This window comes from Clarias gariepinus, chromosome 25, assembly GCF_024256425.1.
Source record: "Clarias gariepinus isolate MV-2021 ecotype Netherlands chromosome 25, CGAR_prim_01v2, whole genome shotgun sequence".
Lineage (NCBI taxonomy): Eukaryota > Metazoa > Chordata > Actinopteri > Siluriformes > Clariidae > Clarias > Clarias gariepinus.
Genome location: NC_071124.1, coordinates 11023204 through 11305167, shown reverse-complemented (window position 1 = coordinate 11305167; position 281964 = coordinate 11023204). Strand labels below are relative to the sequence as shown.

Genomic DNA, 281964 nt, shown 5'->3' with positions numbered 1-281964 from the left:
GAAACGGGGGTGGGCTCATTTAACTCAGGCAACCAATCATGCTCATAAGCCATGCCCCCGAGCAACAGTACTAGCATGCTGTTAGCACGATGCTATCTTGATTATCATGTTGCTAGCATGATGCTAATTTGATTATCATGCTGCTAGAATGACTCCAATGTTTGCCATGGCAAGCACCAATCATATTTTCTTTAGAAAATATACCTCTCTAATCAGTGACATTATTATTTCAGGTTGAAGCCCATGTACAGATCTGCCTAACAATACAAAAAAATAACATTTTGTTTAAGTATTTAAGTAGGTTAAGTATTTTATGCCTAATTTCTTTTGTTGTAAGCCAAATACACTCACTGTTCAGTAATCAGAGAGTAAATAACATGGGACAAATCAAAAACGTAGATCACATACATCAGCAGTAAAAATATTAAATAATCCCAGTAAAAATATTGAGTTTAGCTTTTCCAATTAATATTTATTGGTGCAGGTGTTTGTTTATGAGTGTTACTGCGCATGTGTACTGTTTATTATAACATTGTGACAATGTGTGTGCACACACATAAAGCAGAAGCAAGTGTCATTAGAAAGGTTCCCTGTTAAAGAAGTTTTCAGACAGAGCAGTGTTTCCGTTAGAGTTTGTGAAACACTCTTTGTCCAGATCCTTTACAAAGATAAAGTAAAAAAGAATCCAAGCACGCTTCTGAAACGATGCTTCCGAAATTATGCTCGCAATCCAAGGTTTGACTGTACTGCAAAAGTTTCATTAAATTCTTTCCAGTGGTCGAATTAAGACATGGAACAGGTTGACGCATACCTAATAAACTGTCAAAAAGCCAGAGTAGCTAGCGGACATGAATAATCTGGCACATGACTGCTCATAACGTCCTACTAGCACATAACTGCTACATAACTACTTAACATTTTGATTAAATTTATGGCACACAAAATAGCAATCTGTGGATGATAGGAGGATGACAAATGCAAGATGGTGAGTTGCTTGAGTTCTCCTGGATTTGTCTGTCCATTGAAAAGACCCCCCATGAACTCTGCACTGATTCAGTCTAAAGCACTACAAAACTTTATCTCCTCCAACACTTCAGCATCTTAAACTTGAACATGACTTCTTTTCCTAAGACAATAACATATTCAAAACTGTGTAATTTTGTAATACTGTAAATGCTGTGACAGCTGTGTACTAGTTGATGTATTGAATCTCTGCCTGTTAACTAAAAGAAAAGTTTTGTTTGTACATTGGTCAGAACTCGATCTTTCAATGATTTTAACCAGAAAATTTTCTAGTTTCAGGTCCTCCACTGTATTAAAAGAAAATTTTAGAAATATTTCTAAAAGGTTTTGTCACAGCATCATGCAAACTTTCTGAATATAATTTGTCCTTTATCTACTTTTTCAATTTCTCATCTTTGATTGACTCGAACAAGGCGTAAAATATTTAACCTTTTTAACCTTAACTTTATTTCTTTGTATTAAAGAAGAGAGTTCTGCCATACAGAAAGACAGGCAGACATGTACAGTATGTTGGCGTCAACACTGTCCAATTGTGCAGTCATCAACTTTACATTTAACTTGCACAGTAATCTCTGTAGTGTAGGGTGATGCATAAGTACATCTATGTTAAAATAATAATAAAAAAAAAACTGTTAAATGCCAATTTCATCCTTTGACCTCTGCTAATAGATAATAAAGTACAAAGGCATACAAGGGCATTGCACTTGACATTTTTTTCTAAAATGCCTAATAGTATTCATATTATTAGGCATACTGTGAAGATTGTTCTCGTTTTCATTAATCCTGCCCCGCAAACCAAAAATCACACAAAAGTAATTTTTGATACTCTACCAGCTTTCTCCTCCTTTATCCTTTATTGCCTTACTACCTTATCATGTATGGGCAGGGTAAATCAGTGGATGAAATTGGTGCATACTAAGTATTAATTTCATCCTCTGACCTACAGTACACTGCCCATACTAAAGATACCATATCTTTTGAACTAAAATTTAAAAACCATATTACTATTTTTCAAAAAGCACACCCATTTCCCTGAACTATAAACACTATTCCCCTGCTTTAACACAGGAGTCAAATTTGGCAAAACTCTACACACAAATCCCCACATTTTTCAGTGCGTACACCATGTGGTCATTTAGAAAGCACTAGCATCCAATAATGTTAACGTAAGTCAGAACAGCTTGAGTTCAATTAGCACACAATTAACCAGGTGGAAACACTAGGAGTCAAAATTTATCACACACTAATCAGAAACTTTAAAGATAAAAGGGCCAAAGTCAGCTCATTCAGGTTTGAAACAATAGATTCAAATAGATTCAAAGGAAAAGATCGAGGAGGATGGCGACAAGGAAGGGTGTAAGGTTTTATAATGTAGTAAGACAATGTAATCTAATAAGAAGATTCCTGTGCTCTGAGAACAGACCCCTCACTGTGCTTCCTCATGCCTTCTCTGGTAACACCTTCTATATCCTGTATCCAGACGAGGATACATCCAAATGGCTCCTGTCTGCTAGAACCCTTTTGTTTAATCAGGAGAATGCAAATGCATCTCCTCTCACCTGTCTGTCTTCGGGTCCCTCTATGACTGACATGCTAATGACTGGTTCTTTTGATGTTCGGGACGTAGCACCGTTTAAATGTGCTCTCTTTGCTGAGAACAAACGGAGATCTTCAGACAAATTCAAAATTCAAATTCAAATTTTATTTGTCAGGTACACAGTCATACACAGTACGATATGCAGTGAAATGCAGTGAAATGCTTTTTCGACTACCAGTGACTCTAAAATAAAAACTTAAACATAAGAATAAATATAAATAAAAGGTAATACGGTAGAAAATAAAGTTAACTGGTAAAATATACTGTACAAGTAAAAATAAAGACATATTGCAGTAAAAGAAATATTGCAGAAAAATGAAATTAACTAGTAAAAGTAAAAATATACTGTGCTACCTAAAATAAAATAAGAATAAAAATATACTGCCCAATAAGAACAAAATATGTATAATATAGAAATATGAAAGAAGAAAATAGAAATTTGTCCATAAGTAATTTTAAAAATGGCTGAGGTGTGCAAATATGCATAAAGTGACTGACTTCTTAAAGTGTCTTATTATTAAAGTGATTTGTGCAGTGGTCCATAATAAAAGTATAGGTATATTGTGCAAAAAATTGTGCATGAATGTGTCCATACTGTCCATGAATGCCCACTGTTGGATGTAAAAGAGATGATATTAGTGCTGTATTGTGTTGTGGTTGAGAGACCTTATGGCCTGCGGGAAAAAGCTCCTCCTCAATCTCTCTGTATTGGTCTTCAGAGAGCAGAATCGATTCCCAGACTGCAACAGAGAGAACAGTCCATTGTTGGGATGGCTGAGGTCCTTCACCATCTTCCTGGCCTTAGTCCAGCACTGTTTTCTGTAGATCGAGTGCAGGTCAGGGAGATTGGTGCGGATGATTCGTTCAGCTAAACGCACCACCCTCTGTAGAGCTCGTCTGTCCTGCATGGTGCTGTTCCCGAACCAGGTTGTGATGTTTCCCATCAGGACGCTCTCTATGGTGCAGGAGTAGAAATTCCTTAGCACCTTGGAGGGCAGTCTAAAGTCTCTCAAGCGTCTGAGGTGGTAGAGACGCTGCCGGGCCTTTTTCACCACGGTGTTGATGTGACAGGACCATGATAGGTCCTGCGTGATGTGAACACCGAGGTATCAAAAGCTGTCCACTCTCTCCACTGGGCTGCTGTTGATGACTGGGGTGTGGTAGTTTCTCTCCTGCTTTGTACAAAAGGCCACAATCAGCTCCGTTGTCTTGCTGACGTTCAGGAGGAGATTGTTCCTCTGGCACCATTTCTCCAGATTTCCTATCTCCTCTAGGTAGGCCGACTCATCGTTGTTGGCGATCAGGCCCACCACGACAGTGTCGTCAGCAAACTTGATGATGGCGGTGGAGTTGTTAGTCGCCACGCAGTCGTGGGTGTACAAAGAGTACAGCAGGGGGCTCAGAACACAGCCCTGGGGTGCTCCAGTGCTGAGAGTGAGGGAGGCTAACACATGACCGCCCATCCTTACTGCCTGTGGTCTGCCAGTTAGGAAGTTGGAAATCCACTGGCACATAGATGAGCTGAGTCCCAGGTACTCCAGCTTGGTGGTGAGTGTGGAGAGAATTATGGTATTAAATGCAGAGCTATAGTCAATGAAGAGCATTTTCACATAATTCCCTTTCCTAGCGTCCAGGTGAGTGAGTGAGTGTGGAGGAGGTGAGAGATGGCATCATCAGTAGAACGGGTGGGGCGGTATGCAAACTGTAGTGGGTCGAGTGTGGTAGTCTGGTAGTGAAGAAATTATGAAGTCTCTGATCAGGCGTTCAAAGCACTTCATCACTACTGAGGTGAGAGCTACAGGGCGATAGTCATTAAGAGAAGCAGGTTGAGGTTTCTTTGGGACAGGAACAATAATAGACTCTTTGAAGCATGTGGGGATCACCGACTGAGATAAAGAGATGTTGAATATCTCTGTGAACACAGGTGCTGGCTGGTCTGCGCAGGCCAGCCAGCACCTGTGTTCACAGAGAGTTTGCTCAAGTTTGCTCTGAGGATACGGCCTGACATGCCGTCTGGTCCTGCTGCTTTCCTGGTGTTCACTCTCTTGAAGGCTCTCCTCACGTCATGCTCGATGATGATGAACGCGCTTCCGGTGCTGGCAGTGTCTTCCTGTCTGCAGCCGTTAGCGCCGCTGGCATTAGCATCGCTATCGTCTTTAGCTGCAGCCTCGAAGCGAGCATAGAAAGTGTTCAGCTCGTCTGCCAGAGTCACGTCCGCGTTCGTCACACCGGTTGTTGGTGCTTTATAGTCCGTAATTGTCCTTAATCCCTGCCACAGGCTCCTAGAGTCACTCTGTTGGAGTTGTGACTCTAGTTTTCTCCCGTAGCGCTGCTTCGCCTCTTTCACCGCCTTCCGGACGCTGTATGACGCAGCCTTGTATGGTTCCATGTCCCCCGACGCGAGTCCTGTGTTGTAGGCAGCAGTGTGAGATCTCAGAGCATCGCGGATGGTTTTATCCACCCACGGCTTCTGGTTGGGAAATGTTTTAATAGTCTTTTTTTCCATGGACATCATGCCTTCAGACATCATGCCTGCGTGTGTGTGTGTTTGTCTCTCAAAGGGGAATGGCAAGGGCAAGGAGACAAGCGGTCTTGGATGAAATTCAAGCCACTTTAGTTGACAATGTCCTTGTCCATGGTATGACTATGAGGGAAGCTGGGCAACGAGTGCAGCAAAATTTTTAGTCGCTTCACTGTTGCCTCCATCATCAGAACAATTCAGGTAGTAAAATAGGTAGGTATACCTGCAGTAAGACTGCTCTGCTAGTAACTTTCTTGAGTTTTAGTATGTTTAAAATTTTTTTCCTGTAGAAAGGATGTGACAGTTACAGTAATGAGTCCTTTTATTTTTTTTTGTATGACACAGAAATGACCACCTGGTGCAAAAGAGGCAGCTTGTAAACATGGTAATTGCCAAAAATGTAATCCACCTGTGAGAGATTCAAACGAGTGATTGAGGATGATCATTATTTTCAAATGGATAAATGCCATCAGCCTCTCCACAATTGACCGCATCCTCCAAAAGAACCAATTCCCGTTTGAATGAAACTCTGACAGAGTGAAAAACCACGAGTAGCATATGTTCAGGTATGAGTTTTGATATTGTATCAAGTATTGTGTTCCATCACAGCATGGCAGTTTATGCTGCCATTTGTGCACTCTTAAACTGTGGTTCAGGGTAGTGATTTATTCTACTGTTATGTTTTGCAGAGAATCTTTGAGATTGAAGGACGGCCTGTTCCCCTATTCTTTATGGGAAATTCTTTGTGGATTAGGCAGGTTTTAACCTGACCAAAAGGAGGTGAAGGGGGGGGAACATAATTGGCCATCGGGCTATTGTGAATGTCCCTGGTCAGTGTGGAGGGAATCTTGGATTGTTTCGTTTTTCAATGCGCTTCTCGCATTTGCTGTCATAGCAACATGTCTGTAAGCTTGAACCTGCCCGGAAGCAGGTTTATTTTATGTAAACAGGATTTAGGCTGCGCTCCTGGCGGGTTATGATTGGTTGAAATGGCGAGGTCACATCTGATTGGTTAAGGAGCACGACTGACGTGGACTAACTTACATGGGAAAAGAAAAGTATCTTGTATATATATCGCTATCAAACATCATATTAGAACATAAATTCATAGGTTTATTAATATCAAATATTATATTGTTATTATGATAAACCCTAGGCACGAAACAGCCGTCAAGACCATTAATACAAATTCTTGTATAATGTTTATTTTGTAACACATTCATTTTTCAGGGGTTTGTCATTAATATGCAAATAAATAATTATATATAATAAAAATAAATATTTTTTATAATGATAAATTGGACGAAAAAAAATTATTATAACAAACGATATAAAAGTATACATCTTGTATTTGAAAAAATATTAATATTTTATTTTTTTCATATACAACATATACATTTTTATATGGCGTATTTTATTTTATTGTCTCATGTGATTTCTAATTTGTAAACCATTAACCTATGAATTTTGTTATAATATAAAATAATATTTGTTATAATTTTTTTCTTTTCTATTGTATTTCTTTTATTCATATTTATTTCTTATTATAAACTTTAATTCTCTTTTAAGGTCACTGGTGGCCGTATAAGCATTTCACTACATTTCGTACTGTGTATGACTGTGTGTGACAAATAAAATTTGAATTTGATTTAATATTTGATAGCGATTATGTAGGGGGGGCAATCCATGGCAGGGGGGGCACTTCAGCGCATAAGACGTGTTACAAAAATATTGAGCCCACTCTTTTGCCATTTCATTAACCAATCGAAGGGGTTGTGATCAGTGTTTCTACTGTCGATGCATATCACCTTTTAAAACAATGCACGGACGCGCAATAATCCTAGGCATCTCAATCCAGCCATACTAATCATCAACAACAGGTGTGCTCGTAGAACCAACTTAGCCAGATCGTAATTAGCACGATGATCTCATCTTAGATGTCAGTTCATCTCGGATGTGTCAAGCGACGTATGAAGAACGGACCCCTTAGCAGCTAGAGTGCATAACAGCTAGTGGGCTTAGTCCCTGTTATGTTTAGTCCCTTGTGTGATTAGTCCCCAAGTCTGTTTAGTTTTCCTAGTCTTCTTGTCTTTTTAGTCTTCTGTTATGTTTAGTCCCCAAGTTTTAGTTTTCTTGTCTGTGTTGTATCCTAGTAGGTTTAGTTCCCTGTCTGTTTTGATACCTGTCGATTTAAGTCCCTTGTATGTCTAAGTTATTATATATATATATATATATATATATATATATAGTTTGTAACATGCTTCAGCAGGGGGGTATTCCAGCAAGCAGGTTATGTGACATACACGGGTAAGTTTAAGAGTAAGTTAGTGGATAACCTCAACTTTCGGTTCCAAAAACGGAGGTAACTTCCTGGATATGTACTGTATGTAACCATAACAACCTACTCTCTAAAGAACTCGGTAGCAGGTTACATTTACATTTACATTTAGGCATTTGGCAGGCACTCTTATCCAGAGCGACTTATAAAAAGTGCTTTAAAGTTTACATCATTGGATACATACTTACACTGGGTTAACTAGGTTAATAACTAAGTGCCATGAGTCCAACACAACTGGGAAGAGTGTTTTTCTGTTTGGGGGTGGGGGTTAGTTCAAGTACTGGAGAAACAGATGCGTCTTGAGTCGTCGTTTAAAGATAGTTAAAGTCTCAGCTGTACGGACATCTAGAGGAAGTTCATTCCATCACCTAGGTGCCAGAATAGAAAAGAGCCTAGATGAATGAAAAGAGCCTCGATCCCTGAGAGATGGTGGAATGAGGCGAGCAGTGCTGGATCGGAGGATCGGAGGGAACGTGGTGCAGTGCGTGGTGTGATTAGAGCAGAGAGGTAAGTGGGTGCTGGGCCATTTTTAGCTTTGTAGGCAAGCATCAGCGTTTTGAATTTAATGCGGGCAGCTACAGGAAGCCAGTGCAGGGAGCGGAGGAGTGGTGTGGTGTGGGAGAACTTGGGAAGTGTTTGAATTATTTTATATATAAAGGAGTAATTTCTACTCTTTTGCTCTCTTCCTCATAGATCTGATATTAACGTGTTAAATCTTTCCTGCTGCTATCTTCCTGTCTCCTCTTGGATCTGCTCTTTAATGTGTGAACGCTCCCACGCTCACCTTCCCATTCTCTCTTTATGTCTCTCTCCCCCTCTCTCTCTCTCCCCCTCTGTCTCCTTCCCCCTTTCCCCCTAACTCGAGCCAACATCTTGTGATCTGTCTCTGGACGGACACCTCCTTTACAATCTGGGGGCTCGTCTAACCTTTCTCTCCAGTTTTTGAACCAATAGTTCATTTTACATAGTAAATTGCCGTATATTTGGGGAATATTTTGGAAAATGAAACTTTATGCATGTTAATTTGTTTTTGGCTTGCGTTGTTTTTGGCATTACTCGCCTTGATTTATTGATTAAAATTACAGCGGCTGTAGCGATTGTGGTTAATTAAAAGATATTGATAAAACTAGGTGTTTAACTGAAACTGAACCAGTGTTGTTAGCAATAAGCTAAAAACATACACAGCGCTGTCGTCGCGAGTACCTACATCATCAAACCGCATCCCGTTAGAGGAGATGCGCTACTTCGGGTGTGTTTTAAAAAGTTCTACATTCACTAACTTCTGTTGTTGACGTAATTTATGCATTACAATATTAGTAATTTAGTGAGGCATTTGTAGCATGCACTTGGTGTATAAGCTGGCCCTGGCGTAGAGGCGCGTGGTTAGAAAATCTTCTTCTTTGTCTTTCGGCTGTTCCCTTTCAGGGGTCGCCACAGCGAATCATCTGCCTCCATCTAACCCTATCCTCTGCATCCTCTTCTCTCACACCAACTAACTTCATGTCCTCTCTTACTGCATCCATAAATCTCCTCTTTGGTCTTCCTCTAGACCTCCTGCCTGGCAGTTCCAACCACAGCATCCTTCTACCGATATATTTACAATCTCTCCTCTGAACATGCCCAAACCACCTCAATCTGGCCTCTCTGACTTTATCTCCAAAACATCTAACGTGGGTTGTCCCTCTGATGAACTCATTCTTAATCCTATCCATCCTTGTCACTCCCAAAGAGAACCTCAACATCTTCAGCTCTGCTACCTCCAACACTGCCTCCTGTCTTTTCTTCAGTGCCACTGTCTCTAAGCCGTAGAGCATCGCTGGTCTCACCACTGTCCTATACACCTTTCCTTTCATTCTCGCTGATACTCTTTTATCGCACAACACACCTGACACTTTTCTCCACCCATTCCAACCTGCCTGTACCCGCCTTTTCACCTCCTTTCCACACTCTCCGTTGCTCTGGACCGTTGACCCCAAGTACTTAAAATCCTGCACCTTCTTTACCTCTGCTCCCTGTAGCCTCACCGATCCTCCTGAGTCCCTCTCATTTACACACATGTATTCCGTCTTGCTGCGGCTAACCTTCATTCCTCTGCTTTCCAGGGCATACCTCCACCTCTCCAAATTTTCCTCCACCTGTTCCCTGCTCTCGCTACAGAGCACAATGTCATCTGCAAACATCATAGTCCATGGGGACTCCTGTCTTACCTCATCTGTCATCCTGTCCATCACCAGAGCAAACAAAAAGGGGCTTAGAGCTGATCCTTGATGCAGACCCACCTCCACCTTAAACTCTTCTGTCACACCTACAGCACATCTTACCACTGTCTTACAGCTCTCATACATGTCCTGCACCACTCTAACATACTTCTCTGCCACTCCAGACTTCCTCATACAATACCACAGCTCCTCTCTTGGCACCCTGTCATACGCTTTCTCTAAATCTAAAAAGACACAATGCAACTCCCTGTTACCTTCTCTGTACTTCTCCGCCAGCATCCTCAAAGCAAATACTGCATCTGATGTACTCTTTCTAGGCATAAAACCATATTGCTGCTCACAAATGTTCACCTCTGCCGTTAACCTAGCTTCCACTACTCTTTCCCACAGCTTCATTGTCTGGCTCATTAGCTTTATACCTCTATAATTGCCACAGCTTTGCACATCTCCCTTGTTCTTAAAAATTGGCACTAATACACTTCTCCTCCATTCCTCTGGAATCCTCTCACTCTCCAAGATCTTGTTAAACAAACTTGTCAAAAACTCTACTGCCACCTCTCCTAAGCACTTCCATATCTCCACAGGTATGTCATCAGGACCAACAGCCTTTCCACTCTTTATCCTCTTCAACGCCCTTCTCACCTCACTTCTACCAATATTTGCTACTTCCTGTTCCACAACAGTCACCTCTTCTACTCTTTGTTCTCTTTCGTTTTCCTCATTCATCAACTCCTTAAAGTACTCCTTCCATCTTCCCATCACCCTCCTGGCATCTGTCAGTACATTTCCATCTCTATCTTTAATCACTCTAACCTGCTGCACATCCTTCCCATCTCTATCTCTCTGCCTTGCCAACCTGTACAGATCCCCCTCTCCCTCCTTACTGTCTAGCCTAGCATACAAGTCCTCATATGCTCTTTGTTTGGCCTTTGCCACCTCTACCTTCACCTTACTCTGCATCTCCCTGTACTCCTGTCTACTCTCTTCAGTCCTCTCAGTGTCCCACTTCTTCTTAGCTAGCCTCTTTCCCTGTATACACTCCTGGACATCCTCATTCCACCACCAAGTCTCCTTGTCCACTTTCCCCTTACCTGATGATACACCAAGTACCCTCCTACCTGTCTCTCTGATCACATTGGCTGTAGTTGTCCAGTCAACTGAAAGCACCTCCTGACCACCCATAGCCTGTCTCAACTCCTCCCTGAAGACTACACAACATTCTTCCTTTCTCAGCTTCCACCACTTTGTCCTCTGCTCTGCCTTTGTCCTCTTCGCCTTCCTCACCACCAGGGTTATTTTACACACAACCATTCTGTGTTGTCTGGCTACACTCTCCCCTACCAACACTTTGCAGTCACTGATCTCTTTCAGGTTACAACGTCGACACAAGATGTAGTCGACCTGAGTGCTTCTGCCTCCACTCTTATATGTCACCCTATGTTCCTGCCTCTTCTGGAAGAAAGTATTTACCACTTAGAAAATAAATTAATTAATTGGTTATAGCCATATTTCTTAGAGTGTTCTTTGGAACAGGGAGCGGCGTGCAGTTGCAGTTATACACGTTGGATGTGCATGAGTTTTATTGTCTCCCTGACGTAGAGGCGTGTGGACCCAGCCCGGTGCACCTGAGGTTCATTTTTCTGATAGTGTTCTCAGAAACAGGGTAGATTGGCCGAATGCCTTATTAATTCACTATATTGGTATTTGATAAATGCGTGGATAATCTCCAAAGGTGTAGAGCATAGGTCGGCAATTAGCGGCCCCCGGGCCACATGTGGCCCGCAAGCAAAAACATCTGGCCTGTGAGATTGTTTAAACTAGAGAATGAAAATAAATAAATTATTATTTTTTTTATATCGGACTGACAGTCTAAAAAAAACTTTGTTTGGAAACCTCATTTTTCAGAACAGAAATATTTCAATCTATCTAAATTCTTATTTGTTATATCTGGATACAAGGGTGAATAAGCGCATCAGCGAGGTGCAGAGCGAACGCTTAGCATGCAAAAACAAATGACGTCTTGTTGTGCTTTGCGAGCACCTAGGGGTCCGTTCTTCGTCTGTCTCTAACTCAGTTAGCTGGATTTGATTGTTGTGGATTTGTCCTGATCTTGGATTGTTTCGTTCTTCGATGCGCTTCTCGCATTTGCTGTCATGGCAACATATCCGTAAGCTTGAACCTGCACGGGAGCAGGTTTATTTTATGTAAACAGGATTTAGCCTGCGCTCCTGGTGGGTTATGATTGGTTGAAATGGCCAGGTCACATCTGATTGGTTAAAGAGCACGACTGACGCGGACTGATTCACGTGGGAAAAGAAAAGGATCTTGCATATATCCTTGCATCTTGCACATTTATTTTTCAGGGGTTTGTCATGAATATGCAAATAAATAATTATATATAATAAAAATAAATATTTTATAATGATAAATTATATAAACAAAACTAATTTTATAACAAACAATATAAAAGTATACATGTACTATTTCAAAAATATTAATATTTCTATTTTTTCATATACAACATATTTATTTTCATATTGCTTATTTTATTTCATTGTCTCATGTAATTTGTAAAGTATTAACCTCTAAATTTATGTTATAATATAATATTTAATAGCGATTATGTGTGTGTGGGGGGGGGCAATCCATGGCAGGGGGCATTTCTGCGCATAACACGTGTTACAAAAAAAAATGGAGCCGCTCTTTTTCCATTTCGTCAACCAATCGCAGGGCTTGTGATCAGTGAGTAGACAACTCAATCCAGCTATACTAATCATCAACAACAGGTGTGCTCGAAGAACCAACCTAGCCGGATCGTAATTAGCACGATGATCTCATCTTAGATGTGTCAGTTTATCTCGGATCTCGGTTCTGTCATTTTACGAGCACCTACCATTCATCCTTCCCTATTAATTCAATAAATTAGCCAATGTTTTGGTCGTGGCCCGCCATGTAATGGCTTGGAAAAAATCTGGCCCGAGGCCAAACTTAATTGCCGACCCCTGGTGAGATTTGAAATAGAATCCATATTCCTGGTAGTGTTATCAGGAACGCGGAAATATGCACATTTTGATAATACACTTTTAAATTACAGTATTCTTCAGTTTTAAATAGATTCTGATACACTCTGTTCGAACGTCACACCACCCGTAATTAAAAAAAAAAAAAAAAAAAGCTTAAAGTGTCCGCTTAACTTCGATAAGCTTGGTTTGTTTACTAACTGTAACTTACTAACAAAATGGGTAATGGTCGTTTCAAACAGTCTCTTACTCCTAAAGATTCGATGTATAATTAAGGATTTTGAATTTTATTCAACCTTTTGTGTCACCTATTCGACAGGAGTAGGTTTTAGGAATTAAGTTATATTAAAAATTTACAACTGCATAGTTTTTACACAGGGACTTTCTTTGTTAATAATCTAAACTGTAATTCTGCTAAATCTCTTAAAATTTCTCCAGCAGGGACCGGACACTAACCTGCCATACAACTCACGGGAAGGATGGTATGTGATCTGGATGTTAGAAGCTATTTTATTGCCTCGCTCAGAGGAAAATCTAATCACACGTCACCTACAATAAGTGCTAATGGTTCAAAGAAACCTTTTAAATGTCACACTATTTTATGCAGAAACTGCAATAGACAAGGACACTGGGAACGTCACTGTAAAGAAACAATCTGCAGATACTGTGATAAATCAGGACATTGGGAACGGGAGTGTAGGAAGAAAAAGAGAGATGTAGAAAATGGTTTTGTTTCTTCTGCTCGGCAGGCTCACCAGATGCCTCAGACCATCCCATTACATAATATGTGCCCTGCCAGGCATATTCTTAATATGATACAGTGGCTCTTTATGCTTATGATGTCACACTTGATTTTGGAAAGATGTCACATGCTAATCTTGTCTTTAATCTTTTACAGGCTAATTTACTCCCATCGCAATTGGCTATAGTGAAGGTCAAAGGTCATGCATCTGGTGACTCTGAAGAGGTTTTGGGTAACTGTTTAGCTGATGAAGTTGGCAAATAGGCCGCTAAAGAAGCACCTTTGTCCCCACAGGTTTGTAGGGATACAGTTTTCTCTCTGACGTCCCATGTCTCCGTCCCAAGTTTGGCATCTGACATTGACATAGCCTTCTTGCAAACCCATTCATCACCCGAAGATCTACATTTTTGGTCCTCCCGTAAGTGTCCACCTAGCAGCGATATGCTAATTCGGGATGAGACTGGCCATATAGCTCTTCCAGCATCTGTCCTACCATTATTAGTGCGACATTTTCACGGTATTTCATATGTCACAAAACGGGGGGTAATCCGTATGATCGAGAACAGATTCTGCATTCGCAATATCAAACAGTCTACACTTGTTCTTTTAGATTCCTGTTTGATCTGTGCTCGCGCAAATACACAAGGACAACATGTTAAACATGATGCCTTGCCGATGCCTATTGCACCATTTCAATGTTTACAAATTGACTTTACACACATGTCACCTGTCAGAAATCTTAAATACATGCTTGTAATTGTGGACAGATTTTCTAAATGCGTAGAAGCATTTCCATGCTCAAAATAAAATGCAACAATAGTTGTTAAAATTCTGGCTAAAGAAATCATTCCTAGATATGGTATTCCAACATCTATTGACAGTGATAATGGCACGCCCTTCGTCTCCAAAGTGACACAAAAATTGTGTAAATTTTTAAGCATTGATTGGAAATTTTACATCCCCTACCATCCCCAAAGTTCTGGTGTGGTAGAAAGGATGAACAAAACAATCAAAGATAGGTTGACCAAAGCCATGATGGATACAGGTAAGAACTGGGTTGACCTGTTACCGTCTGTGCTTTGTGAAATTAGAATGACACCCAATTCTACAACCAAACTTTCACCATTTGAGATTATAATGGGACGACCATTCCCCACCCACTGGGTAAAAGGTAATCCTGGTGTTTCCCTTACAGGTGATCTGGACGTGATTGTCGGCAAATACACGCAAGCACTCATTGAAAAACTGAACAGTGTTCATGGTAATGTCTCTGCTTCTCTCCCTCTGCCTACAAACAAGCCTACTTATTCTTTCATCCCAGGTGATACAGTGCTGGTGAAAAGTTTGAATCCCAGGAAGGTGGGGGACGCTGCCTACAGTACACCTACAACTGTAATTGCATTCTTCTGATATTGTAAAGAAGAAATCTACAAGAGCGAGTAAGGTTAGTGATGTGTGGGGAAAATGACAGATGATTGTCCACGGTTACCCCAAGATTGTGGGGAGTGGTTGAAGGAGTGATTTGGTTGTCACAAGGGATAAACAACAGTTTTGTTTTACTGAGATTGAGCTTCAGCTGATGAGCAGCCATCCAGGATGAGATGTCTGCCAAACATGCTGAGATCCGGGTGGAAACCTGAGTGTCAGAGGGAGGAAAGAAGAGAGTAAGTTGGGTGTCATCTGCATAACAATGGTATGAAAATCCATGCGATGATATGACCTTACCAAGAGACCGGGTATAGAGGGAGAACAGAAGAGGACCAAGTACTGAGCCCTGCAGGACACCAGTAGAGAGTCTACGTGGGGCAGATGTAGATCCCCTCCATGTTACCTCATATGACCTATCTTCTAGGTAGGAAGCAAACCATTGCCACACTGTTCCACAAATTCCAAGGCTTGTATGAATAGATAATAGAATCTTGTGGTTCACCGTGTCAAATGTAGCTGACAGGTCCAGGAGGATGAGGACAGATGATAGTTTAGCAGATCTAGCAGCATGGAGGGAAGACTGGCGGATTGCTGCAATCTTCCCATCATAGAATGTGGCAAAATCGTCAGCAGTCAGAGAGGAAGGGGCAGGAGGAGTTGATGGGTTAAGTAGTGAGGAGAAAATGTTGTGGAGTTGTGGAGCCAGGATTATGTGCAGAGGCTTTCAGCTTTTCTCTGAAGAAGGTAGTTAGGTTATGTTCCAGGGTAAGTTTGTTTTAGAAAGTTATCAAGCATGGCGGCCCTTTTGATGATGATCCTGTGGACGTGGAGGCACAAGTTATACGATTATACGGGAGAGAGTTATACGACCACGTATTGATGTCTTTTCATTTCCTAATAATTATTTGAAAGAACATTATCGGTTTTTAAGGGAATCGTTAATTTACTTAACACATCTCTTGAAACCGCATATTGCAAATGTCATAAACCGCGGGTCTGCACTTAGAACAGAAAACATTCTGTGCATAGCACTTAGTTTTTTTGCGTCAGGGCATTTTTTTCGTACAATGTGGGCGATGCAGAGCATGTAGGAAAGGCAACCGTGTGTCTGGCACTTAAACACTTCTTGCACCCGGGTGTACAGTTTCCTGGCCATAAACTTCTGCATGTAATTAAAGAGGAATTCCACAGGGTGGCAGGTTTGTCCTTTATAGTAAAATCGATGACGCATATTTAATATGTAGTCTTACCATTTATATACATGTATTCATCCTGCATACACACACTTGATCCTTCCATATATTATTTCCATTTCTATTTTAGGGTTTCCAAATGTAATTGGGTGCATTGATGGCACCCACATTTCTATTAAAGCTCCTTCAATAAATGAGGAAGGCTATGTTAATATGAAATCTATTCATAGGATCAATGTAGAGATAACAACTTAATTTTGTGTCCTTAAATTTTTGCCCTGTTAAAATTATTATTGTTAAAACTATAGGTAATATGTAAGGCAACCCACCTCATTACTAATGATGAGGCAAAATGGCCAGGATCTGTGCATGATGCCAGAATTTTCCACGAGTCATCATTATGCCAGACATTTGAGCAGGGTATGTTTTCCTTTATACAATGTTTTTTTTTTTTTACTATATTTGTATTGTACACTTAAATCATTACAATGGTTACTTGCTGGGGGACAGAGGATACTCTTGTCCTATTTAATGACACCATACCCTGAACCTGGACCACAGACACGCTTTAACCTGGCTCACAGCCGAACACGGGCCAAGGTGAAGATGACCATGGGAATCTTCAAGTCTAGGTTTCAGTGTCTGCGTGGGCTCTGGATCAGTCCAGAGAGGGCATGCGACATTATAGTGGCTTGTGTTGTGCTTTACAACATTGCCACTATAAGAGGAGAGAGCCACCCTCCTTGTATTAAAGTAGATGGCCCAGAGGAACCTCTACAGATTTTTGCACACAACAAAGATGGAAAACTTTTGAGAGACAGGATTTGTCAAAATTACTTTTATTAAATAGTTTGCACTGGTCTGCTGTGTAGTTCATTTCTTTATTTCCTGAAAAACAATGAAAGTAAAATGAAATAAAATGTGTTTTTTTTAAATGACATTTCTTTGTATACACAACACTTTTAACATGCAACAGATTAATATACGCACACGTTCTCACCTTAAGGCGATGCCCCAGTAATTAAATTTTTAGTGTTGCTTTTTTAATGGATAGCCTTTCCTCTTCCATTTGAAGCTGTAAAAGGTCCATCTCAATGTCAGTTTTTCTTATTTGTTTTTGAAGATGGACCTTATACAGCTCCTTTGCTGGCACAAAAATTCTTACATTGCTTAGATCGTGCATTGAGGTTGAAGGACCTTCATCTGTGGAGAAATCCCCAGGTATGTACCGTGAAAGAAAAATGACAGTTTGTTTCTTTAATGTAAAAAGAGGGCATGCATTATAATAATATGCATCCTACCTCAGTGGATCTACCAGCATTGTCCACTTCTGTCACAGCAGATGTGGTATCTTCATCTTCATCCTTCAGTGGAAATATGCAAGTATATGTTATCTGGCAAAAAGAAAAAAAATACCTAAAAGCAACTAAAGGTACCTGACAACAAAACACTTACACCTGTGACAAACTATGTTCTTTCTGTAGAGTCCAATAATACAATCTCTCTATTAGTATCTATAAGAAAATACAACCCATAAAATTCTCAATATTATCAAAGAAAAAAACAATAATGCAGGAAAAAACATGTCAAAGTAATGCAACTAAGATCACAGTAGCCTATACAGCATATGCAGTTAAATAAAGTAAGCCTGTAAAAAACGTTAAGCATGTTCAAAAGCCTTTAAGTGACAGAGATAATAATTCATATAATGAAAACAAATAATTGTGGTAAACATACATTTTACCCCTTGTTAGTGTCACTGGTCTCCCTTTATTAAGGGACAGAGCCAGCTCCTCAAATGGGGTGAGGGGAGGTAGTGGTGGGCCCCCACCAGTTAGACAGGCTTTAGCCTTCTTTATATTAGCTACATGACAAAAAGAATATACTAAATCATGTTCAATAAATAGTTCAGTGATCGTCTAATCAAATATTACCTTTTGGCAGAACGTTTTTGTGTTTCATTTTCACTTGGCTTTTGGCTCCAGAAGTATTACACCTTATTAAGAAACCATATATTCCTAGTCAATATACATTGGTATTTTGATCTAAAGAAATGCTTTCATTTAACAGACAAAAGAATGCGGAAGGGGTGTTTAATTATTTTGCATTATAATAAAAGGGGAGGCGTATGTCAAATTTGCAATTTAATACACTCACGCATTTACTCTGTCCGTTATTTTTTGCCAAGTAATGCCAGTGAAATATGGGGTCCCACAAGGGTCAGTTTTAGGACCTCTGCTGTTCTCAATATACATGTTTCCCTTGGGTAACATCATTAGAAGACATGGAATTCGTTTCCATTGTTATGCTGATGATACCCAATTATATATCTCAACAAAACCAGACGAAATATTAAGTTGTCTAGACTAACCGAGTGTGTCCAGGACATAAAAGATTGGATGACCAATAACTTTCTTTTACTAAACTTAAACAAAACAGAGATATTACTCATCAGCCCAAAAACCAGCACACCACAGCTTTCACAATTCAGCCTGCGTTTAGAAGGATGCACTGTTACTACTAGCTCAACAGTAAAAGACCTGGGTGTAATATTAGACAGCAACTTGTCCTTTGAAAATTATATTTCCAATATCACAAAAACAGCCTTTTTCCAGCTTAGAAATATTGCCAAACTTAGGAGCATCTTATCCCCCAGATAGCAGAACAACATTGAATCATCATTGAATCAACATTAAAGCATCAACCAACTTGTCATTGAATCAATGTTGAAATTTAGCATTGATTTTTCATCAGGTTTGCACCTTGAAATAATGTTATTTCAATGATGAAAAGTAGATCAAGATGGGCATAAATTCAATGTTTGTTCAACCTAAAATAAATCACTTATTTTACATTGAATCAAAATTTAAGCAATTATAGTTTAGTCTTGCTTCATGTACAGCAAGATTCAAAAGTCAGTAAAACTCAACAAAAAGTCAGTAACTCAACATCTTTTAGTTTACATGTAAACGTATTTATTTATTTATGCTCCATACCCATTTATACAGGAAGTAACATTACAATTAAAATAAACCAACTATATAATAAAACACGCTACAACTTACATACAAATTATTATAAACTGGATGACAAAATTACTTTAACTATTAGAAGAGATTGTTTAATCTGAATTTATAAAACAGAATCTAACTGCCAAGAGAAGAGACTAGAAAACCATAACAGCATATAAAAATTGCAACCTGCCTCAGCAAAATTCGGTCAAATCCAAATAGAAACAATCAAGACAGAAACACAACAGATGACAGAAACATTATTAGTACAGTTGAAATGTATTTACCTAGCAAAACAGATAAGACATGCAGTAAGTCTGAACTTATGGTTTTCCACCACGAGCAATGCTCCCCAGCCATTCTGGGGCATAATGAAGCCATTTCTGAACTGTTGAAGCAAAGACAAACTCTGAGGCCTCCTTTTTTCAGCCATCAGCTGTTGTTGTAGGGCATCTAAAGAATAAAAAACAAACCAAACGTTAGAACTGCAGAATGCTCTAAAAACTTGAAGTGGTAGTTGTTTATGAATGACAGAGGGTGGGTCCTAAATTTTTGGAAATGTGACTTTTACAAATGTACAGATATACATATGTTTTGAAATTTCCTACAATCTTCCATAGATACAATGCACACATTTGATTTTTTTTTTATATACGTGTTAATTCACAATCTGCAAATGTTGTCCTACAATGTACATATTTAATGCTATGAAAACAAATATACTTAATGTAACAATGTAGTCTGTTAGTTCCCTCAGTTTAACAAATCAGGGCCACGGATTAACAAACCGTACCCACGAATTTCCGATCCGTATGCTCAGATACCGTACTGTTTGCGTATTTATTCCTTACATGAAGACTTATTTTGATGATTTTATTATAAGCTTTTTACCCAGAGTTAGATGCATGCTGCACTGTTAATGTGGCCTATTATTACATTGCATTTAGTTTAAGAGCAAAGGAATGACAACATTAACTGTAGATTATTTGTTTTGTATTGCTTTAAAAATACTTTTTAAAAACTTTTTTAAACAACACTCATATAAATTTGTAAAATATAAATTAACTGCATAAATAAAAGAATAAATAAGTGCAAACATGAGCAATTATGAATTATGTGCATTATAAATCAGAATAGGTGCGAAATTTTTGCACCGGTTCTACAGTCTAACATACAGTAAAGGGCACATAAAGTTGGTGGCTTTGCTAATGATTGCGTTTAACATTAATAATATACCCATTACACTTGAAGCCATGACCACTAAAATCTGACACGGTTTTTCTCTAAAACCCCTCTGTCTCTGACCTTATGCCAATCCTCTCAGTTCCTGTTCTCCTTGTTTGTTTTGTCCGTCAAAACCTTGTGTTTGCAGGCAAAATCCGTTTTGGAGCTCCAGGACACTATAGGAGAAAAAAGGAGACGATTTGTTCTCTCATTATGCTGAATCAATTACTAAGGCCTATTAATAGTTTCGCACTAAAAGTACCTTCATAAACCTCTAAAACATGATTTAGCATTAATAAATCTACAGTAAGTAAACAGCAAACTAATAAATATTACCACAACATTAACAGTAATGATTGATATGGCAATGTCAAACTACGATTACCAGTGATGATGAGCTAAGCATGTTAGTAAACTAGACAGCAAGAAAAATACACAAAACTTAATGTCAAATAATATTGTTTCTCCGAAATCCCTCTGTCTCTGACCTTCTCAGTTTCTGTTCTCCTTGTTTGTTCTGTCCATCAAAACCTTGTGTTTGAAGGCGAATTTCATTTTGGAGCTCCAGGACACTGTAGGAGAAAAAAAAAGAGAATCATTCAAATGAAAACATATTCATCACCTGAACACAATATATCTTTGGGAAAACCAACATCAAAAAGGATTAAATATATAATAATAAAATAAGTAAATTTAAAAAAGAAGTTGGTTAGTTTTTTTTTTTTTTTTTGGACCAATATGACAGCCAAAAACAAAAATAGCTAAAATATATACTGTTTTGCTTTTGATGCCAGCTGCCATTTCCATTTTAAATAGCACTGTAAATAGTAAAGACATATTTAATAAAACACATTTTTCCCTTGAGGTTTAAGAAATAGGCTACTTAGAACCAATTAGAACCAATGCTACTCACCTCAGGTAACAGTTAAAAATATACACTAATGCTACTCACTTAGTAACTAGTAACTAATAGTAACTAATTCTATTCACCTCAGTCTTTTGTTGATATATGGGAAGGGTAGTCTACAGAGTTTTGCACATTACAATTAATTAAAAAAAAATTGTTTTTACATGTAGCAAGTAAAAATATTAGCCATTGTTACTCACCTCAGGAGAATTCTGGAAGGTGCAGGCCATCTCCAGGCTGTGTCACAATATTGCTCAGTGCAATCTTCAGTTACACAACCAATAGTCACGCAGCCTTTGTCTTTTGTCGATAATTGTGAAGGGTACTCTAAATGGTTGCTAGGGGTGTGGCTTATTAGCATCATGATAAACCCGAAAGACAGTAAAGTGCTGAGTTTTAAACTTTAAGTGAGAAAAAGAGAGACTGTTTATTAATAAACAGCTCTGAAGACTTGTTACTATAGTAACTCCTGTCAGTGGGGGAGGGGGGGGCATGCACACTGCTCTGGGTCAGACACAGACAACAGCAAACAGGAATTAAGCTCTTTAACAAATGCTTCCCAACAGAATACCGTAGGTCCAATCGCCAAAATTCTTTCACCGTGAGTGGCAGGAACTTCCAGACTACAACATATTAAATTCTCATGCCTGTAGAGTGTATTATACTGACGTGTAAAAAGACCCTCCGACACCCTCTGATGTTAAATGCGATCCAAAATTTGAGTACTTTTGAACGGCAAACAGGAATTAAGCTCTCAAGTGAGTAAACTGGACAGCAAGATAAATACACAAAACTAACCGTCAAATTATAATTTTTTCCTCAATAACAAGTATATATATATATATTTTTTTTTTTTGAAGCATGGCAAATCTCTTGCAGTCAATTTTTTAACCTGTGAACCTTTTGAACCACAAAACTCTGGACTTCTTGTAAGTCCCAGAATTTCAAAATCTACAAAAGGGGGTGTGGCTTTTTCATATTTAGCTCCAAAGCTTTGGAATAGCCTTCCAGACAGTGTTCAGGAAGCAGACACAGTTTCCCAGTTTAAAAGTAGACTTAAGACGCATTTCTTTTTAATCTGGCATACGCGTAACTCATCCCATAACTTCATAACATCTATCCTGAATGGCAACTACGCTAATTCTCTCCATCTGTTCTGTACTTTTCTACTCATTCCGTGGCATCTGGAGATTGTACCAGCTTTAGTAGACACAGGCCAACCCTGCGAGGATACTGAGGCATCCAGAGAAGGACCAGCTCCAGCTGGATTCTGCTTTATGATGGTTGGAGCTACACATCCTGCTCCTGTGCTCCCAGTGATCCAGACCCCATCTGCCCTCTGCACCTACTGAATCATTCCTATGCTGAACTGGACTTTATGTTAATTTAAAGAATTTTTGTTATTTACATTTACATTTAGGCATTTGGCAGACGCTCTTATCCAGAGCGACTTACATTTTTTTTTTATCTCATTATACATCTGAGCAATTGAGGGTTAAGGGCCTTGCTCAAGGGCCTGTTATATTGTACTTTCAGCTGCATAACACACATGATGTTATATCATCTCTATCTGTTATCACCCAAATGAGGATGGGTTCCCTGTTGAGTCTGGTTCCTCTCAAGGTTTTTTTTCTTTTGCCATCTCAGGGAGTTTTTCCTTGCCACTGTCGCCGTCACCCTTGGCTTGCTCATCAGAGACATTTCATTCATTCATCTCATTATTATTTAGACACATTTTTCTCACACATACACAATTTATTATTATTTATTCATTTATTTTATTTTTTTTACTTTTTAAATTATTATTCTTTTAATGAATTTCTTTCATTTTTGTGAAGCTGCTTTGAGACCATTGGTAAAAGCGCTATATATAATAAAATTGAATTGAATTGAATTAACTCTGGGTAACCAGGGGTCCGTTCTTCGTACGTCGCTAACTCAGTTAGCTGGATTTGATTGTTGTAGATTTGTCCTGATCTTGGATTGTTTCGTTCTTCGATGCGCATTTGCTGTCATAGCAACATGTCTGTACGCTTGAACGCTCGGAAGCAGGGGTCCGTTTTTCGTACGTTGCTTGATACATCCGAGATAAACTGACACTTCTAAGATGAGATCATTGTGCTAATTCCGATCTGGCTAAGTTGGTTCTTCGCGCTCATCTGTTGTTGACGATTAGTATAGCTGGATTGAGTTGTCTAGGATTATTGCGCTTTTGTGCGTTTGTTTAAAAGGCGATATGCATCGACAGTAGAAACACTGATCAAAACCCCTTTGATTGGTTGACGAAATGAGAGCGGCTCAACTTTTTTTGGTTCCATGTGTTATGCGCTGAAATGCCCCCCTGTTAGGACATAAACTCATAGGTTAACGGTTTACAAATTACATGAGACAATAAAATAAAATAAGCAATATGAAAATAAATATGTTGTATATAAAAAAATTGAAATATAAAAAAAAAATTCAAATACATGTATGCTTTTATATTGTTTATTTTATAATAAAATTAGTTTCATCCAATTTATCATTATAAAATATTTATTTTTAATATATATAAATATTTATTTGCATATTTTTATGACAAACCCCTGAGAAATAAATGTGTTACAAAATAAACATTATACAAAAATTTGTATTAATGGTCTTGATGGCGCTCCCGAGGGTGTGCATCGAGGATCCGGTGTACGGTGTAGGCGGGACCACCGTCGATGATCGGGGGGAGGAGGAGCCAGGGGGGTGGGTGGAACCATGGGGGAGGTAGTGAATGGAGCCGGTGGGTGACAGGGTTTATGTGGAGGGTGATACAATAAGGGCCAATGAATTGAGGGGAGAGTTTTCGTGATTCCGTGTGGAGGTGAAGGTTTCTGGTGGAAAGCCATACTTTATCACCTACATTGTACAATCGTCCCGGTGGGTGTTGACGGCGATGCTGGGTGGTGTAGCGGGTGTTAGCTTGCTGGATAGCTCGGCTTGCTTGATTCCACAGCCGTCGACACCTGCGGACCAACTGTTGGGCTGACAGTACATCAAACTCCGGTTCTTGCTGCTCGAACATCGAGGGTTGGAAACCGTGGCATACCTCAAATGGGCTCAGATTTGTGGCAGATGAGGTGTGGAGATTGTGGGTGAGTTCTGCCCAGATGAGGTAGCAAGCCCAGGAGCGCTGGCGATCGGCGATGAAGCATCTTGGGTAGCGCTCCAGTTGTTGGTTGGTCCGCTCCATCTGACCGTTAGTCTGCGGGCGGTATCCTGATGACAGACTGCAGGTGAAATTGATCAGACAGCAGAAGGCCTTCCAGAACCGTGCTGTGAACTGGGGCCCCCTGTCTGAGACGATGTCCTTTGGGAACCCATGCAGGCAGACTACATGCTCTAGTATCAGCTTGGCTGTCTTTTTGGCTGATGAAAGTCCGGCGAGGGCCACCAGGTGCACGGCCTTGGAGAACTGATCAACGATGGTTAAGATGGTATTTTTTCCCTCGCAGACCGACAGGCCCGTGATGAAATCTACGGCAATGTGCGTCCAGGGCCGATGGGGAACCGGAAGTGGCTGGAGCTCCCCTGGTGTTGGTGGGTGGTGTTCTTGGCTCTGGTGCACACAGGGCATGCCTGGACGAACTTGACATCCTTCGCAATAGAGGGCCACCAGAACTCACGCTGGATGAATTGTAGTGTGCGACGAGTGCCCGGATGTTCTGAGAGAAGCGACGAGTGACCCCATTTAAGGACCTCTGCTCTCAGGGGGCTGGGCACATAGAGTCGTCCAGGTGGCACACCTGCCGGTTCGGTTTTCGTGGCCTGTGCCTGGCGAACCCTAGTCTTCAAGTCCCAGCGGATTGGTGTGATGATTCGTATTAGTGGAATAACAGGCGTGGGATCCGACGGGGAGTGTCTTCCTCATGCTGACGGGAGAGGGCATCGGCCTTGGTGTTTTTGGACCCGGGCAGGATGAGAGGTGGAAGTTGTAGTGTTCGAAGAACAAAGCCCACCGCGCCTGTCTTGGGATGAGCTGTTTTAGATTTCTGATGGTGATCAGGTTTTGGTGATCAGTCCAGATGATGAACAACTCACTGACGCCCTGGAGCCAGTGATGCCATTCCTCCAAAGCCTACTTTATGGCCAGCAGCTCGCGGTCCCCTACCCCGTATCACTGCTGAGTGGGGTCAAACTTTTTGGAGAAGAAACTACATAGGTGTAGTTTCTGGTCTGGACCTCGTTGGGAGAGAACAGCCCCAGCACCCACATCTGAGGCGTCCACCTCCACAATGAAAAGTTTGCTGGCATCTGGATGAAGAAGGATGGGGGCATTGGTGAAGCGGCGACATAATTCGTTGAAGGCAGAGATGGCAGCAGGACAGAGAGTGAAACGATGAGATGATGGGCGAGTCAGGGCGGTTAGAGGTGCTGCAACCGTACTTTAGTCCTGGATAAAGCGACGGTAGAAGTTCGCAAACCAGAGAAACCATTGAAGCTGCTTGAGGGTCTTGGGTAGGGGCCAATGACACACAGCTTACAGTTTCTGCGGGTCCATAGCCACACCCTGGGGCGAGATGACAAAACCGAGGAAAGTGGTGGAGCGCTCGTGAAAAATGCACTTCTCCAACTTACAGTACAGCTGATGGACGAGCAATCTCTTTAGGACCGCCCTGACATGTTGGACATGTTCTTTAACTGTGCTGGAATAAGTAAGAATGTTGTCTAAGTAAATGAATGCCTACCGGCCTAGCATGTCCCGGAGGACATTGTTTCTAAATTGTTAAAATGCGGCGGGGGCATTGCACAGTCCAAAGGGAATGACGAGACTTTCGTAGTGTCCGGTGGGGGTGATAAAGGCCGTCTTCCACTCATCACCCTCTCTTTTTTCTTTACAAAGAAGAACCCAGCGGCAGCAGGTAAGGAGGAGGGCCTGATGGTGCTTTGGCGGAGAGTGTTGGATACGTACTCTTGCATCGCCTGCGTTTGCAGAAGACCTCAGCCAGGTCTTGAAAGGTGGCAGGGATTCGGGGGCCTCGGACTCCATAGAGCAGGTCCCAGCCGAAGCCTGCAGGCAGAGTTCAGAGCAGGTCAGACCCCATTGCAGAATCCGGTTCTGTGTCCAAGAGATGAGGGGGTCATTTTGTAGTAGCCAGGGATGTCCCAGAATGATGTGCGGTGATGAGATGGTGGTGAGATGGAACCGGATCTGCTTTTGATGTTGGTTAATGAAGAGGATGATGGGTTGTGTCTAAGCAGTGATGGGGCTAGATGGAAGGGGTTGACCATCGACGGAGGCGATCTGAATGGGCTGGGATAACGCCTCAAATTGAATCCCCAATTTTTTGGCATAAGAAGAATCAATGAACGCGGTGCTTCTGACCCGTTTGTGGCCAAACTGGAGATGCACTTGAGACGGTACGCGTTGGTCGTAGTGAAGGAGAGTTGTAGGAGGCCTGGGCATTTCCTAGCCGGAGAGGGCAGATGGCTGGTACGGAAGTCGGCGGTGTAGCGGCTAACAGACAACCCCTTAAAAAGTGGTGTTTAAAAGTGAGCTTCAGTTGGCGGGTGAATTCATTGTAGGAATGCGCGGTGTCTGAGTCTGAACGCAGAACCACCGTGGCCCACTCAGCTGCCTGCCCAGATAGCAACGAGACGAGAAGGGCGATACGCAACCGGTCCGTGGAGTATCTGGTGGAATTAAACTCAAACACAAGATCCAGTGCGGTTAAAAAAAACACTACACTTCCCATCTGTGCCATCCCATTTATCTGGTAGAGCTAGGTAAACATTAGGAGGTAATGATGGTGGTGGCGCAGCAGCCGCTGCGACAGGTGGCAGGCTAGCCGGAAGACAGACAGCTTCGCGGAGAGTTGCGTTCTCTATCTGCGACGTCTTGGACACTGCTACAAAGAGCTACGATCTCACCGGACAGCCGCTCAATCAACTCGGGGTGTCTGTCCACCACATCGCTCGAAGAACCTACTTAGCCTGAGCAGGTAACAGTTAAGAGTCTTGCTCAAGGGCCCAACAGTGGCATTGGGGTTTGAACCTGGGACCTTCTGATCAGTGGTCCAACACCTTAGCCACTGAGCTACCCTTCATCAATGGAACATGCTAAGTGAGTGGGCAGCATTTTGTGAAACTCAATACCACCTGCTAATTTACAGCATATACCCCTGAGGGGTGCGAAAAACAGGGGTATGCCCTGTTAATAAATTGATAAAGTGCTTGTTGTAACATTTTGTCTAAAATAAGCAGTTGTGTAATGTACATTCCAATAATTTAATATAAATAGCTAAAATGTATATATTGTAGCAGTTGGACAAAGCAACTCATGCTATGTAAAACGCGGACACACTGCTTCATTGCAGTTAGTAAAAAAAGGAAAGAAAATTTTCGTCCGCAACTATCTATTAAAAGCCAATGTCACTCAACATTACTAAAACAATATTTCAAACAATTTCTGCCTAAAGGCCATTTCCATGATACTCCTAACCAGTGGTGTCAAAAGTATTCACATTCATAACTTGAGTAGAAGTATAGATACTAGGCTTTAAAAAGACTTATTTAGAAGTAGAAGTATCAACTTAAGCTTTTTACTCAAGTAAAAGTGTAAAAGTACGTCTCGGGTTACTTTGCTGTAACCCTGTTCCCTGAAAAGGCGGGAACAAGATGCTGCGTGAAAACGCTATGGGAACATCTTTTTGTGTTGCCGGTTGTAAAGCATGTGTGTATCAAACACAATTTTGGCTTATATAACCTTGGTCAGGTAACATCATCTGATAAGATGCACCTGTGGGTTATAAATAGGAGTAAACAGGAAACATTCCTCAGATCGATTTTGTCTGAAGGGATGTCCAGTCACGCAGGCATTGCGGCATTGGAGCGCAGCATCTCCTTCCTGCCTTTTCAGGGAACAGGGTTACAGCAAAGTAACCCAAGACGTTCCCTTTCAAAGGCTACACTCGAGGCTGCGTGAAAACGCTATGGGAACGAGAATACCAACGCCGCCGCACTGCAAGTGTCTGGACCCCAAGGTTGTGTAGCGTGTGCGCACAAAGGCCGAGAAGGTCACAGAACTATATCTGGGAGGCTGACTCGAGACTTTTTTCTCACTATAAAATTTAACAAATGTATGCGGAAAGGACCAACCTGCTGCATCACACACTTGCTGCATCTTGCCAGAGCATCTTGCCAGAGCAATAGATAAGGCGATCCCCCTGGTTGAATGAGCCCTAATTCCTAGAGGCGAAGTGAGCCCACGCGCCTCATAGGAGAGGGCAATAGTATCTCTCACTCAGTGTGACAAGGTCTGCGTAGTGGCGGCCGCCCCCCGATTGCAGCCACATAACATATGAACAGCTGCTCTGACTTACGCCACTGGCTGGTGCAAGTCTTTCCTGCCCCGAAGCTGTAAAAGGCGGAGGACAGAAAGCTTCAAGAACAACAGGGTGCATGGTTGAGAATGGAACTTTCGGAACTTACCTCCACGAATAAAACGGGCAACTGAAGGGTGTTTTCCCACAGTAACCTCATCAATCCGAACGTGACAGGCTGAACTAGCAGCTACATACGTCCTGAGAGTACTAGGGCACAAGCCCGAGGACAACTTTTCCTGCAGAAACTCCAGCACTGAATTCGGCAGTGGGTCTACCTGCTTCGTCATGCACCAACTTTCAAATACATTCCATTTGAGGGCATAAGCTCTTCTAGTGGAGGGAGCCCTAGCACTTAAAATAGTCTCAATTACGCTGGCTGGAAAACTAGCTTGACCTAGTTGGTCACGTTCAGGTGCCAAACGTAAAGGTTCCAAAGCTCGGGCCGGGGATGAAATATTGTCCCCTGAACAAAGATGAGCTAGGACGACATGCTGATGTCGAAGCGCTAGCTACTGAGACTGGGCCAGCCAGTCGTCTATGTAATTCAAATACGGATGCCCTGACGTTGTAAGAGCCAGAACTACATCCATGCATTTTGTGTATGTGCAGATGAGAAAGCTAGACCAAATGGAAGGACCCGATACTGTGTTGTGGCAATATTTCTATATAAAAGTATGCGTCATTCAGATTGATTGTCACAAATCAATCGCTTGGTACGATTTGAGAGCAATCACTTTGACAGTCAACATTTTGAAGCTGTATTTATTTTTTTTTAGATAGCGGTACAGCCCGCGAAAATCTAAAAATTGGACGCAGCCCCCCGTTCCTCTTGGGAACCAAGAAATACCAACTGTAGTAGCCTGACTCTCTGTCTGGTAGGGGAGCACTCCATGGCCCCATTCCCCAGCAACTTTTGTCAGCAGACGCGCACTTTCCGGTTTCATGGAAGTGGAGACCACGCCATTGAAATGCGGAGGGTGATGTGAGAACTGAATCCTGTAGTTTCTCTCTACAGTGCTTACCCAAGGAGATATACTTGGCAGTATTATAGTAGCTTCCACGCTGCCAGTTTCTCAGAAAGGGGCAAAAGTCTCGGTGGCTTGGTTAAACGGGGGGGATGTTAGATGTTCGGCATCCTGAAACATGGCAGGAAAAAAACTAAGAACTAACACTTTATTGGAGTTGCCCGAAACACCAGTGGTGACGGAGCAAGAACACCGACCTTTTGGGGGTGCCAGGGAGAACACTTTATTCTTGAAAAGAATTCTGCGTGCCTCTTCCCATTGGGGGGCCACCCCCATGGTCCTGGGCACATGAACCTCATGGCTTCTTTGCGAAGAAGACAATATGCCAGTCTGACCTCTTTTGAGGCGGATTGCGAAGCGCGGTGCGACGCACACCAATCTTTACGAGGGGGTGCCTGGTTTAAAAACACTCTCCTTGTGTGTTTCACGGCTAGCAAGAGTCAGACCCAGTCGAGACTGGGTGGCCGACAGTCCCGACTCTTGAGCACGGCGGAAAAATAATTTCCCGAAGGCTTGTTCATATAACTTCGCGTCATGAACCTAGTGGTGACATCGCCAAATAGGCCGCACGGCGAGATAGGGTCATCAAGGAGAAATGCATGATCCTTATCCTTGATGCCCCTGAGATTCAGCCACAAATGCCTCTCTGCGGAAACCATCGCAGCCATAAAACGGCCGATAGCATGAGCCGTCTGCTTTGTTGCGCGAAGAGACAAGTCTGTGGCCCGGAGTAATTCCAATGCGCCCTATCTTGAAGAGCCCCACCAGTGCTCAAGTCTCTCAGCAGGTCAGCCTGGTAGGCCTGCAAAACCGCCATGGTGTGCAATGGAGCACCAACCTGACCTGCTGCCTGAAAAGCTTTTCCCTTCAGGGAAGATAAAAGTCTACACAGCTTGAAAGGACGTAGTAGCTGTTCAGGGAGGATGATCTTCCAGGAAAGAGATAGCCTGGAAGCGTCTCTTTTATCTGGGCGTACTCATATAACCCAACGCTTCCACATCAACTAAATTTAAATAAATAAATAATAATAATAAATAAATAACGAAAACACGGGATAAATACAGCTTACTCCATGATAGGGTTAACTCATCATGGAGATTGCTAAGAGTAAAGGGAGAGAGCGCCTCCCGGTCACCCGACAGAACCTGCCGTCTAATGTTTTCAAGTGCTTGGAGGCTATTTCCATTCCGCGGAAGCGAGAGAGGATGTCTATCCTTGCCCATTCACAAGAAGCGCCAGGGCGTGCTTGAGAGCAGACGGAGGAATTTCCCAATCTGATGCGAATGCGAAAGAAAGGAGAAGAATCCGTCTCTTGCAGCTCTGCCAGATGCACGCGTTTTAAGCCCCAGGAATGCGCCGCGGTCTGTAGCTTCTCTGTAAAAAATGCGCGCCGCACGTAAAGCACTTTAATGGAAGCAGTAAGTGTAGAGATCGCCCTCCGATATGGATTTATCACACATGGAGGGACATCTAGTTTAAAACTCTGCCATATCGGTGAGTTAAACACTTCTTATTTTTGCTGGTTTAAACACAGACACGCAAACACAACTAGGCTGTCAGTGAAGACAAAAAATCTTAGGAATGTTTCTGGTTTACTCCTATTTATAACCTGCAGGTGCGTCATTAGATGACGTCACCTGACCGAGGTTATATAAGCCAAAATTTGGCGTGTTTGATACACACATGCTTTTCAACTGGCAACACAAAAAGATGTTCCCATAGCGTTTTCACGCAGCATCGACTGTGGCCTTTGAAAGGGAACTGGTTTCAAAAACACTTAAAGTATAAAAGTAAAAGTAATGTGAGGGGGAAAAAAGCATTAAGGATAAAAGCTTAGGCTGTGAAAATTAAAAGAAATTTTTAATACAGAGGTTAAAAATCTATTTTCTTCCTCATCGCAGTGTGTATGTGTGTGCGCGCGAGCGTAATTATACACTGTGCCGGCTGTGTGTGTCTGTGAAACCCCAGTTCACAAAAACACACGTGCGCACAGAAATGAAGGCAAGAGACACACACTCTGCTCTCTGAAGAAACTCTGTCGCAAATCTTTTTAGAGGTAAGGTGCTGGGACATTTCTTTGTTTCTTTTACTTTACAGCAGTAATGCTGTTAGTTTAGCGATGTTTATTGCTTTTTAAAATTTTTAGATAAAATAGTGTAGCGGGAGCGAGACGTTGATTTATGACCGCTGTTTACGGAAGTGTAGTGCAGTGCGGGAGGTGCATTGTGGGTAATGCAGTCCGGTGTGTGTTAAGTTAAGATATAGAGCCTGAGTTTTGTTCTTCAGTAGTTTTTTTTTAGTCGGATTTAAGTGCAGGGTCCACCTGAAAGTTTGTACCATAACCTGACAATGCAGAAAATAAAAGAACAGGCATCGACCAGGTTGTCCAACTCATCATTCCACAAGCATGAATTAACAGGCTGTTACGCTGTCGCGAGCAACATTAAAATAAAGCGGAGAAGCTTTTTAAGGAGAACAACAGTCTTTCCGTTAATGTGTGTGTGAGTGTGTTTAAACGAAAGGAGAAAGTTTTAATGTGTAAGATGAGGAGGGGGAGACAGAAGGGGCTTGCATTAATTATTTTTATGTATTTATTTTTTTTGGCTGTAAAACGAATAATTTAAGTTTCCATTATTTACGAGTGTTTTGGAACACGAGCCCACTTCCGGAACGAATTATGCTCGTAATCCGAGGTTCCACTGTATATATATATATATATACACATCTCTCTGACTCTCTCCGTATACATATATCTCTCTGTCGCTGCGGGTATTCATCTCCCCTGCTGGGTCTTAGTGTTTGTCTCTTACTGGTATAATCAATCTGTGTGTGTGTGTGTGTGTTTCTTTCTTTTGCGCTGCAGAGTGTGTGTGTTATGTGTGTGCTCACATAATTTGACTCCACCGGTTCACACACACACACACACATACACGCTCTCTTTCTCTCTCGCCTTTACTGTGCGTCAGTGTTTGAGTGTGTGTGTTATGTGTGTGTGTTTTTCTTTCTCTTGGGAGAAAGCGCTGCAGAGTGTGTGTGTTTTATGTGTGTGTGTGTGTGTGTGTTTGTTTTTCTTTTTCTTGCGCTGCAGAGTGTGTTCTCTCGTCATTAGTGTGTGTCAGTTTTTGAGCGTGTGTGTTATGTGTAAGCGCGCGCGTAATTTGACACCATGCCAGTTCACACACTCTCTCTCTCTCTCTCTCTCTCTCTCTCTCGCCTTTAATGTGTTTGTGTGTGTGTAAAACAGAGAGGGGGTGCTTCACTCACACACAACCGGCATGGTGTCAAATTACGCTCGCGCACACACATAACACACACTCAGCAGCGCAGGAGAGAGAAAAACACACACACACAGCGCCTGTGCACATAAATGGAAACATTTATTGGTCGGGATTTTTTTTTTTTTTTACTTTTTTTAACGTAACATGCAGGTTAATTTGTTTTATTTTTACTTTATATTTGGTGTTAATTATTTTTATGTATTATGTAATTTTAATTTTTTTGGGCTGTGGAACGAATAATTTTAATTTCCATTATTTCTTGCTTTGATTTACGAGTGTTTTGGAATACGAGCCCGCTTCCGGAACGAATTATGCTCGTAATCAGAGGTTCCACTGTATATAATCATTTCTGTTACCTTCCTCGCTGGTGCTTGGTTGTGACATTTCGCTCGAATCTTGAGTCTCTATCACGGACATTTTTTTGTTTGTTTGTTTTTTGAATGACAAGCTGAAATAAAATAGGAGTAACGAGTCTATTTTTAAAATGTAAGGAGTATAAAGTACAGATACAGTGGTGTGAAAAACTATTTGCCCCCTTCCTGATTTCTTATTCTTTTGCATGTTTGTCACATAAAATGTTTCTGATCATCAAACACATTTAACTATTAGTCAAAGATAACACAAGTAAACACAAAATGCAGTTTTTAAATGATGGTTTTTATTATTTAGGGAGAAAAAAAAATCCAAACCTACATGGCCCTGTGTGAAAAAGTAATTGCCCCCTGAACCTAATAACTGGTTGGGTCACCCTTAGCAGCAATAACTGCAATCAAGCGTTTGCGATAACTTGCAATGAGTCTTTTACAGCGCTCTGGAGGAATTTTGGCACACTCATCTTTGCAGAATTGTTGTAATTCAGCTTTATTTGAGGGTTTTCTAGCATGAACCGCCTTTTTGAGGTCATGCCACAACATCTCAATAGGATTCAGGTCAGGACTTTAACTAGGCCACTCCAAAGTCTTCATTTTGTTTTTCTTCAGCCATTCAGAGGTGGATTTGCTGGTGTGTTTTGGGTCATTGTCCTGCTGCAGCACCCAAGATCGCTTCAGCTTGAGTCGACGAACAGTTGGCCATATATTCTCCTTCAGGATTTTTTGGTAGACAGTAGAATCCATGGTTCCATCTATCACAGCAAGCCTTCCAGGTCCTGAAGCAGCAAAACAACCCCAGACCATCACACTACCACCACCATATTTTAATGTTGATATGATGTTCTTTTTCTGAAATGCTGTGTTACTTTTACGCCAGATGTAACGGGACACGCACCTTCCAAAAAGTTCAACTTTTGTCAAGTCTTGGTAATCATTGAGATGTTTTTTAGCAAAATTGAGACAAGCCTTAATGTTCTTTTTGCTTAAAAGTGGTTTGCGCCTTGGAAATCTGCCATGCAGGCCATTTTTGCCCAGTCTCTTTCTTATGGTGAAGTCGTGAACACTGACCTTAATTGAGGCAAGTGAGGCCTGCAGTTCTTTAGATGTTGTCCTGGGGTCTTTTGTGGCCCCTCGAATGAGTTGTCTCTGCGCTCTTGGGGTAATTTTGGTCGGCCGGCCACTCCTGGGAAGGTTCACCACTGTTCCATGTTTTTGCCATTTGTGGATAATGGCTCTCACTGTGGTTCGCTGGAGTCCCAAAGCTTTAGAAATGGCTTTATAACCTTTACCAGACTGATAGATCTCAATTACTTTTGTTCTCATTTGTTCCTGAGTTTGATTTGAAAAACTAGCAAGTCTTGGTTTATGAGTACCGAGTATCATGTATCATGCATGCCATCGAGTGTCACATGATCACAACTTAGCCAATGGTTTTTCTTTCTTATGCTACAGAATTGTGAGTAATCGTCTCCCCCTGCTCGGTCTTAGTTCGCGTCTCTCACTGGTATTGTATAATCAACATCCATGCGCACATGTACTGTCTACTATTACAGTACACTGTGACCACGTGTGTGCGTGTAAAGCATTTTTTATTTTGTGTTTGTGTGTGTATAATTATAACACACGTCTGCGTGCATGTAAAGCAAAAAAAGTCTCATTAGAATGGTTAAAGTTCCATTTTCTCTCTCTCTTTCTGTATCAGCTTGCTTTGATTCCGTTATGTGTGTGCGAGCGTCATTGGACACCGTGCCCCTTCACACACACCCCTCCCCCTTCTCTCCACACACCCCTCCTCCTCGCTCCTTCACACACATACACACCCCTCCTCCCCACTCTAACTGAGACTAGTAATGGGAAGTTTAAATCATTTAAGCGACTAGGTTATTTGAATTTTGTTCATCGAAATTAACAAATCTTTTTTTGAGTCATTTAGTTCATTTTATTTCATTTTTTTATTTTATCTATTTTGTTGCTAAGTTTTTATTGAAAAGAGATACAATCCAATACATCTGTTGAGTCATTTAGTTCATTTTATTTCATTTTTTTATTTTATCTATTTTGTTGCTAAGTTTTTATTGAAAAGAGATACAATCCAATACATCTGTTTATAACTTTTGTCACATTTACAACAAATATAGCTTGTATATAATTAAAAAGCTCTTCATGGCATGAAACAAATCAATATATCTCTTTGGGTTATCTCTCAATTATAGAGGGAAAAAAAGGGTAAAAAAACTAAAAAACTATTTACAGAAGACAGGGGATGTATAGATAATATCTATTCATAAAACACAGATTCTATAACAGAAAAAAATCTGGTTTAATAGGGGTTATATACTTAATCCACCTAGACCAAAATTTGACAAACAGATCTATTTGGTTATTCATACTAAAAGTAATTTTCTCCATTATAAACACATATTTTACAACATCAATCCAATCCTGTATTTGTGGTGGATTAGGGTTGTACTAGCATCTAGTAATTGCTTTTTAACTTGAAGCAAGAATTATTCTATACATGTATTTGTTTTTCCCTTCCCAGAAGACCACGGACACCGTGCCCATGTAAAGTACCTTAAAACTCAATTGCAATGTTTAAAATAATTCCTAATACCTTATGTAAATCTTTCCAAAAACCTTTAATTTCCCCAATGTCAGAATGTCTCCAACAATTTGAATTGCCTTGAAAATTATTTTTATGTTTTGGGGTAATTCTCTCCAATATGGAGAACGGGAGGTTGCGCATTGTTGTTTACATATATTTTCCCAATCCTCGGTTGAGAAGATAATCCCACTTTTTTTCTCCCATCTTTCTTTAATGTACAAGGATGAGTCTCCTTTTAAATCCATCAAGGCTCTATATAATTTTGTAATAGTCTTAAATATTGGTTCAGCCTTGTAAGCTGAATAGAATATTTAAATTAGAGCACTCTTATTTGGGTCCCCATCGATCCCTTTTTTAATTTTATGACAAAAATGTTGTCTGAGCTGGGTGTATCTGTAAAAGTCTTTGGATTCCAAACTAAATTTTTCTTTTAGAGAATTAAAATCTAATAATTGTCCTTTTTTCATGATTGAGCCAAAAGCAGTGATCTTTTTCTTAGCCCATATTTTAAAACGCATATCTAATGCGTATATCTAATCTCCATCTTGCCCTCACACACCTTGACAAGAAGGACACATATGTTCGAATGCTGTACATAGATTTCAGCTCAGCATTCAACACTATCATCCCCCAACAACTGATTGGGAAGCTGAACCTGTTGGGCCTGAACACTTCCCTCTGCAACTGGATCCTGGACTTTCTGACCGGTAGGCCTCAGTCAGTACGGATCGGGAACTGCACCTCCAGCACCACCACACTGAGCACTGGGGCCCCACAAGGCTGTGTGCTCAGTCCCCTGCTGTTCACACTGCTGACTCACGACTGTGTAGCAACACACAGTTCGAACCACATCATTAAGTTCGCTGATGACACAACCGTGGTGGGTCTCATTAGCAAGAACGACGAGTCAGCGTACAGAGAGGAAGTGCAGAGGCTAACAGACTGGTGTAAAGACAACAACCTGTCTCTAAATGTTAACAAGACAAAGGAGATGGTTGTTGACTTTAGGAGGACACGAGGCGACCTTTCTCCGCTGAGCATCAACGGCTCCTCTGTGGGAATCGTCGAAAGCACCAAATTCCTGGGTGTACACCTAGAGAAGGACCTCAGCTGGTCCCTCAACACCAGCTCCCTACAGAAGAAAGCCCAACAGCGTCTCTTCTTTCTAAGAAGACTGAGGAAGGCCCAGCTTCCACCACCGATCCTGACCACCTTCTATAGAGGAACTATCGAGAGCATCCTGAGCGGCTGCATCACTGTCTGGTTTGGGAATTGTGCCATATCGGATCGCAAAACCCTACAACGGATAGTGAGGACAGCGGAGAAGATCATCGGGGCCTCTCTCCCCTCTATTGAAGACATCTACACCACACGCTGCATCCGCAAAGCCACCAGCATTGTGGCTGATCGGACACACCCCTCTCACACACACTTTACACTCCTGCCATCTGTAAAAAGGTACCGAAGCATTCGGGCACACACATCCAGACTGTGCAACAGCTTTTTTCCACAAGCCATTCGTCTCCTCAACAAAAAGGGACTGGACTGATAAACACAAACACACTCACACACACACAAACACAAACATTATCACACAGCTTAACTCAACTACCTCAAAATATTGAGACTGGACTGACTAATCAACACAAGTGCAGACACACTGACCTACACCACCAAATTATCGTACACACCAACCTGTAAATGCTTCACTGTTTTTAACAATCTTTTTGCACAATGATCATTACTGGACTACATTTTTGCACTAATTCCTCAAATCTTGCTGCTGTTTTAAGGAATGTTTATGTTTACCCACTACCTCAACACCATATTTTATGTTCGGTTATGTCGTGGTTGCGCACTGTCACTTTGTTGTTGCTCTTGTTTGCACATTTGCACGTGCACTTTATGTTGTCTATAAAAATGTTACTTAGCTAGTTAGTTATTGTTAATTTATGTTGTAATTTATGTTAGGTCTCTCTGTCCTGTCTCTGCTAGCCAGTTAACTAGGCCTCTTGGTTAGCTAGTTTAGTGTCTCTGTTAATTTATGTTGTAAATTTATGTTGCATGTAGCACCTTGGTCCTGGAGGAACGTTGTTTCGTTTCACTGTGTACTAACTGTATATGGTTGTAATGACAATAAAGCCTACTTGAACTTGAACTTGAACTTGAACTAATGTATTTGGTTTAAAATCAGAGTCATATGATGGCCATTTCAATACAATAATAGACAAATTCACAGAATCCTTTAGATTATAGTTCTTAATAATCTCGAACCAATTTTTAAGTGTTACCTTAATCCATTGATTTTCTTTCTTATTTTAAATTAAATGATCATCTACGATACTAGCTTGAATTGGGATCCTGTCAAACCAACCAATCTCTATATCCTTTCACCTTGTTTGATATTCTGGGTTGCATCAACAAACTATTATTCTTAACTGTGCTGCCCAGAAATATTTTTGTAAACATGGGAGAGCAACTCCTCCTTTATCTTTACTCAGTTGAAGAGTTTTAAATTTTACCCTTAGTTTTTTGCCATATGTTTTTTGCCTTAGTTTTTTGCCATATGAACAAGTTGCCTTGCCATATGAATCTGGAGATCATTTTATCCCATTTTTATCCCAGAATTGTTTTTTGTGCAAGGGAACAGGCAAAGACTGAAACGGGTAGAGCAGTCTTGGAAGTATGTTTTGCTTGACTAAATCTAATCTAGATCTCATGCTAAAAAATGGTAAAAGATTCCATCTTGCAATGTCAAGTTTAATTTTTTTTATTAATAGGGCCACATTTAAGTGTTTCTAGATTGTTCATATCCTTGGGGATATTTATCCCTAGGTATTTAATAAATGTTAGATCCCATTTTAAGGAGTAATCTTTTTTAATTTTATAATTTTATAATTAAAGGTCAGTACCTGAGTTTTTAAAATATTTAATTTAAATCCTGAGAAAGAGCTAAAGGTTTTTTAAGGTTTCCATTGACTCAATCAATGACTCAGTTGGATCCTTTAGATAAACTAATATGTCATCAGCAAATAGTGCTATTTAATGTTTATCATTATTGATGTAAATACCTTTTATTTTAGAATTTTGCCTGATCCATGGCCCAGGGGCTCAATAAACAATGTGAAGAGCAGAGGAGAGAGAGTGCACCCCTGTCTGGTACCCCTCTCAAGTGCAATGCTCCTCGATAAATTACCATTTATTTTAATTCTCGTGGTGCGGTATGAGTATATATTTTGAACTACTTTAATAAATTTCTCATGGAAATTTAACTTGGCAAGAATGCGCCTAAGGAAAAGCCAGTTGATAGAGTCGAAAGCCTTTTCCGCATCAAGGCTTAGGAGAACCGCTTGTAATTTTGAGTCTTGAATATGATTGATAATTTGGAGAGTGCTTCTGATGTTGTCTTGTGTTTGCCTACCCCTAATAAAACCAGTCTGGTCTGAGTTAATTAGTTCTGGCATTATCATTTCTAATCTTTTAGCTAGAATTGAAACAAACAATTTGTAGTCCATGTTTAGGACAGAGATTGGTCTATAAGCTGGACAATCTTGTTTGTTTTTCCCCTCCTTTGGAATAACAGAATTAGTGGCTTCTCTCCACGAGGGCGGCAAATCTCCTCTATGTAAAACATGGTTAAAATGGTAATAAAATAGGGATAAGTAGTTGTTTAAATACCTTATACCACTTAGATGAGAAACCATCTGGCCCCGGTGACTTACTCCTCCTCAGTTATATCCGCAGTTAATTCAGCACTCCAGGTCTCAATAACCAAAGAAAGTTTTAAAGGAGTGAGAAAGGAATCAATTTTGTCAGAATTTACCATCTGTGCTTGAGTATAGAGTTTTTTGTAGTAATTTTCAAACACTCTGAATATCCTCTGACTTATGGAATAGCTGTTTTGATATTGGGTCTTGTATCCTCTGTATTGTCTCATCTACATTTCTTTAATTTAGACGTAATGGCTATAATTTTACCCCTAAGAACTGCTTTACATGCGTCCCATATTATAGAAGGCGGAAATAAGCCATTATCATTCTGCTCCATATATTGTTTAATTTCTACTACAAGTTGTTCCCTAATCGCTCTATTATTTAAAATGCCAGAATTTAATTTCCAGAGAGTGTTTTTTGGTTTAATCTCTAAATTTGAGTAAAGTGATATTAATGCATGATCAGATATATCAATCAATCCTATATTGCAATTTTTTATTCTTAATTTGTCTTGTCCGAACGCTAGAAAGTAATCAATTCTTGAGTATGATGTATGTCGATGTAAGTAATACGTATAGTCTCTATGTCCTGGATGAAAGTCCATACATCAATCAGACCTATTTGTTTTATCATCGTATTTATATGTTTTCTTAATGGACTCGCCAAGTGGGTGGAAGTGCTCGAAGAATCTAATTTAGGATCTAATAGAACATTTAAATCCCCACTGCAGAGAAAGATGCCTTGCAATTCAGATGCTATTAGGTTAATCAACATCTTAAAAAAGGAACATTTACCACCTGGAGGGGCATAGACAATAAGAATAGTAACTAAGGTGCCCTCAACTCTGCCCCTTATCATTATGTATCTACCCTCTCTGTCTTTTATTTCTGCAAGATGTTCATAGGTCACTTTATTAGAGATTAAAACTGCGACCCCTCTTTTACGTCCAGATCCGAAAGACACAGAAAAAACATATTTAAACCCCATCCGATTTAGTTTGTTATGCTCTATTATACTGAGATGAGTCTCTTGAAGCAATGCTATCTCTATTTTCTCTTTTTTAAGTTTAGTTAGAATCTTGCTTTCTTTTTACAGGGTTAAGTAACCCATTTAGGTTATATGTTGCTACCTTTATGGAATTACTCATTTTTCTTTAATCCACATATTTTTCTGTGTTTTTGAATTAATCTACTTACAGTTGTATAACAGTCATCTAATGCCATTCCCTTCTGAGTATGCATTGAACATGGACTGGTAAACAAAGAACAACCAGAACTTTCAATTAAAAAAAACGAAACTATATAAAATAAAGTCAAGACCTCCAAGCAAGGGGTCAGCTTAAGCATGGTAAGCATGTTCCATTGGAAAAACCTCTTGTTCTTGGGGTGTACTAAGGGCCCATGCACTTAAAGTCATGTAGAAACAAGTTCGTCCTTTCCTTTTGTAATATTTGCACTTACCACGCATGTCTTCTTAAGTCAGGGATTGAAACTTAAGTAACGAAACTAGTAGAAACTAATACAATAATGATTAAAGTACTTTTTTTTATTTAAAAAAAAAAAAACATCAGTGTACCTTCGAATTCTGTCCCAAAAAAAAGGTGTTTCTTATTCCTCACTTATCTTTTGTTTGTAAACGTCTAAATGCAAGAAGTTTGTCTTTGTAGGATGGGATTACGCTAGCAGGTGTCTCAGGCTTCTTGCCGGCCTTTCTGTAGGTCAGCCGCTGAACACACTCAGTCAGCGAGGAAGGTGTGCTGAGAGCAGTCACCGGGAGAACTCTTTTCACCATATCATCGTTGCCTCTTCCGTGGAGTTGTAGATAACCGTACCTTCAGCGTAGAGCACCCTTAACCTGGCCGGGAATCGCGTTTGAAATCTGATGTGCCGTGTTCCCTCAGCATCCTTTTTGCATCTTGGTATTTCCTCCGTTTCCACAACACATTGGGAGCATAGTCATGATAAAAAAAAATCCTGTTACCTTTCCATTTAATCACTTTCTTCTCCCAGGCCATTTTGATGACCAACTTTTTCGTTCTGTAGTTGAGGAACTTGACGATTATCGAACGTGGTTTGGCTTCGGCTGATGGAGTAGGCGCGAGCGCTCTGTGAGCCTGTTTTATCTGGAGGTCCACCGGCGGGATCGGAACAGGAGTCGATTTAAGTAAATCTTCCAGAAAAGAAATGAAGTCTAAGGAGTTTGCCTTGGCTTTTTCAGGTATGCCATAGATCTTGATGTTTGATCGTGTGGCTCGACCCTCTTGGTCATTAAGCCTGCCATCAATTTGCTCAGTTAGCCGTATCATCTCTTCCAGCACTTCTTCCATGTTTTGGATTTGGGTCTCAGCCTTATCTACTCTATTTTCTGCCTCTTCGATTCTTTTATTAGATTTATTCAATTCTTCTTTTATATCCTGAAGTTGTTTGTGGCTGTCCTGTCGAAAGTCCTTAATCTCGTTGAGAATCTTCGCTAGGCTAATTTGTTCTCCCTCATGTGTTCCGTCACCGCTTGCGGTATTCTGTTCATATACGTTTGGGGTGTTATCATCATCTTTTGTAACGTTTTTTCTTGGTCTTTCTCTTTTCTTGATAGTTGCCCCCTCCATAATTTTTTCAGCACTTAGAAATTTGTTAATATCTCACTCTGGGGCACCGAATTCGTGCAAATAATTTATGTTGCCATTTTGAAAAGGACGCAGACCGGAAGCCCCCATTTCATTTTTTTAATCAGAAATAAAATAAAATGTTACATTTTTAATAAAAAGACCCCCCAACATGTCTACCCCTCACAAATTTTGGCTATAGTTCCAGTAATGAAAATATTACAATGCAGCTAAGGACATATCGAACATGAGATAAACATGTGAATGAGCAGCTCACAGAAAGGGTTACCGTATAAGACGGGAAGAAGGAAAAAGTGTCGCACAAACACATACGCATACATACACAGCGCATACGCACATAAACACACACACACACACACACACACACACACAACACAAACACTAACGGAAACACATCTGTCTGGATTTATTCTTAGTTTTTTTTAAGGTAAGGTGCAGGTTAATTTGTTTTATTTTTACTTTCTATTTTGTATGTATTTTTTTATTTGTGGAATTAATAATTTGAGCTTTTATTATTCCTTTTGAGGCTTTGGTTTACAAGTGTTTTGATATACAAACATGCTTCCGAAACAAATTATGCTTGCAATTCAAGGTTTCACTGTAGTTTAATATAAGTATATAAAATGTATATATAAATATGATTATTTAAATTATTATTTTAATGTGTGTGGATGATGCCTATTCCGCTGTGTCACTGTTTTAAAGTTATATCTTCACTGTTTCTAAAAAAAACTTACACTATCAGTCACCTGCAGAAACAGTTTGGAACATCTTCATTATTCGACCAGTTAAACATCACACGCAATAAAATAAAAGGATTCCATTTTTTTTTTAAACGTGTCTTTTATGAGCTCTATTTCACTCACTCTTACTAAAACGTCTTTCCTCCGTGCGTCTCCCTGTCGCCATTTCCTCACTACTCCTAAACAGTAAGGACACCGCTAGAGCTTTCCTTTATTTTGGTGGAGATATATTTTGATGGAAGTGATTTCCTATTTTAAGAATTTTTATAATTTTATAAATTGCTCTTATTTCTACTTCTGAAAATACCGTAGAACCAAAATGGCGTCATTTTGAGAATTTTTTGACACTTAGGAGTGATTTTTTTCTCTGCTATATTTCCTGCAAGCCGTGTTACAGGATAGTGCTTTTTTGGTGTTGTTAATCCATGGATAACCACTTGAGGGTGCTCTATTGGACTTTGTGCTTTTCAGACTTCTATGTTAACATAAACATTTTCTTGTTTCACAGTTTTTATGGGTGCTCTGTATTATGCAAAAAAACCATGATAACCAATTCCTTGGTTATTTTTTAGGTATTCAGCAGGCGGAAGCATTTGTGACTACAATAAGGGTGCCCTTATTTTCATATCTGTTCAAGTTACATGAAGAAAGGTGCTTGGTAAACCAGATAAATACAGTAGTATAATACCTTTAATTGTTGGTTTTTGTTCTTAAACAAGCTAATTTAATATAAAATTTATGCATTTCTGATGTGTGGAATATGGCAACAGTGGCCAGTAATAACTAATGGAAATTATTAAATAGATCATTTTATTTTGGCTTCATACTACATATAAAATTTTTAATTTAAAGTTATACACATACACATACACATTCTGGGTAATGCCTGATATTCGTTAGGCCTACATAATACTAAAAGATTATGCAAAACATGTTAAATTCTAGATCAGCACCTGATACATAGATTAATTTAACTTCAGCAAAAAGGGTACTGGCAATAGATTTAATATTATCCTAAATAGATTATTATAACACACTTTCCTGAGAATTAATGCATTTTAATTTATTTAGCTCTGACATAGTCTTAATATAATATATTTTGCTCATTCTCCCACCCCCTGTACTTAGCATATGTGTGTGTGTGTGTGTCAGTGTGTGTTTATTAACTTTTTGAAAAAAGGCCCTTTTCCTTTGCTTTTAAGAAAGCAAACACTGTTTTATCAAGACACACTTGAGACAGGAGACAGGAAGGGCACCTCCTTTTCAAATCTGCAGGAAACAGGATATGATGTAAATTCCCCTTTGACACTCGCTGAATGGGATCGTGGGAATTTTTTTTATATGGTAGAAAAGGAAATTTAAAATGATGTCTTTTCACAATATTGCAAAAAAAAATAAAAAATTAAGTAGAAAGCTATAAGGAGCCAGACATCTTAACAGAACCAAGCTAATAACATCCTAAAAAAAGAAACATCTAAAGTCAAAAGCGCAACGTTTTTCACTTTGTTGCTGCCTATTAGTTGAAGCGTACACATTTTTCTAATAAACATTTTCTTTGTAGGTAGAGAAAGTACAGTGTAAAATAATGATAGAAAATACATTGCACAGATAGTCCAGTACCATGGGAGTTTTATAATTATCAAGACATTATGTTTTATGTATTTTTGCCATTAAAAAGTGAGTAAGGGGACTAACATAGTATTATCCAAAAATGAAAATACAAGTGAATATTTACAATGACATTAAAATATTTGCATTGAGTTTAATCATTTTAAAGGCGAGTCTTTAAGGCGTAATTTCATTTTGTGAGGCACCTTAGGAAATAGCATGTGTGTATGCGCAGAGCCAATAACCTTATTTTCAGAATCTTACTCCAAGCTTTTTTGAAAATTTGGCAGCTCTAAGGTCAGTTTAGGCACATAAAAAATAGTTTTAAAGCACATTAAAATGAAATTGTTAAAAACATTGTTTTCATTGTTGCACTATGCACTGTGTCTTTGATTACTCTAGATTGTCTAAAGACTGTCTAAATGACTTGTTTACTGCCTGTGAATTCAAGGTGTGTGTGTGTGTGTGTGTGTGTGTGTGTGTGTGTGTGTGTGTGTGTGTGTATGATAGAAATACATTGCATGTTGATGATGGATGCTTGGATATTGTTATATCTTACTCCTCTCACAATCTTATCCCAGTACCTCATCTTGTTTACAGTATCCTAATAATATACTGTACCAGGTACCATGCCACACTACACCATGTCAAACAGTCAGAGTTAGATTTTTTTTTTTTTTTAAAGAGCTTGGACAAAAATGTTAAAATAAATACATTAAAAATATTTTTAAAGCAAAACAACTACCTTAAATGCAAAACTTTTTTTTACTAATTAGCTTTTTAGTTTTGCTGCTTAGTTGGTTCTCAGTTTTTAATTTGCTCTTTTGCCAAAAATCTGCTGTATATGCAGATCTTAAGGGCTGCATCCTCTTTACCCAGCTGCTTTTGGGCAGGTGTTACAAGACTGCATTCTCAGTGTCCAGCTGCTCTTGAGTTGGTGTTACACAGGGATTGATGATGCCACATAAAAAAATTACAAACAGATACAGTAGAACCTTGGATTACTCATTCCACAGCCCAAAAAATAAATACATAAAAATAATTACCACTAAATGTAAAGTAAATTTTACCTTTAAAAAAAAGTAAAATAAAAAAAAAAAACCGACAGGTAAGTTTTTCCTTTTCTGCGTGCAGGCGCTGTGTGTGAATCTAAAGTAAGCTCCACTCTCTCCCTTCTCGTTTTAGACAGTTACCCTTTCTCCACTCGTCACACACACACACGTGCACACTAACGGAATCACTGCTGTGAAGTAAAAATAAAACAAATGAACTTGCACTTTACCTTTGAAAAGAATCGCGACAGAGCAGTGTTTCTGTGTAGAGCAGAGAGAGAGTGTGTGTGTGTGTGTGTCTGTGAAGGTGAAAGTGGAAGGGATCTGTGTGTGTGTGGCACAGCGTCCAATGATCTTTGGTACTCATAAACCAAGACTTGTTAGTTTTCCAAGTCGAAATTTATTAAAAATCTTTGCTTATCTTGCACAACACTCGCAAACTGTGTTATTCACAATCTAGTATTGTGGGTAAGGCAGGCCATCATCAATAAAACCTGTGTTAAGTCAAAATGTGCAAATTGGATAGATCCTCTTAATGGCAACCCCTTGACAGGGCAGATGAAAGAACAACTAAGAACACTTAAGATTCTACACATTCCACAAGAGCTGCTTTTTATAGTTGCTCTGACTAAGTCGTCTAGCCCTCACAATTTGGCTTATGTCAAAGTCACTCAAATCCTTATGTTTGCCCATATATCTGTTTTCAACACCTCTGGAGTCAGTATGGCAATACATAAATTGCCACATAAATGAATCTAAGAATATTTTTGTATTTTTATAAGCTTTAAACAGTGCACAGAATGCTGTAAGATTGCATATATATATATATTACAGATACAAAAGACCCATTACTCTTAAATATCGTTCACAAATCTGTCTAAATCTGTGTTAGGGAGCACTTCTCCTTTGCCGAGATAATCCATTCCACTTTACAGGTGTGGCATATTAAGGTGCTGATTAGACAGCATACATATTGCACAAATATGCCTTAGGCTACCTACAATAAAAGGTCATTTTGAAATGTGCAGTGTGATAACACAGCACTATGACACAGATGTCACAACCTTTGATGGAGCGTGCAATTGGCATGCTGACAGCAGGAATGTCTATCAGAGCTGTTGCCCGTGAAAAGAATGTTTATTTTTCTACTATAAGCCGTTTCCAAAGGCGTTTCAGAGAATTTGGCATTACATCCAACCGACCTTACAACCACAGACCACGTGTAACCGTACCAGCCAGGACCTCCATATCCAGCCTGTTCACCTTCATGATCATATGAGACCAACCACCCGGACAGTTGCAGCAACAATTGGTTTGCATAACCAGAGAATTTCTGCACAAACTGTCAGAAACCGTCTCAGGGAAGCTCATCTACATACTCGTTGTCCTCATCTGGGTCTGGACCTAACTGCAGTTCGTCATCGTATTCGACTTAAGTGGGCAAATGCACATATTTGATGGCGTCAGGCACGTTGGAGAGGCGTACTGTTCATAGATGAGTCCTGATTTTCACTGTTCAGGGCAGATGGCTTAAACCCTGTGGGTTAGCAGTTTGATGATGTCAATGTTGTGGATCGAGTGGCCCATGGTGACATTGGGGTTCTGGTATGGGCAGGGAAATGTTATGGACAACTAACACAGGTGCATTTTATTGATAGCGTTGTAAATGCACAGATATATTATGGCAAAATCCTGAGGCCCATTGTTGTGTCATTCATCCACGACCATCACTTCATGTTGCAGCATTATAATGCACGGCCCCATATTGCAAGGATCTATACACAATTCCTGGAAGCTGAAAACATCCCGGTTCTTGCATGGCCAGCATACTCACCGGACATGTCACCCATTAAGCATGTTTGGGATGTTCTGGATCGGCGTATACGACAGCGTGTTCGAGTTCCTGCCAATATTCAGCAACTTCGCACAGCTATTGAAGAGCAGTGGACCAACATGTCACTGTATGGCAAATCAAGACACTAAATTACACAAAATGTCACCTATTGTGACAACCTTCCAGTGAAAAGAATCAGTCAAAAAGGAGTTGAAATTTTTGTAAAGGAAAATTGGCGGCTTGCTCTGTGTAAGGGCTACAGGAACTGGTCAATGCCAGGAACAGTTCTCTCACCGACATCAGTCTTCTCTTGTGGTGGATGTCCAACAAGTTTGTTCCGGTGTTTATGCAATAATTTAGTCTGCATCTTCTGAAGCTGCTTAGTATTTAATAAAAAAAATAATAAAACATTTTCGATTTAACTAAGCAAATTTCAATTAAAACTAATTTTCAGCTAAGTATACCAGAGTTTTGTTTTTTGTTTTTTTAACCACAGACACAGTGGCGTGAAAAAGTAAAACCCAACTTCACTGTCTGCTTTGTCTTCTTCTTGGTCTTCTTCTTAATTTTTTTTTAATATGTGGCAGGCAGAGTAGGTGGAGCGCTACCTCCACCCAAAGACCTGGATGAATGATGTTTGGCATAGTGTTTTTTGCTGACTTGACACCGGGGCCTAGCGATGCCCTGCACATTTCTCTAACAGTTAAACATTTGCAGGCTTAGAGCATTTGTGGGAGAAATTGTGAAAAAAAAATTATGAAAGCAATTTTGTAATGTACTTTAACATTAACATTTGGGCATTTGGCAGACGCTCTTATCGGAAGCGACTTACATTTTTATCTCATTACACATCTGAGCAGTTGAGGGTTAAGGGGCTTGCTCAAGGGCCCAACAGTGGCAACTTGGTGGTTGTGGGGTTTGAACCTGGGATCTTCCGAAACGTAGTGCAATGCCTTAACCACTGAGCTACCCCTGGCCCCCAACCTACTTTAGTCGCTACCAACCTACATATCTACCCATCTTCATTGAACACATAGCTAATTAAAAGAGAAACTTACTTGGGTTCTTTATTTTTGCAATTCTAAAGCAGAAAGTTCAAATAATTTGCACTTTGCAGGGTTTCTCACAGATGTGAAATATACCTACGGTGGTAGCCAGCAGAGCAGGCCACATTTCCTGCAGCACAAAAGTAGTCTACTCTTCACAACTAACAACAAATATATACAATCTTTAAAATAATATTTTTATTTATTTTATTTTCTATTAATTTTACATTTCAGAGATCCAACCCACTAACCCTCCATCTACTGTACAGTCGTGGCCTAAAGTTTTGAGAATTACATAAATATTGGAAATTGGAAAAGTTGCTGCTTAAGTTTTTATAATAGCAATTTGCATATACTCCAGAATGTTATGAAGAGTGATCAGATGAATTGCATAGTCCTTCTTTGCCAAGAAAATTAATTTAATCCCCAAAAAAACCTTTCCACTGCAATAATTGTTGTTATTAAAGGACCTTCAGTAATCGTCTTGTTAACTCAGGTGAGAATGTTGATGAGCAAAAGGCTAGAAATCATTATGTCAGGCCGATTGGGTTAGAATGGCAGACTTGACATGTTAAAATGAGGGTGATGCTTGAAATCATTGTTCTTCCATTGTTAACCATGGTGACCTGCAAAGAAAGGCCTGCAGCCATCATTGTGTTGCATAAAAATGGCTTCACAGGCAAGGATATTGTGGCTACTTAGATTGCACCTAAATCAACAATTTATAGGATCATCAAGAACTTCAAGGAAAGAGGTTCAATTCTTGTTAAGAAGGCTTCAGGGCGTTCAAGAAAGTCCAGCAAGCGCCAGGATCTCCTAAAGATGATTCAGCTGCGGCATCGGAGTGCCACCAGTGCAGAGCTTGCTCAGGAATGGCAGCAGGCAGGTGTGAGCGCATCTGCACGCACAGTGAAGCGAAGACATTTGGAAGATGGCCTGGTGTCAAGAAGGGCAGCAAAGAAGCCACTTCTCTTCAAAAAAACATCAGGGACAAATTGATCTTCTGCAGAAAGTAGGGTGAATGGACTGCTAAGGACTGGGACAAAGTTATATTCTCCGATGAAGCCTCTTTCTGATTGTTTGGGGCATCTGGAAAAAGGCTTGTCCGGAGAAGAAAAGAGAAAAGAATGGTACCCCAACACCCTCCAACAGCAACTTCTTCCAACAATCCAACAACAGTTTGGTAAAGAACAATGCATTTTCCAGCACGAAGGAGCACCGTGCCATAAGGTAAAAGTGATAACTAAGTGGCTCGGGGACCAAAACATTTAAATTTTGGGTCCATTGCCTGGAAACTCCCCAGATCATAATCCAATTGAGAACTTGTGGTCAATCTTCAAGAGGCGGGTGGACAAACAAAAACCCACTAATTCTGACAAACTCCAAGAAGTGATTATGAAAGAATGGGTTGCTATCAGAGCAATTTTTTTTAAGGATCATATAGGACATAATCAGATTTATAAGATCACATGTGACCATATAATAATAATAATAATAATAATTATTATTATTATTATAAGATAAAGAAGAAGTAGAATGCATACCTTAACTATAGATGTTACTCATGCGGTATTCTGGTTTTACCGTCACGCCTCACAGTGGCGGCATTTGGGTTTGTGCGTTTGCTGGCTTCTACCACTGAGTGGCGCTATATAACTATAGACTGACGCCTCGGGCATCAGTTTATTCTCTGAAGAATTAATGAGCTGCGCGCCGTTAGAGCTGCACATAAAAGCGGAGAAAAAAAAGTGAAACGTTGGAGTTAAACGAATTCATAATCACAGTATTAAAATTACAGTACAAATGTAGAATTTAAATTAAATTAAATCTTATTAGAAAAGAGAGGCCACACATACTTGATTAAACACTGCATTTTTTTAAGTGAAAGCGCGCTCGATGTGAGCAGCTTTAATTATTGATAATTAAATAATTATTAAATGGTGGACATAAACAGCAAAAAGGACGATATTCTTTTACTTTTTATTATTATAATCATGTTATTGAATGATCATTTGAAACTGAAGTGCTCCGTGTAAACTCATGCCACGAGTCACAAAGACAGTGCTTATTTAACACGTATAAATGTGTGTTTGTTATATTTCACTAAAAGGCTTATACACAACCACATTTTAGCCATTCACACACATGCATTGTGCTGTGTTGTTGTTACACACTTCCACTTTTTATCTCCACTTTGATCAAAATGCTCCCGATATGAGCCGACACAAACAGCTTCGAAAAATCAAATTATTCATCTATCCTAAAGGGAGGCAACATTTACTTGCTGATTAAACACTGCATTTTTTTTAAGTGAAAGCGCGCGATGTGAGCAGCTTTAATTATTAATAATTAAATAATTATTCAATGCTGGACATAAACAGCTAAAATCAAGATGATTCTTATTCTTTAGATTATTATTATCATGTTCTTTTGCTGTTTGTGTTCAGCGTTAAATGATTATTTGAAACTGAAGCGCCTCTTGTAGATTCATGCCACGAGTCATTTTATCATACAAAGATCATTACGTTGTGCTCGGACCACTGACTCCAAAATTGACATTTTTACAGTTAAAATAAAAATGTTTTTACAAGCCCTTGAGCTGTTGTTTGTGCTATTTCCATTAATAATAACAACAATAACAGTAGACAGAGAGAAACATAGAGTCTGTCTAAACAAAATTAATTGCAGCTGTTTGCAAAATGTCCCCTTGTGCCACCTGGCGGTCATTTCACAAATTATTTTGAATTGCGTCTGATTTATTTTGGCTGCTGACGTTTGCCGCGACAGAGTGCATGGCAGTCATAGACATTCCGCGTGAGTAACCACTGTATAGAATGCATACAATAACTGTACTGTCTAAAATAAAGTGACATATGATGAAAACCCTCTCTGTAAGCAAACATACATTTTATATCAAGGACATAACATCAAGTTACAATAAGTATTTGATCACTTGCTTATCAGCCAGATTTCTGACCCTCAAAGACCTGTTATTTTGCTTTTAAATAGTCCAGCTACACTATTCTCATGATTCTAAGTTAGTAGCACCTGTTTAAGGTTGTCATAAAGACATCTGTGCACCCCACAATCAGCCAAAGTCTAAGTAGATACATGGAGTATCAATGATGCCAAGAATGGTGAAGAATCAGCCCAGAACTACACGGGAGGAGCCGGTCAATGCCGTGAAGAGAGCTGGGACCATCGTTTCCAAGTCTACTATCAGCCATCAGTAATACACTAAGACGCCATGGTTTAAAATCTTGCATCGCACGGAAGGTTCCCCTACTTAAGTCAGCCCATGTCCAGGCCCATCTGAAGTTTGCCAGGGACCATCTGGATGATCCAGAGGAGTGTTTGGAGGAAGAAGAATGATGAGTATTATCCCAATAATACCATACCTACAGTGAAGCATGGGGCTGGAAGCATCATTCTCTGGGGGGTGTTTTTCTGCACAGGGGACAGGATGACTACACTGAATTAAGGAGAGGATGAACAGGGCCATGTATTGTGACATATTGGGCAAAAACCTCCTTTTCTCAGTGAGAGCATTAAAGATGGGTCGTGTCTGGGTCTTCCAACATGACAATGACCCAAAGCACACAGCCAGGAAAACCAAGGAGTGGCTCTGTAAGAAGCATATGGACTATTTTAAAGCAAAATAACTGGTCTTTGAGGGTCAGAAATCTGGCTGATAATAGTTATTTGACATAGTAATTCACAAATAAATTTTAAAAAAATCATACAATGTGATTTCCTGATTTTTCTTTTTAGATTCTGTCTCTCACAGTGGAAATGCACCTATTCTGAAAGTTGTAGACCCCACCATGATTTCTAAGTGAGAGAATTTGCAAAATACTTATTGACCTCACTGTATATCAATATGCGCATTTTGTGAGTTCTACATTTAAATAAAAAGTAGTAAAATGGTTAATTCTACATGATGTATTACAAAACCCAAAGGCACAATTTACAAGTACTGTATACTTTGTGTGGAAAACACTGCTTTGGGGAAACAAAATATGTGAGTTGCATATAAGACGAATATGAACTATCCATGAGATTTATACTGTAGGTAATGAGCCATATTTGAGGCTCAATCTCATTCAAGTCCTATTCCGTCTAGGAGACAAAGAAGAGATTAACATGAGATCTCATCTTGGAGTTTCTTTGCTATGGGGGTGTTTGTTTACACTGAGCTGTATCTTATAAATAGCTTATTTAAAATAGATTATGAAATCCGACACCTAAGTGTTCATAACATCACAAGACAAACTTCCTCTTATGCGGCAGTAAGTTCTAGCACTGATTGTCAAACTGAGTTTATTTTTGTTCAGAGATTGTGTGTATAGATTTTAGAGCAAAAATCCGGGAGAGTTTTCTGAGAAAACTCAGAGTGAAGAGAGTGAAGTAGGCAGATCCTAGCTTGACAGTTGGCTAACAAGTCTCTTCAATAAATGCCCAGCAAGAAGCATCTCTCACATTAGGATCTTTGCTGAAGAAATATACTGTAAAACTGAAACACAAAATTCTACCCTTTTTATTAAAATAAACACATTTGCAAATTATATAAAATAAAATAGTTGATAATAAAAATATAAACTGAATGCATTTTCACTAGCAATTAGCATTGTGCCAACCTAATTAACATTTCACATTTCACTAAAAACACAAAATGCGCAGCTTCAACATGAACATGTATCATGAGTAAATAAAACAAAATCACTTTAACATACAGATATGGGGGGCGGGGGGTATTTTGTCTTGTGGGTTAGTATGAGGTTGTTGCCGTAATAAAATGTGGTTTTGCTTTTTCTCAAACCAAAATGTACATGGTACATTTTTGAGTTAATTGTTGAACACCCACCTAAAAATCTGAAATTTGTCACGACAGATTGGCATAGTCGGGATCCATGCAGCTCCAGTGGTACCATGGAGAGTCACCTTTGCAGTCAGCAGACACCACAGCTATAGAATCAAGGTAAGCAAAAACCTTATGGTCAAATTTTGCTTTACCTATGCTGTCTTTGGGTCAGATGAACCTTGAGGGATGTATTAGCCCTGATGTACTAGAAAAAAATTTGTAATTAAGTCATTAAAATGCTGTAGAGATATATGCTTCTGGTGGAGTTTTCGGTGAAAAAAAGCCATTTTGAATAATAGTTTGATTTATGTTTAAATAAAGAAGTGAGGTTGTCTTCAATTAACAAGTGGCATTGAGTGAATAATTTAAGGGTTTAAATGTGTGAATGCAGGCGTATGTATGCATTATATGCATGATGATGGTATACTATAGCATACTGTATATTCCCTAGTGAAAAAAATACACTTTAGTGTATTACTAATATATCTTTGATATCTTTGATAGAACATTGCAAATATACTAACAAAAAGTTGTACCATCAGTTAATAAATAAGAAGTATACTAAAATCATGCTTTTACCAATTTTTAGAATTAAACTTTAAACGTGCTTCAAAATTATATTATAATTATACAAAAAATTGTATTATACTGTAGTATACTTTCCAAAAATATACTACCCTCGCTCTCTTGTGCGCACGCATTTAGATTCTTTTAGTCTTTTAGTTCTAGCTGAAACTCACTTTTGCACATTCAAGATTAAATTTATGTGTTTGAACTCTTTCTGGTCTGTACGCTCACTTTCATAAAACTACACTTTTACCTGCAGCAACGTTAGAACTAATGAAAACACAAATTATTTGTTTCACAACCCCCAAAAAATAAACTTCTACCGGAGTAATGCGGTAGAAACGAAAAAGTCTTGGTTTATGAGTACTGAGTATCATATATCACGCATGCGCTTCTTGTTTTGGTGCCGAGCGTCACGTGATCACAACTGAGCCAATGTTTTTTTTCTCTCTTGCACTGCGGAATTGTGGTTAATTGTCTTCCCTGCTGGGTCTTAGTGCTCGTCTCTTACTGGTATAATCAACATCCGTGCACTCACGCGAGTGTCATTACCGATGTTCCTTGCAAATTTCCTGACAAAACAATCTTTGTGGGTTTGTGTGAAATTCAAATAAAAAAGGATTACTGTGTAAGATGAGAATTGGGAGACGAGAGGGGCTGATTCCTCCTCTTACTTCACACAAACACACACACATATACATATACACACAGCGCCTGCGCTCATAATTAAAAACACTTATAAAAACTTGGAAACCCTGACTTCTACTGTAGATAACATCTCTGTTGCTTCAGAGGCCATAACAGACTTTGTTGATTTACCAACAGCTGGTTTAAAAAAATTGAATTAATTTCAGTCCAACTCTCAATAAACTTGGCCAAAACAATAAAGAGTTCAACATAAAGTGCCAGTTGCAGCAACAACATAATACATAGTTTAACATAAAGTCTTTTGCAAGGGACAGAAGTGGCAGGGCTGCCCAGAAACTTGCGAGCCAGGGCAGAAAGTTGTTGATGGGCTCCCTCATGAGTGGACCACCACTGCAGTGGGCAGTCTGTCTTACTGATGGTGGGCTCTGCCCTGTAGCGGGCCCCCTCCTCAACCTCTGATTCATTGTCTGAATTAAACAGCAGGAGGCTGTACTTGAACTACCCCCCCCCCCCCAAGCCCCCCACCCCCCACCTTGTGGAAACATCCTGTATGAGTGACTCTTTGTCTTGTTCTAGTTGTGTTTGCGCCTTGTGCAGTTCCTCTGTGTTTGAGGGGCTATGTTTAAAATGCCCCACAATTTTACGACATTTTGCCAGTGTGGCTGTGAACCCACTGTCAGCAAGGCAAACTGTGATGGTCCTCTGCAACACGTGAGCAACACACGGCATGTGCTGGAATGTGAGCTGTAATGACTTTTTGTGTGATTTCCCAGGCAACTCAAAATCTTCTGCCACATTTTCAGGAAAGTGCCCAGTGGTGGTCTTCTGCATAGTTGAGGCAAATGAGTGAAGACGCCACTTGACATCAATAAAATGTGCCATCACACCGAGGTAATTTGAATTGCTTACCAAGGTCCAGTGATCCCCAGTCAGGGCAACACACTGGGCTTTCTCCAATAAATTCTCTTTATCTTCCTTTTTATTGTCATAAAGCTGCTGGACTCTTTTTGTCACTGTCTTTCTGCATGGCAGCTCGTATGTTGTGTCAGATGACGCAATCTATAGTACATTTTGCTGGCCCTTATCTTCTACCTCTCCAAGTGGTCTACAGTCGAGTGCAATCCAGTGAGCCAGGCTGTTGGTTATTTTTTTAGACATGGACTAAGTTATCTTGGTCCTTAAACCAGTCATCTGGTGAAGTGTGGGTTGGGTGTGGCTCCTTGTAGTCGGAGTCGGGCTAACGTACACGCTAGCTGCTATATATTTAGCATTGAGGCGATACTTGAGGCTCGATGTGCTGCGGTGATATGCGAATTCCTTGTTGCATAGCTTGCACACAACCATGCTCTTATCATCGCTTCCGTACATTCGTTTTTTATAACAAAATTTCCCATCCACAGGGCCAACCAAAGCGGTCTCATCAGCTTCTTTGTCCATGTTCACTGTGGTTTGTTTTTGTCTAAACACTAGTTGGTGCTCCAGTATAATCGGTCCGCCGAAACTCATCCAGTGAGAAACGTTCCACGGTGCAAAAATAAGTGTGATTAAAATGCGTGAAAAAAATTTAACACGTTATTTTTGTGTAATTAATTAATCTTAATTAACGCGTTAAAGTCCCGGTCCTAGTTATGTTGTGTTTGTCGCACTGTCACTTTGTTGTTGTTGCTCTTGTTTGCACATTTGCACGTGTACTTTATGTTGTCTGTAAAAAAAAACAAAACCTGTAGATAGTCTTCCTTAGCTAGTTAGTTTTTGTTAATTTATGTTGTAAATTTATGTTGTCAGGTCAATCTGTCTTGTCTCTGCTAGCCAGCTAACTAGGCCTCTTAGTTAGCTAGTTTAGTTTTTCTGTTAATTTATGTTATAAATTTATGTTGCATGTAGAAACTTGGTCCTGGAGGAACATTGTTTCGTTTCACTGTGTACTAACTGTATATGTTTGAAGCGACAATAAAGCCTACTTGAACTTAAATGTAAACCAATGCAAATTGGAGGAGCGAGGACAACTGCGGGAGAAATGACCTGTGGCCGGAGGGAGCAGTTGTGCTTCTATTTCAGGGGAGCCCAACACAACATAGCTCTCTGCCCTGTACAACCGACCAATAGAGAGCAAAGAAGCGGTTCAGAAAATCTGGTTAATACTCAGCATCCTGCAGTGAGTACAAAAGTTGAAAATACTCTTCATATGTCCATAAAGCTAAAATTAGAATTCTCAAACAAGAAAATTTATGTTCCAGCGCTGACTGACTCCGGAGCACCCGGAAACTTATGGATAAAGACCTCATCACCAAACACAACATTCCACTAAATCCACTAAAACAACCACTGTCAATCGAAGCACTGGATAAAGGACCCATAGGAGGAGGACCCATAACTCACAGGACTTCACAACTATCACTCACAGTGGGAGCAACACATCAGGAAAACATCTCCTTCCTTGTCACAACCACTAAGTTCCCCTTAATCCTGGGGTTTCCCTGGCTTCAAAAACATGACCATCACTTGGAAGGAACAGGAAATTACACAGTGGTCCCAGGAGTGCAAAAAACAATGCTTGCTTCAACCCACCCTCTATGTGGCATCCACCTCCATTAAAAGCCCAAAACCTGCCACAAAACATATTATTTCCAAGGAATATATATAATGTTCAGTGATGTATTTAGCAAGTCCAAAGCCAGTCACCTCCCTCCCCATACGACTGAGCTATTATGCTCCTTGAAGGTGCTCCTCTTCCACGAGGCAGAATCTATCCATTATCTCAGAAAGAAACAGAAGTTATGGAAGAATACATCACCAAAGCACTGCAAAAAGGATACATTCATCCGTCCCCATCTCCAGTTTCATCCAGTTTCTTTTTTGCTGAGAAGAAAGGGGGGCTCAGACCGTGCATTGATTATTGCGAGCTCAACAAGGTCTCAGTGAAGTACAGATACCCCCTACTCCTAGTTTCTACAGCTGTACAACCGACCAAAAGAGAGCAAAGAAGCGGTTCGGAAAATCTGGTTAATACTCAGCATCCTGCAGTAAGTACAACTTCGAGAAGCAAATTTTTTTTCAAAACTGGACCTGAGCAGCGCCTACAATCTGATTAGAATTTGCGAAGGACATTAATCGATGTCCTTCCATAGATCATGTCTTTACATTTCTCCATGTAAATATAAAATATTCTGTTGTAAGAATGTAAACACAACTTTTTGATTCTCCTTACCGAAACAGGAAGTTTTCTACATACCATCCGTATAATCCATACCATCCGTATATTTATAAAAATGTACTTCGCAACGCTGCAGCATTAAAGGCCAGTTGCAGTAATGAGAACTTATGTTTCGGTAATGACTTTTAAATATCTCTTATAAATTTAATATTAATTTAAAATGTTTTAACTTGATATTTTGTTTTATGATTTGTTTAATTGTAGACAGTCAGCTAGTGAGAAAACAAAAATTAGCCAAAGCCAGATTGACAAAGCACTTATACAGCATCCCAGAACTGCTCTTTGCCTCCTGCCTGGCAGCTCACATGTCCAACAATTTCCTACCAATATACTCACTCTACCTTCTCTGAACATGTCAAAACTATCTTAATCTGGCTCCCTACATTTGTTCACTTAACATCCAACAAGAGCTGTCCCTCTGATGTACTTGTTCCTAATCTGTCTGTGTCACTCCCAAACAGAACCTCAAGATCTTTAGCTCTGCTACCTTCAGCTATGACTCCTGTTTCTAAACCATACAGCAAGTCTTGAACATCTTTCCCTTGATTCTCGCTGCTATTTTCACACAGAAATTTCGACACCTTTCTCCGCCCATTCCAACCTGCCTGCACTAGCTTTTTTTTTTTTTTTTACCTTTTTCTTACACTCTCCATTACCCTGGGCTGTTGACCCCAAGGACTCCTGTCAAATCAAAATGTGCTATTTGTCCAGTTTGTTTTTTAATGCCATGGTAAAATGTTATTTTAAGTTACACGTTGAAATGTTGCCCTGTTTATTCCGGTTTTAATTCTCTTTTTAATGAATTTGTTGGGCCTTTTGTATTTTTGAACCACTACACAATAAACCAGTTTTAAACTTAAATTCTTGACAATGCAAATATTATCTGTTTTTTTCTGCATTATCAAATAAGTTAACCTTATTTCTGAAACCTACAGTATAGAGTGGATTGTGAGTAATTCGGTCTGCGAGTGCTTCTCAAGACGAGCTAAATTTCTAAATAAATTGATAAACAAGCGAGGTCTTCATATACCAGTTACATCAGCCAATAGTTCTTCTACTGTGCACAACTATTAATAATCCATTTTTTTAAATGTTAAAATTATTTGCTTTTTTTTAACAGTGTAAGAAGTAAGGAGAATTTTTATTTCTGGTTTTGGAAATTATGTTTAAAAAGGTGTTAAATGATGAGTATAGGTTTTTAAATTACTGTTTTCAAATACTTTAGACTTTGTTGCTAATGTCTTCTAAATGGTGCAGCATTAATAACATAAATGTACAACCTCCCTTTCAGGATAGTGAAAAAAATGTTTATCTATCTTGGTATTACAGTCACAAGAAAACACAAACACCTTTTTAAAGAAAATTTTATTAGGTTGCTAAACCAAACAAAAAAGGACTTGGGACAGTGGTCACCACTGCCTATGTCCCTGGTGGGCCAAACTAATGCCATGAAGATGAGTATTCTTTCAAATTTTTTAAATATCCTTTCCAGTCTGTACCTGTTTTTTTATCAACTTTGATTGTATCGCCATCTGACTCCACAGAAATCGATCAGGCTTAAAGAGAATTAACAAATTTCACTCATCTCTTTTGTAAAATCATCAACCAGTGTATAAGATCCTATACCGACACATTTTCTCAAGCAGATAATACCAGCAATAACAGAAACCCTGTTAAAAAACCTAACTCTTCACTCAACAGTGGGTATTTTCCAAAATCTTTTAAACTAGCAGTTATTAAGCAATTAAGAAACCTGACCTCGACCCCTGACCGGCCGGTATCAAGCCTCCCCTTCATCTCTAGGATTCTGGAAAAAGTAGAAGCGGGTATGTTCATATCTACATAGAAATAGCATAAACGTACTGTATCAGTCAAGGTTTAGGTCTCATCCCTTTCAATCAGAGCTCATCACAGCACAGAGCAGAGCACAACACAGCACAGAGACAGCACTTGTTAAAATAGTAAATGACCTCCCATTGGCCTCTGATCAGAGTTGCGTCACTATATTTATGTTACTCGACCTCAGTGTAGCTTTTGACAACATTGATCAAAGTATTCTCCTGTTCAGATTAGAAAATGTAGTAGGAATTAAGGGAACAGCCCTCTTCTAAGATCCTATTTGACTGATTATTATAAGTTTGTAGATTTAAATAGTGACTATTTTGCATGTTCTCAAGTGAAGTTTGGTGTTCCACAGAGTTCAGTTTTAGGCCCACTGCCCAGTTGATCCTTAATGTGATTAATGTAAAAGTGGAGAGCCGTCTCCTACTCATATATACTGGACATGACAGAATTTTAAAAAATTCTGGAGGTCTTTAAAATTTTGTCATATATATTGAAATGCAATCTTGAACCAGACCCTCTGATCTTTTTGGCATCACTGGAGAGGAAGATAGGTGTCTAACTCCATTTAAACAGCGTTTATTGTCTTTTGCAACGTCCTCTTTTATTCAAGTGGAATGATGCCACATCAGCCACTTACGCCCAGTGGCTCAGAGATAGTATGTCCTGTTTGTAATACATGTAGGAGAAGATTTACTTCTCATTCCGTGTTTCAGACTTGAAATTTCAACAGGTGTGGGAGCCGCTTTTTTATATTCATTCGTTTAATCCCCTTTGTATTTGATTTTTTTTTCACTTTTTTTTTGCATGTTAAACCCTTCCAGCTCCATGTTTTGTTTAGTTTTTTTCATTTCTTTCCTTTCCCTCTTTATAGATGCCTGGCATCTAGTCTTTGTTACATGTAAAGCAGGCTTGGAGTCAGGGAGGGGTGGGGTGGTTGATCTGGGGGTTTATAAAGGGTTTATAAAGTGTGCATTGAAACACTATACTGTATGTTTACTCTGTTATATCCCTGTTTAAAATCAATAAAAATATTGTTAAAGATAAACTTAATTTCACAAAAACACAAGTATTAACATTTAATTATGACCCTCCCAAATTAAAGAGAAAGTTTATTAAAAATGGGATACAAAGTCAATTAACCACTTAGGAGTAATGGTGATCACTTTATTTGATTTAAAGTACAGTGGTACCTTATTCCTCTTACAGTTTAAGTTCCAAAGTTGACTCTGTGTGGATGGTAATTCTACCAAAACTGTTATATCTATTTTAAACACTTCCAATAGAAATACCAAATCAGCAATTTACAGAATGGCATGAGTTTATATCTAAATTTCTATGGCAGAAAAAATTGCAATTAAAAAACGGTGGGCTAGGCCTTCCATGCCCTCACTACTATTATGCAGCTCAACTACGGCCACTTGTTTGTTGGTGTAGTCCAATATACTCAGCAAGATGGATCGAGATAGAAAGAGGAATGATGGATAAGCTTCCACTACATGCTCTGGTTGCTGATAAGAAACTAAGGAATTAGACTAATTAAGAAAATAAACCCATGGATCAATTTATTATGTAAAATCTGGCACCAAATAAAGAAAATTGGCAATTTGGAAGATGCAACGAGAATATTCAATTCAATTTAGTTAAATTTTATTTGTATGGCGCTTTTAAAAATTGTCATTGTCGCAAAGCAGCTTTACACCATAAAAGAATTATTTAAATTTGTATGGAATGTAAATGTGTATGAATCAAAATTGTCAGATAGTCCCTGATGAGCAAGCTGAGGGCGACAGTGGCAAGGAAAAAGTCCCTGAGATGGCAAAAAAACCTTGAGAGGAACCGGAATCAACAGGGAACCCATCCTCATTTGGGTGTTACAGAAAGCAGGACGTGATCTGCATTCATACTGTGTGTTAGGTGGCAGGCGGCTCAGCATAACAATTGATGTTAATTAATCTTAATATGGAGTCCAGGTAGTTATCGGAGGCTCAGGTAGACTTGTAGAAAATTCCAGTCCTGAGCTATCAAGCGACTGCAGCCAAGTCAAGTCCTCAAGAGAAACACCTCTCAACATCACTCAAATTCAAATCAAATTCAAATTAAAATTTTATTTGTCACATACACAGTCATACACAGTACGATATGCAGTGAAATGCTTATACGACCGCCGGTGACCTTAAAAAAAAAAAAAAAAAAAAAAAAAAAAAAATATATATATATATATATAAAAGAAATAAATATTAATAAAAATAAATAAAATACAAAGGAAAATAAATGTAACTAGTAAAATAAACAAACTGTACAGATAAGGGCATGTAAAATGACAAAATATCACAAAATATAGAATATAGGAATATGGGGGGAAATATATATATAAAAATTTTAAAATGTTTTAAAGTGTCATTAAAATGTTTTAAAGTGGCAAAGTGTCATGTGCAATGGCAGATAAACATGTATTGTATAAAGTGACTTTTGAAAAGTGACATGTGCAATGGCTTCAGATATGTAAATATGTATTGCATGAATGTGTCCATGATTGTCCAGTCAGTGTCAATGTTTGAAAGATATTACTCCTGTGTGGTGTGATGTGATTGAGAGACCTTATCGCCTGCGGGAAGAAGCTCCTCCTCATTCTCTCTGTGTTGGCCTTCAGGGAGCGGAATCGCTTCCCAGACCGCAACAGAGAAAACAGTCCATTGTTGGGATGGCTGAGGTCCTTCACAATCTTCCTGGCCTTGGTCCAGCACCACTTGCTGTAGATCAATTGCAGGTCAGGGAGCTCGGTGCGGATGATGCGCTCAGCTGATCGCACCACCCTCTGTAGAGCTCGTCTGTCCTGCATGGTGCTGTTTCCAAACCAGGTCGTAATGTTTACATTTACATTTAGTCATTTGGCAGACGCTCTTATCCAGAGCGACTTACATTTTTATCTCATTATACATCTGAGCAGTTGAGGGTTAAGGGCCTTGCTCAAGGGCCCAAAAGTGGAAACTGGGTGGTTGTGGGGTTTGAACCTGGGATCTTCCGAACCGTAGTCCAATGCCTTAACCACTGAGCTACCCCTGGCCCCGTCAGGATGCTCTCTATGGTAAAGGAGTAGAAATTCCTGAGCACCTTGGAGGGCAGTCTAAAGTCTCTCAAGCGTCTGAGGTGGTAGAGACGCTGCCGGGCCTTTTTTTACCACGGTGTTGATGTGACAGGACAATGACAGGTCCTGTGTGATGTGAACACAGAGGTATCGGAAGCTGTCCACTCTCTCCACTGGGCTCCTGTTGATAATGGGGGTCTGGTAGTTCCTCTCCTGCTTTGTACTAAAGTCCACTATCAGCTCCTTTGTCTTGCTGATGTTCAGGAGGAGATTGTTCCTCTGGCACCAGTTTTCCAGATTTACAATCTTCTCTAGGTAGGCCGATTCATCATTGTTAGAGATCAGGCCCACCACGACAGTGTCATCAGCAAACTTGATGATGGCGGTGGACTTGGTAGTGGCCACGCAGTCGTGGGTGTACAAAAGTACAGCAGGGGGTTCAGAACACAACCCTGGGGGGCTCCAGTGCTGAGAGTGAGTGTGGCTGAGACATGTCCGCACATCCTTACTGCCTGTGGTCTGCCAGTCAGAAAATTAGAGATCCACTGCCACATGGATGAGCTGAGTCCCAGGTGCTCCAGCTTGGTGGTGAGTGTGGAGGGAATTATAGTATTAAATGCAGAGCTGTAGTCGATGAAGAGCATTTTAACATAATTCCCCTTCCTAGTGTCCAGGTGAGTAAGTGATGTGTGGAGGAGATGAGAGATTGCATCATCTGTGGAACAGTTCTCTCTCACTCAAGGCCAGAACAGTCTTCGTGGTAGAGTGAAACCGTCCCCAGACACCAGACGCATCCCAGAGAGACAGACGGGGCATCCATGTGACGAGATCTCCACCCAGAAGCGGGGCACCAGAATGAGTCAGACAGATCCAGAGGGCAGATGGAGTCTGGATCGCTGGCAGCTCAACAGAGAGAGGGAAAGAGAGAGAGGGGGAGAGAGAACAGGAGAGGGGAGACCAGAAGAGGAGAGATAACAGTTAGGTATGTTCACAGTCACTTAATGTATAAAGTAAAAGTATATTTAGTATAGAGTGTAAGCAGGGACTCCGGCAAGACTTTTATTTATGGTCAGGTCAATCTGTCTTGTCTCCGCTAGCCACCTAACTAGGCCTCTTAGTTAGCTAGTTTTAACTCTTCTGTTAATTTATGTTGTAAATTTATGTTCATCTCTTACCAGACTCTTCTCTCCAAATTCTCATATGAAGTGACTTCTGCCAAAACTACCTTCTTCAGAGAAAAGCTGAAAGCCTCTGCACATGATCCTGGCAAACTCCACAAAATTTTTTCCTCACTACTTAACCCACCGACTCCTCCTGCCCCGTCCTCTTTGACTGCTGACTATTTTGCCACATTCTACGATGGGAAGATTGCAGCAATCCGCCAGTCCTTCGCTCCCAACCAAACTCCTACAGCAGAACCTCAGGACCTTCCCTTCCCTCCCTAAGCACAATTCTCCAACCTGTCATCTGATGAGGTTCAGAGATCATCTCGTCATCTAACCCCACCACCTGTTCATTAGACCCAATCCCTTCCACAATGCTCCAGGCCATCTCGCAAGACCTCCTTCCCTTCACCACAACCATCATCAACCATTCCATATCATCTGGTCATGTTCCTGCTGCTTTTAAGAAGGCAAGGGTTATTCCCATCCTCAAGAAACCCTGCCTGGACCCCTCAGAAGTTAACAATTATTGCCCGATATCACTTCTCTCTTTTATTTCCAAAATTCTTAAAAGAACTGTTTATAACCAAATGTCTCTTTATCTCTCACAGAACAACCTTAATGATTCCAACCAATCTGGATTTAAAGTTGCACAAGACTGCCCTTCTGTTAGTCACTGAGAAGCTCCATGCTGCTAGATCTGCTAAACTATCATCTGTCCTCATCCTCCTGGACCTGTCAGCTGCATTTGACACGGTGAACCACAAGATTCTATTATCTATTCTTACAAGCCTTGAAATTTGTGGAACAGCATGGCAATGGTTTGCCCCCCCCCCAAAAAAAAACCCTCTTCCCAGTTGTGTTGGACTAATGGCACTTAGTTATTAAACTAGTTAACCCAGTGTAAGTATGTATCCAATGATGTAAACTTTAAAGCACTTTTTGTAAGTCGCTCTGGATAAGAGCGTCTGCCAAATGCCTAAATGTGAATGTAAATGTAAATGTTGCATGTAGCACCTTGGTCCTGGAGGAACGTTGTTTCGTTTCACTGTGTACTAACTGTATATGGTTGAAGTGACAATAAAGCCTCTTTGAACTTGAACTTGACTAACTATAACAGCATAACTAAAAGGTTCAGCCAGAAAAAAACACAGACATGAGGGCTCCCAGGAATGTAAAGCAACCAATCACTTCACTGTAAACAAACCTGAGTGATCAATGAAAGTGGGGAAGACAGCATCTAAATATACCAGTTTACCATAATACTCTACGTTCATGAGTCCCCCAGATCTGCTTTTTTACCTAAAGCAAATCCTTTTACAAAAATGCTTGGCTAAATAATTACGTTTTTAGCCTAGACTTAAACACTGAGACTGTGCCCGAGTCCCGAACACTATTTGGAAGGCTATTCCATAACTTTGGGGCTTTGTAAGAAAAAGCCCTGCCCCTGCTATAGTTTACATAATACATGGGTACTGACAAGCAGCCTAGCTGAAGACACTAGCAGTTCACTCAGTGTGCTCTGAGTTTGTCGTCTCTATGTTAATTAAATTATTAAAACAGACTTTCTCAGTTAGACTTTTTGCTTAGCTCTGGGAACAGACACAGTCTCGATATGATGAACCCTGAATGACTCTGTGCAGCTAGCACAGTTGGTTTAGCCTGTCTGTCTGCTCCCTGCCCTGGGCTCTGGATTGTCACCGATTAACTAGGCCTCTTCTGAGACTATGAGTTATCTTACAGGAAATGAGAGCAGCACCTTCCAGAGTGGAATGGACACCGCCCCGCCCTGACAGGCAAGTTTTGCCCTCAAAGGTATCAATTATCTATAAATCTGACATTATTTTCGGAGCTCCACCTGGACATCCAGTGGTTCAGCGCACATAACCTGCTGTACGCTATGTCAGCACATCGCATTGGGATGGGACCAGACATTGGACATTCCCTTCCCTAATTTAAACACTTTACTCTGTAATGTTACCCTTACTAACCTCTGACTGACGAAGGCGTATATCATTAGTTCCAGCATGTATATCTATCTTACAGAACCTATGCTGTCCCATAGCCCTAAGATTACCTCCTATGTATGGTGCTCTGGCTCCTGGGATACATCTAACCACTGCCACTGGCTCCCCTAAAGGCCTAGCTAATTTCACGTGCCTCAGTATAGAGTCTCCTATAACCAGAGCTCTAACAACGGAGGAAGACTGTCTTGGATGCTTATTATCCATTATAGCGTACCTGAGTCAGAGTTTAGGTGTTTGGAGCTGAATTCCGTTTGTTGTTCTTAAACAAAGAAACTCGCGCGTTCTTCAAAAACCACAGGAAAAAAGGCTAAGCCCAATAGTATAAAAACGTACAGTAAAAACTAGTTGCTATTAATATTATATTAAGATAGTGTGCCTATGATACTGACTTCACCCCAAATAGAATAGATGAACCTTTCAGAATATGGGTTAGGCTAGGCATTGCAAACTATTTTTTAACATTTTTAACAAGGGTAAAATTCTAAGCTTTGAATCACTAAAGGGAAAGTATGGGCTTAACCAGAGTGACTTCTATAAACATCTTGTATATCAAAAGTATATCAAAACAAACAAAACAATATCAAAGCAAATTTCCCCTATAAGAAATAATGGAAACTTTGATGATTCGATCCACAACCCAAAAATATTCATTTAAAAATAATTAACACAAATTATAAAGTAAAAACAGAACAAATTAACCTGTGGAGAAGGTGCAGAAAATATGATGCTGAGACAAGTGCATCAAAACATTATTTCATATGCTATTGTCACGCTCTCAGCGCTCCGCGCTGATCAAAGACCGTGTAATTTATCTGACATTTCCTTTCCCACGCTGTCAGGCTCTCATCACGTGGTCATGCTTTCCCACGCTGTCATCGCTCCTCCCGGACCGCCCCGCCGGCACACCGGTTTCCCATCTGGCGCTGATTTCACCCAGCTTATAAAGAAGCGCAGCGCGCTGCCTCGCCGCTGGATTATTGTGTGTTGTTTCGCCGCAGTTTTCTCGCGTTTTTGTTCATGTAGTTTCACGTTGCCAACCTCGCCTGTCTTTTCGATTTCGCCTTTTGTCACACGATTCTGAATTTGTACTGCTCTTGGATTTAACGGCTTCGGACTTTCACTTTCGCTTCTCGACTATGGCTTAGTCTCACGTCTCGGCATCGACACTACGCTGACGGATTTCACGGCTCAGACCCACGCTCGCTCTCTCTCGACCACGGCTTGTCCTCACGTTGTGGCATTGACGCTACGCTGACGGATTTCACGGCTCAGACCCAAGCTCACGCTCTCCCGACTACGGCACACCGCCACGCCCCTGCATTTACTCCGCGCATACGGATTTCATGGCCCCGAGTGCACGCACCTGCTGACTCAGTCACGCACCTACAGTGTTCGACCAGAGCTACTTGCGTGCTGCTCCTGCTTCTGGATCCATCCACCAAGCCCTCGTTCCTGACAGAATAATCCAGCCATCATGGATCCAGCAGGACTGGACAGAATGAGACAGGCACTGGAGAGTCAAGGCGCGCTCCTTGGAAAACACCAGGAGGAGCTCGCCACCACCAGGCAGACGCTAGCTGATGTCACAGCCCGCGTGCAGCATCTCCAGACGCCCACAGCTCAGGTCTTAACCTCAGAGCCCCCACGCGAGCCACGCCTACCAGCCCCTCCCACCTACGGAGGGGAACCCGGAACCTGATCAGCGCTGCTGCAGTCAAGGCTCTCAGGATTCCCTGCACACCCCTAAGCACTTCTCTGGCAGTCCAGGCTCTAGATGGGAGCTCCCTCCCGTCCATCACGGAGAGAACGCTTCCGCTCACTCTGAGGTCATCAGGAAATCATTCTGAGGAGATTTGTCTCTTCGTCGTAAGAAAATCTCATGCCGCCCTGGTCCTGGGCCTCCCCTGGTTAACTCTCCATGGCCCCCAGATAGACTGGACCAGGCTGGCCATTACGGGTTGGAGCCCCTCCTGTGCCACTTCATGCCTTCGTTCCGCGCATCACGCACTCCCCACCCCAGTCAAACCTGAGGAGACTCCGGATATCTCCAAAGTCCCCTCTGATTATCATGATCTCAAGCAGGTCTTTAGCAAGACCCGGGCCAGGTCGCTTCCACCACATCGACCGTATGACTGACCCATCGACCTTTTCCCAGGATCATCACCTCCGAAGGGTCGCTTATACTCCCTAACCCACCAAGAGAGAGGAGTCATGGACGCATACATCACTGAAGCCCTCGCTGCTGGAATCATCCGCCCGTCCTCCTCTCCAGCAGGGGCAGGATTTTTCTTTGTGAAGAAGAAAGATAGGTCCCTACGCCCCTGTATCGATTATAGGGGTCTCAACGAGATCACCGTTAAGAACCGTTACCCACTTCCTCTCATGACCACCGCCTTTGAACTTCTCCAGGGGGCCGGCATCTTCACCAAGCTTGATCTACGGAACGCTTATCACCTGGTCCGTATCAGGGAGGGGGACGAATGGAAGACGGCCTTTAACACACCCACAGGACATTACGAATATTTGGTCGTTCCCTTCGGCCTGACCAACGCCCCCGCCGTCTTCCAATCCCTCGTTAACGACGTCCTGCGCGACTTTCTTAATGTCTTCGTGTTTGTCTACTTAGACGACATTTTAATATTCTCCCACGACCTGGAGGAACATCGACGTCATGTCCGTCAAGTCCTACAAAGGCTCTTGGAAAACCACCTCTATGTCAAAGCAGAGAAGTGCGAGTTTCACACATCCTCCACCACCTTCTTGGGCTTTGTCATTCCCCCTTCCAGGATCGAGATGGAGCCAGCCAAGGTCCAGACAGTCTTCAATTGGCCCACTCCGACCTTACGACAAAACCTACAACGGTTCCTGGGCTTCGCCAACTTCTACCGCCGCTTCATCCGGGGTTATAGCTCTATCGTCGCCCCACTCACCTCCCTGACCTCCACGAAGACCCGTTTCGATTGAAACACGGAGGCGGAGAAGGCTTTCGCCGAGCTCAAGATGAGATTTACCTCTGCTCCCATCCTCATTATCCCCGACCCTTCTCGCCAGTTCGTGGTGGAGGTCGACGCCTCCAACACCGGGGTTGGTGGCATTCTCTCCCTGAGGTCCGCCCAGGATAATAAAATGCACCCTTGCGCATACTACTCCCGTCGCCTATCCCCAGCTGAGAGGAATTACGACGTGGGAGACAGAGAACTCTTGGCCATCAAGCTGGCTCTGGAGGAATGGAGACATTGGCTAGAGGAAACTGAGCTCCCATTTTTGGTATGGACAGACCATAGGAACCTCGAGTACCTTCGTTCCGCCAAGAGACTCAACGCACGTCAAGCTCGATGGTCGTTATTCTTTTCACGTTTTAACTTTGTTCTTTCCTATCGGCCAGGCTCTAAGAACGTTAAGCCAGATGCCCTATCACGCCAGTTTCCCTCTCCTAAGGACCCTATTCCACGCGACACCATTTTACCTCCCTCCTGTCTCATCGCAGCCTTAAGATTCGACATCGAGACCAAGGTCCAGCAGGCTCTGACCCTGGAGCCCGGCCCAAGCAATGTTCCCCCGGCCTCTTCGTCCCCGTCGGTCTACGTTCTCAGATGTTGGAATGGGCCCATGGTTCCCGTCTGTCTTGCCACCCAGGGGCCGCCCGGACCTGTGTCATTACCCAACAGCGATTCTGGTGGCCCACGCTAGGAAGGGACGTCTCCAGGTTCGTGGCAGCCTGCGACATCTGCACCCGAGCTAAGGTTCACAACCAACTAACTGCCGGTCTTCTCAGACCCTTACCGATCCCCCGCCGTCCTTGGTCCCACATCTCCGTCGACTTTGTCACTGGCCTGCCTCTGTCCGATGGCAACACCTGCATTATGACCGTAGTAGATCGCTTCTCGAAGTCAGTGCACCTCGTCCCACTCCCTAAGCTGCCCTCCGCCAAGGAGACTGCGGAGCAGTTAGTCCTCCACGTGTTTCGCCTCCATGGTCTGCCCACAGACGTCGTCTCGGATCGGGGCCCTCATTTCACCTCTCGCTTTTGGGGCGCGTTCTGCAGACTTGTCGGAGCGACTGCCAGTCTATCGTCTGGATTCCATCCTCAGTCCAACGGACAAACAGAGCGGATGAACCAAGCCCTAGAGGTTTCCCTCCGCTGCATGACAACTCGGGACTCGACCACCTGGAGCAGATTCCTCCCTTGGGTTGAGTATGCTCACAACTCTCTGCCCTCCTCGTCGACAGGCTTGTCCCCGTTCCAGTGCTGCTTAGGCTACCAACCTCCACTCTTCCCAGCCCAGGAACTAGAGGTGGAGACCCCGTCAGCCCAACACTTCGTCCGCCGCTGCAAGCAAACATGGCTACGCGCTAGACGCACCCTGCTACAAACCCGTTCCTCTTATAAGAAACAGGCAGACCGCCACCGCACCAAGGCCCCCAGATACCGGGTAGGAGACCGAGTCATGCTCGCCACTAAGGACATTCCCTTGAGAACCCTTTCACGCAAGCTCTCCCCCCGTTTCATCGGACCCTTCACCATCACCAGGATAATCAACCCATGTGCAGTTCGACTCCTACTCCCCTCGTCCATGCGACGGATCCACCCTACGTTCCACGTTTCCCAGCTACGACGCGTCATCAATTGTCCACTAAGGCCACTTTATATAACTTAAACAACTGAATAAAGTTAAATATACACAATTAATTTATAGTTATGTTTGCTTTAAACTTGCGCGCTCGGGTAAATAGATGTCAGTCCTACTATATGACATATTTGTGTCAAATACTGTTTTATTCATATTTTACACTATTACATGCAGTTAATAATTTATCAGATACTTGTAATGTAGCCTATGTATCTATACAGTAAGCACATTTAACTATCCGAACAACTGAAAGGAGTGAAGGAGCAATTTGTTCTGGCTTTTGGATATATAAAATGACAGATATTATAGATATATAAAATGGTGCTGCAGGAATTGCAGGACAGTGAGAGGAATTTCAGACTTTTGCGGGCAAAAAATGTGTATTTCTAATGGCCACATCTGTAGACGTGGTATGATAAGCAGTAGACAATTTACAAAAAAAAACAATAAGTAGCAGGAGGACACTTACAACGCACAACAAGGGAGGGGATGGAAAATGTACTAACTGTACAGATATTAAGAGAATATCAGAGGCAATGGAAGAACCAGTAGACATAGTAGTGACATAATGTCAAAATAATGGAGAAAAAAATTAAGAAATATGTTAACAATTGGCATTGCTAAGATGAAGGAGAAACATGGCAATGGCCTATAGATGGGTCTTTTGATCAAAAATTTTATACCAACTTGGGACAGAAAGTTGAGAGGTTATGGAGGAGAATGGAAGGGAAGGAGATAGAAGGACAAGCAAGGAAAAGGAACAATGAGTCAGAAGGGAAATTGAGCAACAAATGGAACTGTTCTTAAAGAAAAAGGAGGAAAAAACTAGGAAGCACACAAAAAAGAAATTGGTAAGAGATAAGAGGACAACTCATATCGAGCTGCATATAGAGCTATGACACCACCAACCACCCCCACCAATCTAAAACATGAACTACGCTCAAGGCTCGAGCGGGACATATCCAATGATGGGAGTGACACAGTTTTTGGAAAAACCAATATGGAACTACACGTTCACAGAGCATTAAGGGGGTGGCATACCATCCAGAGGGTCCTGGATCATGGCCATAGGAGCATATCGAAACCTCACACACTCCATGATGAGTACAAGTGTAATAAGTGTCACAAAAATACCAAGTCTACAAGGAGCAAGAAATTAACATGAATGTCACAGACATTATAATAGAAAAACACGGTGGTTACGGCGATAGCACAGTGGCCAGACATTACTGGACTGGCATCAGCTGGAGGGCTCAGTGCCCTATGTGTCTCTGATGGAGACATTATTTGATTGTATTTATCACCTGACAAAAAATTTTTTTCCAGGTAGTGATAGATCACATAGTAGCCACACATATACAGTAGAGGTAGAAATACACACCCAAGGTATTTGTCACTGGTTGTACTGTTAGTAGTGAAAAGGAAGAACTGCTTTATAAGGCAATGTAGAGAGCCCTTCCATCTTTAACCAGGTGCTAGCTAAAGATCTGGCATCTATGCTAAACGGCTCCTGTTATATGTCCATGATGTTGATCTGCAGCCCGACTAAAGAATAATGTCTGTAGGACTTGGTGAAGGTACTAAAAATTCTGAATGTCATAAGGTAAGCAAAGAATAATAATAACAACTTGTAAACAAATCATTGAATGCTTAGGGCATTCGTTAGAGGGAACAAGTAATAAAATTTCACCAGCATTTGTCAAAGCCAATTTAAAAAAAAACCATAAACCATATTCCCAAATCGTTTTTGCCAATAGCAGGATTTACTTGACCATGGGTATGCAAGCTTACATTAAAATACAAGCACTGCAAGTGAAAAAAAAACAGCTGATTGGTCTTGACCCGGCACCCCACTTACCTGGACCCTGAAGCCCTGGCTGCTTTTGATTCTTTCAAGGCTATATTATCATCAGCGTCCACATTGGCTAGCCCAGATTATAACAAATTGTTTCAATTGTATGTTTCTGACAGGTGGGAGTTAAGCTCTTCCAATACAACAGCTATACAATACAAAATGAGCAAACAACCCATAGCTTACTATTATGTCTTTGAATATCCATATTAAATATCCGAAATTTTACTCTAATTACACTAACAAAAAGGACAGAATTTACACTGATCCCAAAGAGGCTGTAAGGAGTTGTTACTGAACTCTACTGAGCTCTCTAAAAGTTGTAACAAATTTGTATTGGTGTAGATTCGATAGTAAATTCGGCTCAGTGCAATGGGGTATTACCACTTATTACAAGGTACTGTAGTGGTTATTAGCACCTACCCGTAAAGGAAAAAGTAAACTATAGTCAACTGCTGAGAAAACTTTTTCCTATAGCAACAATAGGGCATAATTGCCACTTACTGTGTATCATGATAAATGCTTCTCCTTACTTATTATGGTAACTTACATGTGGGGTTACCATAATTGTCAGGCGCGGGACTGAAGAAGGGTGAACCCAATAGCAGACTAATAGTGTTTCTTTCTTTATTGAGAAGCACAAGGGAGTTTCAACATGTAGAAGAGATAGGAGAAGGGGAGAATAAGGTGCTTGTGAGAGAACGGGATGAATGGGGAATCTCCTGTGACGCAAAAGGAGGCGGGACGATGACGTAGGGGGGTCCGGAAGTCGAAGGTGAAGCGGGAGTCTCCTGTGATGCGTGGGTGGAGGATGAGAATTTGCGTGTGTAAATGCAGTGTTCGGTGTTTTGGGAGTTTGTGTCTGGCAGAAAGTGAATCCCCGCTCGTGTTGATAAAACTCCTTTGTCTGATCTCCGCGAACGCGGAAGTGCACGCAAGCACACACACAGCTTGAGAGGAATAGTGCAAGTCGAGGACGGAGAGGCAGGCGAAATTGGTGACCAGTAATCCAGCTGCGAGAGAAGTTACAAGATCCAAAACGTGATCCAAACTCGGAGTAGATAAACAGACACGGTCATACACATAGACGAATCCAAAGCGAGCAAATCCGGAGGGCGAAGCACAAAAGCGAAATCCAAAACAGGCAAGGTCGAAAACACAAATCCAGGACGCTAGGAAATTTCACGAAGAAACAAGACGAGAGGCACGTAGTAAGATACATCGGCAAGGTGAGGAGCTCTCTGCATTACTTTTAAAGTCCCTGGCTGATTGCCAAATTGGTAACAGGTGCGCTTCTCGCCATTGGCGCAAAGTGTATTGGCAGGAGTTATGACTTAGATCTGCTGGGTTGATCAGACTGGCTCGTGACAGTACCCCCCCTCCTACGGACGCCACCTGGCGTCAATGATGGGGCTTCCGGATGTTGCCGATGAAATTCTGTGATGAGTGAACGGTCCAAGATAAACCTGGATGGTATCCAGCTCCTCTCCTCGGGGCCATAACCCTCCCAATCCACTAGGTATTGTAACCCCTTACCTCTGCGTCGTGCTCTCAAAAGCCTGCGAACCGTGAATGTCTCGCCACCATCGATAAGTCGAGGGGGAGGAGGAGGGCGGGTGGGTGGATTAAGTGGGCTTGATCGTATGGGCTTGATCTGGGAGACATGGAAAGAGGGGTTGATGCGGCGCATGGTGGACGGTAGAAGCAATCTGACTGTGCATGGGTTGATGACTTTGGAGACAATAAATGGGCCAATGAATCTGGGAGAGATTTTACGTGAGATAGTGTTAATGGGGATGTTCCGGGTGGCAAGCATTACTCTCTGACCAACACGATACCTTGGGGCGGTGGAGCGGCGGCGATCCGCCTGATGTTTGAAAAGAGCTATTGAGTGCCGAATGCTAGTCCTTGCCCGTAGCCAGGTCCTCCTGCAACGGCGTATGAAGGCTTGGGCTGAGGGGACTGCTACCTCCTCCTCTTGTGACGGGAACAAGGGGGGCTGGTAGCCCAGACTGCACTGAAATGGTGAAAGGCCCGTAGAAGCTGTGGGTAGCGAGTTATGAGCGTATTCAATCCATGGTAACATTCGGCTCCAGGAGTGTGGGTCCTTAGTTGTCATGCATCGAATAGCTGTTTCTAAGTCCTGATTGGCTCTCTCAGTCTGATTTTGGAACATCATCTGCAACCGAGTCGAACTGACGAGAAAGGGCATCGGGTTTAACGTTTTTAATACCTGGTCGGAAGGATAGGGAGAAGTTAAAACGAGAAAAAAATAAAGACCATCTGGCCTGTCGAGCATTCAGTCGCTTGGCTGACCTGAGATACTCAAGGTTCTTGTGGTCCGTCCAAATGAGAAATGGGACTTCTGTCCCCTCGAGCCAGTGTCTCCATTCCTCAAGCGCCAGTTTTATGGCCAGTAGCTCCCGGTCACCGATACCATAGTTCTTCTCTGGGGCGGAAAGCCGATGAGAAAAAAAGCTGCAGGGGTGCAATTTACCGTCTGTTGAAGTTCTTTGAGAGAGCACTGCCCCAACACCAGAGTCTGAGGCGTCTACCTCCACCACGAACTGGAGGGCGGGATTTGGTTGTGTGAGGATGGGTGCTGAGGTGAATAGTCTCTTTAGTTTGGAAAAGGAGTACTCTGTCTGATCTGACCACTGAAAAGGAATCTTGGTGGAGGTAAGGGTAAGGAGTGGGGCTGCTACTGAGCTGTAGTTGCGGATGAACCGACGATAAAAGTTGGCGAACCCGAGAAAGCGCTGGAGGTCCCTTCGGGTGGATGGTCTTGGCCAGTCGGTCACCGCCTTTACCTTGGCTGGGTCCATCTGAATCTGAGACGGAGCTATAATAAAGCCTAAGAAGGAGATGGTGCGGCGATGAAATTCACACTTCTCCGCCTTTACAAATAATTGATTCTCCAGGAGTCTCTGGAGGACTTGACGAACGTGCACTCTGTGTTCTTCCAAGGAACGTGAGAAAATCAGGATATCATCTAAATAAACAAACACGAAGATATTTAGGAAATCCCTGAGAACATCATTTACCAAGGATTCCAGGTAATTCGTAGTGTCCCGACGGGGTGTTAAATGCCGTCTTCCATTCATCACCCTCTTTAATCCTGACCAGATGGTAAGCGTTTCGCAGGTCGAGCTTTGTGAACACGTTGGCTCCCTGCAGGAGGTCGAAGGCCGTAGACATCAACGGGAGAGGGTAGCGGTTCTTTATAGTGACCTCGTTTAGACCTCGATAGTCGATGCACGGCCGTAGCGTCTTGTCTTTCTTGGCCACAAAGAAGAATCCGGCCCCAGCAGGAGACGAGGAAGGACGAATGATCCCGGCGGCCAGAGATTCAGAGATGTACTTGTCCATGGCCTCCCTCTCCTGAGATGACAGAGAATATAGTCTTCCCCTAGGGGGGGTTGTACCTGGTAGGAGGTCAATGGCACAGTCATAAGGTCTGTGAGGTGGTAGGGAGAGAGCCCGCGATTTGCTGAAGACCTGCTTGAGGTCGGCATAGTCAGGAGGGACAACTGAGAGGTCAGGGAACTCCTCCTCGCTAGAGAATGTGGCTGAGGGACAGTGAGCTGACTTGAGACAGGACAAAAGACACGAAGGACTCCATTCTTGAATTGTGTTTTTGACCCAGTCGATACGGGGATTATGACGGGTCAACCAAGGGCGTCCGAGAACCAAGGGCGAGTGGGCGTTATCCATTACGAGGAAGGAGGTCTCTTCAGAGTGATTGCCAGAAATTCGCAAGGTTATCGGGGCTGTGCGTTGGGTAATGACAGGCAACGGGGTCCCATCCAGGGCTCGAACAGCTAATGGTTGGTTCAGGGCTAGTGTAGGAAGATTAAGGGTCTTAACCTTCGATGCAGAGATCAAATTCTGGTCAGAACCGGAATCAATTAACGCGGGGATTATGTGAGGCTTATCTTGAGCTACGATAATAGCTGACAGGAGTGGCCGCGAGCTAGGGGAACGGATGAAAACTGGCCCCTCCAGAGTCCCTAGGTTCACCGGAGGGGCTGGACTTTTAGTGGACAGTGGAGCCGATAATGACCAGACTGGCCGCAATAAAGACAAGAACCTGATTGGAGCCTCCGCTGACGCTCCTCTGGGGAAATCCGGGTTCGACCCAGTTGCATGGGTTCTGAGCCTGAACTAGGACTTAGCAATGAGACAGGGCTCGGAGACAAATGTGAGGAGGCGGAAGGGCTAGGTCCAGGATGGAAGAGTGGAGCCCGAGTGCGACGCCTATGTGTCAAACGAGCGTCCGTGCGCCCAGCTAATTCCATCAGGCCGTTAAGATCAGTGGGAAGATCCTGGCTGATCAAGTGATCCTTAATGTTCTCAGAGAGGCCGTGGAGGAAAGCGTCATAAAGCGCCTGAGCATCCCAGTTTGCCGATGCCGCCAGCGTACGGAACTCAATAGCGTAGTCGTAGGCAGACCGTGAGCCCTGGCGAAGCTCCAATAACTGTCTGGCAGCCTCCCTGCCGGTGTGAGAGCGGTCGAACACCCTTTTCATCTCCTCAGTAAATGATTTGAAGCTGGAGCAGCATGGGTCATTGGCGTCCCAGACCGCAGTTCCCCATTCGCGGGCTCGGTCAGTGAGGAGTGTGATCACATATGCCACTCTTGAACGCTCAGTGGGGAAAGAGGAGGCTTGGAGCTCTAACAACAGAGAGCATTGTGACAAGAAGGAACGACAGGTTCCAGGTTCGCCACTATATGGCTGTGGGTTAGGGAGTCGAGGTTCATGACGCTGGGTCTGTGCTGGCGCCAAGGGGGGGCTGACCTGAATCTTTTGTAGCTGTGTGGAGATAGAGGAGAGTGTATCAGTAACCTGCTGGATGGTTTGCTGATGGGAGCCCAACAGCGCCCCCTGCTGTGAAAGAGCCTGCCTTAACTGCTCTAAGTCTGCTGGGTTCGTCATGGCCGATGTATACTGTCAGGCGCGGGACTGAAGAAGGGTGAACCCAATAGCAGACTAATAGTGTTTCTTTCTTTATTGAGAAGCACAAGGGAGTTTCAACATGTAGAAGAGATAGGAGAAGGGGAGAATAAGGTGCTTGTGAGAGAACGGGATGAATGGGGAATCTCCTGTGACGCAAAAGGAGGCGGGACGATGACGTAGGGGGGTCCGGAAGTCGAAGGTGAAGCGGGAGTCTCCTGTGATGCGTGGGTGAAGGATGAGAATTTGCGTGTGTAAATGCAGTGTTCGGTGTTTTGGGAGTTTGTGTCTGGCAGAAAGTGAATCCCCGCTCGTGTTGATAAAACTCCTTTGTCTGATCTCCGCGAACGCGGAAGTGCACGCAAGCACACACACAGCTTGAGAGGAATAGTGCAAGTCGAGGACGGAGAGGCAGGCGAAATTGGTGACCAGTAATCCAGCCGCGAGAGAAGTTACAAGATCCAAAACGTGATCCAAACTCGGAGTAGATAAACAGACACGGTCATACACATAGACGAATCCAAAGCGAGCAAATCCGGAGGGCGAAGCACAAAAGCGAAATCCAAAACAGGCAAGGTCGAAAACACAAATCCAGGACGCTAGGAAATTTCACGAAGAAACAAGACGAGAGGCACGTAGTAAGATACATCGGCAAGGTGAGGAGCTCTCTGCATTACTTTTAAAGTCCCTGGCTGATTGCCAAATTGGTAACAGGTGCGCTTCTCGCCATTGGCGCAAAGTGTATTGGCAGGAGTTATGACTTAGATCTGCTGGGTTGATCAGACTGGCTCGTGACAATAATAAGTAATGTCTCATGTCCCATAACTCCTTATACTGTTAGCGTAGTGGCCATACTTAACAATGAACTACTTTGGCACATGCAGTAAGGTATGTTACACAAACTGACACCTTCCCCCAAATTAGTAACACAGGGGTTGGGAAAAAGTGAGAAATAGGCCAAATAAATGGCCTACAGTAGGGTTGTGTAGAAAATTAAATTATGTATCTATTATATACTTAGCAAAAAAAGAAACGTCCCTTTTTCAGGACTATGTATTTCAATAATAATGTTGTAAAAATCCAAATAACTTTACAGATCCTCATTGAAAAGGGTTTAAACAATGCTTTCCATGCATGTTTAATTAACCATAATCAATTAATTAACATGCACCTGTGGAATGGTCGTTAAGACCTTAACAGCTTACAGAAAGTAGGCATTTAAAGTCACAGTTATAAAAATGCAGGACACTAAAGAGACTTGTCTACCGACTGTGAAAAACCCAAAGAAAGATGCCCAGGGTCCCTGCTCATCTGCGTGAACGTGCATTAGGCATGCTGCAGGGAGGCATAAGGACTGCTGATGTGGCTAGGGCAATAAATTGCCATGTCCGCACTGTGAGACGTCTAAGACAGGGCTACAGGGAGACAGGAAGGACAGCTGATCATCATCGCAGTGAAAGACCACGTGTAACAACACCTGAACAGGATTGGTACATCTGAATATCACAGTCACACCAGGAACACACAATCCTTCCATCAGTGCTCAGACTGTCCGCAATAGGCAGTACATGAGGAGGAGATGCACTGCAGTACTTCAAGCAGATGGTGGCCACACACACATACTGACTGGTACTTTTGATTTTGAGCCTTTACACATTGTGAAACATTTTTAGTTTATGTCTTATGGTGTTGACAATTTTAGTGTTCATACAAATATTTAAACATTAAGTTTACTGAAAGTAAAAACAGTTGAAAGTCAGAGGACGTTTCTTTTTTTGCTGAGTATATATATATTTTTTTGATCAACATACATAATGATAGGATATATAGAGGCTTGGAACAAGCACCTTGAAACTTGGTACTGGGATATGAAGAAAATGAAGAGGTTGCATGAAGAGGTTGCATGAGCTTGAGCAAAGGAGAAGAGCTGATATTTGAGCCCATGTTTTTCATGCTGAACCAGAGAAAAAAAGTAAATGTGTAGTAATATCAGAGGGGAAATAGTGTGGGCACAAAATTGCTGGGAAAATACCACAAAAAAAACTATTAAAGGCATACCATACAAATGATCCAGTATTACAGCCTTTTTCTGGTAATGATGTTACCACATGTTAAAATAATTTTGTTGTGATGTATTTTAATTTTAATATATTTTTATTTTATAGTTAAAATAGTTATATTTTTATAGTTAAACCAAACACATTAAGCTAAAAGGTTAGCAAATGATTGTGACCCATAGAAGCTATTCCTACAACAGTCCAAGTCATATTTTAAAAAATGTGTACGCAAATCACTGTATTGTCCTACAATCAGTGCTCCTATTGTTTTGTAGTTAAAAAAATATGAACATGAAGCAGGTTTTCTTTTTTTTAATTTTCCCCAAATTTTCTCCCTGATTTTAAGTCGTACCCAATTCCTCCCCCTAGGGGGCTCCCACATCAAGCTTCTACTACCCCTCAGTCGGATAGGCCACAGACTATCACGTGTTTCCTCCGACCCACGTGACGCCACCGACGCCATTGGGGGCAGCGTAACACACTCGAAGGACAGCGCTATCCGGCTCCTTCTGCTTGCGTGAGCTCACAGACATCGTCATTGATGTGGGAGCCCAAAGTACTTCTCATCCCTCACCTGTGAGAAAGCTCGGCCAATCAGCTCTCTCTAGGCCTCAGGCTGTGAGAGGTTACAGCATCACCTGAAGATCGAATTCGCGAACTCAGGATGATAGGGTGAGCACTTGGAGGCCCATGCAGCAGTTCTATTCGGTTAAAAATATATAATTGGTTGAAAACATCAAATGAAAAGTTTTTTTTATTATTTTAAATGTTAAAATAATTATTTTGTAAAAACTAGTTAATTGTTTTTTAAGCTAGACTAGATTAATTGGAGATTTAATTAATAATAATTTTATTGCTAAAATGTTACATTGCCATTGACTAAAACTAGACAGAAATGTCCAGACTTGACTAAAACTTAATTAAACAAAAATAAGTTAAGATTGACTAAATATGATAAAAACTAACAGGGACATTTCAGGGACTAAGACTAAAATTGAAAATAACTGACAAAATTAACATTAGTTTGCAGAGGTAAGGTAAAAAAAAATGAAAAAGTACTAGTATGACTGTCCTATATACCATTAACATGACTAATGTAACAATACTGATAGTGATAAAGTAATAATACTATTGACCATAATACAGTAAACCTCAGATTGCGTGATTTTAATAAATTTTGACTTGGAAAACGAACAAGTCTTGGTTCAAGAGTACCGAGTATCATGCATCACACATGCGCTTCTTGTTTTGACGCCAAGCGACACATGATCACAACTTAGCCAATGGTTTTTCTCTCTCTTGCTCTGCGGAATTATGGGTAATCGTCTTTCCTGCTGGGTCTTAGTGCGCGTCTCTTACTGGTAATAATCAACATCAGTACACGTGTGTACTGTTTACTATAACTCTGTGATAACGTGTGTGTGTGTGTGTGTGTGTAAAACATATTTTTTATTTTTATTCACACGCGTGTGTACAGCACGCGTGTACTGTTTCTTATAACACACGTGTTAATAATCCATTTTCTCTCTCTCTCTGTCATTATGTGTTTGCGTTATGTTGTGCGTGCGTGTGGTGGTGCTGGTTCACACACTCTCTCTCTCTCTCTCTCTCTCTCTTGCCTTTAGTGTGTCTTTGTGTGTGTGTGAAGCACCCCCTCTATAAAGGTGCACACACTAAAGGTGAGAGAGAGAGAGAGAGAGAAAGAGAGAGCGTGTGTGAACTAGTACTGTGTCAAATTACGTGCACGCACACACATAACGCACACACTCCGCAGCGCTAGACAGAGAAAAACAAACACACAGCGTCTGCGTCCATAAACGGAAACACTTATCTGTCGGGATTTACTTTTACTTTTTTTTTAAAGGTAAATTGCAGGTTAATTTGTTTTATTTTTACTTAAAATATGGCGTATATGTGACATACCTTTTATGGATTTATTTTTTTGGGCTGTGGAATGAATAATTTGAGTGGAATGAAGAATTTGATAATTAGATTTTCTATTATTTCTTATAGGAAAATTTTATATGATTCACAAGTGTTTTGGAATACGAGCCTGCTTCCGGAACGAATTACTGTACGCTCATATTCCAAGGTTCCACTGTACTGCAGTATACTCAATTGATGTGGCGGCACGTTAGCTAGATGTTCAAGTTCGATTTCGGGTCTGTGTGCATGGAATTTTCCTTTGGATTTTTCGGTTTCCTCCCATAGTCCAAATACTAATAATTTACCAAAAGACTAGCAATTATGTAGCGTGGACGGTAAACCCAAACGCGGAAGTAGCATAAACAGGCAGGATAACCACGCGAGGTATTGTAAGAATTCTCTCACGCCGAGAGCAAGAGTTTACACAATTAAACCCGCGTTCTAGCAACACACACTCAATGTGAAATTTGACCCAAAATAGTGAGTACTCACATAAGACCCGGCGACGCCTCGGAAAGGGCACGGGCAGACTCAATGACTGAGCGATGTGAAGCGCCATGTTGTCTTCTTTTATGCTTCCTGAATCGCGACCTGAGTGCGCATGACACAGTTATACTCTATATACTCAATCAGGATAAAAGACACCACAGATTAATATAAGGGAAATCAAATAAAGTATAAATATCAAATATCAAATAGAGCCTATAGTATTTATATATAGCGGTAGAACTTGGATTTCAAGCGGTAGACATATTTTAAAACCCACTGTTCAGAAGAGACTGCATAAATGAGGTCTTTATAGTTGAATTGCAACAAAGAAACCATTACTGCGAAGAACAACATGCAGAAGAGACTTGCTTGGGCCAAGAAACACAGGGTATAGTCATTAGATCAGGGAAAAATTTGGTCTGTCGAACCGAATTTTTGATTTTTGGTTCTAAATGCCATGTGTTTTAGACATTGAGAGGGTGCATGTCTGATTCCTTAATGTGTGGTTCCCACTGTTAAACATGGAGGAGTGGTGTGATGGTGTGGAGATGCTTTGCTGGTGATACTGTTGGTGAAAACAGCCAACCTGGCTACAACAGCATATTGCAACAACATGCCATCTTATGGCAATGACCCCACCCACACCTCTAAGTTATGTGAGAAATATTTGTCCTAGAAGAAAAGTGATGGAGTGCTGCATTAGTTGACCAGGCCTCCAAAATTACTCAATCTAAATCCAACTGAGATGGTCTGGGATGGGTTGGACTGGGGAGTAAAAAAAAAGAAGACCTCTGGGAACTCCTTCAAGATTCACTGAAAGCGACTGAAAAAGATTTTATACATCTTTTATATTGCGCTGTCCCCTTGACATGCACCACCAGATGTAAATGTCCTGTAGATCAGTCAATACAGTCCTGCTCAGCAGACCTGATCAATCTCCTCAAGTCCTTTTTGTCCTGGAAGCTGCTGTTTCCATACCAGACAGTAATATTCCCAGAGACAACAGATTGAATGATCGAAGTCTAGAATGTTTTTTACAGACCCCAGGAGATCCTTAACCTGCCTTAGCTGCTTGAGGTAGTACAAACTCTGCCTAGCATTCTTCACCGGTAAGGAGATATGAGGTGTCCAGGACAAGTCCTCAGAGATGTGAACTTCCAGATACTTGTAGCTGGTCACCCTCTCCACCAGAGTCCTGTTGATCTTGAGCAACATGTACTGAAAGTTTTGCTTTCCTCTCCTGAAGTCCCTCACCATCTTCTTACTCTTTGAGACATTTAAGTCCAAGTTATTGATCGTACACCAAGAAGATAAGATACAGATAAGCAGCCTCTTCGTTGTTCTGGATCAGACCAACCACCAGTGTGTCTGCGAATTTCACAATGAATTTGGAGCTGTATTGAGCATAGCAGTCGTGGGTGTAGGGAGAGAAGAGCAGGGGACTCAGGACACAATCTTGAGGTGATCCAATGTTTAGTGTGATGCTTTCTGAGAGCCGCTGTCAGATCTTTACCACCTGTGTTCTGTTTGTTAGGAAGCTCAGGATCCAGGAGCATAATAAGTGACCAAGTCCCAAAGAGTAGAATGTAAAAAAGAAATGTAAATTACACAGAAACAAAATTTACAAAATTAAATTGTAGAGTGCGAGAACTATGAAAAATATGAAGTATTTATACAAAAGTATAAATGTAAAAATATAGTATGACTATGACAGCAGCATTGTGGTTTTAAACAGTGAGTATAAATAAAAAAGGATGTGAGTAAGCAGCTGTTATTGCCCATGGCCTAAAGTGCAAGATAGTCTTCTTGTGTGCAACTTAGAAACTGTGCAAACAAGAAATGTGCAACTTGCAAGAAACATGCATTTCTTTTTTTTTTTCTTTTTTTTTTTATAAATTACTAAACCTTGTTTGTAAGGGGACTGAGAGTAACATAATTTAAATGATTTATTTATTTATTTATTTATTAACCTTTATTTAACCAGGAAGATCCCATTGAGATTAAAAACCTCTTTTTCAAGGGAGACCTGGCCAAGATAGGCAGCAGCAAATGTCTCACAGTTACAGAAATTACTCAAACACAGACAACAACACGCATGCAAAAATAAAAAAAACAAAACAAATAAAATAAAATAAAATTAAATTAAATAAATTTAAATAAAATGACAATCAATCAATCTATATGAAACAATTACATATTATGGACTTAGTCTCAAGAATTCGTAGTTTAAATTTAAAGGCACTTAGTGAAATGAATTCAGTCAATTTCCATTTCTTCTGCAATTTGTTCCAAGCCATGGGTGCTAAATGGACAAAAGTTCTTTTACCAAGTTCAGTTCGGGCAAATGGAACAGAAAGCAACAAGTAACCATGTTTCATTACAAGCAGGGAACATATATAAGAAGGCAGCAACCCAAGTATCACCTTATATATAAAACTATATAAGTGAGAGTTCCCCCGACTTACCAAAGCAGGCCAGCCTACCTGAGAATATAACTCACAGTGGTGAGTCTGAAATTTACGGTTAGTGATGAACCTCAGTGAAGCATGAAACACAATATCAACCATTCGAAGACATTGAGCAGAAGCATTCATATATAGAATATCACCATAATCCAACACAGGCAAGAATGCTGCAGCAACAAGCTGCTTCTTTGTATTAAAAGAGAAACACAACTTATTTTGAAAATAAAATCTTAATTTTAACCTCAAATTTTTCACAAGATTCACCACATGCGGTTTGAAAGTGAGCGAGTCATCAATTAAGATTCCCAGATATTTATAGGTGTGAACCAACTCTATTTTATTACCTTCAAGAGTGGTTAATAATGGAATTTTCTGGGCCAAATTCCTTGATTTAGAAAACAACATAAGCTTTGATTTGTCTGCATTGAGAACAAGTTTAAGCTGAAGTAATGAGTGCTGGACAGCAGAAAAGGCTTTCTGCAAGAAGTCAATGGCTTGGACAAGAGTTGAACCACAGCTGTAAATAACTGTATCATAAGCATAGAAGTGCAAGTTTGCATCTGGCACATTTAAACTAAGATTGTTTACATAAATAATAAATAGAAGGGGACCTAATACAGAACCCCGTGGCACTCCGTTGTGCACTGTAACAAAGTTGGAACATAAACCATCAGATTTTATGCACTGAGACCTGTTACTGAGGTAGTTTGAGAACTATGCCACTGCTCTCTCAGAGAGTCCTGACTGGGAGAGTCTAAGTTTTAAAATACAATGGTCAACGGTATCAAATGCTTTTGACAAATCAATAAAAAGGGCTGCACAGTGTTGTTTTTTATCAAGTGCAATAGTAATATCATTTACCACTCTGATTGCAGCTGTGATAGTACTGTGATTTTTCCTAAAGCCTGACTGATATTCAGATAAAATGGCATTGGAGTGTAAAAACTCCTTTAACTGCTCGCTCACAAGAACTTCAAGAACTTTGGCCAGCACAGATAGGTTTGATATTGGTCTATAATTAGTTAACACTGCTGGGTCGCCTCCTTTTAATAGAGGAACAACGTAAGCTGATTTCCATACTGAGGGAATTTTATTAGTATCCAGTGTAAGGTTAAAAAGTGTTGTAAGAGGCTCCGCCACAAAGTCAGCTGCCAGTTTCAAGAAGTAAGGATCTAATAAGTCCGGCCCTGGAGATTTTCTAGGGTCTAACAATTTAAGAGCTTTACAGACTGTCGTGGCAAATTTGCTGTGTACTATGCCAATTTTCCAAAACAAAATCAATAACTACTCAAGCACTAAAATAGCAAAAGAGTTTATTGCAGCCAAAAGTAAATGGACAGCACTGGGCCAGCCAGACAAAAGACAAACAGACAAACTGCAAAGCTGTCTATCTCTCACCTCCTCTAACTTCCCTAATTTTACATGGTTTATATACCTTCATTTAACACTTACATCATTGTTCGCTCCTCCTTAAGTCAAGAAACCACTTAATATTTATTAGATGTAAGCCAATTTTGCCTAGGTTGGGTTGATGTAGCGCCTCCCAATTGCGTAATCTCTCTTTTTCTTTTTTCCCATCTCATATTTATTTAAGTCTGGGCCTAAGAAGTCTTATGCTTTCCCTTTTTTGGAGAAAATTTGGTTTGTTCCTTTTTCTTGACCAGACCATTGACCACCGTTGGTGACTTGAGGTTTTGTTGAAGCCACAGTCAATTTTTCTGAAATTTCCTCATCAAGATGTGTAAGTGTTCTATTATATTTAATTTTTTATTATTCCCATCACAGTATATTTGGTCTTATCTGTTTTTAACTGTCCATTATATATTTTAGAGACTTTAGCTATTTAAGGGACGTTTATAGAAATTATTTATCTATTAGTACTTTAACATATGTTCTGGTTATTCATTTAGATTATGCTTATAACTAATTAATTTAACAGATTATTTCAATGATTTTGCCCTTATATTTTAACTGAGATAAGCATTGAGGTATATTTAATCAGCTTAAGTCTGATTAAAGTATTGAAATGACTTTAATCAGATTAATTCAATCAATTGATCATGTTTGTTAATATTTAATTTTTGTTTACTTACTATAAAAGCATAAGTCTGGCTTTTTTGCACTTTGTCCCAATTTAAAGCAGAACCGAAAGTTTATTTTTATATTTTGGATCACTGCCTGCACTTTCTGAATTTTCCATTCCAATAAAGTTGCACAACTTCTTGCACTCTGTGTGTACGGGTTGTTCTTGGGTCACACTATGCATATTTTCTTTAATTTACATTACCCAACCATCGTTAATCATCTTAAGCGTAAACGTAGTGACTATTATTAGTATTATTATTGCAGATTACAGGTTATTATTTTTCCTGATGTTAGTTTTCTTATCTTATTGCTCTATTACCTAACTCTTGCTTTCTGCCTGCATGTTTTTCTCACTTCCTCAATTTGTCGTGCAGGCGTCTTTTTGAACAAGTGCTGCAAGGATTAAGGCCTCTTGAACTAAGGCCTTCTGGGTATTTGGTACCTTCCACTCAACTTCAATTATAGATCGATAATTTTTTTCCACAAGACCTCCTGCACAGAAAAAGAAACAAAATTAAATGGCTGACCAGTGTACACCGGAAGATTTGTGCTAGAATTTACAAAGACTGGGTTCAGAGAGTCAAACAAAGAGCCAAAAGATATAAAGTGCTTGTTAAAGCAATTCATAATCTCCCTCCTATCATAAACAGGAACAGAATCCTTCAAAACATAGGTGGGTAGAGTGTGGGAGCTTTTACTCACTGAAAAAGACTTAATGATTTTCCAGAACTTTTGTGGATTGTTTAGGTTCTCAGTGGTGACAGACAGATAATATTCTGATTTAGCTTTCTTAATAGAGGAAGTACATTTGTTTCTTAGTTGTCTGAAAAGAAGCCAATCACTGGGGTAGCCTGTTTTCCTAGCTTTGGCCCAAGCCAGGTTGCGCTCATGAATAATATCTGCCAGCTCTGAAGAGAACCAAGAGTTTTCAATTCACTATATGTATGTACTGTACATGTAGCAGAATCGACAATAAAGTTGACTTTAACTTAATCATAAAGGCAGGCCTTTTTAACGAAAGATCTATTTAAATGTATTCGCATAGTGCTCTATGTTAAATTACTTAGGAAAAACAAGTCATTTGGATCATTTATATTGTTTTTCCTAATAATTATGTACACATTATGTATATTTTCCTAAAGTTGATTAATAAGTCTTTAAGTCTTTCCCAGGTAAAAAAAAGGGTGTTTAGTATATTAAATCCTAGCATGCCAAAGTATACTTAAGTTTACTTGCAGCCAGACTAATGACTAGTATACTTGAGGTTTGCTATATTGGAACAACTAATTTTGTACTAAGTGCATTTAAGTTTATATATATATTTATATATATACACTACCGTTCAAAAGTTTGGGGTCACTTTCTAACTCCATGATCGTAACTGATTTTTATTTTTTTCAGGCGTCCAAAAATTGCATTAATCTCCTTTGAACAGTTAATGGTAAGATGTGTCTGCTACTTATGCTCTGTAAAGACTTCATAACGCCTCTAATCTGAGTTGCTGTTAATTGGTAATTTTTCAGGGTGATAACTCTAAATGAACTTCTCGTCTGCGGCAAAGGTAGGTTTTGGTTTCGCCCCCTGGGACAAGTAGGGATAACTGCAGGCTAGAGCAATAGGCGCGCCGAAAGGTCGGGGCGTGCCGAGGGGTAGAGGGCATGTCGAAAGAAACTGGTGGGTGAATGGAGCTATTGCGTTGGCAATAGCTCCATTCAAATAATAATTTTACAAATAACTAAAAAAAAAAAAAAAACCTTAAATAGCACAAACTTGAAGAACAACTGAGGTAAGATAAGTCACGGTTGAGTTACGGTTCTGCAAAAAGGGACAGTTTACAACACAGAAGGCTGATATGGTGAAAAACTGAACGGTACAATAAGAATAGTGCAAGTGTGCTTATTTTAGTTGATTAAAGTGACATTATAAAGAGCAATATAAAACAGTATAAAAAACGGTGAACAAAACAGTATAAACAAGAATGTTTTTAGTTTTTATGCACTTTTAGTAAAACTACAGAAAAACAACTGTCAGTTCAAAACATTCTAAATGACTAATTCTGTAACTTTTTTTGGTCTTGTTTAACCAATACAAAGTTAATAGTATTCCAAAAATATTAAAATTACATTAAAAATTTTATGAACAGCTTGTGGTACTATATTCTTTTAAATAATTGTAATTTGATTTTGATTATGGGTTTAATACAGTTAAGGCTAGAAGGAATACAGCTCGAGCTCTATTGGGCATGCGCACATCAATCTAACGTTTTTTTTCTTTCTCACTATACAACAATAAATCTTTTTGTATTACGAAAAGGATTAGTTTTAGACATGAAAATGATCCAATAGGTATAACAATTCATTTCATTGTTAATTTCCGGTCAAAGCTATATATCCCTTTTAGCCACGACCATCCCTTTTAGCGCAAGGATGACGTCAGTAAAACATGGCAACGCAGTAAAATGTATAGAAAGGAATATTTGTAATATCAATATTTTACAGGAAAAGAATGGAATTTTAATATATAGTTGTTACGTAATTACCTAATTCCATATGTGTTATTTTATAGTTTTTTATAGTTTGGAAATCCTCAGTATTGTTGTAGAATGTAGAAAATAAATCACTAAACAAAAACAAAGAAATTTGCAAGTGACCCCAAACTTTTGAACGGTAGTGTGTATATATATATATATATATATATATATATATATATATATATATATACACACACACACACAAAAACACACTACACATCCCCAGTCTCAACTTTTGCAGACTCTTAGAGGTTTTCTTCCAAGATTGCCCTGTATTTGGCTCCATCCATCTTCCCATCAACTCTGACCAGCTTCCCTGTCCCTGCTGAAGAGAAGCACCCCCAGACCATGATGCTGCCACCACCATATTTGACAGTGGGGATGGTGTGTTCACAGTGAGGTGCAGTGTTAGTTTTCCGCCACACATAGCATTTTGCATTTTGGCTAAAAAGTTCCATTTTGGTCTCATCGGACCGGAGCACCTTCTTCCACATGTTTGCTGTGTCTCCACATGGCTTGTGGCAAACTGCAAACGGGACTTCTTATGGTTTTCTGTTAACAATGGCTTTCTTCTTGCCACTCTTCCATGAAGGCCAACTTTGTGCAGTGCACGACTAATAGTTGTCCTATGGACAGATTCCTCCACCTGAGCTGTAGATCTCTGCAGCTCGTCCAGAGTCACCATGGCTGCATTTCTGATCAGCGCTCTCCTTGTTCGGCCTGTGAGTTTAGGTGGATGGCCTTGTATTGGTAGGTTTACAGTTGTGCCATACTCCTTCCATTTCTGAATGATTGCTTGAACAGTGCTCCGTGGGATGTTCAAGGCTTTGGAAATCTTTTTGTAGCCTAAGCCTGCTTTAAATTTCTCAATAACTTTATCCCTGACCTGTCTGGTGTGTTCTTTGGACTTCATAGTGTTGTTGCTCCCAATATTCTCTTAGACAACCTCTGAGACCGTCACAGAGCAACTGTATTTGTACTGACATAAGATTACACACAGGTGTACTCTATTTAGTCATTAGCACTCATCAGGCAATGTCTATGGGCAACTGACTGCACTCAGACCAAAGGGGGCTAAATAATTACGCACACCCCACTTTGCAGTTATTTATTTGTAAAAAATGTTTGGAATTACAGTGGTGTAAAAAACTATTTGCCCCTTTCCTGATTTCTTATTCTTTTGCATGTTTGTCACACTTAAATGTTTCTGCTCATCAAAAACCGTTAACTATTAGTCAAAGATAACATAATTAAACACAAAATGCAGTTTTTAAATGAAGGTTTACGTTATTAAGGGAGAAAAAAAAATCCAAATCTACATGGCCCTGTGCGAAAACTGATTGCCCCCCTTGGTAAAAAATAACTTAACTGTGGTTTATCACACCTGAGTTCAATTTCTGTAGTCACCCCCAGGCCTGATTACTGCAACACCTGTTTCAATCAAGAAATCACTTAAATAGGAGCTACCTGACACAGAGAAGTAGACCAAAAGCACCTTAAAAGCTAGACATCATGCCAAGATCCAAAGATATTTAGGAACAAATGAGAACAAAAGTAATTGAGATCTATCAGTCTGGTAAAGGTTATAAAGCCATTTCTAAAGCTTTGGGACTCCAGCGAACCACAGTGAGAGCCATTATCCACAAATGGCAAAAACATGGAACAGTGGTGAACCTTCCCAGGAGTGGCCGGCTGACCAAAATTACCCCAAGAGCGCAGAGACAACTCATCCGGGAGGCCACAAAAGACCCCAGGACAACATCTAAAGAACTGCAGGCCTCACTTGCCTCAATTAAGGTCAGTGTTCACGACTCCACCATAAGAAAGAGACTGGGCAAAAACGGCCTGCATGGCAGATTTCCAAGGCGCAAACCACTTTTAAGCAAAAAGAACATTAAGGCTTGTCTCAATTTTGCTAAAAAACATCTCAATGATTGCCAAGACTTTTGGGAAAATACCTTGTGCACCGACGAGACAAAAGTTGAACTTTTTGGAAGGTGCTCGACTTATGCCAGTTTTCACGCTCACGGTCGGATTTACTAACAGTGAAATTAACGTGAGAATGTGCGTTCTTCCACGCCAACTTCATGTCTGGCGTACATGTATTTCTTGTGTGTGTTTGTTTTATTTCTTTTGGCGACTCCTAGAGGCAATTATGTTAAATTGCACACCACAAAGTATCGCACAGACACGTGAAAAACATTGCTATTAATTTATAATTGATAAAATGGGTTAATTGACACAATATTTTTCTACAACATATGTGATTTATAACATATAAAAGCATTTGCAAATGTATACAACCCTTAGTCTATGGTAATGGCAGTGTTAGCCTTATTAGATTGTCAATGGCCGAATCCGAAGGGAACGCGTTTTTAGGGATCACAGTCATTTTCTGCTCCCACGATAATGACTGGCTTATTAGCCGTTTCAGATTTCCAAGAGCTATCCTCTTGGAGCTCTGTGCTGAGTTGGGTCCAAATTTGGAAAGATAGACAGCGAGGAGCCACGCATTACCCGTTTCCTTACAGGTGCTGACAACGCTTGGTTTCCTGGCAACTGGTTCTTTCCAAAAGGAACTGGCAGACCGCTCGAGGTTTAGCCAGTCGTCTTTAAACCGTGCAATGCCAGCTGTATGGGACGGGATCATCCGCATGTCTAGCAGATATATAAGGTTTGCATATCATGCAGTTGACCAGCCAAACCTCAAAGCGCAATTTGCAGCGATCTTCCTAATGTAATCGGAGCGATCGACTGCACGCACATTGCTATAAAGGTGCCATCTGAAGACAAATTTGCATACGTGAATCGAAAACTTTTCCATTCAATAAACGTGCAAATAATATGTGATGCTTAAATGCGCCTAACAAATATTGTGGCAAGGTGGCCTGGGTCAACCCATGATTCATTTATCCTCACAAACAGCATGGTTGGGATGAGGCTCCAAGGTGGCAGGGTGCACGATGGGTGGCTTCTTGGTAAATGATGTATTTAAAGATATTATTCCAGCTAAGTTTTTTTTTTTTTTGTTATTAATTCCGGAGGACAAACTTGCAAGTAACACAGTTTTTCTCCGGTCTACCTCCGATAGGAGCACCTCCAATTCACATTCTGTGAAGTTTCTCTTCTTGCTTGCTTTTGCCATTGCTTTTTCGTTTGGTTTTGCCAAAGTGGAGTCATTACCATATTTATACGGGGGAGGAGGCAGGATGGGGTTTTGCGCTCGAGCACGTGTGCTCAATTTCACGAACCACTTTAACTGACCAGTATTTGGGTAAACGCAGAGAAAGCAGAGTTTAAACGTTGGCTTAGAGCCAGAGATCACCATCTGTCCGCTCAGTACTATGCGTATCCAGCTAAGGGGCGGGGTGGTAGGTTACTATAGAACCTGTCTTAAGACACTGAAAGAAAAGCAGGAAGTGACCCTTATAGTGGAGGAGACTACATGCGCAAGATTTACAAGGAAGGCAGTATCCTGTCAGCTTCAGCAAAGCAGATGCTGCCGACTCTCAACAGAAAACGCACTAACGCTTGTTCAGTTGTTTTGAGCATGTTTGCATTTGAAACCTGTAAAACGCAACGTCGGGAAGTTTTCACCTGAAATTTAATTTTAAGGTTTTTTTTCCTCGTTATTTTGACATCTCGAACAGACCAAAGGCAGTAGAATGCACATGAGCTAAGTTGGTCTCTGGTCGGAGACTTCAAGCTAAGCTTTAAGACCTAAAAGTGCCGGAATACCAGAACAGATCGTTGCAGGTTGTGTGGAATTTCACATTTTGATGATGTACGTGGCGTTACTGTTTGCCACTGTAATGGGAATGTCTTCGTCTGCTGTTTTAACTCAGATCGGTGAGTTGGCTTTTGTTATGTTTAAGCGATAGAATGGGTGGTGTTTTGAGCTTTAGTGATGTTGGAGAAAGTAAACGAAGTGTGCGAGTTCCAATATTTCTTTTTACACATCTGGAATATTGCGTTCTTATCGACTTTTCTACTTCTCTATTGCATGTAGGCATATGTGTTTAATTTTGTGTGCGCGCGCGCTTACACATTCGAAAGGGCGCAGGAAACAGTGGATATGGGGGCGCCCCTTTGTATCGCTCAGTAGGTGCACATTAAAACACGCACACACACACACTTAAGTTGCACTACGCTGTCGCAGAGAGAGAGAGAGAGAGAGCGCGCAAGAGAGAGAGAGAGCGCAAAATTGTTTTACGGTGGTTACATTTATAATCAGAAACATGCCAAACTTCCTCACAATACCGTGGGAACTGGTGGTGTGGTAAGAAAAAACATGAGCACATTCGAAAAAGCAACATTATGTAGATCTTAGGCTTAGAAATAAAGAGCATCATTATTACTAAAAAAGCGAAACATTTAATACTGCACGTCCCCGCTTATTTTTCTGCAATAATCACTTAGGTACCATAAGAAAACCTATATTTTACCGTTTAGCCGTTTACTGTTGTTCTGTTTGTTTCCATGTTTCCTGAGTTATTTAAGAGGAAATAACATTCTGTGATCTGGACGGGACGTGCACGTCAAGTTAATTAAGGATATTCCCACTCATGGATGGAAAGCTTCTTGTCCAGTCAGCGTTGTCCACGCAATAGCTTACTGTAACTGTACGAATTGAATTAACTGTTTTCTACTAAATGTAGATAATTTTCCGTAATATTGTATTCAAAAGGCATCAGTCACATCATTTAATTTAACCAACTCCTCTCCCACATGCATAACTGGACGCTTAATATTCACTTTACAGGATTTTTTACATTTTAAAACGATTATTTTGGACTAATAATTTGTTTAATTCGACGGTTAATTTACTGTAGTGGTCATAATACTGCAACTTTTGTAACACAGAAAATAAGTTTTTGGGTCAAATTCATTTAGTTTATATCAAATGTTTAATACATGTAGCTTGCTCTATATTTAGATATAAGCGAAACATTTCCTAATTTAGTTTGTAATAAATGCTTCTTTAATTGATTATCTGAGTCTTTTAAGCATGTAATTATGCATCTGGGAGGGAGTTGCATAAATTAAATCTTGAGAACTGTGTGAGAGTGTGTATCTTTTGGTCAAACGTGGACTGGTGTTTGTGTGCATGTGTGTGCAGATGTGTAGCAGCGAGACAATAGACGTCTGCATATGGTTTTGAATATCATACAGGGCACTCTAGACGTTTGTTTGGTCACATTTCGTTGGCTGTTTAGGCGGCAACATATGAAGTACAAGACACAAAGTGATCAATTAAATAAAGACATAGAGATCGTCTCTCAGCTGGCGTCCTCAAAATTTTTTCCCATGCCACGCCAACTTTACACTGACTTCTCTTGGCATGATTCTGACAAATTACAGTTTGACAATATGAATATGGCATTTTTTTGTTGGTCTTTAATTTTTTTTAATTTCCTTTTTTTTTAGAAAGGGAAGCCAATTTAACTTGACGGTAAAACTGCATGCAAAACCGTGTGTCACCTTACATTCACCACATAACATTTATTTATTTATTTATTTAACTGTGTGTGAGGGTGTGTGCTGTAAAATACTCAGTGAAGAACACAGAAGTCAGCAACAACACAGGAGTTTAAAACCAAAAGAAAAATGTGAAACATATGTTGATTATTATTATTATTATTATTATTATTAAAGTACAGGCTGAAAAAAACGTGCTCCTTTCCTTATCTCCCGGGAAAAAAGGGCCCTGGTCTCTATTATTTTTATTTCTGTGTTTGAACTGCAGACAGCACTTGTGGTGGTAATATTACAATCACAAGCGCTGGGTACGTGACGTCACCTGGCTACCCGTCGGGGTACCCGCTCTCACAGCAGTGCGTGTGGCTCATCAGCGCGCCTGACCCGAACAAACGGATCCTCATAAACTTCAACCCACATTTCGACATAGAGAGCCGTGAGTGCAAGTAAGTGTCACCTCATCAACCCCATCCACCTCACATTTTGACAAAATATACATATCATAAAACAAAAAACATTGAATTAGAAGGTGTGTTCATACTATTGACTGTTAGTCTATATAAATAAATAATCAACCTCCTTGACTTATTTGTACATGCATGTTATTCACAAGTTCTGACACGTGTCTTTAGCTACACAGTGTCACTGACGACATCAGACGTTTCGTTGATTTCTTTGTCTCTTGTTTATTTTCAACATCAAAAACAACGGTTGTTACAGTTTCTTGCATAAATCCACTGTAGTCACGACAAGTCGCTTGCTGTGTTCTGTAGCTTCGATAGATTACAGTTACGACAACTTATTTTACTGTATTCCTTTTAGCTTACTGTCTCACGGTCAAAAGCTTGTGTGCTCCACACCTTTCTGTATCCTTCTGTGTCTTAACAACAACTACAACTAATGTGCGTGATAGACATGGAACTGCATAACTGTGGGATGATGTAACAGAACAACCCATGAAATGATGTCACAATACAAATTATGAGTATAATACTTAATGCTTAATGCTTAACTAATAAACTGAAATAAGATAAACATAACAACAAATCACAAGAATGAAACATGGCCCTTACATTTCCAGCCCCTAATTGACAGGCAGGAAGACTGACAATTACACACATTTTTTTGTTTTGTTGTTTTTTCTTTTTTTTTTTTTACCATTGGGCCACAACATTTACTATTGGATTAAAATTTGAATTAACTTTCTTAACACTTTAGAATTAACTTTCTTAACACTTTAGACATTTGTTAACGGTTTAACTTAAGGTATTCATATCGCTGCGTACCAAATGAAAGGAACATGACTACTTTATAAGGTAATTAACAGTCCATTTCACAGCTTATCGATGGGTCTTTCCAGGGTACTGGTTTTAGTCTTGGCCAGTACACGTCTCACAAGTCCTTTTTTATCAGGGAACACTTTCGTGATGTTTTCGCGAGAGGTTTTCCTCACCTGAGACCATTTTTGGCGCTCCTGAAGCAAGGGCAAGTATTCACGCACCCATCGCTTCCAGAATAGGTCGGCAAGGTACTGAATTTGCTTCCACTTGCGACGTGCGTAAATGTCCTCTATTTTGAAAAGACCAGGAGGCAAGTTTGGCTGTTTTTTCATCAGCAGCAGGTGGTTAGGTGTCAGGGGCTCCAGGTCTGTGGGATCGTCTGTAGCGGTGGTAAGGGGACGATCATTTATTATAGCTTCCACCTCACACAGGAATGTGTGCAAGCTCTCATCGTTTAGTGTTTGTTCTTTTAGTACAGACCTTAAGATTTTTTTAACTGACCTTATCTGCCTTTTCCATATTCCACCGAAGTGAGACCCAGCAGGAGGATTAAATATTCATTGTATCCCCTTTTGCATGAGGACGCCTTCAATTTTTGACTAATTCCACTGTTGGATAGCTTTACGCAATTCAGTCTCAGCGCCTATGAAGTTTGTTCCATTATCACTTCTCATAACTGACACCTGGCCTCTTCTGCACATGAAGCGTCGAATAGCATTTAAGCAGGAGTCTGTATCTAATGACTGCGCGACTTCAATGTGCACGGCTCTTGTTGTCAGACAAGTAAACAATACGCCATATCTTTTAACATTACTTCTACCCCGTTTGACCTCGAAGGGTCCAAAATAGTCTACCCCTACGTTAGTGAACGGTGGGTGATCTGGTGTTATTCTATCGCAAGGCAGTTCTGACATTTTTTTGTTCACTATTCTTCGCTCTGATCTTTCTGCATGTCACACAACTGGACAGAAACTTTCTCACAAGGGAATTTGCTGTCGGAATCCAGTATTTCTGCCGCAATTTTGAAAGCATATAATTCCTTCCACAATGTCCGACCTGTTCGTGAGTGTTTCTTAAGATTAGGGTTGTAATGTGTGAGTCTTTGGGTATAATGACAGGGTGTTTTGCATGCTCAGGCATTGCAGACCTACCAAGACGTCCTCCAACTCTTAGCACTCCATTCTGCAGTACTGGATCTAGTTTGGAGAGACAACTGTTTCTTTTTACGGAGCACATTACCCTTTTGTAACATGGAAATTTCGTCTTTGAATTTTTGGTTTTGAACGAACTTAATGACTTTGTTTTCTGCCCTTGTTAAGTCCTTAATTGTTAGAGACTTATGGTTTTCTGTTATTGAGTTGTTTGCCTGTCCCTTAATCCTTTTTGTTCTCTGTTTAAGCATATCTTTAACGCAAAGAATCCAGGCAACAGATCTTTTTAACTTATACCAGTCAGAGTGATAGTTAATCAGTTTACTCACGGCATCTGTGCTCTCTGTAGTTTTTACGAGATTCACTGAGGCTGAGTGTTTGATCTCAATGTCATCCTCTTTCGTCGACAGATCATGAATGTTCTCAGGCCATTTACTCTCTGGTGTTTCAAGAAAGGGGGGACCATGGATCCAATTGTTGTTTTTCATGAATTTTTCACAGGAGACTCCTCTGGAGGCAGCGTCAGCTGGGTTTTTTGAAGTGTTGACATACCTCCACTGCTGTGGCTTGGTTGACTCTCGTATGATGGAGATTCTGTTAGCGACAAAGGTTTTAAAGCGAAGTTTTTCATTAACAATGTATCTCAAGACAGTTGTGCTGTCGGTCCAAAACACAGAGTCCAGCAGTTCTATTTCCAGTCAACCTTTCAACATTTTGTCGTTGTTTACAGCATCCACTGCCGCTGTCAATTCCATTCGGGGGATAGTAGTTTGTTTCAAGGGCGCTACGCGAGAATTCCCCATTATGAATGCACAGTGTGTGAGTCCATCAGCATTTACTAACCTAATGTACGAGACAACTCCATATCCCATTTCACTTGCATCTGAGAAGTGGTGAAGTTGTGCTGTAGTTGTGACTCCAAAGTCAACTGGTTTTTACGCATCTTGCTACACTAAACTCAGACAATTGATGCAACTCGTGTAGCCAGGCCCTCCATCTTTTTATAAATTGTTCGGGAATGTCATCGTCCCAAGCGAGTCTCTCTTTACATAACTGCTGCATTAAGATCTTAGCTGGCAGTATGACTGGTGCAAGGAAGCCTAAGGGGTCATAAATTGAACTAGTGACTGACAAGATTCCTTTTCTAGTCACAGGCCGCTCTTTTAAACTAATCTTGAACTTGAGCGTGTCTGAATTAATACACCACAGCACCCCTAGAACTCTCTCAACAGGGAGTGCGTCTTTACTCAAATCTAAGTCCCTCATGTCTTTAATTCTCTCACACTCAGGGATGGAGGCTAGCAATGTACGACTATTACTTGCCCACTTGGTGAGGTGAAACCCTCCACTTGCGCACAGTTTGGTGAGATTACTATGTAGCGCAACTGCTTGATTATGACTAAAAACAGACTTCAATCAGTCGTCTACATAAAAGTTTTTAAGTACTGTGTTGACTGCCTCGGCAGATGCATTGCTGCGGTTTTCCTCTGCTGTTTTCCTAAGGGCGAAGTTAGCTACGCTTGGAGATGATTTTGCACCAAACAAATGAACGACCATTTTATACTCAACCAAGTCCTGACTCACGTCTCCATTCGGCCACCACAGGAAACGCAACAAGTCTGTGTCCTTTTCCCGAACTCCAACCTGATAGTACATGGCTTCCACATCTGCCATCATGGCAACTTCCTCTTGTCTAAAGCGTGTGAGCACCCCAATAAGTGAGTTTGTCAGGTCGGGTCCCTGCAGAAGCTCGCTATTTAATGATATTCCCTGATAGCTGGCAGCACAGTCAAAGACTACCCTTAGCTTTTTCTTTTGAGGATGGTACACACCATGGTGAGGTATGTACCACACTTGCCCGTCTTGTCGACTTAGGTGGGGTGTGGGGAACCTTGACTGCATGACCCTTCTCAAACATGTCGTTCATGAAGTTTAAATACTCTTTATAAAAGGAGCGGTTATGCTTAAACTTCTGTTTGAGGTTCAGTGCGCGCTGCATGGCTGCGCTTTGGTTAATGGGCATTTGAATAGCTGCTTTCTTAAATGGGAGACCGATGTAGAAGTGATTATCGGTAAATTGCAGGGAGTTAGTTACAGAGTCTAAAAACTGATAGTCCTCTTGTGACAACTCAGCTTTGTCATCACAGTTCCGTTTAGGAAAATCATGGTTGTACTGTTGTATCAGCATTTGTTCTACATTTTCGATGGAGACTCTGTTGACTGCAACGCTCACTTGCTCATTGTCACATGTGCCTTCCTCGACCGACTCTCGAAGAGGTCCATTTATGGTCCATCCAAGAGCAGTCTTTACTGCATATGGCCCATTGTGCCTGCTGTTAATTACTCGCCATGGTTCTAGGAGCCTGTGCTCTTTGTTACCTATGAGAATTTCAACTCCAGCATTAATGTGAGGCAGTTTTACTTCACTGAGTTATGGCCACTTATCGATGTCGTGCTGTTGTGGAATGTTTTCCACTGAGACTGGGATACTCTTTAGTGTGAACACCTTGGGGAGTTCAACAAAGGTGTTTTCTTCCAGACTACTAACCTCTAGGTCAGTAAGCACGTAACTTTCTACTTGTTTCCTCGCGTTCATGGTGCTTAACATGATGTCAATTTTTTTACCTTGTACGTTTAATCGCCTTGCTAATGACTCTGTACAAAAGGTAGCAGAGCTACCTGGGTCCATAAAGGCGTATACTTGTATTGTCTTGTTACCTTTCTTGAACTTTATTTTAACAGGTACTATGGAGAGAATACAGTCATCTCCAGCCCCGATACATGCACTCGTTTCGTGACTCGCTGTAACAGGCAATGTTTGAACTGGTTCGGTTTCGTCAGCCTTTACGATCGCTTAAGCTGTGTCTTTTGCTGCAATGTGTAGCATGCGAGGATGTTTCTTTGAGCACAACTGACATGGAATTTCTTCGTGCAGTCTTTGCTTAAATGTCCTTTTACTAAACAGCCAAAGCAGAATCCATTCTTTTTTAGAAAGTCCAATTTGACCTTATATGTCTCATTGTTAAACTGGTGGCATTCATCTAGGGTATGATCTTGCTCACAGGATGCACAAGGTTTAGTGAAGGCACTAATAACTAATGCACCACTACTCTTTACTGTAATTGAGTCTTTATGATTTTTACCAACCTGTTTTACGCCGGTCGCAAAGCTGCTACCTCTCTTTTCTTCCATTTTTTGCTTGAATCCTGGAGGGGATTTGTTGCTGTGTTTTTTACCACTAGTCGAAACGTTCAAACCTCCAAAAAGTGGGTTGGACATTACTTTTGCTTCTCGTTCTACGAATTTCATCAGCTGCACGAACTTGGCTCTTTCCTGATTGCGCTCCTCGTACTCGTATACGTGGCTTCTCCATTTTTCACGCAATTTGTAGGGCAGTTTTGAGGCAACGCTCCTCAAGTTGGTAGCATTGTCTAGCTCATCCATGTAATCGATGCTTGACATGGTATTGTAACATTTTACTAGGAACAGGGAGAAAGTTTTCAGCGACTTTCCGTCCTCTGACTTTATTTCTGGCCAGTTGAGTGCCTTTTGCATCAGCGTTGTAGTGATTATTTGTCTATTTCCGAAATTGTCATGTAACAGTTTCATAGCCTCTGCGTAACCACGATGTTCTGGCATGAGCTGGCAGCTTCTCACTAGGTCCCTAGGCTGTCCTTCAGTATACTGCTCGAGAAAGGACAGCCTTTCCAGATTGCTATCATTTTTGGTTTCGATGGCATGTTTAAAAGCTCTTACAAAGGACGTGAACTCAAGAGGGTCACCATAGAATGGAGGAACGTTGCGCGGAGGTAAGGAAAGTTGCCTCTGACTCTTCGCAAACATTTCAGTAAGATCTGCCTGAAGTGGCATCCTACCCTGAGGCTCCACTATGTGAGTGTTCGTTACCTTGGGTGGGCCGTTCCACTAGGGTGCTTGACATTATGGGTTTGGCACTCACTGGCATGCTTAAGTGGGTTGCTCGGAGGCGTGATGGCAGCTTAAGATATTCCGTTGCCGAACTGTGGTCGCAGTGGTCTTTGTGCTCCGGTTTGGAAGCGCATGCACCACGCGTTTCGATGGTCACGTCCTGTCTTGCAGGACCTTGCCGTTCTTCACAACCCTGATACACTTTTATTTTTGCATTAACCTTTGCAAGCTTCGCTTCGAGTTCCAGCCTTTCCTTTTTAACCTTTAATCGTGCTTGGAATTGTGCTTCCTCTATTTCTAACGCCTGCCGTTGCTCTAAGATTGCTGCTTCAGCCAGCAAGGATGCTCTGTCAGCTTCTGCCTGTTTTAGCCGAGCTAAGGATGCTGTAGATGTTGAGGACCTTTTGGATGCTGCCGTCACTACGCTTCCGTGCTTGTCAGGCGCGAGCGTCCTTGATTCCACCATTGACACACTGTCTTCTGGTAAAACTCCGTCGTCGAATGTTTGAGGCGGCTTAGAGCGGTTCTGAGTTTCTGTAATCCACGTCTCTACCCTTTTCCTGAATTTTGTGGCGCACAGCAATTTAGACATTTACGAGTTTCGCCCATCATGTTCGCGTTCGTTTTTGTCGTTCCTTGTCGTCGGGCGCCATCACATGCTCAGGTTCGGCGACAGCAGCGTTGTCCTCGCCGTCTGACATAGTGAAATTTAAAGCAGGCAAAGTCCGTTTATCGCTTTCGGTTTCGGTTGCTTGTTGGCAGTCGATGCGCGTTTTTGAAGTCGTAGGCGTGCTCTTCACTCCACGTTTACACTCTTAAATCACTTAGCTTCATTTTTGCAGCAGAGCAAGCTTTTGACTTTAATGTACATGCATGTTATTCACAAGTTCTGACGCGTGTCTTTAGCTACACAGTGTCACTGATAACATCAGACGTTTCGTTGATTTCTTTGTCTCTTGTTTATTTTCAACATCAAAAACAACGGTTGTTACAGTTTCTTGCATAAATCCACTGTAGTCACGACAAGTCGCTTGCTGTGTTCTGTAGCTTCGATAGATTACAGTTACGACAACTTATTTTATTTTCACGGTCAAAAGCTTGTGTGCTCCACACCTTTCTGTATCCTTCCGTGTCTTAACAACAACTACAACTAACGTGCGTGATAGACATGGAACTGCATAACTGTGGGATGATGTAACAGAACAACCCATGAAATGATGTCACAATACAAATTATGAGTATGATACTTAATGCTTAATGCTTAACTAATAAACTGAAATAAGATAAACATAACAACAAATCACAAGAATGAAATATGGCCCTTACGTTATTCATTGACTTACAGCATTGGAAATTCACTAAGGTCAGGACCTCAATTGCAATCACACAAAACTTTTATAAGATCATTTTAGTAAAAGTTATGCAAATCAGTACTGCTAGTTATGTTCTGAGGGTGATTGATTTTACTAATTAAACTAATGTACAACATTGTATGCACAGTTATTTCCCAGTTGTATCACTTTGTTGGTTTAAGCCAGTGGTTCTCAAAGTGTGGGGCGCACCCCACTAGTGGGGAATACAGACATGACAGGTGGGGCGCAATGAACGGGAGGGAATTAGTGGAAAATAATAGGAAAGTACCTATTCTAATTCATGCTTTTCTTTATTGAAAATAAAGATCGGACACTCTGAACTAAACAATCACACGCAAAGAAATGGATCATTAATACAAGTAAATTAACATCAGAGAAAAAGTGGAACCACAGTGCAACAATAATGGTTTAACATCGGCATGTTATGTGCAAAGGAACAATATATAAGGAAACATTTGGTATTTTATATGTAATTTCATTTATTCCAATGTGTATGCTAATGTTTCTGTATTTTTGTTAAAAATTAATATTTTATCAGGCAGTACTAGTCTGGCATTTCTGGTTTCCAGTGTGGTAAAAAAGTTGCTTTTTGATCCTTCAGGCGCTGAACAGAAGGGAAGATCAATATCGTTCTATGCTTTTTGTTGCTGTGCGGCATTTTGCGATGATCCCTAAATCATTCGTTGCGCCGTAGAGAATAATGGTGTTTATGCTTTTAAACATGTATAATTTAAGGCGGATGGAGCTTAAAGACAATGTAGAGAGGAAATATATCTGGGTATCTTATTCGCGGGTTTATTTAAGCAGCTATTGAATTCGGAGATGCGAATATCAAACTAACTTTACGGCGGACACAAACAGGTGTTATGCGCTAAAATGCCCCCCTGCCACGGATTGTCCGGATTAAGCCACTCGACTTAAAGCTCTAGATAAGTGACGAAGTAAGCCTGTTATAACAATTGCACGTGTATTTTATCTGTTTTGAACTTGGCGTTATTTGTTCTTATTGGTTTAGAAATTGATATTTCAATAAATAGTACACTTGGCCGTTTTCGTTATCATTTTGTTGACAAGTGGGGCTTGAAAATTCGCCCACCCCCTTAAGTGGGGAATGACAGAAAATGTTTGAGAACCACTGGTTTAAGCAAAAATGAGTGATACCAAAATTAAGTGAACATTTTTTTAATAAAGGCTGTTTATTCTACTGTGTATGTTGGGCTCTGTGTGTGTGTATGTGTGCGTGTGTGCGCGCGTGTAGGTATGACTTTCTGGAGGTGTACGATGGGGACAGTGAGAAGGCGAGTTTGGTGGGGAAGTACTGTGGTAAGATTGCTCCATCCCCAATCACCTCTAGCGGAAATTTGTTGCTGATCAAATTCAACTCTGACTACGAGACCACTGGTGCAGGTTTCAGCATCCGCTATGAATTGCACAGAGCAGGTCTGAGTCTCTCTCTCACACACACACACACACACACACACACACACACACACACACACAGTGTATATATTTTTTTGAACACATGCTCAAACATGCATAATGTGGTAAGATATTTGCTAAAAAATACTTGTCAAATGCTGTTTGTTCCTGAAATTTCTACATTCATATGCATATAGTGTGTAGTTTTTGACAAAATATTATTATTATTATTATGATATTATATTTATGATTTCATTTTTTGTGTCATTATTTTAAATTTAATGGTTTCTGACGTTAGATTTTTTAATTAATGTCTGTTTTGCCCAATATCTAATCACCACCTGGATATAACTAAACAAACATTTAAGAGCCTTTCTTCTTTGTCTTTCGGCTGTTCCCCTTCAGGGGTTGCCACATCTAACCCTATCCTTTGCATCCTCTTCTCTCTCTTCATGTCCTCTCTCACTGCATCCATAAATCTCCTCTTTGGTCTTCCTCTAGACCTCCTGCCTGGCAGTTCCAACCTCAGCATCCTTCTACCGATATATTCACAATCTCTCCTCTGAACATGTCCAAACCACCTCAATCTGGTCTCTCTGACTTTATCTCCAAAACATCTAACGTGGGTTGTCCCTCTGATAAACTTGTCACTCCCAAAGAGAACCTCAACATCTTCAGCTCTGCTACCTCCAACTCTGCCTCCTGTCTTTTCTTCAGCGCCACTGTCTCTAAGCCGTAGAGCATCGCTGGTCTCACCACTGAACTGTACACCTTTTCTTTCATTCTCGCTAAATTTAAATTTAAGAGCCTTTCATTGGACAATTATGGCAGTAATTAATATGGTTCAGCCAAGTTATTCAACTCTAACTGGTGCAGTGAGTGGCTCGCCGTTTCTTAAGTATTCAGAAGACATATCCTGTATTGTCAGGGATAATTTTTGCGGGGCACCGTGTGTCCAGGGACTTTATGTTGGACTCAATTTTTCAGAGTGCACATCTGTCTTATATTGAGTCAAGTTGTTATGGACCTCGCTTGTGAAAGTATTTGTGGGTTACTTATGTTACTAGACTTGTGTTGTCTTGGTTTGTTTAATTTTAATTAAAGTCTTCACTTCTGTGATTAAGCCTTTGCAGAACGGTCAATATTGAGATGTATTTGCTGCTTATGCTCTTTAACGCCTTCACAATTACCCTAATCTGAGGTGCTTTTAATTGGTGATTTTTGAGGCTGGTATCTTTAAATGAACTTCTCCTCTGCAGCAGTGGTAATTTTCATCATTGAGCTTGATGGGTTTTGGAAATGCACTTGACAATACTGTTCTTGTAAGAATTATTCCAGACAAGCTTACCTTCTTGTTTTAAAATAACAACCGACTGTTGTTATTATTTGTAAGAGTTATAAAAAAAAATTGGCCACTGTGTAAAGTCTTCTCTAACACATCCCAAAGATTTACAATGGGGTTACAGTGTGGACTCTGTGGTGGACAATCCATTTGTGAAAATGTCCGTCATGCTCCATAAACCAGTCTTTCAAAATCTGATTTCATTAAATCACATCATTATCTTCTAATATGCCTATGCCATCAAGAGGAGAGTAAATCCATTGATGGAAAAGCTTGGTCATTTAGTGTATTTAATTAGCCAACTGACCTCATTTTTTGGGCACATAACATTGCTGACCCTAGACCTCACCAACCTCCCCGTCAGGGTTGTTTAGAATGTACTAGGCATAATGGGTGCATGATTTTATCTACCTTTCTTCCTGATGTGCCCATCACTCTGGAACAGGGTAAATCTAAAGTCATCAGACAACATGACCTTTTTCAATGCTCCACAGTCTGCACTTTATGCTCCCTAACAAAATGAAGACTTTTTGTTCATTAGCCTCACTGATACAGTAAGTGATTTAGTTGCGGCTACACAACTGTTAAGTCCAAACCCTTAAGTTCTCTTCACAGTGTGAAAATGTTCTTGAATTCACTATTAACATATTTTTTACTGTTAGTTTTTGATCTCACGATGATTCAGATTTTTTTTCTGATCACACTTCTTCGAAGATAATGGTTTACCACTTCTTTCAGGTTTTAATAATGTGTTGGGGAGATTTTAACCCAAGTTTAGTAGTTTTAGCAATCTCTTTTTCTTTGCTTGATGCCTGCCAATAAATGGAAATTTGTCCATAGGACATTGTTTCAGAAGTCAAGTGATTTGTTCACATTCAGTTTTGCAAACCTCAATCATGCCTTCATGTTCTTTTAAGACGGAAGAGGCATTCTACTGTCACCCCTTCCAAACAAATTGTTTAGTTGAGTCCTCTATGTGCTTTTAGGGTCTGTCTATTATTTTGACCTTGGGGTGATGTAAATGTATCAGACCAGCAAACTGCCAATACTTCTTTTATAGAGCTCTGCACACTAACTTTTGATCAATTAATCAAATAATCAAAGCATGATGATTAAGTGCAACTTATACTCTTAACTCCTGTGGAAGCAGTAAGGGGGTTCTTAGTATTGGCCACATGTTTTTCATGTTGGCTTCATTTTTTTTTTAAATAAATATTGTCACCGTGTTGTTGTTCATATGAGGTTGTATTTGCCTACTGTAATACTAAGACCTGCCACAATCACATATAATTAAAACATGTTTATGTAATTCTAGATAGCATTTTGTGCTTTTATACTATGTATTTCATACTATGTACTATGTAGTACTATGTATTCCATGCATCCCATGACTAAACATTCCATGGCTTTCTGGATGTCTTAGTCACAGAATGTTCCAGAAACTTCACTGCTCTAAGTGGGATGATTCAGACACCAGGCTTCCCTGATAAATATCCCAACAACCTGGAGTGCACATTCATCATCTTTGCACCAAAGATGTCAGAGATTGTGTTGGAGTTTGAGATTTTTGACATGGAATCTGACACAACACCACCAGCTGGAGCTTCATGCCGTTATGACTACTTAGAAATCTGGGATGGATATCCAACAGGTAGGAGATTAAATAAAATTTAAATTTTAAAATGATTTAATCCAAACAATATATATATATATATATATATATATAAATTATATATATGAATTTATATAATTTATATATATATATATATATATATATATATATATATATATATATATATATAAATTATATAAATTCATGTGCCCATCAAGTTTTTTGTTGTTTAGTTAAAAATCCAGTTGGCCTAAGGTTATTTACAGTATAATTTATTGAATGGTATTTATATATATATATTTTTTTACTATATCATAGTTTAGTTTTATACTGGACCGGATGTGGTGACCCCATTCAAAACTGTCTGGACAGAATTTAATAAAACTTTTGCAGTCCTTTGGTATTTGCCTGTAGTTAATCCTGCTGTATAAATGAAATCGAACTGTTAAGTAGAACGTTATGAGCAGATTGTCAGATTTCGTTATAGCATCTATCGCTTTTTTCCTTGAGGAAGGCATGGCTTTGTGTTTTACTTAACAGAGGCAATCAATTTAGCGTTTTTTCACGTTGAGGTGGGCGTAGCCAATCAACACGCTAGTTTACCGTAAATAGACAGTATGCCAAAGACACAGAAACAACGGCAATGCATCTACAAAACCCCCACAATCCTCACCAAACATAAACAAAAGCACAACACATCATGGCTTACTCCAAGAGCATTGTGCATACATTATGAAAATGGAATTGGGTTTTGTCTGTACGTTAGTCAGAACCTACCATTTTCTTTGGAAAGTATTTAATGAAACTTCAGCAGTTGTTCATATTTGACTGAAGTTAAACTTGCAACAAAAATTAAATCAAAATGTTAAGTAGAACCAATTTTGTGCCAGACTGTCACAACATCATGTTTTTTTCTTTTTTGACAACTATAGCGCTTTTTTCCTCAAGGTGGGCGTTGCTATACGCACCACGTAACAGAAATTATGGTCACCTCCACCTCCAGTTTACCTACAAACTGTCTAAATCCTCACCAAACAGAAATGAACTTGTGACACAGCTTGGCTTACTCTATAAAATAAACAGTAGACTATGAAGTTTGAACCTTTAAAGATGAATGGACAGATCAATGCGCTGAAGGCATTTTAAGACAAAACTTAATCTTTAGCTAGTCTACTTTTTTGATTTCTCATCTGTGATTCACTCTCCGATTACTGAACAGGAAGTGTATTTGGATGACAATGAAAGTACAACTTCTAAAGTTAAACAAGGGTTATGATATTTAACCTCACAAAAAAAAAAAAAATCTTTGCATAAGTAAGGCAGAGAGTTTTGTCATTCAGAAAGACAGGCAGACATTTCAGTGGCTTCGACCTGAAATAATAGTATTACTGATTAGCTGATCAGCTTACAGTATTTTTAGCTTTAACCTTTTAACTATTTCTGCAAACTCTTTACTCAACAATGGGTACTACCGCTAGTACACTATATAAGCAATACACACACGCACATACAAATTCACACACATACAGTACATGAGGGTTTATTACAATATTTTAAAATATGTCATTGATATAAAGCAGGGATGTCAAACTCATTTTAGGGTGAGGGCCAGGTAAGAAGAAATGTGACCATGTGCGGGCCGAATTTGTTTTTTGTATCATAGTGCATCAAATTACAACAAATACTCTATATTCTGTAAAAATGCATTTAACAAGTCCTCAGAAACTGTTTATTAACACTCTTATTCCTTTTTGGGGGAAAAACAATGCCAAGTAATAGAATGAAAAATTATTTCCTTTGAACATGAAAACAAATTATTTCCTTTGAACATTTAAAAAAAACTGCCTTTAACAACTCAATAGTTTAAAAAAAATCATATACAAAAATAAATTCTTTATGGTTAATGCAAATAAAAAAAATATCATTCACTTTGGATATGAACATTAACTATACACTACAAATGAGAACTTTCCTTTAACAAATAAAAAACTAGAGGTTTGACATACGCAAGTATACACACACACACACGCATAATGCTTTTAACTCGTTAAATGCCATTTAATGTTGTATTCTTTTTGCACAGCCGCGGCTTGTGAGCAGATTAAACATACCGGATGCCGTTGACCTCACAGAAGAAATACTTCTCTTTCCGTTTCTCCTGAAACATCTGCCCTTCCAGATAAATTTTTCTTTTTTTGGACATTTTTTTTAAATCGCGATTACTTGCCACACATCTTCAAATAGCCAAAGAAATTTGATTTAGGCGCCAATTTAGAATGCGCATGCGTGTTAGAGATTTCGGCAGAAACGCAATAGGGTGATTCCATCTCAAATCAACCAGTGGAAGAGAAATTTTCCACCATCACTTCTCAGATTTTGATAATTTTTTCACCAATTGTTGGTTTCGGCATGAAAATAAAAACCCCCAAATTCTTTTGTCCCAACTCCCGCTCTTTAAAAAATGGTAGCCATCTTGATTTTTGGCCTCGACGCGCCAGAAATCCTTGCCACGCCCCTTTTAGAAATTCTCTTTTGCTAGATAACTCACTTGCTATATGTCATATGGAGATGAAACTGGGTATATTTATGTAATTTTTCATGTAGATTCCGTAATCAGAATTTGTCTGTCTCTTGTGGTTATGGAGATATTTCAGAAAAAAACTTTTTTTGGGGGTACCCCTTTTCAACCCCCCAGAACCCAAGGTCTGCATGTATGTATGTTACTCAAACAAATTGGGGTTACTTTACATCACCTTATTTTGAAAATAAATAAAAACCAGAGGTGTGTTATGCCCTGTTTTATAGAAATCATCAAAAATGAATTGTCCAGGTTTTGCAAATGTTTTACTATTTGATACAAATTTTATATACAGTGAATGTACATGGATCTACACAATAGGCCTTATATACCAGTAAATGTGTCATTTTATGGTGGTACATGTAAGATACATGTATCACTGTCAAACAGTATCCTGTAACTGAACCATTCAGGTTCATACTGATCAGAAAGTTGAATCATCTCCAACCAACTCCATGAGTGACCTCGCACTCAAGGAACTTGAGGATGATTGCATCATCTTTTTCTTGGTACTAATTAAGTACAAAAAAACAAAAGCAGGTGAGTGTGTTTCATTTATGTTAATTCATTTACTGAATCTTTCCAATGTAGTTTGTTGTCTTCACAATCTGATTACAAAGACTTGATGGCAAAGCTTGTCTGTTTTTTGGATTCTCGTGACTATATGTTGCACAGGCGTGAGCAGTGGCCCCCAATCAAAACTATCTGATCATCCTAATTAGGGAAGGGCAATATGGCCAAAAATATTTATCACGATATATATTTGAACATTTGCGATAACGATATAATTGACGATATGATTGACACGAGACAAAATACTTTACAATTCCAAAACTTTATTAGTGCAAAAAAAAACAAAAAAACATCAACTTATTTTCAATTAACAAGCAGCTGTTTGTATGTGCATTAAAGCTATATAAAATTTTAACAGTGCAAATGCAAATTCCTTGCTGACATTTTAACCAAAAGGCATTTCCAGTGGAAATGGGCTGACATATCCTGAGCATAACCATGTATAATATACACAAAACTTAAAAAGAGTTGCTTTGCAACATAAAACTGCAGTGTGGCAAATAAATAGGTAAAATAATAAAACTCAAAACTCTTGAGTAAAAACAAAACAAGCTAACAAAAAACATGGATAAATTATGCTACGGCTCATGGAAGTTTTTCACGTGCTTTTACAGCTTTATTGTACTCCAACAAGTGCTTCTGCTTTAAATGATGGAAAAGGTTTGTGGTGTTTCCTCCCTTCGCCACGACGACCCGCTTGCATGTTATGTTCTACAAAAAATTGTGCTTTGTTGGGTATCTGACGGGCGAAAACCAAACCAGTTCTACACCACTGAAGTTGCACCATTTTTACAAACCAATTCTGGTTCATCTGGTTAATAGATAATATTAATTGAGTATTGTGAATTAATTTGCAAATATTTATTATATTTATTAAATAAATCACTATTTCTTCAATAGCTTTTTGGTCATGTCACCTGGTGACCCCAAACTGGTACCAAAATAATCTCATTAGTGCCCCACACAAGGTACATCTGATTTTATTCCAAGATATGTCTTCATTCATTTTTATTAAATTTTTTTATAAAAAAATAAATAAATAAACGCTATTTCTTCAAGCTACAGATGCCTTGAAATGAATGGGATCCCTCTTTTTCAACCCAGACATTCTGTAAATGCCACGACGACCCGCTTGCTTGTTATGTTCTACAAAAATTTGTGCTTTGTTGGGTATCTGACAGGCGAAAACCAAACCAGTTCCACACTACTGAAGTTGCACCATTTTTACAAACCAATTCTGGTTCATCTGTTTTATTCAACGATCCGCTTTCGCCCTTCTCATTCTCCACCGCCGCCGCCATGCTTTTTCCGCCATAAACGTATGAAAACAAAGGCACTGCGCATGCGCGTTTTACCCATATTCAATCGCGATATTTCATTTTCTTATCATTGCCTAACATTGTACCGGTATTACCGTGAAAGGTATAATATGGCCCAGCCCTAATCTTGATGGTATATTTGAAAATGCTGATTTGGACCCAGATGACACTGTTCAGTTCAAGCAGTGGAATCATGAAAGCCATGGCAAAATTTCTGACGTCTTTGTCTGTGTCTGATTTCATTATGGGACTTTGTGAAAAATGTGACTCCTGCACAGCTCATCACTATACAGCCAAGGCCCAAGCTGTTTATTTAAAAGAACTAAAAGAGAAACAGTCTTTGACTAGATATGCATTACAGAAGAATTTAAGGTAACTTTCACTTTGAAAGGAGCTGATTTTATGTATGCATTAAGTATTCTATAGATATTGCAGTACATTTCTGTGTGTCAAATCATAAAATGTTGCAAAACCTGGACAATTCATTTTTGATGATTTCTATAAAACAGGGCATAACACAACTCTGGTTTTTATTTATTTTCAAGTTGAGGTGATGTGAAGTAACCCCTATTTTTTTGAGTGACATATATACATGCAGACCTTGGGTTCTGGGGGGGTCGAAAAGGGGTACCCCCAAAAAATGTTTTTTCAGAAATATCTCCATAACCACAAGAGATAGCCAAATTCTGATTGCGATCTACATAAAAAATTACATAAATATACCCAGTTTCATCTCCATATGACATATAGCAAGTAAATTATCTAGGAAAAGAGGATTTCAAAAAGGGGCGTGGCATGTCTCGAAGCGCGTCGAGGCCAAAAATCAAGATGGCTGCCATTTTTTAACGAGCGGGAGTTGGGAGAAAAAAATTGCCGGGTTTTATTTTCATGCCAATACCAACAATTGGTGAAAAAATCAGCAAAATCTGTGATCATGTGGTGGAACCCACTGGTTGATTTGAGATGGAATCACCCAATAGAAGAGCAGTTAAATTATCAATGATAAAATAAAAAAATTAATAAAATCAAACACAATATTGCAGCGAATACCCAGACATAGACTTTATTTAATACTACAACTAATAATAATAATGATAATAAAAAAGATTTGATATTTAATATTATTGTTCAAATCATCCCACGGGCCGTACTGGACACCTTAGTGGGTTGTATGTTTGACACCCCTGATATGAAGTGATGTTTTGAGCACTTGTCATAAATATTGGAACTTTAATCAATTAATATAAACCAGTTTTTATGTCTACATTATCTGCAAAGAAGTAATTAGTGCATTAACCCTGTGTTAGTGTTCAGGATACTGAAGCAGTGCAGTAGAAATATAGAACCGAGTAATAATATGGAACTCAAGTGTACATCTCATAACCATTTTTTTTATCTTTTGTAGAATAATTATTCCCTCCTGTTCTTCCAAGGACGTGCTAATAAAACTAATTAACCCATTAATTAGTGTTAGAAGTAGAATTAGCTACTAGAATGGACTGTTTTAGTTTCACTGGTCTTTCATACTGTGTTTTTAAAGTGCCACTGTTGATACAAGTAACTCACAACTAGGCTACTACAGTAGTTTTTACAACAAATGTTACTTGTTGGCACCTTAATTTCTTTAGATTTTGAGCGGTTATAAATAGTGTAGTTTTATGTCTTTGTTATAATGTCTTTGTTTTTCATACAAAAATATAAGTAACATCCATGTGTACCTGTATTTAATAACAGTCTGTAAATTTGCCTTACATCTTTATCCACATATGATAACGTTAATGTTACACAATTGTCCTGCATCCACAAAAAGTTAACGTTAACTTTAAGCGAACTAGCTGTAATACTAATGTCATTATCTTTTTAGTCCAGTTGTGTGTGAAGTGTGCACAAAGGAAGAACACACAAAACTTGAACATACAGAACAAGAACATTACTAGAAATAAACCACTACACCACCCCAGATTATACCTTTTTTTTTGAATGTCTGTTAAATTGCTATTAAAATTTCCCTGCCTTGGGAACATTCTTGCTACCATTGCCACACTGCATCTGCTGCTGAAATTCCTGTAAAATGCATTTTTCTGCATTCCACGATGATAAAAAATTTATGTTAAAAAATTTGGGGCTAAAATCATCACATCATAAATTTGTATTTTTCCCTTGCTCCTCTTCTGTGAGAGACCTTAAACTAAATCGCGTGGTCATCCGGCCTTCTCGCTTGCTTTTTGCGTTTGGGGTTACCACCCACGCTAGAAAGGGCTAACCGCTAAATATTCTGATCATCCCGGTTAGTTTCGTGACAGAATGACCGAGCCTCAAGCGGTAAACCCAGCGGATTATGTGCATCTATCCGACGTGGTAGATCAGCACGCCGAGCTAATTAACAAGCTAAACAGAGAGCTCGCGGTTCTTAGCCGGAGTGTCCAAGACGTCGCGGCCTTGCGCCGTGAGGTGGTGGAGCTTCGGTGGGAGAACGCGGATCTTTGTTAGGCTGTTGCTAGCGCGGCTAACCAGCCTCCCGTCGCAGCGGTCGCTACTCCGTCCCCCCCCTCTTCAACTCCTGATGTTTTCTTAGCTTTACCGGATAAGTGGGATGGCACGGACGGGAGATGCAGTGTTTTCCTAACTGCTCTAGATCTGGTGTTTAAGTTTAATGCCACCAAATACTCCACCGATCGATTGCGCATAGCTCTCCTCGTCTTGTTGCTGTCAGGGCAGGCAGCTGAGTGGGCCACGGCAGTCCTTCATTCTGATTCTGACACCGCCCACTTATACAATGAATTCACCCGCCAGTTAAAAATTACCTTTGAACATCCTGCGGGCACAAAGCACGGTGGATCGTCCGTGAGTCGCTATACTGCTGACTTCCGCACCCTCGCAGTACAAACCACCTGGGGAGACGCAGCGCTCCGGACATCCTACTACGAGGGGATAGCTTCCCGGATCAAAGACGAACTAGCCCCTCGTAGTAGGATGTCCGGAGCGCTGCGAGAGCTCCCCGCCACACTGGAGGGACTGATTCAGCTCGCCCTCTGGATTGAGCAGCGCCTCTTCTCTCGCCCGAAGCCAGCCCCTAGAACCTTGCCTCCAGCACCCACCTTTGCCTACACGACTCCACGCCCATCGACCACCTTCACTCCCACCACCCATGGAAATGTTGGCTCTCCACCTCCTGCCGTGGTTGACACCGGAGCCGGGGAACCCATGCAAATAGGACGTGCCTCCCTAACCGCAGCTGAGCGAGAACGGCGCTTCAGAGAGGGGCTCTGCGCCTCCTGTAGGTCCGCGGCCATCTGCCCTATCCAACTAGGAAACGCTCAGGCGCGGTGAGACAGGGGAGTTACTCACCGGGTTTCCTCCAACTCTCCAGATCCATCACCAATATTTCTCGGCTCTTGGTTCAGGTAAACCCCCTTTTTATCCACAAACGGGTCCGAAGTATGGCGTTCATCGATTCTGGTGCCGGCGGTAACTTCATTGACTCTACCTTTGCCAAAAAAATGGGAGTGGAAAATCGAGGCATTATCCAAGCCGGTTCAAGTTACATCTGTCAACGGTCGGCCCTTTTTTTATCATCAATCTAAGTCAACCCATCACACTGGTCATTGAACAGCACCAAGAAAAAATTAAATTTCACCTTACATCCAGCTCTTCTCCACCCATCATCCTCGGCTATACAGTGGGGCCCTACCTGTTCTGAACTTTGCCTACGGGCAACGGCTGGGACGTGTTTCCAGGGAGTCTGAGGCCCCCGATGTCGACACCAACGCCATTTCAACCGTCTACAGAGACTTGGCTAAAGTCTTCTGTAAGAGGCGCGCCACCCACCTTCTGCCACATCGCCCATACGACCTGGCGATAGACCTTCAGCCGGGTTCCGCCATCCCCCCCCACCCATCTCTACTTTCTATTGGCCACCGAAACCCAGGCTATCGAGGAGTACGTCGCTAATGCACTTCAACAAGGTACCATCCGACCCTTCTCCTCGCCCGCCACCACGGGGTTCTTTTTCGTTAAGAAAAAAGGGGGCGAACTTCGCCCATGTGTCGACCACGGGGGCTCAATAACATCACCATTAAAAAAATCAACACCCATTGCCTCTTACAAATTCTGCTCTGGATGCCCTCTCTGGTGCCAACATCTGGCCTTCATCACCCCCACTGGAGATTATGAAAGTTTGGTCATCCCGTTTAGACTCTGCAACGCTCCTGCCACTTTCCAAAATTTCATAAATGACACACTGAGAGACATGTTAGGCCATTGGGTCTTTGCTTAACTGGACGATATCCTCATACACTCCCGTACATTCGAGGAACACGTCCTCCACGTCAAAGCGGTCCTCAAGAGACTGCTTGCCCATCAACTGTACTGTAAGTTGGAAAAGTGCGCTTTTCACTAGCGCTCCAACACTTTCCTGGGTTTTGTCATCTCGTCCCAGGGTGTGGTCATGGAGGAGTGGCGTCACTGGCTCCAGGGTGCCAGGGAGCCATTCATCGTTTGGACCGACCACCAGAACCTGATCACCATCCGCGTCAGGCGCAGGCCAAGGAGACCACACACTGGACGACTCTACGTCCCCCCCACCATGAGAACGGAAGTGCTTCAGTGGGGCCACTTCTCGCCTTTATCAGGACATCCCAGAAATCGGCGCACCCAACAATTCATCTGCTGTGCCTTTTGGTGGCCATCTATGACCAGGGATGTTGATGAGTTCGTCCAGGCGTGCCCAGTGTGTCCCAGGGCCAAAGACACCAACCAGCCACCACCGGGGGACGTCCAGCCACTCCCCATCCCCCGTAGACCCTGGACACACATTGCCGTAGATTTTATCACGTGCCTGCCGGCCTCGGAAGGAAAAGACACCATCCTCACCATCGTGGATCGGTTTTCCAAGGCCGTGCACCTGGTGGCTCTCGCCGGACTCCCGTCAGCTAAAATGACAGCCGAGCTGATATTAGAACATGTAGTCCGCTTGCATGGGTTCCCAAAAGACATCGTCTCGGACAGAGGGCCACAGTTCACTGCCCGGTTCTGGAAGGCCTTCTGCAGTCTGATTAATTCTACCTGTAGTCTCTTTTCTGGATATCACCCCCAGACTAACGGTCAAACGGAGCGGACCAACCAACAACTGGAGCGTTATTTAAGATGTTTCGTTGCTGACTGCCAACGCTTCTGAGCTCGCTACCTCATCTGGGCCGAACTCTCACACAACCTCCACACCTCTTAAGCCACCAACTTAAGCCCATTCGAGGTATGCCATGGTTTCCAACCTCCGATGTTCGAACACCAAGAACCGGAGGTTGATGTACCATCAGCCCAACAGTTGGTCCGCAGGTGTCGGCGGCTGTGGAACAAAGCAAACGCCGCCATCCAACAAGTCAACCACCGATATATCAACCAGCATCGCCGTCGACACCCTCCGGGACGATTGTACAATGTAGGTGATAAGGTATGGCTGTCAACAAAAAATCTACATTTCCATACCGAATCTCGGAAACTTTCCCCCAGGTACATCGGACCATATCGCATCACCCTTCGAATCAATCCTGTCACCTACCGGCTCCAGCTGCCTGTGGCGCTCCGAATCCATCCGGTTTTCCATACCTCTTAGCTGAGACCCTTCACCACTTCTCCCATGATTCCGCCCCTCCTCCCTGCTCCTTCTCCCCGAATCATCGACGGTGGCCCTGCCTACACCGTACGTCGGATCCTTGATTCGCGCCCAACTTTTGCGCAATCTAACTTTTTACCTACTCAAACCAAGAACAGGATGTGCGTGTAAGGTATTACTTTATTTCATAATTTTTTATTAATGAATGGCAGTAAACCAAGACTTGCTCGCTTTACAAGTCAAAATTTATTAAAAGTTTATAAAAAATTTACAAAATGTCTAAAAGTTTTTGCTTGTCATGCGGAACGCTTGCAAACCCTTGTGTGGGGTATGTTTGGGTTAATCGCAATCTGAGGTTCCACTGTACAGCTCAGTGCATTTGCGTTTACCCAGTTGTTGCAGTCTTGTGCTTACATTGCAAGTCTTGCACGTATTCCACAACTGACCAGAATGAAGAGGGCTGTTCCACCCAGGCTTCTTTGGTGTTGTCATACAGTCTGACGAACAAAGAGCACATTGAATGGTATAAAACCAGTGGAGGCGTGTTGTGTTTCATGGACCACAAACATAACATATGGGATCATATGGTCCCAGTTGCGGCCGCTCTCATTCACCTCTCTGTGCAGCATCCGCTTTAACATCAATCGATCACACATGTTGATGTAGTAGTGTGTTGGAGCAGCCGCTGGTTCTCCTGTGACTCATGTCTACAGCTTTTCGCTCCCCTTTAGGGAGGCATCGGAGCACACAATCCATCACCACTCGTTCTGCCCCTCAAATGATGTGAGACACTCCGGCTGAAGCCCCTTACTGCAATCTTTGTGAGTCTCTTCAACTGCATCCTTGGTATGACATGTGTGCAGCAAGTAGAGCTTGCACGCTAGAAAGCCTGCAATGGGCTAGGATCTAAGTTTTAAGCAGGTTGTATTTATCTGCATCATCAGTTGATAAGGAAAAAAGGCAAGCTGTGCTTTACCGGATAGCGGGATGAGAATGCCACTTCAATTGTGGCGGGGCCAACCCATCTGCTTGTTCATCGTTTGTTGCTGGATGCTTCTTTTAAGCAAGTGTCCCAAGTATTCTCAGGGGACCGTTGTGAGCCCGGTTCCAATCCATGTGCCTGCATTCCCCACCAGTGTAATGGGTGTAGCACACAGAAGGAACACACAGGAAGCATATGTTAAAGTCACACAAAATGAGCTTTTTAAATAAGTTCTACTATCTATTTTATTTTTATTTATTGTGAAGTAAACATGTTACATACAATGTTCTTTATGTATACAATTACACAGTATGTTTAAGCTATAAATTATAAAAAAAGAGAACAAAGAAAACTATATACGTCCAGGGTAAGAACATGTGTCCTAAATCAGTTTCACATAGAATAGTACATGCCTTTTATTTATTATTTACAGCCACAGAATCAGGCCTTCTTTCTAATACATATTTAACCCATTTCCTCCATTTTCCCAGGAATGTATTCTTCTTTATATTGACCAAAAAAGTGATCTTTTCCATCGTATAAATCTCTATAGTCAATATAGTCAAATATCTATCCAATTATCTAAAGTTGGTTTCTCTTGGTTTAACCATTTACGTGTGATTGCTTTCTTGCTGGCTTCTAGAAGCACACCCATCAAGTATTTATCATCTGCTGTTACTATACATTTAAAACTCTGCGGCTAGAATACTCACTCATCCCAAACGCTCTGCTCATATAACCCCAATCTTGTCTGATCTCCATTGGCTCCCAGTTGTCTACTGTATCAAAGTCAAAATTCTTCTCCTTGTTTTCAAATCTATAAATGGCTTAGCTCCACCTATCTTTTTAATCTGCTTGCCCCCTACATTCTGACTCGTTCACTACATTCCTCCAATTCTTTTTTTTTTTTTGTTGTCCCTCGTTACTGCCTTTCTTTAATGAGCGGCAGATTATTCAGTGTTATTGCTCCCAGTGTTACTTTGGAACTCTCTACCACACTCTCACCGTTCTGATAACATCTCCATATTTAAATCTTTACTCAAAACTCACTTGTTTTCCGAATGTTACACTTGAATCCACCTGTCCTCTGCATGTTTTTTTGTTGTCTGTTTGTTGACTGTTTTTTACTCATTGTAAAGTGTTCTTGAGCTCTGGAAAGGTGCTATATAAATAAAAATTATTATTATTAATATTATTATTATTGCTTTATCTGGATATATACAGCCAAAATACAGCAATATGCTTTCCAGAGGTATGTTTCTTCTAAAGATATGTTCAAAAGCCTCTTGTATTTTTTTTTTAGTATTCTTGAATATGTAGGCATTCCCAAAATGTATGATAATGGTTTGCTTCATTACATCCACAATTTCGCCAACATTTTGGAGGAATATTACTGTATTTGGCTCTTTGTACTGGTGTTTTAAAATATTTAATAATGTTTTTCCAACAGTATTCTTTCCAATTTAGTGAGCTACAGTAGTTGATTTCTATTGAAATATCCATATATTGGACCACTCTTCATCAGTTATGTTTATTTTACATTCTGTTCTCCATTTTTCCTTAATATAAATTGTAGTGTGCTTTAATTTTTTCCAAACTTTTGTATATCTGAGAGACAATGTTATATCTAATACCCAATGTGTATGCCCTCTTAAGCAAGTCTATCAATGGGTTCCAATTCTCTTCAAGTTTTTTATTTTATTTTTTGATCATAGTTATTTCTAACCTGGAGGTATCTATAGAAGTCCTGACTTTTTAGAAGAAACTTTTCCTTTAGTAATTGAAAGCTCAAAAGTTCGCCTTTCTTAATAATGGTGCAAAAACAAGTATCCCCCCCCCCCCCAAGAGGATCAAAAGCAATCCATTTCAAAGCTGTACTGTATTCCAGCAAATTATATTCCTTTATCACTGTTGCCCAGATATTTAAAGTGAGTTTTTTTCCATGGGTCTTCTATAATTTCTATATATTGTCGTAATTTGCTATCTGTTAATATGGCTTGTATAGGGATATTATTTGAAATATATCTTTTTATATCTTTCCAAGGAGCATGATAATGTGGGTCACACCAATTTACCACGGTCTTAATTTGTGCTGCTATATAATAATCTTTTAGTGAGGGAAGAGCCCATCCTCCTTTATCCTTTGGCAATAGCAGCGTTTTAAAGCGCACTCTGGGCTTTTTCCCTTACCAAATGAATCGAGAAAACATTTTATCTCATTCTATGAATTGTTTTGCAGTTATTTCTACAGGCAAACATTGAAATAGATATAAGAATTTTGGTAATATGTTCATTTTAATTGCTTCGATCTTTGAGCTAAAACTAAGAAAAGGAATTAAATTCCATCTTGTTAGATCTTCTCAAATTTTTTGTGTTAATGGATGAAAATTCTTTTTGTATTGTATTTTTTCTGTATCTTTTGTCAATTGAATTCCCAAATATTTAAAAGATTTTGTACGCCATTTTAATGTAAACGTGTATTTGATATTTGCAGGAGGAATATAGTTATATGAAATTACTTCTGTTTTCTCAATATTTAATTTATATCCAGAGAGAGGCCCGAGGTTCTGAAATTGTCTCATGAGTTGAGGTAAAGATTTGGTTGGGTCTCCAAGATAAATCAGTATGTCATCTGCGTAACAGGCAATTTTATGTTCCGCTCCTTTTATAGTAATACCTTGGATTGTTTTATCCTGTCTAATGCTTTGTACTAGGGGTTCCAAATAGAGTGCAAATAGCTAAGGAGACCATGGGCACTCTTGCCTGGTTCCTCTCTCCAATGTAAATGGCTTTGATAAATATCTATTAAGTCTTATTTTTGCAGTCGGTCTATCATAAAGTGCCTGTATACTTCTAATTATAGTTTCATGAAAGCCAAATTTGTGTAGAACCTTATAGAGATATGTCCAGCTAACTGAGTCAAAAGCTTTTTCAGCATTTAAACTTGAATTCATTGCTTTTAATTAGTTTTTCCTAATATGATTCATAACATTCAACGTGCGTCTAATATTATCTTGTGTTTGGCGCTGACAAATAAAACCTGACTGGTCTTGGTTTATTAGATTGGGCATGAATTTTTCTATTCTTCTGGCCATAATCGATGTAAACAATCTAAAGTCGTGGCCAAAAGTTTTGAGAATTACATAAATATTGAAAATTGGAAAAGTTGCTGCTTAAGTTTTTATAATGGTAATTTGCATATATTCCAGAATGTTATAAAGAGTGATCAGATGAATTGCATAGTCCTTCTTTGTCATCAAAATGAACTTAATCCCCAAAAAACCTTTCCACTGCATTTCATTGCTGTCATTAAAGGACCTGCTGAGATCATTTCAGTAATTGTCTTGTTAACTCAGGTGAGAATGTTGACGAGCACAAGGCTGGAGATCATTATGTCAGGCTGATTGAGTTAGAATGGCAGACTTGACATGTTAAAAGGAGGGTGATGCTTGAAATCATTTTTTTTCCATTGTTAACCATGGTGACCTGCAAAGAAACGCACGCAGCCATCATTGCGTTGCATAAAAATGGCTTCACAGGCAAGGATATTGTGGCTACTAAGATTGCACCTAAATCAACAATTTATAGGATCATTAAGAACTTCAGGGAAAAAGCTTCAGTTCTTGTTAAGAAGGCTTCAGGGCGTCCAAGAAAGTCCAGCAAGCGCCAGGATCGTCTCCTAAAGAGGATTCAGCTGCGGGATAGGAGTGCCACCAGTGCAGAACTTGCTCAGGAATGGTGTGCAGCAGGCAGGTGCATCTGCACGCACAGTGGGGTGACTTGGAAGATGGCCTGGTGTCAAGAAGGGCAGCAAAGAAGCCACTTCTCTCAAAAAAAAAGTCAAAGTCATATTCTCCGATGAAGCCTCTTTCTGATTGTTGGGGCATCTGGAAAAAGGCTTGTCTGAAGAAGAAAAGGTGAGCTCTACCATCAGTCCTGTGTCATGCCAACAGTAAAGCATCCTGAGACCATTTATGTGTGGAGTTGCTTCTCATCCAAGGGAGTGGGCTCACTCACAATTTTGCCCAAAAACACAGCCATGAATAAAGAATGGTACCAAAACACCCTCCAACAGCAGCTTCTTCCAACAATCCGACAACAGTTTGGTGAAGAACAATGCATTTTTCAGCACGATGGAGCACCGTGCCATAAGGCAAAAAAGATAACTTGTGGCTCGGGAACCAAAACGTTTACATTTTGGGTCCATGGCCTGGAAACTCCCCAGATCTTAATTCCATTGAAAAACTTGTGATCAATCCTCAAGAGGCGGGTTGACAAACAAAAACCCACTAATTCTAACAAACTCCAAGAAGTGATTATAAAAGAATGGGTTGCTTGCTATCAGTCAGGATTTGGCCCAGAAGTTGATTGAGAGCATGCCCAGTCGAATTGCAGAGGTCCTGAAAAAGAAGGGCCAACACTGCAAATACTGACTCTTTGCATAAATGTCATGTAATTGTCGATAAAAGCCTTTGAAACGTATGAAGTGCTTGTAATTATATTTCAGTACAGAAACAACTGAAACAAAGATCTAAAAGCAGTTTAGCAGCAAACTTTGTAAAAAATAATATTTGTGTAATTCTCAAAACTTTTGGCTACAACTGTATAATCAACATTTAATACAGACAAAGGTCTATACGGTCCACATTGTAGCTTATCTTTTTCTTCTTTTGGTATAATAGATATAATTTCCAAGATGGAGAGGTTGCTGCATTCTTTAAGACCCAATTAAAAATGCGGACCAAGATAGGTATTATTTCCTTTTGGAATGCTCTATACCACTCTCCAGTAAATCCACCAGGCCCTGGGCATTTATTAGACTTTAATTTAGTAATAGCCCCAATGTAACCAGGGTGGGGCGCAATCCAGTGTCTTCTGATGCCAGTCCCAAGTCTGGATAAATGCAGAGGGTTGTGTCAGGAAGGGCATCCGACGTAAAAACATTTGCCAAATCACTGATGCAAATCACAAATATCATTTCCATACCGGATTGGTCGCGGCCCGGGTTAACAACGACTGCCACCGGTGCTGTTGACCTACAGGGTGCCGGTGAAAATTGGGCTACAGTTGGTCGAAAAAGGAGAGGAGGAAGGCGTGTTCGAAAGCAGAGAGAGAAAAGGAAAGGCGAGAGTTTGGAAGAGATAGTAGGGACTTTGAATGTTGGGACTATGACAGGGAAGGCAAGAGAGCTGGGTGATGTGATGCAGAGAAGGAAGGTGGATATACTGTGCGCCCAGGAGACCAGGTGGAAAGGTAGCAAGGCTACTGTAGAAGCTTAGAATCAGGGTTCAAATTGTTTTACCATGGTGTGGATAGAAAAAGAAATGGAGTAGGAGTTATCCTGAAAGAAGAGTTTGTTAGGAATGTTTTAGAGGTGAAAAGAGAATCAGACAGGTCAGAGAATGAAGCTGGATATTGAAGGGGTGATGTTAAATGTTGTTAGTGGCTATGCCCCACAGGTAGGATGTGAGTTGGAGAAGGAGACATTCTGGAGTGAGTTCGATGAAGTGATGCAGAGCATCCCCAGAGGTGAGAGAGTGGTGATTGGTGCAGACTTCAATGGACATGTTGGGGAAGGGAACAGAGGTGATGAAAATGTGATGAGCAGGTTTGGTCTTCAGGACAGAAATGTAGAAGGACAGGTGGTGGTAAACTTTGCAAATAGGGTGGAAATGGCAGGAGTAAATACTTTCTTTCAAAAAAGGCAGGAACATAGGGTGACATATAAGAGTGGAGGCAAAAGCACTCAGGTAGACTCCATCTTGTGTCAATGTTGTAATCTGAAAGAGATTAGTGACTGCAAAGTGCTGGTAGGGGAGAGTGAAGCCAGACAACACAGAATAGTGGTGTGTGAAATAACCCTGCTGGTGAGGAAGGTGAAGAGGACAAAGGCAGAGCAAAGGACAAAGTGGTGAAAGCTGAGAAAGGAAGAATGTTGGGTAGTCTTCAGGGAGGAGTTGAGACAGGCTGTGGGTGGTCAGGAGGTGCTTTCAGTTGGTGTATAATCAGGTAAGGCAAAAGTGGACAAGACTTGGTGGTGGAACGAGGAAGTCCAGGGGTGTATAGAGGGAAAGAGGCTAGCTAAGAAGAAGTGGGACTCTGAGAGGACTGAAGTAGACAGGAGTACAGGGAGATGCAGCGTAAGGTGAAGGTAGAGGTGGCAAAGGCCAAACAAAGAGCATATGAGAACTTGTATGCTAGATTGGATAGTAAGGAGGGAGAGTTGATGAATGAGGTAAACGAAAAAGAACAAAGAGTAGAAGAGGTGACTGTTGTGGAGCAGGAAGTAGCAAATATTAGTAAAAGTGAGGTGAGAAGGGCGTTGAAGAGGATGAAGAGTGGAAAGTCTGTTGGTCCTGATGACATATTTGTGGAGGTATGGAAGTGCTTAGAAGAGGTGGCAGTAGAATTTCTAACTAGTTTGTTTAACAAGATCTTGGAGAGTGAGAGGATTCCAGAAGAATGGAGGAGAAGTGTATTGGTGCCGATTTTTAAGAACAAGGAGGATGTGCAGAGCTGTGGCAATTACCGAGGCATAAAGCTAATGAGCCATACAATGAAGCTGTGGAAAAGAGTAGTGGAAGCTAGGTTAAGGGCAGAAGAGAGCATTTGTGAGCAGCAATATGGTTTCATGCCTAGAAAGAGTACATCAGATGCAGTATTTGCTTTGAGGATGCTGGCAGTGAAGGTAATAAAGAGTTGCATTGTGTCTTTGTAGATTTAGAGAAGGCGTACGACAGGGTGCTAAGAGAGGAGCTGTGGTGTTGTATGAGGAAGTCTAAAGTGGCAGAGAAGTATGTTAGAGAAGTGGTGCAGGACATGTATAAGAGCTGTAAGACAGTGGTGAAATGTGCTGTAGGTGTGACAGAAGAGTTTAAGGTCGAGGTGGGTCTTCATCAAGGATCAGCTCTAAGTCCCTTTTCGTTTGCTCTGGTGATGGACAGGATGACAGATGAGGTTAGACAGGAGTCTCCATGGACTATGATGTTTGCAGATGACATTGTGCTTTGTAGCGAGAGCAGGGAACAGGTGGAAGAAAATTTGGAGAGGTGGAGGTATGCTCTGGAAAGCAGAGGAATGAAGGGTTAGCCGCAGAAAGACGGAATACATGCGGTAAATGAGAGGAACCCAAGAGGAACGGTGAGGATACAGGGAGCAGAGGTAAAGAAGGTGCAGGACTTTAAGTACTTAGGGTCAACAGTCCAAAGCAACGGAGAGTGCGGAAAGAAGGTAAAGAGGCGGATACAGGCAGGTTGGAATGGGTGGAGAAAAGTTTCAGGTGTTTTGTGCGATAAAAGAGTATCAGCGAAAATGAAAGGAAAGGTGTACAGGACAGTGGTGAGACCAGCAAAGCTCTACGGCTTAAAGACAGTGGCACTGAAGAAAAGACAGGAGGCAGAGATGGAGGTAGCAGAGCTGAAGATGTTGAGGTTCTCCTTGGGAGTGACAATAATGGATAGGATCAAGAATAAGTTAATCAGAGGGACAACCCATGTTAGATGTTTTGGAGATAAAGTCAGAGAGGCCAGATTGAGGTGGTTTGGACATGTTCAGAGGAGAGATGGTAAATATATCGGTAGAAGGATGCTGAGGTTTGAACTGCCAGGCAGGAGGTCTAGAGGAAGACCAAAGAGGCGATTTATGGATTCAAGGAAAAGGGACATGAAGTTAGTTGGTGTGAGAGAAGAGGGTGCAGAGGTTAGGGTTAGATGGAGGCAGATGATTCCTTGTGGCGACCCCTAAAAGGGAAAAGCCGAAAGACGACGAAGAAGAAGAAGAATTTAGTAATAGCCTGATCAATAATGATAATATCATTCATCAATGCATACATTTTTCGATATATGGGACTTTGATTCGTCATGTTTAATTCGGTCTTGATTTCATAAAATTGGCGGTTGTACTTTTTTCGAAAGCTTTGAATCTCTTCCAAAATCCGTTACAGATTGATCTGCGCACTATCCGTGTTAGCACGATTAGCATCGTGTGCCAGCGCATGTGTTGCGCTTGCGCCTCCTTGCTTTCTACCTTCAATTTCCGAGGCGTCTGTGTTAATTTTCTTGCTCGTGGACATAGTCTTGCAGTCTTAATGAAGTTATGTTCAGTATAAGCAATGAAGCTCTGCAATCTTAAATTTTTATTTTTCTCTTTGAATGTCGCGGGTCTACGGGTCGGTGCTCAGATGGTGTGGTGTCCTTGATGTCGCACATGGGTTTGCGGCGCAGGTGAGAAAAGCAGTGCTGAATGTGTAGTGCAATGCAGGCAGAGACAGCAGACCACTATATATATATCAGGTCCAGGTTCTATTCCCACCTCGGGTCTGCATGCATAAAGTTTGCATGTTCTCCCCATGCTTTGGGGGTTTCCTCTGGCTGATTTAGTTTCCTCCCACAGCCAAAATACATGTAGATTTGGCTAATTGGCTTTCCCAAATTGCCTTGTAAAGTGTCAGGGTATACAGGTATGTGTGCGTTTACAAAACTGTGTCTGACACTGTGATCTGCAACACTGGTGCTCCTCAGGGGACTGTTCTGTCTCCATTTCTTTTCACCCTCTATACATCGGACTTTAAATATAATTCAGAATCATGCCATCTACAGAAGTTCTTTGACGACTCTGTGGTGGTGGGATGTATTAACGACGGTGACATTTCCGAGTACCAGTCCGTGGTGGATGACTTTGTTTTCTGGTGTGAGAGCAACCACCTTCAACTCAACATCAAGAAAACAAAGGTGGTGGTCGAGTTTAGGAAAGGTGGAACCCCTGTGACTCCTATATCTGTCCAGGGAAAGACAGTGGACATGGTCAGCCAGAGACTGGTCTCTGAGTACAAATACCTAGGAGTGCTCCTGGATAATAAACTGGACTGGTCAGTTATCACAATGGCCCTCTACAAGAAAGGACAGACCAGGTTGTACTTTCTGAGAAGGCTCAGATCTTTTAACATCTGTAATACCATTCTTCGGATGTTTTACGAATCTGTGGTGGCGAGTGTCGTTTTCTTTGCTGTGGTCTGCTGGAGCTGTAACATAAAAGCGACAGACAGAAACATACTGGACAAGCTCATTAAAAGAACCGGATCTGTCCTGGGTTTGGATCTGGACTCTATTGATGTCGTGGCAAGGAGGAGGATCCTGTCCAAAATACGCACAATCTTGAACAATCCTTCTCACCCACTATACAGAGTTCTCACCGACCAGAGAAGCAACTTCAGCCAGAGACTATTTATGACCAGGTGTTCTACGGAGCGCCACAGGAGATCTTTTTTCCCTATGGCCATAAAATTATATAACTCTTCTTTGTAACATTTTCACTACAGGTCAGAGACTGTGAGTAGTTCCTGGTTAATAACATTTTACACTTTGACACTTCTGTTCACGCAACTCAATGTTGTAAGTGCTATATCTGATTAAAATACACTTGTGCAATACTTCTTTTATAAATATAAACAATACAACGCATGTACTGACATGTTTACAGCCTACAAGTGACTCAGCCGAGGTTCATCATTCTAAATATGTCCAAGATAACAAGGGAAACACATCCTGATGGCTAGAGTTCGTCAGGGGATTAAAAAACACTAACTGTCCTTTTTATTCTTTACTGCGCTCTGTAGAATCTTAGTGGTCCGTGCAATTTCCTTTTTGGCCTTTACTGCGTTCTGTAGAAGCTCAGTAGTCCGCGCATATAGTCAATTTTTTATAGCCAAACGAAACTACCTTCGGTATCATTTCGCGAACTGGCGCGTGCACGTTGTTGTCACGTGTTGGACGCTGTCGAATCAGAAAAATCTACGGTACTTTGATTGGATGTCGTGAGATAACAGAGATAGAGCGGACCGTGTTAACATACTTTTTATCTTTGGGCTTTTTATGGGAAGTAGCAAGTCTTTACAAGTCAATAGGCGCAAGTCCAAGTGAAAGTCCGAGTTATTTATGTTAAAGTCCAAGTCGAGTTGCAAGTCTTTTTATATTTTGTCGAGTCTAAAGTCATCAAATTCATGACTCTAGTCTGACTCGAGTCCAAGTCACATGACTCGAGTCCACACCTCTGACCTTTGAAAGAAAAAAAGAATTTCACCGTGGCAAAAAAATAAATAAATAAATGCAAGGCAAAAAAAAGCTAGGCAAAAAATAAATAAATAAATGGGAGGCAAAAAAAATATGATGAAGGGATATGAGACGCGAGGGGAAAAAATACTGGAGAGAGAGAAAAAAACGGGACATCGGAGGATACTTATATTTCCGGCGCCAAAATACTTAAAGTGCAAGCTCCGAGTACATACAGTACTGAATATGTCTTTATATTTTAGGCCAAGCTGAATGTAAAACTCAGCTATTTATAATTCGACTCAGTAATTTTCTCCATGCATGTTTAACAATATCCGAGTACAGTGGAACCTTGGTTTACGAGCACAATTCTGTCCGGAAGCGTCCTCGTAATGCAAAATGCTCTTAAACCAAAGCTGATTTTCCCATAGGAAATAATGCAAACTCAGATAATTTGTTCCACAACCAAAAAATATTTATTATAAAATTATCCAGTATATACAAAATATAGGAAAAAGGACACTATTTCATCGACAACTGGCAAATTTTGTTCATGAGCAAACTCCTCAGGGTCATGTCCAAGAATGCAATCAGGCCACAGATTTTTTCAAGCAGAATAAAGAGTTCTCTTGGTGACCCCATCCTATGCTTTATCCATGATCTTGAGGGAGTGCACGATGTGGAAATGATCTTTCCAAAACTCTCTGAGGGTAAGATTTGTTCCTTCTGTCACTTCAAAGCATCGCTAAAACAAAGCTTTAAAAACTTGGTGTAAAGTTTTTTAAAGTTTAAAATGACCTGCTGATCCATAGGCTGGAGTAGTGGGAGGAAGGAACTTAACTTTAATGAACTGAAATTTCTTCAGTAAGTCATCCTCAAGGCCAGGAGGATAAGCAGGAGCATTATTCATAACCAGCAAGACTTTGAGCGGCAGAGTTTTTTCACTCCGACAAGGTATTTTTTCACTGAAGGTCCGAAAACCTTGTTGATCCACTCCACAAACAGGACTCGAGTGACCCAAACCTTGCTGTTGGACCGCCACATAACATTTAACTGGCTCGTCTGCACTTTTAAATTTTAAAGGCTCGTGGATTTTCTGAATGATACACAAGCAGGGGCTTAATTTTTAAATCCCTGCTTGCATTAGCACAAAACAATAGAGTGAGTCGGTCGTTTATGGGCTTGTGACCCGGCAATGCATTCTCTTCTGCTGTATTGTAAGTCCTCTTTGGCATTTCTTTCCAAAACAGCCCTGTCTTTTCGCAGTTAAAAACTTGCCGCGGCAGGTAACACCCAGAAACCATGAGTTTATGAAATTTGGAAACGAACGCGTCAGCTGCCTTAGCGTCGGAACTCGCAGCCTCACAACACTGTGGATGCCAGGTCTCCTCTTAAAGTTATTAAACCATCCCCTGCTCGCCTTAAAGCCTTCTACATTTTCTGTTGACGTACCTGGCAGTTTGCTTACGAGGTCGGCGTACAAGTGCTTTGTCTTTTCGCAGATAAGTTGCTCAGTCACGGTATCACCAGCGAGCTGCTTCTTGTTTATCCACACGAGAAGCAACTTTTCTACATCATCCAAGAGACGTGGCCGCTGCTTTGATGTCCACGTGACTCCTTTTGCTGCATTTAGTCCGATTATTTCTTGTTTTTGCTTTAATATTGTGCATATAGTTGACGTAGACTTTTTATAAAACCTTGCGAAGTCGGCCACTCGCATACCTTGCTCGCGCTTCTTAATGATTTGTTTTTTAACTTCCAGCGTTAAAAAAAATTAATAAAACACTTTTTATTAAATACATTTTTATTTTAATTAAATTAAAAGTGCTTGATGCGCTCATGCTGTCACAGCGCTGTTGTAAACAACATACACGCGCTCGGATGTTTACAACTTAATTGTTTACAATTCCGCAGCGTGAAAAAGTGAATAACCATTGGTTCAGTTCTGATGATGTGCGCTTGGCTTCAAAACAGGAAGCGTATGCGTGCCACATGATTTTTAATGATACTTGCCGCTCGTAAGTCAAAATTTATAAAAAATCTCAGCTCGTCTTGCAGAACACTCGTAAACCGCATTACTCGTAAACCGAGGTTCGACTGTATTATCCTTCCCTGTATGCTTCTTCTTCTTCTTTTATTTTTTAGCGGTTGGCAGCCAGTCTTTAGGCGCATTACTGACCCCCGTTGGACTGGATCGATATTACACAGTCAAGGATCAAGCTTTTAGTAGCATTGCTGCCACCTGCTGGACTAAATCGGCAACGCTAAAGAGTCAAGTTTTGCGAGATCTAACAAACATTTCGCATTTCGCAAACTTTTTGGAAAAAAAAATCCTAGCTTAATTTTTTATTATTTTTTTTTTTTAATTTTTTTTATTTTTTTTGCCTAGCATTTTTTTTTTTTTGCCTCGCATTTTTTTTGTCTACCAATTTTTTTTTTGCCTTGCATTTTTTTGTTTTGGTTTCGCATTTTTTTTTACCTTGCTTGTTTTTTTTTTCCCAAGGTAAAAATTTTTTTTCCTCCAAAGTTTTTTTTTTCCACCCATGTCCCTTTAGGGTCTCCGTACCTTTACAATGTAAAAACAATTAAAGGAATTATCATGGAGTTATAAAGTGACCCCAAACTTTTGAACGGTAGTGTATGTTAAACTTATTTATTACAGATAAGTTAAAAATTTCTTTCCTTTTTTTGCTTCCTCTCTCTTTTTCTCAGTTGGCCCTCATATAGGAAGGTATTGTGGTTCCAGTAGTCCAGGCCGGGTTGTGTCATACACTGGCATTTTGTCCCTGTCCATTCACACAGACAGCGCCATAACGAAAGAGGGCTTCTCATCCATTTACAGGATCTCCAATCAAGAACCCAGCCATGAGCAAGCAAGTTAGTACTGCTCACTTTCACTCATCCTGTCAGTTATTAGAAAAACAACGTTTCTAATATTTTTTTCTCATGAAATGCACATTTGTCTATGCATCTGTCCAGTCATCAGCAATTTGTAAGTTTTCATGCAGACAATGTCAAAGTCATCTATAACTAGAGTCTCATTAATTATAATTGGCCCTACTTTCTAAATTGAATAGATGCATTTTTTTGCAAAGGAAATTCAAGTGTCCTTAGCCAGTTGTGGTGTCTAACTTAACCCACAATTGTGGGTGTCTTTTAACTCTTTCAACTTCAGTACATTCATGACAATCTTCTCCAATGCCATTAAGATTTTACATATTATTTCTTGATCAGCAGTTTACTGAATTTACATGGCTCAGTAAAAGCACAAGTACACTTGGCCAGAAAAGTTATTTTTATTCCTGTCCTTCTGCTGAAGCCCATGACAATAATTTATTTAGAAATACTGGCATTGGCATCACCTGAATTTTCATGAATTCCTTAATTCCTGTATGGTCTCCCAATGACAGGATGAATGTTTTTCTTTTGTGCCACACACGATTCATAGTTATTTACATGCATTGTCTTTCATACATAATTATTTAAAAAAAAAAAATTTAAAACCAAACCTGTGAACCTTTGTCCTAACAACACAAATGTTGTCTTTATTTAAAATTTATTTGCAGGATATTTTTTTTTCCTCAGAATGCATAGCTTTCTTTTGCTTACCCTAACCCTACCTATTGTCATGGCGTGCACTTGTAATGGGCGTGCACCTCAATCTGTTATCGCTCCTCGCTCATTCTTTAGGCTCACTAAGTAGAAAATGCACGGCTGCAGCATCATCAGCAATAATGGATCGCAGGCTTCTGCACACATTATAAAAGCAGGGTGGGGAGTGTAGCTCATGGTCTGGTCTGGTCAGTCTGTTTGGTCTGTCTGGCATCGTGCTGAAGATCCAGAACAGAGTTGTGCAGTGGGCACGAAAACCACAGAAGAGTGGCATGCAAGTGGGGTGATTTAATGTGCCGGAGAGACTTCAAAGCAAATTAAACTGAAAGCAGCAGTTTGATTGTTGCGTAAAAGACAGATGCATGAACGCTACTCTTGCACTACCGCACAGAGCCAGCCTTCGGGATCCTGCTGCCGACGCGGGCCCACTCTGCTACTGTACTATGATCTTCGCCGATCTCTCGCCAGCCTGTGCCTGCATGCTACAGTAGCTGGCCACTGCCACCAGATCTGCATGAGTTCACCTCCTTCACAATTTTCCTTTCCTTTTTCTCTGTCCTCCCTTCTTAAAACCTTTTCTTTCCCTAGTTTTTTTCTAAATAAATTTATCCTTTTTCCGTAGACCTCGCCTCGTATCTGTGTTTGTGGTGCTGCCCATGTTTCAAGTACTTTACACTATATTGTTTTGTGAAGACACATTAGTCAAATAGTGACTGTGTTTTTGGGTGTGTTACAGATGAGTGCCTATCGCCTTTGGGGATGGAATCTGGTGAGATTAGAGATGAGAGAATTATTGCATCATCCAAGTACAATCCCAGTTGGTCTCCATCCCGGTCACGATTAAACTACCACAGTAATGGCTGGACACCATCAGAAGATTCTACCAGGCAATGGATACAGGTACAAACACACACACATACAGGACAATGGAAATCTGTAATGCGCCAAACAGCAGAACGGATTTTTTACTTTTTTTGTTCACATGCATAGCTAAAAAATCTTTCCTGACCTAACGGAGTTAAATACATACAGTATTTTAACATGTACTGTATGTGGCACATGTGTACATTATGGACAAATTTAACTGATGCCTATAAAAATCCTTTGCATTAAACAGGTTACAAAAGTGGAAATCTTTTAATTCAGGTACTGGACATATGGTTAGGTTTTAATTGTAGACAAAATTTGTGCAAAGATACTAATTTGCAATGCAAGTGTTTATCAGTGTATATGGAAGAAGCCAAATAGTGTATAGGTGTATAGACTAAGGAAGCTATAAAAACTAAGGAAGCAAAAATCTTTTTTATTTACTTTTGTCTATTATGGTTTGGGTTTGCTTTCAATAATTTAACCAAGGAAGCATTTAATTGTAACTACATAAAATCAGTTATGCTACTCAACAAGTAGCTAAATGAATCTTAGCCAACTTGATTAGCATGTTATGGTTTTTTGAGTGCTGTAGATGTAGGAAGGGTTTCCTCCCACAGTATTTATAGACCAGGCTGATGGTTCTGACGCATTAAGGAAAACAAATCCATGTGGAGAACACATCCATGTCTGAGAAACAATGTCTTGGAAGATGAAAGAAGCGATAGAGCAAGACAGTGAGAGAGCACGAGAGTCTAGCTTTAGTAGTGTTTAGTCTAGTGTTTAGTAGTGTCTGAATTCATGTTTTTTAAATTTTTAATGACTAATAATTATAAAGTAGTTGTATGTTATAACTAAAAGCATACATATCATCCTGAAGACACCTAGGTCTTCATTGCCAGATGTGCACATAAATGTGAAACCATCAGATGTTTAAGACCTACTTGGACCAAAAAGTGTCCAAAAACCTAACTTCCAGTATGGCTTCAGCCCCAGATAGGTAAATACAGTGGTTAGTATGCTATTTCATTGGTGCATTCCATTGGCCATTTATACCTACAAATGCATACATCCTGTTTTTTACAGGAAGAGCTCTTTTTGTTCGTCTGCAGGTCACTTGGTTCATTGTGAGTTCATGTATGTCCTGCCATTGTTTTCTTATTAGCACTTTTTAAGGCTTGTTTAGGGCCATAAATCTTTAATCGGGCAAAGAACCACATTTGGTTACTTACTAAAGCGCCAGTATCAGTACCTTAAAAAAACAATTATTTGGGTTTGCTTAAAAAAAATTTTTTTTACATTTAAATGTAAACATGTTTAAATTGATGTGTCTTCACCTTTATGTGTGTGCTTTTTTAATATATTTTTTATATACACTTAAAAAAAAAATTAAGAATTGTATATGGTACCCTCACTGACCTTGATTTGCAACATATAAATAATAACATTGGATTTTTTTCTTTTTAAAATAATCACAAAAGTAAAAAAAAAAGTCTTTACTAGTCTATATCTATCTGGGTACTTTGTGGTGATGGCTGGCATGTACCAGTGCAGTATTGAAAAGCAATTACAGTGGAACCCTGGATTATGAGCATTATTCGTTTTGGAAGTGGGCTCGTATTCCAAAACACTTTAATCGAATTTTCCCATAAAAAATTATGGAATTCATACCACAGCCAAAAAAAAAAAAAACATAAAAATTATTAACACAAAATATGAAGTCAAAATAAAACAAAATATCCTGCACTTTACCTTAAAAAAAAAGGAAAAATAAATCCCGACAGATAAGTGTTTCTGTTTGGTCAAACGTGGTCATAGTGTTATAGTAAACAGTACAATACACTAATAAACAGTACAGTACACGTGTGCACGGATGTTAATTATACCAGTAAGTGACGCGCACTAAGACCCAGCAGGAGAGTCAATTACCCATAATTCCGCAGCTCAAGAGAGAGAAAAACCGTTGGTTCAGTTGTGATCATGTTACGCTCGGCGTCAAAACAAGAAGCGCATGCGTGGTTCATTATACTCGGTACTCGTAAACCAAGACTTGTTCGTTTTCAAAATTTTGAAGTCAAAATGATAAATCTTTGCTTGTCTTGCTGGACACTTGCCGGAGGAATTTTGGCCCACTCCTCTTTGTTTAAATTCAGCCACATTTAAGGGTTTTCAAGCATGAACGGCCTTTTTAAGGTCATCTCAATCAGATTTAAGTTTGGACTTTGACTAGGATTTGTTTTTCTTTTTTGAGTCATTTAATAGTGGACTTGCTGGCAGATTTTGGATCTTTATCCTGCTGCATAACCCAAAAATCCCAAAGGAGAATGTCCGCCTGTCCTGAACTGATAGGCGGCCATTCTTCTTTGGGATTTTTCGGTAGAGCACATAATTCATGGTCCTGAAGCTGAAAAGCACCCCTAGACCATCACACTACCACCACCACCATGTTTGACTGTTGGCATGATGTTCCTTTTTTGAAACACTGTGTTAGTTTTAGGTAAGGTATAATGTGATCTTTCAAAAAGTTTTGTCTTATTACAGTATATTTGCCCAAATGTCCTAGGGATAATTACAATGTTTTTGTCAAATGTGAGACGAACCTTTGTGTTCTTTTTTTGGTAGCAGTGCCTTTTAGCTTGTACTGTAACTCAGGAAGGGGCACATACAGTAGGTGGACAGGCAGTATGCGACTTTTACCGTCGCCGCACACGGCAACTGCATTTGGGTTTGTGCGTTTGCTGGCTTTTACCGCTGAGTGGCGCTATATAACTACAGACTGACTCCTCAGGCCTTAGTTCGTTTTCTCCAGGATTAATGAGTCGCAGCTCGGCTATAGTCGCATGTAGTTGCAGATAAAATCAAGTGAACCATTGTAATTAAACGAATTCATAATCACAGTATTAACATTACAGTACAAATTTATAATTACAATTATTTTAAAAATATTTTTAGGATTGAATTTAAGCAACGTAAACGTTAACACACTGAGCCTTTAGATTTTATGTGTAATTAAAAAGTTACACGTGTAGGGTCTTGCGTCATCTTTTATTTCGTGTTCTTTAAATTTGTAGTAGATTTATTAACTGAAATAAATTAAACTAAACGGCCATAAAATTAAAACACTGTCAGATTAATGTGCAAAAACTATATAGTAAAACTATATAAGCTACACAACCTTTATAAGACTCTAATTTTATTTAGGTGCGCTTACAATGACGAAAAATATATGATTTTGTTAAATAAAGAAAGTAAACAGGGTGCGCTATTCTGTATTGATTTCAGTGAACTTGAGCGCGTCAGAAAATGAGCCGAGACTCCGTGTATACTCGCCTCACAGACGTGAAAAATATATACTTATAGAAACCGAAATGTCTGCTTTTATATAAACTAATGAAAAACAAATTATTAGATTATGTAATTCGTATGTAAAGTGAATTGTAGGCGTGTTCACTTGTGCGCAGACGATGAGATGACATTATCACCATCAGCACAGCCGAAACCAAAGTAATCACTAATTAATTGATTAATTATTAAAATGGTCAGAGTGAGTTTCATTGCTGTTTTTCCCGAAGCATTCATAATCATTGCGCTACTTCTGCCGGTGCGCTCTGGAAAACTTTACGCGCGCTGATGCAGGATCACATACACATACACATACATACACACACATACATACACATACAGGTACGTCTGTATGAATAAATTGTTTAAATGTATGTATCTTATTGCTGTGCTGTTTTGGGAGGGACGTGCTAATGACGATTTGGTCTGCTGTGTGTGTGTGTGTGTGTGTGAGAGAGAGAAAGTGTGTGTTTGTGTGTGTGTGTCAACTTATCAATGAATTATTAAAATGGCCAGTCAGTTTCCTTGCTGTTTTCCCTGACGCATTCATAATCATTAGTCTACTTCTGCCAGTGCGGTGTTTTTTTATCCCCACCCCGTTAAACGTCGTATTCAGACGCTCGCCAGCGAGAGGTTGTGCGCGCACGGTCTACTACAAAGCAAACATATGTTAATATATAATAAGGCAGGTCACACCGGCGTGCGTTTCGCACAGCTCCGCAAAGACAGCGCTTATTCAACACGTATGGTGTGTGTTTGTCGTATTTCTGGGAAAGAGAAATCTCTTATAAATCTCTCGATTTGACATGAAAGAGCGCACGTGCGCCATGTTCTCTTTGCTGTTTGAGTTCAGCTTCGTGTAGATTTATGCCACGAGTCATTTTATCATACAAACATTATTACGTTGTGCTCGGACCATATGCGTCTGTGGATTCCAAAATTTATATTTTTACCGTTTTTTAATCACTGGAATGGAAAAGATAGAAAGTGTTCTTATCATAACAAGCCTTATATTGTTTTATATAGTTTCTCCAAATGTGTAAAGGTGAGAACACCTGATTCACACCTGGGGAGGGTGATTTGTTTGCATTTGAATGTGTCTGCTGTGTGTGTGTGTGTGAGAGAGAGAGAGAGAGGTGTCGAAGGTTTTACATACTCATGAAAAGTTGTGGATTATTCACTGAAACATACTGTAGGCTCTGCTGAAAAACGTTGGGCACATCAGTCACTTTACCCCAAATAAAAAGTGGCTCTGGATAAGAGAGTCTACCAAATGCCTAAATGTAAAAGGAGGTAAAATGAATAAACCGAGATGCGTGTTTCTTAGCCCCACCACCGTGAACACAGCGTATTCAGAGAAAAGCGCCCCGCCAACCAATACAATTTATGTTCTGATAAGAAAATCTCCATTTCTTCTACTCCAGTAAAACAGTAATAATGTCAATTTTAGAATCTAAAATCCAGAAGATAAAATTTGCAGAAATTTAAAAAGAGGCCTGAATCACTGCAGGTCTTCAAAATCCAGGTCTTAAAGTGGGGAGGGGTGCATTTTATTTATCTGAATGTATAGGTGAGACCAGTTGATTCACACCTGGAAGGGGGGGGGGAAATTTGCATTTGAACGTTTGCCATTGTTAAGCACACACAGTAACACTAACATCCCAGGACAAATAGGAATAAGAGCCCCTGATTAAACAGCATTGTTAAATATTACAACAAAATTCCTCCGCGCTCGGGAAAACTTTGTGTGCGAGAGGAGGAAATAAACAACAATGGCCCACGTTTAGCGTGTCAGAAAACGAACCGAAACTCTGTGTATACGTGAATTATTAAATGGTCAGGGTGAGTCTCCTTGCTGTTTTTCCCCCAACACATTTTTTTAACTTTATGCCTGCAGCTGAGCGCTTATTAGATTACGAAGTTAAAGACGTGGATCACGATATGTCACGGCGTGCGCCCAAATATACTATTGCTTCTCGCTTACTCTGTAGGCTCCCTAGATAGGCGGCAGGTATGTAAAGGGACGGAGCCGCCTATTCGGGCCGGCTGGCGATAATTAACCTTAAAATCTCAGGCTCCGCATTATAAAGGCGAGTCCGGGAAGTTCGTGATGCGGTGGAGCAGGACAGAGTGGCATGCGAGTGGGACAATGTGACGCGGTCCAGGGACTTCAAACAGGACACTGGAAGTCCGCCCTTTAATCCTCGCGCTCTCACGGCGCCTTCACTCCGTGCAGGCGCGCTGCCTCCGCGTGCTCCGTTGTGCCACTCTGCCCACTGCCACCAAATAAAATGAACAAATATTGTAAGTAAACAACAATAGCCCACGTTTAGAAATTCTTTACACGGCCGCGTTGGACCGGTGTTATGCGCAGAGCGCCGGGGGATGTAGCCTACTGAAGCTCAAATTTCCGAAAACTACACCTGTGACACAATAACAGTAATATTTCAAACATTTTGCAGGCTGACGTTTGGAGAAACCAGAGAATAAAGAATAAACCAGTTGTTGGGTCAAAATAACCCAACCAGGTGTTCATTTGTAAATGACTCACTACATCTGACCCAACATGAGCAACACAACAATGTGTTTAAAGTACCCGAAATAACCCAGAATTTTGACCCAGCATAAACCACCCAACGATGTGTTTACAGAAACAACACAGCATTTTTAGTGCGTCTTTTTTGAGTTATTGTAATGTTTTATTCTGAAAGTCTATTTTACCAGTTATTTCTATATTTAAAGTTTGATGTATTTTTGAATTTATTTTTTAACATAACAATAAACAGATACAAACAGAGATATAACAGTTCATTCTTTGTACAAATAAAATTATCAGCTAGTGAACTTGATCGTCTGTCAAAACAACATTTAACCAATGTTTGTTTTTTTTGACTCATTATTATACAATAAATATCAATATATCTGGTTCAGATTTTTCATTTTTGTTGTATAAGGTTCTCAGATGTGGAAATTACAATCACTGTAGTATTTCTTCTATACAACATATTGTTAAGACTTTTTTATTGACTTAATTATATTTTAAACTGCGTAGAGTAAAAAATTTCACTTTGCGCCACCTGGCGGTCATTTCACGAATGACTTTAAAATGCAACTGATTTATTTTGGCCGCTGCCGTTTTCCGACGGCGGTGAGTGCGACGGTAATAGGCATTCTGGTTGGCCACCTACTGTATTTTTCCACAGCACTGTAGATTTAATCACACGAATAGTCACACATTAATGATAATCACACAATTTATATTTTTTAAATAAATAATTATTTATCCTAAGAATATGTTTAAATTACAAAACTTTCAAATTAAGAAAACTTCGACATGTACCTGTTCATAATCATGTTCAGTTAGGATAGTCCCAAAGGCAGTTCTTGTCCTCTTAGAAGCAGAGGTGGACATTGTGCTTGGTGCAAAACCTGTTGTTGTAGCCCCACCCAGAAGGTATAACCATCGTTTTTATGGCAGTTACTTAAGCAGTTTGCTTTGCAAGCTTGACATCCAATTGTCATTCATACCGTATGGGTGATTGAAGAACACCAGTTAACCTAGCCTGCATGTCTTCGGACTGTGGGAGGAAACAAGAGTACCTGGAGGAAAACCACCAAGCACAGACCCGAGGCAGGAATTGCACAGACCCAAGGCAGAAATTAAACACCGGCCCTAGAGGTGCAAATCAAAAATGCTAACGACTAAGCCATCTTGAATCCATTGGTGGGTGTACGGTTGAGCTTTTGAATGCTGTTTGAAAGATTTCCATTATCTGTGGATGGTCTCAGATTTCAGGGGCTTTCTTGGCTTTAAGTGGTCACCCTATCTTTGGTTTAAAAGCTGTTGTGCCATCCAGGATGAGAAAGAATGCTAACTGGGACTAAAACTGTCTCCTTTATGGTATGTCTTTCTTGGGAACACTCAGTGCTTTGCCGTGTTGGTGTTAAGATGGTGTTGGTGGTTCAAAATGGTCAGATAGTCCCTAATGAGCAAGCCGAGGGTGACAGTGGCAAGGAAAAACTCCCTGAGATGGTAATAGGAAGAAACCTTAAGAGGACAAGAAGCCTGCATCCTTTGATCGAAGTAGGCATGGCGGATCGTAAGACAATAGCAGTTCACTCAGATACTGCGGCGCGAGAACATTTAATGCTTTATATGTCAAGAGTAGTATTTTAAAATCAATGTGAAATTTCACAGGGAGCCAATGAAGTGAAAATAAGATAGGGGTGATGTGCTTGTATCTTCTGGTTCTAGTGAGGACTCTCGCTGCTGCATTCTGGACTAGCTGAAGCTTGTTTATGCACCTAGTTGAACAACCAGACAGTAAGGCATTACAATAGTCCAACCTAGAGGTGATAAAAGCATGAACTAGTTTTTCTGCATCGTTTAGCGACAGAAAGGCCATCTAAAGTTACAGTGTGATCTAAAGTCTTATTTCTAGCTGTATGCGGTCCTATGTCTAGAACTTCTGTCTTATCAGGATTAAGCAGAAAAAAGTTAATTAGCATCCAATCTCTTATGTCCTGCACACATTGCTCAACTTTAGTAAGCTGATTTTTGTTATCTGGTTTTGCTGAGACTGCATGAAATTTAAATGATGAAAAACTGAGATGAGACAGGGTGATAGGCGAGAAGGACCATCTCTTGGACAACAGGAGACCCGTACCACCACCTCTGCCAGTTTCTCGTAGAGTGTGAGAGAAAACATAGGAAGAGGATAGGGCAGCCAATGTAGCTGAGTTCTCAGTTAGTGCCAGAAAGTCAAAAGAGTAATGGGTAGCTAGGGCAGAGATAAAATCTGCTTTCTTTGCAGCAGATTGGCATTTCCAGAGCCCACCTACCACCAGTGCAGGGCAATGAGACAGTACTGGAGGGTAGATGAGGTTTCTGGGAGATCTGTGTGAGTAAAAGCATCTTGGTCTGTGAGAACTGACAGAGATAGGTTGAAGACACATGCTAGACTAAAGTAACTGTCTATAAAACTTGTAATTTCTTAGTAAACAAGAGTTTGAGTCAATTCTCTGTGCACTACCTTTGTTGCAGGATATGCTTATTAACCACACCTTCAGTATGTGCTGTGATAAGACCTAAATCCTGACTGATACAGTTAATTTATGCTATTTCTATGTAGATATGAGCATAGCTGCTCCGCTTCAATTTTTTCCAGAATTCTAGAGATAAATGGGGTGTTTGATAATGTAATTGGACAGCTGACAGAGGTTGAGGTCAGGTTTCCTAATTATCGGTTTAATAACTACTAATTTAAAAGATTTTAAAACATTCAATAATAAAGAATTAATTATTCTTACCATTGGTTCTGTTATTTCTAGCAATATCTGTTTAAGAAAATGTGTGGGTATAGGATCTAATATACAAGTTGATGAATTTGCATAAGAGATGATTGAAATTAGTTTATTCTCTTCAAGGGGAGTAAGCCTTAATGGTATGCCAGATATTTACAATTTTATTAATAAAAAAGTTCATAAAGTCCTTACTATTGCACAGTGTTGTTGTGGAGATTTCTGCAGTGGTCTTATTTCTGGTTAATTTGGCATACAGTTGTTGTTGGTCTTTCGACTGATAATTTGGCTACAGTATTCAGTAAAAATCCATGATAATTTTTGTTATTTTCTATAAAAGTGGAGAGATACGTTGATCTAATTACACTAAGAGCCTTTCTATAGTTAAGAATGCCCTCTTCCATGCTATTTGAAATACTTACAATTTAGTTTGACGCCATTTACGTTCTAATTTCCGAGCCGTCTGTTTTAAAGTGCGGGCGTGTTATCGTTATACCAGAGAGCGAGTTTCTTATCTGTAATAACTGGAGCTACATTATCTAAGGTAAAACGCAACATCGACTCTAAATATTCAGTCACCTGATTGAGTTCTGTGGGGTCAGGCGGTGATCCAATCAAAGTTATTAACTCTGGTAGATTACTGATTGTCAGGGAATACCACCAGAGGTCGCCATGTGCAAAGACTCCATTTTGTGTTTTCGTTTTCTTTTAGTTGAACTTTAGGAGCGCTGAACCGAGGTAGCTAATTAGTTTTATTATAAATAGTCCTGTGTTTTAGTTGGCCCTTTGTCGTGCATTGGTATAGTTACCTTTATGTGAATACTCCATGTCTCTGCGTCACGCCATTTCCCTTAAACTACTGGTCTGCTGTGTTTCTGTTTTGTTTAACTCCTGTATTTGGTAGAGTTCCTATTCTCTCCAATTCCTGTTCTGTTTTTGTTAGTTGAAGGTTTTGTTGTGTTTGGTTAAACTGTTGTGTTAAATGGTGGTGTTTTATGGGCCTGTTTCTGTTCATCTCCTAGCCTGAATGTTATCTAGCTTGTTAGTCTCCTATCGTAAATGTTATCTAGCCTGTTAGTCTCCTGGCCGGAATGTTATCTAGCCTGTTAGTCTCCTGGCCTGAATGTTATCCAGCCTGTTAGACTCCTGGCCTGAATGTTAACCAGCCTGTTAGTCTCCTGGCCTGAATGTTAACCAGCCTGTTAGTCTCCTGGCCTAAATGTTATCTAGCCTGTTAGTCTCCTGGCCTGAATCTAATCTAGCCTGTTAGTCTCCTGGCCTAAATGTTATCTAGCCTGTTAGTCTCCTGGCCTGGGGTCCATTCTTCGTACGTCGCTTGACATATCCGAGATGAATTGACACATCTAAGATGAGATCATCGTGCTAATTACGATCTGGCTAAGTTGGTTCTTCGAGTAAACCTGTTGTTGATGATTAATTTAGCAGGATTTAGTTGTCTAGGATTATTGCGCGTTCGTGCGTTGGTTTAAAAGGCGATATGCATTGACAGTAGAAACACTGATCACAACCCCTTTGATACATTGACGAAATGGCAAAAGAGCAAGCTTAATTTTTTTTGTAACAGGTGTTATGCGCTAAAATGCCTCCCTGCCATGGATTGCCCCCCCACACACACACACATAATTGCTATCAAATATTCTATTGTTTATTTTATAAGAAAATTTGTTTTGTCCAAGTTTTCATTATAAAAAATATATTTTTTTATATATATAAATATTTATTTGAATATTCATGACAAATCTCTGAAAAATAAATGTGTCACAAAATAAACATTATACAAGAATTTGTGTTAATGGTCTTGACGGCTGTCTCGTGCCTAGGCTTCATTATAATACAGTAGTAATATCATATTTGATAATAATAAACCTATGAATTTATGTTCTAATATAATATTTGATAGCATCCGCCAAATGCCTTAATGCAGTGGTTCTCAAACATTTTCTGTCATTTCCCACTTAAGGGGGTGGGCGAATTTTCAAGCCCCACTTGACAACAAAATGATAACGGAAACGGCCAAGTGTACTATTTATTGAAAAATCAATTTCTAAACCAATAAGATCAAATAACACCAAGTTCAAAACAGATAAAATACATGTGCAATTGTTATAACAGGCTTAGTTTGTCACTTATCTAGAGCTTTCTTTTAAAGAAGTTGAGTGGCTGATTAACGTGACTGGGTCGTTTTGTCGATAAGTGTCTTCCTACTTTGTCTCATGCTGTCTGCTGCCAGCGGTTTAAGGCACAAAACACACACGAGTCTCTCCTCTGCCCCTACCATGAATCCAAGCGCAGCATACAGTAGGCTTTATCATATTTTCCTTTCGGCTGGATTTTTGGTTGATTAGGCTGATAGTGCTGAATCGCCTGCTTTTTTGTGGTCCATGTAACAAATGTATCCATTGACGTTATTATGCTCACTACATACAGTACGCTACTGTGTTATGGTCTAAAATGCATGTATATTTTTCTATTGCTTATTTTATAATAAAAATCGTTTCCTGTAATTTTTCACCACAAACAATATTTATTTAGTGTAATTTGTGATAAATAATTTGTTATTTGTACATTGACAAACCCCTGCAAAATAAATGTGCCATAAAATAATCATTTTTGGGGATTTGTATTAATCGTCTCGACGAGTGTCACATGCCTAGGGTTAATTATAATAGTAATAATATATTTGATAATAATAAACCTTTGAATGCATGTCCTAGTATAATAATTGATAGAGATTATGTAGGGGGGCAATCCGTGGCAGGGGGGGATTTTAGCGAATAAGACCTGTTTGTGTCCGCGGTAAAGTTAGTTTGATATTCGCATCTCCGAATTCAATAGCGTAAATAAACTTTTGGCGTAAATAAACCCGCAAATAAGATACACACATATATTTCCTCTCTACATTGTCTTTAAGCTCCATCCGCCTTAAATTATACATGTTTAAAAGCATAAACACCATTATTCTCTACGGCACAACGAATGATTTAGGGATCATCGCAGAAAGCCGCACAGCAACAAAAAGCGTAGAACGATATAGATCTTCCCTTTTGTTTAACCTTCTGAAGGATTAAAAAGCAACTTTGTTGCCACACTGGAAACTAGAAATGCCAGACTAGTACTGCCTGATAAAATATTAATTTTTTAACAAAAATACAGAAACATCAGCATACACATTGGAATAAATGAAATTACATATATAATATCGAATGTTTCCTTATATATTGTTCCTCAGCGATTAACATGCCAACGTTAAACCGTTATTGTTCCACTATGGTTCCACTTTTTCTCTGATGTTATCTTAATTTACTTGTATTGATGATCCATTTCTTTGCGTGTGATTGTTTATTTTTGAGTGTCCGATCTTTATTGTCAATAAAGAAAAGCATGAATTATAATAGGTACTTTCCTATTATTTTCCACTAATTCTCTCCCGTTCATTGCCCCACCTGTCATGTCTGTTTTTCCCACTAGTGGGGCGCGCCCCACACTTTGAGAACCACTGCCTTAAAGTAAAGCAGCTTTGCAGATTTTTTTACATAAATTAAGCAAATGAGTTTAAATGTATGAAAAAATATGTATGAATAAAAAATTATTAGATTGTCGCTGATGAGCAAGGGCAATGGTGGCAAGGAAAAACTCCCTGAAATGGCAATAGGAAGAAACCTTGAGGGGAACCAGACTCAACAGGGACGCCATCCTCATTTGGGTGATAAAGGCTAGCAGGAATTATTTTGCAGTCATACTGTGTGTTAGTGAACTGAAAGTTCATTATAACAGGAGATTCGTTTAAGTACATATGGAGTGCAATTCGTTATTGGAGGCTCAGGTACATATATGTAAATATGTAGAAAATTCCAGTCCTGAACTTTTGAGCAACTGTAATGACAAGCCCATGGAATCTGGCAATGGAATCGTCCCCAGTCACTACATCCCATGCAGACTACACAGGACCTCCATTGGATGAGATCTCTTACCTGAAGTGGGGCACCAGGATAGGTTAAACGGGTCCAGAGGTCAGAGGGGGTCTGGATCAGTAGGCTTTCAGGACCACCATGTGTAGCTCTATATAAAGAGACAGGGAAAAGGATAGAGAGAAGGGAAGAAAAGAGAAGAGAATAGAAAAAAAGATAACATTATATGGTCACAATCACATAATATATAGAGTGAATGCATATTTAGTGCAAAGTACAATCAGGGACTCTGGCAGGACTAACTATGACAGCATAACTAAAAGGGAGAGCCAGAAGAAAAATTCACTGAGAGCCAATGCAGTGTGCATAAGATAGGGGTAATGTGCTCATATCTATTGGTTCTAGTGAGGACTGTTGCTGCTGCATCCTGGACTAACTGAAGCTTTTTTTATGCACCTACTGTAGCATAAACATCCAGACAATAAGACAAAAAGAACTAACTTTCATGCTGAAAGCAAATAAAATTTTGTTGCATCACTACAGTGACAATAAAGTCTCTTTTTTTAAAAATCTTTAACTTATCTCATCGTCCCCAGCTGTGTCTTAAGAAAAAAGTAATTAGTATGCTATTTCATTGATGCATTCTTTTTTGTCATTTACACCTACATATTCACAGAGCAAGTATCCTGTTTTTCGCAGGAAGGGCTCTTTTTGTTTGCATACTACTTGTTTATTCTGTGTTCATGTATGTCCTGCTATTGTTTTCTTATTAGACTTTTTTTAGGGTCATTTAGCTCATACATTGCTGGCACTTTTCTGATAGCTGGCATTGACCAGTGCAATATTGAGAAGCAGTTACTTACCGAGAGATTAAATGAAACCTAGAGATTATGTTGCCAAGACTTTCTTAATCATTAATAAAAGGAGCAAAAGGATTATCCCACTTTAGAAATATAGACAATAAAACCACAAAACAGTGCATTTACTAAAGATTCATGCAATTAACATTATATACAAACACATTTATTCGCCCATACAATATACAAAAAAGTAAGCACAAATAATTATAGCAGTTTTGGGATGAATCACTGATTGATCAATAACTGGTTTACTTCTGTTCTCTGTGATTGAAGTAATAGAAATAAGGTACAAAACTTAATATTTTAAGACTTTACTCTTTGCAAACCTATACACAAATCAGTGCAGCAAGACCAAGTTTTTAGTCAGATCAAATGCATTAATAGCATGCTGAGGCTTCTTTCTTATACTCCCATTCCACTGTGCCAAATTTGCTTCTGAATCTTGACTAATGCAATTTTGTTTTGATCACTAGAGAGCTCGGTAGACGATGGTAAGGGAGCTTACAGTCTTTTTTGGACTTGGTATAAATTCTGATGTGTACATCAGCGTCATTATTGTTAGGAAGAACATTGAAGCGTGTTCAAAAATTTTGTCCGCCTTCTCCCGACATTAACACCTCGTTAATGCCTTGGTGTCGGTTCATAAACACTGTTATCGTGTTATTATTGATTTTTAAGCGCATTTATGGAGACGCTATTGGTTTTATTGCCTCCTTACCAATTTGACAGCATTTGGCCAAAAATTAATGTATAAAATGTAGATGGAAGTAATGATAAAATTAAGAAAGTAATATTTTAAGGAAAACAGTCATAATTAAATGCGATTGACATATATATTATGTGTTAAAGTCCAATGCACAATATAAATGTTTTAATCTAAAATGTCTGTGGTTTGATAGTTTCTGTTAATTTTATAATGAAGTCTAATAACAAATTTACCATATAATATAATAAATTATTCCTAAAATATGTTTTTAGAAAAGCTTGGAGCGAGATTCTAAAAATAAGGGCATTGGTTTTGCGAGTACACGCCAGTGACACCTTACCCTGCATGGCTCAAGTTCTGTACGCAATGTGGCATTGCACCAGCTGCAGCACACAATCAAAAGTGGAATCTGACATCCGACATTAATTGAAAAACTTGCGCAGAATTTTTCCCATTTCTTCATAAACCACAAAAAACTTCCTTTAATTCGACGTTGTGCAGTCAGAGAGTGAACCCAGTAGCGGCAGCGATTTTTTTTTTCTCCCCCTAAGTTGCCGTATTGCGAGAATTTTTAAAACAAGAAGATTTATGTATAATAGAGCAAAATGGTCCATATTAAAAGGAGGCACGTAAAATAAAACGACAAGGGCTTTCACATCCAGTTCCCGACACTGCCTTCACAGGTTTACACACAAACTACAATTTGGGCTGCAGGCTGGCGTTAGATAAAGCTAAACGAATGCCAGTGTAGAAGTCAAATCAAGCGCCACTACTGCCAAAGATCAGAATCAAGTGACAAAATAAAAACAAATACACAGATTAAAACTATATAAACACATTTAACTGTGCAGTCAAACAGAATGTGACATTAGGGATGGAAGCTACTGAAACAAAAAGCTAAGGTAATAATAATAACTAGAGAGGTACATTTCCTGAAGAAAATGTGAGTGGTGGTTGCCATGTCATCGATATAGCTGATGTCAGAGCTGTCATAGCACCCAATTTCAGAATAAGTCGCACAATTTGACACCTTATTTATGGGTCTACAACAATTTGTGAGTTTTTCTTCAGAAAAAGGAGAGAGGTGCTTGGAGTCATGCTATGCAACATGCTAAGCACTCTAGCATCGTGTTGGCGACATTTTAATGATGTTGCTAGCAACATGCTACTATAGCTAGAAACATGCTAATTAGCTCAACGTCATGTTAGTGACATGATATTATAGCTATCATCATTCTAGCAACATATTAATCATGTTAAGAGCAAAATACTAATATAGTTAGCATCACGCTAGCAAAATGCTAGTTTCATTAGCATAATGCTAGCGACATGCTAAGCACGCTGGCATCTTGATAGCTATATTCTAATGATGTTACTAGCAATATGATAATATATTTATAATGCTAGCAACATGCTAATGAGCTAAACCTTATGCTAGCAACATGCTAAGCACTCTAGCATCATGTTAGCGACATTCTAATGATGTTAACATAATAATATAGTTAGCATAATGCTAGCAACATGCTAATCAGCTAAACATCATTCTAGCAACATGCTAATCACATTAGCATCATGCTAGCAACATGTCAATCTTATTAGTGAAATGCTAATATAGTTAGCATAATGCTAGCGACATGCTAATACTGTTAGCATAATGCTAGCCATATGCTTATTGTTTTAGCATCATGCTAACAGCATGCTTATGAGGTTGCTAGGGGGCATGGCTAATGAGCATCATGATAAATGCAAAAGACTGATTGGTTGCCTAAGTTAAATGACTCCTTCCCCGTGGCTCTACGACAGTGGGGTCCACAGTTAAATTCAGTTTCAAAGTTCCTATGGCAGTTACCATTGTATGTTAATTGTATGTCAACCACCCCCATTCCCGAATAAGCCGAACGATATGACACCTCTTGGGTCTACGACAAACGGAACGGCACTAGTCATGCACCAAATTCCCCATTATACAACAATGAGGGAAATTTGGGCACCTGTTGTGCCCCGGGGGTAAAACTAATACCCTTGTGCGGGGTATGTTCTGACACAGATTGAAAGCCTCTTCAAATTTGGAAAATTTTATTTTTTTATAAAATTCTCGCTCTGTGCTAGAATCCGTCAAATTTTGGCTCAATATTAAATCTGCCCCCTGTGGTGGCAGTTTACCCCGAACCTCTTTAAAAGATTTATAAAAACTCCATACCCGAAAAAGCCTCACGGTTTCCCACCTCTTTCATTGGTCTGCGACAAATGGTACAGGAATAGTTAGGCACCAAAATCCCCATTATAAATCTTGCGGGGTATGTTTTAACACAGCTTGGATTTCTACCAAATTCTCACTCTGAGCTTCAATCCGTCAAAACTGGTCTTAATGTTAACTCTATAGGATTTTTTCCCCATTAAATGTCAATGGCGCAAATTTAAGGACGTCTTGTGCCCCCGGGGTAAAACTTATACCCTTGCACGGGGTATGTTCTGACATGTTGCAAACCTCTTTAAATGTGGTAAATTTTAAGTTTCTAAAAAATTCCTTCTATGGGAAGTCTATTAAGTCTATGGGATTTTCCTATTCACCCATGCCCGAATAGGCCGCACGATTTGACACCTCATTCATGGGTCTACGACAAACAAGCGGGATTAGTTACGCACCAAACTTTTGTACGGAAGAAGAAGGAAAAAAAAAAACTAAAGAGCGAAAATTTCTGAAGAAATTTTTAAGTGTGCCTATGGCACTGCCTGGTCAGTTCTAATGAGTGTGGCTATTATTCAGTGTGTGGTGGTGCATAGCATCATAGCTGATGTTGGTCTCAATGTGGTCTATAGAATTTTTTGGGGCGTTTTTTTTGGGACCCCTACCAAAAGTCATAGCACACCATTCCCGATCGAGCCCTACGGAATGGTGTAACATATAGGTGAGGGTTGTCGCTGCGGGGTGAGAAACGGTCCAAAGTTTTAGGTGGAAGAAGAACAATAATAGGAATAATAAATACAGACAAATTTAGAAAAAATCATTTTTGGGGAAAAAAAAAGAAAAAAAATTATAAGCGTGTGAGATAACAATAGTACTGTAGTTCTTTGCTTGCCATGTCATTTTATCTGTGTGTGTGTGTGTGTGTGTGTGTGTGTGTGTGTGTGTATGTGTGTGTGTGAAAGTCGTCCAGTGTACTGTTTATTATAACGTGTGCACGCGCATAAAAGCAGAAACAAGTGTCATTAGAAAAGTTCCTTGATAAAGACCCATTTTCTCTTTAAGAAAGCAGTGATTCCATTAGTGTGTGTGTGTGTCATTAGAGAGTGTGCCCTTTTCCTCCTCCTCTGCTTTTTCCCAATTAATTTCAAAGGTAAAGTGCAGGCTAATTTGTCTTATTTTTACTTTATAGCAGTGATTCCGTGTGCCATTTGAGAGGTTCCTTGTTAAAGAAGTTTCCTGATAGAGCACTGTTTCAAATAGGCCCCCTCAAATAAGAAAGGAGGGAGAGCTACTGTGTATTTTATAATAATCATTTTTAGATGAATATGTTTGTATCATGGAACAAATTGTCAAAGTTTCCAGTATTTCTTATGGGGGAACTTGATTTTAATATACAAGTGTTTTGATATTCAAGGACGCTTCCGGGGTGAATTATGCTCGCAATCCAAGGTTCCACTGTATATAAAAGTGATAAAGTAAAAGTACAAACCTCTCACCAGAAAATGACTTTGGTGGCAGTTTAAATGACCTTTTAGAATATTACTTAAGTAAAGTAAAATATCTTATATTTACTGTACTTAAGTATTAAAAGTAATTTTCTGATATTAAATGTATTAGGTGACACAGTGGCTTACAGTAATGGTTAGCACTGTACATGGACAAATACTTCCAGGACCTTCCTGGTTCAAATCCCTAGATAGCAGATGTTAACCTGGCTATCACATATCTGCGCACAGCCAGATATCTGAAAAGGCTTATGATAACTAAGTAACTGGAAATAGTATTACGAAGCTCATTTGTTGAAACATAAAGTTAGAGTTAAAACAATTATGGACTTCTGATCATCCAGAATTTTTTTATGTAATGGCCTTGTGCACAGACTATTTGTATACTATTATAGTATAAACACTATTATGGGAAAACACTGTAAATGTGGTAAATGTTAAATTCAGAACTCTGACAATGTCTATTGTTAAAAGTAATACCCACATAAAATTGCATTTACAAAAGAGAGATAAACACTATACACAAATTGTAAGCACCTCTCTTTTTTTTTTGCTTTCTCTCAGGTGGATCTTGGTTTCCTGCGTTATGTTTTAGCTATAGGAACACAAGGAGCCATCTCTAAGGAAAGTAAAAAAGCTTACTATGTTAAGAGCTACAAAGTCAGCATCAGTACCAATGGGGAAGACTGGATCTTGGTGAAAGATGGCATGAAGCACAAGGTATTAGATGCTTAAGTTAAAATCACCTCTAAATTGAAGTTGAACTTCAGTTCTAATCTAATGCTTTTTTGTGATGGCATGCAAACTGTATGTGACAGCATACGGTGGCAGCTTTTAGAATTACCTAACTTTACTAATAACACATTTGAATGAATCCAAAAACTTTTTATGAAATGCCAACCACAAACATATGTTAAGATGTAACAATGACATTATAAACATTAATCATGGATTAACGTTTTACAATGTTTTAAATGGCAGTACATTTTAAAGATGACACATATATTACACCCCTTGAATTAACATAGGTCTTAAAGTTTTCTTAAATGTGTCTGAAAAGTTCTGAAAATGTGTCTAAAAGTTCTCCTAAATTTTGACATGCCTCAATATCAATCAAATCATACACATTCAAATTTCATACAAACTTCTATAATTCTTATAATTGTGTAAACCTGCTTTGCGACAGTGACAGTTAAATGCGCTATACAAATCAAATTGAAATAAATATCATGCTGTTAGGGTAGGCTGGTCATATTAACTACAGTATGTGTGAAAATTTACAGTACTGCAATGAAAAGACAAACAAAATTACCTGGTTGTCACCTGTGAGTTTATTTTATCTTAAAAGAAACTAACATACAAACCAATAGCTTGTTGATTTACCATGGTATGCGTAATGTGTTCGAATTGTATGTGCACTGTCTTGCTGTAGACAGTGTTTAAATCATTCATACAGATTCTCAACCTAGTTTTCTGTAACAAAGGTTGCTTCATACTTCTGCAAAAGGAGACAATTTGCTTGTGCAATGCAGGCACAGTTCTTGGTGGATCTTCACAGTTGAACACACCCACAAGTAGGCATCAGGTGGTATGGAAAGAAATTGTTCTCACCTTTTTCAAATTTGGTCCCTATTCACAGCCACTTTCATATGAGTGGAAATAATACTCAACTATGAAATGTTTTCCTCTGTTCCTCTGTCAAGAAACCCATTTCTTCATCCAACACAACTTTTTTTTCACTACTGGGAACACGAAATACGAAAAACGCATATGTGTGTGTGATATGAACGAGTTTCAGTACTGTATATTTTGGAGCGTATTGTACTTTAACTATTATATCACTAAACCGTCATCTACTACCTTACTGTTTCACCAATCAGACGCAGCAACAATAATCACATGATTTAAATCTTCAGCCGGTGTTCTATGAATTAATTCTACATGTGAATCTGTCTCATATACACTAACTGCGTATGTGAAACAAAAGCGCGAACAAAACATCTTTCTCTAATTTTGTGGAACGGCCATAAATCCATGCTGCTACTAGTGGGATCTTACTACTAGGAAGACTTTCCTCGTATCATATACATGTCATGACGTGGGTGTCGGTGTTTGCGTGGCATAACTGCAGAGGCAAGCTAATGGTCCAATATAGTCTTTTATTGAAATTTTAAAGCAAAAACCAAACAAAAGCTTTTTTATTAGAGCACCTGAAAAACTTACTGAATCACAACCATCTCAACATAACTATAATAACAAAAGCTAGACGCCTGACTGTACCTCAGTCAGGCTATTTATAATAATAAACCTAATTAATTTCCTGGGTTCAGGTGAGTGCTTCCCTCACCTGACCGAGGTGCAGTCTGGGACCTGAAGTTTCCTGTCAAACTACAACACAAAATACAACAAAAAAACAGTCTTTGGCCGCTTTGGCGCCCTCTAGGGGTTAACCCTAACAGTACCCTAAAAGTGTCAGGTGTGTTAAAAGTGTATCAGCGAGAATAAAAGGAAAGGTGTACAGGACAGTGATGAGACCAGCGATGCTCTACGGCTTAGAGACAGTGGCGCTGAAAAAAAGACAGGAGGCAGAGTTGGAGGTAGCAGAGCTGAAGATGTTGAGGTTCTCTTTGGGAATGACAAGGATGGATAGGATCAAGAATGAGTTTATCAGAGGGACAACCCACGTTAGATGTTTTGGAGATAAAGTCAGAGAGGCCAGATTGAGGTGGTTTGGACATGTTCAGAGGAGAGATTGTGAATATATCGGTAGAAGGATGCTGAGGTTGGAACTGCCAGGCAGGAGGTCTAGAGGAAGACCAACGAGGAGATTTATGGATGCAGTGAGAGAGGACATGAAGTTAGTTGGTGTGAGAGAGGAGGATGCAGAGGATAGGGTTAGTTGGAGGCAGATGATTCGCTGTGGCGACCCCTGAAATGGAACAGCTAAAAGACAAAGAAGACCAGCTGCATAAAGTACTGCAGTGCATCTCCTCCTCATGGACTGCCTATTGCGGACAGTCTGAGCACTGATGGAGGGATTGTGTGTTCCTGGTGTGACTCGAGCAGTTGTTGTGGCCATCCTGTACCTGTCACGCAGGTGTGATATTCAGATATACCGATCCTGTGCAGGTGTTGTTACACCTGGTCTTTCACTGCGAGGATGATCAGCTGTCCTTCCTGTCTCCCTGTAGCGCTGTCTTAGGCGTCTCACAGTGCGGACATGGCAATTTATTGCCCTAGCCACATCAGCAGTCCTCATGCCTCCCTGCAGCATGCCTAATGCACGTTCACGCAGATGAGCAGGGACCCTGGGCATCTTTCTTTGGGTGTTTTTCACAGTTGGTTGACAAGTCTCTTTAGTGTCCTGCGTTTTTAGAACTGTGACCTTAAATGCCTACTTTCTGTAAGCTGTTAAGGTCTTAACGACCATACCACAGGTGCATGTTAATTAATTGATGGTTAATTGAACATGCATGGAAAACATTGTTTAAACCCTTTACAATGAAGATTTGTAAAGTTATTTGGATTTTTACAACATTATTGTTGAAATACACAGTACTGAAAAAGGGACGTTTCTTTTTTTGCTGTGTCTATTCATAATATATAATTATTATGATTTCTAAAAAAAAAAAAAATCAGTCTTTACGATTGAAACAGTTACTCAGTACTTAAGATGTCTTTTCACCAAATACTTTTTTACTCTTAGTTAAGTAATATTTTGGATGACTACTTTTTACTTCTACTTGAGAAATATACTTTTGAAGTACAGCTACTCTTACTTGAGTTAATTTTTGGCTACTCTACTCACCTCTGCTATTCCGTAACCTTGTTTTCTGATTGGAGGTTAATTAGTGAAAAGCAGAATGGAAGAGATGAAGAATAGCGCATACGTTGCTAGTTTGGGAGATATTCCAAAGGAACAATATAAATAAAAAAAAAAATTAAAATAAATGAATATGTGATCCATATGCTGTCAAAAGGAAAAAAATTCAGTGTATTTGAGAGACTTCTCTGCTACTGAGGCAGTCGAGATCAGCAACTACCATGTCCTTAAGCATTTTTTTTCACCAAAAAACAGATGAAAGCCTATAAAAGGCTGGAGGCTTCCCACTGTTTTGTTAGACATAGAGTCCACAACATCAATACCAAGTTGTCTTTTTGCCTTTTGACAGGGTAGGTGGTTTTCTTTATTATCCCGTGGTTTAGCCCATTAACAAACATTCGTCTCCACACTATATCTTGATGTTAACAAAACAGTTGTTTATTCAATGTACAGATGTGTCCATTAAGAATGCGCGTGTTTTCCTGCGAGATGCCGCAACTTGGCATGCAAAAACATTTTGGACTTTAAATAAATGTGTTGTGCTTCACTGAATATCCGCCAGATGCCGCATGGAAGGACTTTATCTAAAAGCCAGACCGATTATGACGGAGAATTGTGTATACTTGTCATGATTTATGCCCTGTCTGCCTTGTGTTCCTTTTTTTCTCCATGCTGTCACTTTCCCCACGTGCCCATGTTTTCCCCCAGCCTGTTATGCATCCTTTCTCACGCCCCCGTTTCCACCCCGTCTACACACCTGTTTCTCATCGCCTCCGCTGATTATTCCAGTGATTTAAGCACGCACTGCTCAGATCGCTGGATTATTGTGTGTATTTATACCTTGATTTTCTCGCGTTTTTCTTTCATTGTCTTTCACGTTACGACCTCGCTTTGTTTTTCTCGTTATTGATTTTTTGCCTGCTGATTTTGATTGTACGGTTTCAACTCACGCTTCCCCCTTTGATCTACGGCTCCTGTCTCTCGTCCTTTTGGTTTCGCTTTGCCTCGGTGCTTGTCTTCCCGTTTTTGACCTTGCGCTTTTCTTTTGACTACGGCTCTCGCTTCGTGTTTTTGTTTTTGACGCTTTGCTGATGGACTCACGGCATTCGACCCTCGCTCACGCTTCCGACTGCCCCCACATCTCGATACTGTCATTATCCGTGCTTGGATTTATATCGTTCTGCCCCCGCCAGTGACAATACTGTAATTAGTTAGCCTAAAACAATATTGTTTCCAATGCTGAAGCAAACATGAATTTACTCTTGTTTTACAATAGATCTTTCATGATGAATGTGTGTACATGTGCTTCATGTTATTTTCATAATGATAAACTGAGAAGCCCTAATTCGTGCTTTAAAAGTTTCTTATATAGTTTTTTTCTTGATAGTAGGCTATCTGCAAACGTCCTGATTCGTTAATATCCCAACATATCTTATTTAAAATGTAAAAATGTGTCGCCATCATGAATGAACAATATATATATATATATATATACAGTCGTGGCCAAAAGTTTTGAGAATGACACAAATATTAGTTTTCACAAAGTTTGCTGCTAAACTGCTTTTAGATCTTTGTTTTAGTTGTTTCTGTAATGTACTAAAATATAATTACAAGCACTTTATATGTTTCAAAAGCTTTAATAGACCAATTACATGATGGTCACAAATCCTGACTGATAGCAACCCATTCTTTTATAATCACTTCTTGGAATTTGTCAGAATTAGTGGGTTTTGTTTGTCCACCCGCCTCTTGAGGATTGACCACAAGTTTTTCAATGGGATTAAGATCTGGGGAGTTTCCAGGCCATGGACCCAAAATTTTAACGTTTTGGTCCCCGAGCCACTTAGTTATCACTTTTACTTTATGGCACGGTGCTCCACCTTGCTGGAAAATGCATTGTTCTTCACCAAACTGTTGTTGGATTGTTGGAAGAAGTGGCTGTTGGAGGGTGTTTTGGTACCATTCTTTATTCATGGCTGTGTTTTTGGGAAAAATTGTGAGTGAGCCCACTCCCTTGGATGAGAAGCAACCCCACACATAAATGGTCTCAGGATGCTTTACTGTTGGCATGACACAGGACTGATGGTAGCACTTACCGTTTTTTCTCCGGACAAGCCTTTTTCCAGATGCCCCAAACAATCGGAAAGAGGCTTCATCGGAGAATATGACTTTGGCCCAGTCCTCAGCAGTCCATTCACCATACTTTCTGCTGATGTTTTTTTTGGAGAGAAGTGGCTTCTTTGCTGCCCTTCTTGACACCAGGCCATCTTCCAAAAGTCTTCCCTTTACTGTGCGCTTACACCTGCCTGCTGCTATTCCTGAGCAAGCTCTGCACTGGTAGCACTCCGATTCCGCAGCTGAATCCTCTTCAGGAGACAATCCTGGCGCTTGCTGGCCTTTTTTGGACGTCCTGAAGCCTTCTTAACAAGAATTGAAGCTCTTTTCTTGAAGTTCTTGATGATCCTATAAATTGTTGATTTAGGTGCAATCTTAGTAGCCACAATATCCTTGCCTGTGAAGCCATTTTTATGCAACGCAATGATGGCTGCATGCGCTTCTTTGCAGGTCACCATGGTTAACAATGGAAAAACAATGATTTCAAGCATCACCCTCCTTTTAACATGTCAAGTCTGCCATTCAAACCCAATCAGCCTGACATAATGATTTTCAGAGTTAACGAGACGATTACAGAAATGATCTCAGCAGGTCCTTTAATGACAGCAATGAAATGCAGTGGAAAGGTTTTTTTGGAATTAAGTTAATTTTATGGCAAAGAAGGACTATGCAAATCATCTGATCACTCTTCATAACATTCTGGAGTATATGCAAATTGCTATTATAAAAACTTAAGCAGCAACTTTTCCAATTTCCAATATTTATGTAATTCTCAAAACTTTTGGCCATGACTGTAGTATATATAATATGATCAAATTATATATATAATTTGATCATATTAAGTAAATATTCACAAAGTGCTTTTGGCCTTTTTAGAATAATAATAAGCATGTTTTTAGCCGTTTGTGTCCAGCATTGAATAATTATTTCATCCATTATTTGACCAGGGCTGGAATTTATAGCTGCAATGTGATGGTGGATTTATGACTGAAATTATTCAGTCATATGTGAATTTATGACTGACATCGCCTTGCGGAAACCCTTTCTCGTACTTTCACTTTACAAAAATCAGCGTTTTTATCAAAAGGCTGATAAACGCGTGTTGTACAGTATATACAACGCGACAGCGCGCTCAGTTACTGTCATCTCTCTTCTCACCTTTGATGTAGGTGTGAAGTTTTCAAAGCGGTTTCGCGGATGGGGGAATTGGCAGAATTGAGGCGTTTAAAACGTTTTAACAAGACAGAGCAGACATCTCTGTCTAAAATGTATTTCGCCAGCTATAGAATAAATAGAAATAAAATATTTAACCAATCAAATCAGACTTCATAATTACTTTGAGTGTAATTCACATATAATATGTTTTTATGTGTATACAGTATGTGTTTGTATGTGAATATATTATATAAGTATGTGTTTGTGCGCACGTCTCATATGTAACATTCATATAAAATGCAATTCGTGATAAGTGTATGTTGTTATTTGTGGATATGTATGTAACGACTGTTACATAACAACGCATAAACTGTTCAGGGGGGGAACTGTTGAGCTCGTGATGGAGTAGGACGTGTTTTGGGAGGCTCCGGAGGATTATTGTTAAAATTGTTATTAAATTGCGCTTTCCAGTTGTAATTTTACTGTCATTCTTCCCCGTTAACAGTTTTATTTGTACACTTGTCTCTAAAGGTGGTTACAATGTCCGGTAAAAACACTAAACCCGTACCACAACGCAGTCACAACTGAGGCCTAATCCACAGGTCACGGCCTCACCTTCGTGTGATTCGCCGCTGCGCGCTGACCCTACGGTTCACCAGGCAGTCTCTGTGATTAATACGGGTGCGCTGAAGCTCGAGATATTGTCCTCATTGAGAAACGAAATTGCGGATATTTTTAGGGCGGAACTGCGTGCTGCATTGGGTGATGACTTGTCTACAATTAAATCGGAATTACAGGCTGTAAAGACACAACTGGCTAATGACAAGGCCGCCATTGATGCCGGACTGTCTGCGCTAAAGGGTACCGTAGGTGAGATGGAGCGTTCGCTCTCCAGTTGTACTGATGATATTACTGCAATGCAAAGTAAGATACAACGTCTTACAGCAGATTTAATCAAACTGGATAACAAATGCGAAGATTTGGATGCCAGATTACGTCGTAATAATGTTTGCATAATCGGTGTTCCTGAGGGTCCTAACAGCTGCACTACCTCTAGCATCGCTGCGTTGCTTAAAGAGGCGCTTAACCTGGAGAAGGAGCCGACTTTAGACCGATCTCATCGCACTCTACAGCCTGTACCAAAGCCTGGTGAATGACCTTGAGCTATTGTGGCCAGATTTCACCACCACAGTGAATGCCTTGATGTTTTACGGCGTGCCAGAGAGTTAGGGCAGATTAAATTAAAGGAATTTAGTATTTCTGTTTTTCCCGACCACACAGCAAAAATTGCAAAAGCGCGTGCTTCTTTTAATGAGGTCCGTCCGACATCTCCGTGGCATTGAGGGCGTGCGCTACAGCCTGTTTTATCCAGCGCGGCTGAGGATAACCTACAATGGTGTAGGGAAAGATTTTCTTTCGGGCGATGAAGCAAACGATTACATTAAAACTATCCAAACTGCGTGATCTGCACTCATAGTGTTTTAAATAGTAATTCTGTTTTATTGTTAAATAGGGGTTTTCTTTTCTTTCTCCTTTTTTAAAAAAGCTAAATGTGTGATCTGTTTACATTTTCTGATGCTACCTCTATACAAGCTTCTTATTTTGCAAAGTTAGTGTTTTTGATTAATATATTGTATTCATTCACCTCTAGTTTTTTTTTTTTTGTTTGTTGTTGTTGCTGTTTTTTTTCCATCTTCTTTTTTTTCTTCTCTTCTTTTTCTTTCAAGACGGTTATTATTTACCTATACATTATTATAAGCTGGGGATGAGGATACTTCCATTTGCGCATTATTTTTGTTCTACTGTATTTAATCTGTGGGAGCCTTTTTGTTTTCCTTAGTTTTTTTCTCTTTCGTCTTTTCCCATCTACATCGGGCTTACTCTCCAAGTTGTGGTCACAGTTACTGTGAGAGCGACTTTTCTTTTAGTTAGTTTAATTTGCTGTCTCCTAGGGTTTGTTAGGATGGAGACTTTAGATTTGTGTTTTGTGTGTGTGCGTGTGTGCATGTGGGGGGAGGGGGTGTCATCCTTCTGGCTCTGCGAATCTCTATCATTTTCACATTTTTTGGATAAATGGCTAATTCCTATGTAGGCCCAAGTTTAGTTGGGAGTAGTACACCTATCCGTTTTCTTAGCTGGAACATTAGAGGTATGGGTAACCCAATTAAAAGATCTAGGGTATTTAATCACCTGAAACATTTACATACTGATATAGTGTTTTTACAAGAAACACATCTTCAAGTTAAGGATCATAATAGGCTTCTCCGTCCCGGGGTAGGTCAAATTTTTCATTCTAATTTTAATTCTAAGTCACGGGGTGTGGCCATAATAGTTAACAAAAAGATACAGTTTTCACCTAGCCATATAATTGCTGACAGAAATGGCAGGTAACTTATTGTTGCAGGCACACTATTTCAGACCAAGGTTTTGATGGTAAATGTATATGCTCCAAACTTCGATGATCCAGATTTTGCAAATAAATTACTTAGTAGCCTTCCCTGCTTAAACACCCACTTGATTTTGGGGGGAGATTTAAACTGTGTTTCTGATCCAGTTTTGGATCGCTCTAGTTCTCGTGTTGTGTCCCAGTCTGCCATGTCTAAAATATTTTTTGATTTCATGTCACAGAATGGCTTTGTAGACCCATGGAGATTCCGTAATCCTGTAGATAGAAAAATTCTAATTTTTTTCTCAGGTGCATTATTTATACTCTAGAATTGATTATTTTTTTATTGACAGTCATCTTAATCCTTCTGTTGTTTCTTCAGATTATTTAAGTATTGTGATTTCTGACCATGCTCCCTTATCACTGGATATCCAATTATCAAAGCATAAACAGACCCCATCGTCTTGGCGGTTTAACTCAGTTCTTTTAGCGGACAAAGAGTTTTGTACATTCATTTCTAACACTATTGATGATTTTTTGTTGTTTAACCATCTTGAGTCCACTTCTTATTCAGTATTATGGGAAACTCTCAAGGCTTATCTTAGAGGGCAAATCATCTCATACTCTGCTTTTCTAAATCGAAGTCGCAAGACTAGGCTCAACGAACTCACATCAGCTATTAGCAAACTCGACGTTATTTATGCATCTAATCCTTCTCCCGAGTTGTACAAGCAACGTATTAACTTACAATCAGAATTTGATCTTCTTTCAACAAAAGAAACAGAACGTATGTTGTTACAGACTCGGGGAACGTATTATGAATATGGTGATAAATTAAGTAGATTGTTAGCACATCAGCTAAAACGACAGCATGCCTCACGCCTAATACCACAAATTAAAAATGACTTAAATATTATCACTGCTGATCCTATAGAGATCAATGAAGTTTTTAAATCATATTACTCCTCCCTTTATAAATCTGAATGCATTAAAGACGAAATAAAATTGAATGATTTCCTTCGAAGTATTGATATTCCTGTTATTGATACAATATCTGTAAGGGACTTGGACTCTCCATTATCTCTTGAAGAAATCATGGTTTCAATTAAGGCAATGCAGTCTAATAAAGCTCCAGGCCCAGACGGTTTTCCAATTGAATTTTATAAAAAGTTTATAGATAAATTGGCACCATTGCTTCTTGGTGTGTTCAATGAATCCTTCGATCAGGGCTCATTACCATCTACCTTTAACCAAGCCTCAATTGCTCTTCTTCTTAAAAAGGAAAAGGATCCCCTGCAGTGTGGATCATATAGGCCATTATCATTGCTGAATGCTGATGTAAAAGTTTTGGCTAAAGTAATTGCATCCCGTTTAGAAGATGTTTTACCACATGTTATATCTGAGGAGCAAACCGGTTTCATAAAAGGACGACATTAGTTTTTTAATACTCGTACACTTTTTAATATAATTTACTCCAAACAAACATCTGTATCTCCTGAGGTTGTAATTTCACTGGATGCTGAGAAAGCTTTCGATAGGGTTGAGTGGGAATACTTGTTTGCCGTATTAAAGAAATTTGGGTTTGGTGATAAATTTATTTCTTGGATTCGCCTCCTTTACAAATCCCCGCAAGCTAGTGTTCATACAAATGATATAAGCTCTGATTATTTTACTCTTGGGCGTGGTACCCGGCAGGGGTGCCCACTGTCACCACTGCTTTTTGCCCCTGCTATTGAACCATTTTCTATTAAGCTTAGATCTTCTCTTGCTTTTAAAGGTATTATTCGTAATGGGTTGAAACATAAATTATCCCTATATGCCGATGACTTGTTGTTATATGTGACTGATCCTGCAGTCTCTATTCCTGTTATTTTAACCATTTTGGATAATTCTCTGGGTATAAACTAAATTTGCATAAGAGTGAATACTACCCGGTTAACAATAGTGCTTTACAACTTCAGCATCTAAACCTGCCTTTTAAATTCAATTGTTCAAGCTTTAAATATCTTGGTATTACAGTGACTCGTTCTCTGTCTGACCTTTCTCATGCCAACTTCTCCTCTCTTATTGTTGATGTTAAATCTGATATTCAGAGATGGAGCAATCTGCCTTTTTCTTTAGCCGGAAAAATCAATGCAGTTAAAATGACTACTCTTCCCAAATTTCTTTATTTTTTTCAATCACTTCCTTTATTTCTTCCTAAGTATTTTTTTGATTTTTTAGATAAAATCTAGGGCTGCAACAACTAATCGATAAAATCGATAATTATCGATAATGAAATTCGTTGTCAACGAATGCCGTTATCGATTAGTTGGGCTGCTCACGTCACTGAGGCGCGCGACCACAAGATGCACAAATATACACAGATACACAGCCGCTCGCGCAATGGAGGTTACAGAAGCGTTTGCAGGAAAAAGCGCGCGTCCCGAGTCCACCAAGGTATGGGAGTGATTTACATTAAACGCCTCTAAGAAGACGTTAACCTATACGGTATGCAAGACCGAGCTTTCATGGCATGTCATGCACGAATACTTAAAAAAAAAAAACATGTTGGTGTTACGGATGGCGAAACGTCAGCAGGGTCAAAAACTGTGTCCCTTCATCGTGTAAAAGTTGAAGTGCTTTTAGTTTAAACTGTTTGCTAACTTCGGGACAGTCGCGCTAGATCTGTTCACGTGCTACTCGCTAGCATTACATTGCGCAATCACCTCATGAGCAATAGTGATTAGTTAAATGGCGCTATTTTAGATTAGCTTAAATTACACGGTGCAAATAACAGTAGAATATTACATTTAGTGATTGTTGTGGTTTTCAGCGAATGCAAATAACAGTATATTTGTGACTATTAGCTTTTTGCATTTCTACAGTTTTTTTTTTATAGTCCACTACAAAGTTAACTTGTAATTAACTGTGGTTTTACTTATGCATACATTATTTTGTTATACAAAATTACATTATTTTAGCTGTTTATATCTTATCAACTGAATATATCAGTGTATTTTTTAAACTATATATATATATATATATACACACTACATTTCATTTAAGGTTTAAAATGTCAAAATTAAAGATTATTAAACTCTATATGTGGCTTTTGCATTTTTAAAAGTTTATTTTTAAACATAAATAATACCCTGATTTATATATATAGCGAAATATCAAATTAAAGAAGTGGTTAGGTTTTTATCCGATTAATCGATTAACCGAAAACATAATTGCCCAACTAATCGATTATCAAAATAATCGTTAGTTGCAGCCCTAATAAAATCATAATCTCTTTTCTTTGGGCTGGGAAACCTCCTAGAATCCGTAAGACCTTACTACAGAGATGTAGACTTAGTGGTGGACTAGCTCTGCCTGATTTTCAAATTTACTACTGGGCTGCACATATTCAAAAATTTAATTTTTGGATAAACTCATCTGAATCCCCATGGTGCAAAATAGAGTTACTGTCTTGTAAACCATCTACTTTGCACTTCATTTCCAATCAAACCCGCTCAATACACTGATAACCCAGTGGTACTTAATACACTTAAGATTTGGTATCAGTTTAGACGCCACTTTAAATTTGGATCTGCATCAGCAATGGGTCCATTGCATAAAAATCATTTGTTTCCCCCGTCACTTTTAGATTCAGCATTTTTATCATGGCACGACAAAGGCATCACAAATTTTTATAATTTGTATGAAGATGGAGTATTTGAAAGTTTTGCTAGTCTGTCCTCGGAATATGAGCTGCCTGCATTTCATTTTTTCTGTTACCTGCAAGTTCGCAACTTTGTATCCAAGCGTTTTCCTAATTTTTCTTCTATACCTCCCAGGCAGCCCTGGGAAAATCTGATCACATTTAATCCATATCAGCGAGGTGTGATATCAAGAATCTATAATTTTATTTTATCTTATGGTGATTGTAAAATCGCTAAAACCAGAGCTGCGTGGGAAAATGAACTGGGATTGCAGTTGAGTGAGGAATGTTGGGGGAAGGCTATAGACAGAATACGCTCCAGCTCTTCCTGTGCCCGTCTCAGTCTTATTCAGTTTAAGGTTTTGCACAGAGTCCATTATTCCAAATCAAGGCTGGCTGAAATATTCCCTGATGTTGAGGACAGATATGACGGGTGCCATGCCTTTCCCTGTAACTTAAGTCACTTGTTCTTTTTGTGCCCAAACCTGCACAACTTTTGGACATGTTTTTTTAATCTCATGTCCACTATACTTGGGGTACAGTTGAGGCCATGTCCATTAACTGCTATATTTGGCATTACGTTTAAGTTCTGCACAAAATGACGTCGTCGCCTTCTCATCTTTGTTGGCCAGACGTACAATACATTTACACTGGAAGTCCGTTAATTGTCCCTCAATCTCTCAGGGGATTAAAGATTTATTATTTTTTCTTAAGCTAGAAAAGATAAAATATACACTGAGAGGTTCTAATAATATGTTTTTTCACAAATGGCAACCATTTATTGCTTATTTCGCAAGCTTACAGGTACTGCCTGAATGATTATCTGGACTGGGTCAAGCATCGGACTGGATGTATGACCAATCTAATTCACACAGATTAGTTTGAGCCAAAGGATGCCAGGATGTATGCGTGTGTGTGTGTGTGAGTTTTTTATTTTTCTTTTCATTTGATAATAATAATACATTTAATTAGTTGCTTCTGTAATGTTTATGTATGACAATTGTTCAATAAAAAAATTTTGAAAAAAAAAAAAAAACTGTTCAGAACGGGCCAGGTCGTGATACAGCGACACTCTGTGTGATCATTCGGTCCCACCGGTAAAAGGTGTCAGGGCCAAAGACAAAGCGTGCTGAAGAAGACACAGGCAAAGCCCAAGCCTCTGTCTGTCTAAGACACCGGCGAGAAAGTAAGTGAGAGCGACACGCAGCAGTTTACCGCACGCTCTCGGGTTAAAGTGCACAAAGCACAAACTCAACTCTACTCTCTTCCCACTATAAATCCTCAGTAAGGCCATAAGCACCGAGAGCATCTTTAGTTTTTTGTTTTAGTTTCCAGAATCCCGTCCGTTCTCGGTTAGACGGCGGAGCTCTGTTTATTTTGTGTTTTTAGTTTTCTTTTGGATTTCTTTTAAGTTTATTAATTAATAATCCCATGCTATCTCCAAACGGAAATGTCTTTCTGTGTCTGTCATAAGTTCTCACAACAACTCCTATTTCACTGCCCCCCTCTAAAGCCCTGCGTCAGGACTCTTATAATCAGTAAAACATCTCGTGGTGTGGCTCTACACACTGCACCCCCTTACAATACTGTATAATTAGTAAAAAAAAAAAAAAAAGTAAATTAAGGATGTCTTGAAACATAATGCAGTAACACTTTATTTATTTGAACACGGTAAAGGTGTTAATGTTTCGTACATTCCTTTATTGGTTCTTTCTGTTTGTGCTTAGGTTTTAGGGCCAGGGGTAGCTCAGTGGTTAAGGCATTGGACTACGGTTCGGAAGATCCCAGGTTCAAACCCCACAACCACCAAGTTGCCACTGTTGGGCCCTTGAGCAAGGCCCTTAACCCTCAACTGCTCAGATGTATAATATGATAAAAATGTAAGTCGTTCTGAATAAGAGCGTCTGCCAAATGACTAAATGTAAATGTTTCACTGCTCTAATTCTATATATACTGTACATACAAAGTTTGGACAACAATGTTCCGGAAGCGATATTAAATAAGGAGAATACACAATTTTGTTTTAATACAGTTTTATTAATTATAGAATATATTTATGTTTTGCTGGTGAAATACATTTTAGGCAGAGACATCTGCTCGGTCTTGGTAAATCATTTTAAACCCCCATTTCTGCGAATTACCCCATCAGCGAAACCGGTTTGATAACTTCACACCTATCATGAATGAAAGTGAGTAGAGGGGTTACAGTTACTGGGGGGTCTGGGTGTCACCTCGGAGAGCGCTGTCGCATTGTATTCAGAGAATAGATTTAAACGAAATCCTGTTTGCCTCAGCATTGGAAACAATATTGTATTAGGCAACTTTATTAAAGATTATTCACTTTTGTATTCTTTGAATTAGTCTTTTTGCACACACGCGCGGGCATCTTTAAATTTGAACAGAAAATATTAGTGGGCTCGTAGGCCGGTTATTTTTCATATAACGTAAACGGCTGAATGAAGTTAAATATACACAATACATTAATAATTGCGTTTGCTTTACATTTGAGCACTGATTGAGCTTTTTCATTTTATATACTACCATATCATATATTTGTGTCTAATACTGTTTAATTGATATTTTAAAACATTACATGCAGTTTGTAATTTACTTGCGATTGTACTTTTAAAATGTAACTGACGTATCTACAGTATAAGAATATTTAACTACTTCAGCAGTGAATGAGAAATTTGGTCGGTCTGGCATTTAGATAAAGTTCTTATTTAATATAATTTTATTATTTAATTAATTATCTTATTATAAATATGATTTTTATTCTCTATATTCTTGTTGAGTAAAGTCCTTCAGAGCAAGCACTGTGTCAAAAGATTCTGCGGAATCTCTTTTAACCTTTATTCAGGATAGGTGTGAATTTATTAAACTGTGTGCGCAATTAAATCAGACTTAATAGTTGGATTTTATACTTTTCTTTTTATTTACTGTGTGGAGAGTCGCGTTATGCTTTCTCTATGTTATTTATCTCTCTTTATATTTACTAATTACGACTTGAATAAATCGGCTCACATTGGAGCCCACTGGCGTGTTGGAAAAGATCTATTCTCTATCAAGTAGCCAATATAAGTGCGAGTCGCGGGTTTATACACGCCATCTTATACACGCCATCCATCTTATACATTTAGGATGAATTTTAAAGCATCTTTTTTAGGCCAGGAGTATTACGAAGTTGTTCTCTGCACCGTGTATCTGCACGGAGAGCTTGTGTGTGTCCACGGAGAGTTTGTGTGTGTCCACGCACGCGTCTAACGCTGTACTGTGGGTGTGTATGCACGGAGAGTTTGTGTGTGTGTTTGTAACGTTATCTTTTCCTTCAAACATGCTTCCAACCAACCCTGGCCTCCAAACTCGAAGTCTACGTGTCATAGCCGATAACTGCTCCTTTGATCTGCTGATTACGGCGGGGCGTCCACTGTTGATCAGTGTAAAGTAGCATGTAAAAGCCAAGCTCTTCCGCAAAAAAGTGTAAATGGCTGCAACAAACACTAACCATTAAAATGTTAAGAATTTAATTAAACACAAATATATAAATTATATTTTCTTTATACATAATATTTTCATTATATATAAACTCATGCTATGGTACTTTTACTACGCTGAAGTACCATTTAAAGCTATTTATTCATTTCTCTTTTATTTGCTTACTTACTTACTAACTAGAGAATGCTTTAGTAAAGAGCTCTAAAACATTGTCAATATAAATGACAATGGAATATTACAGAACGTGCGAGTTGACGCCCATGCACCAATTACTACCCATTAAAATGTTGGATTTGAATTAAAATGGCACTTATATATATATTCATGTTTAATTAAATTCTTAAAGCATCGTGTTCACCCATGTGTTTACTGCATAAACACTGTGCTGTCTTGTGAATTGATTGTTGATTCTTTTATTTTAAAATGGAGGACTTTTATTTTGAATGCGCCAGTTACTTTCGGGTTTTAATAAGGAGAAAATAGTTGCGTTAATACTGTTGGCACAAACTTTCCTCTGGTTCAATCCCTCAGAAAGCAATGGCTTTTCACTCCTGTTTACTGGGTCAAATTTGAGGAATTAAAAGGAGCAGATGCTGCTCATTTCTGGAATCAAACGGAGTTTAGCTTGCTGTTATTCCACGTCAACACTTGAGAAGTAATACACGTAGAAGAGACAGTACAGTGAAAAGCCATGAATCAGAGGGAAACGAATTTTCATAAGGAAGGGGAAAATATCAGCCAAAACATGCAATTACAGACCAATGCACAGAGAGAAAAAGCACAATCAGTGACCAGCTCCAAATGTTCCGTCACTAGTGCTGCAGCAAAAGCTAGGGCTGTGGCAGAAGCTGCTCGTGCCAAAGTTGCCTTCGCTAAAAAAGAGCTTGAAATCAAAAAACAAAAGGCTAAACTTGACTTGGAGATGGCAGCATTAGAAGCTGATCTAGAGGCTTTGGAAATAGAAAAAGAGGCAGCTGCAGCAATAGCTGAAGCTGAAGTTTTAGAAGCTGCTGCTGCCAAAGAATGCTTTGATGCCCAAAGTATTAAAAGTAGCATCGCAGCACAAGTCACAATGCAACGAACAGAGGAATATTTACAGAACCAGGCTGAAGTCAACAAAAATTATACCAACCTCACTACTTCTTCTCTGCACAGTTTATCATCTCACCGTATGAATGAACACTCATTAGTGGAACAGTTTAAGGATGCCGTAAATGATTGTGATCAAGGTGTACCATCAATACTGAAGCAGAATCAGGAAGGCAAGTTTTTACCATTAATAAAGTCAGCTAATAGCCTGCCTCAGATCCCACACTCTACCCCATACACATGCAAAAAGGCTTCACTTGAGCTAAAAATCTCTCCACCTTCACCATCTAGACACCCAGATTATTCTAGTTGTCATCCTCAACTAAGTGGACAAAGTCAAGATGTAAATGTATGTATATGTTAACCTTTGCTAAATTTCTGGCTCGTAAAAAGGTTATTACTACCGGGCTTACTAAATTTGATGATCAGCCAGAGAACTTTAGAGCATGGCAAAGTTCATTCCTCAACACCATTCAGGGCTTGGACCTGACCGCCAACGAGCAGCTAGATCTCATGGTGAAATGGCTTGGAAATGAATCAGCGGAACACACCAAGAGAATTAGATCTGCCTATGTTTCAAACCCTCCTGCTGCTCTTCACTTGGCATGGACGAGACTTCAGGAGTGTTATGCGACCCCGGAAGCTATAGAGAGTGCTTTGTTCAAAAGGCTTGACTGCTTTCCACGCTTGTCTCAGAGAGAAAATGTAAAGCTCAGAGAGCTTGGAGATCTCCTCATGGAGCTGCTTTCAGCTAAAGAAGACGGCTACTTACCTGGTCTGGCGTACCTAGACACATCACGAGGGATAAATCCCATAGTCGAGAAACTGCCTCCAGGTCTTCAGGAGAGGTGACTCTCCATTGGCTCACAGTATAAAGAGCAACATGGGGTGAGTTTCCCTCCTTTCTCATTTTTTGTCCATTTTGTTTGTACTCAAGCACGTGCAAGAAATGATCCTGGCTTTATCTGGTCACACAATACTAGTACTCATAATAGAAATTACAGGCCCTTGATGAAGCAAGATGGCCATAGAATTCCTATATCAGTACACAAGACAAACGTGTCGTCATCAGTAGATTCAGCTTACGAAACAAGAAAAGACATTGATCTAAGCAAACACTGCTCACTCCACGATAAACCTCACCCACTTTCAAAATGCAAAGCCTTCAGAGTGAAACATTTTGCAGAGCGCAAAAAAATTCTAAGGGAGTTAAAAAGATGTTTTAGATGTTGTTCTCCTTTTCATTCAGCTAAAGAATGTCAAGTGGACTTAAAATGCACCAAATGCGAAAGTGAGAGACATTCCACAGCTATGCACGCAGAGTTTTCACCACAGTCTGTTTCTCACGAACAAGAACAAAACACAGAACAGCGAGAGGGAACTGCTGAGATCACCTCACATTGTACCAGAGTCTGTGGGGAAGGGCTCTCATCTCGATCCTGTGCAAAGATATGCCTGGCACAGGTTTATCCCCAAGGCCAGCGAGAACGCTCTGTTAAAATGTATGTTATTCTTGACGACCAGAGCAACCACTCCCTGGCTAGATCAGAATTTTTCCAGATTTTTGGAATTGAAGGTGAGCAATCAACATATCTAATGAGAACTTGTGCTGGTGTAACAGAGATGAGTGGGATGAAAGCAGTTGGCTTCCAAATTGAGCCAGTGAATGGTGGAGAAGTTTTGGATCTTCCCCCACTTATTGAATGTGATTAAATAATGAATAACAGATCAGAGATCCCTTCGCCAGAAGTTGCCCGTTCACACGCTCATTTAAAAGCTGTGGCACCACACATCCCAGAGATAGATTCTAGTGCTCAGATTTTAATCTTGCTGGGGCGAGACATATTCAGAGTGCACAAAGTCAGACAACAAATTAACGGACCCCACAATGCACCATTCGCTCAACGATTAGATCTTGGATGGGTTATTGTAGGTGAAGTTTGCATCAATAAAACTCACAAACCAACTGTGAATATCTTCAAGACAAATGTCCTTCATAACGGCCGTCCATCTTTTCTTGCTCCTTGCCAAAATCAAGTAAGAGTGAAAGAGAAAGCAAGTTATGGTGGGGAGTTTCATCCTGGTACGTCTTTTCCTCATGTCTCCAGGGACACAGTTAGTACTACATCAGCAGTAGACACATTTGCATATGATGTGTTTGCAAAAACCAAACATGACAATAAATGTGCCATGTCTTTTGAGGATGAGGTCTTTCTCAAACTGATGAATAAAGAGTTCATGCAAGACGAAAACAAGAGCTGGGTTGTCCCTTTACCTTTCGGGGAACCTAGACTACCTCTTCCCAACAATCGAGAGCAAGCCTTTAAACGCCTTGTTTCTTTGCGGCACACACTAAACAAACGGCCAGAAATGAAGGAGCAATTTGCAGCTTTTATGCAGAAGCTATTTGAGAACAAACATGCTTAGGAAGCACTCCCAGTCCAGGAAAATAAAGAATGCTGGTATTTACCAATTTTTGGAGTGTACCACCCACAAAAACCAGGCCAGATACGCGTCGTGTTTAATTCAAGTGCTCAACATTGTGGAATTTCTCTCAACAGTGTCCTACTGTCAGGTCCTGACATGAATAACTCACTGCTTGGAGTGTTGATAAGGTTTAGGAAAGAACTTTTTGCAATAACTGCTGACATTAAGCAAATGTTCTATGGTTTTTTGGTTAGAGAAGACCATAGAGACTATCTGAGATTTCTTTGGCATAAGGATCATGACTTTACCAAAGAAGTGAAAGATTATCGCATGCGAGTGCATGTTTTTGGGAATAGTCCTTCCGCAGCAGTGGCTACATATGGGCTACGACGAGCTGCCCAAGAAGGCGAACAAGAGTATGGGTCTGACACACGTCATTTTGTCGAGAGACATTTTTATGTTGATGATGGGCTTATATCACTACCTAGTAAATCTGACGCAGTGGATCTGCTCAAACGCACTCAGGCATCACTCCAAAAATTAAACCTGAAATTGCATAAAATTGCCTCAAACAGCATAAATGTGATGCAAGCCTTCCCGTCTGAAGACCGGGCCACAGGCCTGAAAGATTTAGGCCTTGAAAATGGAGCCCTGCCCATGCAAAGAAGCCTTGGATTGTGTTGGGTTATAGATTCTGACACTTTTACCTTTAAAGTTGCAGTTGATGATAAACCATTCACACGTCGCGGGGTGCTTTCCACTGTCAATAGTCTTTTTGACCCCTTGGGTTTTGCAGCACCTGTCACGATCCAAGGCCGAGCGCTACTGAGAGAGCTGTCTGCTGATGTTTCTGATTGGGACACTCCATTGCCTCAAAACAAAAAAGAAAGGTGGGAGACATGGAAGAATTCCCTCCAAGATCTGACCAATCTCCGTGTTCCACGTTCATACACATTACAGTCACTCTCTAAAGTCGAATACACGGAGTTGTGCCTCTTTTCAGATGCTTCCAACTGGGCAATCGGTGCAGTAGCATACTACGACTTATTGGTGACAACTTGTGCCAAGTTGGATTTGTGCTGGGAAAATCTAAGCTAGCCCCTCAACCTGAACCCACAATACCTCGTCTTGAATTATGTGCAGCTGTGCTTGCAGTAGAAATTGCGGATCTAATCCTGGATAAATTGGACTTCAAGCCAGATGCAGTTAAATTTTATTGTGACAGCAAAGTTGTCCTTGGTTATATATGCAGTGAGTCCAAACGATTCTATGTGTATGTGCACAACCGAGTGCATCGGATTCGACAGACAACTTCTCCGCAACAGTGGCACTATGTGCCTACACACCAGAACCCAGCGGATCTGGCAACAAGGTCAGTTTCTGCATCACAAATCAGCACATCCATGTGGTACAGAGGGCCAGAGTTTCTTTATCACACTGTTCATCCGGAGAACCACGAGCCTTTTGAATTGGTCAACCCAGAGCGGGATGTGGAAGTTAGGCAACAGGTAACTACACTTGCCACTCACACCAAAGAAAGACATCTAGCCTCAGAGCGATTCCAGCGTTTCTCATTATGGAGTTCCCTGCTGGGTGCAGTTGTATTTTTGATCCATCAGGCTCGCTCTCAAAAGGCTGGCTGTACAGGGTCAGCAAACCCAGGAAAAAGATGGCATCGGTGCAACAAACCTCGCTCTCCTGAAGAACGTGAAGCAGCCAAAAGGGTCATAATGGCATCCGTACAGAAGGATGCATTTTTAGAGGAATATAGTGCCTTACAGGAGGGTGGAGAGATCTCTACAACAAGCTTACTTCTCAACCTAGACCCGTTTATGCATGAAGGCCTCATGAGAGTTGGTGGTCGTCTTAAGCATGCTTCTCTTCAGAATGAGGTAAAAAATCCAATCATCCTTCCAAAACACAGTCATATCACCAAATTATTATTCAATTAAATTCAATTCAATTTTATTTGTATAGCGCTTTTAGCAATTTTCATTGCCGCAAAGCAGCTTTACACAGTCAAAAGAATTATTTAAGTTTGTATGAAATGTGAATTTGTATGAATCAAAATGGTCAGTTTGTCCCTGGTGAGCAAGCCGAGGGCGACAGTGGCAAGGAAAAACTCCCTGAGATGGTAATAGGAAGAAACCTTGAGAGGAACCAGACTCAACAGGGAACCCATCCTCATTTGGGTGAAACAGAAAGCAGTAAATGATCTGCATTTATACAGTGTGTAGGGTGGGAGGCAGTTCAGCTATAATAGCTGATGTTAATTGAATTAACATATTAGTGAATCACTACCACGCACAGGTGAAGCACCAAGGGCGACATTTTACAGAAGGAGCTATCAGAGCAGCAGGTCTGTGGATCATTTCTGGTAAGAGAGTAATTAATTCTGTTCTGCACCACTGCATAACATGCCGTAAACTTCGAGGGAAATTGGAGATGCAGAAAATGGCAGATCTCCCCCCTGAGTGCTTGAGTACCTCCCCTCCTTTCACGTATGTGGGTTTAGATGTTTTCGGCCCTTGGACAGTAGTAACCAGGCGCATGAGAGGAGGAGCAGCTCAAGACAAGCGTTGGGCTATTCTGTTTACTTGTATGAGTACCAGAGCAGTACATATAGAGGTAATTGCTTCTATGGACACTGATAGTTGCATTAATGCTCTTCTGAGGTTTTTTGCGATAAGAGGACCAGCAAAGCAGTTGAGATAGAGGAACGAATTTTGTTGGGGCCAGTGTGGAGCTAGGCATGGGATCTGATTCCAAAGAGCAGTTAAGGATCTTAAAGTATCTACACGAGAACGGATGCACGTGGCAATCCTAACTTAACTCCAGAGTTTCCTGAGTGCCCAGCGTTCAAACATGGCACACCTGTATGCAATTAGGAACCATCCCTAGGCCTTAAAAAGCATGCTGAGTGCACCAGTCTGTGCCGCAGTGTTTCGCTCGTGTGTCTCATGCCTTCTTTTGATATTGTTTCCCGAATTTTGACCCATTGCTGACCCTGCTGCCCGTTGGATTCCTCTTTCGTCTTCTCCCCTGATTACCTCGCCTATTCTCAGACTGATCTTCATGTATGTCTCTGCCTGTGTTAGGAATCTGGTTCCATACTCGCCCCTTTGGATTTGTTTGTTCTTGTGGCCGGATCTTTGGCCATCAACACTTACCTGGCAAACAACACTGCTTCTCTCTCCTCGTTTCATGGCTAATGACGCGCTCCCGGCTCCGTGTGTAAGCGCTTCCGCCATCTTGAAGGGATTCTCACATGTACCATGCTCCTACCCCTCAAGGAAGCAAACTGAAGCTCTCTGCCCTTCTATCTCTGTTCGCGAAGTGGTCCAGCATCGGGAAACCATTGCTGCAGCTTCGTTGCACAACCCGCGCCTCTCGCTAAAACCAAGAAGAAATTTGTGCGCTTCCACTTCCACAGGATTCCCTGATGTCTAAGTGATGTCTCTATATGAATATTTTTTGGGCTGTGAAATGAATCACAGGAATTTCCATTATTGTTTACTTAACCCCTTAGCCTCAAATAAAACTCATATAAGTTAATAGCATGTCTGCTATTGGGTCCTTTCCTTCTCTGCCTCCCCCAGTGACAGTACACTGTGGCCATGGCGGACGCAGCAGACACTTTTCACCCCAGGCCGGGCCTCGCACCAAGCTCCAACTCCGGGCTAATAATTAGAGACCTTATTAACTCTAAGCAGCAAATCCTCCAACAGATATCCTAAAATATCTCAACTGTCAAGCCAGTTTCAGCAGGTGTGCTTCACCCTTCCTCCCACTCTCAAACCCCCCCAGCTCGGCATGAGCCCTGTCTATCCGATCCTCAACCCTACAACGTTGGGTCTCACATTCTTGTCACAGTGTTCTTTGCTGCTTAAGTTCCAGCCTTTAGCCTTTCCTACTGAGCGTTTCAGGGTGGCATGCATCACCCTCTTCATGGAGAGCCCATGAGTGGGGAACAGCTGTCTGGGACGCTAACGACCCTTGCTGCACCACCTTTAGCGCCTTCACTAAGGAGATGAAGAGTATTTGACCGCTCCCATGCAGGAATGGAAAGCTGCCAGGCCAGTTCCGAACCCCGTCAGCCGCCTCTCAGGTGCTTTATGACACTTTCCTGAATGGGCTCACGGGGCAGTGGCACTACACCGCTCACCAGCCACGACTCAGGCCTGGCACCTCTTCCTCACCAGTCGTTGCTCATGCGGAGGCCATGCAGGTTGGGCGAACCCAGATATCACCAGAGGAAGCGGCATCGCCGGACCCAGGCAGTGGCATGCCTCTACTGTGGACAGGTCGGACACATGCGCCTGCAGTGCCAGTTAAAAGCCAGGCCCCCTCAAGGAACCTAGGCGTACTGGATGGAGGTGCACACCTAAGAGCAGTTGCGTAGAGGCCGTCTTTCCCGTCATGCTCTTCCTCTGCAATCAGCCTCACGTAGCTCATGCCATCGTCGACTCCGGCTTTGACCAGAATATGATCTGTGTCATGAAGGCCAATAACTGCGCATTCACACTTTTTTCCTTTACGCCCCATTGTCCATCCATGCTCTCGATGAAACGCCACTCCCCCCGATCACCTGTTGCACCGTTCCAGTTACCCTAAGGACGTCCGGGAACAGCTCGGAAGAGATTTCCTGACTCATAGATAAGGCTCAGTGCCAGTTGGTGCTCGGAAGTGTCTTTGGATGGAATGTCTTTCCATCTTTCCCTATCCTGTAACACTTTTGACATGAATATGTGAGACATATGTGTGTTGTCCGGGTATAGTTATTAAGCCATTAAAAAGAGTTGGGTGGGATCCTTATCAGTTGCTTTTCATGTTTTACATCACTATGTGTCAGGATAAACTAACCTCGGAGACCAGACGACGTAGCTTTAGCGATTAGCCCAATGTAGCGTGGATGGTAAACCCAAACGCGGAAGAGAGCGAGTAGGCAGGATAACCACGCGATTTAGTTTAAGGACTCTCACAGAAGGGGAGCAAGGGAAAAAACAAATTTAACCCGCGTCCTATAAACACAGTATCAGAGAGCAAAACCCAGTATCAGAAAGCAAAACCCAAGAAAGTGAGTACTCACAAATCGGTAGACGGACAGAAAGAAACGACATGGGCAAACTCAATGACTGAGCGTTGAATCGTGGTTTGTTTACTTCTCTTATACTTCCTGGTTCGCGACCGCTTTACTTCCGGGTCCTAGTGCCGGTCGCCTATTGAGTGTGCATAACAGTACCCCCCTGTCCAGGACCGGCTCCTGCCGGTCCTGGGGTGGAGTATACCCGACAAACCTGCCGGTTTGGTCTCTAAGGTCTGCGTCTGGCGCACTCTCGTCTCCAGGTCCAATTGGAGTGGGGCGATTATCCTGGATGATGGAAGGACAGGCGCGGAGTCCGCCTGTAGGAGAGGTGGAAATCATAGTTGTCAAAGAACAGTGCCACCGCGCCTGTCGGGGATTCAGTTGTTTTAGGCACCTGATGGTGATGAGATTCTGATGGTCCGTCCAGATGATGAATGGCTCCTTGGCGCCCTGGAGCCAGTGATGCCATTCCTCCAAAGCCCATCTTATGGCCAGCAGCTCGCAGTCCCCTACCCCGTAACGCTGCTGAGTGAGATAAAAATTTTTGAAGAAGAAAATACATGGCCGTAGTTTCTGATCTGGACCTCATAGGGAGAGGACAGCCCCAGCGCCCACATCTGAAGCGTCCACCTTCACAACGAATAGTTTACTGACATCAGGGTGAAGAAGGATAGGAGCGGTAGTGAAACAATGACAGAGGTTCTTGAAGGGAGCGATGTTCACAAACCCGAGAAACTGTTGAAGTTGCTTAAGGGTCTTGGGTAAGGGCCAATGACACACAACCTCTAGCTTCTGCGGGTCCATGGCCACACCCTGGGGCGAGATGACAAAACCCAGGAACGTGGTGGAGTGCTTGTGAAAAGCACACTTCTCCAACTTACAGTACAGTTGATGGACGAGTAATCTCTTTAGGACCGCCTTGACGTGCTGGACATGTTCATTAGCGGTGTGAGAGTAAATGAGGATGTCATCTAAGTAAGCAAATGCCCACCGACCTAGCATGTCGCGGAGAACGTCGTTGATCAGGTGTTGAAAAGCGGCGGGGGCATTGCACAGTCCAAAAGGGATCAGGAGACTCTTCTAATGTCCGGTTGGGGTGATAAAGGCTGTCTTCCATTCATCACCCTCTCTGATGCGCACCAAGTTGTAGGCGCTCTGGAGGTCCAACTTTGTAAAGATAGTGGCACCAGAGAGGGCGTCCAGGGCAGAGTTGATAAGAAGCAATGGGTGTCTATTTTTGATAGTTATATTGTTGAGCCGCCCCTCTTCTTCACGAAGAAGAACCCCGTCGCTGCAGGCGAGGAGAAGGGCCTGAGGGTGCCTTGTCGGAGGGCGTTAGTGACATACTCCTCCATCGCCTGTGTCTCCGTGGATGTCAATGTGTAGAGGTGGCCGCGGGGTAGTATGGCGCCGGGTTGTAAATCGATGGCGAGGTCATAGGGGCGATGAGGAGGCAGGTGGGTGGCTCGTGTCTTGCAGAATATCTCTGCCAGGTCCGGATATACCTCTGGGATGGCATTAACGACATCGGAGGCCTCGGACTCCCTAGAGCACGTCCCAGCCGACACCCTTAGGCATAGTTCGGTGCAGGTCAAGCCCCACTGTAGAATTCGGTATCGTGTTGTTGTAACCAGGTATATCCAAGGATGATGGAGGTGAAAACAGAGCTGTTCCTCGATGAAGAGGGTGATGGGCTGAGTCTGGGTGGTGATTGGACTGGTGGATAGGGGCCGACCGTCGACAGATATAATCCGAACGGGCTGGGATAGCGCCTCAAATTTTACCCCCAATCTTTTGGCGTAAGAGGAGTCAATAAAGTTACCTGCTGTCCCGAAGTTGATGAATGCAGCACTTCTGACTCGTTTGTGGCCAAATTGGAGGTGTACTTGAATCGTGAGACTGGAGGAGTGGGTTGTGATGGTGGAGAGGAGAAGGTGACCCGGTGAGTGATTCCCATCTCTCACCGGGTCTGCGCGTTTTCTGGGTGGAGAGGATAAATCGCCTGGTAATGCGCTGCCGACCCGCAGTAGGCACAGAGTCCCTCACGATATCGCTGCTCCCGTTCTGTAGCGGTCAAAAAGACGCGTCCTAGTTGCATGAGTTCCCCTGCTCCGGTGTCACCCACGGCAGGAGGTGGAGATCCGACAGGTCCAGTGGTAGCAGTAGTGAAAGTGGTCGGTGGTGTAGGTGCAGTACAGTAATAGGTGGAAGCAGGCGGCAGGGTCCTCGAGGCTGGCTTCAGACGAGCGAGGATGCGCTGATTGATACGGAGGGCCAGCTGGATTAATCCCTCCCACGTGGCTGGAAGCTCCCGCCCCTCAAGCTTGTCTTTTATACGTGACGCCAGCCCCTCGTCATAGGATGTCCGGAGCGCGGCGTCTCCCCAAGATGTCTGTACGGCGAGGGTTCGACTAGAGATTCTTCTGCCTGAGCTCTGCAACGTCGCAGCGCAAGGCCGCAACGTCTTGGACGCTCTGGCGCAGAGTAGCGATCTCCCCGGTTAGCTTATTGATTAGCTCGGCATGCTGGTCCACCACGTCGCAGAGATGCGCATAATCCGCTGGATTCCTCGCATTAGGCTCAGTCATTCTGTCAGGATAAACTAACCTTGGAGACCAGACGACATAGCTTTAGCGATTAGCCCAATGTAGCGTGGATGGTAAACCCAAACACGGAAGAGAGCGAGTAGGCAGGATAACCCAGCGATTTAGTTCAAGGACTCTCACAAAAGGGGAGCAAGGGAAAAAAACAAATTTAACCCGCATCCTATAAACACACACTCAATATCAGAAAGCAAAACCCAAGAAAGTGAGTACTCATGAATCGGTAGACGGACAGCCAGAACCGACATGGCCGAACTCAATGACTGAGCGTTGAATCGTGGTTTGTTTACTTCTCTTATACTTCCTGGTTCGCAACTGCTTTACTTCCTAGTGCCGGTCGCCGATGGAGTGTGCATGACACCATGAATGTCAATATTGACATTATTATCGCAAATTATTCTTCTTTTTTGTCTTTTACCGGTCCCCTCTTAGGGGCCGCCACAACAAATCATCTGCCTCCATCTAACTTTGTCCTCTTCTCTCACACCCACTAACTTCATGTCCTCTCTTAATGCATCCATTCATCTCCTCTTTGGTCTTCCTCTTAGGTCTTCCTCAGTTCAAACCTTAGCATCCTTCTACCAAAGCACCCAAATGTCCAAACCAACCCAATTTGGCCTCTCTGACTTTATCTCCAAAACATCTAACATGGGTTGTCTCTGATAAACTATCCTATCCATCCATGTCACCCCTCAAAGAAAACCTCAACATCATCATATCCGCTACTTCTGCCTTCTGTCTTTTCTTCAGTGCCACTGTCTTTAAGAAGTAGAGCATTACTGGTTTCACCACTGTATTTTCCTTTTATTCTTGCTAACACTCTTTTATCTCAAAACACACCTGACACTTTTCTCCACCCATTCCAACCTGCCTGTACACGCCTCTTCACTTCCTTTCCACACTTTTCCTTGCTCTGGACTGTTGACCCTAAGTATTTAAAGTCCTGCACCTTTATTACCTCTGCTCCCTGTGGTCTCACCATTCCACTTGGGTCTTTCTTATTCATACACATGTATTCTGTCTTGCTACGGCTACTGTTCATTCATCTGCTTTCTGAATACCTCCACCTCTCCAGGTTTTCCTCCACCTTTCCCCCGCTTAATTTCCTTACAAATTAACACTTTTATATTCACACACAGTAGAACAGTTGCTTTTAAAACCTTTTATTTAGGTTTTTAGGCTATAATACTGTGAAAAATACTGGCGTAAGATATTTCTATCTATTCCTTAAAATCACTGGACTAAAGATTTATATTGCTTTGGCATGCAGTACATGCTAATATTCTCACCCAATTAAAATCATGTGCATAAGATCAGTTGGCTAACTTGTAAACAAGCTGTAATATAACTTTAAAATTGCAATACTGAAAGCTTCATAAACTAATGTTTTAAGCTGGACTGTCAAAATGTACTTTGGATCTGATGTGAAATAATTAGCACACAGGTAAAGCAGCTGTCAAAACATTTCCACCATAAATAAACAAAATTCACCATGTCATTTCTTCCTCTTAGTATGGAAGTAGAAATTGACGATTGTGCTCTTTTGTACAACCAAACAACAGAGCATTGACTATGATTTGCTCTGAGCTATGACAAGTTTTTTTTAAAGCAGTTTTTTTGGACAGGGCTTATCACTGAGTAGGAGGAGGGTCTATGCAAATTACTTGTTTTTATTTTTTTAATGATGGCCCCATATGGCGATGGCACTCCTGTGACTGCCTTTACTAATCTGGATGCCTGAAAATAAAATGGTGTATGGCACATGACTTGGCACATGAGTGGCGGAGCGCTGACATCATGTGAGACAGGTTTAGCTCCAATCCAAATTACAAAGGTTTTGTAGCTTTAGCCATGGGACACCCACAACTATTGGTGCATATGCATTTTTGATGATCAGGAAGGTGACAATTTTGGCATGATAGGCAGAAAATTGCAGAGTGACAGCAGCAGTGCAGTGAATGAGTGGCGCGACCTTGCTGCCATCAAGGGCCTGAACAGTCGACTTAGTGGTAAGTATTAAGTTTTTTAGATAAGGAGGGGCATTCCCATAGATGCATTGGTGGTGGGTAAGAAGTGCAACCTTGTGTACAATTCTGAATAAAATAGGAAGCCAATGAAGACACTTAAGGATGGGCGTAATATAGTCATATTTACAGTGGGAGCCATGTCAAACAGCTGCCTGGAGCATGACAGGTCCATGACAGGACCATGCTTGATCCGTACACGGGATGTGATCCCCTGTGATGACGTAGTTAATGATGCCCCGCCCCAATAAAAGCCCCCATGCGCTTTCTAAAAAGATGGTTGCAATGCTGTAAAATCCCGCCAGGTGAAGCATTGACTGCTTCAGTTAATTGCAGTGTCCAAGCAGCCAGTTACTATATTCTATATATAACATAACTTACGTCAACATAGTTTCATAAATAGATGATGTGGTAAAAAAGAGGCAAAAAAACAATTAATAAAAAAGATTTACTGCAAATCACTCAATACACAACCCATGATGCTTATGCTATTTTTTTACTAATTACTTAATTAATTAAACCATTTATTGCAATATTTTACGACATTCTTAATAATCCTTAAAGACACAGTAACATCTATAATTTATCTATACCACTCGTTGTAGGTACGGAATACAAGTGCGGGCTACAGTACAGATGTGGCCATTAAGACTGCGTGTGTTTTCCCGCGAGACGCCGCAATTTAGCGTGCGGCGTGCCGCGACTTGCCGTGAGCAACATTCGGGAATTTAAATAAATGTGTTGTGCTTCACTGAATATCCGCCAGATGGCGCATGGAAGGACTTTATCTAAAAGCCGGACCAAGTATAATGAAGAATTGCGTATAATTACTTAGCCTAAAACAATATTGTTACCAATGCTGAAGCAAACATGAATTTTATTTTGCTTTACAACAGATCTTATATGATGAATGTGTGTATATGTGCTTCATATTATTTTCATAATAATGAAACGAGCTGCCCAAATTCATGCTTTAAAATTCTTAATAAGTTTCTTATATATTTTTTGTAATGTTTTAACAGGGACAAAACAGGGAAAGACATGGCAATGTCTCGGTTTAAATGGTGTTGAAATTAATTTAATTTCCTGATAGTAGGCTATCTGATAGACTTAACTATGCGAATGTCCTGATTCGTGAATATGCCAACATATCTTATTTAAAATGTAAAAATGTGTCGGCATCATCAGAAAACATGAATGAACTATATATATTATATTATTAAGTAAATATTATTTTATGAACACGAAGTTCTTCTGGCTTTTTATAATAATAATCATATTTGCTGTTTGTGTCCAGCATTTAATAATTATTTCATACATTATTTAACCACGGCTGGAAATAATAGCTGGAATGTGATGTAATTGTGAATTCATGACTGAAATAAGGCTGTTCGTCTTTTGTAAAGTACTTTCACTTTACAAAAGGCAGCGTTTTTATCAAAAGGTTAATAAACGTGTGTTGTACAGTATATACACCGCGACAGCGCGCGCAGTTACTCACTTCTCACCTTTCATGTAGGTCTGCTCGGACTTATTAATTCGTTTTAAACCCCTTAAAAATGCGTGTGTATACAGCTCAAAACCTCCATCAGTTATTAAAGATGGCAGCTATTAAAAAAAAAAATGCCCCAGTGATTTCGGAGCTTCAGGAAATCTCCCGGCGCTCTGCGCATAACACCGGGCCAACTCATGTCGGAAAGAATTTATAAACGGTTTCTAAACGTGGGCTATTGTTTTTTTATTTATAATATTTGTTAATTTAATTTAAATGGGGTTTGGGCTCAGGACTTCGATTCGGCATCGTGATTCTCCTCTTTAATTTACTCCATAGTTTTAATCAGCGCTCAGCCGCATGCATGGAGTTTTCCAGAGCGCACCGGCAGAAGTAGACTAATGATTATGAACGCGTCGGGAAAACAGCAAGCAGACTGACTCTGACCATTTAAAAAAAAAACATTTGCGTTCATTTTCTGACGCGCTCAAGTTCACCAAAAACAATACAGAACAGCGCAGCTTATTTGCTTTCAAACATTTACAAAATCACAACGTTTTTTCGTTATTGTGAGTGCGCTTAAATAAAAGTTGAGTCTTATAAAGGCATGTAGTCTTATATAGTTTTATTATATAGTTTTTGCACATCATAATCAGAGTCCTCATCTCTTACATTTTTGAGGACAATAGTTTTTTTTTAGCCTGTCACGGCGTGCGCCCAAATCAATATCGCTCCTCGCTCACTAGTTAGGCGGCCTCCCCTTCAGATATGCGAAGAAGCAGGGCTTAGGCACGAATTGTGAAGAAGAGCTCTCCTTGCTAATATTCCCGGGCTTCCAATCCGTGCTATAAAATACTCGGGGTTTGTTGGTTTACAGTGGATTTTACTACGCGGTCATTATAAGATTTGTATTGAAAACTTCTAACTAAAAAGTGGCAGCTGGCACGCCAAAAAATAGACGCAGGTTAATTTTTTATAGTCTAAATTAAAATCCTCCTCTTTAGTGCCTCCTATTCCTATTAATCCTATTGTTCTTTTAGTGTCACTGCGTGTGCTTACAATGCCAGACAACATTCAAATGCAAATTATTCACTCTCCCCAAGTGTGAATCAGCTGTTCTCACCTATACATATTAACCTATACGTTCTCACCTAAAGTGTTTAGGTGAAATTCCACCTATACAAGTGTGACAAATATGCAAAGAAAAAAAATAAGAAGGGGCAAATATTTTTTCATGGCACTTCACATGTAGTCAGATTGTTCCACTGGCTGAAACTGTGGCAGGTGGAGTTATAGCACTTTTCAAATCACACTAACTATACACTGATATGAATAACTTTGAATGATGAATGCTACGTTAATATGATCTCGGGCTTGCTCCACATTATAAAAGCAAGGCGCGGAGTTTATTCCGAGATCAGGGAAGTACGTGATGTGGTGGAAAACAGGCAGTGGCGGTTCTACACTGAATTGCTCCCCGGGCGAGACTCCCTCCCGCCCCTGTCAGCGCCACTTCTAACCAACCAAACCCCCTCTCTGACGTCTGCTCGGTCTTGTTAATTTGTTTTAAAACCCCCAATTCTGCGAATTCCCCGAGCAGCGAAACCGGTTTGATGACTTCACACCTGTTGTAAAGGTGAGATGGGGGATTACAATAACTGTGGGTGCGCTTCACCTCGGAGCGCGCTGTCGCGTTGTATTCAACGAATAGACTAAAACAAAATCATGTTTGCTTCAGCATTGGAAACAATATTGTATTAGGCTAACTTTATTAAAGATTATGCACGTTTGTTTTCTTTGTCCATACACGTGGGCATCCTAAACTTTTTAGATATTGATCCTTTCTCGATGCAGCGAATTTTCTAAGCAAAATAATAATTTACATGAATGAAAAGCAGAAAGAAGGAAAGGTAACGCGAAAATAAGAAAAAGCTTTAGAGAAAATAAGAAAAAGCTTTAGAGGTAAATGCTGTGAAATGCTTCAAATGAACAGATTCTGCCTATAACAGGTCAGGGACAGTGAGGCTGGATCCAGCAGCGCACCACATCCCACATCATAATACATGCTGATGATGACCAACACGTCTCCCCTGATCTACCAGAGCCAAGTAAAAAGAATGGCAATCAAACAGAATAAAATTAGTAGCAGCATTTACTTGTGCTAGTAATTTTTATGGTGGTCAATATTAATTGAAATAATGTTTCTCAGCATTATTTTGTATTAATATTGACTACCATAATAATTAAAATAAGTAACTAGTTTACTAGCGTGAGCTACTGCTGCTACTGATTTTATTTAAGCTCACCTGTTCAGTTTTATTGCCATTCCTTTTAAAATATTGTCTTTATAGGTTTATATGTTGTTTGTCTTGATGTTCTTTTCTCCGTTTCTTTGTTTTACTAATATGACCCAATATATGTTCAGTAATACTTCAAATAACATGTTTAAATAGCATTGATTTCTGGATTGTGTTATATTTTTATACTAGTAACTGGTGTTAAAAATGTATCTCCACATTAATGAGCCAATGTATTATGGTGTGGGCTGCTGTGGGCCAGGAAGTCCAGGGACACTTTTTGGTCCCAGTCCGCCCCTGTAATAACGAATGGAGAAAGCGCAGTCAAAGCCCGGGGATTCTGCGTTCCTCGGGGGGGGGGGGGGGCAGGGTAGTCGTGAATAGCTGACACTCAGTGACAGCCAATGAAATTGAGGCATTTTTGCCACTTTCCACGCAAAGGAACAATATATAAGGAAACATTCGGTATTTTATATGTAATTTCATTTATTCCAATGTGTATGCTAATGTTTCTGTATTTTTGTTAAAAATTTATATTTTATCAGGCAGTACTAGTCTGGCATTTCTAGTTTCCAGTGTGGTAAAAAAGTTGCTTTTTGATCCTTCAGGTGCTGAACAGAAGGGAAGATCAATATCGTTCTACGCTTTTTGTTGCTGTGCGGCATTTTGCGATGATCCCTAAATCATTCGTTGCGCCGTAGAGAACAATGGTGTTTATGCTTTTAAACATGTATAATTTAAGGCGGATGGAGCTTAAAGACAATGTAGAGAGGAAATATATCTGGGTATGTTTTTCGCGGGTTTATTTACGCAGCTATTGAATTCGGAGATGCGAATATCAAACTAACTTTACAGCGGACACAAACAGGTGTTATGCGCTAAAATGCCCCCCTGCCACGGATTTATACATTTTTGTAGCCCTTTTGCACACGCGTGGGTGCGTTACAGTATTAATAATAATAATAAATTCGGAGAACTACTACTACTACTACTAATAATAATTTTGAATGAAAATGAAGAATAAATACATATCAGTTTGAGCTTGACACGTTTATGAGCTCTGTCGCTTGCTGTCAAGGGGCGCCTAAGAGACATAACATTTTTCGGCTTCAGTAGACACACAATACTTTAGACTGAAACACGACTGCCCCCTACAGGTATTGAAGGGCATTTTCATAGCTTGCCGCGCACAGCCGCGGCAAGTCGTGGGATCCCTTTTCTGAAAACGTGCGTTTTTACAGGCCAGATCTGTATGTACAGTATTTTACATTACGGTGTATTTTATCTATTTCCATTTAATACACTGGTAGATAATATTTTGATGCAAAGTAAAGCTTAAAATTTAACTTCTGCTTGTTTTCGTTATATTTTTTATGTTTTCGCTGATGTTTTTTTCGCTGATAGTCAAAAATTGGCATAACAAATCGATTAATGGTGCATAATATCTGGAACAAATACAGTGGTGTGAAAAACTATTTCCTGATTTTTTATTCTTTTGCATGTTTGTCACACTTAAATGTTTCTGCTCATCAAAAAAACGTTAACTATTAGTCAAAGATAACATAATTTAACACAAAATGCAGTTTTTAAATGAAGGTTTACGTTATTAAGGGAGAAAAAGAACTCCAAATCTACATGGCCCTGTGTGAAAACTGATTGCCCGCCTTGTTAAAAAATAACTTAACTGTGGTTTATCACACCTGAGTTCAATTTCTGTAGTCACCCCCAGGCCTGATTACTGCCACACTTGTTTCAATCAAGAAATCGCTTAAATAGGAGCTACCTGACACAGACAAGTAGACCAAAAGCACCTCAAAAGCTAGATATCATGCCAAGATCCAAAGAAAAATTCAGGAACAAATGAGAACAAAAGTAATTGAGATCTATCAGTCTGGTAAAGGTTATAAAGCCATTTCTAAAGCTTTGGGACTCCAGTGAACCACAGTGAGAGCCATTATCCACAAATGGCAAAAACATGGAACAGTGGTGAACCTTCCCAGGAGTGGCTGGCCGACCAAAATTACCCCAAGATCGCAAAGACAACTCATCCGAGAGGCCACAAAAGACCCCAGGACAACATCTAAAGAACTGCAGGCCTCACTTGCCTCAATTAAGGTCAGTGTTCACGACTCCACCATAAGAAAGAGACTGGGCAAAAACGGCCTGCATGGCAGATTTCCAAGGCGCAAACCACTTTTAAGCAAAAAGAACATTAAGGCTCGTCTCAATTTTGCTAAAAAAAATTGATTGCCAAGTCTTTTGGGAAAAGTCGACGAGACGAAAGTTTAACTTTTTGGAAGATGCGTGTCCCGTTACGTCTGGCGTAAAAGTAACACAGCATTTCAGAAAAAGAACATCATACCAACAGTAAAATATGGTGGTGGTAGTGTGATGGTCTGGGGTTGTTTTGCTGCTTCAGGACCTGGAAGGCTTGCTGTGATAGATTCAACCATGAATTCTACTGTCTACCAAAAAATCCTGAAGGAGAATTTCCGGGCATCTGTTCGTCGACTCAAGCTGAAGCGATCTTGGGTGCTGCAGCAGGACAATGACCCAAAACACACCAGCAAATCCACCTCTGAATGGCTGAAGAAAAACAAAATGAAGACTTTGGAGTGCCCTAGTCAAAGTCCTGACCTGAATCCTATTGAGATGTTGTGGCATGACCTTAAAAAGGCAGTTCATGCTAGAAAACCCCCAAATAAAGCTGAATTACAACAATTCTGCAAAGATGAGTGGGCCAAAATTCTTCCAGAGCGCTGTAAAAGACTCGTTGCAAGTTATCGCAAACACTTAAATGCAGTTATTGCTGCTAAGGGTGGCCCAACCAGTTATTAGGTTCAGGGGGCAATTACTTTTTCACACAGGGCCATGTAGGTTTGGATTTTTTTTCTCCCTAAATAATAAAAACCATCATTTAAAAACTATTATCTTTGACTCCTGAATCATGCTCCAAGATGGCGCCGGTGAGGTCGGCTGCCGTCACGACTGCTCCGACCAGATTTTCTTTGTTTTTGTTATTTAAGTTAGTTTTTACCGTTTTAAAACCAGTCAAATTACCACCATGGAGTACATTAGTTATGATAGAGACACTCTTGTTTCTATTGGTATACAATGTACTCACAATTCGACGTTTTTAACTCCGGATCCGAGCTGGCCGAGTGAGATCCTGAGGGACAACAAAGGACGCGACGCGAAGCGGCGGCCACGAGGGAAACGAGCCGGCGTCAGGAACAGGCTGAGAGCCCGTGCACACCGCACACCTCTGCCTAGCATCCTGCTCGCCAATGTCCAGTCACTGGAAAACAAGCTCGATGACCTCAGGGCCAGGATAAAGTTCCAGAGAGACATTCGGGACTGCAACCTCCTCTGCTTCACCGAGACATGGCTGAACCCAGCGGTGCCGGACCACGCCATCCAGCCGGCCGAGTTCTTCTCGGTTCACCGCATGGACAGGACGCGGGACTCGGGGAAGTCAAGGGGAGGCGTGTGTTTAATGGTGAACAGCAGCTGGTGCAACAGCGCGAGCGTTGTTCCCCTCTCACGCTCCTGCACACCAAATCTGGAACTACTGTCCATCATGTGTCGTCCTTTTTATCTACCTCGGGAGTTCACATCGGTCATAATCAGCGCCGTTTATATTCCACCACAAGCGGACACGGACACTGCCTTATGCGAGCTGCATGAGGCACTCACACAGCAACAAACACAACACCGGGACGCTGCGCTTATTGTGGCGGGGGACTTTAACAGTGCCAACCTCAAACGTGCAGCGCCAAACTTTTATCAGCACATCACCTGCCCCACCAGGGGCGAAAGGACACTGGATCATTGCTACACCACAGTCAAGGACGGTTACAAGGCACAATCTCGCCCTCCGTTTGGCAAATCCGACCACGCCGCCATCTTCCTCATGCCAAAATACAAACAAAGGCTGAAACAGGAAGTTCCGGTTCAGAGGGAGGTGGCGCGCTGGACGGACCAATCGGTGGCCGCGTTACAGGACGCACTCGATGACGCAGACTGGGACATGTTCAGAAACATCTCCGATGGTCACGTCAGCGTGTTTACGGAAGCGGTTGTGGGATTCATCGGGAAACTAGCGGATGATACCGTGGAGAAAAAGACTATTAAAACGTTTCCCAACCAGAAGCCGTGGGTGGATAAAAACATCCGCGACGCTCTGAAATCTCGCACCGCTGCCTACAACACGGGACTCGCGTCGGGGGACATGGAACCATACAAGGCTGCGTCATACAGCGTCCGGAAGGCGGTGAAAGAGGCGAAGCAGCGCTACGGGAGGAAACTAGAGTCACAGCTCCAACAGAGTGACTCTAGGAGCCTGTGGCAGGGATTAAGGACAATAACGGATTATAAAGCACCAACATCCGGTATGATAAACGCAGACGTGACTCTGGCAGATGAGCTGAACACTTTCTATGCTCGCTTCGAGGCTGCAGCTAAAGACGCTAGCGATGCTAATGCTAGCGATGCTAATGCTAGCGGCGCTAATGGCTGCAGACAGGAAGTCACTGCCAGCACCGGAAGCGCGTTCATCATCACCGAGCACGACGTGAGGACAGCCTTCAAGAGAGTGAACACCAGGAAAGCAGCAGGACCAGACGGCATCTCAGGCCGGATCCTCAGAGCCTGCGCAGACCAGCTAGCACCTGTGTTCACTGAGATATTCAACATCTCTTTATCTCAGTCGGTGGTCCCCACATGCTTCAAAGAGTCCATTATTGTTCCAGTCCCAAAGAAACCTCATCCTGCTTCCCTCAATGATTATCGCCCTGTAGCCCTCACTTCAGTAGTGATGAAGTGCTTTGAACGCCTGGTCAGAGACTTCATCATTTCTTCACTACCAGACACACTGGACCCACTACAGTTTGCATACCGTCCAAACCGTTCCACGGACGATGCAATCTCACATCTCCTCCACACATCTCTCACTCACCTGGACACTCGGAGGGGGAATTATGTGAAAATGCTCTTCATCGACTACAGCTCTGCATTTAATACCATAATTCCCTCCACACTCACCACCAAGCTGGAGCACCTGGGACTCAGCTCATCCATGTGTCAGTGGATCTCCAATTTTCTGACTGGCAGACCACAGGCAGTAAGGATGGGCGGCCATGTCTCAGCCTCCATCACTCTCAGTACTGGAGCCCCCCAGGGTTGTGTTCTGAGCCCCCTGCTGTACTCTCTTTACACCTCTGACTGCGTGGCCACTACCAACTCCACCACCGTCATCAAGTTTGCTGACGACACTGTCGTGGTGGGCTTGATCACCAACAACGATGAGACGGCCTACCTGGAGGAGGTTGGAAATCTGGAGAACTGGTGCCAGAGAAACAATCTCCTCCTGAACGTCAGCAAGACAAAGGAGCTGATAGTGGACTTCAGTACAAAGCAGGAGAGGAACTACCAGACCCCCGTCATCAACAGGAGCCCAGTGGAGAGAGTGGACAGCTTCAGATACCTCGGTGTTCACATCACGCAGGACCTGACATGGTCCTGTCACATCAACACCGTGGTAAAAAAGGCCCGGCAGCGTCTGTACCACCTCAGACGCTTGAGAGACTTTAGACTGCCCTCCAAGGTGCTCAGGAATTTCTACTCCTGCACCATAGAGAGCATCCTGACGGGAAACATCACGACCTGGTTCGGGAACAGCACCATGCAGGACAGACGAGCTCTACAGAGGGTGGTGCGATCAGCTGAGCGCATCATCCGCATCGAGCTCCCTGACCTGCACTCAATCTACACCAAGCGGTGCTGGACCAAGGCCAGGAAGGTCGTGAAGGACCTCAGCCATCCCAACAATGGACTGTTTACTCTGTTGCGGTCTGGGAAGCGATTCCGCTCCCTGAGGGCCAACACAGAGAGACTGAGAAGGAGCTTCTTCCCGCAGGCGATAAGGTCTCTTAACCACACTACTAGGCATAACTAACACAATATTTTCACAATTCTCAAAATCAATCAATCAATCTTTATACATCAATGGACAATATGGACAACTCCACGCACATCACATCTACACTACATGTTCACGTGTACATTCTGGACCATTACACAAAGTCACTTTAATAACCATTGCACAGAGTCACTTTTTCTATGCATACTTGCACAAATTATAGTTCTATGCATACAATATATTTCTATTTTCATGTTCTATTTTTTTCTAGTTACATTTTTATTTAAATTTAAATTTTTTATCATATTTCGTCTATTGATATTTATTACTTATAAGTTTTAATTCTCTTTTTAAGGTCACTGGCGGTCGTGTAAGCATTTCACTACATTTCGTACTGTGTATGACTGTGTATGTGACAAATAAAATTTGAATTTGAATTTGACTAATAGTTAAATGTGTTTGATGATCAGAAACATTTTGTGTGACAAACATGCAAAAAAATAAGAAATCAGGAAGGGGGCAAATAGTTTTTCACACCACTGTGTCCATACAGATCAGTATGTCTTTAGTCATTTAACCAGCATAATGTGCCCACATCAAAGATCTGATGGGGCATTAATCACTTATCACAACGATGAATAGATGCGGCAGCAGAGACAGATTAAATCCCCATAAACATTCACACTTGAAAACAATACTAACAGAACTAAACAGTTCCAGAGGGTTAGTGCCTGTTATCAGGACAGGAATCACCTACAGGATAGTACTGTATTTTTCACTGCTTATATATTTTTGCCATAGTTTCATTTGGTTTTACGCAATTTCATGTGTTATTTGTGTGTGTGTGTGTGAGAGAGAGAGAGAGTGCGTGAGCGCGAGAGAGCGCTTACTGTATATTGTGATTTGTCCAAGGTTACTAAAGCCTGGCTTACTACTACTTTAAATATATATATATATATATATATAAAAGCATAAATATAAAAACAATCGATTACTGTCAGGGCCAAGTTTACAGGGCTTCTTAGTCTTTCGTTAATTTTACTTTTAACTCAAAACCAATGTGGCTTATTAAAGGTCACTGTCTACGGTTCGAATACTGTAAACGTCTCAAAGTCACGTCTCTTCAGATCCTTCTGCACTAATGTTATCGTGGTGTAAATTATTAACGTATTGATGTATTTCACTTGCGGACACAATAGACCATGTCTAGTAACGAAAGTAACAAATTTGTCACTACTCTCATGCAGCACGGCTAAAAAAATAATAAAAATTAGACCAATCCTGCCATGATGCTACCCTGCCCCTACACAACACTGGCTGGGAAGATGAACTCAGACTTTCCAAAACTTACTATAATTTCTTCAGATAAAAATTAAGCTAGGATGAAGAAAACAGAAATGAACTCCCTTCTGTGCAATATCTAAGTGGAGTGTAACTGAAGCAGCCACAAAATACCCCCCCCCCCCCCGTATAACTCTGATTCAATTCAATTCCATTAAATTTTTATTTGTATAGCGCTTTTAGCAATTGTCATTGCCGCAAAGCAGCTTTACACAATCAAAAAAATTATTAAAGTTTGTATGAAATGTAAATTTGTATGAATAAAAATCTGATTAGGAAAAGCTCACAGACACCAAACCTGTAGCACTTTGGTGTAATTTTTATAATCTTTTTAGCCGTGCTGCATAAGAGAAGAGTAGTGACAAATTTAGCACAGTATTCTCCACTGTTTTTTACCTTCCACTCCTTCTAAGTTTGTCTTTGCTCTTTTAATGGAGTTCTTAACACCCCCCCCCCCTCCCAAAAATAAATAAATAAATAAATAAATAAATAATCCTGAGAAAAAATTATTATGGGTCACATAATCACAAACACAAACTAGCACATACATATGATGAAGTGTATAACTGTTGTTTTTATTTCTTTCTATGACCAGTAATAATATTTATAATAATAATTATTATTATTATTATTATTAATAGCCCAACTCTTTGACTATTTAAAACAAAGTCGTCTTACATTTTTTGCCCATTAAAGTTGTTGGTTCAAGTAAATGTATTTTTAAATACCCAAACAATTTCCCAACAATTAAAACACGCACACATGTCCTTAAAAATAAAATTTACTCTTCCAAAACTAGTCAAAGGTAAAACAGTAATTTGTATAAAACAGGGGAATACATGTTGTATTTTTGCTTAAAGTTCATTAAAATACCCAGAAAACACCAGCTGCTTATCAGTCTCTATCTGGTCCTTTTATATTTAAATATCAATTAAAAAAAATATTAAAGATGGAACAGTTTAATTCTTTGTTTCCCCACTAAAGTATCAGATGTTTTGCAATTCTATGTTCAAAATATACAGTAGACCTGACCAAACATCATTCTAAAGCTGTTGCAGTGTGACGTCGTTCCTACTACAGCTCCCTCAAACAGCTTGTTAAGGCTCCTCCAGTAGCTCCAAAAGGCCAACCGTCATCCGTCTGACCCCCCAATCCTCCACAGTGGAGCTCTGCTTAAAGACAACAGGAAAATTTAGTGAAGACTAAGATATATAAACTTACTTACTTACATAATATCTAGTTGTGATAAATATAAAAGATATTAGTTAACCTACACCACAGAGTGTGTAAAATACTGTTTTAGGAATTCTGGAATGTAAATAAACTTCCTGTGCTAATTTTAACCCTTGAACTTTGTTAGCGTTAGCCACTGTCTGTCTGTATTATCGTCCGCATTTAATTAACCGAGAATTTACTTAATGCGCTTTTCATACCAATAAGTTAAGCGATATAACACTCGTATATGAGCATTAGTTCATCTCTGAAGCCAAACTATAACTTACCTTGTATTGAAGCCCCCCACACACACACATACACACACCTCCCCCCCCTTAACTGATAAACACTTCAGAGTTTTTATCCAGTTCGTTTACTAAGCGCTCGCGCTACCGCGCAAACTCACAGTAAAATTGAGAAAAATATAAACCTGGTTATGAGCATTTAGCTCGCTAGCTCCTGTACATCTATCCTTAGCTTGGGTCCTTCATGAACTGCATCAAATTATATTCCAGCCACAGAAATAACCTGCAGATTAACTCTTTCCCAAAGAATGACATAGTGAGTTTGTGGCACTGACAGTAAGTTGTAATGTTAACTCCAGACTTGGTAAACAGATCATTAAGTTATCTAAAGTTACATCTGACCGCTGCTGGTGCAGCCAGTGATTTTCAAAACGGCCAATAAAAAACTAAACTGGGAAATAAACTGTAAACTAATCCCAAACAAATTTTATAAAATAAAACACCACTTACCGCGAATAGTCCATTAAGCCGCCATCTTCATCTCTGTAGTGCAGTTTGATAGCGTCAGTTCGGGGGAAGGGGGTGGGTTGTTAAAATCATGTGATTGCAACTCAGCGCAGCTAAATTGCTGGCTTGTGTTAACGTGTTCTTGAGAACGAAGCGCCATCTAGTGGTGGAACCAGGTAAATGAATAAATTGTGCTTAAATGGGCGTGTTTACTGTGCAACCTTAACACGCCTTTCTGGAAGAAAAAGGAGGGGGGATTACGCCGTCGATAGGGCAGCCGTACGCCATTCGCACGGTTTGGCATGGCTTCATCTGTACGTGCTCGCATCAGGATCCTCGCAGCGCAGTTTTAAATATACTTCAGTTTTGAAGCTTTTTTCAGGGAGTGATTGCTCCATTTAAACAACATTGTGGTCAGACACCCCCGGGTCATACCCAAAAAGGTTGCTAATAGGGACAGAATGTGTAATAACCAGATCCAAATCCCAATGAGGAGTGCATTGCAGAAGTCCAGCCTGGAGAAGACAAACTTTGGGACAAATTTTTCTACATCTGCAAATGTAAGTGCTGGGCGTAGTTTAGCAATGTTCCTGAGGTGAAAGAAAGATGTCTTACATAGATGTTTGATATGACTCTCATACGTCGAATGAGAGTTTATCCTAACCTGAGGTTAATAACAGATGTTGACATGTATTATTAACCTCCTGACCGGTATATCCTGACCAGAAAAGGTGATGCTAGTGATATTAGATGTCCTAACCTGGTGTGGGGTGCCTACTAAAATAGCATGAGTCTTAGAGCTATCAGCTGCAGGAAATTTTGTTTCATCTATGACTTTACCACCTCCAAACAGATGGTCAAAGTGGATGATGGCGGAGTAGATGAGGAGGTTGATTTAAAGCTGAGTATCATCAGCATAGAAATGAAATTAAATTTTGTGCCGGCTGATGACACAGCCCAGAAGAAGCATATAAAATATAAACAACATGGGCTGAGCACTGAGCCCTGAGGAACACCACAGGTAACACTGTGTGTAGCGGATTTAGCGTCTCCCAGGGCAACATGCTCTGTTTTTCCAGCAAGATAAGATGTCAGTGGAATAAGAGCAAGTTGTAAACAGAATCAGAGAGACCTACAGTATGATGTGTTCTTTGAAGAAGAATGTTATGATCAACAATATCAAAGGCCAAAGTCAAGTCCAACAGAATGAGAAGTAATGGAGAGCCAGCATCAGCTGTTTTCAGCAGGCCATTCGTGATCTAACCTTAACCAGAGCTGTGTCCACGCTGTAGCAGGGGCGGAAACCGGACTGGAATTTCTCAAACAAATCATTTAGTTTTAGAAGTGACTAAAGCTGTGCAACAACAACTTTTTTCAGTTTAACTTTTTTCAATTTTTAAAAGGAAAGGGAGGCTGTAGTTTGCAAGCACCTCTGGATGAGTGTGTGGAGAGTGATTTATGATTCTGGTAATTAGGGGACTTATGGGACAAAGGTTGGATTTAACCAGACCTGCCGGAAAAGGGTCCAGAGCACAATTTGATGGTTTCATCTTTCTGATAACCTGAACCTTTTACTGCAAAACTTTAGAAAAACAGACGAAATGTCGCAAAATCCCTGGCCATCAAGACAGGCAGTGCAGAGGAACTGAATAGAGATGAGCGGATGGTATCCCCTTTTTTCCTGAAGAAAGTAATCATGTTATTGCATCTCTCCTCTGTAGCTTCCAAATGAGATTGAAATTGCAGTTTTAGGAGGTGATTGATAGAAGAGAACAGTTGCTTGGAATTTCCAGATTTATTGCTAATGATATTTGAGTAAAACTGTGATCTTGCAGCTCTTACCACACTTGCATAGGCCTTCTGATGTTCTCCGTAAACTTGCTTGTGAACAGCGAGTCCTGAGGCCTGTAGACGTCGCTCAAGAACACGCCCAGCTGTCTTCATCTTCCGCAATTCACACATGTACCAGCAGGCTGGACGTGAGAAGCAGACCGTTCTATGTATGACAGGGGCATGGAGATAGTGGAGACTGCTGAGGGATTTTGTTGTAAACTGACTTGGTGACTGAAGAACATTCAACAGAGAAGAGATCCTGAAGATCTTTGCTCAGGGTGTCTGGGTTGATCTTTTTTTAATTTTTTAACATATTTGCCGTTTTGCTATTGTGGGGGAACAAGGGAGTGACCGCTTCATTGAAACAACATTGTGGTCAGACACCCCCAGATTCCCAAAAAGGTTGTGATAGCCAGATCCAAATTCCACCTCTGGAATGTGTAGGAACATAAACATGTTGTTGAAAATTGAAGCAGTCTAGTAGTTGCAAAACTCAGCTGCCAAATAGCAGGAGGGGGTGTCTACATAAATATTTAAGTCACCAAGTATAATAATGTTGGAAGAAGTAGTACAGTAAGATGTAAGAAAATCATGGATCTCTGAGATAAACAGGGGGTCGATAAATAAGCAGTATTGTCATGACGAGAGAGACTTTACATATAAATGCAGGGCATTCAAATGAAGACAGCATGGGCACAGGAAGGGGACACAGATCCAGTTGCTGTTGGTATAATACAGCTAAGCCACCACCATGCCCAAAAACTCAAAGTAAAAACTAGATGAAAGAAAAACAGTAGCTAAAAAACAGCTTTCGGTTACTGATAGTCCATATAAAAAGGCCACAAAACATAAAAATGCTAACCTTTCCAAACGAACTAAACATAAAAAATAGCAGTTAAAGTAACAAAAAGAAGCACAGCGACAGGAGAAGCATGGAATAGCCAGCGTCCTCTTCTCTGACTCCAGAGTTGATGGTTTAGAGGGTATTAGTCATCTGTTGGATCTCCTGCCGGTAAGTTCCCAGAAGTGGCCTCTGACTCTCTAACGCCCCTCTTAGCTGTGCAGCATCTGCTGTATCCATGATTGGCCAAATTATACTGTAATGGGAGGTGTGATGGAAATAACACACAATAAATTGTTGGAGAAAGCCATGATGATCAGAGATTTGGAACAGTGGCATTTGGGGCAGTAAATGAGGCAGTGAAAAACAAGAAGTGGAGTGGAGTATGGAGCGGGAGAGCAGGTTGTGACAATTTAAAATAAACCTGAATGGCAAACAATGATATGCTATAATATACAATCATCAATCATCACAAAAAATAAAAAGTTAAAATAAAACACTCGATATGTAAGCAAAGTGAAGACTTTCTGCTTAAATTTAAGGGGTTTGAAAAAAGTGTGTCATTATCCATTCAGGATAATAGGAATTTTTATACACAAACCATTTTTGACAGCTTATAAATAATGAAACAAATGGCTGACACGCTATTTTATGGCCAGGTATGTCTGTGACTAATAAAAAAGATAAAAGGCTTGGATGTGGTTCTGAGTGTTACATTTGCATTTGGTAGCTTTTTACTTGAACTCTTAACACAAGGTCTAAAAACTCTCAACATGAGGTCTCTAGTCAAAGTCAACTTTATTGTCAATTCTGCTACACGTACAGTGCATACATATAGAGAATTGAAATTACGTTTCTCTCATCCTCGATACAAATAACACTGAAGGGGGTAAGGGGGAAAAATACTTAAATAACACAAACTTAGAAAACCAACAGAGGTGAGGTAATTTAGTTACTGTCCTGCAAAAAGGGACAGTTAACAACACAGAGGTGAGGTAATTTAGTTACTGTCCTGCAAAAAGGGACAGTTAACAAAACAGAAGGCAGATATGGAGAGAAACGGAACAGTGCAATAGGAATAGTGCAAGTGTGCTTATTTTAGTTGATTAAAGTGACATTATAATGAGAAATATAAACCAGTAAACAAGACGGGGTATAAATACAGTATGAACAAGGTATGTAATTTTTTTTTTATGTTATTTCCTGGGTTGAGGTAGTGAAGGTACCAATGGTGCATGGAGCACAAAGTGATAGGTGCAAGAGTTTGATTGAGTGTATGTGTGAGTGTGTGTATGTGTGAGTGTGTGTGTGTGTGTGTCTGAGTGTGTGTATGTGTCTGTATGAGTGTGTCTGTGTGTGTGAAATAAAGGAGTCAGAGTATGACGGTGGGAGAGGCCGAAGAGCACAGGGGAGGCAGAGCTGGAAGGGAGTTAAGCTTCCTGATCGCCTGATGGATGAAGCTGTCCTTCCGTCTGCTTGTCCTGGCTTGGAGACATCCTCCCTGATGGTAGCAGATTAAAGAAGCTCTGAGTCGGGTGGGTAGGGTCATGGGCGATGTTAAGAGCTTTTCGTGTGAGGCGGGTGTAGTAAATCTCCAGGGGGGAGGGGAGCGAGACAGCAACGATCTTCTCAGCTGCTCTCACTATGCGCTGGAGTGTTTTCCGGCAGGACGCATTGCAGGTGCCGAACCACACAGTGTTGGTTGGCTGGTCAGGATGCTCTCAATTGTGCCTCTGTAGAAGGTGCGCATGATGGGTGTCAGGGCTCCGGTTCTTCTCAGCGGAAGAACTTCTATGCTGGTGAAGGAGGCCAACATTAGGCTAAAAAACTAAATAAACAAATCAGAGAGTTGGAATGGATCAACTGGAAGGGTCACATTATTTGTCTGCATCAAACTAACAAAACAACTAAGGAGATTACTGAATTGGGTTAAGAACTGACCAACACGTTATTAAAACCAGGATAGATAATCGTCAATTTTGCATGCACATTTTGACAAGAACTTGAAGGATTTGGATTAAACAGCTCTGTGGCCATAAACAAAAAACACTTGTTAGTAAAGCTATTTGAATAAAATGCTTTAACTCGTAAAACCAAATTTAATTTTCCCATAAAAAATAATGGAAACTTAAATTATTCGTTTTACAGCCCAAAAAAATTAATACAAAATATTAAGTAGAAATTAAACAAATTAACCTGCACGTTACCTTTCAAAAAAGTAAAAAAATAAATCTCGGCAGATAAGCGTTTCCCTTTGTGCATAGAGGCGCTGTGTATGTGTGTGTGAGGCTAGAGTAAGTGGAGACTCTTGCTTTCAATTCAATTCAATTCAATTTTATTTGTATAGCGCTTTTAGCAATTTTTTGCCGCAAAGCAGCTTTACACAGTCAAAAGAATTATTTAAGTTTGTATGAAATGTGAATTTGTATGAATCAAAATGGTCAGTTTGTCCCTGGTGAGCAAGCCGAGGGCGACAGTGGCAAGGAAAAACTCTCTGAGATGGTAATAGGAAGAAACCTTGAGAGGAACCAGACTCAACAGGGAACCCATCCTCATTTGGGTGAAACAGAAAGCAGTAAATGATCTGCATTTATACAGTGTGTAGGGTTTGAGGCAGTTCAGCTATAATAGCTGATGGTAATTGAGCAGTTCAGCTATAATAGCTGATGTTAATTGACTGTTTTCAGCCCCTCCTGTCTCCCTTTCCTCATCCTACACATTAAAACTTTCTTCTCTCGTTTAAACACACACACACACATTATCGGAAAGACTGTTGTTCTGTTCCAAATTATTAAAGCTTCTCCGCTTTTTTTTATTTTGCTCGCGACAGCGTTACAGCTTGTTAATCCATGCTCGTGTAATGATGAGATGGACAAAATGGTCGATGCCCGTTCTTTTATTTTCTGCATTGTCAAGTTATATTACAAACTTTCGGGTGAATCCTGCACTTAAATCCAACTAAAAAACTACTGAGGAAAACTCAGGCTCAATATCCTAACTTAAATCTCACATTCGCGTTCACACACACACACCGGACTGCATTCCCCACAATGCATCTCCTGCACTGGACTACACTTCCGTAAACAGAGGTCATAAATCAACGTCTCTCTCCCGCTACACTGTTTTATCTAAAAAAAAAAAAAAAGCAATAAACTTTGCTAATGACACTCGTGTGAGCGCAAACTAACAGAATCACTGCTGTAAAGTCAAACAAACAAATGACCCAGCACCTTACCTCTGAAAAGATTCCCGACAGAGTTTCTTCGGAGAGCTGAGTGTGTGTCTCTTGCCTTTGTGCGCGCGTGTGCTTGTGAATAAGGGTTATACACACACACACACACACACACACACACACAGACGGCACAGTGTCTAATTATGCTCGCGCACACACACACGCACACACACACACACACCGCGATGAGGAAGAAAATAGATTTTTAACCTCTGTATGGAGAATTTCTTTTGCCTTCGCGCGCACACATGTGTGTTATAAGAAACAGTACACGCGCTGTACACACGCGCTTCTGAACACATAATAAAAAATGGTTTACACACACGTATTTACAGGGTTATAGTAAACAGTACACGCGTACACAGATGTTGATTATACCAGTAAGTGAGGAGCACTAAGACCCAGCAGGGGAGACGATTCCGCAGCGCAAAAGAGAGAAAAACCGTTGGCTCAGTTGTGATCACGTGACGCTCGGCGTCTAAACAAAAAGCGCATGCGTGAAACATGATACTCTGTGCTTGTAAACCAAGAAAATGCTCGTTTTTTAAGGTAAATTTCATTAAAAATCTTTGCTCTTCTTGCAGAACACTTCTAAACCGCGTTACTCGTAATCCAAGGTTCCACTGTAATTTGTTTAATTTTGTAAGGTTAACTGGATTTAAGAGTAATTCAACCGACTATAATCATCTGAATGTCCTTTTTCCCTACTCAATTAGCATGAGCATATGTTAGGATACTAGTAGCAAAGTTCAAGGTTCTGGGAGCATGGGAGATCAATTTTTACACATAAATTAGCCACCACCGTCTTGACCTTCAGTCTTTCGGAGGTGCTGGAACAGCCTTTATGCAGTAGGTTAACTTTTAGGCAAAATGAATCCATCCATATCCTATGTAGGAGTTGCACAGGCCCTGGACCCTTTCCCAGAGAACTGGTTGGGGTGCCAACCAATCACAGGACATAATCTCATACTACAGGCAATTTGAAAATGCCAATCAGTCTAGACCACTTGTCTGAAATAATAACCACACAGAACAAACGTGCAAACTCCATAGATACCAGACCAGGCGAAATTCTAACCCTTAACCCTTGATGTGCATAGTGCAAACTAAGCTACCATGGCATCATAAACATTCATTTAAAAATCGACTAAAATATTTTCTGCCAATAAATAAATGTTGTAACTGCATAAATGCTGTCGAAACAATGGCTTTGTAAATATACACTGTAATAAAAAATTTAATTAAAAAAAGAGAGGCCTTAACCTTTTGTGTGTAAAGTATTTATCAGCTGATGTCATGTAATTGGGTAAAGAAACTTGTCTATGTTGTGCAGGTGTGGTCTATGTATAAAATGTTTTGTCTTTTAGGTGTTTCAGGGCAATCACAATGCCACTGATGAGGTGCGTACCAATTTTCCAAAACCCACACTGACACGTTTCATACGGATACGACCTCTAACTTGGGAACAAGGCATCTGTATGCGCTTTGAAATATATGGCTGCAAGATATCAGGTAACTGACAGACACATATGTTGACATAAATATCACTATCAAGCACATGTAAATAGTATTTATTTGTTAATATATTTAGTTTTTAAATAAGCATTTGTTTCTATCAATGTCAATAGCCATGATGGATCTACTATGTTTAGATTACATTTTATGATTGTAGATAAACACACAATATTGAGTATACCCCACTCAAAGAATTTAAAATCAAATATTATTTGCTCATAAACTAAATTTCTACCAGTGTGAGGATTTCTGAATTTTGTCTTGAATTTTCTTGATAGCAGATCATTCTTGGTGGCTTTTGAGATGCATAATTGTTGTGCTTTTCTCTTGTATATTATTCCTGGGAATTTTGAGAGATAAGTGGTGTAATGGGGTTCTAAATTACTCCTTTTTTGAAAGCCTGGTGACATACAGATCTAGGCCCGGTTTCTCGATAACGCACACTATTCGCAAGCTAAGAAGACTCTTAAGATATATCTTACGTAAAGTGATAACTTTTCTAAGTGTATTTCTTGAACTGTCCCTTAGGAGTCTTCTTAAGTCGCTGCCTCTTACGTCCGACGTTACGAGGTGCTGTCAACAATAAAGGTCCTGAATTAGCTGACATCAGTTGCTCAGGAATCAATTTTTGACTCCTTTTGCATTACATTGTTAAGAAAGACGGCACGTTCTATGCAAATTAAACATGGCACTAAAATCTTTTAATAACGTTTATTTTGACATGGGTTAACTTATCAATAGCATGCCATAACAGACAAATATGTCAATTAAATCACCAAACTGTCGCTAATATTTTCATGTAACCTGTGGTGACAGTGAAACGAACCGAGTATACAATCATAGTTGATTAACAAACAGCTGACAATGCTCTTCCCCAGCTTCAGTAACAATGTGAAGCATGTCAGTGGTTGGGGTTGTATAGCGCACTTATGGAATGAATACGATGAGATGACAGAGTAGAGGTTTAATACCCCTACAGTATCTCATCTACACGGTTTCGCACTGTGGCCGTAAGTATGGTTCATCATGATTCAGCGCGAGTTTTGGTGCCATGGTTATGTTACCATTTTACAAATTAAACATGTTTAACATGCGGAAGCTCGCGGACCTTGCAGATCTTCGCGGAACGTCGGGCGGGCACTCGAGGCGGCTCACAGTGCCTAATACGACTATCTCACCTGTGCGGCTTGAGTCACGGTGAGATGCGATGTTAGGCACCGTGAGCTGCCGCGATTGCCCGGCGACGTTCCGCTAACATTCTGTGAAGTTCTGCAAGGTCTGCAAGTTTCCACGAGGACCTTTAAAAAAATTAAACGTTTAATTTTTCACGCGGAAAGATGGAAACTTAATCACAGTGCAAAAACTTGCAGTGAATCTTGATGAACCGTACTTACGGCCACTGCGTGAAACCGCGTAGGTGATATAAAGGCATAACACCACATCAATCCGCATAGGTGAGATAGGTGTATTACGCATTACAATCACTCAGGAAAAATAAATGGATGTGGAGTTTGAAACTCCCAAGTTTATGTTCTCATTTAACTAAATAAAATTTCATAAAATAAAACGTGTCAAAAGAAAAGCCCATCCAGTTATGGATAATGGCTAATGATCAATGAAACATATTTTAAACAAAAAGCAGTAAGCAGCTGGACATCGGGACGTAGAGCGTAAGTACGACGCGTTGGCCTGGCAAGCGTAGGTCTGAGCAGCTCAAGAAGCTTTATAATCTGTTGCCTTGGAAGGCAAAACCTTTTTTTTTTTTTTTTTTTTAAATAGCCACCTCGCTATTTTAAAAAATTTTCATGAACCTCACGGCTCCACGGTCCTCGCGTCTTTAGTTGAGCACAACAACACGCTGTATTGCTGCCAAATTGTTTGCCACCTGTTTAATATTGAAAGTGATTGCCAATTTTAATGCATTAGTCACATTATGAAATAGGTTAATTAAAAGTCACTCTATTAGTTCTGATATCAAATAAAATTTTATTCTTAAACAAGTCTACAGTATATTCCATCATTAATACGACTTTAATAACATAATGTGCTTCCATACAACACTAATTTATAAAGACTGCTGCTCAGTAGCCGCAACTAGCATCTTGACCAAGCTTACGAACGTGAGACTTACCTAAGAGATACTTAGCGTAAGAACGTTTCGGGAAATGCGCCATAGCGTTAAGAAAGAGGTTAAGGTACAACTTAAGAACTACTTAGCGATAAGAAGCTTTTGAGAAACCGGGCTCTGGCCATTAAGAATGCACGTTTCGAGAAAAGGAATTGCGTGGCAAGCTGTGAAAATGCCCTTCATTACCTGTAGGGGGCAGTCGTGTTTCAGTCTGAAGTATTGTGTGTCTACTGAAGTCAAAAATGTGTTATCTCTCTTAGACGCCCATTAAGAGCAAGCGTCAGAGATCATAAACGTGTTCAAACTGTAAATACCGATATGTATTTATTATTTAATTATTTAAAATATATTATTGTAACACACCCGCACGTGTCTGCAAAAGGCGAAGTAAAACAAAGAATTAAAAAATGTATATGATGTATAAATGTATAAAAATGTTAGCCTAAAAAATTATTTTATTGTGTTTATGCGCTTTAAATATACACTAAACAATGGCTTTTTAATCAAAGGGCTGATAAACGCGTGCGCAGATATGAGCAGATTTATTGATAAAACTACAGACATGAAATAAAACAAAAACAAAAATATGTGCTACTCGCTGAATACAATGTGACAGCGCACAGAATCTCTGGGCTTTTACTGCGCTTTCTCCATTCATTAGTAGTAGTACACTAAAAAATGCTGGGTGTATGTAAACACTTTGTTCGGTTGTTTATTATGGAAGTATAATAGTGCCAAAATTCCTCAAAGCAAAATAGCAGGTTGAATTACATGAACTGAAAAAAACTTGTTGCAATAAATATATTTGAATTTTTCTGCATTGCAATTCGATCTGAATTGAAAAAAATCCTCAGAGCATTTACAATGTTTGAAATTTTTGCCACTGCAATTTATTGTGGTTGTATATTTCAAGTGAAAATGTAATCCAAGCATTTAAAATTCAATGCAAAAATATTCAAGTTACTAAATTGCAGTTCAAAAATATTTTCAAGTGTTAAAAATACAATCTTCATTATTTTTCAATCTTACAAATTCAGGTTGCAAAAATTCAGGTAATAAAATTCAGGTCTTCACATCCGGGATATCACAGTAAGAGCAATGGAGAGCCGATTGCTGCTGTCCGTGCCGCAGTGTACTTTAAAGTGTGCTTCCTGCGCCCTGTGCAGTCTACTTCTCAGAAACTACTTAGCGATAGGAACGCAGCCCTCTTAACTAACAGGCCGGGTTGCCAGTTGCACAATTAAGGGTGTATGTGTTAAAATGACCCCTCTGCCGTAAACACTATATTCAAAGCAAAGCCAGCGCTCTTTTAATCACACGCGCGAGCGATGGGTTTCCCGCCCCTGAGCTCGGTGATGTTCAATCACATTCAGCAACAAAAGGGGATTCATTTCCTCAGCAGCAGAAACAACATACATGCTGTTTACACTTTGTTAAATTTATATTGCTTATAAATAAAGGTAAACACAAAAACTTTGTAATTAAGAAAAACGTAAAGTGTGGATAGTACGGTTTAATGTCAGTCTGATTAAAACATAATATAAATAAATTATATACATTATTTTATGCAACGCAATTACAATATTTCAGTTTCAGTTTAATATTAAGTATGAAGTCATTATGGAGTTAATTATGTGCCAAAATTTAACAAACAAACACAATCTGCTTTGCAAAGAAAAAAAATCGACTTTCTCACAAATGCACTCTCCGTATTTTCTCACAAATGCATCCTTCATATTCTCTCACAAATGCACCCTCCATATTTTCTCACAAATGCAACCTTCGTATTTTCTCACAAATGCAACCTTCGTATTTTCTCACAAATGCACCCTTTGTATTTTCTCACAAATGCAATGGAGCAACTTCCTCTTCCAAAACAGCAGATGGCGCTATCGGTCAATTTACTCTATTCTCCCAAGACCTCAAACAACGTGTTTATACGGTTTACCCTTATGTCCCAGAGGAATATGAGTGGGGAACAGTTTTGAGGTGTCCATTATATATTCAGACAGCCAGAGATATTAACAATCCACTATCTTTAGAATAGAGCCCTGTAGGGAAATACAGTTATATCAAACCACAGTTGCATTTTAATGAACTATTGAAGGCTGAAAGAACTGCCATTGGCTTTTTATATCCATAACGGACGTATGCGACATGATGCATCAAAATCTTTTATAATTAGTAATCATATCTACACTTAAATAATCTTTAACAAAGTTATAAGGGGGGAAAATATTATAATTAATATAATATAATATAAAAATTATAATTTATACTGAATTACAGACAGAATTCTATTACAAACCAAATTGTAAAAAGTTTCATAAATTTCATGCAGTCTAATACAATGATTCTTGCATCTTACTGTATTCACACTTTGCGCTGCAACAGCTGTCTACAATGTATGATTGTACTACAGACACAGATTATTTAAATGTAGATATGATCACTAATTATAGTTAATAATTCAGTAGTTCATTAAAATGCAACTGTGGTTTGATATAACTGTATTCCCCTACAGAGCTCTATCCTAAAGATAGTGGATTGTTAATATGTCTGGCTGTCTGGATATATAATGGACACCTCAAAACTGTTCCCCACTCATATTCCTCTGGGACATAAGGGTAAACCATATAAACACGTTGTTTGAGGTCTTAGGAGAATAGAGAACCGATAGTGCCATCTGCTGTTTTGGAAGAGGAAGTTGCTCCATTGCATTTGTGAGAAAATACGGAGGGTGCATTTGTGAGAAAATACGGAGGGTGCATTTGTGAGAAAGTCGATTTTTTTTTTTCTTTGCAAAGCAGATTGTGTTTGTTTGCCACACGCTGCATTTGTGAGAAAGTCGTTTTTTTTTTTTTTGCAGAGCAGATTGTGTTTGTTTGTTAAATTTTGGCACATAATTAACTCCATAAGTCATACAGTGGTGTGAAAAACTATTTGCCCCCTTCCTGATTTCTTATTCTTTTGCATGTTTGTCAAACAAAATGTTTCTGATTATCAAACACATTTAACTATTAATCAAAGATAACACAAGTAAACACAAAATGCAGTTTTTAAATGATGGTTTTTATTATTTAGGGAGAAAAAAGTCCAAACCTACATGGCCCTGTGTGAAAAAGTAATTGCACCCTGAACCTAATAACTGGTTGGGCCACCCTTAGCAGCAATAACTGCAATCAAGCGTTTGCGATAACTTGCAACGAGTCTTTTACAGCGCTCTGGAGGAATTTTGGCACACTCATCTTTGCAGAATTGTTGTAATTCAGCTTTATTTGAGGGTTTTCTAGCATGGACCGCCTTTTTAAGGTCATGCCACAACATCTCAATAGGATTCAGGTCAGGACTTTGACTAGGCCACTCCAAAGTCTTCATTTTGTTTTTCTTCAGCCATTCAGAGGTGGATTTGCTGGTGTGTTTTGGGTCATTGTCCTGCTGCAGCTCCCAAGATCGCTTCAGCTTGAGTTGACGAACAGATGGCCGGACATTCTCCTTCAGGATTTTTTGGTAGACAGTAGAATTCATGGTTTCATCTATCACAGCAAGCCTTCCAGGTCCTGAAGCAGCAAAACAACCCCAGACCATCACACTACCACCACCATATTTTACTGTTGGTATGATGTTCTTTTTCTGAAATGCTGTGTTACTTTTACACCAGGTATAACAGGACACGCACCTTCCAAAAAGTTCAACTTTTGTCTCGTATTTTCCCAAAAGTCTTGGCAATCATTGAGATGTTTTTTAGCAAAATTGAGACGAGCCTTAATGTTCTTTTTGGTGGTTTGCGCCTTGGAAATCTGCCATCCAGGTCATTTTTGCCCAGTCTCTTTCTTATGGTGGAGGCCTGAACACTGACCTTAATTGAGGCAAGTGAGGCCTGCAGTTCTTTAGATGTTGTCCTGGGGTCTTTTGTGGCCTCTCGGATAAGTTGTCTCTGCGCTCTTGGGGTAATTTTGGTCGGCCGGCCACTCCTGGGAAGGTTCACCACTGTTCCATGTTTTTGCCATTTGTGGATAATGGCTCTTCTGTGGTTCGCTGGAGTCCCAAAGCTTTAGAAATGGCTTTATAACCTTTACCAGACTGATAGATCTCAATTACTTTTGTTCTCATTTGTTCCTGAATTTCTTTGGATCTTGGCATGATGTCTAGTTTTTGAGGTGCTTTTGGTCTACTTCTCTGTGTCAGGTAGCTCCTATTTAAGTGATTTCTTGATTGAAACAGGTGTGGCAGTAATCAGGCCTGGGGGTGACTACAGAAATTGAACTCAGGTGTGATAAACCACAGTTAAGTTATTTTTTACCAAGGGGGGCAATCACTTTTTCACACAGGTCCATGTAGATTTGGATTTTTTTTCTCCCTTAATAATGTAAACCTTCATTTAAAAACTGCATTTTGTGTTTAATTATGTTATCTTTGACTAATAGTTAACGGTTTTTGATGAGCAGAAACATTTAAGTGTGACAAACATGCAAAAGCATAAGAAATCAGAAAGGGGGCAAATAGTTTTTCACACCACTGTAAGTCTTCATGTAATTATTTGAACATTTAGTAGTAAATATGTATGTGTGACTGTTTTATATGTGTGTGTATGAGTGAAGTTTGATTTAAGCCCTATACGGCGCCTCATTAATACCTGTCGCACTGTGACTTTGTCACATATAACATTGTACATCAATGGCTGCACTGCAATTAACCCCATTTCTCTATTTTATTGTAATTTATATTTATTATATTTATATCCTTTTTATATATCTAGTTTTTGTTCATCATTGCACAAGTAACTCTGGTCAGTTCTCACATCACCCTGTGTATACTGACTGTATACTGACTGTAAGATATACAGTGTGCAGTCTATAACCTGTTTTACTGTTACTGTCTCTAATGCTGTTGGATATCTGGAATTTTCATCAGGATCAATAAAGTATCTATCTATCTATTTATCTATCTATCTGTCTGTCTGTCTGTCTTTATTCTTTGTCCTTAATTGTCCCTATCAGTTTATTTGCACAGAGTCAGACTTCTGCAGTTACTCTGGTGTCACGCGCTGAACCCATGCTGTTTGACCGCTTCCTAAATTTGTTTCTGCTGCTGTACAGAATTTTCCCACAGACTGTACATTACCGAGCTCAGGGGCGGGAAACCCATCGCTCGCGCGTGTAATTGAAAGAGCGCTGGCTTTGCTTTAAATATAGCGTTTACGGGAGAGGGGTCATTTTAACACATTACACCCTTTATTGTGCAACTGGCAACCCGGCCTGTTAGTTAAGAGGGCTGCGTTCCGATCGATAAGTAGTTTCTGAGAAGTAGACTGCACTGGGAGCAGGGAGCACACTTTAAAGTACACTGCGGCACGGACAGCAGCAATCGCCTCTCCACTGCTCTTCCTGTGATATCCTGGATGTAAAGACCTGAATTTTAGCGACTTGAATTTTGTTACCTGAATTTTTGCAACCTAAATTTTTGCAACCTGAATTTTATTACCTGAATTTTTGCAACCTAAATTTGTAAGATTAAAATGCAATGAAAATATTTTTGAACTGCAATTTAGTAACTTGAATATTTTTGCATTGAATTTTAAATGCTTGGATTACATTTTCACTTGAAATATACAACCACAATAAATTGCAGTGGCAAAAATTTCAAACATTGTAAATGCTCTAAGGATTTTTTTCAATTCAGATCAAATTGCAATGCAGAAAAATTCAAACATATTTATTGCAACACGTTTTTTTCAGTTCATGTAATTCAACCTGCTATTTTGCTTTGAGGAATTTTGGCACTAATATACTTCCATAGTTTATGCTGGGTCAAAAATCTGTGTTATTACAGGTACTTTAATCACACTGTTGGGTTGCTTTTGCTATAAATACTAAAAGTGCTGCATGATTAAACTCAATGCAAAAAACGGAAAAAGAAATGTCTGTTTCCTCCCTAGACCTTTTGTTCCGGTGTTTATGCAGTAAACCCATGGGTAAACACGATGAAACTTTAATATATATACAGTGAGGTCAATAAGTATTTGATCACCCTGTGATTTTGCAAGTTCTCTTATTTAGAAATCATGAAAAGGTCTACAATTTTCAGCATAGGTGCATTTTCACTGTGAGAGACAGAATCTAAAAAGAAAAATCCGGAAATCACATTGTATGATTGTTAAAAAATTTATTTGTGAATTACTGTGTCAAATAAGTATTTGATTATTTGCTTATCAGATTTCTGACCCTCAAAGAACAGTTATTTTACTCTTAAATAGTCCATATGCTTCTTACGGAGCCACGACCCATCACTAAGCAAGTGATTAAATACTTATTTGACACAGAAATTCACAAATAAATTGGTTGTGAATAAGCCTTTTAGTGAATGTAAAATGTTTGCGTAAATCCGTGGCGCGTGTGCGCTCTTTCACTTTGCCGAGTTTTGATCTAAAGTCAGATGAATGCGCGTGTCGATATGAGAGATTTATAAGAGATTTCTCTTTCCCAGAAATACAACAAACACAAATTTATACGTGTTAAATAAGCGCTGTCTTTGCGGCGCAGTGCGAAACACGCCGATGTGAGCTGCTTTATTTCAGTTATAATATACTAACATATTTTTGCTGTGTAGTGGACGGCGCGTGCACAACCTCTCGCGGGCAAGCCATCCCATGAATATGCCGTTTTAACGGGGGTGGGGTTAAGAAACACCGCACCAGCAGAAGTAGACTAATGATTATAAATGTGTCAAGGAAAACAGCAAGGAAACTGACTGGCCAAACAAGCACTAATAATAGCTCAAGGGATTTTAAAAACATTTTTATTATTTCGACTAGCTAATTAAGTTCACTAGCTAACGATTTTATTTGTACAAATAATGAACTGCTATATAGCTTCTGCTTGTATCGGTATATTGTTATTATAAAAATATTTACATTTAAAGACATCAAAATTTAAATACAGAAATAAGTGGGAAAATAGACTTTCAGAATGGAACATTAGAATAGCTAAAAAAATACACTTCTATCTTTGGTATAATATTGTTATAGTATAATTTATATCGCGGCTGTTTGATGCACCCTGTACTCTGCGTTCGAGACTCTTTGGTGGAAGTTATTGATGTTTATTTTATTTATTTATTTTTGTCTTTGATGTTAACTACACAAAGCAGTGTCTTCCCACTTGGGAGTTTCTCCAGCATACTTTATATCAGATGGATGGACATGAGTCCTCATCTGTTAAATTTTTAATGACATAAGTTTTTTCAGCGCACACTTAATTATTAATAATTAAAAAAAATTTGATCCGGCTAAATAATTCTCCTCTTTAATTTCCTACGTAGTCTAGTCAGCGCTTAACCGCACGCATAAAGTTTTCGAGAGCACGGAGGAATTTTGTTGTACTAAATAATATTTATTAAATCTGACTGTCACTTCACTCTCAGTTCCCCTAAAAAAAAACTATTTTCTCCCTATTAAAAAAGACCCCAATTTCTCTGTTAATTTCTCTGTTTCTCTGTTATTTGAAACACAACAAACAATCTTGGCTATCCACACAGACGTGTACTTAGTTGGTTACACAGCTCATTAGACAATTACTGTCCACATTTCATTTGGTTACATCCAAGTAGTGCTTCAAGGCCCCAATTTTCACAAATTGCCAGTGGACCAGAAGCTTATACAGAGTTTGGTGGTGAGCCAGGTTATGGTTTGATGGCTAAGCACTGAAAGTGCTACAGTGTATGCACTGTATTTGCCTAAAGTATTTATATTGTTGTATTGTTCCTGCCTACGTACTGAATAAATATGGCTTACTGAGAGAGGTTTAATTAAAATTTTCTGAGATGTCAGAGATTACAGAGTCTGTTGTCTGAAATCCATTTTTATTTATGTTTAAGTCCAGAATATTTTCATGTATTTTAAAATAAGTTTCATATACAGTAGTTAATAGTTTGACTTTTTTTTTTATTAATTAATGTTTTTATTTAAATTTGTTTTACTTTGGGCACAGTGTTGATTTAGAAAAAGTAAAAAACTGTCAATGTGGCTTTTGCCAATTATTACTGTATATGTAACCATGCACAGTAAAAATTATGTCACAAAAATAAACTCATAGTCACTATTTAATTTGTCTCTCTCCTTTCTTAGACTCTCCATGCTCTAGTATGTTGGGGATGGTCTCTGGACAGATTTTGGACTCTCAGATCACTGTATGGCCTGAGGTGGAAAGGGGCTGGTTACCTGAGCAGGCCAGGCTCCTGACAGGCCGCTCTGGCTGGGTGGCACCTGTATCACTTATGCCATCTTCACCACATGGCACAGCAAACAGTTCCTGGTTAACACTGGACCTTGGTTTTACCCATTGGGTCACTGCAGTCATCTTGCAGGGGGGTAAACACAGGGACAAGATCATGTTTGTCAGACGCTTCAAACTGGCCTACAGCTCCAACGGAACTGACTGGAGCTACATACAGGAGGAAAACAGCAACAAAGCTAAGGTGAGTGAGACAGAGAGAGATAGAGATTGACAGACAAATATTAATAGTGATTAAAAGAGAATGTAAATATATTTCTAGGGATGCACCGAAATGAAAATTCTGGGCCGAAAACGAAACCGAAATTTTTGGATGCACTTGGCCGAAAACCGATACCGAAACCGAAAATGGCTTCATTAAAAAACATATTTAAAATATTTTCTTTTTGTTTGTATTAAAAAAACTACAAATTAATTAAGCAATCAAACTTTTATTGATAATAAATAACAGTAATAAGGCTGTTTAACAATAACAAAACTTGCTTCCAAGCGCTTCCAAACCGCCGACATACTCCGTGTTTGATGCGTAATGACAGCGCGAACGAGACGGGAGGATGGGAGAGGCGTGGCGACAATTTCGGCTTTTATTTTCGGCGCTTTTTTACGTTTCGGCCGAAACCGATAATGCTATTTCGGCCGAAAATTTTCGGCGGCCGAAATTTCGGTGCATCCCTATATATTTCAGTGAAAGAAGGACTATGTTGTGCATATATTTTTGTGCTCTTTCCTCCTGAAGTTTGCATACACTGATCAATGATGCTCAATTTGCTTATAAATGTAATAACTATAACTATTAATAACTATAATAACTATATAATATCTATTACTAGTTTCTTTTCAGTGAAATTTATTTTTTTCTACAAAAGTAATTTATTACTTTTACTAGTTACTGTATTATTTAAAGTAACCACTTATTTTGTCTTACTTTAAAATATGCTATCCTTTTTTAAAAGAAAAGGAGAGTTGCAGTCAGGATGGTGGCAACAATGCACAAAAGTGAATGCAGTGGTGATGGAGAATCAGCTATAGGAAGCTATCAAAACATTTAACTAGAGACTAGAACTTTGAGGACTATACTGTATGCAGTCCGTCCTTAACATACCAGCTAAGCCAGGGGCTGAGAAATTTTCCAGATCACCCCTTTACAACAGAGTGTCCCTCTCTGAGCCCAAAAACAATCAGAGGTAAATTTAGATATGGTAGAAATAGGCGGTTTCCTAGGGCAGCATCTTGCCTGGGCAGCATCTTGCCTTTTTATATTTGCAGAATATAAAAACAGGAAGAGTAGTGGTGATATTTGTACTAATTATTTTCCTATCACTAGTTTGCAAGTCATAATTTTGTGAGTAAAGCAGGCTAATGCAAAGGAAGGTCTCCCACCCAAAACAGAAGTAGAGGAGGGGTGAACAGGAAGTCCGACTGGGGGGTTGAGCCAGGGAACTGCATTGTACCTTTTCTTTTATTCCAGTTCCAGAGTCTGTCTGCTGCGTTCTTAACAAGCTTAAGTCTGATCATAATGACTGCAATAATTAATAAAATACTTTAAATCCTTTACAACTTACAGACAGGTGAGCTGTTGTACACAGGTTCATGGTTTATACAAAGAAGTCCGACACGCTCAAGATAAGCTCAGCAATTTTTCTGAACAAAGCAAAGAAGTGTTTAAAAATATTTCGTAGTGACATTTAGGTCTGCTTCACAGAACTTTTTAAACCGTGGCTTAAAGCAAAGCAGTCAATAGTACTGCAGGTTGATATTGTATGTTTAAACAGCCGTTTATACAAGATTACGAGAGGTCATTTGTTTTTGTTAGACATGGTCCTTACTCCTTTCATTTGTTTTAAATTTGTCAAGAGGACAAAGCTGCAGCAAAAAGGCAACCCTGATTCCAACCTTTCTTACAATGTGTTCGTGGGATCGAAGCGCCATCTAATGGTAGCACCTTGCAAATAATATATGGGACTGCGAAATTTAGACATGCCTTTCTGGCAATAGGAGAAGGAGCAGCTGCTGGTAACTGTATAAGATAACTTTCTTTTTGCAGTCTTTAGAACAAGTCCTCTCCCAAATAAAGAAAATATTGGAAACCTATAAATAACATTGTGTTAATGTTTTCACTGGGTTACAAATGGTATGATATTTAGTAATAATGTTTTGTTGCATCAATATGAATTTTGTGTGATCTTGGACAAAAAAAATCAATGGATAAAATCAACCTGTGGTTGGATTTGTATTAAATATACAATTTAGCATGCGTTTTAATTAAAAAATATAGTTAAGTCATGCTTCGTTGTTGTTTTGTAGTAAGTCACCGGCAGCAAATTAATGCACAACATTAAAGATTATGAAAAACATTAAGAACAATACCAAAAGTTTGGTTTACAATGCATCATCAGCCTCCTCCTTTACTAATTTCAGTTTCACTTTGGTTGGATAACAAAACCTTATCATAGAGTCCAGGCATGCACTATTTAGGATCCATTTGTGCAGTGTCTAAGGTGAATACATAAAAATTCTCAGTGACATGCTTGTCTACATATCTGTAAATATATAATATGGTGTTCACATAAGATCAAAATCACTTTTTAGAATCACAGTTTACATTTTACAGAAAATATAGTTGATGATATGCATGTCTGTAGTTAATTAATCCTGAGGTAATTGCAAAGGTAGTAATAGAGAACTGAATTGTTTGGATTCTGCATTCTCCAAAAATTTTTTCATTTAGTTCACCCATGGTAGCTGCTGTTTTGCTGAGCAGGTAGTATTGCTTAACTAATTATGTGACAGAAAGAAATTATACAATTGGCTTTTCATGACACTGAAAATGCAACCATTATATGTTGTGGTTTGACTAAAACTTAGACGTTCACTTCTTACAAGAGAAGGACCTATAGCAGTTTACATATACTTTTTTTTTTTTGTTGTAGCCAACTTAAATGGGAGAGGAAAATAATTTAACAGAATAGGTAAAAATCCAAAAATGCCAACAGACTGTTTATATGTCTTTATCTTTATCCCACTCCAGGTATTCATGGGCAACCAAAACCATGACACTCCAGAGGTGTGTTCCATCAAGCCACTGCTGATGCGTTTCCTAAGGATATATCCTGAGCGTGGGTCACATGATGGCATGGCCCTCAGACTGGAGTTGCTCGGCTGTGACATCCAATGTGAGAAGCAGCCCAATTGTCCAATCTCATAAGCACGGAGACAACAATCCAATATTTATTCAAATTTTAAAAGTGCAAGTTAAAAACACAAGTATTAAAAAAATATTTATTATTTTTTTGTTGTTCTTGTTTAAGCTAAAAAACTGGCATAAGTATACTGAGAAGATGAAGTAGAGTAAATAGGAGCAAAAAATTTTCATAAAACAGAAGTTGAACATTAGATATTTAAAACTAACTTAAATTTATTCATGTTGATTTTCAGAAATCAACCAGAAGTGCATAAGTGTGCATTTTTTAACAAATAACAAAGGTACAGGGTATGGAGGTCAGATATACTATATAGGGAATAGAGTGTATGTCACGATTGCGGGTGTATCGGGCTGATGTTATCGCCGTGGGCTTAAAAAGGGCAGGCATATACGCAAAAGTTGTTAAAATAAAGAGTCTTTTATTAACAAACAAACTAATTAGACAAAAAACCAAGCAGACAAGACACTGGCTCTGGAAACATAACACACCAGAATTCTGAAAACCAAAACACATACAGGGATTCCGGAAAACACATTCATAGGTTCAAGGACCATAACACACCGGGATTTTGGAAACCACTGATACTTTTCTCCAGCTCAGTGTAGTATCACTGGATCTCTAACATGCTGGCTCTAATACTTGACACATGTAACATTAGCTCTGTTTTGTAACACAGACTCTGACATGCAGGCTCTAATACCTGTAACTTACAGTATAAACATAGCTCTGAGTGATAACACAGGCTCTCTGACAAGCAGGCTTTAATACCCGAGACATATACTGTAACATTAACACAGACTCTAACGTGCAGGCTCTAATACCCAAGACATACAACATTCACTTTGTTTTGTTTCACAGATTCTGACTTGCAGGCTCTAATACCTGAAACATATAACAATAGTTCTATGTTAACAGACAGATGCTAATACATAACCTAAACATGTGACCAAAGATCCTTAAGGTGGAATTACCCCGGTTATGCTTCTACGAGCGACATCTCACACAGGTGCTCCCATGAGCGACACCTCACACACGCGCTCCCATTAGCGATTCACTTACACACGCTCCTATGAGCGCTTAACACACACACACGCTCCTATAAGTGCCTCTCACACACACGCTCCTATGAGCGCTTAACACACACACACTCTTATGAGCGACATCTCTCACACACGCTCCTATCAGCGACTCTCACACACACGCTCCTATGAGCGCTTAACACACACATGCTCCTCGTAGAGCATACCCAGGCCTAGAGCTTTGATCGACCACAGGGAAATACACTAGAGAAGGGGGAAAGATGCTAGGTACACACAGAAGAAACAAGTAAGAGTGACTAGAAACAAAAGGACAATAACCACATACTTAATACTCACATGAACAAAAGGCAAAACCAACAATACACTTAATCACATACAACACAAAAGACAAACCCTCAGAGCCAGTTCAACACAAAACTGAATTCAAACAAAACAAAAGCCCACTAGACAATCTTAATGCTCGACCTAGTTTCCCAGAACTTACAGCTTTTTATAACGTCTCTAATGAGCCACCTCGGCTCAGGTGAACTTCGTCATCACCTGACCAAAGTGCCTTCTGTGAAACTGGGTCTTCTAACCAAACTACAAACAAAAAACAAACATAGCCACAGTGCCCTCTAGGGGCAGTCCCTTACAGTGTATTTTGTTAAATACATTTTAACTGTGCAAACAATGCTTGTGCAGTGGTAAAGAAATGCCAAGAACATAGTATGTTAAACAGTATGAACATGTGTACATACAGTCAAACCTTGGATTAAGAGCAAAATTCATTCCAGAAGCATGCTTGCATATCAAAACACTCATACTGTATTTCAAAGCAAATTTCCCCCACAAGAAATAATGGAAACGATTTGTTCCACAACCCAAAAATATTCATATGAAAATAATTAATACGATCAAAGTAAAAATAAAACAAATTAACCTGCACTTTACCTGTGAAAAGAATCCAGACAGAGCAATGTTTCTGTTAGCGTGTGTGTGCATGTGTCAAGGCGAGAGGAGAGGAGAGGAGAGGAAGAGGGAGGGGGCTACTGTTAAAGATGACTTTTTCACAGACACACACACACACACACACACACACACTCTCTCTCTTTTACAGTAATACTGCCCTGTCATGATTCTTTTCAAAATGTAGGCAAAGTGCAGGGTAATTTGTTTTATGCATTACTTTACAGCAATGATTCCATTAGAGCATGTGCACGCATGCGAGTGTCATGGAACCTCTCTAATGACACTTGTGCAAATGCACACACACTAACGGAATCTCTGCCTTCTGAAAGAGAGAGACTAGATATGTGCACAAACAGATGGTCACAATGTTGTAATAAACAGTACATGCATGCACAGATGTTGACTACATTGCTCAGCACAAATGAGTACACCCCCTTTGAAAAGTAAAATCTTAACTATCTCAATGAAAACAAAAACATTTTTCAAAGTTTTGACAAAACTGAGTTTAATAGAACATTTGCTTAGATTACATAAGAGTAAGATTAATAATATAGTAAATTAGTTGATGAAAAAAAGAACATGTAACACCCTACAACAAAAAATACTACATCTAGTATTTTGTATGATCTCCATGATTTGTAAGGACTGCACTAAGTCTTCCAGCCATGGAATGAATAAGTTGGTGACAAATTGCAACATTAATTTTTTTTTATCATTCTTCAAGAACGTCCACTTTTAAAGCCTGGATGCTTTATTGAGAGTGATGCTCAACTTGTCCCTTCAGACGGTGTTCGATTGGGTTCAGATCAGGAAACATTATACTTGGCCACTGAATTACCTTCACCCTGTTTTTCTTCAAAAACACAACAGTGGCATTAGATGTGTAAAAAACATATATCTTGGTCTTATTATTTTAGAGTACAGAGTCCCAGTAGTCTGGGCCCTGGCATCTTTTTTGTGCCTGGCCCTCAAGAGAGACTTCCTTCATGGATGACACCCATACATGTCATTCCTCCGCAATCTTCTTCTTGTGTAGAGAAATTATTGTCCTTCCACGTGGTGCCAATGCTTACAGCATTGTATTCTATTCTATTTTCTATTTTCTTCTAAGACTTTCATTGGGGTGTATTTATTTTTGCAACATGGTCTTGAATGAATAGAGTAACACAGTTTGCAAGTGTTCTGCAAGACGACCAAAGATTTTTAATAAAATTTTACTTAAAAAACAAGCAAGTCTTGGTTTACGAGTACCGAGTATCATTTATCAGGTATGTGCTTCTTGTTTTGATGCCTTTACACCCCCTATACCCCCTCTCTGCTTCACATACACAAACACATACACTCTCTGCTCTACACAGAAACACTGCTCTGTCGCAATTTTTTTAAAGGGGTCATACAGGCCTACATGCACTTTTTTAAGCTGTTTGGACTGAACTGTGTGTTAGGAGAGTGCGTACACAACCACTCTACGATGATAAAGAGCCGCCCAGTGGTTTTCTTTTCATTTATTACAATAACATGCCCCTTCTGAAATCAGGCCAATCGCAAATGCCTGTTGATGTGACGCCACACCACAAGAGGCCGCTCCTACACTAGTTGATTGACACTGGTGTTTTAGCAAAGACCCGCCCCGAGTGAGAAGAAGCTGTCGGCCATTGTTTTTCGCTGCTGGAGCAAAATGGCGCCTAAGCGAGTGTTGTGTACAGTTGTTGGGTGTAATAGCGAACACAGCAGTCGTCATTCACTACCTAGGGTTAGTGACCTAGGGTACCTACCTAGGGTTAGGTATCTGAGCCACTGAGGACGCAGTGGCTGAATTTAGTTTTTGAAGCTAACGTCCAAGCCGATTTACCTAAATGCATTCATGTTTGCGATAATCCTTTTTTACCAGAGTGCTTTATAAACGCGGGTCAATATAAAGCAGGTTTTACTAGGAAGCTGCTCCTAAAAAATGGATCTGTACTAACGCTTCGTGTTTCTGCTTCATCTTCACCAGGCTCAGTGAGTGTGATTTATTTTACTATGACTCTTTGCAGATCGCCTTTTCTAATAATCACGATGAATGCGGAGTGTAAGTTAACTTATACTTTCATAGAACATGGTTATGTAGTCTTCTCTATGTACATCCGTCTCTATATAATCCCTAATCGCCCGTTTATAATAAACAATGCATTAAGGTGATTGTCTAGTTGCAAACTGTGTACGTAGTCAGAAAACTATATTATGTTTACCTTTGTAACGTTAGATGGTTTATAACGATGTCTGTCGAAGATTAAGAAGTCATGTAAACACATCAGTAAACACATCGCGTACGTATCTCTCTCAGTAAACTTCTCCGCTTTATGTTGTTGTTTCTCGCAGCAGCATAACAGCCCGTTAATTCATGCCCATGCAGTGATGAGAAAGACAAATCGAGTCGATGCATGTCCATTCTTTTAATTTTTGCGTTGTCAGGCGATATTACAAACTTCTGTGTAGGTTCCGTACTTAAATCAAACCAAAAACGACAGAAGAAAACAGGCTCAGGCTCCATAATCCAGCGTTTTCCAGTTTGGACTGCATTACCCACAAAGCACTGCGTTGTGGGCAGTGCTTTGTGGGTAATGCAGTCCAAAGCATTGCCCGCACTGGACTACACTTCCGTGGCAATACCCCACGTGTGTTGTGAAGACACGCCCCACAGAACTGGGGGGGGCAGGCTCAGCAGAGGTTATGAGCATTTAAATTAGCATGTACTGAAACAGGTTGCTGAGAACAGAGCTAGTTTTTACCAGGTAAAAGTAGTGGTTTTTTTTACACAATCCTTTTGAATTTTTAATTAACGTATAATACAAACTTTTCATTAGGACCCTAAAGATCATATTAACATTTAATGAAAAATGGGATGTGTGGGACCTTTAAAGGTAAAGTGCAGGTTCATTTATTTGTTTGTTTTACTTTACAGCAGTGACTCCGTTAGTATGCGCTTACACGAGTTTCATTAGCGATGTTCCTTGCTAATACCTCCGACAAAACAATCTTTTCATTAATGTGTGTGTGTGTTAAATTAAATTAAATTTTATTTGTTGATATGCAGTGAAATGCTTGGAATGTAAAATGTTTACGACTGTTTTGGAATACGAGCCCACTTCCGGAACGAATTATGCTTGTATTCCAAGATTTCACTGTATAGTGTTAAATTGACAATGCTGATTCTGAGAGGAAAGTCAAGGTTTTCTGACAAATCTGTTGGGGTGTACTCATTTATGCTAAGCACTGTATACGAGTAATGATGCATGCACACTGACACTGAGCATGGGATATGATAAGGCCTTGCCAATGGTTCTTCTCTCTTGCACTGCACTTAGTTGTGATTAAAGCATGTGCGTACTACTTGTATATTAAGACTTTGTTTGTTTGGTAAGTTAAATTTTTTTTTGAAAAGACAAGAGTCTTGCAAAACTCTTAGACCAAGTTCCTCGCAATTTAAGGTTCCACTGTATATGGATGTTTATTTAGGACATTAAGCACAGAGACAAGAGGTTGCAGAGGATAGGGATAAATGGAGGCAGATGATTCACTGTGGTGACCCCTGAAAGGGAACAGCCAAAAGGCAAAGAAAAAGAAGATGCATAGAATAAATATGGGTGAAATAAAAAGTTTGTAATTACAGCATTGTAAATTATGTATGGTGCAAAGATGAGTAGTGAATAAAGCAGGACAATATAATGTTATTGTGCAGTGCAGTGGTTATTTATGCCATGATCAGCTGTTCAGTATCATGAAAACTGCAGGGGAAAAGCTATTTCTTAGTTTGTTTCCCTGCAGCTGTCATGAAACTAGACAGACGTTTGCAGACAGAGTTTTTGTAAAGGTTACAAAGCTCTAATAGCCATTACACTTGCAAACTATTATGCTTTTGGGGATTGTATTACTTTTGGGGTTTATTACATAAAAATCTGCACATTTATATTGATGCGTAGCTGAGTGCCAATGATTTGATGGGCAGTTTTCACCATGCTCTTAAGGGATTTATAGTCTGAAGAGGTGCAATTACCATGACACACTATTATGCAGTTTATGAAGATGCTCCCTGTGGTACAGTGGTAAAATTATAGGTAAAAAAAAGCTTATATAAGGAGCTCTGGGGCTGTGGTAGTTAGTAGAGTTAGTAGTGGGGCCAGGGGTAGCTCAGTGGTTAAGGCATTAGACTACGGTTCGGAAGATCCCAGGTTCAAACCCCACAACCACCAAGTTGCCACTGTTGGACCCTTGAGCAAGGCCCTTAACCCTCAACTGCTCAGATGTGTAATAAGATAAAAATGTAAGTCGCTCTGGATAAGAGCGTCTGCTAAATGCGTAAATGTAAATGTAGAGTCAAGTAAGTAGAGAGGCTTTAGGTTCCTAAGGAAGCACAGTCTTTTCTTTAGGTTTGTTCAGGCTGACCGTGTCAGCTCCTTTATTAAATGAACATTAAGGAACTTGATTCTGATCAACACACCATTGCTTAGACAAATATGTGGAGTTATACAGTATATGTAAACCATTTTCTTAGTTTGTGAAGCCTAGAATATTCTATTTTGCCGTGATTGAATTTAGGACCACATGACAAAATAGATAAAGACTTTGTAAAGAAAGAAAGAAGAAAAAAAGAATCCCAAATGCAAATGTTAGTCAGTGTCAATTTACTTAATAATCTGGTATAACTTATATTTAATAATCTGTTATAAATTTAGAGGATGATGAGTTTCCTTTTGTGTTTTGTAATCTTAGAAGTTCCTGGAATTTAGTGCATCTAGCTTAGAGGTTTATAGTATATATCGTATATATGTCATTTAAAAACTTTGAGAAAACACATTTGACTTATAGATAAAATGATTTTTCATTCCAGTCCCCACTCCTCCTCCTCCTACCACTACAATAGTAGATGTAACTACTAACATCCCAGTAACCAGTCCAGCAATCACTGGTATCACCACAAGAGAAGACTGTGATGACGAATCTGCATCTTGTCACAGTGGAACAGGCACATCTGAAGACTATGAGCCTATAGGTACCATACTCAGAAAATCCAACCTTATACTCACATGTATATTAAAATGTTCATTTGTTTTCTAAGTTTGCGTTGTGTGCTTGTTTTTAACTACAGGTACAGTGGCAGAGCCTTTGGAATCTGGTGAGAAGGCTGCACAAATACTAAATAAATATTTACCCTGTAGCTTAGAAGTTGTAATATCACAAGCGATAATCCACCTCAGTCTAGCTAAGAGTTAGTGTAAATATTTATCCTGTTCACACCAGACAGTTCACTCAATCTAGATTTTGTTTGTTTGTTTGCTTGCTTGCCTGTTTGTTCATTTTGTTTTCCCAGTTAGTGGCTGCTCCTGTCCACTCTAGTGGACAAGGTGATGAAAGTTGAATTTCTTTTGTTTATATATCTGCCTTAAAGATGCTCCCACAAAAAAAAAAAAAATTTAAGAGAAAGGGTGTTCCATATCTGAAGCCTATTCTATTCTAAAATATTCCATGACAGTTCAGAAAGCTTACTCTTCAATTTTTTTTTTGTTCACCTGACCTTCACACCCCATATATGGGTATTCCCCCAAATGGTTGGTATAAAGTCAGAAACACATCATTGTATAGGATGCTTCCTTATCGTGAAGCATTGCAGTTTTCTTTTTCTCGAACTAGCCAAACATGTTCCAGCATGAAAATGCACCTGTGCCTCAAAAAGAGGTACACAAAGACAAAGCTTGCCAAGGTTGTAGTGAAACAACCCAGTGGCCTGTTTGTGGACTATGACCAAACAGACTGTGGATTTGGCCAAGTGTCAAGTCACTTACTTTGGGAGGGTTGGGGGTAAAGTGGATGGTGGATGCAACTTACATAACTTTTAAGTATTCACCTCACCTAAATACAGTAAATGAATTATCATGTACATATTCCTGTCAACACCAGGATCATATTTAGGATCTGTCTAGATAAGTGATTAGTAAAATATTAGCATATTAAATATTAACTTTACTAATTAGTGCTGGGAAGTTAATACCCTTTTAGTTTACCAGGCCTAGTAGTAGTTATCAGGGGTGGACTTTACCTTTAGGCAGTTGTAGAAGAAGAAGAAGAAGTAATATTAAACTGCATTGAATCCCTTTTTGACATTGTACAGTGAAGTATAACGCAATGCAGTATGAAATTCCCCTTCATCAATGCCACATATAATTTTAATAAAAACTAAGGAAATGTATATTATACATTTTGAAATACTGTTACTTCTTTTTGTAAGTCGCTCTGGATAAGAGCGTCTGCCAAATGCCTAAATGTAAATGTCTGCCAAATGCCTAAATGTTTCATATTATAATTTGCTCAGGTTGTGGCAAAAGTTTTCACTAACATTGTTATACTGTAATTGTAAATGCTATATTTTTCCTGGGGAGTACTTAATGGACCATCTTTGAGTTTTAACTATAAATACAAGTTGATAATTACAGGATAAACATTTATAATTTTTGTAGTATTACTTTTCTTAAACCTAAGATAAGATCTTCCTTTTTTTTAGTATCTTATGTATCAAACAAAAAAACAGTAAGCCTCATTATAATGCTGCACTGTTATATTTGTATAATTGTTACAGCTACCTCATTCATAACTGATATAGCATAGCCAAATTAGCTACATATTACATATGTTAAAATATCCCCAACCCATCTCTAATGAACAGTACATCAAGGCACATCATTTTCAACTGCAATTTTTCAATCTCTATGTTAATACTACAATATATACAATTTTATTATTGACCCAGTTGTCCAGCGGCCCACAGAGAAAACCCCGTTACTCCCAATAGCCAGTCTGTGACCTGTGCAGAACCTTAATATTAACACCACTAAGCAACACAGACTGGTCCAAAAGTTTGAGAATGGCACAAATATTAATTTTAACAAAGTCTGACGCTGCTTCAGGGTTTTTAGATATTTTCGTGAGATTAAAAATTGTATATTGAAGAGTAATTGCAAGCATTTTATAAGTATCAGTGGCTTTTTTTGACAATTACATTACGTTTATGCAAAGAGTCAATATTTGCATTGTTGATCCTTCTTTTTCGAGACCTCTATCATTCACCCTGGCATGCTGTCAACTGCTTTAACTTCCCATTAAAAACCTCAAGAGGTGGGTGGACAGATAAAACCCCACAAATTCTGATTAACTCTAAACATTGATTATATTATATTGTATTGTATATGTTGATTCATTGTTAAAAGCACTATATAAATAAAATTTTATTGACTAGAATTATAAATTCTCATAAAAGATTTTTTAGAACTTTGTGAACTTCAGGAAATTAAAAAAAACTGATCCTTTGAAAAATTACAGTTAAAAACCTACCTCCGCTTTTTGTGTTTTTGTGCTACATCTAGCATATCTTTGGTTTGACTGCGACTTTGGCTGGTCAGATCAACCCTCCTTCTGTGGGTGGAGTCCAGAAAGCATCGGAAATGTTGATTGGCTTTTGCAAAACCATGACAAACCCTCCAAACATCAACTCCCCAATGTGGATTACACAGGTGAGATTTTGCGGCTACTTGTGTAGGTCTTTAGCAAAATCTGACTAAAATGTTAAATTCTAATAATAGATATAATAGATAAATTGCATAATAGATTATTATGTTTGGATGTCATTAGGAAAACCAGGAAACTTCATCTACACAGCACTGACCAGAGAGTCAGAGAACCCATCAGAGCAAGAGCTAAAGCAGGACACTGAGATGAAAAAGAATAGATGGATGGAAAATGAAAAAACTGCAGAGGTTGAACGACAAACTGAGATGAGGAATAAAGTTACATTGGCCCGATTGGTCAGTTTGCCTGTTACATTTCTCGATGAAGATCTGTGTGTGTCATTCTGGTACCGGTTCACTGGAAAACACACAGGTGCCCTACACATTTGGCAACAGAAAGAGGAAGGAGAGGAGGGAGTAGGAGAAAGACAGAGGCTGCAGGGAGAAATAAATTACAGACTGAGGAAAGAAAAGATGATGGAACAGGAGGTACTTCTTTGGAGGATGGAATGGAAAGAGACAAAAGGCTGGAAAGAAGGAAGAGTTTTGATGCCTCATGCTGATAAACCATACAAGGTAACTGTCACCGTGTTCATTTTATTATTAGTGGTGCTTGTACAGCGAACCACTACTATTATTATCTTACAGGCTTATTATTAGTGGTGCTTGCGAAGCATGGGGCCCCCTGTCTCATGGCAAATGCAGCACAATAATCTGTCGACAGGTGGGTGTCTTGCTGCATCTTAAATAAACAGAACTGATTAATTCAAATCGGCAACAGCTCGAGCTGTGACTGAGGCGGCAAAAAACAAGAGGCAGCGTGGAGCTGCAACAGGAGTGATTTAAATTTTTTGCGGAGGAGCTATATAGTGGGCAAAATTTGGTGCGTTGTAACAATTATCTCACAGGCTTATTATTTTTCTTTATTTTCTTCTTTTTCCGTACACAATTTTGGTGCGTGACTAGTCCCATACCGGTTGTTGTAGACCCATGAATGAGGTGAAAAATCTTACAACTTATTCGGGATAGGGGGCCTATAACTTTTTTAAGGGGTGGGCATTGAGAGCAACTTCGATGAAGCAGAGTAGGAATTTTGTAGAAAAGTAAATTTAACACATTTGAAGAGGTTTGCAAACTGTCAGGACATACTCCGCAGTTGAGTATAAGTCTTACGCCCAGGCCGCAAGAGGTGCACAAATTAGCCCCGTTGACTTATAATGGGGATTTTGGTCATAAAAGAGGTGTTAAATCGTGTGGCTTATTCGGGATTGGGGTGCTAAGACTTGGGGTGGGCGGTAAACTGCCCCAGCAGGGGTCAGTCAACATATAATGGTAACTTTCATATGAACTTTGAAACTAAGGATCCCATTGTCGTAGAGGGTTCATTTAACTCGGGCAACCAATCAGTTTTTTATGTTTATCATGATGTTCATAAGCCATGCCCCCTAGCAAGATCATTAGCATGCTGTTAACATGATACTAACATAATTATCATGTTGCTAGCATGACGCTAGAATAATGCTAGTGTGATAAGCATGTTCCTAGCATCATGATTAGCACGCCGCTTGCATTTTGTTAAATATATTAATAGCAATTTGTTAAAAACATCATTAGCATGTTGTTAGCATAATGCCAACATGATTAGCATGTTCCTAGCATAATGCTAATATGATTAACATGTCGCTAACATAAGTGTGATTAGACTCCAATGTTTTGCCACGGCAGGCACCACTCTTTATTATCATCATTATTATTATTATAGTAATTAATATATTTTTATTTGTTTCAGGTGATTATTGAGGGTGTTGTTGGCAGTATATTATCTGGACATATCTCTGTGGATAATGTGAGAATTATCCCTGAAATTAGTGCTGCCGAATGTAAAGGTAAGCCCCATCTTGGCTGGTTAGACTTGAGCTTTTTTCACACAACCTGTTCAAGGCAGGAATATTGCGCCATTATTGGACCTCAGCATTCTGTATGAAAGGAGAGGAGACAGAAATGGGGGCTGTTGTTGTTGCACCTTAAAGCCAGAAGGTATTGACAGGGACGAGATGATATCTGTGAGAAATGTGGGGGGCCCCCATAGCAGAATGGGGTCTAATGTCTTGATGTGTGCAGCAGGCCATTAGAAGGTTTAAAAGCAGTAAACAGTAAGCAGCTAAATCTCAGATATCTTATAAAGAGTAGAATAGACATACCTACCACTTTTAAAGCTGTAGTGCATCAAAAAAGGAAATAAGATCAACTTTGACTTACCAAAAGTACCATTGGGTACCAATCTTTCTTTTTTTTTGTTGATAACATAAAAATGTTTAAGAGTTTCAATATTATTGCAAGCAATCATAACGCGAAAGGGAGAAACCGTTAAACTAATTTCTTGTTTATGTGAAAAAAGAAAATGGAAAAAGGACGGACAGGAGATCTCCTCCATCTCCTGGGCACACACACCAGTGTGACATTCAACAGGTCATTCAGCAGGTCAGCAGGTCATGCTCAAAACTGTCACCATGGCTTCTCTTACCTCCCAGATTCAGCAAATGCAAACTCCACTACAGCGGCTTTAGCTACAGCCATGCCCACAAGTCATATTCCTGCCACAGTTAGTGCCACCTATCTATGATGGGGATCCCGAAACCTGCCACTCATTCTTGTTTCAAAGCTCGTTAATAGTCAAACTGCAAGCATCATCCTTCCCCACAGAGCTATCTTAAGTGGCTTATATTATAACTCTTCTTTCCGGAATGGCGAGGAATGTGAAACAGCCCTATGGTATGCACAGGTTCTTTGCTGCACTGCTTATAGGTCCCTTATGGATAAAATGAGAAAGAGTCTACTCATTCCGCATCTTGGCTGTCTCATGTGGCTGGGACAACCGGGCGCTCTTCAATGCTTTTCTTCATGGACTCTCCAACCCAGTAAAAGATGTGATATTGGCACACAAGCTACTGTCCAGCTTCCAAAACCCTATTAACTTCCTCACGTCGATGCTTGTAAGCGTCTCAGGCAGCGCAAGTTTTCCCGGAAAATCAGACCACAGCCATTTGAAGCTCCTCCGGCTTCCTCGAAAACCCTGCCGAACTTATGCAGCTGGGTTGTACTCGTATTTCATTAGAAAAATGTTAACAATGATGGGACAGAGAATAAGGCTTTTACTGTGGTCTGTCTGGTCACTTCATATCGACCTGTCTGCTAAAAAGGTAAGGCCCCCAGTAATTTTGGGAGTACAGGGGAGCCAAATTGTTCCGAGACCACCAATCTTTTTTAATTTCTTTAACACATGGGTGTGCGCGCATGTAAAGCAAAAGAAAGCCTGTCATTATGTGTGTGCGTTATGTGTGTGTGCGCGCGTAATTTCTCTCTTCACTTCTTCTCTCTCTGCCTCTCTCTCTCGCCTTTAGTGTGTGTGTTTGTGTGTGCGAAGCACCCCCTCTCTGCTTCACACACACAAACACACACACACACTCTGCTCTACACAGAAACACTGCTCTGTCGCGATTCTTTTCAAAAGTAAAGTGCAGGTTCATTTGTTTTGTTCTACTTTACAGCAGTGATTCCGTTGGTATGCGCTCACACGATGTTCCTTGATAAATTTTTTCCCACAGTCTTTCCGTTTATGTGTATGTGTGTTTTTGTGAAATTCAAACAAGAGAGGAGAAAGGTTTACTGTGTAAAATGAAAAGGGGGAGACAGAAGGGGCTGAAAGAAAGAGTCTCCTCTTACTCTAGCCTCACATACACACACACACAGCGCTTGCGTGCACAAATGGAAACACTTATCCGTCTGGATTTATTTTTACTTATTTTAAAAGGTAAAGTGCAGGTTTTGTAACTTTTTCTTAAAGAGGCTCCTCTGTCCTCCACTCGTTACCTGTATTAATGGCATCTCTTTAAACTGTAACACTCCAAACTCCAATATGGCCAAGACCAAAGAGCTATCAAATGACACTAGGCTGGGAAGACTGGATGTCATATGGTCAGATGAATCCAAAATAAAACTCTACCAAAACAGGCGTGTTTTGGAGAAGAAAGAATGCTGAGTTGCATCCAAAGAACACCACACCTACTGTGAAGCATAGGGGTGGAAACATCATGCTTTGGGGCTATTTTTCAGCAAAGGGACCAGGACGACTGATCCGTGTAAAGGAAAGAACGAATGGGGCCATCTTAAGATTTTGAGTGAAAACCTCCTTCCATCAGCAAGGGCATTGAGGATAAAATATGTCTAGGTCTTTTAGCATGACAATGATCTCAAACACACCGCCCAGGCAACGAAGGACCTGCATTTCAAGGTCCTGGAGTGGCCTAGCCAGTCTCCAGATCTCAACCCCATAGAAAATCTTTGGAGGGAAAGTCTGTGTTGCCCAGCGACAGCCCCAAAAACATCACTGCTCCAGAGGAGATCTGCAAGGAGGAATGGGCCAAAATACAAGCAACAGGGTGTGAAAACCTTGTGCAGACTTAGAGATAATGTTTGACCTCTATCATTGCTAACTATTGGTATATAACAAATTAATATACTTATTTTCCAGCATAATTTGCTAATAAGTTCTTTAAAAATATTACAATGTGATTTTCTGGAATTTTTTTTTCTTATTTTGTCTCATAGTTGAGGAATACCTATGATGAAAATTACAGGCCCCTTTCATCTTTTTAGGTGGGAGAACTTGCACAATTGGTGGCTAACTTAATATTTTTTTGCCCCGCTGTACAAATTTGGATATTTATAAAAAAATATATATTTTTGAAGCATTCATCCACATAAACCTATGAGTAACACTGTTCCCATATTCATCATACTGTATATTACTATATTTAATGGTCCTGTATATATTTTAATGCATATTTGAATGAGATGCTGATGTAGGTTTATATGAATGTTTCAGATCCAGACTTTGATATGACTATAGCTACAGCTGAACCAGAGCCTGGTATGTTACTCCGTGCATTATTTATTGTGTGTGTGTGTGTGTGTGTGTGTGTGTGTGTGTGTGTGTGTGGCTGTGTGTGGGTGGGTGTGTGTGGGTGTGTGTTTAAAACTAAGGTATATGTGAAGAAACAATTAGAGAGAGTTCATGTATAGTCTCATGTCGGTAACCACCTCTTCTGTGCAGTGCCAGTTTCAATGTTTTTACAGTTTTTAAAGTATTTACCGCGTTTTTAAAAATGAGCTCAGGTGCATCCTGTTTACATTGATCAATCTTGAGATGTTTCTGCAGTCCATCTATGGTAAATTCAGTTGATTGGACATGATTTGGAAAGGCACACACCTGTCTACGTAGCATGAAGTCAAAGGAATTGTCTGTAGACCTCGAAGACAGGATTGTCTCGAGGCAATCTGGGGAAGGTTACAGAAAAAATTCTGCTGCTTTGAAGGTCCCAATGAGCACAGTGGCCTCCATCATCCGTAAGTGGGAGAAGTTCGAAACCACCAGGACTCTTCCTAGAGCTGGCCGGCCATCTAAATTGAGCGATCGGGGGAGAAGGGCCTTAGTCAGGGAGGTAACCAAGAACCTGATGGTCACTCTGTCAGAGCTCCAGAGTTCCTCTTTGGAGAGAGGAGAACCTTCCAGAAGGACAACCATCTCTGCAGCAATCCACCAATCAGGCCTATACTGTATGGTAGTGTGGCTAGCGAGTCTCATCAGACCTGAGAATTTTGTTTCTCATGGTCTGAGAGTCCTTCAGGTGCCTTTTGGCAAACTCCAGCGGCGGGCTGCCATGTTCCTTATACTAAGGAGTGGCTTCCGTCTGGCTCTACCATATACTGTAGGCCTGATTGGTGGATTGCTGCAGAGATGGTTGTCCTTCTGAAAGGTCACTGTGCTCATTGGGACCTTCAAAGCAACAGAAATTTTTATGTAACTTTCCCCAGATTTGTGCCTTGAGACAATCCTGTCTCAGAGGTCTACAGACAATTCCTTTGACTTCATGCTTGGTTTGTGCTCTGACATGAACTGTCAACTGTGGGACCTTATATAGACAGGTGTGTGCCTTTCCAAATCATGTCTAATCAACTGAATTTACCACAACAACAGTTGTGGTAAATTCACAACCACTGCAACAGTTAAGGAAGCAAGACGCTGCCGGTCAGCATGTGCTGATTGAAATGGCAGCGTCTGAAAATGTGACGCTTGAACAGCAGACGCGGCAGCATGGCATTAAAGTTGTCCTTGCGGAACACTGCTCTGTAGAGGAGTGTGTTTTAGCCATTGCACAGGTTGTTGGCCATAGAAGTGTTTTGTCAGCATCGAGAATGAACAGTGCAATTGTGTTGTTCTTAGACGATGTAAATAAAGTTAATGATATGGTTGCGAGTGGAATCGTCATAAATGATGCTTATCCTGTAGTAATGCCTTTGATGCAACCAGCAAAAAATATCATTTTGTCAAATGTTCCACAATTGCTAATTAAAAGAGAACTGGCGAGGCATGGGAAAGTTGTTTCACAGATTAAAAAGATCGCTTTAGGTTGTAAATCTACGCAACTTAAACATGTTGTCACCTTCCGAAGACAAGTGTACATGATTCTAAATAATGAACGGGAGCTAAATGTTCTGTTAAAATTTAGAATTGATGACTTTGATTATGTTGTCTATGTAACATCACAATCGATGAAGTGCTTCAGGTGCGGCCTTGTAGGACATCTTGCTCGTGCGTGTCCAGAGTATGTTGAGCATGATACAATTCAGAATAACTCTGATAAAGTAGGTCAAAATGAGGCGAGTGACAATCAACAAGAGAAAGAGAAAGATACATCTGAAAATAAAGGAAGTGATGAGGATAGAATAACTGAGCAAGGAGATAATCATGAAGAAACTGTGAATAATGGGGAGAAAGTGGGACAGGAGGAAACTGAGGTGAACAAAGCTGGTGTTACTAGTGTTGTGGAAGTAGAAGTGTCCAGGGAGATTAATATGACAGCTGATGATAGTCTTTTTAAAACACTGACACTGAAAAAAAAAATACTGGGAAGAGAAGGGGGGGGGGGGATGGGGGGGGAGTAAGGAAAGAACAGTGTCAGGAAAAGCAGATAAAGGAGAAGATGGACCATCTGAGAATAGTAGTTCTGATGATCCATTAACAGAGAGTGAGAGTGAATCTTTGAGTTCGGTTGATTCAGCCTCCCTAAGAAAATCTGAAAGGAATGCTTATACTCTTGAAAAGATTAAAAGGTTTTTGCAAAATACAAAAGGATTGAGGGGAGTTGAAGTAGAAGATTTTTTTCCTGATCGGGATTTGTTTATAGAATCAGCAAGAATAGCAATGAAAGAAAAAGGGATGGGGGGTCTTACAGAACAAGAAGTGAGTAGGTAGAAGAAAATTGTACAAAGGATCAGTTCAACCATGTTAAGTGATATAAAAAAGCAATGCCATAATGTCTCTTTTTTATTTTTTCTTGTGTTTTTGTTCTGCTCAGTCTCCTCTCTTATTTATTTATTAATGAGCAGTTTAAGACTGGGCAGTTTGAATATTAATGGTGCAAGGGATTATAAAAAAAGAGCAATGTTGTTTGAGTTTATAAGGCAAAAAAAATATTGATATTATGTTTGTTCAGGAGACTTACACTGATGTGCAAAATGAAAGTGTATGGAAAAATGTGTTTTTCGAAAAATTATGAAAGAATATGATTTGTATGATATTTGGTAAGTTTTGTATAGAACTCAGAAGCAGTATACCTGGTCACAAGTGAGAGAATATCATGTAACAATGGCTAGACTTGACAGGTGGTATTGTTTTAAACATCATTTTATTATTATTAAGGGATGTACAATTTCACCTGTGGGTTTTCAGATCATGGTTTGGTCAGTTGTAATATTTTTGTTAATAATGTTAAGCCAAGAAGTGCTTACTGGCATCCTAATACTGGTTTATTGCAAAACATCTTTTTTGTGAGGTGTTAAAATTCTTTTGGCAAAATTGTAAGAATAAGAAGTCATCTTTTGCTTCATTGCAGCAGTGGTGGGATAATGGAAAAATACAGATACAGCAATTGTGTCGTATATACACTCTCAATGTTACTAGAGACATTTCCAGATCTCTAGAAGATCTAAAGAGAGAAATATTAGAAATACAAAATTCTCTGGAGCCTGTTAGAGATCAAGAACGGACTAAGGTTCAAAAAGAAAGCTTTAGATGAATTGTTGGAGATTAGGGCACAGGGTGCTCTGGTACGATCAAGGTTTCAAAGTATAGTACAGATGGATGGTCCAACAAAGTTTTTCTTTGGACTTGAAAAAAAGAATGGCCTAAATAGAATTAAACATTCATTGATATTGGAATCTGGTTCAGAAATTACAGAGCCTAAGGAAATTAGGAAAAGAGCGGTGGAGTTTTATTCAGAGCTGTATAGGAGTGAACACGAGGAGGTGGAAGAAATAGCCTGTTACTTTTATGAGGGTCTACCTAAAGTTCCGGAAGGAGGAATAAATGCTGAACTGGAAAAACCTTTTATGAAAGGCCCTGAAGACAATGGAGTGTGGGAAAGCTCCGGGGACTGATGGTATCCTTGTAGAGTTTTATAAGTCATTCTGGGCTGTTTTAGGGGATGATCTGCTAGATGTGCTCAATGACAGTTTGACCAGAGAGTTACTGCCTATGAGCTGCAGGAAAGCAGTAATCACCCTGTTGCCAAAAAAGGTGACCTCAGAGATATAAAGAACTGGCAACCTGTGTCACTCCTGTGCTCTGATTGGAACATTTTATCCAAAGCTTTGGCAACCAGGTTAAAGGAGGCAATTGGTTGGGTCATCCATGCGGACCAGACATACTGTGTACCTAAAAGATCTATTTTTGATAATATATACTTAATTAGAGATATTTTAGATATATTGGAGTCTCATCTCTTTGGACCAAGAAAAAGCCTTTGATCGGGTTGAGCATAATCACCTTTGGCAGACACTAAGAGTGTTTGGTTTTAGCCCGAGTTTTATTAAAATGATCGGCGTGTTGTATAGTAACATTCAGAGTGTACTTAAAATCAATGGTGGCCTGAGTGCTCCCTTTAAGATCACAAGGGGCATAAGGCAGGGATGTGCCTTGTCAGGCATGTTGTATGCCTTAGCGATTGAACCATTGTTAGTGAGGTTAAGAGCAAAAATTTATGGTTGGAGTATACCACAATGGAATGGCTTATGCTGATGATGTTATTGTTATTGTGAATAATCAAGAAGAAGTTGATAATCTTAGACTATTAATTGATGACTTTGGAAAGCTATCTTCAGCTAAGATTAATTAGACTAAAAGTGAAGCGATTATTTGTGGGAAGTGGGAAGCTAAACACCTTCCTAATCTGCCTGCTGGTCTTGAATGGAAGAAAAATGGCTTCAAATATTTAGGTGTATACCTTGGAGAAGATTCAGTCTTGCAAAAAAGCTGGGAAGGTGTTTAAGAAAAAACAAAAGGAAGACTGGATAAATGGAAATAGCTGTGGCTGAAAAATGTCATTTAGAGGACATGTTATAGTCATCAATAATTTGGTGGCTTCAACTCTCTGGCATCGCTTGGCATGCATATTGACCCACCAAGTGGTCTGCGAGACTACAAGCTCTCATCGTTGACTTTTTTTGGACCAAGTTTCACTGGGTACCGCATAGTGTGCTTTATCTCCCTAGGGAGGAAGGAGAACATGGACTAGTACACCTGGCCAGCAGAGGAGCTGCATTTTGTTTGCTGTTCATTCAAAGACTTTTAAATGGACCAGAAAATCTTGTATGGAGAGGTGTTGCTAATCTTATTTTGAGTCAAGCTGGAGGCCTAGGAGTGGATTCTGCTCTGTTTTTAATGGACGCAAACAGGATTCAGCTGAATGGACTAACACCTTTTTATAAAGGTGTTTTTAAAATATGGAGTTTATTCAAAAAAAGAAGAGGTGACTTTAGTTTGTCATTACACTGGTTATTAGAAGACCCAATTGTGTTTGGAGGTAGACTTGATGTATTAAGTGAGATTGCATTTGGTTTTGAAAGTGTAATGTTTTTAGCAAAAAAAGTTAAATTGTGTCATATAATAGCTGCTGGGGGTTTTAAACTAAATAACTTTAGTTTTTTAAGTTTTAGTTGATTTTAAGTTTTATAAGATGATGAAAGATCTTATTTTCAACTCAGTGGTGCTATAATGATGCAATTTGCTTTGTTGTAGATAAAATAAAAAAAAAATCTTGTTTGTTACAATGATTATTGAGTCTGTGGCCATTAGTGTGTCTAGAATTGTGCTTAGAGTATAATTTGTTAAATAAAATGTTTGGTTAAAATAAAAAAAAATTCTCTCTCTCTCTCAGCAGAAAGTAATACTGAGGGGAGTTCTAAGGACTATGTGTGGAGGATCGAGCAGCGTGGTGGCTCCATGCTGAAGACTATGAATCCCATATTAATTACAATCATTGTGATGAGTGCTGTGGGTGTGCTTCTGGGAGCTGTGTGTGTTGCAGTGCTATACTGTGTCCGTTCTTACAATCCTGACCGAACCACTTCTGCCCTCGAGAACTATAAATTTGAGCTAGTTGATGGCCTTAAGCTCACGAAGAAGAAAACAAGGGCACAGAAATCATGCACAGAGGCATAAGGGCCAATGCTATGCTAATTCTAAACAACCATTTAATAAAAGCTGGAGACTGACGGCCAGAGGGCGGTCTAGATATTTAAATATTTTTCTATATCGTTTTAAACTTAAAAAGTGCCTTTGTACTGTAGATGATGGTTTTTTTGTTTGTTTGTTTTTTTACATCTGGACTCACTGCAGACCTAATTTTCCAACTGCCATTGCACTTTTTGTGCCATTTCAAACATCCCTGTTCCCAATGAGTACAGTCAATTGAGTTTCTTATTGTCCTTCCATGTAACCAAATCTTATTTGTTCGTTTCCTATTTCAACACTTTTAAATACCAGGGAGCGGTGTTTCAACACTTGGATACCTTCTTGCACACATGATGAGATCTTTACCACAAAGTCTTTATGATGACCTTATGATGTAACACAATGTCATTGATTGAAAAAGGAGCAATTCAGACTTTCATTGAGGAAAATTAGTTGCCAGGTGGTAGTGCTTCTTGTGCCCTACTTGAATGGATTTAGATGCATATGTTAGTTTATTGTAGTGGTAGTTTTACTGCATTTCTTTACACACAGAAAAAAAGCACCACGTACATAATAAACATTTGATTATTAAGAAATTACTTATGTATGTCATGTTTATAAAACAAAGTTTGTAAATCATGTGTTCAGTAACTGTATCATACTGGGGCTTTATGATGTATATGAATGTAAACTAAGATTCTCCTGATTGTGTTAGTAATTAATGCTTCTTATATTCAATATCAACTCTACCCTAGTAAAAAAAAAAAAAGTATACTAAGTATATTAAATCCTAGCATGCCAAAGCATACTTAAATGTACTTGCAGCCAGACTAATGACTAGTATACTTGAAGTTTGCTATTTTGGAACGACTAATTTTGTACTAAGTGTATTTAAGTTGTAATTAAATTGTACAAAAGTACAATTTGAAGTGTATTAACTATACTTTTGTGTGCTAAAGTGAAACAACTTTAAGTATACTTAGTATACTTAAAGTATATGCCTGTGTGTGTACTAACGTACATACCTGACAATAATTAATACAATTTAAGTATATATTTAATATATTATAAGTACATTACAGCTATTTTTACTGTGTTACAAATACATGATTAATATACTGAGTATATATTTTTATTACAGCAGTGGCTGTTATACTTCTGGTCAATTACAAATACTAAAAAAGTACACTTTGTGGTTAATACAAATATACTTTATTGTATCATACAGTACATAAAACCTTCTATATCACAGTATTGCAAATGTATTACCAGTACACTAAAGGTGTTTAGGATAATTTACAAATACCGAATGTATTTTCTACACTATAACATGTTTTTGAAACACATTACATTAGTACAGTAATTATGAGGGAGATTTTATTCATGAGTTCAACAGATTTAATTTGCACAAGGTTACAAAAAACTTTCCTATAGTTTATTTGTATTTAACAAACACACAAACTAAAATTTAAACTGTAGTCTGAACACAGACATACATTTGTATTAGAGTATACAGGTACAGTATTAGTTTAAACCTGGTGTGTGGACACAGACAGACATTAGTATTAGAGTATACAGGTACAGTATTAGTTTAAACCTGGTGTGTGGACACAGACAGACATTAGTATTAGAGTATATAGGTACAGTATTAGTTTAAACCTGGTGTGTGGACACAGACAGACATTAGTATTAGAGTATACAGGTACAGTATTAGTTTAAACCTGGTGTGTGGACACAGACAGACATTAGTATTAGAGTATACAGGTACAGTATTAGTTTAAACCTGGTGTGTGGACACAGACAGACATTAGTATTAGAGTATATAGGTACAGTATTAGTTTAAACCTGGTGTGTTGATTCTAGCTGTTGCACAGCGACTGAAAACAGGCCGAGAGCTACGGAGCCATTAAACCACAAGCAAAGTACATGAGATTTAGCAACAACACATTAGACAATACATTCTATAGTTTAAAGTATGTACTTAATTACAAATTACCTAACAAAACCGTTAAATTTACCTTATGCCGATGAAAATAAAATAATAACGATACGAACTAACGCGCGCGATGTTGCAGCTTCCAGCCGTTAATTCAAACTAGAAGTGGAGGACTGGGGAGCCAATCAGAGAGCGGCCTTTACGAATCTGCCCGCCTACAATCTCTGATTGGCTGGTGGGGCGCCGAATACTAGTCTATGGTTGGCTGGAATAGATACAAAGATATCACACTGCTGCAGTGTCACTTTTTTCTGTGAGCGCACAGAAGAGTAAGAGAGTGCAAACATAAATTATCTTGAACTGGAAAAAATTATTTTCAGTTATTTTTTTTAAATTATTTTTTATTATTCAGCGTGCAGAAACGAGTCTAAAAGCAGGAGAGAGTAGTGCACTAAATATAAGAACATTTAGATTTAACTGATAATATACAGAGACTACCGAATATTAAAAATTGTTTTCTAATGTATACTTTCTGTACGTTTGTACAATGAATATTTCGAGCATATTTAAAAAAAAATATATACCTGTCATGAACGGGGTGTTGTGGCAGGTGTTGAACGCCGTGGGCGGAAGGAGCAGGCATAGAGGCAGAGGGGTGGTGTAACCAAAAAAAGAGTCTTTTTAATGATAGTTAAACAAAGTATAAATAAAGATACAACCAAAGAAACAAACAAACTTAAATGATACTTAACTGTGTGCTAACAGGAGCTCTCTGGCAAGACACAGACAAGGGGAGAGACATAACACGCCCTGCGGCGAGACACCTAACACGCCCTGCGGCGAGACACCTAACACGCCCTGCGGCGAGACACATAACACGCCCTGCGGCGAGACACATAACACGCCCTGCGGCGAGACACATAACAGGGGGACAAACACAACAGGACATAAACGAGGTGTGGAGCTGAAACGAGACACTAGGGAGAACAGGAGACACTGGAGACACTGGAGACACTGGAGACACTGGAGACACTGGAGAGGACAGGAGACACGTAACGACGAGACGAGAGACCAAGAGAGGGACAGGACAAGGGCTAAAGACATGGCAATCAGCTAGGCATGGCTTCTAGCTAAACATGGTTAAGCATTGCTTAACCATGGCAGTTAGCTACACATACACCTAGCTAAGCATGTCTTCAGCCCCAACATGCACTAAGCTATACTTACCTACTAGCTTAACCACACTAGGGAATAGGGGCACAGAAACATAGACAAAGACTACCCAGTGGCTAGGCGAGGCAGCCCTCCAAGGCTAAGCGAGGCAGCACTCACAAGCTAGTCGTTACTCCGAAGCCCGGAGGGACCGCACTCTAAACCTAGGCACACTGGGACGCTAGGGGGAGAGGAAACACAGACAAGGGATACCCAGTGGCTAGGCTAGGGGACCCTCAAAGGCTAGGCTAGGGGACCATCAAAGGCTAGGCTAGGGGACCATCATATGCTAGGCTAGGGGACCATCATAGGCTAGGCTAGGGGACCATCAAAGGCTAGGCTAGGGGACCATCATAGGCTAGGCTAGGGGGACCATCAAAGACTAAGCTAGGGGACCAGCAAAGGCTAGGCTCAGGACACATCAAAGGCTAGGCTGAGGACGCATCAAAGGCTAGGCTCAGGACACATCAAAGGCTAGGTTCAGGACACATCAAAGGCTAGGCTGAGGACACATCAAAGGCTAGGCTAGGGGACACCTACAGGCTAGGCTCACTGGGCAACTCGGGGGAGAGGAAACACAGGATAGCTAGAGACACAGAAGGGCTATGGCTAGAAGCATGCTAGTACTGTAACTGTACTATAAACTCAACATAGCATTTAGCTAATCATGCTCCTAGCCACACATACACCTAACTGCTTACCTGCTCTAGCTAACCACAGGAACACAGGAGGACAGGACCGAATCAGCTCCACTAACATAGACACACAAAACATACACAGAGACATTGCCAATAAGAGAGCCCAAGTTAACACAACTAAAATCAAAATACAAATTAAACAAATAAAAAACAAACCAAAATGCCCACATAACTGACAGTGGTTATACCCAAAAATGCTCGACCCAGTTTCCCAGTCTAAACAGCTATTTATAGATTGGATGATGGCTACCTCGGTTCAGGTGTGCACCGCATCACCTGACCGAGATGCCTGCTGGGAAACTGAGTCGGCCAACAAAAACTACAAACTAAAAACAGTGACCTCTAGTGGAGGACCCTTACAGTACCCCCCCCCTTAAACCGCTCCTCCGGAGCGCTATTGGTGGTCCCAGGGCACTTCCCTGGTGTCCCTTCACCCGACCCCGACGGGCTAGCTCCCCTAGTCAACTGTGTGGCGGAGGCAGCACCGGATCGCTGTTGTAGGCCGGGCGGAGGGGGCAGCACTGTATTGCTCTGAGAAGTAGAGCCCCTGAAGACAGTGCTGTGTTGTCCCCCAATCCGGGCGGCCGATGCAGTACTGGCTTTTCCTCCGCCGTGCAGCGGTGGGTGCCCGACATCGAAGCCGGGTGCTGGACGCTGTGCTGGGGTGTCGCTCCGAAGGCGGTGAGCCTTGAATAAGGGCTACTGGACGAAGGTGGGGGCCTCCACATGAGGCCTGCTGGTGTTGCTGGGACCTCCTCGAGGCGCTCGGCGGCTGCTGCTGCTGGGACCTCCTCGAGGCGCTCGGCGGCTGCTGCTGCTGGGACCTCCTCGAGGCGCTCGGCGGCTGCTGCAGCGGTGGCCTCCCCGTGAGGCGCGAAGCGTGCTGCAGCGGTGGCCTCCCCGTGAGGCGCGAAGCGTGCTGCAGCGGTGGCCTCCCCGTGAGGCTCGAAGCGTGCTGCAGCGGTGGCCTCCCCGTGAGGCTCGAAGCGTGCTGCAGCGGTGGCCTCCCCGTGAGGCTCGAAGCGTGCTGCAGCGGTGGCCTCCCCGTGAGGCTCGAAGCGTGCTGCAGCGGTGGCCTCCCCGTGAGGCTCGAAGCGTGCTGCAGCGGTGGCCTCCCCGTGAGGCTCGAAGCGTGCTGCAGCGGTGGCCTCCCCGTGAGGCTCGAAGCGTGCTGCAGCGGTGGCCTCCACGTGAGGCCTGAAGGGTGCTGCAGCTGTGGCCTCCACGTGAGGCCTGAAGGGTGCTGCAGCTGTGGCCTCCACGTGAGGCCTGAAGGGTGCTGCAGCTGTGGCCTCCACGTGAGGCCTGAAGGGTGCTGCAGCTGTGGCCTCCACGTGAGGCCTGAAGGGTGCTGCAGCTGTGGCCTCCACGTGAGGCCTGAAGGGTGCTGCAGCTGTGGCCTCCACGTGAGGCCTGAAGGGTGCTGCAGCTGTGGCCTCCACTTGAGGCCTGAAGGGTGCTGCAGCTGTGGCCTCCACGTGAGGCCTGAAAGGTGCTGCAGCTGTGGCCTCCCCGTGAGGCCTGAAGGGTGCTGCAGCTGTGGCCTCCACGTGAGGCTGCCGCTTTAGTCCCAGCCCCCTCTGCTATGCCTTGGTGGTCGAGCATTCTGTCATGAACGGGGTGTTGTGGCAGGTGTTGAACGCCGTGGGCGGAAGGAGCAGGCATAGAGGCAGAGGGGTGGTGTAACCAAAAAAAGAGTCTTTTTAATGATAGTTAAACAAAGTATAAATAAAGATACAACCAAAGAAACAAACAAACTTAAATGATACTTAACTGTGTGCTAACAGGAGCTCTCTGGCAAGACACAGACAAGGGGAGAGACATAACACGCCCTGCGGCGAGACACCTAACACGCCCTGCGGCGAGACACCTAACACGCCCTGCGGCGAGACACCTAACACGCCCTGCGGCGAGACACCTAACACGCCCTGCGGCGAGACACCTAACACGCCCTGCGGCGAGACACATAACAGGGGGACAAACACAACAGGACATAAACGAGGTGTGGAGCTGAAACGAGACACTAGGGAGAACAGGAGACACTAGAGACACTGGAGACACTAGAGACACTGGAGACACTGGAGACACTGGAGACACTGGAGACACTGGAGACACTGGAGACACTGGAGAGGACAGGAGACACGTAACGACGAGACGAGAGACCAAGAGAGGGACAGGACAAGGGCTAAAGACATGGCAATCAGCTAGGCATGGCTTCTAGCTAAACATGGTTAAGCATTGCTTAACCATGGCAGTTAGCTACACATACACCTAGCTAAGCATGTCTTCAGCCCCAACATGCACTAAGCTATACTTACCTACTAGCTTAACCACACTAGGGAATAGGGGCACAGAAACATAGACAAAGACTACCCAGTGGCTAGGCGAGGCAGCCCTCCAAGGCTAAGCGAGGCAGCACTCACAAGCTAGTCGTTACTCCGAAGCCCGGAGGGACCGCACTCTAAACCTAGGCACACTGGGACGCTAGGGGGAGAGGAAACACAGACAAGGGATACCCAGTGGCTAGGCTAGGGGACCCTCAAAGGCTAGGCTAGGGGACCATCAAAGGCTAGGCTAGGGGACCATCATATGCTAGGCTAGGGGACCATCATAGGCTAGGCTAGGGGACCATCAAAGGCTAGGCTAGGGGACCATCATAGGCTAGGCTAGGGGGACCATCAAAGACTAAGCTAGGGGACCAGCAAAGGCTAGGCTCAGGACACATCAAAGGCTAGGCTGAGGACGCATCAAAGGCTAGGCTCAGGACACATCAAAGGCTAGGTTCAGGACACATCAAAGGCTAGGCTGAGGACACATCAAAGGCTAGGCTAGGGGACACCTACAGGCTAGGCTCACTGGGCAACTCGGGGGAGAGGAAACACAGGATAGCTAGAGACACAGAAGGGCTATGGCTAGAAGCATGCTAGTACTGTAACTGTACTATAAACTCAACATAGCATTTAGCTAATCATGCTCCTAGCCACACATACACCTAACTGCTTACCTGCTCTAGCTAACCACAGGAACACAGGAGGACAGGACCGAATCAGCTCCACTAACATAGACACACAAAACATACACAGAGACATTGCCAATAAGAGAGCCCAAGTTAACACAACTAAAATCAAAATACAAATTAAACAAATAAAAAACAAACCAAAATGCCCACATAACTGACAGTGGTTATACCCAAAAATGCTCGACCCAGTTTCCCAGTCTAAACAGCTATTTATAGATTGGATGATGGCTACCTCGGTTCAGGTGTGCACCGCATCACCTGACCGAGATGCCTGCTGGGAAACTGAGTCGGCCAACAAAAACTACAAACTAAAAACAGTGACCTCTAGTGGAGGACCCTTACAATACCAAAAATACATTGAAAAACAAGTTTAAATAAATATACTTTGGAAATTAGACCAACCTATATTTTTCAATAATATATTTAGGAAAAGTGTACTATAATACAATTATTTTTAAGTATATTAAAAATTTTATTCCAAAATTTGGTAAAAGCATGATGTTAGTATACTTTTTATATATTAACTGATGGTACAATTTTTTGTTAGTATATTTGCAATGTACTATCGAGGATTTCAATATATTTGTAATACACTAAGGTGTATTTTTTTTCACTGGGGTATACTGTGCATTAAGTGGTTAGTGCATAACTTCACAGTGTGCGTGAGAGGGTGAGAAACCACTTGTCAGTGAATGCAAGTGTCGGCTAGAGTGTGTGTGCATGCATGCACACATGCATAGCAGCAAGTAGCAGTTAAATAACACTGAAACATGAGCATAATACAATTTTGTGTATAATGGAAGGGCTATCAGCTATCAAAGTGTAGCTAGGTCTCCCAGAATCAGATGTGGTTTAAGTAAAATCTGCTGTTAGAAGATGCCTTTATTTATTACATATTCTTTACAGTAGGCATTTGGGTTAGTTTGAAATTTTGACAGAATGATAACCTTATGCATAAAGGTGTCAAGAACTAACCTGGAGTGACCAGAAGACGTAGCTTTAGCGGTTAGCCCTTTGTTGCGTGAATGGTAAACCCAAACGCGGAAAAACACGAGTAGGCAGGATAATCACGCTATTTAGTCTAAGGACTCTCACGAATGGGGAGTAAGGGAAAGACACAATCTAACCCGCGTCCTATAAATACACACTCGATCAGGAATTTAAACCAAGAAGGTGAGTACTCACAGTTTGATGAAGAATTCCGACGTGGCATCGGCAACTCAATGACTGAGCGGGGTGCTATGGTTTGTTTACCTCTTTTATACTTCCTGGTTCGCGACCGCTAAACCTCCGGGTCCTAGTGCCGGTCGCATTCCGAGTGTGCATGACAGTACCCCCCTGTCCAGGACCGGCTCCAGACAGTCCTGAGGTGGAGGATACCCTGTGACGGTAGTCCCGGATGAGCTCGGGGTCGAGGATGAACCGTGCAGGAACCCAAGATCGCTCCTCGGGGCGCGAATCAAGGATCCGTCGCATGGTGTAGGCGGGACCGCCGTCAATGATTCGGGGAGGAGGACCAGGGGGGGTGGGTGGAACCATAGGTGAAGTGATGAAGGGTATAAGTTGAGAGATGTGGAATACTGGGTGGATCCGGAGCGCCGCAGGCAGCTGGAGCCGGTAGGTGACCGGGTTGATCTGTAGATTGATGCGGTACGGGCCGATAATTCTTGGTAAAAGTTTCCGGGATTCTGTGTGGAGATGGAGATTCTTGGTTGAGAGCCAGACCTTGTCACCTACTTTGAACAATCTACTTTGTTGTCGACGGCAGTGTTGGGTGATGTAGCTGGCGTTGGTACGTTGGATGGCGCGGTTGGCTTGCTTTCATAGCCGTCGACACCTACAGACCAACTGTTGGGCCGAGGGTACGTCAACCATAGCATACCTCAAATGGGCTCAAGTTGGTGGCCGAGGAGACGTGAAGGTTGTAAGATAGCTCTGCCCATGTGAGGTAGCGGGCCCAGGAGCGCTGGTAATCGGACACGAAGCATCTCAGGTAGCGCTCCAGTTGTCGGTTGGTCCGTTCCGTCTGACCATTAGTCTGGGGGTGGTAACCGGAGGACAGACTAGTGGTGGAGTTGATCAGACGGCAGAAGGCCTTCCAGAACCAGGCGGTGAACTGGGGCCCTCTGTCCGAGACGATGTCTTTGGGGAACCCATGCAGGCGGACTACGTGTTCCAATATCAGCTCTGCGGTGTCCTTAGCTGATGGGAGTCCGGTGAGGACCACCAGGTGAGCTGCTTTGGAGAACTGGTCGACGATCGTGAGGATGGTGTTCTTCCCTTCGGAAACCAGCAGGCCCGTGATGCAATCCAAGGCTATGTGCGTCCAGGGCCGTCGAGAAACGGGAAGAGGTTGGAGCTCTCCGGGGGTTGGTTGGTATCCTTAGCCCTGGCGCACACCGGGCACGCCTGAACGAACTCCTCGATGTCCTTCTTCATGGAGGGCCACCAGAACGGCCGTTTCCAAACTGCAAGGTTCTTCGGTTTCCCGGGTGTCCGGCTACGGGCGATGAGTGACCCCACTGGAGGACCTCAGCTCTTAGTGGTTGGGGCACGAAGAGTCGTCCAGGCGGCGCACCTGCCGGTGCGGCCTCCGCAGCCTGAGCCTGGCGAACCCTTGTTTCAAGATCCCACTGGAGAGGTGCCACGATGCGTGAAGTTGGCAGGACAGGCACGGGGTGTATGACAGATGAAAGTTAAACTGTTTGAAGAATAATGCCTACCGTGCCTGTCGTGGATTGAGTTGCTTGAGGTTCCGGATGGTGATGAGGTTCTGGTGATCCGTCCAGACGACGAATGGCTCACTAGGGCCCTGGAGCCAGTGACGCCACTCCTCCAAGGTCCACTTTATGCCCAACAGCTCGCGGTCCCCTGCCCCGTATCGCTGCTGAGTGGGATTAAATTTCTTGGAGAAGAAGCCACATGGGTGTAGCTTCTGGTCTGGACCTTGCTGAGAGAGAACAGCGCCGGCGCCCACATCCGACACATCCAGCTCCACAACGAGCGGTTGGTTGGCATCTGGATGAAGAAGAATAGGTGCGGTGGTGAAGCGATGGCAGAGTTCTCTGAATGCCGAGGTGGCGGCCGGAGTGAGTTGGAAGGGGTGAGTTGCGGGCCTGGTCAGATTGGTCAGTGGTGCTGCAACTGTACTGTAGCCCCGGATGAAGCGACGATAGAAGTTCGCAAACCCGAGAAACCGTTGAAGCTGTTTGAGCGTGTTGGGTAGGGGCCAATGACGCACAGCCTCTAGCTTCTGCGGGTCCATGGCCACACCCTGGGGCGAGATGACAAAACCCAGGAACGTGGTGAGGGCTGGTGAAAAGCACATTTTTCCAACTTACAGTACAGTTGGTGAGCGAGCAATCTCTTTAGAACAGCCCGGACATGTTGGGTGTGCTCTGTGATGGTGCGGAAGTAGATAAGAATTAGAGATCGACCGATATGGGTTTTTTTTATAACCGATGCCGATGCCGATGTTTAGAGGTCAGGGTCAGCCGATGGCCGATATGTGGTGCCGATTTTTAGGGCCGATATCTTGAAGTTTTCCCTTTCATTTGCATGCTAAAAGGTCACACTAATAACGAGTGGATGCACAACATTTCTAAACTTAACATAATTTATTGAACACTGACTTATAAATAAAACAGGTAATATAAAAAAACTAGCGCTGCACGATTTGGGAAAAATTTCACATTGCGATTGTTAAGGTCAAAATTGCGATTTACGATTGCGATACGATAAACAAGTGGTATGACTCAACTTGCTTGTTATCAAGGAAAATGCACTTACATTACTAATAATGCTGAAATTTTAATTTCTCAACTGAGATACAGTATAGTGTACAGTGCAATCTAGCAACTAGAAATGAACAATGTTTTCTAATTAAAACAAATTTGTACAAATTTAAATAACAGTAACATCTTTACATTATTGAATTAAATTACATTAAATTAACTTTTAAATTAAATTAGAAAGTCAAAAGTACAGATAAATAAAACAAATACCTATTTAAAAAAATTATTTTTACATTTTGTCCCAAAACAGGGACATTTAAGGAGGATGTAACATATACTTTATTGGTATTCTTATCAAATCACTCACCATTTTTAATCTAATGATGAAGAAGAGATTAAAGAAAAGAAAAGTGTCCTTTAAACATATTAATTTTAGAGTCACGCTAATAATCATGAAAATAATTTAAATGAGACATTTCTAGTGTTCTTTGTGACACAGATTTCTACACTGTATTTCCATTTATTCTTAAATAAATCTGTTAATAGCTGTCCTCTCTAACGTACAGTTAAGTAGCTTTAAATATGAAAAGATTAAATTAATTTAACTTACCGATGGCCAAATGAAGTCTATACCCGAAGCACTGGAACCTAGTCCAGTGATTAAGCGCCACCGCTTTGGTGATGTTCGTGCCGTTGTCTGTTGCGACTGTGACCAAACCATCCTTACAGAGGTCCCATGCAGCCAGTGCCTCTCTCAAACCCGCGGCTACAGTATGTTCTCTCCGGTGTGATCGTCAGGGAAATACGATGTTTACAAGCAACGGCTTTTCAGTTCAAACTCATTGTGCGCGGTTAGGCTAATATATGTCTCAGTCGTCCTGCTTGACCAAAGGTCCGTAGGAGTTAAAAAGAATTTCACTGCAGTTATTTCAAGTTCAACGTCGCTACGTCACTTACTGAGACTTACAAACACATCTGTAATAATGTGTTGTTTTGTTTTGCTCACACTGGGTTGTGCTTTGTTTGGTCTCTTTACTACTCTTGGCTTTTACCGCCATGCATTTATCATACTTTTCTGTGTTGCTTCAGGCGCTGATATAAATTTGTCGTGTTGCCACCTGATGTAGCTTTAGTTTTGCCAATTTTGCGCAGTACCTCTTTCTGCTTAGTGTCCGATATCCTGGAACCAAAATATCGCCAAATAACAGAGCTTGCATTTTTTCTGGGCACAAGTTCAGCGTCGGTCTCTTTTGTATCCATTTTCTTCCGTCTCCACACTGCGCTGCGGAAAGTCACGTGACCACCAGCATGCGCGCTACACACGACTGACTGGTTATTTTTTATTTTTGACATAAAAAATGGCCATAAAGCTCTTAGAATGAATGTCTTGTTACGTCCGCGAACGCATTTGTTTATTTAATATAATCGCAACATTTGCTGTAATGTAATCGCATAGGCTGACATCGCGATTGCGATATGATTAATCGTGCAGCATTAGTAGCAACCAGCAACATTTGTGTTCGGTATAAATGACACAGAACATCTGAAGTGTATTCTAGTGCACTGAAGTTTTGGCTTGGGGTCCTTCACACGCGGCAGCAGCACATTCCACCGCATCAATAACATGGGACTGCCCGCGGATGTGCCTGACTTTAAATCGGCGCTACTAAACAAGGATATCGGCCGATGCCGATATATTAAAAAATGACAAATATCGGCGCGATATATCGGCCGACCGATATATCGGTCGACCTCTAATAAGAATGTCGTCCAAGTAAACGGCCTTTAGGCCATCGGCCTAACATGTCTCTCAGGACATCGTTGATGAATTGTTGGAAGGCCGAGGGTGCGTTACATAGTCCAAATGAGATGACCATAATGTCCTGTGGGGGTGATAAAGGCCGTCTTCCACTCATCGCCCTCTCTGATGCGCACCAAGTTGTAGGCGCTCCAGAGGTCCCACTTAGTGAACACAGTGGCACCAGAGAGGGCGTCCAGGGCTGAGTTGGTGAGCGGCAACGGGTGTCGGTTCTTGATGGTTATCTTATTTAACCCCCGATAGTCGACACAAGGGCGAAGTTCCCCTCCTCTCTTTTTCACAAAGAAAAAGCCCGCGGCTGCCGGTGACGAGGAGGGCCGGATGGTTCCATGTCGAAGAGCGTTGGTGATGTACTTCTCCATCGCCTGCGTCTCGGTAGCTGACAGGGAGTAGAGGTGGCCGCGGGGGGGAACAGAACCCAGCTGGAGCTCTATGGCCAGATCATAAGGACGATGAGGTGGGAGGTGGGTGGCTCTTCTTTTACAAAAGACTTCAGCCAGGTCACGATAGGAAGGCGGAATGGCGTTGATGTCGACATCGGGGGCCTCGGACTCCGTGGAACACGTCCCAGCCGGGGCCTGTAGGCAAAGTTCAGTGCAGGTCGGTCTGGACGATACGGTTTTGGTTCCAGGAAATGAGGGGGTCGTGTTGCAGCAGCCAAGGGTATCCGAGGATGATGGGAGGAGATGAGATGGAGGTGAGGTGAAGTTGGAGCTGCTCTTGGTGTTGGTCGATTATGAATGTGATGGGTTGGGTCTGGTGGGTGATAGGGCTGGATGACAGGGGCCGACCGTCGACTGAGGTGATTTTAACCGGCTGGGATAACGCCTCGATCTTCATCCCCAATTCATTGGCATAGGTGGAGTCAATGAAGTTACCGGCGGCACCGGAATCGATGAACGCCGTACTTCGAACTTGTTTGTGGCCAAATTGGAAAATTACCTGGGCCGTGAGATGTGAGATGGTGGCGTTGGTCGTGGTGGAGAGGTGGAGAGGGCCCGGTGAGTCTCTCCTCACACTTACCGGGGCTGGGCGTTTCCTGGGCGAATTGGACAGATCGCCCGGTGATGTGCCGCTGACCCACAATAGGCACATAACCCCTCTCTGTACCGTCGTTCGCGTTCTGCCACGGTCAGGGAGGCGCGTCCTAGTTGCATGGGTTCCCCGGCTCCGGTGTCAACCACGGCAGGAGGTGGAGATCCGACAGATCTAGTAGTTGGGGCTGTGAGAGCAGTAGGTGGTCGTGGTGCGGTGTAGGAGAAGGTGGGTGCAGGCGGCAGGGTCCTCGGGGCTGGCTTCGGGCAAGCTCGTCTTTTATGCGTGGAGCCAGTCCCCCGTAGAAGGATGTACGGAGCGCGGCATCTCCCCAGTCGGTCTGCACAGCAAGGGTCCGGAATTCAGCGGCGTACCTGCTCACAGACGATCCTCCCTGCCGCAGATGGTAGAGTTTGTATATATGAGTGCGCGGTGTCTGTATCCGCCCGGAGAACTGCCGTGGCCCACTCAGCTGCCTGCCCGGATAGCAACGAGACCAGAAGCGTGATGCGTAGCCGATCGGTGGAGTACCTGGTGGCATTGAACTCAAACACCAGATCAAGCACTGTTAGAAACACATTACATTTCCCGTCCGTGCCATCCCACTTATCCGGAAGTGCCAGAAATACATCAGAAGGAGGGGGGGAGTTTGGTGCGGCGCCGCGGCCGCCGCGACGGGAGACCGGCTAGCCGCGCCATCCACAGCTGCCCGGAGATCCGCATTCTCCCGCCAGAGCTCCGCGACCCCGACGTGGCATCAATGACTGAGCGAGGTGCTATGGTTTGTTTACCTCTTTTATACTTCCTGGTTCGCGACCGCTAAACTTCCGGTTCCTAGTGCCGGTCGCATTCCGAGTGTGCATGACAAAAGGTGGCATTGCCATTTTCTTAATGGAAAACATTTTTTAAAAAGTTTACACTTTTAAACATTTTTATACACATTTTTATAAGGTTCCAAAAACATTCTAACACATTTTTGACACATTAGTAAGCATTAGTAAAAGTTAAAATGTTGACCGGAGGTCCTACTATGGTTGTACAAATGCTAATAAATACAATGCTCACTATTCGCCTCTGCACTTTAGTTGGACTACAGAAGTTCCTAGATGTACGGATGTTAAGTTTATTGAATAATTAACTTCTTAATCTTTCTTTTCTGAGGAAAAACAACAAAACCAACAAACAAAAATGCTACTAGTGGCTACTACTACTTATATTACATAATGCTATAATATTGATTCTGTTATTTCAGTGTTGCACACATAAACATAAGGGTAAGGGTATATGAGGTGAGCATGTGTGCACATGCACATTTTGAGGACCGGATCACTTTTTAAATTTTTCTTTTTTACAAAAAACACATGTTAACATGTTAAAACACCAATTAACAAATGGTAATTAAAACCAATTAACAAATTATAATGCAAAATAATTAAACACCCCTTTCACATCCTTTTGACTATTAAATGAAAGCATTTGAAAACATTCACTTTTCCTGCCATTCATTTCTTTAGGTTAAACTACCAATGTATATTGACTAGGAATATATGGTTTCTTATTTAATAAGGTGTAATTCTTCTGGAGCCAAAAGCCAAGTGAAAATGAAACACAAAAACGTTCTGCAAAAAGGTAATATTTGATTACACGGTCACTGAACTATTTATTAAACACAATTTAGTATATTCTTTCTGTCATGTAGCTAATAGAAAGAAGGCTCAAGCACGTCTAACTGGCGGGGGCCCACCACCACCTGTTAATATTGAGAATTTTATGGGTTGTATTTTCTTATAGATACTGATAGAGGGATTGTATTATCGGACCCTACAGAAAGAACATAGTCTGTCACAGTTGTAAGTGTTTTGTTGTCAGGTACTTTTAGTTGCTTTTAGTTTTTTTTTTCTTTTTGCCAGATAACGTATACTTGCATATTTCCATTGAAGGATAAAGATAAAGAGACCACATTTGTAACAGAAGTGGACAATGTTGGTAGATCCACTGAGGTAGGATGCATACTATTATAATGCATGCCCCCATTTTTACATTAGAGTAACAAACTGTCATTGTTCTTTCACAGCACATTTCTCCACGAATTAAGGTTCTTCAACCTCAATGCACAATCTAAGCAATGTAAGAATTTGTGTGCAGTTGTCCATATTTAAATTTTATTGTCTGACAGAATCTTATTTATTTAATTATTTTTTAATAATAATTTCTAGTTTCCTCCCTAGTTGCCAGCAAAGGAGCTGAATAAAGTCCATATTTAAAAATCAAATAAGATAAAGTGGCATGGAGATGGACTTTATACAGCTTCAAATGGAAAAGAAGAGGCTATCCATTAAAAAAGCAACACTAGAAATTTTATTACTGGGGCATCGCCTTAAGGTGAGAACTTGTGCGTATATTAATCTGTTGCATATTAAAAGTGTTGTGCATATAAAGCAATGTCATTTAAAAAAACACATTTTATTTCATTTTACTTTCATTGTTTTTCAGGAAATAATGAATTGAACTGAACAGAGACCAGTGTAAACAATTTAATAAAAGTAATTTTGACAAATACTGTCTTCCTCTCTGTTGTGTGCAAAAATCTGTAGTGGTTCCTCTGGGCCATCTTCTTCAATACAAGGAGGGTGGCTCTCTCCTATTATAGTGGCAATGTCACAACACAAGCCACTTTAATGTCGCATGCCCTCTCTGGACTGACCCAGAGCCCACGCAGACACTGAAACCTAGACTTGAGGATCCCTATGGTCATTTCCACCTTGGCCCGTGTTCCGTTTTGAGCCAGGTTATAGCATGTCTATGGTCCAGGATCAGGTTCAGGGTAGGGTGTCATTAAATAGGGTAGACAAGGGTATCCTCTGTCCCTCAGCAAGTAACCATTGTACTGTCCTGTAATGATTCAAGTGTACAATACAAATATAGTAAAAAGAAGAAAACAAAAACATTGCATAAAGCAAAACATACCCTGCTGAAATGTCTGGCATAATGATGACTCGTGGAAAATTCTGGCATCATGCACAGATCCTGGCCATTTGGCCTCAACATTAGTAATGAGTTTAATGATTTTAACAAGGCAAAAAATTAAGGACACAAAATTAAGTTGTTAACTGTACATTGATACTATGAATAGATTTCCTATAGTCTCCCTCATTTATTGAAGGAGCTTTAATAGGAATGTGGATGCCATCAGTGCTCCCAATTACATTTGGAAACCCTGAAATAGAAAGTCATATACTTTATAGAAGGATCAAGTGTGTGTATGCACGATGAATACATGTAAACAGTAGATATAAATAGTATGACTACATATTAAATATGCGTCATAAATTTCACTACAAAGGACAAACCTGGCACTCTGTGGAATTCCTCTTTAATAACACACAAAGGTTTGTGGCCAAGGAACTGTACATATGTGTATAAGAAGCGTTAAAGTGCCAGACACAGTTGCCTTTCCCACATGCTCTGCACATTGTACAAAAAATGCCCTGATGCAAAAAAACAAACGAAGTGCTATGCACAGAATGTTTTCTGTTCTAAGTGCAGACCCGTGGTTTGTGACATTTGTAATATGCAGTTTCAAGAGATGTGTTCAGTAAATTAATGATTCCCTTGAAAACCGATAACGCTCTTTTAAAATCATTAGGAAATAAAAAGATATCAATATGCAGTCTTATACTGTCTCCCATATAATCGTATAATTTGTGCCTCCACGTCCACAGGATCCTCATTAAAAGGGCGCAGCATGCTCAATATCCTTCTGAAACAAACTTACCCTGGAACATAACCTGCTACCGAGCAGGTTATCTTCAGAAAGTTATCTCCGTTTTTGGAACCGAAAGTTGTTATCCACTAACTTACTCTTAAACTTACCCGGGTATGTCACATAACCTGCTCTCTGGAATACCCCCCAGGAGATCAACAATAACAAAAAAGCATTAAACACAAAACAGGTGCAAGACAAATGCACTAGATTAAGTATTAAATAAGGTCACTAGCCAATACAATACTGAGCAACTATGGACAACTGTAAAACAAGAAACCGTAAACACTCGTCATCGTAGAAGTCAAAAAGCAGCTTACCTTGGTAAAAAAAGGTATCCTAAGTATATTAAATCCTAGCATGCCAAGGCACACTGTAAGTGTAAGTATAAGTGTACTTGCAGCCAGTAAGTGTACTTGCAGCCAGATGAACGATTAGTATACGTGAATATTTTTGGATATACTTGCTATTTTAGTATATTTTACTTGTAATTACATCATACAAAGCACAATTGTAAGTGTATTCTTACAAAAGTTGCTAAATGGAACAATTTTAAGTATATTTTGTACAATTAAAGTATGAGGCTCTGTATGTACTAATGTACATACCTGAAAATAATGTAGGCTATATCTTGTAGTATTATAAGTACATAAAATGACTATATGGGGTTAAAAATACATGAGTAATAAACCTTAAAAAATGATTTTATTGCAGCTTAATTAATAATATACATTGTTATATTATGTATTACAAACAACCATCTGCAATACTATGATTCACATGTGTTACCAGTACATTAAAGGATTTTAAGACCTTTTACCAAACCTGAGTGCACTTCTTTGTTGTTCCTTCAGCTGCTCCTGTAAAAAAGTCACCACACTGTACCACCTTATTCACATATTGAAACATGTTTTACACCAATTGCTCTTCCTGATACAACTCTTCCATTATATCTGGGCTTTGGACTAGCATTATGTTGGTTGGGTTTGGCCAATGACTGAGAATCAAACCCAGGCCCAGGAACCCTACCACTGAGCTATCAATGCCAATAGTTTCTATTTTTATGTTTTAAGGCCGTTGAAATACATCACATTAACACCATTATTAATGACAAAGGAGATTTCATTTATAAGTTTAAGGGATTTTTAATTAAATTATATGTTTACAAAAAAGAACACCAAGAAACTTGACCATATTTCTAAAGAAGATCTGAAGAACTTAACAGTCCAACGAGGCTTGGTTTTCTGGAGGGACTAGAGTGGACATCACAGTTGCCTGACTTGAATCCAATAGAATTTTTTTTTAAAAAGCAGTTGCTGCATGCAAACCCAAGAACTAGGGGACATTGCCCAAAAGAAATGGGCTAGGATCCCAAAGAAACGCTGCCAAAAGCTAGTGTCCGGCTACAGTATACATCACATTTGCAGCAGGTCATAATTGCTATGGTCATTGTCATATTAGTTGTGAGCTATTTAAATTGCTCGTTCCATTGATTCATTACAACATTTTGGCCAAAAAACACATTTTCAATGAGAGTTCAATAATTTTAGGTGCAACTGTACAAAGATAACCTGAGTAAATACAAAATGCCTTTTTTATTATTATTTCATTTGGTACAGGAGAAAAAAGTTGTCCTACCTGGCTCTATGTAAAAAAGAAAATTGCCCTCCACCCTTCAAAAAGTACACAAACACTCATCTCATACTGTATTTGCCAAAATGCATCTTTATTATCCCCAGGACCTTTGGACAAATATTCTGTGGACTGATAAGGCATGTCAGACCATCAATTCTGATAATACATCAAGCTCAAGCAAACATGGATTTTGCAGCAGGACAGTGATAGGAAACACACCAACAAATCCTCCTCTTTAGTGGCAAAAAAAAAAGAAAAAAGATTTTGGAGTGGTCTGGACTTTTAATCGTCCAATGTGGTTAAAATGAAATAATTTTGCAAAGGAGAGTGGGACAAAATTTATCCACAGCAATGTGAAAAACTTGCCAGTTATGACAAATGCTTGGATACATTTTTCCACATAATGCCAGGCAGGTTTGGAAAACCTTTTCCCTTAATAAATGAAATCATCATTTAAATAATACGTAGCCTATTTATATTATAGTATATATTAAGTATATATTAAGATTTGTTTGATAATCTCCTGTCCTGAAAACACTTGAAGGCCACTTTTGGGAAAAGTAAACAATCAATCAATAGGATATCCTATACTATCTAAATAAAAAACACGAAAAACTAAATTCAAAAAGTGTGCTTTAGAAATTACACTGAATTTTTACTTATAATTTCGTATAACATATTTAAATTATATATTATTACATTAAATAACTTTAATACAATTATTTTAAAGTATGTTTTAATTCTAATTCCGAAAATTGGTAAAAACATGATGTTAATATACTTTTTATAGTATACCTTTAGTGGTATAATAGTTATACTCGTATACATTTAATGTACTACTGAAGATTTTGATATACTTGAACACTTGACACTAAGGTGGTACTGTATACACTAAAGCAGTGGTCTCCAACTTGTTATATTTATTATGAACTTTTCACAAAGTGAATAATAAATATAAAACCATAACGCAGAATTAGTGTGAGGTCTGAACTTGGGGGAATCATCCGCGGCCTGGTACCAGTCAGCAGCACGGTACCGGTCAGCAGCCCAGTGCATTAGGTACTGCATTAAGTACTAAAATACACTAAAGTTTTACAATAGTTTACAGCATCTGTATATTTATGACTTGTATGTATTTGACCATGAGATGACAAATGTAAGAAACTTAAATAACTTTTTAAAAAGTAACGTATGCTCTTCTGGATGACTCCAGAAAGTGCAATTATTTAAGAAATGTATAAGAAGCAGAAGGGAGAACCAGATCCTGCTATTCTGTCACTGTATGTTTTTACTTTTGATGCCAGGACATTTGTCTTCCCTTTAATGGCTATGTTTAAACTGCTTAAACCAGTGGACAAAATGTCTTTCAACACATCCACAGGTATGCCATGCCTGTCTGGGAAACTGGGTCGAGCATTGTTAGTTGTACTACTGTCATTTATGTGGGCATTTTGTTTTGTTCAGTTTATATTTTGATTTAAGTTTGGTTTGGTTTGGCTCTCATGTTGGCAATGTTAACTGTATATGTTCTGTGTGGGTCTAAGTTGTGGAGCTGACCCAGGTATGTCAAGGGTGGTGTGCTTATTGTGTATGTAAGTATTGTTGTTTGTGTCCTCCTGTTTCCTTGTGTGTTTAGCCAGATACAGTAGTTAAGTAGCTGGGTGTGTGTTTGGCTAGGAGCTTGGTTAGCTAAAACCCAAGTTGAGCTAACTGCTAGGTTTAGCTAATTATCAGGTTTAGCTAACTGTCATGCTTCTAGCCATAGCCCTTTTGTGTTTCTAGCCTTTTCGTATCTCTAGTCTCCCTGGTTTACCTGTGTCTCTAGTCTTTGTGTGTCCCCTAGCCTGGTCTTTGTGTGTCCCCTAGCCTAGCCTCTGTGTTTCTGTGTCCCAAGTCCCTAGTGTGTGGTTAGCTATTAGGTAAGTGTAGCTATGTGCATGTTAGGCTAAATTCAATTCAACTTTATTTGTATAGCGCTTTTAACAATTGGCATTGTCCCAAAGCAGCTTTACACAAATAAAGACTAAAGGCTAAAGACATGCTTAGCTAGATGTATGTTTAGCTGACTGCCATGTTTAGCTAATAGCCATGTCTAACTGATTGCCATGTCTCTAGCCTCAGTCCTGTCTCTTGCCTCTAGCCTTAGACAGTCTCTCTTTTCTCATCTTGTCATCTCTTCTAGTCTCTCGTCTCGTCGTGTCTCTAGTCTCTCGTCATGTTTTCTCCCGTTTCAGCTCCATGCTTGGTTTGTGGGTCATGTCATGTGTATCGTCCTTAAGCCGGTGTTTCACCACAGGGCTTAGGCTTCAAGTAACAGGTATTAGAGTCTGTCCCTTAGCCTGTGTCTTGTCAGAGAGCCGATGTTTCAACCTATGTTTTTGAGTATTGTTTGAGTTTGTTGTTTGTTCCTTTGTTGTTTTTTATGTCTTGATTATTTATATACTGTGGACCTTATTAAAAGACTCTTTTTGGTTACAAAACCCCTCTGCGCTTATGCCTGCTTTTTCCGCCCACAGCGACAACATCCGCCATTACACCCCATTTGTGACAAAAAAGCTTAACATGAAAGAGTTAAGAAGAAGAAAAGGAATGATATTGGAAACAGTATTTTATAGGGTGATAAGATCACCACCATAAGTTTGTGGCCCTAACATGGAGACATATGCACAAAAAAGTATTAACATATTGAAACATTGTTCCTGCTGGTTAGAAGAGTTGAAATAAAACATCTGTTTAGTTTTTTATAATAATACCTTTTTTTTTTTATTATAACTATCTTGCCAATTCACAGTCTATAACAAAGAGTTAGTATATGATAAAATAATGTACCTTACCTCAACTTTTCTACTATTTTTTGTGAAAGCATATTCTATATACTGTAGCATGGGTGGCTCAGTGATTAATATGTTGAACTAGTGACCAAAGGGTCACTGGTTCAAGCCCCAAAATTTCAAAATGGCATTGTTGGGCTCTTGAGCAAGGCCCTCAACTGCTCAGATATACTGTATGAGATATAGGTTACTTCACTCTGGAAAAGCATATCTGCCAAATGCCCTACATAAATGCACTTTTTATTTTTATTTTACAATTTCTGTTTATATACCAGTGATTGGACTAAGACTGGACTATGAAAACTCTGAAAAGTCTTACCTGGTTTCAAAAATCTATCCATATCTATTCAAATTTAGTAGGACAACATAGTGTCAGTTTAGATCCTGGCCACACAGTAAATCCAGGGTACAGAGGCTCTGTGAACTCACACTGCACTTTATAGAGCAGAGTCATTTTTACATCTATACTGTAGAAGGACAACATCCCAGCACTGTAATCAACATATATGCCAATCCTGGTGGAGTTGTTCTTTTTAGGGATGTACGTCTCTTTACCGTGGTGCCTAAAAGCATATCTAAATGGTGAGCAGTACAGCCTCCATGACTGATCACTGCAGCCAAACCAGCACTCATTACGGCCACCCTTCCGACGGATGCTTTTATAGGAGATGGCAATGTTAACACCATTTTTGCCACACCACTCCACCTCCCAGTAAAAGCGTCCACAAACTGGCTGCTCACACAACACTTGCGGCCAGTCAAACCTCTCTGGATGATCTGGGTAAGGGAGGTCTTGGTCAAAGTTGGACACTTCTCTGTTCTCCTCAGACAGGCTAAGGCGCCTGTATGCTGTGTTAGGATCCATGGTTAGCTCGCAGTAATCTGATAATGAAGCACATAATTTTTGTTTAATGGGTGAAGGCCATTCCATGAAAACATTTCTTGGGGTGTTTTTAAGTCTTTTTTTATTTCCTTTTGGATATTACCATTAACATTTGGTTTAGGTTTAGGCATAGCATTAATTGCATAAATAATTATGTCAGTGGAGGTGCATGTGTTAATTTTTTTCAGAATTACAGTACTTACACTGCAGGACCTCTTCTCTAGTCATAGGTGAAAGTATTTTAATTTGCTTCACTATGGAAACAAAAAAAATATTAATAAGGAATGTGTATATTGTATGTGTGTGTTGGTGTGACTGTGTGAGAGAGAGAGCTTTAAAAAGTAAGAAACAAACTGGGTAAAGCTCTGTGCAAACTGTTTTTATGTTCAGTTTGTTTTACTGTTTTTTTTTTTAAGTCTTGTTCTTCTGTTCAGGTCTATTAACCTTGCTCTAAAAAAAGAAAGAAAAACCTAACACTTTAATCATGGTAAGAAATCAAACTTTCTATGAGGATCCCTTTTTATGCAGCCTGTTAGATTTGTTTGATTTCTTACCCTGATAAACAATTTGGTGCAGCACTAATAGTCTAATAGCAGACACCTTTTACGTACAGCCACATTGTTGTCTGGGTAAATGAAATGAAAGATCAGCACACAGGCTACACGTTGTATACAGAACACATGGGGTGCACACATACACACATACACATGCACAATATATACAGTAGTTTGTCAAAAACAATATAAAGGTTATAAGGGTTACAGGGGGAATTAGTGAAAGCTGATGCAAGCAAAGTGATATGAGCATTACCTTTGTTCGCAATGTTCTCCATGCCTGCTTTACAAAAATCTTCCAAATGGTTTTTCAGTTCAGTCACAGATTTTGTGACTTCCTCAAAAGAGAGGACAGAGCTAACAGTTATGGTAGATACATCTGAAGATCCAAGAGTGGCAGTAAGAAACACATAACGCTACAAACAAGAAAACAAACAAAAAAAGGTTTTACACAATGTCTAGTTTATGCTGCCTTTTAATATACAGTCCTTATGACAGAGCTACTGCCACCTAAGGACTGTTACACCAGTTGGCCTTTTGAAAAAAGGTCCATACTTGCAGAAAGTAAATGTTATCCTCTGTTAGCGAAAGCTGGTGCAGCTCTTCATCTTGCCTCTGGAGCTCAGTGATTTCCTCTTCCAGTTGCTTTAGGAGGTCTTTGGCTCGTTCTACTTCAATCTTTTCTTGAGCTTGAATTAACTCTCGAAACTCAGATCGCTTTTTCTCAATAAAGCAAATCATCTCAGTAAATGTCTTATCACTCTCCTCCAGTGCTACTTGTGCAGACCGCTGTACACACAAACACACACACACACACACACACACACACACGTGATTAAGCTTCTTTGAAAGTTTTTGGTAACAAAAATAAACTAGACAATCAGACTTTCAACAGTTAAACATTTGTGATAGGTTCTATCCTATTTGAAATTAAAATGCATTATTTTATTCACTCTTTTATCTTGAGTCAGTTCATTTTGTTCAAATGTACAATGAATTCAATGAATGCATCACTATAGGACAGGGTTGAAGAATATAGCCTGGATAAGATGCCTCTCCATCACAAAGCACCATGCAAATGAACATTCACACACTTATACAGAGTCAGACAAAAAATTATATGTACACACTTTAGGAAAAAATTGTATAATGTACACTATATTAACATAATATTAATAATATTTAAATTATTTGCATAATATTATATATACAGGGGTTGGACAATAAAACTGAAACACTGGCCAATTTAGTGTTGGAGGTTTCATGGCTAAATTTGACCAGCCTGGTGGCCAATCTTCATTGATTGCACATTCCACCAATAAGTGCAGAGTGTGAAGGTTTAATTGGCAGAGTAATAGCACAGTTTTGCTTAAAATATTGCAATGAGGACAAATTATTGGTGTGCATCTAGCTGGCGCATCTGTGACCAAGACAGCAAGTCCTTGTGATGAATCAAGAGCCACGGTATCCAGGGTAATGTCAGCATACTGTACCACCAAGAAGGACGAACCACATCCAGCAGGAGTAACTGTGGACGAAAGAGAATGTCCGGGTGCTAACCTGGATTGTATTTAAAAAACATAAAACCACAGCTGGCCAACTCACTGCAGAATTAAATGTGCATCTCAACTCTCCTGTTTCCGCCAAAACTGTTGGGAGCTCCACAGGGTCAATGTACATGGCTGGGCTTCGATAGCCAAACCTTGGTCATTCGTGCCAATGCCAAACGTAGGTTTCCATGGTGCCAGAAGCAAATATCTTGGGCTGACAATGTGAAAAATGTATTGTTTCCTGATGAGTCCAACTTCATTGTCTTTCCCACATCCGGGAGAGTTACCGTGTGGAGAAGCCCCAAAGAAGCATACCACCCAGACTGTTGCATGCCCAGAGTGAAGCATGGGGGTGGATCAGTGATGGTTTGGGCTGCAATATCATGGCATTCCCTATGCCCAATACTTGTGCTAGATGGACGCGTCACTGCCAAGGACTACAAACCATTCTGGAGGACCATGTGCACCCAATGGTTTAAACATTGTATCCTGAATGCAGTGCCGTGTATCAGGATGATAATGCACCAATACACACAGCAAGACTGGTGACAGAGTGGTTTGATGAACAGGAGAGTGAAGTTGAACATCTTCCAGGGCCTGCACAGTCACCAGATCTAAATATTATTGAGCCACTTTGGGGTGTTTTGGAGGAGCAAGTCAGGAAACGTTTTCCTTCACCAGCGTCACGTAGTGACCTGGCTATTATTCTGCAAGAAAAATGGCTCAAAATTCCTTCTGGCCACTGTGCAGGACTTGTATCTGTTTTCAATAACTACCTGGACTTCATATTAACATCAATTAACATTAACTGTTATGCTGAACTGCCTGCCACCTAACACACAGTATGAATGCAGATCAATTTCTGCTCTCTGTTTCACCCAAATGAGGATGGGTTCCCTGTTTAGTCTGGTTCCTCTCAAGGTTTCTTCCTATTACCATCTTAGGGAGTTTTTCCTTGCCACTGTTGCCCTCAGCTTGCCCACCAGGGACTACCTGACCATTTTGATACATACACATTCACATACAAACTTAAATAATTCTTTTGATTGTGTAAAGCTGCTTTGCGACAATGACAATTGTTAAAAGCGCTATTCAAATAAAACTGAATTTAATTGAATTAAAATCAGGCATTTAAGTTTCATTGTCCAACTCATAAGTTTTTCTTTTCCTGAAGTGTGTATACATTTTTTTTGGCTGAACATATTGTCAATTGCTACAGTACATCATTGACGAGCGTGCACACACATCTTTTTCCGCCCCTCGCTCTCTCCATAGGGCTCATTACATAGATCTCCATAGGGCTCATTACAAGATAGACTTTTTGCAAGTGCGTAAAGCTTTCGTTAAAGCTGACACTGCTAGTGGGAATTTTTCATCAATGGACCTCAAGCTTGCTCCGCTCTTTAAAAGGAGGTGTGAAATTTAGTTCAGGGTCTGGAAGTCTGGTGAAAGTGTTCTAATGCCATGTGCCCTAGTGACTGTAAAGGTGGGGTGAACTGTACACTGCTGTTTGATTGCAGGAAAAGAAGAACTCCATGCAAGGAGCACATAAGCTGTACAGGCATTTCATTTGGAAGCTAGCACTTGTGTATCAAAGCAAATTTTACCATACAAAATGATTGAAACTCAGATGATTCCTTCCACAACCCAAAAATATGCATATAAAAATTATTAATAATAAATAGATAGTAAAAATAAAACAAATTAACCTGCACTTTATCTTTTTAAAAAAAAGGTGACTGGTGTTAGACAAAAGAGTCGAGAATAAGGAAGTGGGGGCCACTGTGTAGGACAATTTTCACACACGCGCATGCACATTCGCATACACACACATACACAAACAAACTCAAACATACACACAACACGTTAAAATGTATTTTTTTGCTCGTTTATTTTAAATTTTGCTCATCTTAAAAAACACTTGCATACCAAGTTACTCACAATTCAAGCATTCACTGTCCTTGGTATAAACTGAGAAATATACAGCTGAGTGACTAGGAGATGCATAAGCAGAAATGCCTTTCGTCTCGCAACCCAACCTTGGTCAGGGTAATGTGGTTCTCCGCAATGAACATAAAGAAGTGACTAGGGGGTCCAAGCGTGGCATGTCCAAACTGATTGTCAACGTAGGGCAAAATTCAAAATCCATTGTCCCCCAGCTATGTGACATTCCGCAGCAAGCTAAGAAGCTCACTATTCAAATAAATATAAGTCACAATGCACTTCCAGAGCAGGAGCCTCTGAAGGAAGGAGCAGTGATAAACAACATGTTGGCTCAGCTTAAGATGGAGGTGACCAGGTGGACCAAAATGCCCTGTTAACCCTGTTAAAGGCCAGCTCTGCTCTGTTAGCCCTATTAAAGGCCCTGTATGCTCTGATAACCCTGAATGCTATGTTGTATCAAAGTAACTTCCTAGCTCAGAAAACACTGTTGTGTTTCCTGACAGGCTGGGAAAGGCTGACTTCCTAGGTGCCTTCTGAGAGAACTGCAGGGTCATGCCCTGCACCTGTGCCAGACCTGTGTGTGTTTTGCCATTAGGATTTGAGAACTCAGTCTTCACTCCGTCTATCTGTCCTGGTTTGATGACTTTGCCCAGTCATTCGAAGTTGAGGACATTAAGGACAAGTCAAAACTTTTGTGTTTGCTCCACTGTCCGAGTTTAAGGATGTCAAGTCTCAGTTCAGTCTTTGTGCCAAGCCTCAACTCAGTCCAAGTGGCATGCACCACAGCCTGACAAGTATACCGACAATATATTTTGGGGGAATTTAGTCACTATATTAGTCACTAGATTAGGCTGTATGGTCTGATCTTGAGGTGAAGGTGCTGAAATAATCACTCCTAGGAAGATTGGCTACTGTCTTGAATGCTGTCGTGAACTAACCCGAGATGATCAGTAGACTTAGCGATTAGCGGTTAGCCCTTTGTAGCGTGGATGGTAAACCCAAACGTGGAAACAAGCGAGTAGGCAGGATAACCACGCAAATTAGTCTAAGGACTCTCACAGAAGGGAAGCAAGGAAAAAACACAAATTTAACCCGCATCCTATAAACACACACTCGAATCAGAAAGCAAACCCAAGAAAGTGAGTACTTACGAAATGGCAGATGGAAGATCTGAACCTACATGGGCGAACTCAATAACTGAGTGATGTGAAGCGCCATCTTGTTTCATTTTATGCCTCCTGGTTCGCAACTGTACTACTTCTGGGTCCTAGTGCCGGTCGCGCAGCGAGTGTGTATGACAGTACCCCCCTGTTCAGGTCCGACTCTCGACGGTCCTTGGGTGGAGGATCCCCGACGACAGTAGTCCTGTATGAGCTCGGGGTCAAGTATGAACCGAGCCGGAATCCCAGACGTTCCCCTGGGCCATAGCCTCCCAGTTGACCAGGTACTGGAGATCTCTGCCCCAGGGGCGTGAATCGAGGATTTGGCGTACAGTGTAGGCGGGACCACCCTCTATGATACGGGGAGGAGGAGCAATCATGGGTGACGTGATGAAGGGTTTGAGTTGGGAAGTATCGAATACCGGATGGATCCGGAGTGCAGCAGGCAGCTGGAGCCGGTAGGTGACGGGGTTGATACGATGGGTGATGCGGTATGGGCCGATGAATCTGGAAAACAGTTTCTTGGATTCAGTATGGAGATGCAGATTCTTTGTAGACAGCCATACTTTGTCACCTACATGGTACAATCGCCCCGGTGGGTGTCGATAGCGATGTTGGGTAATGTAGCGGATGTTGGCTCATCGAATGGCTGTGTTGGCTTGGCGCCATACCCGTCGACACCTGTGGACCAACTGTTGGGCCAAAGGTACTTCAACCTACGGTTCTTGATGTTCGAACATCATAGGTTGGAAACCATGGCACATCTCAAATGGGCTTAACTTTGTAGCGGTGGACACGTAAAGATTGTGAGAAGGTTCTGCCCAAGTGAGGTGGCGGGCCCAGGAGCGCTGGCAATCAGGTAGCACCTCCAGTTGTCGGTTGGTCCGCTCTGTCTGACCGTTAGTCTGAGGATGATAACCAGATAAGAGACTACAGATGAAATTGATCAGACGGCAGAAAGCCTTCCAGAACCGGGCAGTGAACTGTGGACCCCTGTCTGAGACGATGTCCTTGGGAAACCCATGCACACGGACTACGTGTGCTACGTCTGTTTAGCTGACGGGAGTCCGGAAAGGGCTACCAGATGCCCAGCTTGAGGCGTCCTCCTCATTCTGTCATGAGAAGGCATCGGCCTTGGTGTTCTTGGACCCTGGGCGGTAGGACAGATGGAAATTGTAATGTTTGAAGAACAGGGCCCACCGCGCCTGTCTGGGGTTCAGCTGCTTCAGATTTCGGATGGTCATAAGATTTTGATGATCGGTCCAAATAATAAATGGCTCTCTGGTGCCCTGGAGCCAGTGTCGCTGCTGAGTGGGGTCAATTTTTTGGGAAAAGAAGCTACAAGGGTGCAGCTTCTGATCTGGACCTCGTTGGGATAGAACAGCCCCGGCGCCCACATCCGAGGGGTCCACGTATCGTCGAGGTAGACGAATACCCACCAGCCTAGCATGTCTCTCAGAACATCATAAATGAATTGTTGGAAGGCAGCTGGTGCAATGCAAAGTCCAAAAGGTATGACTAGACTCTCATAGTGTTTTGTGGGGGTGATGAAGGCCATCTTCCACTCATCACCCTCTCTGATACGCACCAAGTTGTAGGCGCTCCCGAGGTCCAACTTTGTAAAAATGGTGGCACCAGAAAGGGCGTCCAGGGCCGAGTTGGTAAGAGGCAAAGGGTGTTGGTTTTTAATAGTGATGTTGTTGAGCCCCCGATAATTGACACATGGACGTAACTCGCCGCCTTTTTTCTTCACAAAGAAGAACCTCGCGGCGGCAGGCGATGAGGAGGGCCGGATGGTACCATGACGGAGAGCGGAAGTCAAATAGTCCTCCATCGCCTGCGTCTCAGCGGTGGACAGAGAGTAGAGATGGCCACGGGGAGGGACAGAACCTGGCTGAAGATCTATTGCCAGATTGTAAGTGCGATGAGGAGGCAGGTGGGTAGCGCGTCTCTTACAGAAGGCTTCAGCCAGGTCCCAATAGGCGGCGGGGATGGCGTTGGTGTCGACGTCGGGGGCCTCGGACTCCCTAGAGCACGTCCCAGCCGGAGCCCGCAGGCAGAGTTCGGAACAGGTCGGCCCCCACTGTAAGATCCATTTTTGGGTCCAGGAGATCAGAGGGTCATGTTGTAGAAGCCAAGGGTGTCCGAGGATGATGGGTGGTGATGAGATGGAGGTGAGGTAAACCTGGATTGATTTGTGGTGCTGGTCAATGATGAGGGTGATGGGTTGAGTCTGGGTGGTGATAGGGCTGGAGGAGAGAGGCCAACCGCCAACTGATGTGATTCAAACAGGCTGGGATAACGCTTCAACTGTGAGACGAGAGACGCTAGGTGTCGTGGAAGAGAGAGCCGGGTGTCGGCGAGCTGCTCCTATCGCTCACCGGGCCTGGGCATTTCCCTGGCGATGAGGACACATGGCCCTGTGGTGATCTGCTGGTTCACAATAAGCAGAGACCTCCTCTCTGAAGCACCGTTCTCGTTCTGTAGCGGTCAGGGAGGCGCATCCTAGTTGCATGGGTTCCCCGGCTCCGGGGCATGGCAGGAGGTGGGGAACTGATGTGTCCATAGGTGGTGGGAGTGGCGGAGGTCGATGGTCGTGGAGTGGTTAAGGCGAAGTTGTGTGCTGGCAGCAGGGTTCTCGGGGCTGGCTTCGGGCGAGAGAGGAGGCACTGGTCGATCCAGGGGCTAAGATGAATCAATCCCTCCAGCGTGGCGGGAAGCTCTCTCCCGGCTAACTCGTTTTTGATCCTAGAAGCCAGTCCCTCGTGGTAGGACGTCCGGAGCGCGGCGTCTCCCCAGGTGGTCTGTACGGCGAGAGTGTGGAAATCAGCCGTATAGTGACTCACGGACGATCCTCCCTGCCGCAGGTGGTACAGCTTGGTGTCGGTCTCCACCTCGCCCGCAGAATGTTCAAAAGTTAATTTTAGCTGCCGTGTGAATTCGTTATATAAATGGGCGGTGTCTGAATCGGAGCGAAGGACTGCCGTGGCCCACTCTGCTGCCTGCCCTGATAGCAACGAAATGAGGAGTGCAATGCGCAATCGATCGGTGAAGTATTTGGTGGAATTTAAAGTTTAAATTTTAATTAGAGATTACAGCTGTTGAGTTTGAGTATACACTGGTACCTCGGCATATGAATTTAATCCATCTCAAAGGTGAAATTTCATATTGTGAAACTGATTTTTCCATAGACAATAATGTAAATGTAGATGATCTGTTCCAGCCACCCATAAATATTACCAATATTACCAATTTCCAACACAATTTTTTTGCATATAGAAACAATCAAAACTTAAAGGCATAAATGAAGACATGTAAATTAAAGAAATATGAAATAAATAGAAATTAAACCTCAGAAATGTTCTCTCCAAATTACGAGGGGAATCTCAGTAATGCAAAGAGGTCAGCTGACCATGCTAAAGGAAAGATGCCAGTTGAGGCTAACGCTCCATTGTTGTTTATACGCATATGACTGCTTGCCATTTTCCCCAGCGTTGCAAGTTACTGTGAATCCTTTTGTCTCTTTGCAGGACATCAAAATTGAATTATTCACCACTGGGACAGTATCACAGAACAGTGTTTTTCATCAACGGCTCCAGTGAGGCTGATACAATACTTCCGCACTCCCGCAAGCACACATTCACACAGTATACAGTGCAAGACTTGGGACTATACATCCATTCACATATGCACCAATTTGTGTATACTTGTAAATAGTCGTATTTTGTACATTGCAGTATCTATTTTGTATAATACACATTTGGGTTTGGTATATTGATTGTTAACTGTGTCTCTCTCATGTTCTTGAGTTTTGTTAACTTCAGCAGAAAAGATAAAAACCAGTGATTGTGTAATTTTGATTAATCAGCCATCAGAAGTGCATGTAACCGGAAGTACATGTAACTGCCTTAATCGCTCGTATGCCGAAACTTAACTATAAAGTACCTTGATATTCTTAATTGTGAATTTGTCTTGTGATTTTCTTGTAAATAAGTGTAGTCCACCGGTAATATCAATTAGTTAACTTCAAGTCTGCTTAAAGTATAGTTAAAGATATATTTAATCATTAGGAAGTAATACCTAAATAGAAACCAAGTATCAGAACAAAAATAATATAAGATTAATAAACTATGATGTTTACTTAAAGAAATGCTACAAATATACTCACAGTATAAAACTCATAACTATTCTTTTATTACCATTTATTCGGCTGCTCTTATTGTTTTACATTTTTTTCATATATTCTCCATATATTTTCTATATTGTGTATTTTTGTGTACAGTTATTTTATTTTTAACTTTTATTTGTATATTTTTATTTTATTAATCCCTAGTTAAACTTACCCTTTATTTTAATTTTCATATTTATTTCCTTTCCTATTCCTATTCTTTATTCTTAGGTCACAAGCAGTTGTCTAAGCATTTCACTGCATATCGTACTTTGTATGACTGTGTATGTGTCACATAAAATTTGAATTTGAAAATCACCCAATCGCGCTTATGATTATGCAATTCAATTCTACGTGAACAAAGTCCTATGCACATCTAGTAAATTATAAAATTGTGTGGAAGTACATAACTAGTGCCTTTAAGTTCATTTGCAGTATACTTTACAGTGCAGTTGCAATAAAAATAAAACTGAATAAATGTGATCTGGTTATATCATACTCTCAAACTTCAAGATATTCTTTGTAAACTAAAAAGTGGGACAATTTAGTCTCAAGAAGTGTTGAAATAGTACATGTACATACTACTAGTATATTGTTATGATTATACCTAACCCATAAAGTCACCTTGGGAAATAAACAAACCTTGTATAACTCCAATGGTAAAAAAACAAACAAACTCTGTTCTTTCATGCTCCCAAACATACCTTGTGAGATAACAGAGCTTTTTGCAGTTCCTCAAGCTCCTTTTTCCTCTCCAGAATCCTGTGTTCTAATTTCATCTTTGGCTCAGCCATCTCGCTCTGTTGAGTAGTTAGCATTCATTTAAACTGTGTGAACATTACTTGTAAATGCAGTTAGGTCTAAAATTGTGTGTCCCCTCCCAAGCAGACTGTATTTAATCATTTAACTGATAAAATATGCTAAATAATGTACCAGTTGTGGTCAAGAGTTTACATACTGTACACTCAACATGAAAATTATCGCAATATTATGCTTTTAATTATTTATTTTAGTTAGTGATACAGAAAAAGGATCAGAATGATTGTACAGCAAATATCTTTAACAGAAAAAAATGTCAGATTACAATTGCACTCCTTCTCTTAGTGTGTTTGTCAAAACACCTGCAGCAGCGACAGAAAGAGCGCAATATATCAACATTCTGGTAAAAGACTACAACGCCAGGCATGCATGTTTGGCCTAAGTTTTAAACCACACATACTGTGATCCTAATTAACACTGCAGTATAAAACAAGCATCCAATCCATAAGACTTTGCAAAGCACACTGAACCTTCTTGCAGGATTCTTTGAAGATGTTCTTTTGAATTGACTTTAGTGTTTTGATCTGTTTCTGGACTTTGACATATGCCTTTTAGATTTCCTTTGATGCCCTGTTGTTGATCAATCGACCCACACCTGTTTCACTGACCTTAATTTTGATTTAAAATTTTGTTTTCTGTTGTGTTATATTAAACAGAACATTCTTACATGCGATCATTCCTCTGAGAATCAGTACATAACAATGCTGTTTCTTAATTATTCTATTAATATTATTTTCTTCAATTTAATAAATTAATAAATTAATTAATTTGAATCCATGTAGTAAATTGATGATTTATTTAATAACATTAATTAAATTAAATTCATTTTAAGGATTTGTTTACTTTGCTCACCTCTGGTCACAACAAAAAAATAGAGAAATTATTAATTAATAATAATTAATTATAAAATACTAATAAGCTAATTAATTAATTAACAATTTTACAACATTCCTCAAGTAAAAATAATATATGCTAAGTATATTAACTCCTAGCATGCCAAAGAATACTTAAGTGTTCTTGCTCCAGACTACTGACTAATATATTTGAAGTTTGCTATTTTGGAACAACTAATTTTGTACAACTTAAATGCAGAAGTACAACAACAAAGAAACAAAGACAGAAATCATTATTGGAATATACTGTATTAGTTCAAACCTGGTGTGTTGATTGTAGCTGTTACACAGAGCCTCTGAAAACAGCCTAAAAGCTACAGAGCACCATACTAGCAGTGAAGTACTATACTACAGTGTATATACAGTATATATATATACTATACTATACTATATATAATATATAGTATACTAGAAGTGAAGATTTAGCAATAATGCTAACGCACACAATGATGCAGCTTCCAGCTGTGAATTCTAACGAGAAGCAGAGGAATCAGAAAGCAAACAGTCCGAATCTGCCTGCCTTCAGTTTCTGGTTGGCTGGTGTTGTGCTGATTTTACACTCTGGTTGGCTGAAATGGTTGCAGAGTCCTAACGCTGCTGCAGGTGCAAGTGTAGCTTTATGATAGTGAGCGCCAGACTCCGTTACATTTACTTGAGTAACCTTTTTTTAATTTTACTGTGAAGAAGAAACGCTACTCTTACTCTGCTACGTTCGGCTACACTCGACTCGTTACTTTTCTAACCATTTATTCTACATATGCAGCCGGTGGATTTACCATGTGACAGTTTCACCAATCAGACGCAGCAAGAATAATCACATTGACCAGTCAGGTCTTCAGTCGGTGTTCTATAAATTCATTCTACCTGATGTCCTACGCTACATACGCTCACTGCGCATGCACAGACAAACGTTTCCGCATTTTTCCCCAATTTTGCACAACCATAAATCTATGCTGCTAATAGTGGGATCTTAAGGTTAGTGTACAGTCCTGTGGTGAGTATAGAATGCTTTTTTCATGTTTGTGTAATTATATGTTAACTTTAATTGAACATATAATGTTACTATACTTTATATAAGTATATTTTAGTACAGAATTAATCGTCAATGTTATATCTTGAAGATATTGTACGGAGTGTGTTTATTTAAATATGACACAGAGACCGTTTTTAGAGTGACTGCTTTCTTTTCAGTTTTATCACAACCACCTCTCTAGTACACTTTCAGAGGACAACATAACACGGTGCATTCTGGGAGATGTAGTTAAATAACAACATTAACGAAATACACAACATTTTCTTCCCCTTACTTTTAAAGTCAACATAAATTTCACATCAACCATAGTCTGTAGAATACACATGTTACAACACATTTCATTTTAACATTCTGTAAACAAAGATTTATTTATTTAAAAACATTTTCTAAGAACATTCAGTCTCCTTAAATGTCTTATGTATAAACATAACTGATTCCTGGGATTGAGGGTAGAGTACCTCAAACCCTAGCTTACCCTTAGAGGATTATTTTGCCCCCAAAACCATAATGGAAGCTCCTAACTAAGTATAATCCAAAAAACCCTGAGGTGGACGCCACTCCCTTACTGGATATCGGCGGCCTACTTGGTTCTCGTTCCCTGTCGAAACAACAGGTGACAGTAGTTCCTTAGTAACTGGGGAATCTGGGGTATTGACAGCATCAGTGGTGGAGGTCACAGAAGCTGAGGAGCTGTCACATACTAGATCAGCAACATCAGTCTTTTCAGGGAGGTCAGTGCCTGCACTGGCTCCACTCAGCAACTAATCAGTATGTCTCCTCCAGAGAAGGTTTCCAGCAGTTCTAACCTTATACGACACAGGACCAGTGTGAGTCTCCAGAGTAGCTGGTACCCATTTTGGACCACTTGCATAGTTCTGGGCCAGCACTGGTGATCCTGTCAAGAAGCTTCTGTCTTTGGCTTGTAGTTCCCGTTGCTGTACTTGGTTTTTCTGTTGTTGTAGGACAGTTTCTTTGAGGGTTGCAGGCTTAAGCACCTCAAAACTTGTCCTGAGCTCTTGGTGAAACAACAAATAAGCTGGTGACACTTTGGTACTTGCGTGAGGAGTACTACGATCCTGTAGGACAGCAAAAAGTTATGAAGTCTTTAATGAATTGCGCCTTGTCCGATTGAAGCTTTCAAAGCAGGTTTCATGGTCTGGACAAACCTTTTAGCTAACCCATTTGTTGAAGGATGGTAGGGGGATGACTTGATATGCTGCACCTTGTTTACTAGTAGAAATGTGGCCATCTCATGTGCGATAAATTGGGGGGTCTGAGGCAAACTGCACTGGTGGTCCAAATTTACTGAATATTTCTCCCAACTTTTCAGTTGTCTTTTCAGCTGAGGTAGATTTCATGATAGCCACTTCTGGCCATTTACTGTGTGCATCAATGACGACTAACAGCATTTTGTCCTTCACCTGCCCTGCATAATCAGCATGAATGCGATGCCACAGTTTATTCCCATGGATGCAGCAGTGCCAGTTGTGGTACATTTCGTATGCTCTGACATGATGTACATATTCTCGCCTTTTCCTCAATTTGGCTGTCCACTCCTGGCCACCAGAAATAACTCCTTGCAATCTTTTTTATGCGGACCATTCCACAGAGTCCTGCATGTAACTGCTTCAGCACTGATTTGCGTATCGCTGGCGGAATAATCACTCTCCTTCCCCACAACAAACAGCCTAACTGTACCAACAGTTCCTGACATCGGTGTGAGCTCTAGGTCATCGTTCGCTCCTTTTCCTGTCATGACAAAATCCATGACCTTGGACAACATAGGGTCATTTCGCGTGCTCGCGTACTTGTGCAGCAGTTACTGGGGCCCTGTCCACTTGACTGAAGTAGAACATTTTAGCCACTTTTGTTTCTTTTACTTGGTCAGCAAGAGGCAATCTGGTCTGCATTTCTGTACATTTCTGACTTCCGATACTTGATGTCATAGGTATGAGCAGATAATAACAAAGCCCATCTTTGCATCCTACTAGCCGCAAGAGAGAGAATGCCATGGTAAGGGGCCAAAAATTGCCTTTAGTGGGCAATGATCGGTCAGCAGCGTGAACTTTCTTCCAAAGATGTACTGGTAAAACAATTGTGTTTGTACTCTAAACACAATACTCAATGCTTCACGTTCAATATGAGCATTGTTTGCTTCAACTTTACTTAGACTTCTTGAAGCAAATGCAATTGGCTTCTCTTGACTGTTTGGCATGATGTGGGACAAGACAGCTCCCACACCGTATGGGGAAGCTTCGCAGGCCAGCTGGATCAAAATGGGAAAAGGCTTTCAATTTTAACAAAGTGTCTTTTACTCTTTCGAATGTCTCCTGACATTCGGTGGTCCATTTCTAACTATTCTTATGACACAACAATTTGTGCAGATGTTTCAGCAGGCCAATAATAAAGCAAGCCGAGAAAAGAATGCAGCTGGCTGACATTTTTAGGCACTGGCGCATCCACTATGGCTTTAACCTTGGATGGGGATGTATGAAGACCAGAGGCATCAATAACATGGCCCAAGTACTCCACTGCAGACAAAAAAAATAAACATTTGTTTTTCGCACTCTTAATCCATACTCTTACAATCTACTGAGGGTAGCGTCTAGGTATTGCAAGTGTGATTTATCGTTTGTACTGTTCACAAGAATATCGTCCAAGTAACACACTACTCCTGGAAGGCCTGCCAAAATCTGGTCCATCGCCCGCTGAAACAGGGATGAAGCCGAAGTAATTCAGAACGATAAGCGCTTATACCAAAATGGGCCCCTGTGTGTGTAGATGGTGAGGAGTTCTCTTGACTGTTCCTCAACATGCATTTGGAGATATGCTTGATTTAGATTTTACTGAATTTCTATCCTCCAGTTAGTCCTGCAAAAAGATAATTTATTGAGGCAAGGGGTATTGTTCCGCAGACAACACTGGATATACAGTGACTTTAAAATCCCCACAAATCCTTATACAGTGGAACCTCGGATTACGAGCATAATTCGTTCGGAAGCGGGCTCGTATTCCAAAACACTCGTAAACCAAATTTAATTTTCCAATAGGAAATCATAAAAACTTCAATTATTCGTTCTACAGCCCCCCCAAAAAATACATAAAAATAATTAATACAAAATATAAAGTAAAAATAAAACATATTAACCTGTAGTTTACCTTTTAAAAAATGTAAAAAAAAATCCCGACAGATAAGTGTTTCTGTTTGTGCATGCAGGGTGTGTGTGTATAAAATGTGCGTACACACACACACACATTGACATATAGACCGTTTTTAAAACCGTTTAAAAATTAGCAAGGAACATCCCTAGTCACACTCACGTGAGTGCATACTAACAGGATCACTGCTATAAAGTAAAACAACAACAAAAAACAAATAAAACAGCACCTCACCTTTGAAAACAATCGCGACAGAGAAGGATTTATGTGTTTGTTCGGCAACCTGAGAGAAGGGGGGCTGAAGGGGGGGTCCCTCGCGTTTACAGCCCCCTTCTCTCAGGTTGCCAAACAAACACACAAACTCTCTGCCTTACACAGACACAAACACACACACGCACACTCAAAAACCCTGCAAGCACTAAGACCCAGCAGGGGAGACGATAGGTCTCGGCTTTACAGCTCCCCCCCTCTCAGGTTGCCAAACAAAAACACAAACTCTTCTCTGTCACGACTGTTTTCAAAGGTGAGGAGCTGTTTAATTTGTTTTTTGTTGTTGTTTTACTTTACAGTAGTGATTCTGTTAGTATGCACTCACGTGAGTGTGATTAGCGATGTTCCTTGCTAATTTTTAAACGGTTTTAAAAACGGTCTCTTCGTTAATGTGTGTGTGTGCGCGCACGCACATTACACACACACACACAGCGCGCGCGTGTGTGTATTCACCCAGCAGGAGAGACGATTACCTACAATTCCGCTGCAAGAGAGAGAAAAACCGTTGGCTCACTTGTGATGGCGTAACCCTCGGTGTCAAAACAAAAAGCGCATGCGTGAAACATGATACTCGATGCTCGTAAACTAAGACAATGCTCGTTTTTCAAGTCAAAAATTATAAAAAATTGTTGCTCGTCTTGCGAAACACTCGTAATCCGAGGTTCCACTGTACCTCCATTTTTTTTTTTTACCGGAACGATTTTTTGCCCATTTGCTGACACTGACTAATTCCAGCAAGTCATCCTTTATGAGTTAATTTAAACTAGTCTCCACCTTGGGTTTAAGTGCATATGGCAGTGGTCGGGCCTTTAAGAATTTAGGCTGGCAATCCGACTCAACAGTCATCTTTACCTTGATTCCCTGCATGCTACCTTCTTCTTTGTCTTTCGGCTGTTCCCTTTCAGGGGTCGCCACAGCGAATCATCTGCCTCCATCTAACCCTATCCTCTGCATCCTCTTCTCTCACACCAACTAACTTCATGTCCTCTCTCACTGCATCCATAAATCTCCTCTTTGGTCTTTCTCTAGACCTCCTGCCTGGCAGTTCCAACCTCAGCATCCTTCTACCGATATATTCACAATCTCTCCTCTGAACATGTCCAAACCACCTCAATCTGGCCTCTCTGACTTTATCTCCAAAACATCTAACGTGGGTTGTCCCTCTGATGAACTCATTTTTAATCCTATCCATCCTTGTCACTCCCAAAGAGAACCTCAACATCTTCAGCTCTGCTACCTCCAACTCTGCCTCCTGTCTTTTCTTCAGCGCCACTGTCTCTAAGCCGTAGAGCATCGCTGGTCTCACCACTGTCCTGTACACCTTTCCTTTCATTCTCGCTGATACTCTTTTATTGCACAACACACCTGACACTTTTCTCCACCCATTCCAACCTGCCTGTACCCGCCTCTTCACCTCCTTTTCACACTCTCCGTTGCTCTGGACCGTTGACCCTAAGTACTTAAAATCCTGCACCTTCTTTACCTCTGCTCCCTGTAGCCTCACCGATCCTCCTGGGTCCCTCTCATTTACACACATGTATTCCGTCTTGCTGCGGCTAACCTTCATTCCTCTGCTTTCCAGAGCATACCTCCACCTCTCCAAATTTTCCTCCACCTGTTCCCTGCTCTCGCTACAGAGCACAATGTCATCTGCAAACATCATAGTCCATGGGGACTCCTTTCTTACCTCATCTGTCATCCTGTCCATCACCAGAGCAAACAAAAAGGGGCTTAGAGCCGATCCTTGATGCAGACCCACCTCCACCTTAAACTCTTCTGTCACACCTACAGCACATCTTACCACTGTCTTACAGCTCTCATACATGTCCTGCACCACTCTAACATACTTCTCTGCCACTCCAGACTTCCTCATACAATACCCTGCATGCTACCTAATTCCTGTTTAAAAACTTCACTATGTTCTTGAAGAACGCCCTCTAAATCCGTCAGTCTGTCAGTTCACCTTAAATTGCTCCAGCCAGGAACGTCTCATCAGTGAGGGATAATCTCCGAAAAACACATACAATGGCAGCTTTTTTGTTTGTTTAGTTTGTCCGTTACCTCTTAAGGCCTTTCATGGCCACTGACTCACCAGTGTAAGTTTTAAGGGTCACTTTGGGTATTTTAAGTGGCAGGTGGCTCAGTATTTTTCTATATACTGTGTCTGAGACCAGCGACACTGCAGCACCAGTGTCAATCTTTGTATGACTTAGTTTCCCCTGCTACCGTGAGCACATACAAAGGAAGTTCGTCCTCGAATGTGTCTGTCACACTCTTGTTTTGTCTGTCAACTTTGAATACATGTTCCTTTTAATTCTTTCTAAATGCTGTTTTCTGTTGCATTTTTCCTTTTTTCTTACAGCTTTTTTCTTACAGCTTTGACACTCCATATCCTTAAACCAGCATGTGGTAGGTGAGTGGCCAGATTTACCACAACGAAAACATGGGCCATTATTTTCGGTCTCCATTTTATACACTTTACTGTTTGAGCTCAATTGTTGAGCTTCCTTAGCAGCCAGTTCCATCAAGTAGGGATAACTGCAGGCTGGAGCAATAGGCGTGCTTAAAGGTCGAGGCGTGCCGAAAGGTAGGGGGCGTGTCAAAAGGTTTCTCATTGGTGAAAGGAGCTTCTGCGTTAGCCAATCAGCATGCCAAAAGGTAAGGGGCATATCAAAAGGTTTCTCATTGGTGAAAGAAGCTTCTGCGTTGGCCAATCAGCGGTAATCCATTTTTTTCTTTATTTTCGTCATTTAATTGTTTGTTTAATTTTAATTTTTTTTTTACTTGTGAAGACAAGCTCTTAAACGGAGCAGCTTTGCCTCCACATTTTGAACTAAAATGTTTTATATACTAAGACTACCGTACATTAAAATGTGTATTCTAACGTATACTTTTTGTACATTTCTACAATTATTATTTTGAGCATATTTGTTTTTTAAATATGCCAAAAAAAACAAAGTTTAAATAAGTTTGCTTTGGAAATTATGCCAACCTTTGTATTATGAAATTGTACTATAATAAAATTATTTTGAAGTATGTTTAAAGTTTAATTCCAAAAATTGGTAAAAGCATGATTTTAGTATACTTTAGTTAAAGCATAATTTCAGTACATTTTTATATAATAACTGATTAACTTTTTGTTAGTATATTAGCAATGTACTATGGAATATTTGATTATATTTATAATACACTAAAGTGTTTTTTTCCCCACTAGGGTACTGATGTAATGTGTTTTTCAAAAACATAGTATAGTATAGAAAATGCATTCAGCATTTGTAAAAGGTCCTAAAACCCTTCAATGTACTGGTTATTATCAGCAATGAAAGGGACAGTTGGCTCAGTTGGCTAGGGTGCTGGGTTGTTGATTTGCGGGAATCTGGGTTTGAGCCCTGTTGTTGGTTGTTGCTTGTCCTAAGCCTTTAAAAAAAAAATGGCTGTTTAAGGATACACAGACTTTGGGCAGTTTGGGAATGCTAATCTACAGATTTTTGGATTGTGGGTAAAAACCCACCAAACACCAGGGCCCGTATTCACAAAGCTTCTTAGAATTCTTTCAAAGAGATCCTATCTTAGCCTAAAATGTTCTAGCTGGGAGTCTTAGACTAAAAGTGATTTAGAAAACTTCTTAGAGCAACTTTGAGTAAGGAAAGTACAAAAACCTTTATCTTAGTGAGGGGGTGTGGTTGACCCCGTTGCTAGGGATGATGCAGCATTTCAAGGACTGTGATTGGTTGATAAAAAAATAACCTCTGACCTCTGCAAAGGTCTTGAAATACACTCTTTGTGAAAATAGAATACATGATATCATAGTGTTTGTATAGACTAAATATATTAAAGTTAATTAAAACAGCCAAATGTTAAAAATCCTAAATTTAAGGGAAAATTCTAAGAAAATGTCATAATTCTAAGAACTTTCTTAGAATTTCATCACTAGGAGCAACTTTTAGGCTTAAGAATCTTTGTGAATATGGGCCCAGGAGAACATGCAAACTCCATGCACACAGAGATAGGAAATGAACCTGGCTGGCAATCAAACTGGAGGTGCAAGGCAACAGTGCTAACCACTGTGCATTTGGGATTCAAATTTGCTTTATTATTAAAATGACAGGGCTTGTATTAACTTACTAGCTAGTATTTAAATTAAATAAAAAAGTAAATGTAGTCAGGTAACTTCCACCTCTGGTTGTAACTAGATACAGGCACTACAGTACCTTGTCAAGGTTTTTTGTTTGTTTTGCAATTTATTCCTGTACTCTGGTGACTTTAAATTAGTTCCATTCATGTTGTCTTTTTATTATTATTATTATTAGTATTAAGAGATTTTGTTTTACGATCATCTCTCAAATTAAAGAATTTCCTTTAATTCATTCTCATAATTTTTTTAAAAAACGCTCCATTAAATTCATGTTTGTTCCTTTATATTTAAATTTTAATTATTAAAATTTATGCGCATATGCGCAGGTTGCAATTATGCCGTTTTTTTTCTTCTCCGTTTTAAAACCATGGTGACGTTTCGCGAGTGTCAAGCATACTTCACCTTCGTCTATCTTGGCTAGTGTGTAGCGCAATAACCTCCCTTTAAGTATGCGCGATGTTTCAGATGGCATGGCACGTGTATCGGGTATGAGTCATAGTTAAAAAGCACGTGTAAACAGACGGTCAAAAAAATCAGATATAGGCAACAAATCAGAATTGGGCATCGAGACCTGCAGTGTAAACGTAGCCTAAATGTCCAACATCTATTTAGACTTATGTGGCTTTAGCTGGTGTTAAAGTGTTGTTTCTGTTATGGTGCATTTTCCCTAATGCAGCTAAAGTTGGTAAAGTTGATTATGTTTTAAGCATACATTTAGACTGATGAGGGCTGGTTTTAAAGTGTTTAAGTCCCAGAATGGTGTGAGACACTGCCTACAGTGTTCCCACAGTGGATCCACAGCAGCTTTTTGAAGAAACTGCAGACAGCAGCTTTGACTACCTGAGACAATCAACTGCTACCTAATTGAAATTCTAGTTGTGTTGATGTTTTTCCTTTTTTTCCCTTTTTTTTTCAAACAATGAGCAACTGTAAAAAGGCAAAGCAATTTCCCTCTGGGATTCATAATATTATTTGAATCTTGAATCTTATATTATTAATTAAATTGTGCCATAATTCACGAAATCTCTTTTAGTTTTCCAAGCCAAAGGCCTTTCAGTTTCTTGTTCTTGGTCTTGATTGACTACAGCTGGGAGCTTATTTGTAACACAAAATAGCACTCATTGGAATGATTAACAACCAGTACAATGGGAAAACCCGATAAGCACAGTGCATATCTGACAAGCAGCATGATAGATTTACAAAAGTTATAGTGTAGTGTTATGTCTCTTGAAGCCATTTCTAAACAACTGTAAATCACAAGATCTGTCAAAAAAAAAGTAATGTAAGTACAAATTATTGTGGGGTGTAGCCACTTTGACAAGGATCCAAACTGTCACCTTTAGCTGAGAGAATGGAATAATGAAGAAAAAGGACTTCCTCAGAATTCTTCAGCATAACTCAAATCATCAGTCAAAGGGTTGAAACTGGATCAATGACCAAACAAAAATCAAAGCTGATTGTGTAATGGATAAAGCAGACTAACGTTCAGATTTTGGAGCCCCATTCCTTTTTATATGTTGTGTGAACTTGACCTAAAACTCAAGTCTGTGTCAGGAAACCAGTAAAGTAAATTGAACATTACGAATTCTGCCAGAAGCTCCTTGGTGGCTCATACTGTAAAATCATGTGCTAGAGGTGAAGCTTTTACGTTTCTGATCTTGTATTGACCCTTTTTTTGTAGCTATTGTTAATTTCAGCTAACCCAAAATAAAAGAAAATTTGTGTACCTGATTTTTCTAATTAACTTCTCATCACAACTGTTTTGTTAAAGCATACTGTACATTCAAGGTCTACATTTTTATGAGTTATGGCAACTCTTTATCAGTTATAAAATTCTGAAGAAGCCTTGCCTCCTTAGGAATAATTCATTTAATTTAATTTCCTAATATTAATTGTCTACATTAAACTTAAAGAAAAAGTTTGATTTTCAATGAATGCTTAGGCTACCATCAATTCCAGCAGCTTATATAATCCGCCATGCTAAATGTGCAAATTCTATTTAATTGGAAATCTTTAAATAGTGTTTTATTTCTGAATAATTCATTAGTAATTAATTAGCTGCATTAATCATGCTTATAACCAGCAAATGACGGTGGTGATACTGAAATATGTTTGCAGGAAAATAACAGTGAACATGCTTTAGAAATAAAATAATTTTCTTAATGTTTTGGATAAGTTAATAAAATGCACACATGGCAGCATGACATACTTGATTTCATCAGATAAAATCACTTTTTAAAACATTATCTTACATTTTAAAATGTTATGTTTTAAAATAGCTGTTTAGGTTTCATTAATAACTTTTTGCTGGATAGGATCACTTTCAATTAAGTAACACATTTCTAGATTTTCAACCTTCTAAATATAGCATGACTTGTTGCAGCAATATCATATCGTATTACTCAGTGACAGGTGTTACTGCTTTTTATTTTTTCTCTGTTTGCACTGTCTCTTCTCATAACCCCAGGTCATTCTGCTGAGTTACAGAACCTGATGAGGTGGGACAGCATCTATGTGTGTTTTTATATTTAAAGTAAACAGACGTTAGTCAGATACAATGTACAATGAGAGTACAATGGAATTAAATGTTTTTCCCTTCTAAATTATGTGTAATGAGAAATGGTTTAAGATGTGCACATTAGTTTTTACATATCATTAAATAAAACTTTAACATTTATTTCCATGATTTTAAATTAAGTAGTACTTGTTCAAACCATTAAGTTGCAAAGCATATAAGTTTTATTTCAAACCTGTTTCTCTGTTCTTTCTGCTGAAGCTGACACAATTCTATGTCCTTTGTGATCTTCCATTGCACACATGAGACAAATACACTGCTGATCAGAGCAGCAGAACACCTCTACCAGCTTGTTGTGCCTGGAGCAGATCTTGTCCTGAAGAAAGCCTGTGGCACTCATTAATTCATGATGCTGTCCTGAGTGCAGTTTCTCATGAAGCTCAAAGTGAGTTGGACAGTAGGAATCCAAACACATCAGACAAGACTTAATGGCTTTTTGTTTCTTTCCAGTACAAGGACCACACTCCACATAGCCAGATGTGGCATAATTCTTACATCTGGGCATCGTGTCCGTGAATCCTGACATTTTTAAACTACCAGGACGAAAGTTTGAGTACACACCCTTAAGCACTGATTTACACAACCACCATACTAGTCAAATATCACACCCAAAGACTGAGTAGGAAGAGGAGATAAGCCTAATTTACTTTTAGGAGGGAGAAGAGGAGGGGGAGGGGTGACGGAGATAAAATTTCACCTAAGCTATGTAGTCAGCATTAAGATATAAATAAAATTGAAGACAGACATCTAAGCAGAACACAGCATAGTAGTACATGGAAGTGGGTGTTATGTAAGGAAGGTGTCAGTTTGGCAGCTTGTTTCATGTTGCTTAATAGGGGGATTTAGTTGGACCGAGTTTATCAGATGACTTTAACAACTAAATAACAGTATGATGACGAATGTGATTCGAAAATAAATAAAACTGAATAATTAATTAGTAAAATAATGTACACACTTGCACTGACTAAAAGAACAATATTAAAATAACTTTATGATGTACAGGGTGGGTGAAAAGTAACTAGGTATTAAAAATTGGTAATAAAGCCCTTATTTTTAATACAAATGTATTGAAAAATATTGTATATGTACATGTATTGTCTCCAAGTCCTCCAGTGTGCAAGGTTTTGGTTCTCAGCAATATCTAAAACGACTTCTTTTAAAAGAATTCCTTCCCCCGCCATTTGAGAAACCTGGTTGACACCACCAGTCTTACTATTTAATAAAGTACATGTACAATTTGTTTCAATAAATATATTGACTTTATTACCAATTTTAATACCTATTAACTTTTGACAGAACTTGTATATGAATAATAATTCCATTAGTGCATGAACTTTTTTAATAATACTGCTGAATTCTGACAGATCAATTTGATTTTATTTGTATAGCGCTTTCAACAATTGTCATTGTCGCAAAGTAGCTTTACACAATCAAAAGAAATTATGAAAGTTTGTATGAAATGTGAATGTGATACCTCCTATGTATCAAAATGATTAGATAGTCCCTGATGAGTGTTACGAAACTGGGGTGTGGACTTGACGAGAGGCATAGTGACAGAGGTGATTTGCTGGAATGAGTCTAACAGACACACCAGGAAACTAAAGGTCTGTAACTTGGTAGCTAGGAGATTACATAGGCTAGGAGATAAAGAAATAAAGAACAAAACACAAAAGCTAACATGGCTGGGAGATAACTATAAATAACTAAACATAAGCTAAACTAAACAAGGAGTTAAACACAACAGAGCTACACATACAGAGCTAAACCTGTCAAGGGGCTAAGTAAGACTAGGTGCTAAAAAAAACCAGGAGCTAAAGTAGAGACCATGGAGGCAACATATTGTGACGGGGGCGGGGTTTCGCTTGGGAACCATCATGCTTTGCGGCAGGGGCTGTTATGTGTTCACCCTGTTGGGAAAAGGTATTTGGTTTAGTGGCTTCAGCCAGGATATGTGTGATGTGGTGTGTGTTGTTATGCTGCTGGGTTACCTGTGTGAGTTTAATAAAATACTCCCAGCCATTTGCATTGGGCAGCAATTTAATTAACTCGTCTCTCCATCATCCTTTCGGGCGTAAAAACGCTACAATTGGTGTCAGAAGTGGGATGGAGAGTCGCGAGTTAGAGCGCACCCCGGAGGAAATCCGGAGGATCCAAATAGGCCGCCGAGTGGCAGAGCAGCTGAGGAGGAAGAAGACCCTCCCTGACGGGGCCAGCGCGGGCAAGGAGCGGCGACCGGAGCGGAGCGGCGCGTTCCAGGTTCCGGCATTGGACCTCAGAGAGGATTCCTCCAGTGACACGGCGCCGACGCCGGAGCAAGCTACAGCTCCGTGTTCCGTCCGCCAGCGAAGCGACCTGCAGCTACGCCTGCCGGCCTACAACGGCGCCGGCGATCCCCACGCGTTCATCGCCCAGGTAGAGCTAGCCGCCAAATTCGCGGGCTGGTCCCCGGCGGAAACAGCGAAAACAGCTGCGGGCGTTGCAAGATCTCCGGGCTGATGAGCGGGGGGATTGGGTATAGCTGCAGCAGTCGCTCTGTTTCCGCTTCGGCGCAGGGGACCGTAACGAGGCCGCGGGCGAGGAGTTGGCAACCCGCGTGCGGAGCGCCTCTGAGCCACTAGGGGCGTTCGCCATGGACCTGCGATCTCTCGCACGCCAAGGCTATCCGGATTTCGGACACGGCCAGCAGGATGAGCTAGCTCGTCGCGCGTTCCTTCGGGGAGTCCGGCCGTACCGGCTTCGCGAGCACCTCCGGTTAGCGGCACCGGCGTCCCTGTCCAAGGCGCTGCGCGAGGCCGAGCGCGCCGAGCCCATCTTGGGTGAACACCGCGGCGAGAGAGCCGAGCAATCTTCGGTGGCTCGCGGCCGCTGGGTAGGTGAACCTAGCCGGGGACAGGGCTACCCGTCACGGCTAGGCCTCGACCCAGCCTCCAAGTTTCCGCGACGACGCCGAGGCCAGGGACCGCCAGACCACCGCTGCAACGTTCTCCGGCCGGAGGACAGCGTACCCCAGCAGCCGTTAAACTAGCTTCGGGGGGCGCCGAAGGTATACCGCCTCCCACAGCCATCTTTGTTTCCCCAACTGCCGGATTTAACTTCCGGTCGGGACGTGTCGGAAATCGCGCGGGGGTCTATGTGGACTGTGGCCTGGACAACGTTTCGCTGCGGGCGCTCGTGGACACCGGCTCTACAGTTTCGCTGCTGCGCGGGGGATTGTT

At 40.5% G+C, this 281964-nt stretch overlaps 2 protein-coding genes across 5 annotated transcripts; one reads left to right on the top strand and one right to left on the bottom strand.

The window, feature by feature from the left end:
- Positions 1-92177: 92177 nt before the first annotated feature.
- On the top strand, positions 92178-234563 carry nrp1b (neuropilin 1b). Of its 4 annotated transcripts, none has more exons than XM_053486182.1 (18): positions 92178-92722; positions 94620-94797; positions 103341-103522; positions 106267-106494; positions 130277-130441; positions 131913-132076; positions 150439-150594; positions 200053-200197; positions 210454-210803; positions 213648-213792; positions 220684-220845; positions 220942-220968; positions 222900-222962; positions 223211-223357; positions 223476-223927; positions 225141-225237; positions 228237-228281; positions 233632-234563. In XM_053486182.1, the coding sequence occupies exons 1-18, from the start codon at positions 92653-92655 to the stop codon at positions 233910-233912; spliced, it is 3057 nt and encodes a 1018-aa protein (XP_053342157.1). In that variant the 5' UTR covers positions 92178-92652; the 3' UTR covers positions 233913-234563. The 4 variants fall into 4 exon arrangements, with proteins under 4 accessions (XP_053342157.1, XP_053342156.1, XP_053342159.1 ...); XM_053486181.1 differs by having other exon boundaries at positions 233629-234563; XM_053486184.1 differs by lacking the exon at positions 222900-222962 and having other exon boundaries at positions 92180-92722.
- A 20453-nt stretch (positions 234564-255016) lies between these two features.
- LOC128512772 (tripartite motif-containing protein 16-like) lies at positions 255017-279349 on the bottom strand. Its single transcript, XM_053486185.1, has 6 exons — positions 278925-279349; positions 266570-266665; positions 257599-257832; positions 257300-257459; positions 256693-256743; positions 255017-256488 (listed from the first exon to the last, which is right to left on the bottom strand). Exons 1-6 carry the CDS (start codon positions 279273-279275, stop codon positions 255950-255952), a joined length of 1431 nt encoding a protein of 476 aa, XP_053342160.1. The 5' UTR covers positions 279276-279349; the 3' UTR covers positions 255017-255949.
- Positions 279350-281964: the final 2615 nt, after the last annotated feature.

What these genes read in the sequence shown, in the direction of transcription:
- LOC128512772 (XM_053486185.1), bottom strand. Translation starts at nt 279,275, where the DNA reads ATGTCAGGATTCACGGACACGATGCCCAGATGTAAGAATTATGCCACA. An exon ending in GGAGAACATTGCGAACAAAG is followed by an intron (nt 256,744 to 257,299) that starts GTAATGCTCATA and finishes TTGTTTCCATAG; the next exon opens with TGAAGCAAATTAAAATACTT. An exon ending in TAGAGAAGAGGTCCTGCAGT is followed by an intron (nt 256,489 to 256,692) that starts GTAAGTACTGTA and finishes CTTCATTATCAG; the next exon opens with ATTACTGCGAGCTAACCATG.
- nrp1b (XM_053486181.1), top strand. Translation starts at nt 92,653, where the DNA reads ATGATGTACGTGGCGTTACTGTTTGCCACTGTAATGGGAATGTCTTCG. An exon ending in CCCATTAAAAACCTCAAGAG is followed by an intron (nt 222,963 to 223,210) that starts GTGGGTGGACAG and finishes TGCTACATCTAG; the next exon opens with CATATCTTTGGTTTGACTGC. An exon ending in TAGTGCTGCCGAATGTAAAG is followed by an intron (nt 225,238 to 228,236) that starts GTAAGCCCCATC and finishes TGAATGTTTCAG; the next exon opens with ATCCAGACTTTGATATGACT.